General features: G+C 40.8%; 4 protein-coding genes, 2 non-coding genes and 1 pseudogene across 16 annotated transcripts; 2 read left to right on the top strand and 5 right to left on the bottom strand.

The window, feature by feature from the left end:
• Positions 1 to 41,565: 41,565 nt before the first annotated feature.
• On the bottom strand, positions 41,566 to 44,107 carry LOC101599893 (annotated as a pseudogene).
• LOC123462531 lies at positions 42,012 to 42,115 on the bottom strand. The gene has a single exon (XR_006638343.1). It is a non-coding gene; the product is annotated as a U6 spliceosomal RNA (small nuclear RNA).
• A 37,190-nt stretch (positions 44,108 to 81,297) lies between the features above and the next one.
• Mis18bp1 (MIS18 binding protein 1) lies at positions 81,298 to 142,286 on the top strand. 2 transcript variants are annotated; one of them, XR_006638169.1, is made up of 18 exons: positions 81,298 to 81,515; positions 100,139 to 100,745; positions 102,499 to 102,603; positions 103,034 to 103,527; positions 105,862 to 105,935; positions 108,465 to 108,595; positions 109,461 to 109,548; positions 111,345 to 111,499; positions 113,864 to 113,967; positions 115,130 to 115,226; positions 116,829 to 117,666; positions 129,627 to 129,799; positions 130,513 to 130,670; positions 133,588 to 133,733; positions 135,269 to 135,368; positions 135,689 to 135,749; positions 141,118 to 141,172; positions 141,341 to 141,416. XR_006638169.1 is itself a non-coding variant. In XM_045155238.1 (17 exons), exons 2-17 carry the CDS (start codon positions 100,229 to 100,231, stop codon positions 141,436 to 141,438), a joined length of 3,333 nt encoding a protein of 1,110 aa, XP_045011173.1. In that variant the 5' UTR covers positions 81,299 to 81,515; positions 100,139 to 100,228; the 3' UTR covers positions 141,439 to 142,286. The 2 variants fall into 2 exon arrangements, 1 of the variants encoding a protein (XP_045011173.1); XM_045155238.1 differs by lacking the exon at positions 135,689 to 135,749 and having other exon boundaries at positions 81,299 to 81,515; positions 141,341 to 142,286.
• Positions 142,287 to 148,765: 6,479 nt separating this feature from the next.
• Positions 148,766 to 219,328, bottom strand: Fancm (FA complementation group M). Of its 8 annotated transcripts, none has more exons than XM_045154573.1 (23): positions 218,821 to 219,328; positions 218,207 to 218,379; positions 206,708 to 206,785; positions 202,292 to 202,450; positions 198,466 to 198,597; positions 196,003 to 196,135; positions 191,632 to 191,757; positions 189,561 to 189,647; positions 188,744 to 188,928; positions 187,262 to 187,468; positions 184,620 to 184,833; positions 180,580 to 180,737; positions 179,283 to 179,438; positions 174,619 to 176,467; positions 170,791 to 170,879; positions 170,618 to 170,680; positions 167,488 to 167,616; positions 166,538 to 166,691; positions 161,762 to 161,868; positions 158,551 to 159,105; positions 153,181 to 153,550; positions 150,407 to 150,698; positions 148,766 to 149,142 (listed from the first exon to the last, which is right to left on the bottom strand). In XM_045154573.1, the coding sequence occupies exons 1-23, from the start codon at positions 219,326 to 219,328 to the stop codon at positions 149,004 to 149,006; spliced, it is 6,063 nt and encodes a 2,020-aa protein (XP_045010508.1). In that variant the 3' UTR covers positions 148,766 to 149,003. The 8 variants fall into 8 exon arrangements, with proteins under 8 accessions (XP_045010508.1, XP_045010512.1, XP_045010511.1 ...); XM_045154577.1 differs by having other exon boundaries at positions 202,292 to 202,411; positions 218,821 to 219,090; XM_045154576.1 differs by lacking the exon at positions 167,488 to 167,616.
• Positions 219,329 to 222,118: 2,790 nt separating this feature from the next.
• Fkbp3 (FKBP prolyl isomerase 3) lies at positions 222,119 to 241,900 on the top strand. 2 transcript variants are annotated; one of them, XM_004649146.2, is made up of 7 exons: positions 222,119 to 222,254; positions 226,148 to 226,249; positions 228,287 to 228,394; positions 236,851 to 236,986; positions 238,299 to 238,366; positions 239,938 to 240,035; positions 241,570 to 241,900. In XM_004649146.2, the coding sequence occupies exons 1-7, from the start codon at positions 222,147 to 222,149 to the stop codon at positions 241,622 to 241,624; spliced, it is 675 nt and encodes a 224-aa protein (XP_004649203.2). In that variant the 5' UTR covers positions 222,119 to 222,146; the 3' UTR covers positions 241,625 to 241,900. The 2 variants fall into 2 exon arrangements, with proteins under 2 accessions (XP_004649203.2, XP_045010146.1); XM_045154211.1 differs by lacking the exon at positions 228,287 to 228,394.
• Positions 240,784 to 277,029, bottom strand: Prpf39 (pre-mRNA processing factor 39). Of its 2 annotated transcripts, none has more exons than XM_004649145.3 (14): positions 276,894 to 277,029; positions 266,973 to 267,322; positions 266,276 to 266,401; positions 265,510 to 265,628; positions 257,168 to 257,335; positions 253,516 to 253,681; positions 251,425 to 251,532; positions 250,753 to 250,917; positions 250,312 to 250,438; positions 249,751 to 250,019; positions 248,167 to 248,351; positions 245,004 to 245,078; positions 243,452 to 243,569; positions 240,784 to 242,884 (listed from the first exon to the last, which is right to left on the bottom strand). In XM_004649145.3, exons 2-14 carry the CDS (start codon positions 267,291 to 267,293, stop codon positions 242,828 to 242,830), a joined length of 2,004 nt encoding a protein of 667 aa, XP_004649202.1. In that variant the 5' UTR covers positions 267,294 to 267,322; positions 276,894 to 277,029; the 3' UTR covers positions 240,784 to 242,827. The 2 variants fall into 2 exon arrangements, with proteins under 2 accessions (XP_004649202.1, XP_045010145.1); XM_045154210.1 differs by lacking the exons at positions 266,973 to 267,322; positions 276,894 to 277,029 and adding exons at positions 265,757 to 265,919; positions 266,023 to 266,091 and having other exon boundaries at positions 266,276 to 266,403.
• Positions 249,611 to 249,698, bottom strand: LOC123462666. Its single transcript, XR_006638448.1, has one exon. It is a non-coding gene; the product is annotated as a small nucleolar RNA SNORD127 (small nucleolar RNA).
• Positions 277,030 to 277,308: the final 279 nt, after the last annotated feature.

Raw genomic sequence — 277,308 nt, 5'->3', positions numbered from 1 at the left:
TGCCGAGTACAGTCCTGCCCTATACCTGGGTTACAATCTCTGTGTGGAAGAGTAGAACCACAAACCTTCCTGGAAATCTTTGTGAAGATTTAAATGTGAGGGCTGCATGCCCTCTGAAGCAGGATCAGAGAGGATCTTAGTATCAGAATCTCCAGGATATGTCAGCTCACTGCCCAGCCTCACATGCTCCTATTCATGCTATGGGTAAATGCTTCTGAGCTAGGTCTGTTCTGACATCTATGTTGAAAATCTAAAGCTTCCTCAGATTGCCTGGTCACATAAAGGGTGGACTTTGCCTGGAAAGAATGTTACCATTGTCCAGCATATGGGAACAGTCCACATAAACCTGAGCCTGCCCAATTTGGTATTCTGTTCTAGTTTTAAAACCACATCCTCTAATGCTATAGTAACAGTGTTCTGCTCTATAATATAGATGTCTGGAACATACAAAAAAAATTAAATGTTGTGTACATATTCCTGATAACTCTGCTAATATCTCATCTGGTGTTTTTTTCTTTTGTATTTCATAGAAGTTATTTTTAATGGGACTTGATCTCTTCTGTGGAAATTTTAAATAAACGTTGGCTATCAATCAATCTATTTTGTTTATGTAAAATATTATGGTTGTACATTCTGCCCTTGACCACTAACTTCATATGCCAAGTTTCTACAAAGTTCAATGTGTCAATATCTGACTTCAGAGATGATAATTTTACATTGTACAGATTTTAACCACTATTGGCTTTAATTTCTGTCAATCAATTGCACCAGTGATAATCATAATGGACTATATAGAAAACAGAGGGCAGTATGTCCTTCTTAGCAAAGCCATTCATCTAGACCTAGTGCCTAAGTCTTGAGATTTGTAATCAAACTATGTAGGTTAAACTGGGAAAGTTATTCAATCGTTCTATCTGACTGTGGATTAAATGAGATTAATATTAGGACCTGAGCCACAGGGTCCTTGTGATGACTGAAGCATACTGCAGGCAAAGGGGTTCATTTATATGGCATATAAAAGCTATGTAAAAACTGATAACTCTTTTTATTTTTTGACAACTTCTGTAATTATTTCTAATCTATTTTGAAATTAACTAGTTTCCTCAAGCCCTTCGTTTTTATTTTTTCTCTCTTCTCTTCCATTTCTCTCTTCCTACTTCTCTCTCTCTTTCAGTCTCACTCTGTAGCCCAGGTTGGCCTCAAATTCATAATCCCCCTGTATCAGTTTCTTGTGAGAAGAGGCATGTATGCATGTTATATGCTACTGATAGGGACTAGGAGTAAAGTAACCCTGTTTTATAGGCGGCTAGTTACAAACCCAAAGAGAATAAACAGATAATCTGTCCTGACAGAGCCAGTGAATACAAAGGTTTTTTAAAGAACAGAGTCTGGGAACTAAGTTCTAAAAAAGTTCAGACCCATCAAAAGGCCTAAAACCCAGACTCATGTTGATCCACACATACAAAGCAACCAAACTTTTGTCTAATTCATCAGCCTATCAAAAGCTTTCATGTACATTCAAAGTAACCAATTATTTGTCCAACTCATCAATGTATCAAGAGCCCCTCCAACACATTGAAAATAATCAATCCAATTCATATGCCCAAGTGTATCAAATCACTAGCCAACCAGAAGACCCAACATATATTCAAAGTAACCAATCCACTCCACCTGGTCCTGGTGCTTAATTTATATCTCCAAGGGTACAACAATCCCTGATCTAAGTCACTATGGGCCTGCCTACTCAGAGACCCCCTTCTAACTCAGGAGCTTTTCTGCTTCAAGGTCACTTGACTTTCTAACAAACCCTTGCAACTTGCTCTCCTGCTATGTCTGTACTTGGTATTCTTTGTGATCACTGGACAACAAACTCAAAAGCCATTGGCTTGAGGAGTTTTAATGACCATTGAGTGTACAGCACTGTTATCCCTAAGCTAAGCCCATCCAAGAAAGATTCTATCATTCTCAAAACCCACAACACCACTACATCTGGCTTGAATCTTTCTTCCATTTTTTGTTGCATGTGTGTGATATGTGATCTTTGCACATGTGTATACAAAAGCATGTACCCCATGTGTATGCCTTCTGAGATCAGAGGAGAAAAATGGAACATTGGGTGTTCTCTTTTCACTCATCCATGTAATTTTTCATTCCTTGAGATAGAATTTTGACCTCAATCTAGAGCTTCTGTTCATTAACAAGCCCCCAAAATTCTCCAGTCTCTGCCCTCCCACAGACTAGGGTTATAGACATGCCATGCCTGGCTTTTTATGTGGTTCTGGGGAGCTAAACTTGATGGTCTCTGACCAGAGATGCCTTCATGCTTGAGTAGCAAGCATTCTTAAGTGCTAAAACATCTCTCTAGCCCATGATATTTTTAAAAAATACCACATTAGGGTCTGAAGAAAAAAACTTAGTGGTTAAGGCGCTTGCCTGCCAAGCCTAATGATCTGGATTCAATTCACCAGTACTCACATAAGCCAGATATACAGAGTGGTACATGAATCTGGAGTTCATCTGCAGTGGCTGGAGGCCCTGCCCATTCTCTCCTTTTCTCTCTCTCTCTCTCTCCTCTCCCTCTAATCTCTCTGCTTGCAAATAAATAAATAAAATATTTAAAAAAAAACTTTAGGGCTGGAGAGATGCGTTAACAGTTAAGGCGCTTGCTTGTAAAACCTAAGGACTCAGGTTCAATTCCCCAGTACTCACATAAACCAGACACACGGGGTGGTACATGCATCTGGAATTCATTGCAGTGGCTAGAGGTCCTGGCATGCCCATTCTCTCTCTCTCTCTCTCTCTCTCTCTCTCTCTCTCTCTCTCTCTCTCCTCTTCCTCCCCCCTTTCTCTCTCTCAAAAAAAATAAATAATTTTTTTTAAGACTTTAAGGGCTGGAGGGATGGCTTAGCAGTTAAGGTGTTTGCCTGAAAAGCCAAAGGACCCAGATTTGATACCCCAGGATCCACATTAGCCAGATGTATGGGGGGCACATGCCTGGAGTTCATTTGCAGTAACTGGATGCCCTTGTGCACCCATTCTCTCCCCCACCTTCTCTGTCAAATAAATAAATATGTAATTTTTTTTTTCGAGGTAGGGTCTCACTCTGGCTCAGGCTGACCTGGAATTCACTATGCAGTCTCAGAGTGGCCCTGAACTCTTGGCAATCCTCCTACCTCTGCCTCCCGAGTGCTGGGATTAAAGGCATATGGCACCACACCTGGCCTAAAAATTTAATTTTTTAAAAAAGACTAAATATTCCCACATTGGGAGAAAGCTTCAACACTTGATAGTTTGATGAATATATTCAAACTATCTAAACCATACCATAGTTTCTTCAAACTTGTCAAGACATTGCAAGTTAGTGAAAAACTTAAAAAGAGATTAAGAATTATATATGCCACATGATCCTGAAACATATTATTTACTATAAAGAGTATCATTGAACAATTAGCAAAACTTGAAAGCCAGAGTGGTGGCACATGCCTTCAATCCCAGCACTTGAGAGGCAGAGGTAGGAGGATTGCAATGAGTTTGAGGCCACTCTGAGACTACAAAGTGAATTTCAGTTCAGCCTGGACTAGAGTGAGACTCTACCTCAAATAACAAAACAAAGAAAGTAAAATTGGGGGCTGAAGAGATGGTTTAGCAGTTAAGGCGCTTGCCTGCAAAGCTTAAGAACCCATGTTTAATCTCTCTCCACATCCCATGTAAGCCAGATGTGCAAAGGTGAGGCAAGGTCACATGTGACCACTAGGTGGCACAAGTGTCTGGAGTTCAACTGCAGTGACTGAGCCCTGGTGTGCCAATTCTCTCTCTCTCTCTCTCTCTCTCTCTCTCTCTCAAAAAAAAATTTTTTTTAAAAAAGTAAAGTTTGATTTGGGTCTAAAGATTAGAGGGGAAAAATATTCCTCTATGTAAAATTTTTGATCTTAGATCAACACAGAGAAAAATCAACTCCTACCAAATCAGAGATCCAGAGACCCAGAGGCCCCCAACACCTCATCACTGAAGCAGACCAAAAATGAACCCGGCTCAGGGAAATTTTGTGCAAGAGGGGCCAGAAAGAATGTCAGAGCCACATGTTGGGCCATGATATGCAGACATTTATCCTACCCATAACAGTGGGCTAACTCCAGATTGCATGACCCATATACCTCAACAAGGAGGGGCCAAGGGGAGGGGGTAGGTAATGGATGTGCCTAATAATGATACCAAATTGACTGTATTCCCTGGATACAAAACTAATAAAAAAATCAAAAGGAAAAAAAAATGATTTTCATGGGCTGGAGAAATGGCTTAGCCATTAAGGTGCATGCCTGCATACCTAAAGACCCAGGTTCAATTCTCCAGGTCCCACATAAGCCAGATGCACATGGTGGTGCATGCATCTGGAGTTTGTTTGCAGTAGCTAGAGGCCCTGGCATGCCCATTCTCACTCTCTATCTCTTTCTCTCTCCCTCTCTCTGTCTCTAATAAAAAGTAAATTAGCTGGGCGTGGTGGCACACACCTTTAACCCCAGCACTCAGGAGGCAGAGGTAGGAGAATTTCCATGAGTTCGATGCTGTCCTGAGACTACATAGTGAATTCCAGGTCAGCCTGGGACCAGAGTGAGAACCTACCTCAAAAATACAAAATCAAATAAATTAATTAATTTTTAAAAAAATTTTGGTCTTCATCATTATTTTACAGCTATTAAGAAGAATGTGTTTTTCTTTTTCTTCAAGGTAGGTTTTTCCTCTAGTCCAGGCTGATCTGGAATTCAGTATGCAGTCTTGGTGCCTCAAACTCAAGGCGATCCTCCTACTTCTTGCCTCCCAAGTGCTGGGATTAAAGGCATGTGCCACCATGCCCAGCTTTAGAGAATGCTCTTGGTTGTAAGAAATGTGCACTAAAAATATGAGTGGAAAAGACCAAAAACATTGTCTGAGGCTGGCCTCAAACTCATGGCAATCCTCCTACCACTGTCTGGGATTAAAGGCAAGTACCACTACATCTGACAGTTTTTTAAGGGATTGGTACTGTATTTGCAACTTTCAGTAAGCTTGAGAATACTTTAAAATAGACGGGGCTGGGAGCACCAAGTGAGCCCAGAGAAGTGATTGGAGACAAAGCAAGCTAAATAAATGAAATTGTTTCATCTTAATAAAATAACATAGAGCTGGAGAGATGGCTCAGTAGCCAAGGTGCTTGCCTATAAAGCTTAATGACCTGGGTTTAATTCTCCACTTTCCACAGAAAGCCAGATGCACAAGGTGGTACATAAATCTAGATTTCATTTGCAGAGACTAGAGGCCCTGGTGCGCCCATTCTTCCTATTCTCATATTTCTTGATGATAAACCTCTCCATATTTTGACAAGGATATCAATGTATGTGTCTAGAAATCTCTTCTTTTCTTTTCTTTTCTTTTCTTTTCTTTTCTTTTCTTTTCTTTTCTTTTCTTTGAGGTAGGGTCTCACTTTAGCCCAAGCTGACCTGGAATTCACTATGTAGTCTCAAGCTGTCCTTAAACTCACAGTGACCCAACCTTCCTACTTTTACCTCCCAAGTTCTGGGGTTGTGTATGCCACCATGGCCAACTAGAAAGCATTTTAAGTGTACCATAGCAATAATGAAAATGAAAGGAAAAGTTATCAACTTCCAGAAATCAAGAGAGGGTTTTGAAACAAGTCTTGAATCCTAGATTTAGTAATTTCTAAACTGATTTAGCCAGGTGTACTGATGCATGACTTTAGTCCCAGTGCTAGGGAGGCTGAAGTAAGAAAATCTCTATGTATTTGAGGCCAACTTGTGGCTGGAGTAAGTTCCAGGTTAGCCTGAGCCAGAGCGAGACCCTGCCTCAAAGAATAAATAGATGGTCAGTAGATAGACATAGATAAACGATTCATTCAGTGGACTAGAAGTACAGGCACTGGATGAAGAACTAGGTTGGGTAAATATAAATAAATTAATTAAAATTGAATGAATAAATGAATGGATAAGCTGATATTTTTTCCCCAAAACACATTAGGGCAAAGTGTAGAGAACTCAGATAAGTATGCACAGCTGTTAGAGGATGCATTCCTTTTTGGCTACAATGGCTAGGCTTGAGGCTTACTGTGTAGAGCATTTCTCAGCATGTAGTCAAGCCAGGTAGACTGGTGTGTACCTGTAAGCCGAGAACTTGGGAAGACATGGCAGCAGGATTGCTGCAACTTTGAAGCTAAAATTATACACTGAATTTCAGGCCAGCCTGGGCTTCAGAATGAGGCCCTGTCTCAAATAAGCAAACAAACAACAACAATAAAATGTGGTCCACAAAAACAAAGAAAAAGAAATCTATTGGGTTTTTTTGTTGTTAGGTTTTTTGTTTGTTTGCTTGTTTTTGTTTTTTGAGGTAGTGTCTCACTCTAGCCCAGACTGACCTGGAATTCACTATGTCATCACAAGCTGGCCTCGAACCACAACAATTCTTCTACCTCTGCTTCCCAAGTTCTGGGATTAAAGGCATGCACCACTATGCCCAACAGAAAAAGAAATCTTAAAGTACATATTGAAGTACAGAAGGTCCCAGATGCAAAGCAATCCTGAGCAAAAGGAACTAATACTAGAGCTGTCATTATACCTGATTTCAAGATGTTATACAGAGCCATAGTAACAAAAACAGCACAAACAGCACAGTACTGTCACGGAAATAGACACACAGATCAATGAAATAGAATGTAGGACCCAAATATTAACTCAATTAGCTACAGTCATGAGAATATCAAAAATATACATTGGAGGGCTGGAGAGATGGCTTAGCAGTTAAGGCGTTTGCCTGCAAAGCCAGAGGACCCAGGTTTGATTTCTCAGGACAGACGTTAGCCAGATGCACAAGGGGACACACATGTCTGGAGTTCATTTGCAGTGGCTGGAGGCCCTGGAGTGCCCATTATATTTCTCTCTCCCTCTCTCCTTCTTTCTCTGTAAAGAAAACAAATAAATATATTAAGTATATATATATGCACACACATACACACATTTGAGAAAACAAAGCCTCTTCAATGAATAGCATTGGGGAACTGAATATCTGAAAGTAGAGAGAGACTAGATTCCTTTTTCTCTCTGTACAAAAATCAACCCCAAATGGATGAAAGACATTAATGTAAGACCTAAAACTAAAACTTTTAGAAGTCAAGAAAACACTTTAAGATATAAACATCATAAAAAGCATGCTGAATGGGACTCCAGTTACTCAATAAATAATACCAACAATAGACAAGTGGGACCTCATGAAATTAAAAACCTTCTGCATAGCAAAGGAAGCAATTAATCAAATAAAGTAGATGCCAAAGAATGAAAGTCTTGGCTAGCTATAAAACTGACAGAGAACTGATATCTGGATTAAAAAAAAAAAAACTCTAATAACTAAACATAAACCAAACAACTCAATCAATAAATGGGCTAATGAAAGGAACAGAAAGTCCTCAAAAGATAAAACACAAATGGTTAAAAAACACATGAAAAAAATGTTCAACCTTACTATCTATAAGAAAACAAATAGCAGAGATTCATGGCTGTAAAAATTGCTGAAAATAAATGACTACTGGGTGCTCAGCTTCACACAGGACATCAAAACTAATCCTTCCAGCCGAGCGTGGTGGCACACGCCTTTAATTCCAGCATGAGGCAGAGGTAGGAGGATCACCATGAGTTCAAGGCCACCCTGAAACTACATAGTGAATTCCCAGTCAGCCTGGGCTGGAGTGAAACCCTACCTCAAAAAAACAAATTTTTAAAAATACATAATAAGCCGGGCATGGTGGTGCACGCCTTTAATCCCAGCACTCAGAAGGCAGAGGTAGGAGGATCTCTGAGAGTTCGAGGCCACCCTGAGACTACATAGTGAATTCCAGGTCAGCCTGAGCCAGAGTGAGACCCTACCTCGAAAAAACAAAAAAACAAACAAAAAAAAATAATAATCCTTCAAATTCTCAGGGAACATCATGGAAAAGAGGGAAGAAAGAATTTAAGAAGATGAAAAGCAGGGCTGAAAAACATTGTCTTCTGGACATGACATGGCTCTCATGAACTCATAGCAGCTGTGATTTATAGCACAAGACTGAGCCTGTCAATACTTCATCATTGATGGGGAAAGGATACCACATCTCAGACTAACTAATGGCAGCTAATAGTTGCTGGGTGAAGGGAAATCACTGGTGAGTTGCCCATTCCACAGTAAATAATCCTCCACCCATGATCATACAAGCAACCATAATTTTACTCAGTGTTTGCAAAAAGGCATGAAAAAGCCGGGTGTGGTGGCACACACCTTTAATCCTAGCACTTGAGAGGCAGAGGTAGGAGGATTGCTGTGAGTTTGAGGCCACCCTGAGACTCCATGTGAATTCCAGGTCAGCCTGTGCTAGAGTGAGACCCTACCTCAAAAAGCCAAAACAAAAAAAAAAAAAGGGCATGAAAATAAGATGGAGGTTAATGGAGAATAAGAAGGGTGAGAAACATGAAATTACAAAGATTTTTCACTGCAAAGGACACAGTGAAAAAAGCAAAGAGGCAACCTACAGAATGGGAAAAAAATCTTCACCAGCTATATATCTGATAGAGGATTAATATCTAGTATATACAAAGAACTCAAAAAGTTAAATAATAAGGAATCAAACAAGCCAATCAAAAAAATGGGCAATGGAGCTAAATAGAGAGTTCTCAAAGGAAGAAATACAAATGGCAATATAAGCATCTAAAAAAATGTTCTATGCCACTAGTCATCCGGGAAATGCAGATTAAAACTACATTGAGATTTCATCTCACTCCTGTTAGATTGGCTACAAACATGAAAACAAATGATCATAAATGTTGGTGGGGATGTGGAAAAAAAATGTTGGTGGGAATGCAATCTGGTCCAGTCATTGTGGAAATCAGTGTGGAGGTTCCTAAAACAGCTAAAGATTGATCTACCATATGACCCAGCTATAGCACTCCTAGGCATATATCCTAAGGACTCATCTCATTTCCTTAGAAGTACATGCTCTACCATGTTTATTGCTGCTCAATTCACAATAGCTGGGAAATGGAACCAGCCTAGATGTCCCTCAACAGATGAGTGGATAATGAAGATATGACACATTTATACAATGGAGTTCTACTCCATGGTAAAGAAAAATGAAGTTATGAAATTTGCAGAAAAATGGATGGGTCTGGAAAGGATTATACTAAGTGAGGTAACCCAGGCCCAGAAAGTCAAGCACCACATGTTCTCCCTCATATGTGGATTTAGCTACAGATGATTGGGCTTCTGTGTGAGAAGGAAAAAACTTAGTAGCAGAGGTCATTCACTGTAGCAGATTTTTGCACTTTGTCACTGGTGGGGGATGCTAATTGATAACAGGACAGGAAAAGCCTATTTGAGGACAGGTAGCAGAAGTTTCTGTACCTTCCTCTCAATTTTTCTGAGAACATAAAAAATGATGTAAAAACTTGGGGCTGGAGAGATGGCTTAGAGGTTAAGCGCTTGCCTGTGAAGCCTAAGGACCCCAGTTGGAGGCTCAATTCCCCAGGACCCACGTTATCCAGATGCACAAGGGGGTGCATGCGTCTGGAGTTCATTTGCAGTGCTGGAGGCCCTGGAGAGCCCATTCTCTCTCTCTCGCTCTCTCTCTCTCCCCTCCCCCTGCTCTCAAATAAATAAATATACAAATAAATAAATAAAAATTTTTAAATGATGTAAAAACTAACATATATTCTTTTAGTGCTTAACAATGCTCATCTCTAAATCCATGTGAACATTTTTTACTCTCAAAACTAGAATGGAGCTAACAGAACAATTTACTCTCAAGGCAGGGAGGAAGCACACACAGCATGTACTTTGGCAGGACTCCTCAAAATAGACACCCAGACCAGAGACCTGATGTCTTGACAACTCCCATACAGCACGTCAACAGAACATACCACCCAGTTAGGTGCCATGACTAGTGATAGTCAGCTATGGAAAGCAATATTCATGAGCACAGGTGCTATGTTGCTACAAAAGATACCAAGTTATTTCAGAAAGTGCAGTTTTGTATACACACCAGTAATTTATAGTTCTCACAACATTCTTTGTCCAGGGGAATTTACTGAGCAGGGTCAAATTTATTATAAAGAACAGTCTAATTAATAACACCATTGGCATTTTTTATTAGGTTCTGGGGAAATATAATTAGAAAGTTAGCCCAACTTCCAAATTGCCCACAAGTTTGCTAATTTTACCCATTCTATGTTGCTTTCCCAACTTTCCATAAAATCACTGAAACAGAGAAGAACAAAAGTCAAAACCTAAAACCAAGACTGATTATTTTGGAGCCAGGAATGAAGAGAAATTATATTAAGCAATAGAATCTATGACTCAACATTTATGAGAGAGACTACATAAAATAATTACCTAGCTGGATGTGGTGCTGCATGCCTTTAATCTCAGCTCTCTAAGTAATTTTTTTTATTTTTATTTATTTATTTTTTTTTTGGTGTGTCAAGGTAGGGTGTCACTCTGGTCCAGGCTGACCTGGAATTAACTCTGTAGTCTCAGGGTGGCCTTGAACTCACGGTGATCCTCCTACCTCTGCCTCCCAAGTGCTGGGATAAAAGGCGTGCGCCACCACGCCCAGCTTTTTTTTTTAATTTTTTAGGTAGGGTCTCTCTCTAGCCCAAAGTGACCTGGAATTCACGTAGGCTTGGGCTGGCCTCAAACTCACAGTGATCCTCCGTCATCAGCCTCCTAGTGCTGCATGGGATTAAAGGCATGCACCACCGAAGGACCAATTCCTGAATTGACATTTCATTCACACTGTTGGGAGAAGTTTCTATTGGCCTCATATTTTTATATGTCTTGTGAACACATTGACAACTTTTGTTCTAAACTAAACTGTTTTCTAGAGAGTTTGTATAGTGTAGTGTTGAGCTGAGAACAGAGAGAAATGATTGACAATTTCTATTAAAACAAAATAATTATTTTATTTAATTATTTCCCAGATATCCCAACACTGGAAGACACTTATCACTGAAAACTCAGTTGCCACCTGGAAAAAGATGACTACTTGACAGTTTTATACTTAAGGCCTCTCTTGCAGCTTTTTGCCCTAGTTTGCCTTACAGAGCACCAGCAGACAAGCCTGGAGTAGTGCGCTGGTTACTGTGTTTGTTCAGCTCCTCCCAATCTTTCCTCCTTCCTCCAGAGTCTAGTTTCCACTTGAACTCCACCCAGGAGAGGCACCAGCAGAAGAATTGAAGATGGAAGGAAAGGGAGGGGTTGCAGTCAACTTCAAGTCCTGGACAGATATCTGAAATACCCAAAAGCAGTTTATGGGATGATATGGTTTATTTCAGACTTACAGAATCCAGGGGAACAGCATCAATAGCAAAAAGAAACTGGCTCACTTCCACAAATGCAAAACAGAGACACACCATCAAGCAAACAGCAAGTACAACCAGCACAGACAGCCAGAGCTCCGTACTGCTCTCCACACACCTTACTACTGGACTCAAGATCCAATCCCAAGCACATCTTAGGGCTGGATCCCAAGATTTGCCCCCAGTGACCCATCTCTTCCATAGTAGGGCTCTTCATACTGGAAACCAAAGATTGCAGCCTGAGCCTATGAGGCCATGCATTCAAACTACCACAAGAGGGTTTGGGCCCTTTATTCTCTTCTACCCTCACTCTGCCAATTTCAGCAGTGAATGCTTTCCTCAACTTTCAGACAGAGTAATTCATGGGTGTTCTTTCACACACAACACAGATCTCACCAGGTTCCATTCACACCATTCTTTCCCTTACCTTTATATATATATATATATATTGGGGGGGAGCTCGAGGTAGGGCCTCACTCTAGCCCAGTCTGACCTGGAATTCACTCTATTCTCAGGGTGGCCTCAAACTCAGTGATCTTCCTACCTCTGCCTCCCGAGTGAAATAAATATATTTTTAATGGGAAGCATAAACTGGGTGTGGTGGTGCATACCTGTAATCCCAGCACTCACGATGTGGAGGCAGGAGAATCAGATCAGTATCATCCTCAGCAATATAGTAGTTGAAGGCCAACCTGGGCTACATGAGACCATTTCAAAAAAAAAATCAAGGGCGGGGGGGGGGTGTGAGGGAAAGCATGAACAAATGCTACTATCAGTATGTGTGAGGTGAGGCCTAGGAGCAGACAAATGTCAGCTCAAAGATGACCTTACAAGACACATCATGGATCTTGGACTTGCCCTGTAGGCTCTATAGAAACCCTAAAATACTTCAAGTTTCAGCTTTAAATTTATCATGCTGCAAAAAAAACTGAAGGTTTTTATATAGACAAGGCTAGAAGATGAAAGTCATGAAGACATGATAGAAACAAAAAACTGCAAAACTTTTGGTGAGAAATATTGAAGGTCATGCCTCAGCAGCAGAGGGATTGAGGAAATAGATAGGATATTGGTGGTTATTTGAAATTGGAAGGCAGACTAGGAGAAAATTTTTTATTTTGTTTTTTTGAGGAAGGGTTTCACTCTAACCCAGACTAACCTTGAATTCCCTATGTAGTCTCAGGGTGGCCTTGAATTCATGGCAATCCTCCTACCTCTGCCTCCCAAGTGCTAGGATTAAAGGCATGTGCACCACAAGAAATTTTTTAAAATTCAGAATGGGCTAGGTGAGGTGGCGCACTCTTTTAGTCTCAGCACTTGGGTGAGGTAGGAGGATCACTGTGAGTTCAAAACCAGCCTGAGACAACAGATGAGTTCTGGGAAGACATTATGAATTCTAAGTCAGCCAGACCCTGCCTCAAAACAAACAAACAAAAATAGCAAAATGAAAAATCCATAATTTCTCTTAGACTTCAGACTTAACAGCGGGAAAACAGCCTTTCCCTGAGATAAGAATAGGACAGAACTGAATAGTTTAAACCTTTGGGGGTGGGACAGGTTGACAAAATGACTAAGAGGTCTATTCTGCATATATTGAGCTGGAAATATCTTTGGGAAGTCTGGGGGAAATTGTCCTTTTGGTACAGGGAAATACCTTTCATTCAATCTGCTGACCCTGGTCACTATGGAGGACATTGAATTCTGAGTTAGGGAAAAGAGAGTGAGAGAGGAAAAAAGAACAAAGTTGTCTTGATACATGGCAGCTGACAAGAGTCCCTGTGCAGGCATACATTTAACCACAAGATGGCATGAAAGCTAAGCTATAGGAAAGCTCCACTCAACTTCCTTCAGGCCACAAAGCCATAACTTAAGGTGGTGTGGTTTTTGTTGTTAACAAAGTACTATTCACTGGAGAATACAGCTGAAAAAAAAATTAGAACAATCTAAAACAAGCTATACAGGCCACAGTATGGTCTAGGAGTTAGAAAAATCATGTATACTGAGCAGACACCTGAGGAAACATAAGAGTAATGAAGATGTTTGTTTAAATTGGACATCAGAGGGCTGGAGAGATGGCTCAGCGGTTAAGCGCTTGCCTGTGAAGCCTAAGGACCCCGGTTCGAGGCTCGGTTCCCCAGGTCCCACGTTAGCCAGATGAACAAGGGGGTGCACGCGTCTGGAGTTCATTTGCAGAGGCTGGAAGCCCTGGTGCACCCATTCTCTCTCTCCCTCTATCTGTCTTTCTCTCTGTGTCTGTCGCTCTCAAATAAATAAATAAATAAATTTTAAAAATAAAAAATAAATTGGACATCAGAACCTGTGTGAGAGAAGGTGTGAGCTATCAATATGAACAAGAAGGTATGAAAGGAGCCCAGTGTGATGGTGCACACCTTTAGTCCAAGCATTCGATAGGCTGAGGTAGGAGGATCACCATGAGATCGAGGCCACCCAGAAAATATATAGTTAATTCCAGGTCAGCCTGAGCTAGAGACTGTTAAAATCAGGTTTGCACTGCTGGCGGAAATCACTCAACCAAGAGCAGCTTGTTGGGGGAAAAAAAAGTTTATTTTGGCTTACAGACTCCAGGGGAAGCTCCATGATGGCAGGGGAAAATGATGGCATGAGCACAGGGTGGACATCACCCCCTGGCCACCATCAGATGGACAACAGAAACAGGAGAGTGTACCAAACACTGGCAAGGGGAAACTGGCTATAATACCCATAAACCCAACCCCAACAGTACACTGCCTCCAGGAGGCATTAATTCCTGAATCTCTATCAGCTGGGAACCTAGAATTCAGAACTCCTAAGTTTATGGAGGACACCTGAATCAAACCACCACATTCTGCCCCTGGTCCCCATAAGCTGAAACCATACATAATACAAAATAAAATACATGCCTCGGGAGGCAGAGGTAGGAGGATCACTGTGAGTTCAAGGACACCCTGAGACTACATAGTGAATTCCAGGTTAGCCTGGACTAGAGTGAGACCCTGCCTCAAAAAAACACAAAACAAAACAAAACAAAACCCACAAACAAAAATGCAATACATTCAGTCCAACATTAGAAGTACCCATAGTTATAGTTTTTATAATCCCAGTGATATCCAAAGATCCCCATAGTCCAAGTGCCCTGGCCAGTGGGGAGTTAAACAAGGACCCGAGGGGAAGTTAACCTGAATGGGAGAAGGCAAATAAGCACAAGAAGGAGACCAAGCCAAGTTTCTGGTCAAGGCCTCGAGAGTTTATTCTTACATGTAGGTTTATATAAGGTTGTAGGGGTAGGGGACATAATTAGGCCAAAGATCACAGAGTTACTGGTTAAGCCACAATGCCTTTGTTTCTTCATCAGTTACCGGCAGCATGGGAGAGTATTCACCCAAGTGTACAATTTCTTTGTTTCTGGTAGTTGAATATTAGATGAGGAAGTAGAAACTTAACTTGCTATATGGCGGTTTCTGTTAACATTACCGAGGTTTGGTTCATAGCTCCCAACATCCAAGGTCTTTTAACTGAGCCATAATACCAACCCCTCTCAAAACCATAATGGCACAGAATAAACATTCACACTTCAAAAGATGGCATTGGGCATAGGAAAGAAATATTCAACCAATACAAGATTTAAAACAACCAGGGAAAGCATCAAACTATGTAGCTCGAAGTCCAACAATCTTAACCAGTGACAAGTCTCCAAGTCCAGCAAACAGTCTCTGGACTTCCAATTTTGTCCCTCTAGCTAGGCTACTCACAGTCCTGGAAAACTTCATCCAGGGCCAGCTGCTCTCCTTAGCAGCCATCTCATGGTCCTGGCATCTTCACTGGGTTTCCACTGCAAACCATGGTTTATCCTCACAGCTGTATTGAGTCTCCATGCAGCCATCCAGCAAACCTGCTTCACACTGCCCATGGCCATTTCCAAACCACAAGACCACATTGCAAACTTGATGACCCTCTCTTTCAATTTGTTAATCCAGGGAGGAATAAAACAAACTTTGAAGAAGAGGACACTCCTTGAGCATTCAGGCCCTTTCAAAAGAGTGCATTCTTTCTGTTGTCCCAATGCAGGTCAGCTGGCCCAATCTCAATGATTGTAACCTGTCAGCTGAACAGAGAAGCAGTTTTGGTCCAAAGATTTCTTTCTGTGCCATATCCCCATGCAAATACCAGTCCATTTCTACACATTGCAATCCTGTACAAGTTCTCAGGACAGGGGCATAACAGCAAGCTGCTCACACAAACTACTTTTATCTCAGTCCAGACAAAGCTCTTACTCACCCTCATAAACCAAACATCACAGTCCTTAGTCCTTACTGCATTCAGGTCTTTCAACTCTGACCAGAATAGTCCATCAAGGAGAATGGAATTTCAAAGGGGAAAGTGGCGGGTGGGGGGGGGGGGGAGGGAGGGAATTACCATGGGATTTTTTTTATATAATCATGGAAAATACTAATAAAAATTAAAAAAAGAAATATACTATTGTAAACAGATATTTCATCAAACAAAATAAAGGCTTTATCAGATGGAAATATTAAAAAAAAAAAAAAGAATAGTCCATCAAGCTGTACTTACAGAACTGCAAGGCATCTCTTAGGCCATGGTTTCAAATTCTTCCACATTCCTCTTGAAAATCAGCTCGAAAAGGCTAAAGCCACACAGTCAGGTATCTAGCAGCAGTACTTCTCCCAGTACCAACTATATTGTTGCAGACAGGTTCACATTACTGGCAGAAATAACCTGACCAAGAGCATCTTATGGGGGGGGGGAGGGTTTATTTTGGCTTGCAGACTCAAGGGGAAGCCCATGATGGCAGGGAAAATAATGGCATGAGCAGAGAGGGTGGACATCACCCCAAGCCAGCATCAGATGGATAGCAAGAACAGGAGAGTGTGCCACATACTGGCAAGGGGAAACTGGCTATAATATCCATAAGCCCACCCCCAACAATACACTGCCTCCAGGAGGTGTTAGTTCCCACATCTCTATCAGCTGGGAACCTAGCATTCAGAACACCTAATTTTATGGGGGACACCTGACTCAACCAAACCACCACAGAGACCCTACCTTAAAAAAAAAGAAGATACGAAAAGAAGCTATCCAGCAATTAATTTGACAATAACAACAAAGATACTATAAGATCTATATACCAATAAGTATTCCAGACCTCAGTCCATGTAGTTGTTAAAGTCCAGGTATCATAAGTACAATGCTGTATTACATATGGTCATCCTGCCCTCATGGACCTTAATAAATGCCATTGTGATGATTTGACCACCTAATCTTTGACAAACAGGCCAAAAATATTCAGTGAAAAAAAGATGCCTTATTGAACAAAGAATGAAATTAGATCCATATGTCTCTCCCTATACAAATAACAAGTCAAAATGGATCAAGGAGCTGGGCATGGTGGTACATCCCTTTAATCCCAGCACATGGGAGGCAGAGGTAGGAGGATCACCATGAGTCAACAGCCTAAGACTACATAGTGAATTCCAGGTCAGCCTGGGCTAGAGTAAGACCCTACCTCACAAAAAGGAAAAAAAACAAAACAAAACAGGATCAAGTATCTCAATCTAAAACCAGCAACACAGACAGAAAGTACTAGAGGAAAAATAGAAAATATGCTGCAAGATACAGGCATAGGCAAGAACTTTCTGAACCAGACTTCAATAGCACAAAAGTTAGTCACATGAATCAATAAGTGGGACTACATGAAACTAAAAAGTTTCTGCACAGCAAAAGAAAGCATCATTAAAGTGAACAGAGAGCCTACAGAATAGGAAAAAAAAAAAATCATTACCAGCTATACTTCAGACAGGGGGATAATAACCTGAGTTTACATTAAACACTGACAAATTAGATTGTAAAATACCAAATGAATGAATGAACTGAACAGATACTTCACAAAAGGAGAAATTAAATGGTCAACAAATACTTACGAAAATGTTCAATATCTCTAGCCATCAGGAAAATGCAAACAAAAACAACTTTGAGATAACATCTCATCCCAGTCAGAATGGCTTTTATCAAGAAAACAGACAGCAGGGCTGGAAAGATGGCTTAGCAGTTAAGGTGCTTCCCTCTGAAGCCAAAGGACCCAGGTTTTATTCCCCAGGACCCAAATTAGCCAGATGCACAGGTGGCTGTGCCTGGAGTTCATTTCTAGCAGCTGGAGGCCCTGGTGCACCCATCTCACTTTCTCTATCTGCCTCTTTCTCTCTCTCAAATAAATTAATTAATTAAAAAGAAAACAGCAAATGCTGGTGAGAAAAGAGGAATTCTCATCCATTGTTGGTTGGAGTGCAAACTAGTATAGCCATTATAGAAATTAGTAAGGCGGTTTCTTAAAAAGTTAGAACTAGACCTCTCATACAACCCAGTCATATCACTCCTGGGCATATAACATAAGTTATACTGTTCTAAGGATGGTAGGGTTCATTTTTTTCTGCCACCCTGAGACTATATAGTGAATTCCAGACCAGCCTGTGTTAGAATTGAGACCCTACCTCAGGAAGAAAATAATAATAATAAGAGATAAGAGTGCCAGATGTGGTGGCACACGCCTTTAATCCCAACACTCAGGAGGCAGAGGTAAGAGGATTGCTGTGAGTTCAAGGCCACCCTGAGACTACATAGTGAATTCCAGGTCAGCATGGGCCAGAATGAGACCCTACCTCAAAACACCAAACATAAATAAATAAAAAGGAGATAAGGGGCCGGAGAGGTTTAATGGTTAAGGTGCCTGTCTGCAAAGCCAAAGAACCCAGTTTCAATTCCCCAGGACCCACATAAGCCAGATGTACAAGGTGGTACATGTGTCTGTAGTTCATTTGAGGGCTGGAGACCCTGGCATGCCATTCTTTCTCTCTCTATCTGCATCTCTCTCTCTCTCTCTCTCATAAATAAAATAAAACATTTAACAACAACAACAAAAAAAAAAAACAGTTAAGATGGCAGTGAAGGAACCACACCAAAGCAGCCTAAGGGAGAAAAAGCCCCCCAAAATAACAAAATATACTCTTCTACTGAAAAAAAAAAAAGTGAGGTATATAAGAACGTATCAACCACAGCAGAAAGTAGAAGAGATGTAGAGCATCTAGAGCCCACAGAAGCAGGCAGAAGTGGCCCAGCAGTGGCAAACAAGGTCCAAGTGGCCACAACTGTAAGTCTAGGACTGAGCCACAGGAAGAACCAGGTGAGGAGATTCTCCACTCACACGGGCCTCCTTGCAAACTAAAGAAACATAAAGAAAGGACATCAGAGACCAACGGAGCAGCTAGTGAGGAAGACGATGGCAAGGACCAGCAGAAGAACTTCAGGCACCATCCACAGCCTCCCCTCCCCCACCACCAGCGCAAGTGCCAACAAGCACCAGAGACCTGGGGAAGGGAGCTCGCCTACACAGCACCCAGCACAGGGTATTGAGCAGCAACCCAGTAACCCAGCCAGCCTACCTGAGACCACAGGGCAACAGACAGGGACCCAAGAAGGAGCACAGCATAATTGAGACCAACCCCATCCCAACCCTTAGCAAATCTGACCAAAAGAAAGAAAGTAGAGACACAAATTAATAAAATTACAGATGAAAAAGGCACCAACAACAGATACCAGAGAAATTCCAAAAATCATAGGGAAATACTATAACAGCATATGCTCTACTAAATTTAAAAATCTACCTAAATTAAATCAAAATGAGATTAACCACTTAAATAAACCTATAACAAGTATGGAGATCCAAGCAGTTATCAAAAATCTCCCAACTAAAAGAAGTCTAGACCCAGAAGGATTCACTGGTGAATTTTACCAGACCTTCATGGAAGAACTAACACCAATGCTTCTTTTTCATAAAATAGAAAAAAAAAAAAGGAATCCTACCAAACTTTCTACAAAGCCAGCATCACCCTGATACCAAAAACCAAAGACAGAACAACAACAACAATAAAATTACAGACCAATCTCCCTCATGAACACAGCTGCAAAAATTCTCAACAAAATATTGGCAAACAGAATACAAGAATATGGGCTGGAGAGATGGCTTAGCGGTTAAGCGCTTGCCTGTGAAGCCTAAGGACCCCAGTTCAAGGCTCAATTCCCCAGGACCCATGTTAGCCAGATGCACAAGGGGTGCATGCATCTAGAGTTTGTTTGCAGTGGCTGGAGGCCCTGGTGTGCCTCTCTCTCTCTCTCTCTCTCTCTCTCTCTCTCTCTCTCTCTCCCCCTCTCTCCCTCTTTCTCTCTCTCTCTCCCTCTCTCCCTCCCTCCCTCCCTCTCTCTCTCTCTCTCCCTCTCTCCCTCTTTCTCTCTCTCTCTCTCTCCCTATCTCCATCCCTCCCTCCCTCTCTTTCTCTCTGTCTGTCACTATCAAATAAATAAAAACAAAAACAAAAAAAGTCTTTAAAAAAAATAATACAAGAATATATTAGAAAGATCATTCACCCTGACCAAATAGGCTTTCTCCCAGAGATGCAGGGATGATTCAACATATGCAACTCGATAAATGTAATACATTATATAAGTGGACTGAAGGACAAAAATCATGTGATCATCTCATTAGATGCAGAAAAAGTGTTTGACAAAATCCCTTCATGATAAAAGTCCTACAGAGACTGGGAATAGAAGGAACATATCTTAACATAATAAAGGCTATTTATGATAAACCTACAGCCAACGTAATGCTAAATAGAGAAGAACTTGAAGCATTTCCACTAAAGTCAGGAACAAGACAAGGGTGTCCACTGTCCCCCCTTTTATTTAATATAGTACTGGAAGTCTTAGCCATAGCAATAAGGCAAGAGACACACATAAAAGGGATACAAACTGGAAAGTAAAAGATCAAATTATCATTATTTGCAGATGACATGATTCTATATATAAAGGACCCTAAAGACTCTACCAGCAGCTGGGCATGGTGGTGCATGCCTTTAATCCCAGCACTTGGGAAGCAGAGGTAGGAGGGTCACCATGAGTTTGAGGCCACCCTGAGACCACATAGTGAATTCCAAGTCAGCCTGAGCTAGAGTGAGACCTTACCTGGAAAAAAAAAAAAAAAAAAGGCTCTACCAGCAAACTGTTAGAGCTAATAAACACCTATAACCATGTAGCAGGTACAAAATTGTTGGGCACTGCCAGGCACAGGCTGGAGCCTTCAGGAGAGGGGCCTGAACTGCCAGGCATGGCTAAGGACCCCAGGCTACAGGAGGCCACTCGCTCTCCAAGCCCAGCACACCTGAACTTAGGCTCTGCCCATAACCCTGTAACCTTTGGCCAGTTGCCTAGGAAACTCCTTATCAGTCTTCACACAGCCCATGCCCCTGAGACCCTAGATCACCTGACCCCCAAACACACACCGTTGCCTACATGCTGGAATGAATGTCCCCATATGCTAAGTGGGCATTAGAAATGAACCCAGAGGACACAGGAACCCACAGCTGGTGCCTGAACAGGGACCCTATGAGATAGACAAGTAGGTGAGTGATCTCCCAGAGGGACTGGGAGACATTGGCCCATGTGGCCTTGCTTCCACGTTTTTGAGGGCTGGCAGGTTTCTCTTTTGCCTCCTTTATTATTATTATTTATTATTATTTATTTTCAGTTCATTCCACTGCATGGGACCAGACATGATGAACTGGCAACTGATGTCTCTTGGCCAAGGCCACTCTTCATTATTGACTGAGGGCCAACTGCCCTCTGCCTGGACCTAAACAACCTTTTAAATATTGGCAAAAACCCTTTATTTCTCTTTCCTCCATCAGACAGAAGCTATTTTTCCCTTTTTCCTCCTTGACTTTAATATTGTCTCCCAGCAAAAGAAATCACAGATTCATAGATTACAGGCTCTCCTGAAAGTTAAGGGAATTAAGCTCACCCAGAGGGAGGCTGGCTGACTTTTGGGAAGTCCTCCAGATCACCCCCTGGAGTTCTGGGCATCCATGTGGCCCAGACACATGGACCCACATATGTTATATGGCTAGGAAATGAAAAGTTCAGAAAAGAAATTTCCCCTCACCCCCTTTAAGTGGCAAGACTGCAAGCCAGCTTTGCAAGTGCTCCAAAGCAGCTCAAGTTAGTCAGGCAGCGGGCTCACATATGCCCACATAATGGCACCTCAGCCCATGCAGGCACCATGTCTCCATCTCCTCTCCCAGCACCCCCTCCCTGTGGGTCCCCTCCTTCTTCAACAGCCTCCCAGTGGTCCTGGAGGCCCCATCTTTTCCCAACGGTCCCAGACACTCCGCGCCCCCCCCCCATCTTTCCCCTTCAGGTAGCTGGACACAGACTCTGGCAGTCATCTCTACCAGTCTTGGCCATTATCTCCATGTGAACTAGACTAGACGCTGGGTGAGTGCCTGGGAGCTGGTCAGAGCTGATCTAAGGAGTATGCAAGCCCTGCCCAGCTGCCACAGTGCCAGCACCAAGCGGCAAGAAAGAAAAAAAAAAAAAAATCCCAGCACTCGGGAGGCAGAGGTAGGAGGATCGCTGTGGGTTCAAGGCCACCCTGAGACTACAGAGTTAATTCCAGGTCAGCCTGGACCAGAGTGAGACCCTACCTCGAAAAACCAAAAAAAAAAAAAAAAAGGTCATGTTTATCTAAAGCCTATGGTGAACTATGCCATACTTTGTTACTTGATATCACAAATATAATTACCAAGTTTATGTTCTAGGTCAACTTCAATTTACATAGAGGATTACTGAAAACAAAAGAATTCTCTCTGAAGTGGTGACTTATAATTTGTCAGGTATTTTAAAATTTTTAAAAATAATGATTGTAATGTCCTGTTACTTAAAAGGAGAAGGCAACTGACCTGACTTCTAGGCCAGCCTGCCTCAAGGTAGCACCAAATTTGCCTTAGTTACTCCTAATAAAATCAGTTTCAAGTGTATTGTTGGTATTAATGACATAAAGTTGTCTTTAGACTACTTGCTTGTCAGTGAGTAATAGGATTAAACAATTTGGTGTAGTTTTTCTTAATAGCCTTAAGATGGCTAATAATGGGGTTAAATGGATCTGGAGAGATGGCTTAGCAGTTAAGGCATTTGCCTGCAAAGCCAAAGAATCCCGGTTTGATTCTCCAGAATCCATGTAAGCCACATGTACAAGGAGGCGCATGTATCTGGAGTTTGTTTGCAGTGGCTGGAGGCCCTGGCACACCCATTCTCTCCTTCTCTCTTTTTATCTCTCTCTCTCTCTCTCTCTCTCTCTCTGCCCCTTTCTCTCTCAAATAAATAAATAAAATTCTTTTTAAAAAATAATGGGATTAAATGAGTTGATTGAAGGAATTGGAAAGGAAGTTTTCAATGGCGGAACATAGAATGCTCATTAAAAATGCTTTTTGAGGGCTGAAGAGATGGCTTAGCAGTTAAGCACTTGCCTGTGAAGCTTAAGGACCCCAGTTCAAGGCTTGATTCCCCAGGACCCACGTTAGCCAGATGCACAAGAGGGCGCACGTGTCTGGAGTTCGTTTGCAGTGGCTGGAAGCCCTGGTGCACCCATTCTCTCCTCTCTCTCTCTCTCTTTCTCTCTCTCTCTGCCGCTTTCTCTCTGTGTCTGTTGCTCTCAAATAAATAAATAAAAATAAACCAAAAAAAGAAAATTTCTAAAAAATGCTTTTGAGTGGTACTTAGATTAAAATGTTAAAATATGTGGATAAAGATGTGCATATGTAGGAAAGAATTTTCAGGCTAAATCTAAACACCATGCCTAAAGTTAGAGATTTTTCAACTCGTTACAAACTCTTAAGAAACAAAAAACTAATTTTCAGGCTAAAATATGTTGGGATAGCTTGCGTAAGCTTTATCAAATTTAAGTCATGGGTTAAACATAAATTGTTTTATGTTACTAAAAATTTCTATGGTACATAAAATCAATAACTATGAAGATTAAGCCAAATCATTTGTTGTCAAATGGTGTACTTTCTTCCAAAAAAAATTTATCAAGGGTTATATTAGAGCCAGGTGTGGTGGTGCACGCCTTCAATCCCAGCACTCGGGAGGCAGAGGTAGGAGGATCTCTGTGAGTTCAAGGCCACCCTGAGACTCCATAGTGAATTCCAGGTCAGCCTGGGCTAGAGTGAGACCCTACCTTGAAAAGAAAAAAAAAAGGGTTACATTAGAATTTAGCTAGATGTTTTGGCTCAAAAAAGACCAGATTCTGCTCTATTGTATGTAAAGTAACTGTCTCGTTTTTGACATAAGTCCAGTGCTTATAACAAAATTAACTCTTGAGACATATTCCCTACTTTAAGGTACAGCCTCATGCTCAAACAATGGTCCTCATCTGAGAAAAATAATATTCAAGCTCTAGTTCTGTTTCCAGTGTTCTCTGGGTAATTGGTACCCACACAGGTATCTGAACTAATCAAAAATATTTTCAAACACAGGTACTAAGACTTTCTACTGTCTTATTTATCCTTTTCTGACAATTTCTAGGTTAAAATAATTACTTTGTAAACTAATTGATACTGTTTTCAAGACTGGTAACAGGTTCTGCCAGTACTTATAACTGCTAGATATTTAAAATGTAGGATGTGCCTACTTTCTATACCTCAGATATATGGCTTGTGCTGCCATAGTACAACAAAAATTAAAAAAGATTGGACAAAATAATTTTAGAAGTTCTTGTGCCATTCCTTAACTAAATCTACTTCAGTAATCAAATGTGCTCTATATGTACATTCATCCAGGTTGGTGTATCTTCCTTTCTAAGTGTGTTAATCACCTATGTAGAAGCCAAAGCCAATTGGAATCATGGGAACAAAAAGGCCAATATTTTGGCCTGTGCTGCCATGTCATGAGGCCAGTGGAGATGATGGGACACTTCTACACTGGCCCCCTGGTAAGTAGCCTGTCTTTCTGAGCAGGGAGAATACAGAGACCCAAACAAAATTGATGTGCAGTCTGAAACAGGAGAGTCACATGTGAGGAGCAATCAGTCCTCTGGCTTCCCAAAGAAGGGAAAACTACTTGGCCAGCACAGCTCTGACTCATCCTAACAGACAGAAAACACCAGTAAGCTATAGGGCCACTCCTGGGTCCCTAAAGTCTTTTTGTAGAGCCATTAGTGACCTCCAAAATTAATCGTTAATTAAATTTTGGCTATCCACATGGTCTTAAACACTCAGAGAAATGTATAACCAAAAACAAAAAATACCTTTAAAATACCTTAAATAAATGGCCTATTAAGTAACAAGAGAGCTTACCAAGAGGGGAAATAAACAAACATTAAGACCCACACAAAATAAACACACAGAAATCAGTAGCCTTCCTATATGCTAACAATAAATACACAGAACATGAAATCAGAGGATCACTCCCATTCAAAATTGCATCAAAATAAATAAGTAAATAAAGTAAATTAGAATAAGCTTAGCCAAGAAAGTGAAGGGGATCTCTACAATGAAAAATTTTAAAATACTAAAGTGAGAAAATGCAGAATACAGTAGGAAACGGAAAGACATCTGTTGTTCTTGGATTGGAAGAATCAATATTGTGAAAATGGCAATCTTACCAAAAGCAATCTACACATTTAATGCAATCCCCATCAAAACTCCAATGGCATTCTTCACAAAAATAGAAAAAAAAATCCAAAAACAAACATGTTGATCAATGGAACAGAATAGAGGACCCAGACATAAGTCTGGGTAGATATAGCCAACTGATATTCGACAAAAATGACAAATATACTCATTGGAGAAAAGACAGCCTCTTCAGCAAATGGTGCTGGGAAAACTGGATATGTATCTGTGGAAGGATGAAAATCCATCCTTACCTCTCCATGCAAAAGAAATAAGCCCCAGCCAGGTGTGGTGGCACATGCCTTTAATCCCAACCCTCAGAAGGCAGAAATAGGAGGATCGCTGTGAGTTCAAGGCCACCCTGAGACTACATAGCAAATTCCAGGTCATCTTAAGCTAGAGTGAGACCCTACCTAGAAAAAAGAAAGAAGTCCCAATGGATCAAAGTTCTTAATATCAGACCTGAAACTCTGAACTACTACTGGAAAAAAAGTATGGGAAACTATTCAACAAACTGGTCTTTGCAAAGACTTTCTGAATATAATCCCAATTGCTCCAGAAATAACACCACAGATCAACCACTGGGACCTCATGAAATTACAAAGCTTTTGTATGGCAAAGGACACTGTGAATAGAGCAAAGAGGCAACCTACAAAATGGGAGAAAATGTTTGCCAGCTATACTTCTGATAGAAGGTTAATACCTAGGATATACAAAGAACTCAAAAATTAAATAATAAGAAATCAAACAACCCAATTAAAAAATAGGCTATAGAACTAAATAGAGAATTCTCAAAAGAAAAAAATACAGATGGCATATAAACATCTAAAAAAATGTTCTATATCCCTAGTCATCAGGGAAATGCAGATTAAAACGACTTTGAGATTCCATCTCACTCCGTCAGATTGGCTGTCATCATGAAAACAAATGACCGCAAATGCTGGAAAAGATGCGGAAAATGAGAAACACTTCTACACTGTTGATGGGAATGCAATCTGGTTCAGCCATTGTGCAAATCAATGCAGAGTTTCCTGAAATAGCTAAAAATAGATCTACCATATGACCCAGCTATACCACTCCTAGGCATATATCCTAAGGACTCATCTCACTTCCTTAGAGATACTTGCTCAACCATGCTTATTGCCACTCTATTCACAATAGCTAGGAAATGGAACCAACCCAGATGTCCCTCAACTGATGAGTGGATAATGAAGATGTGCCACATTTACACAATGGAGTTCTACCCAGGAGTAAAGAAAAATGAAGTTATGAGATTTTCAGGAAAATGGATGGATCTGGAAAGTATTACACTTAGTGAGGTAACCCAGGTCCAGAAAGACAAACGTTACATGTTCTCTCTCATATGTGGATCCTAGCTACAAATGATTGGACTTCTATGTGAATAGGAAGAAAACTCATTAGCAGAGTCCAGTAAGCTAGAAATGAGATATAAAGGGAGGAAGGGGGTACTTAATAAGATGGTATTGTATATATGAAAGTAGAATAACAGATCAATGGGGGTGAAAAGGCCTATGTGAGGTCAGGGGAGGAGATTGAGTAAAGGAAAGGTGGAGGGAGGGCTAATCAAAATCTAAGAGGATATATAATAAGACACATGGACACCTACTTTTTTAGACAATGGAACACTTAGAAGCTATACATTGTTGCTAGAAAATTTTCAGTGCCAGTGATGGGATACCTTCTAATGAGTTGTTGGCCAGGGAGGTCCCTGATGCACCCAAAACATTACAGGCCATTGTCAAGGCCCTTGGTTTCCCACCTGGAATAGATAGTAAGACCCTATTGCTGAAGACTCCACAAACTTGGGCTGCAAGGTCACTGAGAAACCCTGCTGGGGCTGAGCTGAAAACCTCCTCCATGTAGGCCAACTGACATAAAGCTGGAAAAAACCATGCTGCATGCAGTTCAATGGGAGAGAGAGAAATCACTGTGGAAGATACTCAACAGTGGACATGGCAAGCCTTATATTTGGCCAGCCAGGCCAAATGAGCCAACTGGTACAATAGTGGCACGTCTGTTGCAGGGGAAACCAACCACCCTCTAATTTGACTGGAGGCCTTCTCCATGAGAATGAAAACATCCTTGATACTGAAAACCTACAACAGGGGTAGTCATGAGCCCTAGGGGTGTAATGTCTGCTGCTGTCTGGCTAAATGTATATACATACTATCCTCATCAAACTGCACAGTAAGCATTTCTTTTAATGTTCATACCCATATATTAATGCTTCTCTTACTTTTGGTTACAGAACCTTTTCTTTTCATTTGTCAATGACCTTGGGATGACTCAGGAGGCACCATGGTGCTGAGAAGAAGTGACAGAGGAGTGCTCAGCACTGAAATATCTCTATCACACCTTCCAAGGTTCAGGGTTCAATGTGGAGGAGGTTGAGGAAATAATGCAAGAGCCAAAGGAAGGGTAGGACTGCTTACACTGCACTGTTTCAGACACAAAATGGCCTGGATATTCATGACCTCACAGTGCCTGATACTACCTACACAAGAATATCATAATAGGAGGAAAATATGATGACATCAAAATAAAAGAGAGACTGATTGAGAAGTGGTGGTCATATGATAGATAGTGGAGTTTCAAAGGGGAAAGTGGGGGGAGGGAGGGAATAACCATGGGATATTATTTACAATTATGGAAGCTGTCAATAATAGTAATAAAAAATGAAATAAGAGATAAAGCAGAGAGAACATATACTCTTCGTGGAGGACGGGAGTACAGAGCCCAAGCCACCACTCCAATGAGAGCCAAACTTTTATAAAATGTAGGAAGCTCAACCATGTAGAGTCCCTGACTTGTCAGTTTAGACAAGTACAAAACTACTGGGGCTGGAGAGATGGCTTAGTGGTTAAATGCTTGCCTGTGAAGCCTAAGGACCCTGGTTCAAGGCTCGATTCTCCAGGATCCACATTAGCCAGATGTACAAGGGGGAGCACGCGTCTGGAGTTCATCTGCAGTGGCGGGAGGCCCTGGCGCACCCATTCTCTCTCTGTCTCTATCTGCCTCTTTCTCTCTCTGTTGTTTTCAAATAAATAAATAAAAATGAACAAAAAAAATTCAAAAGTACTCGTTAGTCTATAATGCATCTAGTATTGTACAGGTCCACAAAAGCCCACCAAGGAAGTATGTTGGAAGGAACATTCATTGAGGCTGGGAAGAAGGTAGGAAGTATACAATACTCTTCACTGTCTGAGGTTATTATAGAATATACAAGGGCTCCTTTTCCCTATATGTCTGCCTGGCCAAGTAAATTGTCTAGCTCCTATAATGTTTCATAAGGATTTCACACTCTACTACAGAAATACTTGCACATCCATGTTTATTGAAGCTCTACTTACAAGCTAGGAATTGGAAATGGCCTAGATGCTCAGCAACCTATGAATGGATATTGAAAATGTGGTACATATATACAGTGGAATTCTATTCAGCATTAGGAAAAATAAAATTATGAAATTTTCAGGAAAATGGATGCATTTTGAAAGAATCATATTAAGTGAAGTGATTTAAACTCTCAAAGAGCAAAATTGTGTGTTCTCTCTGATATGTGGGTCTTAGCTTGTGGTATAGCTTATGGGAGAAGGGGACAAATGTGGATAGAACCTATAAACAGGAATGTTACCAAAACCAGATATAATCCAAGAGGATCTGGCTACATCTGGCAGCCTCTGGGAAGTGCTTCTACTCTCCCTGCCCTTCCTGAGCTGATGAAACTACTGGAAAGGGATTCTCCACTCACACTGGCCCTGCAAAATCAAAAGAACCTGAAAGGGAAGACAATAGAGACCAACTGAACAACAACTCCAGACTGTCCCCTCCCCCATATGCCAGCACCAGGAAAATCACTACCACTGAATATCTCAGGACACCAAAGGATCCAAACCACACCTCCCCAACATAGCAGCCAGCACAGTTGATCTGAAGAGCAGCACTGACAACCAGCAGAGCAGAGCCCATAATGCACCAAAGAGGGAACCAGAATCACACTCAACATGACAGAGAATGCCACCCCGAAAGGCTGATTTACAATGGGGCAATACATATCCCAAACCTAGGTATAGGCTTGCACTAGACGTCCAAATTGCAGTTTCTGTAAGGACGGGTTACTAAAGAATCCCAGGGAATGAAAAACTTCAAGACCTAGCCCACTAAGGCAAAAATACCAACTTGTTAGACCTGATGCCTTTCTTAAATAAGTTGTCTGTTAGGGTTGACTTTTCTCACTTTTGTTGTTGTTGTTTTCAGGTAGGGTTTCACTCTAGCCCAGGCTGATCAGGAATTCACTATGTAGTCTTAGAGTGGCCTCAAACTCATGGTGATCCTCCTGCCTCTGCCTCCCAAGTGCTGGGATTAAAGGCATGTGCCACCACGCCTGGTTTGACTTTTGTCACTTTTTTAAAAAATTATTTGTTTATTATTTATTTATTTATTTGAAAGCGACAGATAGAGAGAAAGGGGGGGGAGAGAATAGGCGCACCAGGGCCTCCAGCCACTGCAGCCAAACTCCAGATGCGTGCACCCCCTTCTGCATCTGGCTAAAGTGGGTCCTTAGGCTTCACAGGCAAGAGCTTAACTGCTAGGCCATCTCTCCAGCTGTATTTATTTATTTTAAAATGTTTTATTTATGGGCTGCAGAGATGGCTCAGAAGTTAAAGGCACTTGCTTTCAGAGCCTAACAGCCTGGGTTTAGTTCCCCAGTACCCACGTAAAGCCAGGTGCTCAAAGTGGTGCATACATCTGGAGTTTGTGTACAGTGGAAGAAGAAAGTGGCATACCCATTCTCAGTGGAGACGTGGGAATCAAATCTGGGTCTGTGGTTAACTGCTGAGCTATGTCTCCAACCCTAAATCCAAATTTAGATTTGACTTCTCTTCTGTCAGTCCTATATCTTTCACTGGCATTGCTTTTAAGATTTTTTTTTTTTTTTATGGTCAGAGAGTTTTAGTAAGAAACTTCTTGTTTTTAGTTGTTTCAGAAACTCCTTCACTCAGAAGTATCTGCCATTACAAAGCTACATAATGAGTTGCTATGGGGTGAGCTGGGAGATGACATATTGTGAATTTCTGGTAGTGTGGTATACGCCTTATATTAACAGGTAAAAATATATTACTGTTTCTCCCACAGTTAGAATACATGGGTCTGTGAGAATGTTGGCTGTTCTTTTCTATGGTTCATCTGCTTTATTTCATTGAGATGAAGTCTCTCACTCAAGCCATTTATTTTATTTTTCTTGTTTTTTCAAGGTAAGGTCTCACTCTGGTCCAGGCTGACCTGGAATTAAGTTCAAGCCATTTTATTAATCAATGAGTTCTAGTGATTCTCTGGTCTCTGCCTCCCCCCTGCCCACTCAAGACAGGAGTTGTAGCAGTTTGTGGCCACATCTGGTTTTTCACTTGGGTGCTGGGGACTCAAGCAGTCTCAGGTCCTCAAGCTTTTGTAGCAAACCCTCTTATCCACTGAACCATCTCCCCAGGCTCTATTTACAATTTTTTTTAATGTATTTGTGCAGTATATACGGTGTCTATGTGTGTGTAGTGTATGTAGTTGTGTGCGCAGTGTACAGAGTTCACACTATCATGTGTTTTTTGTTTAGGTTGGCCAGTCAGAGGGTACCAGTGATCCACCTGTCTCTAGCCCATTGTATGCTGGGGTTACAGACATATGTAGCCATGCTTGGCTTTTATTTATTGTGCTGGGGATTGACCTCAGGTCCTCGTGCTTCCTCAGCAAGTGCTCTTCTCCACTGAGTCATCTCCTCAGCTCCTTGTTTATGGACTCTTTATTATTTTTTTTATATAATCATGGAAGAGACTTTTGTCACTTTTGATATTTAATTTTTTTTAATTTATTAGTTTTCTTTTCAGCAAATACAGGCAGTTTGGTACCACTGTTTAGGCTCATCCATGACCTACCCCCACCCAATGGCCCCTCCTTGTTGATGTAAATGGGTCATGCATTGTGGAGTTAGTGTACAGTTATTGGTACGATAAATGTCTCTGCATATCATGACCCAAAATGTGACTCTCACATTCTTTCTACCCCCTCTTCCGCAAAATTTCCCTGAGCATGTTGGGTTCATTTTTGGTCTGCTTCAGTGATGAGGTCTTGGGGGCCTCTGAGGCGCTGGCTCTCTGATTTGGTAGGAGTTGATTTTTCTTTGTGTTGGTCTCCTTCCCCTTTGTGCTGGTATCCTGTTTATCAGGAAAACAGCACCCTTGCCTGTTTCGCCACTTTTCCTTAGTTTCAGTCGGGCCCCTTTTGAGGTATGATGGGGCAGCTCTCTCCTTAGGATCTGCATCTATCTGAAAAAGAAAAGCAGATTCTCCAACGGAGAGTAAATTAGCACCTGGAAAATTGAGATAACACTTACTTTTTTGATAGAGAGCTTGATAGGTGTAGGCCCTGTTGTACCCCATGATTGATGGTAGCTTGATATTGGAGAGTGGGATTATGTTTGGATATGGTTCTGAGTTGTTTCCCAGCTCCAGCTATGGGTCCTGCACCACTGAAGAGATCAGTTAGCCAAATCAAGAACAGTTGGTTCCCCACCATGGCTGTGTGCCACTATTGCACTTGTGTGGGCATCACACCAGGTTATTTGTCACTAAGTAGGTTAGACCATGACTTGCTTGGACAGATATTGGTCATTTCCCCCAGTCACCCATGTAGCACCTTCTGGCACTAGACACACTGACTGTCTGGGGATTGACTCTCTCCTGGCTTCCACCCATGCCATTCCATTTTACATGTCAGCTGCGTATGGAGTCTTCAGCAATAAGGTCTTACCACTGACCTTTGGTGGGTCATCAAGTACTCTGACAGAAGTCTGTCATTCTTTTAGGAAACCTTGTACGTTTCTCTGATGAAAAGCTCATTGTGGATGATAGCCCCATGCTGGTAGTGGGGGTTACAGGTCAGTGTCCACTAAGAAAATGAGGAAAAAAATAACTAATATACAAGAGTTAGGAGAGAGAGAGAGGGGTGAAGGGGAGAGGGAGGGAGAGAAGATGTAGAAGATTTAGCTTAGACTTGATCCTACCCTCTCCAGTGTCTTGTGATTCAGGTGTTTCCTGTAAGGGTCTAGTGAAGGTTCAACCATTTGGTCTGCCATTTAGGAAGTAGAATTTTATGGTACCATTGCCGTTTGGGTCCAGATTAGTGTTTCCCACCCCTTCATGTCCTCCCTTCCCTACCCATCAATCCTAGTGTCTAGTCCATGAGGTGCTTGCTGGGTATGTAAGGTATCAGGTTAGGTGTTGCAGATGAGTGAGACTATGTGTCAATTTTTGTTCTGTGATTGGCTAAGTTCACTGATAAAGATCTGTTCCAGGATCAACCATGTTTCCTCAAATTTCTTGGTGTTATTTTTTTCTTCCTCTGTATAGAATTCCATTGTGTAGATATACCACATCTTAGTTATCCATTCTTCTAGTGATGGACATCTGGGTTGATTCCAGCTTTTAGCTATTATGAATTGAGCCGCTACAAACATGGTTGAGCAAATCTCTCTGGCCTATGGTTTGAAGGTTTTAGGATAGATGCCCAGTAAGGGTATAACTGGGTCTGTTGGTATCTCTATAGTCAGCTTTTTCAGAACTCTCCATATTGCTTTCAAAAGTGGTTGTACCATCTTACATTCCCACCAACAGTGAATGAGTGTTCCTGCTTCTCCACATACTTGCCAGCATTTATTTTCATTTGATTTTTTGATGTTTGCTATCCTTATTGGGGTAAGGTGGAATCTCATAGGTGTTTCAATTTGCATTTCTCTTATGATTAGGGATGATGAACATTTTCTTAAGTGTGTGTTTGTCATTTGTATATCTTCCTCTGTGAACTGCCTGTTCATCTCTTTGCCCCATTTTGTGAGTGGGGTGTTTGTCTGGGGCGAGCCCCCTGTCCTGCAGGAGAAGAACGACCACCAGACGAAGATCCTTCTTGATCACACTTTATTGGAGAGCCTCTTGGTTAACAGGAAAGCTGATGGCGAGGGGCGAGGGGCGCAGGAGTGTAGCTGCTTTTATAGGGCAGAATACTACGGGGCGCCTGCTGATTGGCTGCCATAGGCTCACCCGCCCACAGGAGCCACAGGATAGGCTCGGGACAAGGTGCGTCAAGCGCATGCGCAACCTCAAGCGAGGTTGGCGCCAAGGCGCTGCCTAAATAAGGAATTGTTTACCTCAAGACTGGCAGGAAGCCAGCGCCATCTTGTAATGGTGTCTGCATTAGCTCCCTACAGTTCCCCCTTTTTTATTAACTTATGGCATAGCTCAGGAAAAATAGCCACCTTCCCGATCAGGTCCGCACCTCATGATGTGTTGACCGATCAAGGGAAGAAGTTCAACCTCCCCTTCCTCAGTGCAATGGGACAGATCCCCTGAGAGTGCAAAGGCGGCGGTCAAACGAAAGCTACCAGATCCCTGCCCATCCTCGTGCAATGGGTACTCTGAGACCCTGAGGGTGCAAGGGCCAGGGGAGCTATTTGCCTTTTAAAGTTGACAGCCAAATTTGGGGGGAGGAACCACTTTCCAAGGCAGCGAGCACTTGAGAAATGACCATCTTGTCTCTCTTGGTCTGGGTTCGCAGGCGGCAAATCAACCAGAGGCAAAGAACGCATCCTCCCAGGCAGCACACCAGGAACATTCCCACTCCTACCCATTCCTTAAAATAAGAGAACACTCTTTAGATGGGAATTTAGGGCTGTCTGAGTCTCCAGGGCCACGGTAGTGGAGGAGGCCAAACTATTCAAAGTTTCAGCAGTCTGTACCGAAGTGGCCATAGCCACACCGGCTGCTGTGGCAGCAGCTGCTATTGCGGCCACAGCCGCTATCACTGCTGCCGTGATACCAAAATCTCTTTTTTGTCTGAATAGCGATAGTGTGCTGGGGGCCTCTACAAGCACGGGGACCCACCGGGCACCCTAAGGACCATAGCATTCTTGAATACCTTGGCATTCCAGCATTGAGACAAGTAACAGGAAGCATTGGTACAATTACTGAAAGAGAAGTTACTAAGAACGAACAGAAACGGTGGATGAACACACGCCGGCGCGGGGCAAAGGAAGTATTCCTCCCACAGCCATGTCCAATGTCATTAACATCCCCAGATGTACTGAGGCGCTTCCAAAACACCCCTTCATCTTGTGTCTCTTCCTCTTCCACTTGATTCTCTGTATGGAGGGTCCCGGACACATTATTGCAAGCTACAAGTCCTCCTTGTAACAGTACAAAGGGTGTAAAGTCCGTGCAGCTGCCATTTGTCCCACATAAAATCCACTTTGAAAATGGAGTTGTAAAGAAGTGAGGGAAGACCGTGGCAGAATGGAGCACCAGCATAGGTTTGGGAAAGATTGACAGAATACCCCAACGTGGCTCTCCTTTAATGGATTCCAGGCACAGGAGGAAGATTATCCACAAGACCTTTATCATCTCCACCCTGATGGACCTTACTGTCTTCTGGACCCTCCTCTGGAGATCGCTTGACTGTCCTCACCATCCGGGCTGGAACCCAATGAGGGGAATCCTGTTCCGACATCTTCCTCTCCGTGTGTCAAGTTCTGGATCCTCTTTGGCCCCTTGCCCGGTGACCACAAAGCACCCGGCGTCCTGGGATTTAGGCACCACTTTGGGGCGAGCCGCCTGTCCTGCAGGAGAAGAACGACCACCAGACGAAGATCCTTCTTGATCACACTTTATTGGAGAGCCTCTTGGTTAACAGGAAAGCTGATGGTGAGGGGCGAGGGGCGCAGGAGTGTAGCTGCTTTTATAGGGCAGAATACTATGGGGTGCCTGCTGATTGGCTGCCTTAGGCTCACCCGCCCAAAGGAGCCACGGGATAGGCTCGGGACAAGGTGCGTCAAGTGCATGCGCAACCTCAAGCGAGGTTGGCGCCAAGGCGCTGCCTAAATAAGGAATTGTTTACCTCAAGACTGGCAGGAAGCCAGCGCCATCTTGTAATGGCGTCTGCATTAGCTCCCTACATTTGTCTTCTTATTGTTTAGATTTTTGAGTTCTTTGTAGATTCTAGAGATTAGGCCTCTATCAGTTGGATTACCCACAAATATTCTCTCCCATTCTGTGGGTAATCTATTGGCTTTGCTTATTATATGCTTGTCTGTAAAGAAACTCTTCAGCTTCATATGATCCCATTGGTTCAGTGACTGTTTAAGATCGTGAGCCACTGGGGTTTTGTTCAGGAAGTCTTTTTCCATTCCTATATCATGGAAAGTAATTCCTAAATTTTCTTCCAGTAGTATTCGAGTTTCTGGTCTTATGTTGAGGTCTTTGATCCATTTGGATTTGAGTGTAGTGCATGGTGAAATGTGTGGATCAAGTTTCAGTTTCCTGCATGTGGTTATCCAGTTTGTTCAGCACCCTTTGTTGAAGATGCTATCTTTTTTCCAGCCTATATTGTTCGGGCCTTTGTCAAATATCAAGTAGCTATAGTTGCTTGACCCAAAATTTGGGTCCTCACGTCTATTGCATTGGTCTATACTTCTGTTTTTATGCCAGTACCATGCTGTTTTTATTACTATGGCTTTGTAGTATAGCTTTAGATCAGGTATGGTGATGCCACGAGAGGTATTTCTTTTGCTGAGGATATGTTTGGATATGTGAGGCCTTCTGCTTTTCCATATGAAATTTGAGAGCATTTTTTCTATGTCTGTGAAGAACACTGTAGGGATTTTAATTGGAAATGCATTAAATCTATATATTGCCTTTGGTAGGACTGTCATCTTCACAATGTTAATTCTGCTTATCCAGGAGCATGGGATAGTCCTCCTCAATTTCTTTTTTGAGAGTTTTTATATTTTCGTTGTATAGATCTTTTACTTCCTTGGTTAACGTTATTCCAAGGTATTTTTCTTGTTGTTGTTGCTATTGAAAATGGGACTATGTCCCTTATTTCTTTTTCTGTATCTTTGTCATTTGCATACAGAAATGCTTCCAATTTTTGTGCATTTATTTTGTATCCTTCTATTCTGCTATAGGAGTTAATCACCTTCAGGAGTTTTGGGATGGAGTCTCTCGGGTCTCTTACATATACAATCATGTCATCAGCAAACAGAGCTAACTTAACTTCTTCATTTCCAAATTGTGTCCCTTTTATTTCCTTCTTCTGTCTTATTGCTTGAGCTAGGACTTCCAGAACTATATTGAAAAGCAGAGGTGAGAGAGGACATCCCTGTCTTGTTCCTGATCTTAATGGGAATTCCTCCAGTCTCTCTCCATTAAGTATTATTTGGGCCTTTGGAGCTTTGTATATTGCCTTTATTATGGTAAGATGTGAACCAACCATGCTGATTCTCTCCAATGTTTTGATCATGAAGTGATGTTGTATCTTGTCAAAGGCCTTTTCTGCATCTATTGAAATGATCATGTGGTTTTTATGTTTAAGCTTGTTCATGTGGTGTATTACATTGACAGATTTTCATATGTTGAACCACCCTTGTGTTCCTGGGATAAATCCCACCAGGTAGAGGAAGATAATGCTTTTGATGTGTTGTTGGATTCGGTTTGTGAGTATTTTGTTCAGGATCTTTGCATCTATGTTCATTAGGGAAATAGGCTGGTAGTTTTCTTTTCTTGTGACATCTGCCTGGTTTTGGTATTAGGGTAATTCTAGCTTCATAGAAGGAGTTGGGTAGCTTTCACTGTTCTTCAATGGTGTGGCACAGTTTGAGGAAGATTGGTGTGAGTTCTTCCATGAAGGTTTGATAAAATTCAGCTGAGAATCCATCTGGTCCTGGACTCTTCTTTTGGGGAAGGTTTTTATTAATTTTTCAATCTCCGTGAGTGTGATTGGTTCATTGAGGTGATTAATCTGCTCGGAGTTTAGCTTTGGTAGATGGTATGTGTCCAGGAATTTATCCATCTCCTCCACATTTTCCAGTTTTGTGGAGTAGAGGTTTTTGAAATAAGTCCTGATGATTCTCCCAATTTCACTTATGTCTGTTGTGATCTCTCCTTTTTCATTTTGAATTTTGTTAATTTGGAGCCTCTCCTTTTTTTGCTTGATCAAATTGGCCAGAGGTTTGTCAATCTTGCTTATTTTTTCAAAGAACCAGCTCTTTGTTTTGTCAATTGCCTTAATTGTTTCCTTGGTTTCCAATTCATTAATTTCTGCTCTGATTGTAATTATTTCTCTCCTTCTGGAGCTCTTTGGGTTGGATTTTTCTTGTTTTTCCAGTTCCTTTAGGTGGATGGTTAGGCTATTGATTTGGGATCTTTCTGTCTTTTTTAAGAAGGCATTGAGTGCTATGAATTTTCCCCTGAGGACTGCCTTCATTGTGTCCCATAAGTTTTGGTATGATGTGTTCTCATTGTCATTAAATGCCAGGAATTTTGCAATTTCATTTTTTATTTCATCCACTATCCATTTATTGTTTAAGAGTGTGCTGTTGAGTTTCCAGGTGCTGTTGAGATTCTTGGTGGGTCTGTTGTTGTTGATTTCTATCAATATAGCATTGTGATCTGATATCATGCAGGGAATTATGTTGATTTTCCTAAATATGTGGAGGCAGTCTTTGTGACCCAGTATATGGTCTATTTTAGAGAATGTTCCATGGGCTGCTGAGAATGTATAGTCTGTAGATTTGGGATGGAAAGTTCTGTAGATGTCTGTTAGGTCTAAGTGATCTATGGTTTTGTTGAGCTCTCTTACTTCCCTGTTGAGTTTCTGTTTGGATGATCTGTCTATTACTGATAATGGTGTGTTGAAATCCCCAGCTATGCTGGTGTTGGTGGTTATTTCTGTTTTAGTATGAAGTAGGTTTTGTTTTATGAACTGTGGTGCCCCTGTGTTTGGTGCATATGGATTTATGATTGTAATATCTTCTTGATAAGTAGGAAGTAGCCTTCTTTGTCTTTTTGGGTTATTTTTGGTTTGAAGTCTATTTCATCCGATATTAATATAGCTACACCTGCTTGTTTCTTATTCCCATTTGCTTGGAATATTGTTTTCCACCCTTTCACCCTGAGGAGGTTTCTGTCTTTAGTGGTAAGGTGGGCTTCTTGAAGGCAGCAGATTGAGGGGTCTAATTTTTTGATCCACCCTGTTAGCTTGTGTCTCTTGATGGGTGAATTAAGGCCATTAATATTTAGGGTAATAACTGTGAGATTTTATTTGATCCCTGCCATGTTGTAGTGGTAGATGTGTGTTGGTGTTTTCATGGAATTTGAAATTTCTTGTGTCTACTCTGGATTTGGTTGTTGTGATCTGCTTCTTGTAGACATTTGTGTTTGGTTTTTTGTTTCTTCTCTGTGGAGAATTTCCTGGAATACTTTCTGTAGGTTTGGTTTTGTGTTCATATAATTGTAAAGCTGAGTTTTGTCTTGGAAAGTTTTTCTTTCACCATCTATTATGAGGGAGATTTTTGCTGGGTAGAGCCGCTTGGGTTGGATGCCATAGTTCCTTAGAGTTTGGAGTTTCATTCCAGGCCCTTCTAGCTTTCAGGGTTTCCATTGAGAAGTCTGAAGTAATTCTGATGGGGTTTCCTTTGAAAGTGGTGCACTGTTTTCCCATAGCTGCTTTTAGGATTTTCTCTTTGGTGTCAATGTTTAGAGTCTTAATGATAATATGTCTTGGGGAGTTTCTCCTTTGTTCCAGTCTGTTTGGAGTTCTGTTTGCTTCTTGTATCTTGATGGGCCTTTATTTTAAGAGACTGGGAAAGTTTTCTTCAATTATTTTGTTAAATAAGTTCTCCATGCCTTTGGTCTGAAATTCTTCTCCTTCTGGTATTCCAATGATTCTGATATTAGGACGTTTAAGTGTATCCCACAATTCCCTCATGTTCTGTTCACAGGAACTTTTGAACTTACTGAAATTTTTGAACTCTTGAACTGTTTCTTCCATCCTGTCTTCCATATCAGAGTTTCTATCCTCCATTTCGCTGACTCTATTCTTGAAAGCCTCTAGAGAGTTTTGGACTTGTTCAATTAAGTTTGTATTTTCTACTACTTTCCTATGTATCACTTCCATCGCTCTGTACAGCTCCCTTTTCACCTCGTTTTCTGATTTTCTTGATGATTCTTGGAATTCCTCGCATTTCTTTAGGTTTTCATTTAGTGTGGCCAGCTGATTTTTAACGTCCTCTTTTTTTTTTTTTTTTCACTCTCCTTCAACTCTCTTAACTCTCTTTGAATTCCTCCAATGTCTTATCATATTGCTCTAGCTTAGTAATGGTAGCATCCACATGATTATCAGTCCTTTCTTGCTTTCCTGAAAGTTCTAGTAGTAGGTTGGTCAGGGTTGTATTGCTCATAGCTTCCACTTGATGTTCTGATCCTAAAAACTCTTCTATGTTTTGGTTAGATGTAATCCTTGTTGTACTGGGTGATCTATCTGGATTTTCTTGCATTTTACTTTTCATGTTATTTCTTTTGCACTGTGGTCTACCCATGACAGCATATGGGCAGGTAGGTGGGTGGGCCAGCCTGGGCTCTAGCTCATTGGGAATCCAAGGCAGCCTGGGGCAGTTGCCAAGCAGCCTGGGTTTTTGCTCTCTCTTGCCAAACCACCTATCTACTGCCTGACAAGGGTGCCAAATTTGCCTGAATTCTCACCCAGTAATGCACCAACGCTGCCTGCCTTTGAGCTTGGAGGGGGACTGAGGTAGCAAGCCCTGAAGCTGCCCAAACTCTGGCTGGGAACACTGAGACCTGCAAACAGTGTGTGCTCCCCTGCCACAGGGGAGTGGGGATGGTCAGCGACGGACAGATAGGGGATGGCATCTGAGCTGGCACTAGTGACTCAGTCTGGGCTTGTGTGGCCCTTGCTGTGGGACTGGGGCCACGGTATGTGCAACTGTAGTGCAGAGGCAGCTGCGGTGGGCACGGGATCAGGGCACAGCAGAGGCTGGCTGGTGGACGTGTGATCGGAGCACAGCAGTGGCAGGTCTGGTAGCCGCTGGATCAGAGCACAGCGGCGGCAGTCCTCATGGGTGTGTGAATGGAGCACAGTGTGGCGGGCTGGCACGTGCAATCGGAGCACAACGGCGGAGGTCCCCACGGGTGTGTGATCGGAGTACAGTGGTGGAGATCCCCACGGGTGTGAGAACGGAGCACAGCGGTGGAGGTCCCCATGGGTGTGCGAATGGAGCACAGCGCAGTGAGCTGGCAGGTGTGCAATTGGAGTACAGGTGCTTGGAGCGCAGGGCGTGATGGCTGTATGGGGGGAGTAGACTACCCACCACAGAGGGGATCCGCAATTCCCTGTTTTACCCCACTCTGTGCCCTCCCACTGGCAAGAAGACCCTGATAACCCTTAATTTCTTGCCTTTCTTTCCCTGGTATTTGAAGTGCAGCAAGGCAGTCACCATCTTGGCCGGAAGTCTCTTGATATTTAATTTTTTAAAGTTTTTAGGAGTAGTGTGTGTGTGTGTGTGTGTGTGTGTGTGTGTGTGTACATGCATACATATATGTCAGGGTTTCTTGCTAGTGGAAATGAATGCCTGTCTGGCTTTACATAGATGATTTAGGAATAGATCCCAGGGCTGCCAGGCTTTGCAAACAAATGTCTTTAACCACTTAGCAATCTCCCAGCTCCTGGTATTTCTTAATTTTTAGTACCTTTTTTTGTTTTTTGTTTTTGTTTTGAGACAGGGTCCTACTCTGGCCCAGGTTGCCTAGAAACTTATGTAGTTGAAGCCACCTAGCATCTTGAAAGAAGCTTTATATCTCAGTCTTTGAATTGACAAGATTAAGGATGTAAGCTGCCATGCCCACCCTATTCATGCATATACTCTATGCTGGTTTGGTTTGTGCTTGTATAATGCTCAGTTGGATTTTAGGTTTGTTCTGTATTTTTATACACCCAGCTTATTATTGGTTTTATGTTTCTTTGTTGTTTTTGTTTTTACCAAGGTAATGTCTCCCTCTAGCTCAGGCTGACCTGGAATTCACTATGCAGTCTCAGACTGGCCTCAAACTCACAGTGATCCTCTTAGCTTTGCCTCCAAAGTGCTGGGATTAAATGTATGTGCTACCATGCCTAGCTCCCAATTTACTATTGGGATCTCTCTACATACACAACCTTTTCTTTCCCTTTCTTTCCAAACTCTTTTTCAGTCTTTCCTCCTTATACTCTCCTCTTTATTTCCCGTAAGTACAACCTTCCATAGCCTCAACAACCTTTAAAATCTGTGGAAACTAACAGTAACCCAACTTCCCTCTCTTAGATACTTGTGCCACTTCCACCTTTTTCAAATTTAATACTAGTCCTCATCCTAACCCACCCTACATCATGCTCACTTTTTTTTTTTTTTTTTTTGTCCAAGAGTAAAGCTTTATTTTGCTTTCCAAAAACTCTTCATTTCTTCCTTGCCAAGTAGCAATTTTCTCCCCTTCATTGCTAAGGCTCAGGGCTCCAGACTGAAGCAGTTTGAGCCAGATGCCCAGGTCCACACGCCTGTGCCCTTTACAGCACATTTCCTATGACCATGAAATCAGCTGTCCTGCTTACTGCTTTGGCATTCTGTCAGGTTATGAGCAGGCCTGGGCAGAACTGCATACCCCCATTCCTTCCAGCTGGTTTCTTGGTCACTTCCCTGGATACTAAAACAAACAGGTGGTGTGCTCTGCCTTGCTAACTCAAACCAAGGGGGAGGAGGAAGCAAAAATATCCCAGATATGTGAACAATCAGAGGAGTATCTGGCAGCACACTTGATCTTTTATAGTTTAACTTTAACCAGAGTCAATGCCTTCAAGCAACCAGTAGCCTTGTCACACTCCAAGCCTTAATGTTCAGAATCCATTTAGATACTGCCTTGGTGAGAGGTGCCCAACCCCCCACATTGCTTTGTTCAAAATGGGCTCCCAGTGACACCAACTGCTCCCCAGTTGCTCAGTGAGGCAGAAGGTGGGATTTTTCCAACACTGTTCCAAGGCTGCTTCATCATTTCCTGTTCCCACCCAGAGGCGGAAACGGGCAGTCACTTGGATAGGGTCACAGCAAGTCAGTGACATTCAAGATTGGGACATCACTTTGTCCTCCAGCACCAGTTTGAAAACTGAAAACAACTCCCCAAGGATGTGGGGGAGAGAAATAAGGGGATGTGGGACAAGGCATGTAATACACAGAGTAACAATGGGAAGAACCTTGGCCTTTTTTATGAAAAATCTGCAATGCTTCACAAATTCGCATGTCATCCTTGCACAGGGGCCACGCTAATCTCCACATTGTTCCAACCTTAGTATGTGTGCTGCAGAAGCAAGCGCGAACCTGAGCCTTTTAATGTGCACTCCGAGGAGTTTATAATGCAGTGATGGAGTGTGTTTCTTTTTTTCGAGGTAGGGTCTCACTCTAGCCCAGGCTGACCTGGAATTCACTATGTAGTCTCAGGGTGGCCTCGAACTCATGGCAATCCTCCTACCTCTGCCTCTTGAGTGCTGGGATTAAAGGTGTGCACCACCATGCCAGGCAAAGTGTGTTTCTTAAACAGAGTTAACTATAGAACTAAAGATTTTTGACAGGCACTAGGACTCCGATGAACAAGCTCTGGTCAGGATGATTCTGAGGCTTCTGTAAACATATATAAGGTGTAAAACTCTTGCCGCCGGCCACTAGCCACTGACTTCAAAATGTAATGCTGGATCCAACATGACTGTCAGGTTGCACTTTCTGGTTTGTGCTTTAGCAAGAGTTTATGGAATTGTTCTACTTTCAGATCAAAGCTCCGGGAAGAGAACCCTGCCTGGAAAAAGTTCACTGGAGTCAGAAGGTACTTGAGTGCCAGATCCTTGGACTCAGTAGCTAGAACAGGAATGGCCTTGCTACTGTGAGACGGGGTACATCCTGGTTGGCCTGCGCATCTTGGTTCCCCAAATCTGGGGATTCATCTCCTCTTGATATCAAAGGGGACTTTAAGCCAATTTCTTCTGTGGCTTCTGGAGAGATAAACTCCTCATCTGTAGACTTTAACTGTACTGAAAAGCTTAAGGGGGAAGTCAACGTAGTCACTACCTCTTGAGACTCACAGAAAGAGACTGGCTCATCCCATTCTTTGCAGCCAAAGTCTGGGAGTAACTGCTTCTTGGCCTGCAAAGGACAAGGACAGAGGGAGAGCTTCTCAAGGTCTCCAGGCCAGGGGAAAAGGTTTTCTTTCTTGTGCTTCTTTGTGTCTCTATCAGCACTTTCCTCCGGGGACTCAAACACAACCCCTGGGATCTTTGGCTTCTTTGGCCTCCTTTCTAACAGCCAGAACACACTCGCCTTCCTAGAAGCACTCATATATTGCTGTACAGAGTCTGGAATGAGGGGGACAGGCAGCCTAGGACTCAGGCTGTCCTGGGAGTAGTTTCCACAGGGCTGCCGACTGATAATGGGCACCACCTGGCAAGGCTTCAGCCCTGCAATAAAGGCACGCAGCTCAGAGTAGGAGGAATGATCAGAGTAAGGGATGATGTGGACGTCAGGGTGGGGGCTGCGGATCTTCTGGCTCGTGGGAAGGATAGCAATGGTAGGGTGGGTCTGGTTCCAATGAAGCATGGCAGAGTGGCAGATCTCCATATGGTCCAGAGCATGGATGTGGCCGGCCCTTTCATCCACCGTGAATATATCTGCCAGGCCCAGAAGCTTTACCAACTCCAGATGCCGAGGACTCAATACCACCCAGGTCCAAAACTCCAGGGCCAGTTTCTCCAGTAGTGATTCCTTTCCCAGGCTGTAAAGTCCAATCTTTATGTGATGTGGGTACTTTCGGATGAGATGGATAATTTGTTGTGCAGCTTCCTGTCGGGAAGGAAGAACGTGGGCTGGGTTGCAATTGGTGTTGTCCAGGTATAAAGTGTGGATCTGTTTCCCCACTGACAGGGCTGGCTCCTTCAGCATGGATGGCGTGTATCGAAAATCACCTGTGTAGAGAATTGTTCCAAAGGATCCTTCAAAGAGAAACATGACAGAACCAGGGCAGTGATGGGCATCAATGAGAGTTACAGTCATGGTCTCTGGGCCAATTTCATCTAGAGGTAATACATGGCTCTCACCGACCTCCAGGGCTTGGATCCACTGCTTGGACACCTATAGGTGATGGTGCAGGAGGTGGGTGGTGATTGGGAAGCAGTAGAGGGGCCACTCCCACATGCTGTACAGGCTCACCATGTGGTCCGACTGCATGTGGGAAAAAAAGAAGAGCCACGCGGAGCCTGCCCGGCACAGGCTCCAGAAGTCCAATGCAATGGGCATGTGTGTGGGATCAGGGTCCCGTTCATGGTGACAGGGCTGGAATCCCCGCTGGGGTCTTCACAGGGACAGAGTTCTAGCATGAGGACTCCGCCATGGTGCCCCAAAGAAGGGCATGCTGGAGCCAGAACCAGGCCTCGGGCCCTCAGGGAAGAGCAGCCCAGTAGAGTGGGCAGTGACTAGCGTGGGCAGGAAGGAGGTGGTCGCGCTTGGGACCGTGAGAGCTGGGGTCCACACCCCGAGGAAGTCCCTGAGGGAGCCACGCCCCGCACCCACCCATGCTCACTTCTAAGTAAACAAAACTCTAGCATATTTCATACCTGCCTTGTTCATTTACCCACCCTCAACTGTTTAACCCAAAAGGAAAATTGGGCTAGGAGAGATGGATTAGCAGTTAAGGGACTTGCCTGCAAAGCTTAAGGATGCAGGTTTGATTCCCCAGTACACATGGAAAGCCAGATGCACAATATGGCATAAATATATCTGGAGTTCATTTGCAGTGACTAGAGGCCCTGGTGGGCCCATTCTCTCGCTCTCTCTCGTTCTCTCTTGCTCTCTCCCTCCCTCCCTCTTTTTACTTCTTCTTCCCTCACCTCTCTCTCTCTCATATATAAAAAAGTAAAATAGAGAGGCTTCCGGTTAAGATGGCGGTGTAGGTACCACACCAAAGCAGCCTAAGGGGGAAAAAAGACCAAAAAAACTCAGCAAAATACACACTTTTACTAAAAAGTGAGGTGTATAGGAAATTGAAGCGGCAGTGCAGAAGTAGAAGAGATCCAGAGCATCCAGAGCCCGCACAGGCTGGCAAAAGCGGCTCTGGTAGCTCCAACAACCGCAGCGCCGGCAGCACAACAGAAAGCGGCCAGACCCGGCTTCAGCCACAGGAAAAGCCAGGTGTGAGGATTTTCCACTCACACCAGCGCTCTCCGCAACTCAGGAAAAGTGAAGGGAGAGTGGCAATGAGCAACAGAGGAGCAGACCACGAGGTAGAAGAACACGTGGAACAGTGAGAGAACCAGAGCAGCTGTGGCTCCCTCCCCTCCCACAAGCCTGAGCCCAGCTCCAGCAAACAGAGCAGCGTCCCGGACCCGGCCACGCCAACTTGAGCCAACAGCAGGACCCAAGCAGGAGCAGAGTTCGGCAGCAACTTCAGTGGCTCCGGCACCACTAACAGCGGCCTCAGCAGTAGCAGATCCACTTGCGGCAGCAGTGGCACACCCAGCACAAGCAGACCCAGGAGCAGCAGCAGTCGCTGATCCTGCAGCAGCAGCTTCAGTGGCAGCAGTGGCAGTGGAAATAGCAGCTGCAGTTTCAGCAGCAGTGGTGGCTCCAGCAGTGGCAGCTACAGCAGGAGCAGAGGCAGCAGCAGCGTTGGGCCCAGCAGCAGCAGCTTCAGCAGCAGCGGCTACAGACCCAGCAGCGGCAGCTTTAGCAGCAGCAGTTCCAGCAGAAGGGGTGCTGACCTACATGGCCACACTTGCCAGGCAGGGTTTGCCCCACAGGAAAAGCCAGTGGCCAGATCCAGAAATCAGAACAGCAGCCCGGCGACCCAGGCAGCAACTTGACTGAGACCAAAATCATCCAAGGTAACTGGGATTGCACCAGGGAAGGGTCTCACTTGGTCGTAAGCTGACTTGGATCCCTCAACAGACCAGAAATCTTAACCTCTTGGTTGATAGAGGAACTGGTCGTTATAACTACTTTGCATACATACATGGGGCTATTTTTGATTGAATATATACAGTGTTTAGTTAAATTTTAGAATCTACCTGTATTTTATTCCACTCAGCCTGCTTGAATACTCCCATACCAGGGAAGCTCAACACCTAGGAACACCTTTGTAGATACTCTGAGAGTCTTAAGAGCCACACCTAACACCTTAAGCTCCTACCCTGAAAATACATAACATCAAATCAATTGATTCAGCTAAGAATACCCAGCTAGCTAGAAAATCCAAGCATTAACTTAATCCAAGGTGCAAAAAATATGTACATTATAACACAAGAAACACTAAAAAGCAAGACGATATAAATCCACCTAAAAGTATTAATGCATCAGAAATGTCCTCCAGTGAGAAAGAAAGAGTTAGAGGAAATGCCTGAGAAAGAGTTCAAAACAATGATTATGAATGTGTTCAAAGATGTCAAAGAATAAATCAAAAGAATCAAAGAGGAAATCAAAGGAATCAAAGAAGGCACAGGACACCAATTTAATGAAATAAAGAAGGCAAAACAAGACATAAATAAGGAAATAGAAATAATAAAGAAAAACCAGTCAGAATTACTAGCAATGAAGAACACAGTTAAAGAAATAAAAAACTCTGTAGAATATATCACCAGTAGGATGGATGAGGGAGAGGACAGAATATCTAAGCTACAAGACCAGGTGGCAAATCTAATACAGTCCAACAAAGAGAAAGACAAACTTATAGTAAAGTATGAGTGGGAATTTCAAGATATACGGGACACTATGAAAAGATCCAATATAAGAATTCAGGGCATAGTAGAAGGAGAATTCCACTCCAAAGGCATAGTAGGCATCTTCAACAAAATCATAGAAGAAAATTTCCCCCAAATTGGGAAAGAGGTGCCAATGCAGATACAGGAAGCCTATCGAACTCCAGCCAAACAAAACCCGGAAAGAACCTCTCCTCACCATATTATAATCAAACTTCCAAACACACACACCAAAGAAAAAATACTGAAAGCACGTAGAAAGAAAAATCAAATTACCTACAAAAGCAAGCCCATCAGGATTACAGCAGATTATTCAACACAAACTTTTAAAGCCAGAAGGGCTTGGAGTGATATATTCCAAGTTCTGAAAGATAACAACTGTCAACCAAGGTTACTTTATCCTGCAAAGTTATCCATTCAAATAGACGGAGAAATAAGGACATTCCATGACAAAAGCAGGCTAAAGGAGTATTTGAAGACAAAACCAGCTCTGCAGAAAATATTTGATAGAATCCTCCATCCTGAAGAAAAGGAAAAGCACACATATAAGGAAGCTAGAAAAAACAAGCAATACTCAGAAACTAGTTAACACAAGAGAGCACAGGTAGAACCAGAATCACACACAAAAAAAAAAAAAAAGGCAAACATAAATACACAACTTTCAATGATACCTCTTAATATCAACGGCCTCAATGCCCCATCGAAAAGACATAGGTTTGCAGACTGGGTTAAAAAGCAGGATCCTACAATTTGTTGTCTACAAGAAACTCACCTTTCTACAAAGGCTAGACATTATCTTAGGGTGAAAGGTTGGAAGATGGTGTTTTAAGCAAATGGGCCTAGAAAACAAGCAGGGTTGCTATCCTAGTATCAGACAAGATAGACTTTAGTCCAACATTAGTCAAGAAAGATAAGGAAGGTCACTTTATATTGATTAATGGCACACTCCAACAGGAGGACATTACAATCCTAAACATATATGCACCTAACATGGGGGTTCCCAAATTCATCGAACAAACACTACTAGAACTAAGGTCACAGATAACACCAAACACAGTGGTAGTTGGTGACTTTAACGCTCATCAATTGACAGGTCATTCCGGGAAAAAATAAACAGAGAGGCATCTGGACTAAATGAGGTCATAGAAGGAATGGACCTAACAGATATATACAGGACATTTCATCCAAAGTCTGCAGAATATACATTCTTTTCAGCAGCACATGGAACATTCTCTAAAATAGACCATATATTAGGACACAAAGCAAATCTTAACAAATTCAGGAATATTGAAATAAGTCCTTGCATTCTATCTGAACACAATGGAATTAAACTACAAATCAGTAGCAAGAAAGGCTATACAGGGCTGGAGAGATGGCTTAGCAGTTAAGCCCTTACCTGTGAAGCCTAAGGACACCAGTTCAAGGCTTGGTTCCCCAGTTCCCACATTAGCCAGATGCACAAGGGGGCGAACGCGTCTGGAGTTCATTTGCAGAGGCTGGAAGCCCTGGCGCACCCATTCTCTCTCTCCCTCTATCTGTCTTTTCTCTGTATCTGTTGCTCTCAAATAAATAAATAATAAAAAATAAAGAAAGGTTATAGAGCATACACAAAATCATGGAAACTAAACAATACACCACTAAATGATGAATGGGTCAACGAATAAATCAAGAAGGAAATCAAAAAATTTATAGAGTCAAGTGATAATGAGAACACAACATATCAAAATCTTTGGGACACAATGAAGGCAGTTCTAAGAGGTAAATTTATAGCCTTACGTCCCTATATTAAGAAATTAGAAAGGTCACAAGTAAACGACGTAATGCTTCACCTTAAAGCCTTGGAAAAAGAACAAGGCAAACCAAAACTCAGTAGGCGGGAAGAAATAATAAAGATTAGGGCAGAAAGTAATTAAATAGAAACAACAACAACAACAACAAAAATACCAATCCAAAGAATTAATGAAAGAAAGAGTTGGTTCTTTGAAAGGATAAACAAGATTGATAAACCCTTAGCAAATCTGACCAAAAGAAACAGAGAAGAGACACAAATTAATAAAATCAGAGATGAACAAGGTAACATCACAACAGATTCCAGAGAAATTCAAAAAATCATAGGGACATACTATAAAAGCATATACTCCACAAAGTATGAAAATCTGAAAGAAATGGATGATTTCCTTGATTTATATGACCTACCTAAATTAAATCAAAATGAGATTAATCACTTAAATAGACCTATAACAAACATGGAGATCTGAACAGTTATCAATAATCCCCCAACTAAAAAAAGCCCAGACCCAGATGGATTCACTGCTGAATTTAGCAGACCATTAAGTAAGAGCTAATACCATTGCTTCTTAAGCTTTTCCAGGAAATAGAAAAAGAAGGAATTCTACCAAACTCCTTCTATGAGGCCAGCATCACCCTGATACCAAAACCAGGCAAAAACAAAAAAAGAAAGAACAAAAAAAAAACAAAAAAAAAAAGAACAAAAAAAGAAAATCACAGACCAATCTCCCTCATGAACATATTTGCCAAAATTCTCAACAAAATATTGGCAAACAGAATACAAGAGTATATCAAAAAGATCATTCACCCTGGCCAAGTAGGCTTTATCCCAGAGATGCAGGGATGGTTCAATATACGCAAATCTATAAATGTGATACATTATATAAATGGGTTGAAGGACAAAAATCACATGATCATCTCATTGGACGCAGAGAAAGCAATTGACAAAATCCAACATCCCTTAATGATAAAGTCCTACAGAGACTGGGAATAGAAGGAACATATCTCAATATAATAGAAGCTATTTATGCAAGCCTGCAGCCAACATATTACTAAATGGGGAAAAACTGGAAGCTTTTCCACTAAAATCAGGAACAACGGTGTCCCCTGTCCCCACTTTCTTCGTGGAAATAGAAAGAACAATCCAAAAATTCATCTGGAATCACAAAAAACCTCGAATATCTAAAATAATACTGAGCAACAAAAATAAGGCTGGTGGTATCACCATACCTGATTTTAACCTATACCTCAGAGCCATAGTAACAAAAACAGCATGGTACTGGCACAAAAACAGACATGTAGATCAGTGGAACAGAATAGAGGACCCAGATGTAAGCCCAAGTAGCTATAGCCACCTGATATTCGATAAAAATGCCAAAAATACTCATTGGAGAAGAGACAGCCTCTTCAGCAAATGGTGTTTTGAAACTGGATATATATCTGCAGAAGGATGAAAATAGATTCTTCTCTCTTGCCATGCACAAGAATAATGTCCAAATGGATTAAAGACCTAACATCAGACCTGAAACTCTGAAATTGCTAGAGGAAAAAGTAGGGGAAACCCTTCAACATATTTGTCTTGGCAAAGACTTTCTGAATACAACCCCAATTGCTCAGGCAATAAAACCACAGATTAATCACTGGGACCTCATGAAATTACAAAGATTTTGCACTGCACAGGACACAGTGAAAAAAGCAAAGAGGCAACCTACAGAATAGGAAAAAATCTTCGCCAGCTATATATCTGATATAGGATTAATATCTAGGATATACAAAGAACTCAAAAAGTTAAATAATAAGGAATCAAACAAGCCAATCAAAAAATGGGCTATGGAGCTAAATAGAGCATTCTCAAAGGAAGAAATATGAATGGCATATAAGCATCTAAAAAAATGTTCTACGTCACTAGTCATCATGGAAATGCAGATTAAAACTACATTGAGATTCCATCTCACTCCTGTCTGATTGGCCACCATCATGAAAACAAATGATCATAAATGTTGGCAGGGATTTGGAAAAACAGGAATCCTTCTACACTGCTGGTGGGAATGCAATCTGGTCCAGCCATTTGGAAAACAGTGTGGAGGTTCCTAAAACAGCTAAAGATTGATCTACCATATGACCCAGCTATAGCCCTCCTAGGCATATATCCAAAGGACTCATCTCATTTCCTTAGAAGTATGTGCTCTACCATGTTTATTGCTGCTCAATTTATAATAGCTGGGAAATGGAACCAGCCTAGATGTCCCTCAACTGATGAGTGGATAATGAAGATGTGGCACATTTATACAATGGATTTCTACTCAGCGGTAAAGAAAAATGAAGTTATGAAATTTGCAGAAAAATTAATGGACCTGGAAAGGATTATACTAAGTGAGGTAACCCAGGCCCAGAAAGCCAAGCGCCACATGTTCTCTCTCATGTGTGGATCCTAGCTACAGATGATTGGGCTTCTGCGTGAGAAGGAAAATACTTGGTAGCAGAGGCCAGTAAGTTAAAAAGGAGACATAAAGGGAAGAGAAAGGAAGGGAGGAGGATACTTAATAGGTTGATATTGTATATATGTAAGTACAATGATTGTAATGGGGCGGTAATATGATGGAGAATGGAATTTCAAAGGGGAAAGTGTGGGGATGGGGAGGGAGGGAATTACCATGGGATATTGTTTTTGTAGTCATGAAAAATGTTAATAAAAATTTAAAAATTAAAAAAAATGTAAAATATTCAAAAGGAAGACTGATGGTAATTTGCTACTAGAAGATTCAAGTAGCAGGGATATCCACCAATTTTGGTCACTCCTGATGTGTTAATCTTGGAGTAAATACAGAAGCCACATCTGGCACTGTGAGTTCCTACTCTGAAGATGTAACTTTTGATCTACATGTGTAAGAATACACAGCTAATTAACAGAAAACCCAAGCATTAAAATAACGTGAGCTGCAAAAATCTGTAAACACAAGAAACACAAAAAGTCAAGATAACATAACTCCCCTGAAAATTTTAAATCCTAAAATAATGACCACCAGTGATACTCAATTAGATGAAATCGCAGATAGAAAATTCAAAAGAATGATTATCAAAAACACTCAAAGAGGGATGGAGGGATGGCTTAGCAGTTAAGGCATTTGCCAGCAAAGCCAAAGGATCCAGGTTTGATTCTCCAGGACCCACATAAGCCTAATGCACAAGGGGGCATATGCATCTTAAGTTTGTTTGCAGTGGCTGGAGTCCCTGGCACACCCATTTTCTCTCTCTCCCTCTCTCTCTCAAATAAATAATAAAATAAAATATACTTTTTAAAACACTCAACTAAATCAAAGAATAAAATGAACCATAGAGTATCAACTTAATGAAATAAGGAAGTTGATATAAGATATGAGCAATGAAATAGAAATACTAAAGAAATACCAACCCAATATATTGTAAATGAAAAACATAGTAAATCATATTTTAAAACTCTGTAGAAAGTCTCACCAATAAAATGAGTCAAAGAGAGGACAGAGTATCTGAGCTTGAAGACAAGGTGGAAGATTAAGAATATTATAAAAAGAGAAAGTCATATAATACAAAGGTATGAGTGGAAATCTCAAGGTGTAGAGAACACTATGAAGAGATCAAACTTAAGAATTTAGGTTATAGAAGAAGGATATGAATTTCAATCCAGAAGATGGTGGCGTAGGTACCATGCCAAAGCAGCCTAAGGGGGAAAAAGCCAAAAAAAAAAAAACCCAAAACAAACAACAACAAAAAACCCTCAGCAAAATACATACTTTTACTAAAAAATGAGGTGTATAGGAAATTGAAACAGCAGTGGAGGAGTAGGAGAGATCCAGAGCATCCAGAGCCCACATAGGCTGGCAGAACCACCTCCAGTAGGTCTGCAGATCATGGCAGCTACGGCAGACTGCCAGAAAGCCACTAGGACTGGCTTAAAGCTGCAGGAAAACCCAGGTGAGGGGAGCTTCCATTCACACTGGAGCTCTTCACAAACTCGAGAAACGTGAAGCAACAGGGAACAACAGAGGAGCAGATCACAAGGTAGAAGAACAAAAGGAACAGCGAGAGAACTAGAGCAGCATCGGCAGCCTCCCCTCCCCCACCGCCAGTGCCCAGCTCCAACGAACAGAGCAGCGGTCCAGGGACCCGGCCATGCCAACTTGAACTGACAGTGGGACCCAAGCAGGAACAGAGGTAACTGGGATTAAACCAGCGAAGGATCTCACCTGGTCACAAGATGACTAGGAATCCTCAACAGATCAGAAATCTTAACCTCCTGATGTCAGGACTAAGGGTGTGGGTGGGGCACCACACACCCTAAGGGACAGTTAGAGGATCTGGTTGTCATAATACCTACTCTTGGATAAATAATCTGAGAGTCTTGAGAGCCACACCTAATGCCTTAAGCTCCTACCCTGAACTTATAATAACATCAGATTGTCTGATACATCTAGTAATGCCCAGCAGACGAGAAAATCCAATCATTAAATAATCCAGGATGCAAAGATATATACATTATAACACAAGAAACACCAAAAATCAAGACAATATAAATCCAACAAAAAGTATTAAAACATCAGAAATGACCTCCAGTGAGAACAAGTTAGAGGAAATGCCTGAGAAAGATTTCAAAAGAATGACTATAAATATATTCAAAGAAGTAAAAGAGGAAATCACAGGAATCAAAGAAAACATATGACACCAATTTAGTGAAATAAAGAGGTCAATACTAGACATAAATAAGGAAATAGAAATAATAAAGAAAAACCAGTCATAATTGCTAGCAATGAAGAACACAGTTAAAGAAATAAAAAACTCTGTAGAAAATCTCACCAAAAGAATGGATGAAGAAGAAGACAGAATATCTAAGCTAGAAGACCAGGTGGCAGATCTAATACAGTCCAACAAAGATAAAGACAAACTAATAGAAAAGTATGATTGGGAATTTCAAGATATTTGAGACACTCTGAAAAGATCAAACATAACTCAAGGCATAGTAGAAGGATAAGAATTTCACTCCAAAGGCATAGTAGGCATCTTCAACAAAATCAGAGAAGAAAGCTTCCCAAAATTGGGAAAGAGGTGCCAATGCAGATACAGGAATCCTTTAGAACACGAGCCAGACAAAACCTGGAAAGAACCACTCCTCGCCATATTATAATCAAATTACCAAACACACAAACCAAAGAAAAAATATTGAAAGCAGTCAGAGAGAAAAACCAAGTTACCTATAAAGGCAAGCCTATCAGGATTACAGCAGATTACTCAACACAAACTTTAAAAGCCAGAAGGGCATGGAGTGATGTATTACAAGTCCTGAAAGATAACAACTGTCAACCAAGGTTATTTTATCCTGCAAAACTATCCATTCAAATAGAGAAATAAGGACATTCTATGACAAAAGCAAACTAAAGGAGTATTTGAAGACAAAACCAGCTCTACAGAAAATACTTGAAAGAATCCTCCATGCTGAAGAAAAAGGAAAGCACACATATAAGGAACTGGGAAAAACCAAACAATACTCAAATACTAGTTAGCAGAAGAGAGCAAAGGTAAAACTGGAAGAACTACAAGAAAAATGGCAAAAATGAATACAAACCTTTCAATAATATCTCTTAATATCAACGGCCTCAATGCCCCAAACAAAAGGCATAGGTTCGCAGAGTGGGTTAAAATGCAGGATCCTTCAATTTGTTGTCTCCAAGAAACCCACCTTTCTACAAAGGATGGACACTATCTTAGGGTGAAAGGTTGGAAAATGGTGTTTCAAGCAAATGGACCTAGAAAACAAGCAGGGGTTTCTATCCTAATATCTAACAAGGTAGACTTCAGTCCAACATTAGTCAAGAAACATAAGGAAGGTCACTATATATTTATTAAAGGCACACTCCAAGAGGAGGACATTACAATCCTAAACATATATGCACCTAACATAGGGGCACCCAAATTCATCAAACAAATGGTATTAGAACAAAGGTCACAAATAACACCAAACACAGTGGTAGTGGGTGACTTCATCACCCCACTCTCATCAATTGACAGGTCATCCTGGGAAAAAATAAACAGACAGGCATCTGGACTCAATGAGGTCATAGAAGGAATGGACCTAACAGATATCTACAGGACATTTCATCCAAGGCTGCAGAATATACATTCTTTTCAGAGGCACATGGAACATTCTCTAAAATAGACCATATATTAGGACACAAAGCAAATCTTAACAAATACCGGAAAATTGAAATAATTCCCTGCATTCTATCTGACCACAATGGGATCAAACTTACAAATCAATAGCAAGAAAGGCTATAGAGCATACACAAAATCATGAAAATTAAACAACACACTACTAAATGATGAATGGGCCAATGAAGAAATCAAGAAGGAAATCAAAAAATTTATAGAGTCAAATGATAATGAGAACACAACATACCAAAATCTCTGGGACACAATGAAGGCAGTCCTAAGAGGTAAATTTATAGCTTTAAGTGCCAATATTAAGAAATTAGAAAGGTCACAAGTAAACGACGTAATGCTTCACCTTAAAGCCTTGGAAAAAGAAGAACAAGGCAAACCAAAAATTAATAGACAGGAAGAAATAATAAATATTAGGGCAGAAATTAATGAAATAGAAACAAAAAAAATCCAAATAATCAATGAAACAAATGGTTGGTTCATTGAAAGGATAAACAAGATTGATAAATCCTTAGCAAATCTGACCAAAAGAAAGAGAGAAGAGACACAAATTAATAAAATTAGAGATGAAAAAGATAACATCACAAGAGATGCCAGAGAAATTCAAAAAAGCATAGGCACATATTATAAAAGCATATACTCCACAAATTATGAAAATCTGAAATGGATAATTTCCTTGATATATGTGATCTACCTAAATTAAATCAAGATGAGATTAATCACTTAAATAGACCTATAACAAACATGGATATCTGAAGAGTTATCAAAAATCTCCTGTGGTGGATTGATTCAGGTGTCCCCCATAAACTTAGGTGTTCTGAATGCTAGGTTCCCAGCTGATGGTTATTTGGGAATTAATACCTCCTGGAGGGAGTGTATTGTTGGGGGCGGGCTTATGGGCTTTATAGCCAGTTTCCCCATGCCAGTGTTTGGCACACCCTCCTGTTGCTGTGGTCCATCTTATGTTGGCCAGGGGGTGATGTCCACCCTCTGCTCATGCCATCGTTTTCTCCTGCCATCGTGAAGCTTCCCCTAGAGCCTGTAAGCCAAAATAAATCTCTTTTTCCTAGAAGCTGCTCTTGGTTGGGTGATTTCTAACAGCGATGCGAACCGGACTGCAACATCTCCCAACTAAAAAAGCCCAGGCCCAGATGGATTCAGTGCTAAATTTTACCAAACCTTCAGGAAAGAACTGATGCCATTGCTTTTTAAGCTTTTTCATAAAATAGAAAAAGAAGGAATCCTACCAAATTCCTTCTATGAAGCCAGCATCACACTAATACCAAAAACAGGTAGATAGAACAAAAAAAGAAAATTACAGACCAATCTCCCTCATGAACATAGATGCAAAAATTCTCCACAAAATATTGGCAAACAGAATACAAGAATATATCAGAAAGATCATTCATCCTGACCAAGTAGGCTTTATCCCAGAGATGCAGGGACGGTTCAACATACGCAAATCGATAAATATAATACATTATATAAATGAAATGAAGGACAAAAATCATATGATCAACTCATTAGATGCAGAGAAAGCATTTGAAAAAATCCAACATCCCTTCATGATAAAAGTCCTACAGAGACTGGGAATAGAAGGAACATATCTCAATATAATAAAGGCTGTTTATGACAAGCCTACAGTCACCAAATTATTAAATGGGGAAAAACTGGAAGCTTTTCCACTAAAATCAGGAACAAGACAAGGGTGTCCACTGTCCCCACTTTTATTTAATATAGTACTGGAAGTCTTAGCCATAGCAATAAGGCAAGATACACACATAAAAGGGATACAAATTGGAAAGGAAGAGATCAAGTTATCATTATTTGCAGATGACATGATTCTATATATAAAGGACCCTAAAGACTCTACCAGCAAACTGTTAGAGCTGATAAACACCTACAGCCAAGTAGCAGGATACAAAATAAATACACAAAAATCAGTAGCATTCCTATAGGCTAACAACAAACATACAGAGGATGAAATCAGAGAATCATTCCCATTCACAATTACATCAAAGAAAATAAAGTACATTGGAATAAAGCTAACCAAGGAAGTAAAGAATCTCTACAATGAAAACTATAAAACACTCAAATGAGAAATTGCAGAAGACATTAGGAAATGGAAAAACATCCCTTGTTCCTGGATTGGAAGAATCAATATTGTGAAAATGGCAATCTTATCAAAAGCCATCTACACATTTAATGCAATCCCCTTCAAAATTCCAAAGGCATTCTTCATGAAAATAGAAAAAAACAATCCAAAAATTCATTTGGAATCCCCAAAAACCTCAAATATCTAAAATAATACTGAGCAACAAAAATAAGTCGGGAGGTATCCCCATACCTGATTTTAACCTATACTACAGAGCCATAGTAACAAAAATAGCATGGTACTGGCACAAAAGCAGACATGGAGATCAATGGAACAGAATAGAGGACCCAGACACAAGTCCAGGGAGCTATAGCCACCTGATTTTCAATAAAAATGCCAAAGAATACTCATTGTAGAAAAGATAGCCTCTTCAGCAAATGGTGTTGGTAAAACTGGATATGTATCTGTAGAATGATGAAAATAGTTTCTTTTCACTCTCCATGCACAAGAATTAAATCCAAGTAGACTAAAGACCTTAACATCAGACCTGAAACTCTGAAATTGCTAGAGGAAAAAGTAGGGGAAACCCTTCAACATATTGGTCTTGCAAAAACTTTCTGAATGTAACTCCAATTGCTCAGACAAGAAAACCACAGATTAACCACTGGGACCTCATGAAATTACAAAGATTTTGTACTGCAAAGGACACTGTGAATAAAGCAAAGAGGCAACCTACGGAATGGGAAGAAAACCTTTGCCAGCTCTATATCTGATAGAGGATTAATATCTAGGATATACAAAGAACTCAAAAAGTTAAATAATAAGAAGTCAAACAAGCCAATTAAAAAATGGGCCATGGAGCTAAATAGAGACTTCTCAAAAGAGAGATATGGATGGCATATAAGCATCGAAAAAAAAAAATGTTCTACATCCCTAGTCATCATAGAAATGCAGATTAAACCTACATTGAGATTCTATCTCACTCCTGTCAGATTGGCCACCATCATGAAAACAAATGATCATAAATGTTGGCAGGGATGTGGAAAAACAGGAACCCTTCTACACTGTTGGTGGGAATGCAATCTGTTCCAGCCATGGTGGAAATCAGTGTGGAGGTTCCTAAGACAGCTAAAGACTGATCTACCATATGACCCAGCTATAGCACCCCTAGGCATATATCCTAACGACTCATCCCATTTCCTTAGAAGTACATGCTCAACCATGTTTATTGCTGCTCAATTCATAATAGCTGGGAAATGGAACCAGCCTAAATGTCCCTCAACTGATGAGTGGATAATGAAGATGTGGCACACTTATACAATGGAGTTCTACTAAGCGGTAAAGAAAAATGAAGTTATGAAATTTGCAGGAAAATGGATGGATCTGGAAAGGATTATGGTAAATGAGATTACCCAGGCCCAGAAAGCCAAGTGCCGCATGTTCTCCTTCATATGTGGATCCTAGCTACAGATGATTGGGCTTCTGTGTGAGAAGGAAAAAAAAAAACTCAGTAGCTGAGGCCAGTAAGTTAAAAAGGAGATATAAAGGGAATAGAAAGGAAGGGAGGAGGGTACTTAATAGTTTGGTATTGTATATATGTAAATAGAAGAATAGACTAATGGGGGTGAGAAGGCCTATGTGAGGTCAGGGGAAGAGATTGAGTAAAGGAAAAGTGGAGGGAGGGCTAATCAAAATCTAAGAGGATGCAAATAAATCATGTGGAATCCTCCAGTTTCAGACAATGGAACACTCAGGAGCCATAGATCATTGTTAGAAAACTTTCTGTGCTGAGGTTGAGATACCTCCAGTGAGTTGTTGGCCAGGGAGGTCCCTGATGCCCCCAAAACATTATAGGTTATTGCCGAGGCCATGGGTTTCCCACCAGGAATAGATGGTAAAACCCAATTGCTGAAGACTCCACATACTTGGGCTGCAAGGCCACTGAGAAATCCTGCTGGAACTGAGCTGATAACCTCCTCCATGTAGACCAGCTGACAGAAAGCTGCAAGAAGCCATTCTACATGTAGTTCAATGGGCGAAAGAGATACCACCAGTGAAGATACTCAACAGTGGACACTGCAAGCCTTATAATTGGCTAGCCAGGCCAAATGAGTCAATGGGTGCAATAGTGACACATCTGTCACAGTGGAAACCAACTGCCCTCCAACTGGACTGAAGGTCCGTTCCTCGGGGGGGAACATTCCTGATACTGAAAACTTAAAACAAGGGTAGTCATGAGCCCTAGAAGTATAACATCTGTTGACGTCTGGAAAAATGTATACACTATGCTTATCAAATTGCCCAATAAGCACTTCTCTTAATATTCATACCCTTATACTAATGCTACTCTCACTTTGGGTACAGAATCTTCTCTTTTCAGATGGCAGTGACTTTGGGATGACCCAGAAAGTATCATAGTGCTGGAAAGAAGTGACTGGAGTACTGAGTAACATCTCGATCACAGCTTCCAAGGCTCAGGGTCTAATGCAGAAGAGGTGGCGGAAAGAATGTAAGAGCCAAAGGAAGGGTAGGACTCCTTACAACATGCTCTCTCCAGACATAAAATGGCCTGGATATCCATGAACTCATAGTGCCTGACACTACCTACACAAGATCATCATAAGAGAAGGAAAAGATCATGACATCAAAATAAAAGAGAGGCTGATTGAGATGGGGAGGGGACATGATGGAGAATGGAATTTCAAAGGGGAAAGTGGGGGGGAGGGAGGGTACTACCATGGGATACTTTTTATAATCATGGAAAATATTAATAAAAATTGAGGAAAAATAAGAATTTCATTCCAGGGCTGGAGGGATGGCTTAGCAAATAAGGTGTTTGCCTGCAAAGCCAAATGACCCAGGTTCAATTCTCCAGGACCCATGTTAACCAGCTACGTAAGAGGGCACATGCATCTGGAGTTCCTTTGCAGTCACTGGAGGCCCTGGCACACCCATTCTCTCCCTCTCTTTCTCTCTCCCTGTTTCTCTTTCAAATAAATAAAAATAAATAAAGATGGGCATGGTGGCACACGCCTTTAATCCCAGCACTCAGGAGGCAGAGGTAGGAGGATCGCCGTGATTTCAAGGCCACCCTGAGAATACATAGTGAATCCCAGGTCAGCTAGGGATAGAGTGAAACCCTATCTCAAAAAACCAAAACTATAATAAGAAAATAAACAAATAAAATAAAGAGGGAGTCTTTAAAAAAAAAAAAAGAATTTCAATCCAAACGTATTGTAAGTATTTTCAACAAAATCATAGAAGAAAAATATTCCCAGAAAAAAGAGATACCAATACAGCTATAGGAGGTATTTAGAGCACCAAATAGACAAGACCAGAAAAGAACATCTTGCCATTTTATAATTAACCTACTAATCACAAAAATCAACGAAAATATATTGATAGCAGTAAAAGAGAAGCAATTAATCACCTATACAGGCAAGCCTATTAAAATACTGATTGTTCAACACAAACTATAAAATCCAGAAGAGCTTGAAATGATGTATTCCAAGTTCTAAAAGACAACAATTGCCAACCCAGAAAAGCTAAGTCCAGCAAAGCTATCTGTCATAATTGAAGGAGAAACAAGAACTTTCCATGATAAAAACCAGCTAAAGAAATAAGACAGAAAAAAAAAAGAAAAAGAAATAAGACAGCTCTACAGAAAATATATGAAGGCATCTTTTGGACTGGAGAAAAGGAGAAGCACATACATGAAATCACAGGAAAGATTAAACTATGCTCAAATAATAGTTCATGCAAGAGAGTAACAGAAAAACAGCAGGTGCTACAAAAATAAAAATTAATGACAGGAATTAATAGATATTTTTCAATAACTCAGTATCAGTGGCCTCTGTTTGCCAACAAAAGACACAGACTAGCAGACTGGATTAAAAGAAAGGATCCTGTGTTACAGAAATGGCTTAGTGGTTAACATGATTGCCTGCAAAGCCAAAGTCCAATAGTTTGATTCCCCAGGACCCTTATAAAGCCAGATTCACAAGGTAATGCATGCATCTGCAGTTTACTTAAAGTGGCTGGAAGGCCTGGTATGCCCATTCTCTCTCTCTCTCTCTCTCTCTCAATCTTTCTCAAATAAATAAATATTTAAAAGAAAGGATCCTGCTGGGAGGAGTGGCACATGCCTTTAATCCCAGCACTCAGGCAGCAGAGGTAGGAAGATAGGGAATTCCAGGTCAGTCTGGACTAGAGTGAGACCCTATCTTGAAAAAAAAGAAAGAAAGAAAGAAAGAAAGAAAGAAAGAAAGAAAGAAAGAAAGAAAGAAAGAAAGAAAGAAAATAAAAGAAAAGAGAAAGAAAAGAACAGAAAGGAAGAAAAAGAAAGGATACTTTTGTTTGTTGCCGCCAAGAAACACCTCTCTATAAGATAGAAACCACCTAAGAGTGAAAAGATAGAAAAAAGTATTTCAAGAAAATGAGTAGCCATCAGGGAAATGCAACTTAAAACCACTTTGAGATTCTATCTCACTCCTGTCAGAATGGCTATTATCAAGAAATCAAATGACAATAAATCCTGGAGAGGATTCAGAAAAAGAGGAATCCTTCTACACTGTAGGTGGGAATGTAATCTTGTACTACCATTGCAGAAATCAGTGTTGAGTTTCCTGGGACAGCTAAAAACAGATTTACTGTATGACCCAGGTACAGCACTCCTAGATATATTATCCCAAGGATTCATTGCACTACCTTAGAGATACTTGCACATCCATATTTATTGCTTCTCTATACAATAGTTCAGAAATGGAGTCAGCTTAGATGTCTCTCAAGTGATGAATGGAAAATGGAGATGTAGTTCATTTATACAATGGAGTTCTATTGAGCATTAAAGATAAATGAAATTATGAAATTTTGGGGGGAAATGGATGGACTTTGGAGAGGATTATACTTAGTGAGGTAACCCAGACCCAGAAAGCCAAGTGCCACATATTCTCTCTCATATTTGGATCCTAGCTACAAATGTTTGGACTTCTTTGTGAGTTGGCATAAAATTTGGTAGCAGAGGCCAGTAAGCTAGAAATTGGCTGTAGGGGAGGGATGAGAAGGGAGGACTTAAGAGGATGGTATTGTATATATATAAGTAGATGAACAGGCTCCTGGGGGTGGATTGGCCTAAGGGAGGTCATGTGAAGAGACTGATTAAAGTAAGTGTAGGGGAAAAGTTAATCAAATTTTAAGATGTATGAATAAACCATCTGTGAGGAAGTTCAGATGGGCTAAGCATGAGAATCAATTCTCAGAGTGTCCTTGGAGCAAGAGAAACTGAGGTCATGGGACTTCAGCAAGCTGAAGTCAACAAGAAGCATACTTCTTGGTCACAAGACTGAATGTTTTGCCTATGCTCAGGCCTCTTGAGAATGTGGTTTCTGCTTAGATAAAGGTGTTTTACATGCCTGAGTTACTTTGAAGTTCAATTGGGAACATAAACCATCAGTGCTTTGTTCAATATTATTAAGGAAGAAGTTACCCTATCCCTCAATTATTGTGTGCACTAGAAAACTGTTTTAAAAACAACACCTGGTGTGTATGAAGTGACTTTCTTTCATGATTACTTTCTGTACAAAAATGAACAGGGCTAGAAATAAAGTATGCAGTTGCAGTTGCATTTGATCAGCTTCTCTGCATCCCCTGTGTCCTGATTTCATCACAACCCTTACCCAGGGACCCCAATGCTCTAGACATTGACTCATCTGGAAACCTATTTTTTTGGACAATGGTGTACCCAGAAGCCATAGATTGTTATTAGAAAAATGACTTCACAGTGCCTGACATTACCTACACAAGACACTCATAATAGGAACAAAAGATGATGACATCAAAATTAGAGAGACTAATTGAGGGGGGAGGGGATATGATGGTGTGGTGGTTTGATTCAGGTGTCCCCCATAAACTTAGGTGTTCTGAATGCTAGCTCCCCAGCTGATGGATATTTGGGAATTAATGCCTCCTGGAGGGAGTGTATTGTTGGGGGCGGGCTTATGGGCTTTATAGCCAGTTTCCCCATGCCAGTGTTTGGCACACCCTCCTGTTGCTGTGGTCCATTTTATGTTGGCCAGGGGGTGATGTCCACCTTCTGCTCATGCCATCGTTTTCCCTTGCCATCGTGGAGCTTCCCCCTTGAGCCTGTAAGCCAAAATAAATCTCTTTTTCCCAGAAGCTGCTCTTGGTTGGGTGATTTCTAACAGCAATGCAAACCGGACTGCAACAGTAAAGTGGTACCGAGGAGTGGGATTGCTGCTAGACACCTGACTGTGTGGCTTCAGCCTTTTGTAGCTGATTTTCAAGAGGAATGTGGAAGGAGTTGAAACCTTGGCCTAAGAGATGCCTTGCAGTGCTGTAAGTACAGCTTGATGGTTTATCCTGGTCAGAGCTGAAAGACCTGAAGCCAGTAAGAACTATGGACTGTGAGGTTTGGTTCATGAGGGTGAGAAAGAGCTGTGCTTGGACTGGGCTAGCAGTTTGTGTGAGAAGCTTGCTCTTATGCCTGTGTCCTGAGAAGTTGTGCAGGGTTGCTTTGCGTAGAAATGAACGGGTGTGAGTAGAGGGATATGGCACAGAAAGAAAAATCTTTGGGTGAACTGTTGCCTGTTCAGCTGCAACTGAGAGATTACAACCTTTGAGACTGGGCTAGCTGACCTGCGCTGGGGCAACAAGAAGAATGTAGACTCTTTTGAAGGGGCCTGAGTGCTCAAGGAGTGTCCTGTTCTTCAAAGTCTGCTTTATTCCCCCCTGGATTAACAAATTGGCACCCTATCTGGTATCGTGGAGTATAAGAAATGCTGGAAAGAGGGTCATTGAGTTTGCAACACGGTCTTGTGTTTTGGAAATGGCTATGGGCAGTGTGAAGCGGGTTTGCTGGTTGCCTGCATAGAGACCCCATGGGGCCATGAGGATGAACCGTGGCTTGCAGTGGAGACCCAGTGGAGATGCCAGGACCATGAGATGGCTGCCGAGGAGCTGCCGGCCCCGATGAAGTTTTCCAGGACTGTGAGTAGCCTAGCTGGAGGGGTGGAATTGGAATGCGAGAGACTTGTTGCTGGTTAGAATTATCAGACTTGAAGATTTGTCACTGGCTAGAGTTGCTGGACTTGAAGCTACAGAGTTTGACGTTTGCCCTGGTTGTTTTAAATCTTGTATTGGTTGAATGTTCCTTTGCTATGCCCAATGCCATCTTTTGCAGTGTGAATATTTATTCTGTGCCATTATGGGTTTTTTGAGGTTATATTTTGGTATTATGGCTCAGATCTTGGACTATGGGATGTATGAACATCATTGGGATTGATAAAAACTATGGGGACTTTTAAAGTCAAACTGAATGCATTGTATTTTACACCATGTATGGATATCAGTTTATGGGGGCCAGGGGCGGAATGTGGTGGTTTGATTCAGGTGTCCCCCATAAACTTAGGTGTTCTGAATGCTAGCTCCCCAGCTGATGGATATTTGGGAATTAATGCCTCCTGGAGGGAGTGTATTGTTGGGGGCGGGCTTATGGGCTTTATAGCCAGTTTCCCCATGCCAGTGTTTGGCACACCCTCCTGTTGCTGTGGTCCATTTTATGTTGGCCAGGGGGTGATGTCTACCTTCTGCTCATGCCATCGTTTTCCCCTGCCATCATGGAGCTTCCCCCTCGAGCCTGTAAGCCAAAATAAATCTCTTTTTCCCAGAAGCTGCTCTTGGTTGGGTGATTTCTAACAGCAATGTGAACTGGACTGCAAGAGATGGGGAGTGGATTTGTGAAGGGCAAGGTAAGAGAGGTGAGAGAATTGTTATGGTTTCTTGTCTATAATTATCAAAGTTGTCAATAAAAAATGTTACAAAAGAAAGAAAGTGGGCCTAGGAAACAAGCAAGTGTTGCTATTCTGTGACAGAACAGACTTCAAACTAACAGAAGAGATAAAGAAGGTGACTTTATAGCGCTTAAGAGAACAATCCAACAAGAGGACATTATAATTCTAAACATATGTGCCCCAAACATAGGTATACATAATTTTATTAATCAAACATTACTAGATGAAAACTCAGGATTGGAAAGATGTCTTTGTCGTTAAGTGCCTTAAAATCCTAAGGACCCAGGTTTGATTCCCCAGTACCCATGTGTGGTGGTTTGAATGAATGTCTCCCAGTTGATCCAGGAGTTTACTGAAAAGCTTGTAATTCCAATCTCCAGATGCCTGGCTAAAGCTGGCTAAAGAAGGTGTCACTGTGGCCAGGTCTTAAATTCCAGACCTAAAATGTGGGGGTGGATTTGGAATTCCATTGTAAAGATATGCAAAGTGTTTGGGTTTTGCCTGGAGTTCCTGAAGTATGCTTGTTTTGTGGTGGATTTTGCTCTCTCTCTCTCTCTCTCTCTCTCTCTCTCTCTCTCCCTCCCTCCCTCCCTCCCTCCCTCTCTCTCTCTCTCTCTCCCCTTGATCCTGTGAAAGGGGCTAACTTCCTCTGCTATTATGGAACTTCCCCTGGATCTGTAAGCTTCAATAAATCCTTTTTCTCCCATACACTATATCTGGTCTGAAGGTTCATCCCAGCAACGTGAGACTGTCTGCTACACCACATAAGCCAAATGCACATAGTAGCACATGCATCTGGAGGGCTTTTTTGCAGATGCTGGAGGCTCTGACTTGCCCATTCATTCTCTCTCAATATCTGCCTTTCTCTCTCTCTCTCTCTCTCTCTCTCTCTTTCTCTCTCACACACACAATAAATAAATAATAGTTTATAACAAGCATAGTAGTAGTGGGGGGAATCAATATCCCAGCTATCACCCATTGACAAATCATCCCAGCAAGAAGTATATAGAGGGCTAGAGAGATGGCTTAGCAGTTAAGTCACTTGCAGGTGAAGCCTAAGGACTCAGGTTCAATTCCCCAGTTCCCATTTAAACCAGAGGCACAAAGTGGCACAAGCTTCTAGAGTTTGTTTACACCCTGGTGAGTTCATTCTCTCTCTTTGCTCTCTCTCTCTAATAAAATATAAAATATAAAAGTAAATAGAGAAGCATCTGAATTAAATAACATCATAGAACAAATGGACCCAATGGGCAGCTACAGAACATCCCATCCTAATGCTGCAGAATACGCATTCTTTTTAGCAGCACATGGGATAATCTCTAAAACAGACTATATATGAGGACACAAAGAAAATCTTAACAAATACAGGAAAGTTGAAATAATTGTGTATATTCTATCAGATAACAATGAAATTAAACTATAAATCAACAGCAAGAAAGACTACAGAACATATGCATACTCATGGAAACTAAACATTACACTATTGAAGGATAAATGGGTCATTGAAGAAATCAAGGAGGAAACGAAAAAATTCCTAGAATCAAATGAAACTCCAAACGCAACATACCAAAACCCATGGGTATTCCTTAGAGCAAAATTAGCTTTAAGTGCTCATATTAAGAAATTGAGAAAAAGAGAGACTGATTGAGATGGGGAGGGGATATGATGGAGAATGGAATTTCAAAGGGGAAAGTGGGGGGAGGGAGGGTATTACCATGGGATATATATATTTTTTAATTTTATTTATTTATTTGAGAGCGACAGACACAGAGAGAAAGACAGATAGAGGGAGACAGAGAGAATGGGCACACCAGGGCTTCCAGCCTCTGGAAATGAACTCCAGATGCGTGCACCCTCTTGTGCATCTGGCCAACGTGGGACCTGGGGAACCGAGCCTCGAACCGGGGTCCTTAGGCTTCACAGACAAGCGCTTAACCGTCAAGCCATCTCTCCAGCCCGGGATATTTTTTATAATCATGGAAAATGTTAATAAAAATTGAGAAAAAAAAAGAAATTGGGAGCCAGGCATGGTGGCACATGCCTTTAATCCCCAGAATTTAGGAGGCAGAGGTAGGAGGATTGCTGTGAGTTCAAGGCCACCCTGAGACTACATAGTGAATTCCAGGTCAGCTTTAACTAGAGTGATACCCTAACTCGAAAAAAAAGAAAAAGAAAAGAAATTGCGGGGAAGGAAGGCTGGAGTAATGGCTTAGTGGTTAGGGTGCTTGACTGCAGAGCCTAAGGACACAGGCTTGATCCCCAGGACCCACATAAAGCCAGACGTACAAGATGATGCATGCAGCTGGAGTTAATTTGCAGCTGTTGGATGCCCTGGCACCAATTATCTCTATATATCTGCATCTTTCTCAAATAAATAAATCTTTAAAGAAAAAAGAAATTAGAGAGGTCACAAGAAAAACTTAATGCTATACCTGAATGCCTTGGAAAAAGAATATTAACCAATAATCTGTACATAGAAAGAAATAACAAAGATTAGGGTGGAAGTTAATGATTGTAATAGTAACAAAAATAATACAAAGAATCAATGAAACAAAGAATTGGTTATTTAAAAAAGTAAAGAAGGCCAATGAATCCTTAGAGAGGAAAGAGAAAAGAGACCTAAATTAATATAAATAAAGGGGAAAGAGGCATCATTACAAAATACCAATGAAATTTAGATAATCCTATGGATTTATCTTAAATATATAAAAAATAAAAACTTTAAAACTCCACAAATTTGAAAATCTAAAAGAAATGGATGAATTTCTAGATACATATGATGTACCAAAATTTAAGCAAGATTATATACACTATTTAAACAGACCTATAACAAGCAATGAGCCAGGGCCCTGTGCATGCCAGACAAACACCCTACCACTAAGTTATATCCCTAATCTAACTCCCTAGCTAGCATTCTTTCTTTTTCATTTATTTATTTATTTTTATATTTATTTGAGAGAGAAAAGCAGAGGCAGACATAGAGAGAATGAGCACATCAGGGCCTGCAGCCACTGCAAACAATCTCCAGATGAAATGGCCACCTTGTGTGCCTGGCTTACATGGGTCCTGGGGAATCAAACCTGGGTCCTTAGGGTTCTCAGGCACGTGTGTGAACTGCTAAGCCATCTCTCCAGCCCCTTTTTATTTTGAGACAGGGTCTAAGTAAGCCCTCAGGACTGTCCTTTGTACTTTATTAGCTCTTCTACCTCAGTTTCTGTAGTAACAGGGGTTATAGGTATGTACCACCATGCCAGTATCACTTCAAAATCAACCCATTACAACTTTTTCAGTACAGTGCTCTATTAAAAAATTTATTTGCAGAGCCAGATGAGGTGCACAATCCCAGCACTTGGGAGGCAGAGGCAGGAGGATTGCCATGAGTTTGAGGCCACCCTGAGACTCCATAGTGAATTCCAGGTCAGCCTCAGCTAGAGTGAGACCCTACCTCGAAAAACTGAAAAAAATGGGGGGGGGGCTGGAGTGATGGCTTAGTGGTTAAGTGCTTGTCTGTGAACCCTAAGGACCCTAATTGAGGCTTGATTCCCCAGGACCCATGTTAGCCAGATGCATAAGAGGGCACACGCATCTGGAGTTCGTCTGCAGTGGCTGGAAGCCCTGGCATGCCTGTTCTCTCCCTCTCTCTCCCTCTTTCTCTGTCTGTTGCTCTCAAGTAAATAAAAAGAAACAAAAAAAAAATGATTTGCATGTGTGCATTTATGGGCTGAGGATGTACGTAAGTAAGTGTGTGTGTGTGTGTGTGCGCACATGTGCGTGCCTTCAGGACCTCTTCCCAGATGATGTGTGTTTCTCTCTCTTTACTTTTATTTATGTATTTCAGAGCAACAGAGAGAAAAGGAGGCAGATAGAGAATGAGTGTGCCAGGGCCTCCAGCTACTGCAAACGTTAGACTTCACAAGCAAGCACTCAACCAGTAAGCCATCTCTCCAGCCCATGTGTCTCTTTTTGCATCTGGCTTTATGTGGTTGTTGGGGAATCCAATCCAGGCCATAGGTTTTGCAAGCAAGCACAGTTGAACTGCAGAGCCATCTCTTCATTCCCCAGTGTAAGGTTCAGGAGTGATCAAGACCACAGAGACCACTCTGAGGCAAAGATGGAAGCTTTTGTTTAGGAAAAACACAAGCTTCCAGGACTGGCTCTCAAGAGGGAGCAGTAAATTTGGGATTACAGATAGTACGCTATACAGAGCTCTTCAGTTGGGGGAAGGTGGGGAAGGGGGAAGTAAAGAAAAGGTTTTTTTAGGGGAGATCTAAGATAGCCAAAGTGTAACACCAGAACAGTAACCTGGGGTCCTGAGAGATAAGGAGGAAGGAAACCTAGACTTGGGGCATTGTTAAACAAGGAAGGGATGATGGCTGGGTGGTTCCTTGAGGAATGTGGATAAACCATTTCTTCATGTCTCTGTTGCCCTCCTGCTGTCCCATTTAGTCCTAACATTCCAGCCTTTTGTTAATGATAAGAGAAGACAGTTATTTTTTTCATACTGACTATAAGGGTGATGAGTTCTTATGCGGGGGGGGGGGGGGGCCTGGATAATGTGGTCAATGGGTGTCTCTTCAGGGCAGGTGATGAGGAGGCAGTTTCATGGCAGCTAGAGGTGGCAGTCACACCAGTGTATCATGTTGTTATGACTTGGTCCTGAATGAAACAGAGACTTCTCTCATACCATCCCTGTATTAGGCTGGCTTCAGGGCAGTTGCTGGCAGACACCTGTTATATATAAGGTGAGGGAAATGGGCTCTGTGTGCTCTGAGAAGACAGAAGGGAGAATAAAGGAGCTTGTTACTCTTGTCAACAGCTATGACATCAAAACACCAGGTGTAAAGAGAGGATGAGCACTCAGAGGTGAGAGAGAGAGCTTGGGGCAAGAGGAGGCCGAGAGGCATTTTGGGATCAGGAGAAGAGTAGGGATATAAGAGAGTTTAAGTTTGAGAGTGCCCATTGAGGTGGAAGTATACTTATCCCTGGAAGAGATAGGGTAAGGGCTAAGGAAGGAGAGGGCCCGAGGAATAGCTCTGATTCTGGCTAAGGCAAGTGGGAGGAGCTGGGGTCAGGGTAGGTGAAGTTAATCAGGGACAGGCAAAGGCAGAAGACCTGAGTTAATGTTAGAGTCTAATATTATAAGTCAGCATCAGACAGGGGAACCTATTAGGCTGACACATTGTTTATACTTTAGTTATATTTTCCCACTGGGTTATTAAGACCATGTAGGCTGCCAGAATTGACTGTATACTTTGGAGATCAATAATGGCACTGTAGGAGAGACTTTCAGGGACCTGTGAGAAGTTCTAGGACTCTCAGCATTGTCATCTGCTAGGATAAGTCAAGGCCATACTGAAAAAGTGGCCATTCTTCTTTTGAGAAGCCTGAAAAACTGATTTTCCTCCAATGTTCCTCTCCTGTTGCAGGTACACTGACTTGGAACTCATTTTTGGGTCTCCACATCTTCTCCTATCAAGAAGACAGGTAACTTACCAGATGCTAGAAGTTTAAATGTCCCATCATCTCCTGTGGCCTTTTGACCTTGGAGCAGGAACCAAAATACTGGTTATCCTTTTAACTCCAATTTTTCCAGTTGATTTTGGCTTCTACATAAGGTTATTAATCACAAAGAGAGACTGTACATATCTGATTAGCAAAACATATTAGTTAAAAAAAGGTAAAGAACATATCTGGTTAGCAAAACAGATCTGGCAAGAGAATGACACAATAGTTTAAAAACATTGTGATTAATATTTAAGTTTAGTTGACAAGTAACAGTGTAAGCTATGTCTGGGACATAGAAAGCATACACATTCTCTTTTAAGTGTGTCAATTACAAGTACAGACAGAACATTTTAGTAGTCCTGAAAACACTATTTTTATCAATTATTTTATCAATGACTTATTTTTATTTTTAAAATATTTTATTTATATTTATTTATTTGAGAGCAATACAGAAATAGGCAAGGACAGAGAGACAGACAGAGAGAGAGAGAGAGAGAGAGTAAGAGAATATGAATATGGGCACACCAGGGCCTCCAGCCACTGCAAAAATCTCCAGACACACGTGCCACATTGTGCATCTTGCTTATGTGTGTCCTGGGGAATTGAACCTGGGTCCTTTGGCTTTGCAGGCAAATGCCTTAACTGCTAAGCCATCTCCCCAGCCCTTTTATCAGTAACTTTAAGTTAATTTATTATTATTTTTTTCTGAAGTAGGGTCTCACTCTGCCTCAGGCTGACCTGGAACTCACTATGGAGTCTCAGGGTGGCCTCGAACTCATGGCGATCCTCCTACCTCAGTCTCCCGAGTGCTAGGATTAAAGGCTCAAGTTAATTTATTTAATCTATAAATTGTATGTCAGGGAAAAGGCAAGACAGTATAAAAACCTAGCATTTGTGTTTGAAAACAACTTTGGCTAGTCTGTATACCAATGTAAGTACCAGCAGAAAACATGTCTTAATATATCAATATCTCTATAAGCAATGAACTTAAGATACCAGAAATGAGAAAATTAATTAAGTGAAACCTTGACTGAGAATGATTATACATAGCTCAAGAATAAAATAGGCACTTGGCTGGGCGCCCGGAGTCCCGTGCCCAGGTCTTTGGTGCTGTGCGTGGGCCGTCAGAGTCGGAGAGCTTCCTTCCCGTGAGGCTGTGCTGGTGGGCGCTCAGTTTTCTACTGGTACTCTGGGTAGCAGAGCAGCATGGAGATGGGCGTGGCAGAGACAGGTGAGGACGGAGCTGGGACCAGAGGAGGGGCTTGGGCGTGGCTGGGCGGCCTGAGCTGACCCAGGATGAGCAACCGCAGAGCAGCGCCTACGAGCCCGTACTGGCTAGACCTGTGTGTCTTCGTGCTGTTAGACCTGGCGCTGTTCGTGTACTTCCTGCCCTGATTGGTTTGCCATGAGGTCAAGAATTTGCCTACTGAAATAAAATCTGAAAACTATTACGAACTTCTTGAATAAATAAGAGAATTGTCCAGCAGCAGAACTTCATATTTCTAATGGAGCTTCCTTCACTTCTTCACAAGTTTTGTTAACTCATTCAGAGAACTCTTCAATATATAGTGATCATATTCATTCACAGCAAAGTTCTTAAAACCAGACCAACTGGTTCCTGTTTAAAAACTTTACCACTTAGTGGCTTTACTTTATAGGAGCTTCAAATAAAAGCATTTGTACTTAAAGGTTTAGTATATTCATTACGAAATACAGTAATGAGAGCCAGGTGTGGTGGTATACGTCTTTAATCCCAGCACTCAGGAGGCTGATGTAGGGTGATCACCCTGAGTCAGAGGCAACCCTGAGACTACATAGTGAATTCCAGGTCAGCCTTGGATAGAATGAGACCTTACATTGAAAAACCAAAAACAAAAGAGAGAGAAAGAAAGAAAAGAAATACAGTAATAGTGATGTTAAGCCTTTAATGGTCACCAAGGGTTTAATGTGCATATCATAAACTATAATGAAGTAAGGTATTCATAAATTAAAATTTTAAATTACTCAAAAGGGTTTTAAGACACAGTGTTTGGTTAAATAGAGGCTATAGTATAACACAAAAGCTCTACAGAAAATACAGTCTACTGCAATCGGCAGGTTGGTATAGTCATAGAGAAAGTAGGTAATATCAGCTAGAAAAGTCCTTGTACTGGCTATTAACCCTTATTTTCTTTTGAACTTAAGCTTCCTAAAATAGTCTGGTATGTTTCAAATCTGATTGAGTACCATTGAGTACATTTGTAGTCAAGCTATATTTTCTTTATAATGCCTGTAACTTACATACTTTAGCAAAAACAGTATGAAATGTACTCACTCAATAGATAATGGACCATTCATTGCCAGCCAGGCATTTTGGACACAGCAAGCATTCTTACCTGGAGGAAGCTCACTTTCTTGATTGCTATCCTTTTTTTTAAAAAAAAAAAAAGGAGACATAAAGGGTGGAGAAAGGAAGGGAGGAGGATACTTAATAGGTTGATATTGTATACATGTAATTACAATGATTGTAATGGGGAGGTAATATGCTGGAGAATGGAATTTCAAATGGGAAAGTGTGGGGGTGGGGAGGGAGGGAATTACCATGGGATATATTTTATAATCATGGAAAATGTTAATAAAAATTTAAAAAAAAAAAAGGCCAGAGCAAAAAAATAAAAAAAAATTAAAAAAAAAATTTTTTTTATTTATCCATTTTGAGAGAGCAAGCGAGACAGAGAGGGAGAGAGAGAGAGAGAGAGAAAATGGGCATGCCAAGGCCCCCAGCCACTGCAAACAAACTCCAGATGCATGCCCCTCCTTGTGCATCTTAAATATGTGGGTCCTGGAGAATTGAACCAGGATCCTTTGGCTTTGCAGGCAAATGCCTTAACCGCTAAGCCATCTCTCGAGCCAGATTACTACTCTTTTTAAACGAATGTTATTTAACAATCTATATTGTGTGTTTGGCCAGCTAACATTTCATCAGAAAGGCCACACTCCCAGGGCACCAGATCTTCAGAACTCTGGAAGTTATTCCTGTTAATCCTGAAAGTTTTATGTAAGACATAATTAGCAATTTGCTCTTGGTGAAATTAGTGATATTGAATATATATGAACTGTCTAAAATATTGGGGGATATTCTCTCTTTTAAATAAGCCATAAGGTTATGCTTTGAATATACTGTTGCATTTGTCTAAAGAGATTTTATGGAAGGTATGATTGAAACATCTAGAAACACTGAATTAACACTGAATTGCCAAAATTACATGGTGTGTGTTTATGCTCCTTACTAATTTTCTTGAATAAATATGTTTGTATCACTGAAAAAAAAAGAATAAAATAAAACTTGGTCATGGTTGAGTTACATTTGAGACAGTATGACAGACACAAAAATAATTTCTTAGATAAGTACATTTTAGCATTGAATAATTTTAAGGCTTAACTAAAGAAATATTTATGACTGTTACATGAGGCTTAGACAAACTATATTAACACTGTTTGTATACAGTGGATTTTCTTAAGACATGGGGAACATTTTATTTTTTCTAAGAACAATATCCCAATAAGTTACTTTTTATAAGACTTAGATTAATACCTCAATGATAATCATGTAGAAAACCACCATAAGCAAGACAAGAACCATCTTAAAATTATAGAGTTTTAAGCCAGGCATGGTGATGTGTGCTTATTGATAGCCAAATATCATCATGGACTTTTTGTAAATCAAATTACAATGTTCTGATATCTGGGAAAGTCTGATATTAACAAAAAGTAGAGTTTACATATTTAAAACATGAGGGTGTAGAGAGTAAACTATGAACAAAAGATCTGTTGGCAGAATTTAAAAGAAACAAGAACTCTACACTGCATAGTAATATTTTTGGCTTAATATGAAGACATAAAAAATTTTGTAATTTTTTTAGCTTATTGGAATTGGGACATCTTTATATGCATACTTTTTTTTTTTTTTTTTTTTTGGTTTTTTGAGGTAGGGTCTCACTCTAGTCCAGGCTGACTTGGAACTCACTATGAGTCTCGGGGTAGCCTCAAACTCACTGTGATCCTCCCTCCTACCTCTTCCTCCCAAGCACTGGGATTATGCTACCACACCCAGCATACATACATTTTTTGAGAAGAGTTATCACTCTTAAAAGCTAAAGAAGATGTCTATTCAATCTGTAAATTAGTTTCTGAAATGAATTTGGCTATATTTCATATAACCAAAGAATAGGGGAACTGGATTAAACTAAATTAAATTAATGAAAAAAGCAGACAAGTCTAATGGAAAAAGAAAGCATTGGCATGGGCAGGGCAGAGCAACTTGCCACTGCAAACAATTCCCAAATGTATGCTCGACTACATGTATCTGGCCTTGCAAATAAGCACCTTTAATTGCTGAGCCCAAAAGAAATACTTTTAATCTCTTCCAAATCAATTTTATAGAACTATATTGAATTCCAAACATAATCATAACTATTCGAACCTTAACCAAATTTATAATTCTGTCTGTGGTACTTTGGTAAACTTGTCCAGTAATGACATAAGACTGATTGTTGGAGGAATTACATCTTAAATAAATACTGTTTAATGTTTTAAATGTGATCTATTTACCTTGTAAAATAGGGGGGTAAATGAGTAAATAGTTCCTCTGTGAGTTTTTTTTTTTTTTTTGAGGCAGGGTTTTAGATATAAAAAACTTAGGAGAGATTAAATATTAATGTGTCAATTTTAACCTTAAGATTTAGTAAAAAGATTCACAAATAGAAGAACCTCGTTAACTTGGTTGGGTACCTTAAATTTAGTCTCTCATGACCATTATTATGACCAGATTAACATCAATGAGTTAAAGTTAAGTTTACAACCTGAATACCCAAGCAACCTGCTAGGGCCATACTTTGTTAGTCTGATGTAAACCCTGGGATAATAGTCATTTTATATCTCAAGAAGTCTGTAATCTGATTAAGTACTTTGCCTTTAACCTTCTGTTTAAGCTGACTCATAACTTTATCTCCATACTTTACTGACACCTTCATCTATATACTTTTACTTTCGATCTATGTAAACACTCTCTAACAACCTTTTTTTTTAATTTTAAATTTTTATTTATTTGAGAGCGACAGACACAGAGAGAAAGACAGATAGAGGGAGAGAGAGAGAATGGGCACGCCAGGGCTTCCAGCCTCTGCAAACGAACTCCAGACGCATGCGCCCCCTTGTGCATCTGGCTAACATGGGACCTGGGGAACCAAGTCTCGAACCAGGGTCCTTAGGCTTCACGAGCAAGCGCTTAACCGCTAAGCCATCTCTCCAGCCCACAACCTTTATTTTTAAAGATTTATTTTCATTTTATTTATTTGAGAATGACAGAGAGAAAATGGGCATACCAGGGCTTTCAGCCACTGCAAACGAACTCCAGACACATGCGCCCCCTTGTGCATCGGGCTAACTTGGGTTCTGGGGAATGTAGCCTTGAACTGGGGTCCTTAGGCTTCACAGGCAAGTGCTTAACTGCTAAGACATCTCTCCAGCCCTGTAACAATCTTTTTCATCAAACATTTAACATCCAACATATAAAATTTTCTCTCCAGTTTATCTTTTTTAGTCAATTCACCTCATAACCACCAACAAAATTTTTATTGTCCTTACAAAAACACTTTTAATATAACTTTTTTTCCCCTTCAAAAGGTTTTTTTTTTTTTTTTGTTAAGGTAGGGTCTCACTCTGGTCCAGGCTGACCTGGAATTAACTCTGTCATCTCAGGGTGGCCTTGAACTCATGGCAATCCTCCTACCTCTGCCTCCTGAGTGATGGAATTAAAGGCATGCACCACCACACCTGGCTTCAAAGGCCTTTTTGAAATAACTTTTTTGAAAGAGTAGACCAGATTTGACTTATGCTATTTACCCAGGATAAACATATAGATTTTGGAACTTTGTTTTTTATAACTTTCCTAAAACACATTTTAAAAAATATGAAAGCAGATTTAAATATTAGAAATTTTAGAAAAATTTTTACAAATTTAATATTGAGTACTTCTAAATTTAAATATAAATCTTGAGGCTACTGTCTGTTAGTAGTTCCATAGAAGCATAAAAAGATAAATGTAAAATAGTTACAAATTTCTTACAAGAACTACCCATACCATTAATAGAATGGTATTGCACTATGTAAGTAGAAGAACAAATTAATGGGGTAAAAAGGACTAAGTGAAGTCAGGGGAAGAGATTCAGTAAAGGAAAGATGGAGGGAAGGCTAATCAAAATCTAACAGGATATAAATAAATCATATGGAAACCTACTTTCTTGGACAATGGAGCACTCAGGAGCCATAGATTGTTACTAGAAAAATTTTAGTGCCAGGGATGGGATACCTTCCACTGAGTTGTTGGCCAGGGAGGTCCCTGATACCCTCAAAGCATTCCAGGCCATTGCCAAAGCCCTTGGTTTCCCACCAGGAATAGATGGTAAGACCCCATTGCCGAAGACCTCACATACTTGGGCTGCAAAGTTACTGAGAAATCCTGCTGGAACTGAGCTGAAAACCTCCTCCATGTAGACCAGCTGACAGAAAACTGGAAAAAGTCATGCTACATGTAGCTCAATGAGAGAGAGAGAAATCACCAGTGAAGATATTCCACAGTGGACACTGCCAGCCTTATATTTGGCCAATCAGGCCAATGAGCCAATGGGTGCAATAGTAGCACATCTGTTATGGGGGAAACAAACTGCACTCTCATTTGACTGGAGGCCCACTCCATGGGAGAGAATACATGCCAAATACTGAAAACCTACAATGGGGTAGTCATGAGCTCTAGGGGTGTAACGTTTGCTGATGTCTGGCTAAATGTACATACTATGCTCATCAAACTGCCCAGTAAGCACTTCTCTTAATGTTCATACCCATATATTAATGCTACTCTCACTTTTCATTAGAGAACTTTCTCTTTCCAGATGGCAGTGACTTTGAGATGACTCAGAAGGCATCATGGTGCTGAGAAGAAGTGATAGAGGTGTGCTCAGTACTGCAATATCTCTATCACAACTTCCACGGCTCAGGGTCTATTGCGGAAGAGGTGGCAGAAAGAATGTAAGAGCCAAAGGAAGGGTAGAACTCTTTACAACGTGCTCCCCCCAGAAACAAAATGGCCTGGATATCCATGACCTCACAGTGCCTGGCACTACCTACAAAAGACCATCATAATAGGAGGAAAAGAAGATGACATCAAAATAAAAGAGAGACTGATTAATAGGGGGAGGGCATATGATGGACAGTGGATTTTCAAAGAGGAAAGTGGAGGAAGGGAGGAAATTAATATGGGATATTGTTTACAATCATGGAAGTTCTTAATTACATAAAAAAAAAATAATGTAAAAAGAAGAAGGAGGAGGAGGAGGGGGAGGAGGAAGAGGAGAACAAGAAGTGCCCATAGCAACTTGGCATTTATTCATCAACATGCTGGGGCCAGGATTCTGAGATTCCCTGTGCTTGCAGCCCCCTGGCTCTGCAAGGCAGGGAAGCTAAGAAAGAGTCACTTTTTTTTCTTTCTAAATGCCAGGGAGAGTTCCCTCAGGGCTACAGGCTGCTTTGTGTTCCTGCCATTTTACAATTCTTTAAGAGTAAAAGAATCTTATAATTTTGTTGCCTATGATCTTAATTACTTTTAGTGTTCCTTCTGGGGGTCACTCAACAGTAAAAATTGGCTATGCCATCTCATACAGTGGGCTTGGTGGAAAAAAGCCCCACAATGAAATGGCGCTGCTCACAACAGAAATCACTCTGCAGCCTTAGGGCTGTAAGCCACATACATACACACACACTTATTTTAAGTGCACTTTTCATAGACAACCATTTCCCCTTCACACATTCATTCATTCATTCAGAATTTATGCATTCCCATTTTAAATTTCTATTCTATTTACAACTCTGGAGATTAAAATCAAACCTTATTATCGGTGAAGGACTCAGGAACCAGATGGACGCCATGACAGGCTTCAGAGTCCTCAGTAGGCCTAAGTTTCTGTTTCCCAGCAAGATCTAAGTTTTTTTATCTTCTGGTAAGGATGGGCTTAACAGATACTGGAAACTGATCATGCCATACATTCCTGAAGTCATAAAGTTCAATTCCCCTAGGTCCAGCCTGCTGACCTTGCCGTAAGGGTAGGCTTAACAGTTAAACGGGTTATGCCATACATTATGCCATACAGTCCTGAAGTCATGAGACATTCCTGTAGTCATGGATGAGCTCAATACCCCTAGCTCCAGCCTGCCAACTTTGCCTGCCCAAATCCTAAGCCAACCAGAAGAGTATACTGTTTAAATCAACCAATCATGTACCCATCCCCTTGTTCTATGTTCAAATCCCTATAAAAAGCCTACCCTCCCACTACTCGGGGCTCTTGTACGGGCCCACTGTGTTGGTGAAGTCAAGAAACCGAGCTTAAGCCCAAATTAAAGCTCCTTGTCCTTGCATACATGTTTGGTTCTCCTTGGTGGTCACTGGGGATGCCGAGAACTGGGCATAACAATCAGGCAGGGCATCAGGAGAGGCTGGGGGAGCTGGAGGAGCTGTTAGGGTCATGACAGTCCTCTATGGTACCAGGGTCAAAAGCAAAAGGTGAGTGAGTATGGGGGAGGGGCTAGAAGCATCTGGTAAGAAAAGCAGGTAGGGCAGAGAAGGCTGTGCATGTAGAGTGAAAATAGGGCATTTCGGACCATTTGCCTGTACATGGCAGAAGTTTTTTAAAACAGTAAGAATTTGGAAATCAAAAGTATCATTCTCAGGCCATTTGGACCTGTTGTCCAGCTTAAGGATGTAGCCAAGCAGAGTTGCAGAGAAAGGTAAGATGTCGTAAGGAGACAGGGAAAGAGCAAAACAAGGTGAGAGAAAAAATAAACCAGAGCTTAAGCTGGGTTTACACAGAATACCAATATGATCTCCTGGACCATTGGGGTGAACGGGGCCTGCACCTGCTATGTGGGCAGAGGCCGTACAGGTAGCAACTGTTGGCTTTTTGGCCTGTTACTGGGCCAGGAGGGCGATTATGCTCCCGATGGCAAAAGCAGTTGGCTATGGAAGATGAAAGTGGCTGGCAGTAGAAGAGGAAAGCTCAGAAGGGAGAGAAGAGAGGGAGAGGGGGTGTCTTGAGATGGTAGAACTGAACCAAAAGACACCCCTTAGGGTATGGTAGACCAGAGAGAAATAGACCCAAGGTTTCAAGAATGTCTTTCTCAAGACCTGGGGTTGGGGCCTAGGGACCAAGGGGTGTAGCCTGGCATACAGGCACAGCTTCCATGAGGGGTGAAACCCACAGGCCAACCAAAGAGAGAGAGAGAGACAGACAGACAGACAGACAGACAGACACAGACAGACTTACCAAGAAGGAGGGAGAAGATGGGAAGAACAACAAGGCCGAATCATGGTGAGTGTAAGAGCCTGTATCAGACAGAGATGGTCCGAGGCCTTCAGAGGGTCAAATGGCAGCTGGGTGGTCTGGTCAAAGGAGGTCTGCCTGCCCAAGAGGGCAACTGGGAGCCTCCTCCAAGTCATGAGCACCAGATGTAAGATTCATGAGTGCCAAGACCACAGAGACTACTCTGAGGCAATGATAGAAGTTTTTATTCAGGAAAAACATAAGCTGCCAGGACTAACTCTCAAGAGGGGGCAGTCAGTTTGGCATTACAGATAGTAGGCTATATAGAGCTCTTCAGTTGGGGGATGGTGGGGATGGGGGAAGTAAAGAAAAGGATTCTTTAGGGGACAGCTAAGATAGCCAGGGTGTGACAGCAGAACAGTAACTTGGGGTCCTGAGAGACAAGGGGGAAGGAAACCTAGAGCTGGGGCATTGTAAGGAAGGAAGGGATGGTGACTGGGTGGTTCCTTGAGGAATGTGGATGACCCATTTCCTTGTGTCTCTATTGCCCTCCTGCTGTCCTCAGTGACTCCATTTTGTCCTGACCTAACACACCCAGTACTTGAGTTCTTTAATATTTTATTTATGGGAGAGAGAGAGAGAGAGAGAGAGAGAGAGAGAGAGAGAGAGAGAGAGAGAGAATATGGGTGTGCCAGAGAGAGAAAATGTTGAAAATTGCCTCTAGCCACTGCAATGAACTACAGCTCTATGTGCCACATTGTGCACCTGGCTTTATCTGGGTATTGGGGAATGGCTTTTGGCTTTTCCAGCAAGTACCTTAACCGCTAAACCATCTGCCTACTCTTGGTTCTTATAGAGAGAGAGAGATGTTGAGGAATTCTTTTCTTTCTTTCTTTTTTAAACAGGTAGCCACTATATGTCCCAGGCTGGCCTCCAGCTCTCCATCCTCCTAGTGCTGTTTTAACAGGTGAGCATAGCCATATTCGGCTGGGGAATTTTTTTTTAAGTGAAACATAACCTAAAAAGTTCCATGTCCTCTGAAGGAGCTAGCAAAACTCTTTCTTGAAGCTCTGAGGAACTGACAAGAAGTTTGTAAGGTGACTGCCTCCAGTTAGATAACCCCAGGGGAGCTGGATACCTGCCTAGAAGACAGGAATTCAAAACCTGTTTCCTTTGCATTTGCTAATGCTTTCCCCAGCTCTCCTCCTTGGCAGTCATCCCCCACCCCCAACGCCAGGCAGATATCTCACAGCTCCAGTCTTCCTGCATGGGGGAAGTGTCCCTCTCCGACTGGACTCTCTTCCGAGTCTAATTCCTCCATGGACATAGTGCACCTGTCTCCGTCTTTTTCTAACATCCCCACATCTCACCGAGAAGCGGAAAGGTGATGCTTTGGGAGGGACTTGGAGCTCACATCACTGCCCAACGCCCTGGCGTCCTCTACCGTGCTCTAGGGACCAGGGCCACAAATGCACCGAAAGAGATCCTTGTAAATCCACTTTCTGCCGGGAATCCTCAAACTAAGCCTAAACTGCTTATGTAACTTTTGAGTCCAGCCGACTACTCCTCAAGAACAAAATGTTTCCTGACCTGAAATGTATCAGGGACTAATAGAGGAAAATAAAACTCTCACGCTCAGCGAATTACTTCTCAGAGATGGAACTACGAGGAAACAGTACTTCACGAGCGGCCTGAATCGCAGGAGTGTGGCCTGCGAGGTCCAAAACCAGAAACCTTTTGACGTGAGTGCGCTCCAAGCGTCTGTCGTCATCGGCCTTTCCCGCGTAAAGGATCACGGGAAGAGTAGGCCTGAATCGCAGGAGTGTGACTCAGGAGGGCCAAACTTAATAACCCGTAACGCCGAGCGCGTTCAGAGAGTCTATTGTGTAGGCTTTACCTGCGCAGAGCATCACGGGAAGAGAAGTGGGCCGCTGAGGAAGAGGCGCTCCCCCTAGCAGTCACAGCCCACAGTTGTACGCGTGGCCGCCATAGCGCTGGATTTTGTGGCATCGTGTGACGCAGTTTCCCAGTGTGCCAATCCGGGTCTTGCTGGAGGGCGGGTTCTTCGAATTTGAAATCCTAAACTGTGAGGCGCAGGGAAGTTCGCGGGGACTGCGGATGTCTCTCGCGGCCTGGTCTCCTAGAACCTGTGTCTCCGCGGCCCGAGGCGCAGCAAGTCCGGGGTCGCCCGGGCCCCCTCGGCACGGAGCCGACCCCACCTCGCCCGCCCGCCAGCCCTTCACCAGGTAGGCCCGCTGCCTTGCCGCGTCTCCCCGGTTCAAATGCCGGCGGGCTCCGGTCGCACGGGGTTTCGTTTCCGCCCACTTGGAGGTCAAGTGGGCGCTGCACCGGGCTTGGCCAGAGAACCTCGCTGATTTGGCTTGTTCTACATCAGTTCTAGGACACAGCCGGCCTGGTCTCTTTGTAAGATTTTATTTACTTGAGAGAGAGAAAGAGGCAATGTGTGAATGTGGACACGCCTTGGGCCTCCCACCACTGTAAAGAACTCCAGACGCTTGCATCACTTTGTACGCCTGGTGTGACGTGGGGACTGGGGTGCGGAATCCAGACCTGCAGGCTTTACAAGCAAATGCCTTTAACCGCCGAGCCATCTCCGCAGACCCCTGCATACTCTTAAAAATTTTTTGTTTATTTATTTATTTGAGAGTGACAGAGAAAGAGGGAGAGAGAGGGAATGGGCGCGCCAGATCCTCCAGCCACTGCAAACAAACTCCAGATGTGTGCGCCCCCTCGTCCATCTGGTTATCGTGGGTCCTGGGGAAACAAGCCTCGAACTGGGGGTCCTTAAGCTTCACAGGCAAGTGCTTAACCGCTAAGCCATGTCTCCGGCCCCCCACCCTTTTTTTTTAATGAGGGAGCGAGTGAGAGAAAATTGGCACCAGACCAGGCGAGGCTTCGCTTGCTAGCGTCCTAACCACCGATACATTTCTCTAGCCCGCAATTTCATCGTTCATTTGTTAATGAACATGTATTTGTTTTTTGGAGGAGCAACAGATTGAAAGGAAGGTCCCTGCTTGCACGGGAAGCTAAACAAGCTGTACCACTGAGTTGTATCCCCCAAACCTTGTTTTACGTTTTCTTTTGACCTGTTTTTAAATATATTTTATTTATTTGAGAGAGAGGGAAAGAGGCAGAGCGAGGGAGAGAATGGGCGCACCAGGGCCTCCAGCCACTGCAAATGAACTCCAGATGCATGTGCCACCTTGTGTATGCGGTTTAAGTGGGTCCTGGAGAATCAAACCAGGAGCTTTCGGCTTTGCGGGCAAACGTCTTAACTGCTAAGCCATCTCTCCAGCCCTACTTTTTATTTTGAAATGAGGTTTCACCAAATTGCCCAGTGTGCTTTTCAACTCACTCCTGCAGGCCTATAATCTGTAGTCCTGCTGCTTCCTGAGTAGATGGGATTACAGGCTACTGCCTTAGGGCCATGTTCTTTCTTTAAATTTAAACAGCAAATGTATATCATGGGTCTTGTTTTCCAGTGTTTTAGCTTGTTGGTAGTTTTTACTATTTGTTAAGGATTTTATTAGGCTTTGAAAAACTGGAATTGGTTAAACTTTAGCATTCTGTGTTTCTCCTGGAACTGCACAGTTCATTCATTTTTGTTTTTGAGAGAGAGCATAGATTTATTGTTAGTATAACTGCCAGCTTGGACAGCCTGATAACATAAATATTTCCTTAAATACATTCTTGGTGAACTAATATTAATGAAAAATACCAATGGCTTTTCTGTCACATGGTCATACTTTCAACATATCTGTTTGTCAGCTATTTTGAAAAATATTTTCTTGTTTGGCCCTTACAAAAGTAATTAGCTAAAAATAGTACTTGCAAGCTGGGTGTGGTGGTGCACATCTTTGATCCCAGCACTCAGGAGGCAGAGGTAGGTGTATTGTCATGAATTCGAGGCCATCCTGAGACTACATAGTGAATTCAAGGTCAGCTTGGAATAAAGGGAGACCCTACCTCAAAATGGGGGGGGGGAGTTAGCGGGCATGGTAGCGCACGCCTTTCATCCCAGCACTCAGGAGGCAGAGGTAGGAGGATTGCTGTGAGTTTGAGGCCACCCTGAGACTCCATAGTGAATTCCAGGTCAGCCTGGTCTAATGTGAGACCCTACCTCAAAAAAAAAAAAAAAAGGAGTGCTTGAATGTGAGCTTTTTCTTTTTCTTTTTTTTTTTTAAGTGCTTTTGTTTATTTGCAAGCATAGAGAGAAGACAGCCAGACTGGGTGTACCAGGGCTTCTGCTGTGGCAAATGGGTTCCAGATGTATGTGCCACTTTGTGAATATGGCTGTATGTAGATACTGGGGAATTGAACCTGGGTCCTTAGGCTTTGCAGGCAAGTGCCTTAACTGCTGAGCCACCCCTATTTAAAAATTTTTTTTATGTAGTTATTTATTTGAGGTGGGCCAGTCAGTATGAGCACACTAGGACCTCCTGCTGCCACAAAGGGACTCCAGACACATTCATCATTTTGTGCATGTGGCATTACATGGGTACTGGGGAATTGAACCTGGGCTGTAAAACTTTTCAAGGTAGTGTCTTAAACTGCTGAGCCATCTCTCCTGCCTTATTTTTGTTGTTGTTTGTTTGCTTAATTTGTTTTTGGGTTTTTGAAGCAAAGTTGCTCTTTGTCTCTAGCCCAGGCATGCTTTGAACTCATGACATTCCTACTCAGCCTTCTGAGTGCTGGAATTGTAAGGAAAGTGTAAGAGAAAATCAAGAAGAAACACCAGACTTGATCTCTATAAACTGTTTATTGAGAGGTACAACAACCTTCCTGCTTGATGAAGGCCATAGCTCTGAGTCAGGCTGGGGTTCAAACTTAAAAAGAGGGTCCTAAGACAAACAGGCTGAATCAGCTTCAGGTCTAAAGGAAGCAGATAAGGCATCAAAGTTACTTGCACAGAATAGGCTCTTTAGCAGAATTGACTAGGGAGGACTGGATGTCTCCATTCTTTACGTCCTTTTAATCTTAAGGTTAGTTATTAACTCTTTAGTTCCCTCTAATTTTCATAGCAGGCTATTAACTTTTCAGTCCAGACTCTGGAAGGTTGAAAAAGATTGGAGAGAACTGGGGATGAATGGGGCATTTAGGGTAGGACTGTGTGGGCCAGAATTGGAGTGAAGAGTTCTCTTAGACTACTTCCTGCTGGGCAGGGGTGTCTGGTGCAGTAGTCCTCTGGAAGTTGGTTGTCCAGGGACTGATATTCAGTGGCCATGAAGAATGCAGTGACTCACTATTAAGTGAAGGCATGTATTCTTTCTTGGAGGAATTCAGTGATGCATCTATCTGAGTATACAAGGACCAAAAGAAAGAGTGACTATTATAATCAGGGGAGTAAAACTTAAAACAAGATATTCTAGCTGGTTACAGAGAAATGTCAAGTCACATGCAGAGAAATAATATTGGCCATTAAAAATGTTGATACAGCCCAAACTATTATTGGCTCTGGGTTGGTACCATTTAATTCTCTACAATTATTGCATTCCATTGTTGAAGTTCTAGTTACAAGGTGTGGCTTCTGAGAGTCTCAGCTTTCAGCTCTTCATTTGATATTGTACCTTGTGTACATATTAGGCTGTGGTTTCACATGGCTTTTATGAACAGGCAAGGTGGCAGCTCTTCAGGAGAGTGATAATTATCTGAGCCATTAAGAAAGAAACTCCGAGATTATATTAAGCCTATTAGCCATTACTATCTGGTTAATATATATGTGTATGAATTTTCCTGTATGTGAAATATGACATTTATAGGTGACATGAATGTTATATCTAAGGTTGAAAATAACATCATGGGTCATGGGGAACAAGGTAGGGGTACTGTCTATAAGAAAGAAGGAATTGGTAACTTGGATGGGGAGTTAATTGGAAATTTTGGAAATATAAGGATTTGGCTTAGGTAAGGTAGGAAGTATAAGAGACTAGTATTGAAGCAATATTTGAAACATCTTAATTTTAAATTTAAATATTGTAAGGATTAAGAAATTAACTAATTTTGGGGCTGGAGAGATGGCTTAGCAGTTAAGCACTTGCCTGTGAAGCCTAAGGACCTCGGTTCAGGGCTCGATTCCCCAGGACCCACGTTAGCCAGATGCATAAGGGGCGCATGTATCTGGAGTTCATTTGCAGTGGCTGGAGACCCTGGCGTGCCCTTTCTCTCCCTCCCTCCCTCTCCCTTTCTCTGTCTCTCTGTCTCTCTCTCTTACTCTCACTCTGCCTCTTTCTCTATCACTTCCAAATAAATAAATAAACATAAAAATTTTTTTTAAAAAAGAAATTAATTTTGAAGCTTAGTTATCAGGTTTAAAGGTTTGTTTGTTTGTGTTTTTGGTTTTTTGAGGTAGGGTCTTACTCTAGCCCAGGCTGACCTGGAATTCACTATGGAGTCTCAGGGTGGCCTTGAACTCACAGTGATCCTCCTACCTCTGCCTCTCAAGAGCTGGGATTAAAGGCGTGTGCCACCACACCCAGTAGGCTTAAAGGTTTTTGTAAGTTCTAGAGATCAAGAAGTTTGACTTAGCTTTAGAGGAACTAATGGAGGTATATTAGGCTGAAAAAGTTTAAAGTTTGATTAATTTTACAGGCACAATAAATTTTATATAATTAGGTCCAGTTTTGTTTTTTATGTTTAGGGACAAAGGATATTGAGTCTGTATTCTAATGATATCAAAGTCTAATATTGATCAGTGGAGAGACATATTGATCAGTGGAGAGACCCCAAGTTTTTAGAAGATGGATAGCAGGTTCACTTCTGACTTATATTTAAGCTTAAGTGGGACAGTGAAAGGGGAGTCTCTACTCCAGTTGACTTTTAGGCCTTGGAGAACCATCAAAGGGGCCCAAATAGATGGAATTTGTCTGTTATTGGGCCCTCCGAGGTGACCTGGTGGAACTGTAAAGGTCCAGGTGGTCATTTATATTAATCTTATGGAAGAAACACAAGATGATTTTCAGTACCAGTCAAAAGCTGTAAAACAAATCATGGTCTTGAAATAGCACAAAAGCTACAGTGTCAGTACAAAAGACTATGCTGTATATAACTACCAATAAAAAGTCTATTACAATACAGGACATAACATAGGGTTAGGGGCTTTTACATTTTCTAACTGCAATTTTATCTCAATATAAGGTATGGCATTATAAATAAGTTTACCAATTTATTACAGAAAGTTAAGTTTGAATTAAATAATTAAGGCAAGAAAAGTACAGAGAAACAACTTTTTATGTTAACCCATCTTAAAGTAAAAACACTTTAACTGAAGACACACATTTAGGCAGAATTAACTTGAGGGAGAGAACTTTCACCGAAGCTTCATGATGGTTCTCAGACACTGTACCAGAGTTTCACATCCTTGACAATTCTGTGTTTGAATATTCCTGTGCTTGTAGAGGAAAGAGATTTTTAGTCTGTGAGAGCTAAGACATTCATTTCTGTCAAATAAGACAGGTTGCTCTCTCTTGAGAAAAAGTAATTATATATTGTCTAAAAAGGCCAGACCCAGAATCAGTTCCTATTTGTTTAACTTTAGTTGTAAATTGTTACAGAATTTCTTGTTACCTATTGCCTGTCATAAAGGAACCTTCTTTGCAGCAGTTTTAGAAGATAGAAGTGCAATATCTGTTTCACTGCAAGTCTTAGATGCATCCACACATTTGCATAGATTGACTATACTCCATCCAGACTGATACAGGCTAAGGAACATTAGAAATATAATAACATTTTTCAATAATTTTATTCAACATAAAACATGTATAGCATTGTGTAATATTCATAAATGTAGGTGAAACATGTCATGTTTGTGTTTTGTCAGTAAACCCAAATTAATCATTTCTCTAAAGATTTAAGTCATAAGCATTCAGAAGGCATTGTTAAAGGCAGGATTAAACCCTGGAATATAAATACGTACTAAGGATGAACAAGCATAAAGTCAGAAATAGATCATAAACCAGGTTTTAGAAATAACATTATCTTAAAATATATCTATAAGCATCAGAATGCTTAATGACCATAAACATTGGAACAATTAGTGACCATGAATTTAGTTGCACATAAAGACAGACTACATAAAACATAGAACACATGACATGACATATCTGGTCATCATTAGACATGGCAAAGAACATGAAGCATGAAGAGATGTCTTTTTAATGAAGATTTTAGCTTTACTTTTTCTTGGGGGGCGGATACTCTAACAAGTGGGAGAGACCTGCATGTCCTCTGGGATGGCATGGAATTGATGAGCAGATCCTATTGATTCTACCTGGAACCATAAAAAACAGTCTGTGTGGCCACTGTTTATGGTGGGTAAAGGAAGGCCCACACAGGAGAGAACAGAGCCCCCATCTCACTATATGGCTGTTGATCATAGGCAGATTTCTGTAGGAAAGCAAATTATGTTAGAAAACTTGAAGAAACAAGAGACACACGGAAACCAATGGAGTCTGGAGAATGGGTTGGAAGCCATTTTGTTTTCTTTTGGTTTTCCAAGGTAGGGTTTCACTTTAGCTCAGGCTGACCTGGAATTTACTATGCAGTCTCAGGGTGGCCTCAAACTCACAGTGATCCTCCTACCTCTGCCTTCCTAGTGCTGGGATTAAAGGCATGCACCACTGTGCCTGGCTGGAGGCCATTTTCAAAGGTAAGTTTTATAGCTGTACTTTGAACAGAAACAGATTAAGCAAACAACCGCAGTTTAGGATGAGAGAGAGAGAGATTATCTTGTAGTAGCACAGTAAAGGGGGGTTGTGGTCATCTTCTTGGGCTAAGGAAGAGTGGGTCACTAATAGGAATTGTTTAGTGGGGTGGAAGGAAGATTGTTTTCCCAGGAGGGCCTGGGTTGGAGAGCTGAACTGACAGAGAAGGCCTTTAGACATGCCAGTGGAATGTTTTTTGGAACAGATAATTTAGAGACCAATTTGGAGGACAAGGAATAGAGTGGCCAATCTCTCCACCAGGGACATCTCCCAGGCTTAGGGAAAGTAAATGAAACCCAAGGATTAGGAGGGAACGTCCTCACATTCATAATGTTTGGGGTGTCTGATGGAATGACCTGTTGAAGGATCCCACAGTCTCCGATCGTCCACAGACTGAAAAGGGAGAAACTTCCAGAGTTTCTAAGGTCTAAGGCAGGGCACCTCCACTACAGACAAAGAGCAAATACCTTGTGTTGAAGCTGTAATCTTATGAGGATGTGGATGTAGCAGATCACAAGACAAGAGGCCTTTTATATGGAGTTTAAAAGTCCTGCAGGAGAGGGGAGGGAGAAGAGAGAGATATGACCCAGTGTATTACCCAAAGGGCTATCAGAGATTCAGTTGAACTCAGAGAGGGATTTTGGACATTCAGCAGGGAGTAGCCCTGGCCAGAACTCCTCAGTCTCCACAGATAAACTGCCAAGCTCATGCAATCCGATGGTCAGGGTGAAAGGGAAAAGAGAAAGACAAAGCTGCCAGGTATCAAGCTGCATTTACACAGAGTACCAATAAAGACCAGAGATCTCAGGTCAGACTGGTGACTGTTTAGTCCAAATAGTGAGCTCTGCTAGTAACCATGCTCCTGGAGGAGTGAGACACTGGCAGGGAAGTGGGGAAGAGGAGAGGGAAAGAAAAGGGGAGGGTGTGCATCCCGAAAGCCCCAGAGGGATCCAAGTTACAGCACCAAAATGTAAGGAAAGTGTAAGAGAGAAGCAAGAAAGAACACCAGACTTGATCTCTACAGACAGTTTGTTTGGAGGTACAGAGAGTCAGAAGCCTTCCTGCTTGATGAAGTCTGAAGCACTGAGTCAGTCTGGGGTTCAAACTTACAAGGAGGATCCTGAGACAGACTGAATCAGCTGCAGGTCCAAGGAAGGCCGATAAGGCAGGCATCAAAGTTATTTGCTTAGAATAGGCTCTTTAGCAGAATTGACTAGGGAGTTGCCAGGCATGGTGGCACATGCCTTTAATCCCAACACTTGGGAAGCAGAGGTAGGAATATCATGAGTTCAAGGCCATCCTGAGACTGAATTCCAGGTCAGCCTGAGCTAGAGTGAGACCTTACCTTGTAAAACCAACCCCCCCCCCAAAAAAAAAAACAAAGAATTGACTAGGGAGGACTGGATGTCTCCATTCTTTACATCCTTCTTGGAAGGGTCCAAAAATCGCTGAAGAAAAACCACTGGACTCAAATAGCATGTAAAAGCAAAGAGCATTTATTCTGCAGACTCAACCAGCATGGGGGGGGGGGGGGCAACCATTCATACAAAATAGTGGCTCTTTGAGGAGCTCACAGGCTCCTTTTAAGCACAGCTAGAGAAATTTTGGTGGGCTAGGTATAGGGTAATTCCAGCCATATTGGGTTACCCTTTATCATGATTGGCAAGGCAGGCAGCAATTTCATTTGTACATCTTTGGTTGGGGTGAAAGGTGCATGTGAGATTGTAGGCTGCTGTGGGTTTGAGGTGATCAAGGTCAGTAGACAACAGAAGACAGATACAATCAAAAATAAACTGGCCATCATTGAGTCTCTAGAATTCTCAGTTTGAATAGGTCCTGCGGGTGTGTGATGGCCCACCACAATCCTGGTTTCTCCTCAAGAGTGTAATCATCTGGATCCTGTGCAGGTCAACAGGCTTCACACATAAGTGATGTTTCCAGGCAGGGATGCTGTCCACCTTGACAGCAGTTGGGATGGTCAGGATCACGGTGTAAGGTCCCTTCCAGCCGGGTTCAAGAGTCTCCCAGTCTGAACCCATGGGGTGTAGGTGAAGGTGCTTTCTCTTAGATGGCCTGCAGCTGAGGCCAGAGATGTTCTTGCACCTGAAATAAAGTTTGTAAAGAGGAGAGAAATCTCTCATCATCAAATTCAGTTAACATTTCTGCTTTTATATTAGGTAACAAGGGGAGGAAGTCTTGCATACATGATGTCAAAGGGAGTCGATTCCATGGTATAAGGAGAGTTCCAAATTTGGAAAAGGGCAAAGGGAAGGAGAGACACTCAGTCACCGCCAGTTTCAAGGGTTAATTTAGTTTAGGGTCTCCTTTAGTATCCAATTCATTCTTTCTACCTGTCCTGAACTTTGGGGACAATACACACACTGGAGTTTTTGTCCCCACGATTTTAACTATAGCCTGGGTTACCTGTTAGATGAAGGCTTGTCCATTGACCCCAAAAGAACAGGTAAAACATACCTTGGAATGATGTCATCCAGTAGTTTCTTGGCCACAGTTATGGCAGTCTCGTTCTTGGTTGGAAAAGCCTCAGTCCATCCTGAAAAGGTGTTTGTAAATACTTGTATTCATACAAACAAGGTTTTTTCTCTGTGAAGTCAATTTCCCAATTTACTCCTGGTTGGGTTCCTCTTTCCCTGATTCCTGACCGAGAAACTCTGCTTTTTGCATTTACCAGGCAGCAAGTATGACATCGGGCTATGGCTTCTGCTGCTTTTTGTCTTAAGTCATAAACCTTGAGATGAGCTCGCATAAGTCCTCAATCTTCTGTTGACCCAGATGTGTGCTCTGGTGTATTTGTCTAATGAGTTGACTAGCAAAGTCCAATGGGAGAATAATCCTCCCATCGGGGGTTTTATGCCATCCTTGTTCCTTATAAGCTGCTGTGCAGGTATGGATCCTCCATAGTTCTGAGTCAGTATAGTTTGGTGGTTCTGGCAAGGTTGGCATCACCATTGGAGGCACTTCTGTCACCAGGGTGATAGCAACCTGGAGGGCTGCCTCTTGTGCTGCCTTATCAGCCATATTGTTGCCTTTAGAAATGGGATCCTCCCCTTTCTGGTGACCAAGATAATGCATGATTGCCATTTCTTTGGAGAGCCATATAGTGTGTAGGAGGTCCAAGATCTCCTGTTCTTTTTTTTTTTTTTTTTGTTTTTGTTTTTCGAGGTAGGATCTCACTCTGGTCCAGGCTGACCTGGAATTAACTCTGTCATCTCAGGGTGGCCTTGAACTCATGGCAATCCTCCTACCTCTGCTCCTGTTCATTTTTAATGGTTTTTCCTTCTGCTATCAATAGTTCCCTCTCTTTATAAATGGCCCCATGAACATGTACTGTTACAAAAGCATAATGGCTATCAGTATAAATATTAAGTCTCTTTTTTCAGCCTAGTTGTAAGGCCTTGGTCAGGGCTTTCAATTCAGCTTTCTGGGCAGACATACCTGGAGGGAGGGCTTCTGACCATACAGTTGTCTCTTCAGTTGTCACTGCAGCTCCTGCATACTGGACACCATCCTTAAGGAAGCTGCTACCATCTGTATAACAGGTCAGTTCTGCCCCTTTAAGGGAAAATCTGGTCAGGTCCCTTGTAAACTGCTCAAGATCTCCAAGCAGTCTTGTATGGACTGTCCAGATCTGGATCAGGGTTGTGGGATTGAGGGCCTGACTAGCAGCAAACTGGACCCATGGGGGGTTGAGGAGAAGAGCTTGGTAATGAGTCAGTCTGACATTTGTTAGCCACCTGTCAGTGGGCTGCTTTAGCACTCCTTCATTAGCGTGAGGAGAGTCACTTTCAGGGTTTGGCCCAAAGTTTATCTGAGTCTTTGACCAATAAGGTGGTGGCTGCTATTATTCGGAGGCACAGGGACCATCCTGTTGCCAGTGTGTCCAATTTCTTTGATAGGTAAGCAATTGGCCTCTTCCAAGGGCCGAGAGTCTTGAGTCAGTACCCCTTTGGCTATGCCTTTGTTTTCATCCACATAAAGATGGAAAGGTTTGTGGATGTCTGGCAAAGCCAATGCTGGGGCTCTTTCAATTGGAGGAAGGCCTCCTCATTTCTGGGGTCCATCCTTGGGAGTTTTCTTGTCCCCTTGTGGCCTCATAGAGAGGTTTGGCAATTTCTGTGAATATGGAATATGGGTATCCAAAGTCTTCAAAACCACACCGACCACAAGAACTCATGTATCTGTTGCTGGGTTCTGGGATGGGGGATGTTGAGGATTTTTTTTTTTTTTTTTTTTTGTGTGTGTGGGCTTGAGACTACAGGCGTTGACCTTGAGTATGTACCCAAGGTACTTTTCTTTGGCAGAGTTGCACCTTTCTGGCTGAAACTTGGTATCTCATGCGGTCCAATTCTTTCAGCAAGGCCTCTGTGGCTGAGCAGCAGGTTTTTTCATCTGGGGCTGCTATAAGGAGGTCATCTATGTACTGCAAGAGGGTTGTTTGGGGATTGGCCTGATGGTACTCACCCAAATCCTCATGGAGTGCTTCATCAAAAATGGTGGGTGATTTCTTAAATCCTTGTGGCAATCTGATCCATGTTAATTGCCTGTTGAATCCACTTTCTGGATCACACTATTCAAAGGAAAACAGAGGTTGACTGGCCAGGGCCAGTGGCAAACTGAAGAATGCATCCCTGAGGTCCAGCAGAGTGTATGGGTTCCGCACAGAGGGGGGGATGTCCTCTACGCATTTATTAATTTCTCCCAGATCCTGCACAGGCCAGTAGTCATTAGAGTGGGGCTTCTTTACTGGCAGGAGAGGAGTATTCCAGGTGGATTGACAAGGGACTAATATCCTTTGTTCCCAAAGCCAGGGTATGTGGGACATTATACCAAGTTTGGCCTCTTGGGGCATAGAGTATTGGCGGACTCAGGTTGGGCTTGCATTAGCCATCAATTGGACTGTGATTGGGGCCTGATGTTTGGCTAGCCTGGTCTGATTTCTCTCTGCCCATACACCTGGAATCCTTTCCCATAGCTCCCTGAGATATGGGCTTTCAGGGGTAGCTTGGGAGTGTGAAGAGTAGAGTTTATATTCTTCCAGGGACACAGTTAACACATGTACAGGACCATTTTTACTGAGAATCTGTACTCCTGAGGGGCTGAATTGGATTTGTGTCCCCATTTTAGTCAAGAGGTCTCGCCTCAGGGATGGATATGGGCACCCAGGGATGGCCATGAACAAACGGGTTACCCATCCCATTCCTAAGTTCCACTTCTCTTTAGGTAGTTCATGAATATTGACTTGTCCCAGTGGCTCCTTGGACCCATGTCCTTTTGGTGGACAGGGGTCCCATAGGTTGTTTTGGGATAGAATGTTGAGCCCCAGTATTGACCAGGAAAGCCACTGGTTTCCCCTCCACCTTCCAAGGTTACCCAGGGGACATGAGCCCTGATGCCCTCAGTCACTGAGTTCGCCTGTTTCCAGGATCTTAAAAATTTTATCCCTTTGTCTTTTTGGACATTCATTTTTCCAATGTCCCATCTCTTTGCAGTAAGCACATTGGTCTTTTTGGAGATGGGGTTGGTGTTGTCCTTCCCCTCTCAATTGTGGGGCTGGCTTGCCCCCGTCTCTCCTGTAGGCCATGCTTTTTAATTCCCTTGGGTCAGATTTTCCCATGTAGTATTTTAGCTAATCCTCTAGTTTGTTTATCTACTGGGGTTTCTCTATTATTATAAACTTTCTCTGCTATTGCCACAAGTTTTGACATCTGCTTACCTGTATAACCATACAGGTGCTGAAGTTTTCTGCGGATATCTGGCACTGCCTGGCTGACGAAAGCCATGTTAACAGTAGACTGGTTTTCTCTTGCTTCTGGGTCCAGGGGCATATAGGTCCAGTATGCTTCTAATAGTCTCCCTACAAAGGCCCCTGGGCTTTCCTCCTTACTTTGTATTATCTCTCCTACCTTAGATAAATTTGTAGGCTTCCTAGCAGTCTCTTGGAGACCCTCCCCCATCAGAATCTGGCAGTAGGCTTTGAGTCTCTCCTTACCTTTAGGGCTGTTGGGGGGTCCCAGTTAGGGGAGGCTAAGGGAAAGGCTGCGTCCACAACAGCCTGCACATTCGTGCGATGGCCATTAGGTCCAGGAACTAGCTTGCAGGTGGTGGCTAGGATCCGTTCCCTTTCCTCTGTTGTGAAGAGAACCTGCAAAAGCTGCTGACAATCATCCCAAGTGGGCTGATGGGTTATCATTATGGAATCTAACAAGTTTAGGAGGGCTGAGGGCTTCTCAGAAAACTCTGGGTTCTGCATTTTCCAATTAGACAAGTCACTGGCAGAGAAAGGGATATGAGCCCTGAACTGTCGGCTGTCCTGATAAGGGGGCCTATTGCTCACAAGGGCAGTGCAACCACTGCGAGGTCTGCCTGTCTTGTGGTGTGGGCTCGCATATGGGGATGAATGATCATATTATTTCCAGTTTCCCCTGGGCCCAGATCGGCACTTACCAAATGGGGCCTGGGTTCTGGCGCAGGGGCGGGTACATAGGGAGATGGTGGAGGTATCCCTCAGGGGCACAGGGGTCAGAACTACCAGCTTATGGTCCTCCGGCAGCTTAGACTCCTTAACAGACGGGGGGCTTCCTACCAAGTATTGTCAGGCTGTGATGTATGGGACCTGGTCAGGATGCCTAGGATTCCCATACGTGATACTTTTTTTTTTAAGGTAGAGTCTCACTGTGCCCCTGGCTGACCTGGAATTCACTATGTAGTCTCAAGGTAGCCTCGAACTCATGGCAATCCTCCTACCTCTGCCTCCTGAGTGCTGGGATTAAAGGCATGCACCACCACGCCCGGCTCCATACACAATACTTTTAACCTTATAAATGGTGGGGACGTAGAAGGTGCCTCCCTCTGGCCATCCTACATTGAAAGTCAGCCATTCATTCCTGCAAAAGATAGATAGTTTTCCTGACCATACTATTAAATCTGGATTGTCTGCCAGGTGTCTGAAATCCTTGAAGTGTGACTGGACTAGGTCCAGTGGAGTGAAACTTGCTGCCTGTCCCATAGTACCTTTCAAGAAAACTTTCAAGAAAGTAGAAAAGGACAAACAAGACACAGACACAAAAACAAATTTCCTGGGAAACGAAAAAGGCACTCAAATGCTGCTAACAGCAGCCTATCCCGTGAACGGCCTCTGCCAGATGGGTGTGACCGGTCAGTATTTATCAAAACCAGAGTCAGACTGGAACCTTCCGGCTCCACCATTGAAGCTTTCCAGCTGTACCAGATGGGGCTGCGGAGCGTCCTCAGAACCCTCCCCCACCCCCCAGTTAATAAGTGGCTTGTCAACCTTATGTCTGTAGTCCTCCAGATTGCCCCCAGATGCCACATTTGCCAAAAATGAAACAACAGCAGAACAGAGTATAGAGGGGCTCCCCAACTCACTAATCGTCAGAGAGCCAGCTGTTCCTCTGAAAACACTCCATTATTCAGTCTGGGGAGCAGGTTCCCAGAGATCCCGGATGAGCCCCCAAATGTATAGGTCCAAAAATCACTGAAGAAAGACCAATGGACTCAAATAGTATGTAAAAGCAGACTGTTTATTCTGCAGAACCAGCCAGCATGTGGGGATCAACCATTCACACAAAATGACGATTCTGGGAGGAGCTCACAGGCTCCTTTTAAGCACAGCTGGAAGAATTTTGGCAGGCTAGGTCTAACGGAATTCCAGGTAGATTGGGTAATCCCTTATCATGATTGGCTAGGCAGGCAGCAATTTCATTTGTACATCTTTGTTTGGGGCAAAGGGGACAAAAGGGAAATGTCTGGGCATTTTTGGACATGTCTTCAGGAACTGGCTCAGCCCCTGGGCAGCAATCTTCTCTGACCATGTGAGGGTCACCGTTAAGTAACAGCCCTTCCTTTCCCAGAAGTTTTGCCTGCCTGTCTGGGAAACTGAAACTTAGGCCTAGTTAGGGTGGCACCTTACTGAAGCCTGTCATGGTGTCAGTTTGCTCCCTTCATTCTAATCTTAAGGTTAGTTATTAACTGTTTAGTTCAGTTTTCAAGGAAAGCTATTAACCTTTCAGGGATTATAGGTATAGCCACCACATCTGACTTTGATGTCTTTTGATTTAACTGCATTAGTGATTTGAATTTTTTTTTTTTTTTTTTAGTTTCTACTCTTTTGAGGTAGAGTCTCACTCAAGCACAGGATGACCTGGAATCCACTCTGTAGTTCCAGGCTGTAGCAGACAGCTTCAGGTTTGTTGAGATGAACTTTCAGACCAGGCACAATTATGGAGGAAGGGATGTTTATTGCAGCTTATAGATCCAGGGTAAGTTCCATAATGGAAAAGAAGCTGGACTGCTTTCATACATTCAAACAGAGAGAAAGAAAGCCACAAACCAAAAAACCACAACCACACAGCACACTTTAGGAACTCCAGCTAGACACAGTTTGCATATCTTCAGATTGGAACTTCAAATCTACCACCATACCTTATGGCTGGATCCAAAGATCCATCTCCTCTAGCCAAGTGTAGCTGTAGGTTGACCTCAAACTCAAGGTGATCCTCCTACCTCTGCCTCATGAGTGCTGGGATTAAAGGCTTGCACCACCATGCCAGGCTAATTTGTGTTTTGTGAGACAAGGTCTCATACCAGGCTGATCCTTTTGCCTTATTCTCTTGAGTGCTAGGATTACAGGTTTGTGCCAAGATGCCCAACATTTGCAAGAATTTTCTGTGGTAGGATTTTTCTATATAAATGGTGTAAAAAACTTACTGGAATTGTTACAAATTTAGTATTAAGAGATACTGCAAATCTTGACCAATCTTGACCATTAAGTTCCAGACATCTCAGATTGAAATATTTTTCAAGAATTGCTTAGGCCAGGTTCAATTCCTTAGGATCCACTGTAGCCAGATGCACGAGGGGGCACACACATCTGGACTTCCTTTGCAGTGGCTGGAGGCCCTGGCACACCCATTCTCTCTCCCCCTTCTCTGTCAAATTATATATAAAAGAATAGCTTAATATAATGTGTGGTTCCACACCTAGAGTTTTAAAAAAATTAATATTTTTATTTATTTATTTCAGAGAGAGAGGCAGATAGAGAGAGATTATGGGCATGACGGACCCTCTAGCCATGGCAGATGAACTCCAGATGCATGCACCACCTTGTGCATCTGGCTTACATGGGTCCTCAGGAATTGAACCTGAATACTTGGGCTTTGCAGGCAAGTGCTTTATAACCTTTAAGCCATCTCCCCATCCCCCACCCCATTTTTTGTTGTTTGTATTTTTATTTAAAAGTTTTATATTTATATACCTATTTGCAAACAAAGAGAGATGGAGTGTGCCAGGGCTTCCAGCTGTAGGAAATGAACTCCAGATGGATAGAGAGACCACTGTGTATCTGGCTTTATGTGGGTATTGAGGAATTGAATATGGGTGGCTAGGCTTTGCAGGCAAGCACCTTAATTGCTGAACCTTCTCTCCATCACTTGTTTGTTTTTTGTTTGTTTTTGAGGCAGGGTCCTACTCTAATCCTGGCTAACCTGAGCCTCCTCACTCTGTAGCCCAGGCTGGCCTTGAACTCACAGTGGCAGTCCTCCTGTCTTAGCCTCCCACCTGCTGGTGTTAGAGATGTGGGCCACCATGTCCAGATAAAATCTTGATTTTTTTTAGATATACAAAATAACATTTGGGCTGTGTTAATGGCTTCATGGGCAATAATGCTTGCTGAACATGGGAACCTGAGTTCAATACCCACATAAAAAGCTGAGTATGCGGGGCTGGAGGGATGGCTTAGCGGTTAAGGCTTTTGCCTACAAAGCTGAAGGACCCAGGTTCTATTCCCCAGGACCCACATTAGCTAGATGCACAAAAGGGCACACACATCTGGAGTTTATTTGCAGTGCCTGGAGGCCCTGGTGCACCTATTCCCCCCTCCCTCTTTCTCTGTCAAATAAATAAATATATAAACACTAAAAAAAAAAAAGCTTGAGTATGCCCATATATACCTGTAACCACAGTCCTAAGGGGAGTGAAGATAGAATTGCTGGGTCTCACTGATCAGCTGACCAGAAAATAGCAGCTCCAAGTTCACTGAGATACCCTGTCTCAAGCAAAATAGTGATAAAGAAAGAGACCTGATATCTTCCTTTGGACTCCATATGTGTACAACTGGGGCACATGCATCTGCTTACATGCATGCATACACTATACACCCCCCACACAGAAAGAAAGTGGGGAAAAGAAATTTTAACTTCCTTAAAACTTCAGCTACAACCTTTTATTTAAATGTTCTGGAGCATAACCAAGCCAGGATTTGAGATTGTTTCAGTAATTGTATGTGGGCTGGAGAGCTGGCTTAGTGGTTAAGGCACTTGCCTGCATAGCCTAAGGACCCAAGTTTGTTTCCACAGGTCCCATGTAAGCCAGATGCACATGGTGACCCATGCATCTGGAGTTCGTTTGCAGTGGTTAGAGGCCCTAGCATACCCATTCTCTCCCCCTGTCTTGCCCATTCTCTCCTTCTCCCTCTCTCTCTCTGTCTCAAATCTTTTAAAAATATTTTTAAAAAATAAGTAAATAATTGAATGTGCTCTTCAGCTTTTGCTAAGGTCATTGTAACTGCTGTCTTAGAATTTTAAGTGTATAAAAAGGAAGAAGTGGGGGCTAGAGAGATGGCTTAGTGGTTAAGGCACTTTTCTGATTCCTCATGACCCATCTAAGCCAGATGCACAAGGTGGCACATGCATCTGGGGTTTGTTTACAGTGGCTAGAAGCCCTGGTGGATCCATTCATTTCTCTCTCTCAAAAACTTAGAAAAGGAAGAGAGCTGGAGAGATGGCTTAGCAGTTAAGACAATTGCTGGTAAAGCCAAAGGACCTAGGTTCAATTTCCCAGGACCCACATAAGCCAGATGCACATGGTGGCATATGCGTCTGGAGTTCATTTGTAGCAGCTGGAGGCCCTGGCACGCCTATATCCCCCGCCCCCCATGTATCTCTTTCTAAAATAAATAAATAAGGGAAAGGGGAAGAAAGCATTTTCTTTTTTATGCATGTATTATATTGGAATTTCTAGACTTGGTGGTTTCACTACCAGTAGTTGTTCAGGAGTAGAATGCTGGTGAAGCATGCTTTTAAGGCCTTGGGTTTGATTCCTAACACCAGAAACACTAGCTAGGAAACTGGTTTCACCTTGTTTGGCATTAAACTCCTTCCTGGAAAAACATTCTTGTGTTGTGCCAAGACCCCTGACCAGGAGCCAAGTCCCCCAGTCACCCAGGAGTCACCCAGAGAACCGCCACAGAAGCCGAGACACTCGAATGTAAAAGCAGCAGGTTTCTTTATTGCAAGCCTAGGCCTGGGCTCCATCCACACAGTCCAGCACAGTGGTACTGAGGGAGAGAGTCCAGACCCTCAGAGGAAAGGGGTTTATAAAGGAAAGCTTACATCATATTGTGACTTTTAAAATGATTGGTTCTAAGAGGCACACGTGGGAATTTCAGAGAGGGTGCACGTGGGAACTCCAGCCTACTTATCTTAGGTAGTAACTTGTTTACAGAACCTATTGCAAGAGCTGTTTGCAGAACTTATCTTTTGTAAGAGGCTGGAGCTTCTGTGGCTAGGTAGCTCTGGAATGTCCTTGAAGTGGAGTTTTCCCAGCAATCAAAGGGGGGGCTGGAATGTCCTTGAAGTGGAGGTTTCCCAGGAATCAAAGGGGGGGGGGTGTCTATAGCTAAGTAAGCGTGGATACAGAAGCAAAAAGAGCACATTAGTCAGCTAGCTCCTCATCTGAGTCAAAATGGCTGTCTGATTTTAAATGGCAGCACCACTGTCCAGCCACTAAGCGAGGTCACAGAAGCCAGATGCAGCACACTACTTCTTCTTGATCTCTCACTTGTAGTTCTCAAGTAATTTTCAAAAACAGATATTCAAAATTCAGAATTTAGAACTATTAACTATTTGATAAGGAGTGCTTCTTTGTAAAGAGGCAAATTTTATCAAATTGCTCATCTGTTAGATTAAAATAAAACTTTAACCAAAAATCTCAATCTTGGTTAAATTTGTGAGTTATTACTCAGTATTGTTAAGAACCCATTAAACCTTTTAGGTTGTATAATGTTGTTAATAGAAGGTAAACTAAACAATGATTTCCACATTGAATTATAGGTTTATCTGGACCCCTGCTGAATTTGTGTCCTGAAACTTGTTTGGGTTGAATTTTCTGCTAAAGGTGTTTGTTTCCACTATCTTATCAAGATGATCATAACACCTTTAAAACATCCTGGAAATCACTTGTCTTCAGTAACTTCTCCAAAAAGAAATATGCTCATGGATGCAGTCTTTATTGACAACATTCCTCCAGGCACACTCACTCCTGTGAAAGATTTGGTGAAATATCAGAATTCCTCTCTAAAATTTAATGGCCATAAAAAGAATCAGTTCCTAAAAATGGCAACTTCTAACAATAGAGGTATATTTCAGTCTACCCTGCTGTCAGATGCTGTTGCCTCTAGCATTTGTCTTGATGTCAGCGCTATAAATCCCAGCAAGGATGTATTGAGAAATGAAGCAAACTACGACTCACCAGGAAAAATCTTTCAAAGAATGAAAGAAAAAGTACAACGTGAAAAGCAAGAACAAGTATCAAGAAACATTAGTATGTTGGAATCACCAAAAAGGGAGCGTAATAAAACCTTCCCGTCTCACAGAGATGAGAAAAGACAGTTGCAGCATACCTATATTTGTGAAGCAAAAAACAGATCATTTCAATCAGGTAATGGTTTGCTGAAACCATTTTTATTATGTGGGGGTTAAAAAAAGTATAATGAGCTGGATGTGTTGGCACACACCTTTAATCCCAGCACTCGGGAGGCAGAGGTAGGAGGATCACTGTGAGTTTGAGGCCACCCTGAGATACAGAGTGAATTCCAGGTCAGCCTTGGCTATAGTGAGATCCTACCTCAAAAACAACAACAAAAAATACATGCACACACCCACACACACCCACAAGGTCTCTTTTTGCACTGCAAACAAATGCCCATCTGGCTTTATGGGGGTGGCTGGGGAATTGAATTTAGTCTCAAAGGCTTTGCATGCTAATGCCTTTAATTGCTGAGGTATTTCCCCAGATCCTTTGTTTGAGACAAGGTCTTGCTATGTAACTCAGGTCAGCCTGAATTTGTGAGATTCCTGTCTCAGGCTCCTGAGTGTTGGGATTGTAGGAATGTACACCACACCTGACAGCAGAGTTTTAAGAGTTTTGGGAGCAAGTGAAGGAGTACCGAAATAATCTATACACAGTAGGAGAAAAGAAAGGAGCAGACGAAGCCACACACACATAGATATGACAGAATTGAGACAGAATAAAGTTGTTGTCTTTGAGATTCTGATGCCCCTTTCCCTGAAAGTACATATAATTTTGTCTGTCACTGCAGAAATTATTTGTGGCCTTTGTAAGGACCTTTGAATTTGGAAATAAAGAACTCATGTTGTTCAGCATGTAGGGGGGAAAAAGAGGTCAGAGGGATCCAAATTATGGTTGAATTTGCTCTTAGCTCTCAACATGTTGACTTTCATGGGGTAACTGCTTAGTTTTAGAAATGTATATAACCAGAGGCTAGAGAGGTGGCTTAATGGTTAAGGTGCTTACCTGCAAAGCCTAAGGACCCAGGTTCAATTCCCCAGTACCCATGTAAGCCAGATGCACATGGTGGTGCGTGCATTTGGAGTTCATTTGCAAGTGGCTAGAGGCCCCTAGCATTGTCTTATTCTTTCTCCTCCCCCTCCCCACCTCCCCGTAAATAAAAAAAGAAATGTATACAACTAGAAGCAGAAGCTTCAAGACTGGGTGTTGCTTCATATGTAATCTTAGCAAAAATGTCCTCAGTTTGTGGTAGTACCAGAATTGTATGCCAGATCACGAAACTGCTTGGTCTAGTAGCATACTCCCACCTTCCTTCTCCTTGTGCTCACAATGCTCAGGCATCAGCAGGGAGCACACCACAGACTTCAATGTGTGCTTAGAGTCCTCAGTTGATAGGAGCATAGACTACTTTTTATACCAGGGACTACTGCATGGGGCTTTGTATTTGCCCTTTAGTTAGTCTCAAGAAGGACCTGTGTCCAGCCACTTGGCACCTTGGAACCTCTAGAGCCTCCAGTACACGGGCTGGAATGTGTTGTTAGACTAAGATGTCCAGCCCACAGCTCTTGGGAACCACAACCTAGTCCTGGTGCTCCTTGTACAAGTAGGGGTTATGGCTCAAGACTCTTGCTCATAGAACACTAATATACTTTATACTTTTGTGTTGAGAAGGCAAATTGAAACTTTAAAAGAGTTTAAAGAAAATTCTTCACCATAATAAAGTGAAGGTGTAAGGAGACAGTACTGGGAAGACTTTAAAACCATCATATGTTGAGAAAGCACTCTATATTAGTCTTATCATTACTGAACCTAAATGTCTTAAATTTTAAAAAGGCATTTTTCTCTGTGACTAATACAACTTCTTTCTTTAAAAAAAAAAAAGTCTCACTCAAAGAAGTTCCTCTGGAATCATCAAATACCTTTTCCAGCAAGCCAAAGATTCAACACCAGCAGGAAAAGAAGGCACAACAGCACAATTTAACTTATGGTAAACTCTTACTTTGTATGTTTTGGGTTGGTTTTCAGTCTGTTATTTCAGTGAATTTGTCAGATGCTCTTTAATTCCCAGTTTGGGTAATAAGTACTGACTCTGGACAAAATCCTTGAATTAAAAAAGCCAGAAATACTCAGACTGAGTAGGAGGGTAGGTGGACTATTCTTAATCCAATGTTCTTTTTGTTTTGTTTTGCTTTTTGAGGTAGGATCTCACTCTAGCCCAAGCTAACCTGGAATTCATGATGTAGTCTCAGGGTGGCCTTGAACTCAGAGCAATCCTCCTACCTGTGTGTCCCATGTGCTGGGATTAAAGGTGTGAGCCACCACACCCAGTGACTGTTTAATATAAACAATTTTAAATGAACTTTTATTTATCTTTTTATTTCATATGACCTTTCTATAAATTTTACCTTTTTTTCCAGAACTCCCAACTTTGAACCAAGAGCAAGAAAATATTTCAGTTGCAGGATTCTCAAACAAGGAATTAACTAGAGCTCAGCTAACAGAACAAATTCTTCAAGTAAGAGAAGATACAGTTGAAACAACTATGTTCAAAAAGAACACATTTGTTTTAGAAGATGTTGATTCAGCTTACAAAAATTTCAAAACAACCACTATTAAGACTCTTAATGCTAACTGTGTTCCTATTAAAAATGGTAACCAATCGGTGGTTCCTGACAGTGAAATAACAGAAGGGAGTTCACAAGAGACTAAGGAACACAGTGGAAAAACAGTGTCCAGAGGAACTAGACTTCAAGATTCCATGAAAGATACATGCAAAATTATACTTGCAAGTCCAAGACTTCATGTAACAATACCTCGTAGGTCACCAAGAAATGTTACAAACTCTTCTCCAACTATTATAAATGATGCTAAAAAACTTCAAACTATTACAAATGAAGTTAAAAAATCTCAGGTATGAAGACCTTTAAGCCAAATATTATTTCTGACTTAACACCACTGCTCCCTGTCCTTACTCATCAAGAGGTCTAAGTTTGTTCCAACCTCAAGTACTTGGGTTGCTTTCTTCTTTTTTTTCTTTTTCTTTTTTTCCTGATTTTGAAGTACTATTTACTAACAGCATTTATAATAGAAGAGAATTATAACATCTAAAGATATGAGTAGTATATAGAGTAAGATAGGGTGATCAATAAAAGGCTAGAGCATCAAATTATATTAAATCAAGATTTTTTTTTTTTTTTTTTTTGAGGTAGGGTCTCACTCTAGCTCAGGCTGACCTGGAATTTACTATGTAGTCTCAGGCTGTCCTCGAACTCACTGAAGTCCTCCTACCTCTGCCTCCTGACTGCTGCAAGATAAATTTTTGAAATTAATGGAAATAGGAAGAAAAAAGTTACATATGCACGAGGCCCTGGGTTTCATCTCTCTTTAGCACCTCAAAAAGAAACAAGAAATAGAACCTAAAATTTCCCAATTGATAAGTTTGCCCATTAAGTTTTAATTTTAATTTTTTTTAATATGTTTTGTTCATTTTTATTTATTTATTTGAGAGTGACAGAGACAGAAAGAGGCAGAGAGAGAGAGAGAGAGAGAGAGAGAGAGAGAGAGAATGGGCGTGCCAGGGCTTCCAGCCACTGCAAAGGAACTCCAGACGCATGCGCCCCCTTGTGCATCTGGCTAACGTGGGTCCTGGAGAATCGAGCCTTGAACCGGGGTCCTTAGGCTTCATAGGGAATTGCTTAACCGCTAAGCCATCTCTCCAGCCCCGCATTAAGTTTTAAATGGATGATTGTGGGTATTATATTGAAATGGTATTTAAATTGTTTTTGTTTTTAAGAGTTATGAAATAGTGGCACTTTTACATCTTACTGTATTTACTATAGATTGCATTATTTGCAAACTGTAAAATTTACACTTAATGTTAAATTTTGTTTTGTTTTGTTTTGTTTTGTTTTGTTGAGTTAGGGTCTCACTCTGGCCCCAGCTGACCTGGAATTCAATATGTAGTCTCAGGGTGGCCTTGAACTCATGGCAGTCCTCCCTCCTCTGCCTCTCAAGTGCTAGGATTAAGCATGTGCACCACCATGCTCTGCTTAAATTTGTTTTTTTTGAAGTAGGGTCTCTAGGGCAGTCACTCTGTAGTCCCAGGCTGGTCTCAAACTCACAGCAATACTTCTACCTTGGTTTTCTGAGTGCTGGGATTAAAAGTCTATGCCGCCATGCCTGACAAGAATATATAAATGTATATATATTTTTTATTTTTATTTTTTTTATTTTTCGAGGTAGGGTCTTACTTTAGCCCAGGCTGACCTGAAATTCACTATGTAGTCTCAGGGTGGCCTTGAACTCATGGCAGTCCTCCTACCTCTGCCTTCCAAGTGCTGGGATTAAAGGTGTGTGCTGCCACACCCAGCCTAAATGTATAATTTTATTTATTTTTATTGTTTTAGTACTTAATATTTTTTTCTTTTTATTTATTTGAGAGAGAGGAAGAGAATGGGCACCCCAGGGCCTCCAGCCACTGCAAATGAACTCCAGATGTATGTGCCACCTTGTGTATCTGGCTTACGTGGGTCCTGGTAATAGAACCAAAGTCCTTTGGCTTTGCAGACTAAGCCATCTCTCCAGTCCACAGTGTATAGTTTGAAATGACCACATTAGTTTATGTATTTTGGCTTTAGTTTTCAGAAACATACCAGTCTTAAATTGTTATCAAATAGCCAGGTATAGTGACTCACACCTTCAATCCTAGTATTTGGGAGGCTGATATAGAATTATTATGAGTTCAAGGACTGCCTGAGCTGTAAATTGAGTTCTAGGTTAGCCTGAGTTACAGTGAGAACCTGCCTCAAAAAACAGAAAAATTGTTATGTCATTTTGTTTTTGTTATTAATGTTCAAAGAAATTTTACTTGTACTAAAATAATTCTCGAGTTGTTCAGCTGTTTGCCTTTTGTTGTTTTGTTTTGTCTTTCGAGGTAGGGTCTTACTCTGGTCCAGGCTGACCTGGAATTCACTATGTAGTCTAAAGGTGGCCTCGAACTCACAGCGATCCTCCTACCTCTGCCTCCCCAGTTGGGATTAAAGGCATGCACCACCACACCTGGCTGGCTCTTTGATTCTTTCTGCCTTATCTTCTGCAATGGGCCCTGAGCCTTGGAGGGTGTGATAGAGATTCCTCCCAAAGTCTATAAGCTGAGGTTTTTTTTCTTTTTTAATTCAAATTAATTTTCTAATGCTTATGCTAAAAGTAGCAAAAGAAATGTGTTCTGTGTTTTATGCTTGATTAGGTCATCCAGCTACAAGAATGGATGATTAAGGTCATCAATGATAACACTGCTATCTGTGTAGAAGGAAAGCTGGTGTAAGTATGACATTTATGTATTATTTTCACAATATTCAAGATGATGTAAGAGCCTAACAGGTGAAGCATGTCAGATAGATCTTCCCACAAAACACTTTATCTTTAGGTTATAAACTGAAGGCAGAACAAAAGAAATGGCTATAGTTCCTTATTTTGGTGACAGCTCAAATTTATGTAGTGCTTAATTTATTCTGATATGCTATTACGTTGGCTAATATTATTTGAATAATTATATATGATCATTTACTATTTAGAGTATAACAGTCCAGATTCTAATATCAAAATTGGGACAACCTGATAGGAATTGCTGATCAAAAAAGGATCAAAATTATTTAAAACTGCCAAGCAGTTACATATTAATTAATTGACATTCTCTGGTTCTCCCTAAAGTAAGGACATTATCCATGAGTAGACTGCCTAATTCTGCTATTCTATCAGCACCATTTTCTACTTTGAGAAGCATTTTCTCAGTGATAAAGCAACTTGTAGTTAAACAATTTAAAGTATCCCTATTTAGCTATTTACATGGAAGTTTATAAAGTTGAGTGAGATTTGGCGATCTGCTGCAGATGACTGATCTAGTTGCCATTGTGGAAATCCATTAGTGCTGCTTACAACCAATAATGCGTGGGCAAGTTACTTCTCTTTGAATCTTAGTTTCTTTATGAATTCAGTGAAAATAATACCTCTTAAATTGTGGCTGGGCTTTTGTTGTTTTGAGACAATATTTCATTGTGCAGGCTGGCTGTGAACTTGTGATGCTCCTGCCTTTGCCTTCCAAGTGCCGGGATTATAAGTATGCAACACCATGCCAAGTGCCTGGTTTCTTGTGGATAGTTTTAAAAATGAGTTAATATTCACAGTTCTAAAGACTTTTATAGTATGATTTAAATGTTAACTATGACAAAAAGGAATAAAAGAGGGCTGGAAAGATGGCTTTGTGGTTAAGGCATTTGCCTGCAAAGCCAGAGGATCCCAGTTTGACTCTCCAGGACCCACATAAGCCAGATGCACAAGGGGGTGCATGCATCTTGAGTTTGTTTGTAGTGGCTAGAGGCCCTGGTCTGCTCATGCTCCCTCCCTTCCCACCCCCAAATAAATAAATAATACCTTTTTTAAAAAAAGAAGTACTTCACCAAGTACCATGTACAATGAATATATATCAGTTAAGAATATTATTCATCCTGTGCTAGAGTGAGACTCTATCTCAACAAACAAAACAAACAAAAAATAATAATAATAGAAGTAATAAGGAATAGTGTGAGTTCAGTACTGTTTGAATTAAGAGAACTTTTTGGAGTTTATAAATAGTATAGTTATTATCACTCAGTTGAATGAGTGAACATTCAGCACTTATCTAGTATGTCTCCATACTTTCTTGTTATATTTATTGTTAGAATAAAGCTAAGGAAGTATGAAAAATGGATTTATGGGTCAGCGATTTGCTAACGAGTTTGTTTTTCTAATTGGAACTTCTTTTTGTACATCACAAAATGGAAGCTTAAAACACTTGCAAGGGTTCTGAGGGTAAAAATCCCACAGGATTTGACCTGTGCACAAAAGCCAACCCACTATAGAATGTGAGGGAGAGGGTCACAGGAAGTCTTTAGAAGCTTAGAATCAGTTTGGCTGACATTACAAATATTAGCCAGCAGCAAATACTTGGTGAAGGTGTCTGCTTCCATACTAATGATAGGTTTTATGAAGGTGCATTGGTTGGCTGTCTTAGAGTTTCTTGGCATTCACTCTGAGAATCACATTAGCCAGGAAGTAGAGTTTTCCTGCACGGATTGGTCTCCAAATTCAACTAGCAGTACCGCTCCTGTCATAGCTAGTGTGAACAACTAGGTTTTTAAAAATAATTTTATAGTTGGGTCATGATATGCAGAGACATTTATTGTACCAATAACTGTGGGCTAACTCCACAATGCATGACCCATATACCTCAACAAGGAGGGGCCAATAGGGAGGGGGTAGGCCATGGATGAGCCTAATAATGGTACCAAACTGTCTGTATTTGCTGAATACAGACAAAAATTTCCAAAAATTTGTTGAATACAAAACTAATAAAAATAATAATAATTTTATGGTGTGTGTGTGTGTGTGTGTGTGTGTGTTAGAGAGAATGGACTCAACAGGGCCTCCAGCCACTGTAACTAAACAAAGTCCAGATGCAAGCTCCACCTTGTGCATTTGGCTTTACATGGATACTGGAAGAATCAAGCCTGGGTCCTTTGGCTTTGCAGGCCAGTGCCTTAATAGCTAAGGCATGTCTCCAGCCACCAAAACTAGGTTTTGATCCTAGGGCTTAATGAGAAGGCCTGGCTGGCCTAGACCAGGCTTGCATGAAACTTGAAAGTTTGAAGTTGTCCTGCCTCTTCCTCCTTTGTGTTGGGATTACAGGCTTGAGCCACCACACCCAACTCAAAATGAACACTTTATATTATATATTTGTATATTTCTATATGTATTTGACTTTTGGCAAAATGTGAATATTTTGACCTTACTAAACCTTTTGTTTTCTCCTAGAGACATGACTAACATATATTGGCACAGTAATGTAATTATACAGCGGATTAAGCATAATGAACTTAGGACTTTATCAGGCAACATTTATATATTAAAAGGATTGATAGACCAGATTTCTATGAAAGAAGCAGGTAAATGAGTATCATTATTAATTGAATCTTCTCATAGTTTCCTCATCTGTCCTAAATACTTATAATGATCCCTGCTCTCTCATTGCCTCTGTTAGCCATGTGGGTAGTCTCCTAGTACTAACTCATGTCCCTTCAAGCCCACAACCTTACTGTTCTACCATCAGACCTGGTAAACTCTTGTCTGTGGCTTTTTACTTTCCTCTGGTTCTAATCTAATTTTATAACTGCTTTGTGGCTCATTCCCTCAGGGACTTTGGGACTATTTCAGTGAGGACTTCCCTGACTATCTTTTTTTGTTTTTTGTTGTTGTTTTTCTAGGTAGGGTTTCACTCTAGCCCAGGCTGACCTGGAATTAACTGTGTAATCAGAGGATGGCCTCCAACTCACAGCAATTCTAAAGGCATGTGCCACCACACCCAGCTCTGACTGTCTTTTTTAAAGTTGCTGTTCTTCCCCCCCCTCCTCCTTATCCACCTTCCCTGCAATACCATCTAGTAAACAAGAATTTTACCTACTGGTTGGCTTTCTCACTAGAGGGCAAGCTCCATAAAGCCTTTGTTAACTCGTACAACTAATTCAGTATAGCAGTACTTGCTACAATAAGTACTTAGTTGATTTAATGAATTAATAGTCTCTCTTTAAAATTCTAGGCTTTTAGATAACTTTCTTTTTAAAAATTGCTTATTTAAGTCAGGCATGGTGTCGCAGGCCTTTAATCCCAGCACTCAGGAGGCAGAGGTAGGAGGACCGCCATAGTTGGAGGCCACCCTGAGACTACATAGTAAATTCCAGGTCAGCCTGAGCTAGAGTGAGACTCTACCTTAGGAAAAAAAAATGTTTATTTATTTTGTTTCTCCTTAAATAGGATATCCCTATTGTCTCACAAGGAAATTTATGTTTGGATTTCCAAAAAATTGGAAGGAACACATTGATAATTTTCTTGAACAATTAAGGTAAAATTTTCTTTTAAGTTCTTTTAAATTAATTTTATTGAGATATGCTACTTTTAATAAAAAGTAACTGTTAGATACAAAATGTAATAAGCTTTTACAAGTGTGTGCAGTCACGTAACCAATGTACAGTGGTTTTAGTTTGAGGGTTTTGTTTTGTTTTGTTTTTTTGAGGTAGGGTCTTACTCTAGCTCAGGCTGACCTGGAATTCCCTATGTAGTCTCAGGGGCCCCTTGAACTCATGGCAATCCTACCTCTGCCTCAAAAATGCTGGGATTAAAGATGTGTGTCACCACGCCTGGCTTGTTTGTAAAGTTTTAAGGTGCTTGTGCACATTTATGCATGTTGTAAGTGCATGTGCCTGTTTTGAAATTCTCTTTCATCTTTACAGAGTTTCACAGATAGTAAAGCTTTACTAAAAGTTCAGTCATGTTGAGTAAATCTAAAAGGAAAATAAAACTTGAGGACTAGATACGTGGCTTAACGGTTAAGTCATTTGCCTGCAAAGCCTAAGAAACCAGCTTCAAGTCACCAGGCCCCACATAAACTAGATGCACAAGGTGGCACATGTGTCTGGAGTTCATTTGCAGTGGCTGTCTCTATCTGCCTCTCTCTTCCTTTTAAATAAATAAATGAATGAATTAATGAATAAATAAAATATTTTTACAAAAGAAAATTTGAGACATATTTTTGAAAGACTTCTTTAGTCACCTGCTCTTTGAAAAATATGTAGCTGTTACTGGTCTGAAGTTTTTGGTCTGTTTTCTTTCATTGATTTTTTTTTTTTTTTTTTTTTGTTAAACAGTTGCTGAGTATCAGCTATTTAGCAAAAACAGGGAAAATAATTTTATTAATCTTGTCCTTAAACTGATAGGAGATACAGTTTTAAATTTGATCAGAGTACAAATAACTTATAAAAGGTACTAGTGTTTTATGTGAGTAAAGTGTCAAATAGTATTTTTCTTCTTCAAAAAAGTATATATATTTTTTTATTTATTTGAGTGAGATTAAGAGGTAGATAGAGGGAGAAAGAGAGACAGAATGGGAGGCCCTCCAGGGCCTCCAGCTGCTGCAACAAACTCTGGATGCATGTGCTTACCTTGTGCATACATGGGTCCTGGGGAATCGAACCTAGGTTATTTGGATTATCAGGCTGGGGCCTTAACCACTAAGCCATATCTGCAGCCCCAGATAGTATTTTTCTGAACATAATACCTCTACTCCCAAACACTCAACTCTGTCTTTTCAACAGAAAAGCAGTTGTAGGTAGTATGTAAATTGAATGAGCATGGCTGTATTTCAGAAAATTTACAAAAATAGGCAACTGGTAGAACTAGTCCAATAGTGCTTTTTTGGTTTTGTTTTGAATAATGCTGGAGATTGAACCCAGGGCCTCCACAGAATTAATTCCTGTACCTTTTACTGTGTCCCTTTGTTCTGTAGTTTTCTTAAATCAGCTTGAGTAGAATTTTTGTTGGTTGGCTTATTGTTTTGTTGGCTGGCTTGTTTGTTTTGAGACAGGGTCTCATGTGGCCCAGATTGTATTTTGACTCCTAATCATTCTGTTGCAGCCTCCGTAGTATGCACACCATACCTGACTTTTAAGTAGGACTTATAAGAGCGTAGAGGTGGAAGCACTTAGGAGTCATATTTGTGATCTTTGATATAATATATGACACCTGTAAGAAGGAATGGAAGCTTGAAAAAGTAAAATTAAATCATGGCTGGGAGACAAAAGAAAATGCTGTGCCTCAGGGTTTTAGCTTTTCAGTTTTTTCAGAACCAATAATTCTCTTTAGAGCTGATAAAAAGAACAGGAAAAAAGTCAGAGAGAAACAGAAAACTGCAAGCTTTGACCGTGATAAAGGAAAATCAATGAAAAGTGATGAAGAAAACCAAACAAATGTTCTCCAAAAGGCCAGCACCAGTAGTGACATTAATTGTGACAATCCTGGTATGTGTGGATTTTTCTTCTCTTTTGGTATAGTGGGAAATTCTTATATAAGCTCTACATTAATTTTATATAATGTATATGCTATTGTATTATTAAATATTAGTGTCTTAAAATTCTTGCGTTCTCACTATTAAAGTACATAGCAAACCTCCCGTGGTCTTTAGTTTGTTTCATTAAATAAACTTAAATATTCTGAATATGAAAGAATATTGATAAACATATCAATAAAAAATGATTGTGTTCAGGTTACCCATCTACCCCAACCCAACCCTGAAATAATGACATGTATTATTAGATATCTTTACATCTTATTCTGCTTAATAGAAAAGGCTAGTTTCAAGCAAGTAGTGCACACTTTCAATACCAGCACTTGGGAGGCAGAGGTAAGAAAATGGCCAAGAGTTCGAGTCTTCCCTGAGACTACATAGTGAATTCCAGGCCAGCCTCGGCTAGAGTGAGACCCACCTCGAAGAACCAAGAAAGAAAGAAAGAAAGAAAACAAAAGGCTAGTTTACTTTTCATAGAGGAAATGGCATGTTTCCTTGCTGTCCAAGGCTATAGTGATAGCTGCCAGAACTGTTCTCTTAGCTCTTTACCAACACTGTTATTTATACCATGTGCCACCCACTCTGTGTGAACATGAACTTTTAATCTGGTCTAAATAATATGGATAATTAAAAGTTACTAAAATCTAGGCTGGGGAGTTAGCTCAGCAGTTAAAGTTTTGCAAACCCTGCCAACACAGGTTGAATTCCCCAATACTTATATCAAGCCAGACTCACAAAGTGGCTCATAAGTGTGGAGATCATTTGCAGTGGCAAGAGACCTCATGTACCCATTTGTTCTCTTTTTATCTCTTTCTGTTTTGTCAAATAAAATAAATAATAAATAAATAAATAATAGATAAATAATAAAATAAAAAATAAAAATTAATAAAATAAATAATAAATAAATAAAATAAGCCATCTCTCCAGCCCCAAAAGTTATTTTTAAAAACTTATCAGTCCCCTCTTTATTTTAAGCTTATCAAAAATTATAACTCTAGGGTTGGAGAGATGGCTTAGCGGTTAAGCGCTTGCCTGTGAAACCTAAGGACCCCAGTTCAAGGCTCGATTCCCCAGGACCCATGTTAGCCAGATGCACAAGGGGGTACACACATCTGGAGTTCGTTTGCAGTGGCTGGAAGCCCTGGCGTGCCCATTCTCTCTCTCTCCCCCTCTGCCTCTTTCTCTCTGTGTCACTCTCAAATAAATAATAAAATTTAAAAAATTATAACTCTGGGGCTTAGGGATTTAGCTAGTGGGTGAGCGCTTGCTAGGTCCTGGGTTCGGTCCTCAGCAACCCCCAAAATATACATATATAGCTCAGTAACCATTTGTTGAACATCTACTGTGAAGACCACAAAATAGATAGAGACTGGGCACTTCAGGGCCTCTAGCCACTGCATACAAACTCCAAACACATGCTCCACCTTGTGCATCAGGCTCACATGAGTCCTGGGGAATCAACCCTAGGTCTTTTGGGGCTGGTGAAATGGCTTAGCGGTTAAGGCATTTGCCTGCAAAGCCTAAGGACCCCAGTTTGATTCCCCAGGACCCATGTAAGCCACAAGAGGACACATGCATCTGGAGTTCCTTTGCAGTGGCTGGAGGCCCTTGGCACGCCCATTTTCTCTACCTGCCCCTTTCTCAAATAAATAAATTATTATTTTTTTTTTTTTTTAAACCTGGGTCCTTTGGCTTTGGAGGCAAGCACCTTAGCTGTCTAAGCCATTCCTCCATCCCCTTCTCTCTCTCTCTCTCTCTCTCTCTCTTTTTTTAATTTTAGGGAAATACAAGTGATTTGGACAAACTGTTACCCTATAGCAATTGATCATATATCACAAAAATTGTTTTATTGTAGTCACATTTTAATGAACATTTGTGAAATTTTATTGAGCAAAATTTCCACGCAAAGTTAGTTGTTTTAATGTGGCACACAGCAGCTTGTCTTATTTTATTCATATGGTTGTTTGTGAGATGGTCTATATGTTTCCCAGGCTAGCCTTGGATACTCCATCTTCTTGCCTCCATATCTCAGAATGATGGGAATACAGGAATTTACCACCATGCCCTGTTGAAAAGCAGCTAATCTGTCCCAGGTGTGGTGGTGCACGCCTTTAATCCCAGCACTCAGGAGGCAGGGTTAGGTGGATTGCTGTGAGTTCGAGGCCACCCTGAGACTCCATGGTGAATTCCAGGTCAGCCTGGGCCATAAGTGAGACCTACTTCAAAAAAAGGAAAAAAAAGAAAAGAAAAGAAAAGAAAAGAAAAGCAGCTAATCTTATATGCAATTATTTATTGGATACATCATTTGTATTCACAGAAGTAAAGAAGAATAAGCATAGTGGGTTGCCAGGAGCTGCAGAAGTAAATATTGGGAGTAGTAATTGTCAGAATCAACAACCACTAAAACTCCCACATGACCAGGTAAATAGCACAATTCAAACTAGAGGAGGATATAACTTATTCAGTCAGAGAAGGTATTGCTATACACTGATGTTTAGGCGAGGTAAAGTGGTACCAAAAGAGGCCAGAACCATATCAAAAGGTACCAGTTATGTTTAGTAGATAGCAGTTTTGTTGATCAGAAACTACAGAAGATTAAAGGACTTGATTTGAGATCTTAAGAATTTTGACCAGGGCTTGGATCAGTGGTTAAGGCACTAACCTGAAAAACATAATGACCCAGGTTCAGTTCCCCGGTTATCACATAGAGCCAGATGCACAAAATGGCACATGTATGTGGAGTTTGTAGTGCCTAGACACCCTGGTGTGCCCATTCTCTCCTTCTCTCCACGCAAGCAAATAAATAAAAATATTTAAAAGAAAAAAAATAAGAATTGTATGTAGAAAACACAATCTCAGATATCACTAAGCCCAGAGAAGAGTAGTCCATTGACAGCATATATTGAGCAACTTGTGTTCATACACTGTAAGGCAATAAAAGTTATTTTGAGGAAATTGCTCTTGCAGTTGAGAACAAGTGTTTGTGACATGGCCTATATGTGCAATAGATGATAAAGAGAAATACAAGGCTTAGGGCTTAGTTATATAGTGTTGTTTGCCTAGTATAAGAAAATCACCCTGATAGAAAGGTTTTTATTTTAAAAATCATCTGTAGAACAAGATTTCCAATATGTATTTTAACTATACAATGTAATGGTCTGCTTTAGCTATTTGCAATGAGCAATGAAAGATAACCAAATTTTACCTTCCTGGGCAGTAGCTGAAGTTCTGCATAAGTCTTCCTTTGAAGGCCTGGTGACTTCATTTTGAAACTGTTTTCTTTGTAATTTTCTTTAGTTTTCACAAACTTTGAAAATGAAATATCTTGGTACACATTTTCTCTGTTTTTCATTGAACAAGTACAGGCAACAGTAACAATAAGTATTAACTCAATAAAGGACTTTTGTAGGATAGTGTATCTATGGGTAGTGCTTATAACATTTCAGCTCCAATAAGTCTTAATGCTTCCAGTAATGAAATTTATTGAACTCCAAGTACCTAGAAGTTTATATGTTTGGTGAATGCTTAGAAAATGCTTGAGATCATGCTGATAGTTCTTAAATGAACACTGTTTGTTTTGAAGGAATTAATTGGAAAAACAGAGTATAAAAAATTGCCTTCAAAGAAACTTGTGAATTATGAAGAAATAAATGAAAGAATAATTAAAAGTCAGAATCAAGGTAATATATCTTTAATGCTTTTATAACAATAACTAGAAAACTACAATCTTAAATACTTTTAATATATCAAAAGTGTTCTTGCCAGGTCTGGTGGTGTGTGCATTTAACCCCAGCCAAGGTAAGAGGATAGCTATGAGTTCAAGGCTAGCCTGACACTGAATTCCAGGTCAACCTGGGCTAGAGTAAGACCCTATCTTGGGGAAAGAGAAAAGAAAAAGTGCTCTTATAAATTTCCTAACACAAAATGGCAAATTATCTTAATTTTTTAAAGTATTTTTTTATTTTCACATACAGTTTGTATAATGAAATATTTGACACTTTACCACATTATTCAAGAGTTTACCTTCTTTATTATGGGCATTAAATTTTTTCACTCACAAATTTATACATCACTAAATGCTTATGGGAATGATTCCTTGTAGGACATTAATACCAGATTTAAGGTTTGCATAAGTATAGATTTTCAGAATGACTTAATTGAGTTCCTATGTACCAAAATTTAAAGTGTCTTTTAGGGGCTGGAGAGGTGACTTAGCGGTTAAGTGCTTGCCTGTGAAGCCTAAGGACCCCAGTTCAAGGCTCGATTTCCCCCCCCAAAAAAAAACTGGAAATATTTTGTTCAAAGTCAGAATGCTCAAGAATTTTTAACTTTCTAATTGAATGAAAATGAAAGAATCAAAAAAATGCTTTCCTTATAATTTCTGGGTGTGTGATGTCAGTGAAAAACATATTGTAGAAACTTTTTATGTTACTTTTAATTAGTACCACTTCATCATTCATGATTGAGAAGTTTTCCTCACCATCCACTATCACCCATTAACTTTTCATTTATTTTTATTTATCTGAAATAAAATAAAATACTAAACAAAATCAGCAAGTGAGACCCTATTTCCAACAAGGTAGAAGAACAGTACCCCAAGGTTGCCTTCTGACCGTTACACATGTGCCATGGCATTCTCAATTGAGGGAATCAGGACATTTGGTGGATTAAATCAATTCAAGAATGAATTCTTAGGCTGGAGGAATGGTTTAATAGTTACGGCGTTTGCCTGCAAAACCATAGGACCCAGGTTCGATTCCCCAGGATCCACGTTAACCAGATGCACTAGGGGGGCGCATGCTTCTGGAGTTTGTTTGTGTGGCTGGAGACCCTGACATGCCCATTTTTTTTCTCTCTCCTTCCCTCCTTCTCTGTCAAATAAATAAAATAAATATTTTTTTTAAAAATAGAATGAATTTTTAGCACATAGTAACTTGGTTTGTAGATGAGTGAGGAAACTTTAAAAAAAAATGTCAGTATTAGTGAAAGTTGAGAACTAAGCAAAATTGAGAAATAAGTGTACTATTGGACCTAGAATATGGTTTAGATCAGAGGTCAGTGAAACTATATTAAAGGCCAGGCAGAGGAACACACATATATGCCAATAAACTGTGAGAAGTCATTGTCAGGTCTTTACAGTTGAAGAGGCAGTGATCAAAATAGACCTCTGCTTCATAGAATTTGTGGGGGGAAAGTTGTGTGTTAGTGAAAATATTTTTTTTTATACTTAAATTCGTTTTTAGCTCATTTGAAATTTTTGTTTTATCCTATGTAAATTCAAGAGAGACCTGAAGAGTTACATATATCCAATGACATCTTAAACTCGCGGCAACAGTTTTCCTCAGATAAAACGAGAAAACATGTGAACATCAGTCAGAAGGAAGCTTATGTTTTATTAACACCACTAAAATCTAAAGCAGTGATAGAGCAAAGATGCATGAAGTATAATCTCTCCTCCGAGAACATTAAAGCAATTACCGAGGTTTCAGTACCCAGATTTAAAGAAGATCAAGTAGATGAAGCTGTGAGTTCCTCCAGTAAGTCCAAAAAGACTTCAGGAAATACATTTGAGCATAGTGTGGTTCATAAAAGTAAAACCATGGAAGATTGCAATGATTGTAATTTACACACTGTCAACCAGAAAATTAGCATGCCTAACCATAAAAATGAACAACAGATGGACAGCAATAACGTTAAGAAAAATACCAGGTTGAATAAAAATGCAAATAAAGCAGTTGTATCTTACAGTCATCAGTTTTCATCAGATTTTTCTAGTGAAGAGAGTGAAACAGAAAAAATAATTAGAAGTAAGACTGGAGTTAAGAAAACCAGAGCAAAAACTACAAATAAAAGAGTGGTTCACCCAAGAAGAAATGCTGGCAATACTACAAAGGATATCCTACTGATTTCAGACTCTGAGAGTGAAACTGAAATTTATATCAAGAGAAAGAAAGCTAGATCTTCTGCTAAAGAAACGCTTCCAAAATCTGATGTTAGGAAAGATTTTCCAATTGGCAAGGGGATGAAATCTGATAAGCTTAATAGGCAACCCTTAAAATGTTTGCCTGGCTTAGCTGATGAGGAGGAATGGAATGAAGAGGAATTACAGAAACTTCATTGGTAAGTCATTCTTTCTGTCTCTGCATTATCTACAGGTGGGTTACAAAATAGTAAATCACAATACAGCAGAAAGGGACTGACAATGACTTGTAGCCATTTGTATTATAGTGATGCCAGTCATGTGAGTTTTGAAGACTTGAGTAGTGTGTCTTTTACTGCTGTTAAGTCAGGTCTCAGAGGAGTTGGATTTGGCCATAGGGACGTCACAGGCAATATGTTTAGTAGTATAGTAGTGTGCAAACAAGATCACGATTGAGTGAGGAAGTCTTAATAAAATCAAACCATAAACCCAGTGTGGAAGCACACACCTTTAATCCCAGCACTTGGGAGGCCGAGGTAGGAGGATGGCTGTGAGTTCAAGGCCATGCTGAGATTACATAGTGAATTCCAGGTCAGCCTGGGCTAGAACAAAACCCTACCTCTGGGGGGGAAAAAAAAAAAAATAAGACAACCTTTGTGGTCAAACCAAGAAAAATAGCAAAGATGGAGAACAAAAATATCTGGGTAAAACAAGCATTTAATCCAGATGTCTGTCGGTTTATTTTTTACTAGGATGACCTGTCAGTTGATGAGAGTGGGGTATTGAAGTCACCCACTACAGTTGTGTTTGGTATTTCCTGTGACCTTAAGTCTAATAGTGTTTGTTTCATGAAATTGGGAGCAGCCCCCATGTTAGGTACATATGAGTTATTATTGAAGGCATGTATTTATTCTTGCCATTCTAATTATTTTGTAGTGCTTCCCATTTTCCCTTTACTTGCTTGCTTATATATATATTGTTTTTTTAACAACTTCCATACCTACAAGCCATGGTGTTTCCCTCCCCTCCCCCATTTTCCCCTTCATAATTTTGCTCTCTATCATATTCCCTCTCTCCATTAGTCTCTTTTTTAAGTTGATGTCATATCTTTTTCTGCTATTATGAGGGTCTTTTTTTTTTAATTTTTATTAACATTTTCCATGATTATAAAATATATCCCATGGTAATTCCCTCCCTCCCCACCCCCACACTTTCCCATTTGAAATTCCATTCTCCATCATATTACCTCCCCATTACAATCATTGTAATTACATATATACAATATCAACCTATTAAGTATCCTCCTCCCTTTCTCCACCCTTTATGTCTCCTTTTCAACTTACTGGCCTCTGCTACTAAGTATTTTCATTCTCACGCAGAAGCCCAGTCATCTGTAGCTAGGATCCACATATGAGAGAGAACATGTGGCACTTGGCTTTCTGGGCCTGGGTTACCTGACTTAGTATAATACTTTCCAGGTCCATCCATTTTTCTGCAAATTTCATAACTTCATTTTTCTTTACCGCTGAGTAGAACTCCATTTTATAAATGTACCACATCTTCATTATCCACTCATCTGTTGAGGGACATCTAGGCTGGTTCCATTTCCCAGCTATTATAAATTGAGCAGCAATAAACATGGTTGAGCATGTACTTCTAAGGAAATGAGATGAGTCCTTTGGATATATGCCTAGGAGCGCTATAGCTGGATCATATGGTAGATCAATCTCTAGCTGCTTTAGGAACCTCCACACTGTTTTCCACAATGGCTGGACCAGATTGCATTCCCACCAGCAGTGCAGAAGGGTTCCTTTTTTTCCACATCCCCGCCAACATTTATGATCATTTGTTTTCATGATGGTGGCCAATCTGACAGGAGTGAGATGGAATCTCAATGTAGTTTTAATCTGCATTTCCATGATGACTAGTGACGTAGAACATTTTTTTAGATGCTTATATGCCATTCATATTTCTTCCTTTGAGAACTCTCTATTTAGCTCCATAGCCCATTTTTTGATTGGCTTGTTTGATTCCTTATTAGTTAACTTTTTGAGTTCTTTGTATATCCTAGATATTAATCCTCTATCAGATATATAGCTGGCGAAGATTTTTTCCCATTCTGTAGGTTGCCTCTTTGCTTTTTTCACTGTGTCCTTTGCGGTGCAAAATCTTTGTAATTTCATTAGGTCCCAGTGGTTAATCTGTGGTTTTATTGCCTGAGCAATTGGGGTTGTATTCAGAAAGTCTTTGCCAAGACCAATATGTTGAAGGGTTTCCCCTACTTTTTCCGCTAGCAGTTTCAAAGTTTCCGGTCTGATGTTAAGGTCTTTAATCCATTTGGACTTAATTCTTGTGCATGGCGAGAGAGAAGAATCTATTTTCATCCTTCTGCAGATATTTATACGGTTTTCAAAACACCATTTGCTGAAGAGGCTGTCTCTTCTCCAATGAGTATTTTTGGGATTTTTACTGAATATCAGGTGGCTATAGCTACTTGGGCTTACATCTGGGTCCTCTATTCTGTTCCACTGATCTACATGTCTGTTTTTGTGCCAGTACCATGCTGTTTTTGTTACTATGGCTCTGAGGTATAGGTTAAAATCAGGTATGGTGATACCACCAGCCTCTTTTTTGTTGATCAGTATTATTTTAGATATTCGAGGTTTTTTGTGATTCCAAATGAATTTTTGGATTGTTTTTTCTATTTCCATGAAGAAAGCCTTTGGAATTTTGATAGGGATTGCATTAAATGTGTAGATTGCTTTAGGTAAGATTGCCATTTTCACGATATTGATTCTTCCAATCCAGGAACAAGGGATGTTTCTCCACTTTCTAGTGTCTTCTGCAATTTCTCGCTTGAGTGTCTTAAAGTTCTCATTGTATAGATTCTTTACTTCCTTGGTTAGGTTTATTCCAAGGTATTTTATTTTTTTTGATGCAATTGTGAATGGGAGTGATTCTCTGATTTCATCCTCTGTGTGTTTGTTGTTAGCATATATGAAGGCTACTGATTTCTGTGTATTTATTTTGTATCCTGCTACATTGCTGTAGGTTTTGATCAGCTCTAACAGCTTGCTAGTAGAGTCTCTAGGGTCCTTTATGTATAGAATTATGTCATCTGCAAATAATGATAACTTGATTTCTTCCTTTCCAATTTGTATCCATTTTATGTGTGTCTCTTGCCTTATTGCTATGGCTAAGACTTCCAAAACTATATTAAATAAAAGTGGGGACAGTGGACACCCTTGTCTTGTTCCTGATTTTAGTGGAAAAGCTTCCAGTTTTTCCCCATTTAATAATTTGGTGACTGTAGGCTTGTCATAAACAGCCTTTATTATATTGAGATATGTTCCTTCTATTCCCAGTCTCTGTAGGACTTTTATCATGAAGGGATGTTGGATTTTGTCAAATGCTTTCTCTGCATCTAATGAGATGATCATGTGATTTTTGTCCTTCAACCCGTTTATGTAATGTATTACATTTATAGATTTGCGTATGTTGAACCATCCCTGCATCTCTGGGATAAAGCCTACTTGGTCAGGGTGAATGATCTTTTTGATATACTCTTGTATTCTGTTTGCCAATATTTTGTTGAGAATTTTTGCATCTATGTTCATGAGGGAGATTGGTCTGTAATTTTCTTTTTTTGTTCTATCTTTGCCTGGTTTTGGTATCAGTGTGATGCTGGCCTCATAGAAGGAGTTTGGTAGAATTCCTTCTTTTTCTATTTCCTGGAAAAGCTTAAGAAGCAATGGTGTTAGCTCTTCCTTAAAAGTCTGGTAAAATTCAGCAGTGAATCCGTCCGGGCCTGGGCTTTTTTTAGTTGGGAGATTATTGATAACTGTTCGGATCTCCATGTTTGTTATAGGTCTATTTAAGTGATTAATCTCATTTTGATTTAATTTAGGTAGGTCATATAGATCAAGGAAATCATCCATTTCTTTCAGATTTTCATACTTTGTGGAGTATATGCTTTTGTAGTATGTCCCTATGATTTTTTGAATTTCTCTGGAATCTGTTGTGATGTTGCCTTGTTCATCTCTGATTTTATTAATTTGTGTCTCTTCTCTCTTTCTTTTGGTCAGATTTGCTAAGGGTTTATCAATCTTGTTTATCCTTTCAAAGAACCAACTCTTTGTTTCACTAATTCTTTGGATTTTTCTTTTTGTTTCTATTTCATTAATTTCTGCCCTAATCTTTATTATTTCTTCCCGTCTACTACTTTTTGGTTTGCCTTGTTCGTCTTTTTCCAAGGCTTTAAGGCGAAGCATTAGGTCGTTTACTTGCGACCTTTCTAATTTCTTAATATAGGCACTTAAGGCTATAAATTTACCTCTTAGAACTGCCTTCATTGTGTCCCAGAGATTTTGGTATGTTGTGTTCTCATTATCATTTGACTCTATAAATTTTTTGATTTCCTTTTTGATTTCTTCATTGACCCACTCATCATTTAGTAGTGTATTGTTTAGTTTCCATGATTTTGTGTATGCTCTATAGCCTTTCTTGCTACTGATTTGTAGTTTAATTCCATTGTGGTCAGATAGAATGCAAGGAATTATTTCAGTTTTCCTGAATTTGTTAAGATTTGCTTTGTGTCCTAATATATGTTCTATTTTAGAGAATGTTCCATGTGCTGCTGAAAAGAATGTATATTCTGTAGCCTTTGGATGAAATGTCCTGTATATATCTGTTAGGTCCATTCCTTCTATGACCTCATTTAGTCCAGATGCCTCTCTGTTTATTCTTTCCCTGGATGACCTGTCAATTGATGAGAGTGGGGTGTTAAAGTCACCCCCTACCCCTGTGTTTGGTGTTATCTGTGACCTTAGTTCTAATAGTGTTTGTTTGACGAATTTGGGAGCCCCCATGTTAGGTGCATATATGTTTAGGATTGTAATGTTCTCCTGTTGTAGTGTGCCCTTAATCAATATAAAGTGACCTTCCTTATCTTTCTTGACTAACGTCGGACTAAAGTCTACCCTGTCTGATATTAGGATAGCAACCTCTGCTTGTTTTCTAGGCCCATTTGCTTGAAACACCGTCTTCCAACCTTTCACCCTAAGATAATGTCTATCCTTTGTAGAAAGGTGAGTTTCTTGGAGACAACAAATTGTAGGATCCTGCTTTTTAACCCAGTCTGCAAATCTATGTCTTTTCGTTGGGGCATTGAGACCGTTGATATTAAGAGATATTATTGAAAGGTGTGTATTTATGTTTGCCATTTTTGTGTGTGTGTGTGTGTGTGTGTTACTGGTTCTATCTGTGCTCTCTTCTGTTAACTGGTATTTGAGTATAGCTTGTTTTTTTCTAGGTTCCTTATATGTGTGCTTTTCCTTTTGTTCAGCATGGAGGATTCTATCAAGTATTTTCTGTAGAGCTGGTTTTGTCTTCAAATACTCCTTTAACCTGCTTTTGTCATGGAATGTCTTTATTTCTCCATCTATTTGAATGGATAACTTTGCAGGATAAAGTAACCTTGGTTGACAGTTGTTATCTTTCAGAACTTGGAGTACATCACTCCAAGCCCTTCTGGCTTTAAAAGTTTGTGTTGAATAATCTGCTGTAATCCTGATGGGCTTGCTTTTGTAGGTAACTTGATTTTTCTCTCTAACTGCTTTCAATAATTTTTCTTTGGTTTGTGTGTTTGGAAGTTTGATTATAATATGGCGAGGGGAGGTTCTTTCTGGGTTTTGTCTGGCTGGGGTTCTAAAGGCTTCCTGTATCTGTATTGGCACCTCTTTCCCAATTTGGGGGAAATTTTCCTCTATGATTTTGTTGAAGATGCCTACTATGCCTCTGGAGTGGAGTTCTTCTCCTTCTACTATGCCCTGAATTCTTATATTGGATCTTTTCATAGTGTCCCGAATATCTTGAAATTCCCACTCATACTTTTCTATAAGTTTGTCTTTCTCTTTGTTGGACTGCATTAGGTCTGCCACCTGGTCTTCTAGCTTAGATATTCTGTCCTCTCCCTCATCCATCCTACTGGTGAGATTTTCTACAGAGTTTTTTATTTCATTAACTGTGTTCTTCATTGCTAGTAATTCTGACTGGTTTTTCTTTATTATTTCTATTTCCCTATTTATGTCTTGTATTGCCTTCTTTATTTCATGAAATTGGTGTCCTGCCTCTTCTTTGATTCCTTTGATTTCCTCTTTGATTTCTTCTTTGATTGTTTTCATGTGTTCTTTGACCTCTTTGAACATATTTATAATTATTCTTTTGAACTCTTTCTCAGGCATTTCCTCTAACTCTTTCTCTCTGGAGGACATTTCTGATGCATTAATACTTTTAGGTGGATTTATATCATCTTGCTTTTTAGTGTTTCTTGTGTTATAATGTATATATTTTTGCATCTTGGATTAAGTTAATGCTTGGATTTTCTAGCTAGCTGTGTATTCTTAGCTGTATCAATTGATTTGATGTAATATATTTTCAGGGTAGGACCTTAAGGTATTAGGTGTGGCTCTTAAGACTCTCAGAGTATCTACAAAGATGTTCTTAGTGGTTGAGTTTTCCTGCTATAGGAGTATTCAAGCAGGCTGAGTGGAATAAAATACAGGTAGATTCTAAAATTTAACTAAACACTGTACACATTCAATCAAAAACAGCCCCAAGTATGTATGCAAGAGTAGTTATTATAATGACCAGATCTTCTATCAACAAAGAGGTTTAGATTTCTGGTCTGTTGAGGGATCCAAGTCAGCTTGTGACCAAGTGAGACCCTTCCCTGGTGCAATCCCAGTTACCTTGGGTGATTTTGGTCTCAGTCAAGTTGCTGCCTGGGTCGTCGGGCTGCTGTTCTGATTTCTGGAGCTGGGCACTTGCTTTTTCCACGGGGCAAACCGAGCCGCTGCTGCTGCCTCTGCTGCTGCCATAGCTGCCACCACCGGAGCCACCCCCTCTGCTGAAGCTGCTGCTGTCGTGACCACCGCCGCTGCTCCCCCCAAAGCCGCTGGTGCGGGATCTGCCGCCGCTGCCGCTCCTGGGTCCGCTGCTTCTGGGGCCGCTGGCACCAGTGCTGGAGCTGCTGAAGTTGCTGCCGAACTCTGCTCCTGCTTGGGTCCCGCTGTCAGCCCAAGTTGGCGTGGCTGGGTCCTGGGCGCTGCTGTGTTCGCTGGAGCTGGGCTCAGGCGGTGGGGGAGGGGAGGGAGCCGCAGCTGCTCTGGTTCTCTCGCTGCTCCACGTGTTCTTCTACCTCGCGGTCTGCTCCTCCGCTGCTCACTGCTGCTCTCCCCTCACGTTTCCCGAGTTGCGGAGAGCGCGGTGTGAGGGGAAAATCCCGCACCTGGCTTTTCCTGCGGCTCGAGCCGAGAGACTGGCGGCTTTCTGCTGCGCCGTGGCTGCAGCGGTTGGCCGAGCTGCCGGAGCCGCTGGAGCCGCTTTTCCCGCCTGTGCGGGCTCTGGATGCTCTATAACTCTTCTACTTCTCCGCTGCTGCCTCAATTTCCTATACACCTCACTTTTTAGTAAAAGTGTGTATTTTGCTGAGTTTTTTTGGTCTTTTTCCTCCCTAGGCTGCTTTGGCGTGGTACCTATGCCGCCATCTTCTATGAGGGTCTTGTGTAGGTATTGCTAGGTTCTGCAAGGTCTTGAATATTGAGGCCAAGTGTTGTCTTGGCAGTTGTGTGTAAGGAGTGGTACCCTTCCTTTGGCTCTTACATTCTTTATGCCACCTCTTCTGCAGTGGACCTTGAGCCTTGGAGGATGTGAGATATTTCAGTGCTGGACACCCCATCCCTTTTTCACAGCACTATGTTGCCTTTTGGGTCATCCCAGTGGTCATCGCCATCTGAAAAAAGAAGCTTCTCTAACCAGAAGTGAGAGTAGCATTAATTTATGAATATGAAGCTCGTCGTGGTGACACATACCTTTATTCCTAGCACTCGGGAGTCAGAGGTATGAGAGTTTGAGGCTACCATGAGACTACATAGTGAATTTCAGGTCATCGTGGGCTAATGTGAGACCATACCCGGAAGGACCAAAATAAATAAATTAATATGTATGTATGTATGTATGTATGTATGTATGTATGTATGTATAAACATTAAGTGTAGAACTTTCAGGGCAATTTGGTGAAAGTAATATATGCATTTATCCAGACAAGAGCAGGCTTTATACATACCCGTAAGGCTCATGTCCTCCCCTGACATAGGCTTTTTCTTTTTTAACATTTTATTTATTTACTTGAGATAGAGAGAGTGAGAATGGGTATTCCAGGGCTGCCAACCACTGCTAACGAACTCCAGACACATGTGCCACCTTGTGCATCTGGCTTATGTGGGACCTGGAGAATCAAACCTGTGTCCTTAGGCTTTGTAGGCAAGGGCCTTAACCGCTAAGCCATCTCTCCAGCCCTACCATAGGCTTTTGATTAGTTTTTCAGTACCAGGCATGTATTCCCTCCCATAGAGTGGGCCTTCAGTCCAATTAGAGAGCAGTTGGTTTCCCCCAGAGCAGGCATGCCAGTATTACACTCGTTCAGTCACTTGGCCTTTCTAGCCAAACTTAATGATTCTAGTGGCCACTCTTTTCACCTCTGAGGACATCTGTCTCCCATAAGACTGCATACAGTGCAGCTTTTTCTAGCTTTCAATTGGCTGGGCTACAGGTCGAAGGTTTTCTGCTTGCTTTCTCAGTGACTGTGCCACTCAGGCATGTGAAGTCTTCAGCAGTAGGGTCTTACCATCTCTTTCTCACGGGAAACCAAGGGCCTTGGCAATAGCCTATAATGTTTTGGAGGCAGCAGTGACCTCCCTGGCCAACAACTCACTGGAAGGTATCCCATCTTTGGCACTGAAAATTTTCTAGTAATAATCTATGGCTTCTGGATATGCCATTATTCAAGAAAGTAGATTTTCTTATGTCTTATTCAGAATATCTTGAATTTTGATTGATCCACACACACACCTTTCTTTTATACAGTTTCTTCCCCTGACCTCACTTAGTCCTTTCCTCTCCCTGTAATCTGTTCTTCTACTTATATATAATACCATCCCCTCAAGACCATCCTCTGCCCCCTCCCTTATAGTCTTTTTGTAGCTTTTGGGTCTCTGCTACTGATTTTTGGTTCCAGATCATACACAAGTCTATACATTTGTAGGTAGGATCCACATATGAGAGAGAACATTCGATGTTTGGCTTTCTGGGCCTGGGTTACCTTACTTGTAATCCTTTCCAGATCCATCCATTTCCCTGCAAATTTCATAATTTTATTTTTCTTTACCGCTGAATAGAACTTCATTGTGTAGATGCACCACATCTTTATTATCCATTCATCTGTGGATGGACATCTAGGCTGGGTCCATTTCCTATCTATTGTGAATAGAGCAGCAATAAACATGGTTGTACAAGTATCTCTAAGGTAGTGAGAAGAGTCATTAGGATATATGCCAAGGAGTGCTATAGCTGGATCATATGGCAAATCTATTTTTAGCTGTCTTAAGAATCTCTACACTGATTTCCACAATGGCTGTACCAGATTACATTCCAACCAGTGGTGTCAAAGGGTTGTCCTTTTACTGCATCCTTACCAACATTGATTGTCATTTGTTTTCTTTATGGTAAGCCATTTTGATGGGAGAGAGATAGAGTCTCAAGGCAGTTTTAATTTGCATTTCCCTTATGGCTAAGGATTTAGAACACTTTTTTAGATGTTTATATGCCATCTGTATTTCTTCTGATGAGAACTCTATTTAGTTCCATAGCCTATTATTTTACAATTTATTTTTACTTATTTATTTGAGAGCGACAGAGAGAAAGAGGTGGATAGAGAGAGAGAGTGAGATAGGGAGAGAGAGAATGGGCACACCAGGGCCTCCAGCCACTGCATACAAACTCCAGATGCATGCGCCACGTTGTGCATCTGGCTTATATGGGTCCTGGGGAATCAAGCCTCAAACCGGGATCCTTAGTCTTCATAGGCAAGTGCTTAACCACTAAGCCATCTCTCCAGCCCTCCATAGCCTATTTCTTTTTTTTTTTTTTTTTTTTGCTTTTTAAAAGTATTTTATTTATTTATTAGAGACGGAGGCAGATAGAGACAAAGAGAGAGAGAGGGAGGGAGAGAATGGGTGTGCCAGAGCCTCCAGCCACTGAACAAACTCCAGACACATGCACCACCTTGTGCATCTGCATAGCCTATTTCTTGATTGAGTTGTTTGATTTCTTTCTTCTTTTTTTGATTTTTCAAGGTAGGGTCTTACTGTGGTCCAGGCTGACCTAGAATTAACTATGTAGTCTCAGGTGGCCTCAAACTCATGGTGATCCTTCTACCTGTGCCTCCCAAGTGCTGGGATTAATGGCATGCACCAACACATCTGGCTGGGTTGTTTGATTTCTTATTGTTCTGTTCTTTGAGTTCTTTCTATATTCTAGATATTAATCCTCTGTCAGATGTGTAGCTGGCAAAGATTTTCTCCCATTTTGTAGGTTGTCTGTTTGCTATATTCCCAATGTCCTTTGCTGTACAAAAGCTTTGTAATTTCATGAGATCCCAGTAGTTGATTAGTGCTTTTATTTTCTGAGAAATTGGGGTGATATTCAGAAAGTCATTACCTATGCCAGTATGTTGAAAGGTGTCCCCTACCTTTTCCTTTAGCAATTTCAGAGTTTCAGGTCTGATATTAAGGTCCCTGATCCACTTGGATTTGATTCTTGTGCATGGAGAAAGACAAGGATCTATTTTTATCTTTTTACATATAGATATCTAGTTTTCCCAGCACCACTTGTTGAAGAGGCTGTCTTTTCTCCAAAGAATATTTTTGGCATTTTTGTCAAAAATAAGATGGCTGTAGCTGCCTTGGTTGACATTCGGGTCTTTTATTATGTTCTATTAATCTACATGTCTGTCTTTGTGCCAATACCATGCTGTTTTTGTTACTGTGGCTCTCTAATATATCATAAAATGGGGTATGGTGATTAAGGTCTCACTGTAGCCCAGGCTGACCTGGAATTCATTGTGTAGTCTCCAGTGGCCTTGAGCTCACAGTAATCCTCTTACCTCTGCCTCCCAAGTGCTGGGATTAAAGGTGTGTGCTACCAGTTTTGAGAAGTCTGTAATGGAGGGGAAAGAACACAGGAGTAGCTAGCATCACATCAGCAGGGAGGAAGCAGATCAAATCACATAAGTGGCCTGGCTCTAACACCTCAAGGCCCATCCTTTTGATCTTTCAGCCTCATGCTACCCATTTGCTTCATTTTTATTATGTGTAGTAACAGTATTAACACATTAATTGTGGGCTGGAGAGATGGCTTAGTAGTTAAGTGCTTGCCTGTGAAGCCTAAGGACCCCAGCTCAAGACTTGATTCCCCAGGTCCTGCATAAGCCAGATGCACAAGGTGGCATATGCATCTGGAGTTCGTTTTCAGTGGCTAGAGGACCTGGTGTGCCCATTTTCTCTCTATCTCTCTGCCTCTTTCTGTCTGTCGCTCTCTAATAAATAAAAATATTTAAAAAAAAAACATTAATTGTAAGGCTGGAGAGATGGCTTAGCAGTTAAAGGCGCTTGTCACCAAAGCCAAAGGACTCGGGTTCACTTCCCTAGTACCCATGTAAAGTTAGATGCACAGGGTGGTACATGCGTCCTTAGTTCATTTGCAGTTGCTAGGAGGCCCTGGCATACCCATTCTCTCTCTAATAAACAAATTAAAATACTAATTGTATGTATTAATGGATTTCACTGTGATGTTTCCATGTATGTATGTATGTATGTATCATGGCAGCGATCACGTCCATCTACACTCCTCATTTCTCATTGTCTCTAGCAATAACACTTTGTTAAAATAGGAATTACCTTCTGGCATCAGTAAGGCTTGAAGAACAGTATATAGAAATTTATTTATGCCAGAGTTCCCCCCAAAAATCAAATCATTGAGTTAATATAATAGTTGGACTTAGGGGACAAAATGGTTAGAAAATGAGGAAATTTTTCGGATTTAATGAAATTCAACAAAGTATTTGGAAGGCATCTGTACATCTTCATATTGTAAGAAGGTTACAAAAAATAGGGGCTAGTATTTTTTCCAAGTAGTTACCTAGAATGATTTTGGTGAAATTCTTTCAGCCCCAGTAAATCTCATTGACTCAGTTGTATGCTTTGAGGAGCTTATTTTTATTCATTTAAATTTCTTGCTTTTAACTGGTTTTGGTCTCCCATAGCGCTTTTGCATCTTTTCCAAAGCACAAACCTGGTTTCTGGTCAGATATAGCTATGGCAGTAGGCTCTCGGACTGCTAAGGAATGCCAGATGAAATACATGGAAGACCCTCAAGAAAATGGATCCCGAAAACATGTCTCTAAGAAAAAGCAAGCCAATTCCAAAGTCCAGAATGGTAATTCTTATCATTGTTTTCTCAGAGTACACAGTGTGCATTTCAGATTATTATCCATGGATCTTGAGTGTGTTTTCTTCAAATGTTAAAAAGCTAGCAGAACCTTCAAAGGTTAAGTCTACACCAATGTAGCCACTTCCATCACTAGTACTTTAATAGCTATTGCTCATCTCAGCCTCACAAGTAGTAAGACTATAGGCCTGTGCCTACACACCAGGTTCCTGATGCTGCACCCTTTTTGTTTGAGTTGGGCCTAGTAAGCTTTGCTGGGTTCTTTGTCTTTTTTTTTTGTTTGCATTTGTTTTTTGAGGTAGGGTCTCATTCTAGCCCAGGCTGACCTAGAATTCACTATGTAGTCTCAGGGTGGCCTCTAGCTCATGGTGATCCTCCTACCTCTGCTTCTCAAGTGCTAGGGTTAAAGGTGTGCTCCACCAGTCCTGGCGTATTTGTCGTTTTCAACTTCTGTGGTTTGCTTTGTCTTAGGTGCAAAGGTTTTAGATGAGGAACTGCCTCTCATCCCTGGTCTTACTAAGCAAAAATTTGTGGATTAAGTGGCTTTGTAAGCTGTAGGAGCAAACCTATACTTCAGAACATCTGTTCAGTAAGGAATAAAATAACAAAGGCTCTTAGTGTCATAAAGCAAGAATGACCAAATCCTTATCAAAATGTGTTACTGATTTTTAACTTTTTTTATTGTCTTACTGATTCTTAAGATGAGAATCTTGCTGATAAGAAGCAGACTGTTAAGATAACTGCCAAGGTGGGGACTCTTAAAAGGAAACAACAAATGAGGGATTTTCTGGAACAGTTGCCAAAAGATGATCATGATGATTTTTTCAGCGATACACCATTGTGTAATCAAGGAGTAATGGTAATTGTCACATTTTTCATTTTTATGTAATTTTTAATACATGGCTAATATTTAGGTCAAGTGCCTGTAGGATGTATAGGCATAATCAAAATATAGGAAGCGGGGCTGGAGAGATGGCTAAGCGGTTAAGGTGCATGCCTGTGAAGCCTAAAGACTCAGGTTCGATTCTCTAGGTCCCATATAAACCAGATGCTCATAGTGGCACATGTATCTGGAGTTCGTTTGCAGTGGCTAGAAGCCCTGGTGTGTCCATTCTCTCTCTCTCTCACTCTCTCACTGTAATAAATAAAAACAAAATATTTTAAAAATAGAGGCCTGGTGGGATGGTGCACATCTTTGATCCCAGCACTTGGGAGACAGAGATAGGAGGATTTCCATGAGTTCAAGGCCACCCTGAGACTACATAGTGAATTCCTAGTCAGCCTGAGCTAGAGTGAGACCTTACCTCAAAAAAAAAAAAAAAAAAAAAGGAAGCAATTTCCTGGCAAATGCTATCCTCATCAGTGTCAAGAGCGAAGGATAATGTTTGCGAAAGCACATATAAAGTGAATAAATATTTCTATGATTCCAAGAGGACTGGAGAGATTGTTTAGTGGTTAAGGCACTTACCTGGAAGGTCAAAGGACCCAGGTTTGATCTCTAAGTACCCACGTAAAGCCACATACACAAGGTAGTACATGTGTCTGGAGTTTTGTACAGTGGCTAGATGCCCTGGTGCTCCCTTTTTTTTTTTTTTCCCTCTCTCTCTCTTTCTGCTCTCAAATGAATGAATAAACATCTTTACATATATAATGTTACAAAAAGGATAGTACTTGCTTTTTAAAAAAATATTTATTTAAGAAAAAAAATGAGAGAAAGACACAGAGTGAGAATGGGCACAACAGGGCCCCTGGCTACTGCAGACAGACTCCAGACATTTGTGCCACTTTGTGTATCTGGCTTTATGTCATTACTGGAGAATCAAACTCAGGTCCTTGGGCTTTGCAGGAATGTACCTTAACCTCTGAACCATCTCTCCAGCCCACACTCACTTTTTCTTCCACAAAGAATGAACAAAGCAACAGTTAGATAACTGCATCTTGATAGCCCAGGATGCTGTAGCTCAATATATACAGGAGTCAGAATTACTGTCCTAGGGATTAGAAGCCGTTTTGTGTCCCCATCCCTGGGTCTCACAAATATTTCACCATCCCTGCACAAGGGCCTACAACTTCTTAAACCCACTAGTACAGGCAATGCAACAGCACTTGCAGTACTCAGGCCTTGGGCCAAGGTGGTTTGGCTGTAGTACAAGTGACTCTGCATTAAGGGCTGTGCAGTAGAGCTACTGTCACATGTTCATAGAACCAGGGGGAGAACTGTGCTGTACAGCCGCCCACATGTGCTCATAAAGGCCTCAGGGAGGCTGCAAGGCTGATGTTACATGTGGAGAAACTAGAGTTCAACAAAGACTGATGAACATATTTAGCAAAGGTTCGTCATAATAAAGCAACCTATAGGAGCTGGGAATGGAGCTGAGTGATAGTGCTTGCCTCGTGTACAAGGTCCTGAGTTCCATTTCTAGCACCACAAAACCAACATCCAAAAAAAGGCAGCATTTTTATATACCTATGATGAATTGCCTGAAACATATTTTTAAAAGCAGGCCCGTAGATAATATACAAGAAGACCAAAAACCACTGGAATAAATTTAACCAAGGAAATGAAAGTGAACTATGAAACTGATAGAAACACACTGATTAAAAAAAAAAAATCGTAGGGGTTGGAGAGATGGCTCAGCAGTTAAGGTGCTTGCCTGAAAAGTCTTAAGGAGCCAGGGATGATTCCCTAGTATCCATTTAAAGCCATATACACAGGGTGGAACACCTATTCTCTTTCCTTTTTCTATCTCTCTGTGTTTGCCTCTTTCTCTCTCTTAAATAAAATATTTGAAAAAAACTGTCATGTTGGTACCTGTCATAGAGGAGCCACATTCTCTCCAGTGGCTCATTCTCTTTCTGAACACCCTTTCTTTTTCTTAGCCCTCATGCTTAAGCCTATATTGAAATATCTTTAACAAATCTTCAACTCTGGCTCAAAAAACAAATCATGGAGAACATTGCAAAATGAAAAACCACTTCATGTTCATAGATTGGAAGAATATTGCTAAAATGTGCATATTCCCCAAATTGCATTCCTTGTAGAAATTTTTTTAAAATTAGAAAACACGTATTGAACCACCAAAAAACCCAGAATAGCTATTGCATTAAGTCAAAACAAAAACAGAAATAGGAAGCAATAAATTGGGCTATTTTCTGTGGCTATTTTCTACGTAGTGTGAGATTATTTTCTGCCTTTTGGATACGTGGTCTTGCTATAAAGTCAGCCTGGCTTCCATCTCACATCCTCCTGTCTCAGCCTCCTGATGGGGTTATAGTCATACTTGCTGCTTTCACTGTGATGCAACTATATGTACAAAAGCATAATAGTAGTTGTTCCTAATACCAGCAAAGCAGTGAATGAATTGGTAGGTTTGCTTTGTGTTGATTACTCCTGAGGTTAGTATCTTAAAGGCTAAATCCAGCCTGTCACTTGTTTCTGTGCAGTTTCATTAGAACATAGCCGTGTTCGTTTGTTTGCATGCTAGATAGCACAGCTGTCATACTTTAATAACATGCTTGCACAATTGGGAGAGCTGGTATATATTATCTTTCTTGATGCCTTATAGAAAATATTTGCCTACCTCTCCTCTATAGCATTCTAAATAGGTGCAGTTGTCTCCATTTTGCAGAACATAGTTATTCTAACTTAATAGTCTTCTATTGTTTTTAATTATATAAGTTGAAAAATTATAAAGAACAACCTACCTCACTAAAAAAACATTTTTATTAGAAAATTCATCTTTATGAGTACCTAGTAGAAAATATTTGTTTTCCAGTTACCAAGTTTCCAGTACAGTCAAGATGATGATTTTCTGTCAAATATGGACAGAAATCCAGCATCTCCATCATCAGTTATCTTTCCTTTGGCAAAAACCCCTCAATGTCAGCATGTCAGCCCTGGTATGCTAGCCTCTATAAAAAGGTAGGTGTGCATGTAAAAAATTAATTTTTCAGGTATAGTAATTTTTGAACACTTCATGAATTCATGAACTTGGTATAGTAATGAGAAGAGTTATCATTATTTAAAAAATACATGAATGTGGGCTGGAGAGATAGCTTAGCATTTAAGGCATTTGCCTGCAAAGCCTAAGGATCCAGGTTCAGTCCCCCAGGAATCCATGTAAACTAGATGTCCAAGGTGGTACGTGTATCTAGAGTTCATTTGCAATGGCTGGAGGACCTAGTGTGCCCATTCTCTCCCCTCTCTATTTCTCTTTCCCCTTGCAAATAAATAAAATGTTTTTTAAAAAATGAATATTTCCTAAAAGTTGAGTGGATTGTTTTGTGAGATTTAATACTCAGTATTGCAGTGTTTCAGTAGAGGACACATTCTACATGAAGATAAATACAAAATGGATGAATTTCACATGTAAAAAATTAAAATATAAAATCCCAGCATGGTGGCACACATCTTTAATCCCATTACTCCGGAGGCATAGGTAGGTGGATCACTGTGAGTCTGAGGCCAGCCTAGGACTACAGAGTTAGTTTCAGATCATCCTGAGCTAGAATGAGACCCTGCATAGGTGGGGGTGGAGGGAAAGAATGTAAATTGAAGGTTTTTGTCATCAGCATTGATAGCCTTAAAGTGATCAACTGTTAGTCTCTGATAATCTTAAAAGTTTGATTGGGCTAGGTGTCGTGGCACACACCTTTAATCCCAGCATTTGGGATTGGGAGGCATAGTATTACCATGGGTTCAAGGCTACCCTGAGACTACATAGTGAATTCCAGGTCAGTATGGGTCAGAGTGAGACCCTACCTTAAAAAGCCAAAAAAAAAAAAAAACTAAGAAAACCCAGAATTCAAGAAAGTCAATCTATACGTGTATAATTTGTTCTTGTTGTTGTTTAAAGGTAGGCTCTCACTAAGATCTATATATTTGTACAGAACAGTGAGAGAGAGAGAAATTTTGAAATTTTTTGTTCTTATATTTTAGAGGCAGGGTTTCCCTCTAGGTCCTACTGGCCTTGAATTCACAGTGATCCTCCTACTTTAGCCTCCCAAGTGCCAGGATTAAAGGTGTGTACCACCTCATTCAGATTGGCTTGTCTACTTTTTATTTTTTTGTTTTATGTTTGTTTGTTTATTTGAAAGTGACAGACAGAGAAAGAGGCGGAGAGAGAGAGAGGGAGGGAGGGAGGGAGAGAATGGGCAAGCCAGGGCCTCCAGCCACTGTAAACGAACTCCAGATGCATGTGCCCCCTTGTGCCTCTGACTAATGTGGATCCTGGGGAAAGGAGCCTCGAACAGGGGTCCTCAGACTTCACAGGCAAGTGCTTAACCGCTAAGCCTTCTCTCCAGGCCTGGCTTATCTACTTTTATAGGCTCATCATTGTCATCTTTAAAACAGAAAAATCTATTTTTGGAAAATTTAGATTTTTTTTGTCAGTTGCTATTCACATTGGGTAAAACTGATAATTGATGTTGACCTGACATTATTTTGTATTCAAACAGGGATGATTGTGATAAATATGTTTATCATATGCAAAAAGAGGGCAAGAAATATGGCAACAGTAATGGTGGTCTTGTCTGGGGCAACATTAAGAAAAAAAAAGTAAGTAATCCCATTATTTATCTATAAAACAACTATAATACATAAATTGTGGTAGGTACAAGTTGTTTAGAAGTCCCTGTCCTCCAGGTACTTACAGCCTAATCTAATTCCATCATAAGTGGGATAAGTACATTAATACTATAGGATTACAGATACAGTTTATAGACTGAAGCATTTGGCCAAGGTGAAAATGAGTAAAATTTTCCATTGGGAAAATGAGTGGAATATACAAATCAGGACCAGATATTTCAAACAATATAAACACCAGTATCTATTCAATGGCTAGAGAATAATTCAGACAAACTTCTGATTTTCCTAAGATAAGAAGTGGAGCCGGACGTGGTGGCGCACGCCTTTAATCCCAGCACTCGGGAGGCAGAGGTAGGAGGATTGCCATGAGTTCTAGGCTATCCTGAGACTCCATAGCGAATTCCAGGTCAGCCTAGGCTAGAGTAAAACCCTACCTCAACCCCCCCCCAAAAAAAAAAAGTGGTTCATTGGAGGCAGGCCTTAGGAGGGAGTAACCAGATGGGATTATGGTCATGATATATATTTATGGGAAAGTTTTTCATACAGCACTATAAAAGGAAACGTTTCCAGTTCCATGCAGCTTTGAAGCAGTTCCAGATTTTTTTCAAATTTTACTTCTTCATTTTTTTAACACTCAATAAAATATTTAAAATTCAAATATAGAAAACCTTTAAATCAGGGTTGCCTTGTTAGTAAATTATGTCCCTTGAGTAAAGCAAATCTTTTTTATTTATTTATTTGAGAGCGACAGAGAGAGACAGAATGGATGCTCCAGGGCCTCTAGCCACTGCAGAGGAACTCCAGACGTGCGCCCCCTTGTGCTAGGCTTCACAGGAAGTGCTTAACTGCTAAGCCATCTCTCCAGCCCAAAGACGAATCTTTTATCAGAGATGAGAACAGACTCAGCAGTAGAGCACTTGGCTAGCAAGACCATAGCCTTTGAATTCAATCCCCAACACTAAACAAATACCATAGCTGGATTTGGTGGTGCATACTAATAATTCCAGCACTTGGGAGGTAGAAGGAGGAGGAGGATCAGGACTTCCAAGTCATTCTGAGCTACATGAGAACCTCTCCACACCTTCCCCCAAAAGTCCTTGCATTGCATTGCTTCTTAAAAATTTTAATTTCTGAATTTTTAAAGATACATTCATTTATTTATTTAAGAGAGAGAGAGGGAGACAGACAGCCAATGGGCACTGCAGGGCCCTGTCACTGCAAACAAACTCCATATGAATGTGCCACATTGTACATCTGACTTCTCATGGGTATTTGGGAATTGAATACAGGCTGTTAGGCTTTACAAGCAAGTGCTTTTAAACTGCTGAACCATCTCCACAGCCCGGTTTCTGAAAAACTAATAGCCAGATATAATTATTTAGATTTTAGAAAAGGTAATTCGTCTCACATTTTCTCAAAATAGCTAAACTTGAAGAATAATTTGTGCAAATGAGTCAGTGGACTACCTTATCCCTGAAAGTGATTCTTTAGACCATGTTTATCACATCTCATCTTCTCTTTGAAATCATCATACTGCATGCAAACTGGTCAGAGTATAATTCCCCTTAAATACTGGGATTAGATGATATAGTCCTCTTCACAGGCTTCACTTGCACATAATAAATACTAGGTACTTCACTGGGGACCTTGGCTTGAAATTAGTCTGACAATTCAGTTCTTCAGAAGAAATCTGTATTCTATAATTGAAATAGGCAGAGGGGGCTGCAGAGAGGTCTTAGCAGTTAAGGTGCTTGCCTGCAAAGCCCAAGGACCCAGGTTTGATCCTCTGGAGTTTGTTTGCAGTGGCTAGAGGCCCTGGTGCACTCATTCTCTCTCCTCTCCTTCCTTCCCTCCCTCTTTCTCTCAAGTAAAAGAAAAAGGCAGAGGGCTTCTCAGTGACCCTTTACAGCACCTTTTTGAATCCCATATTCCTTAATGAGAATCAAATTTCAGTTTGTTGCAAAGGACCTAGAGTTTACATAGTATGGATACCTTCGAACAGGAGTCCAAAGATTGGATAGGTCCTGTTCTATCAGTAAGGTCCTCTGCTATCATAAAGTACCCTGAGCAAGTGTTGATCAAATTTAAATATGCATAAGAGTCACTTGAGGATCTTGTCAGGCCCTAGACTCTAACCCAGTAGATTTGACAATCTACATTTCTAATGCTTTCGGAGTGACATCCATCCTGCCAATTCATGGATCCCTTGCATAGCACATTCTGTATTTGGTCTCTTCTTTGCAAAATGACATCAATATGGATACATCTGTGAGTTCTTATTCAAAGTGTTTTTTCTTCTTCTTCTTCTTATTATTTTTTTGATCATTTAAGTTAGTTCTGGACTCTTGCTTTTCTTAGTATATTATAGTTGGAGCAATCTACCAGACTATTTGTGATTTAGGCACATCTTTTTACATATCTATATATTTTGCAGTCAAAGTGTTAGCATGGGCAGACTGAAGAATTTGATGTTAAAAAAGCTAATTTCGGGCTGGAGAGATGGCTTAGCGGTTAAGCACTTGCCTGTGAAGCCTAAGGACCCCGGTTCGAGGCTCGGTTTCCCAGGTCCCATGTTAGCCAGATGCACAAGGAGGCGCACGCGTCTGGAGTTTGTTTGCAGAGGCTGGAGGCCCTGGCGTGCCCATTCTCTCTGTCTCCCTCTATCTGTCTTTCTCTCTGTGTCTGTCGCTCTCAAATAAATAAAAATAAAAAAAATTTTTTTTAAAAGCTAATTTCAGCAGGGCGTGGTGGCACACGCCTTTAATCCCAGCACTCAGGAGGCAGAGGTAGGATCTCCATGAGGTAAAGGCCACCTTGAGACTACATAGTGAATTCCAGGTCAGCCTGAGGTAGAGTGAAACCCTACCTCAGAAAACAAAGCAACAGCAACAACAAAAAACTAATTTCAAGCTGGAGAGAGTTTTTCAAGTAAAATTTTAAGTTTACTTGTATAGTATTTGTTTCTGGATTGTTCTTTTTGTATTTTTTGCTCTTTTAGCTATCCCTTCAGAGAGAAAAAAATGATCTGTTTTGTTGCTGTTTTAAGTTTTTTTACACTTTATTAAAGTTCCTAACTTAGCAAAGAGAAATTTTCTCTTTATTTTTTTGACGTATTTTTAATATATTTATCTCATGGCGATCCTCCTACCTCTGCCTCCCAGAGTACTGGGGTTACACCACCACGCCCGGCCTATATTATTATTTTTTAAAATACTTTTATATATTTATTTGTAAGCAGAGACGCACACACAAAGAATGGGTGTGCCAGGGCCTCTAGTCACTACAAACAAACTTCAGGTCCATGCACCACTTTGTGCAACTGGCTTTATGTGAGTACTGGGGAATTGAACTCTGTCTCTCTTCTATCTCTCTGCTTGTAAATAAATAAATAAATAATTTTAATGCTACTTTTAGCTGATATGGTGGTGCATGCCTTCAATCCCAACACTCAGGAGGCAGAGTTAGGAGGATCACCGTGAGTTTGAGGCTACCCTGAGATTACATAGTGAATTCCAGATCATTCTGAGCTAGAGCGAGACCCTACCTCAAAAAGGCAGGGAGGGGGCGGTGGTGGTAATTCTGAGCTTGAGAGATGGCTTGGAGGTTAAGGCACTTGCCTGCAAAGCCTAACAACTTTAGTTCATTTTCCCAGCATCTATGTAAAGCCAGACGCACAAAGTGGCACATGCATCTGCAGTCCATTTGCAGTGGCTAGAGGCCCTGCCATGCTCATTCTCTGTATAGCTGAGCATGGTGGCACCCACATTTAATTCTTGCACTTGCAAGGCCAAGGTAGGAGAATTGCTGTGAGTTCAAGGCTACCCTGAGACTACATAGTAAATTCCAGATTCAGAGTCAGCCTTTGCTAGAGCAAGATCCTATCCTGAAAAAACAAACAAACAAACAAAACACCCACTAATATCAAGGCATCTTTCCTGAAGGTAGGAGAATTGCTGTGAGTTCAAGGCTACCCTGAGACTACATAGTAAATTCCAGATTCAGAGTCAGCCTTTGCTAGAGCAAGATCCTATCCTGAAAAAACAAACAAACAAACAAAACACCCACTAATATCAAGGCATCTTTCCTGATTCTAGCTTGTAACACTAAGCAAACAACTATAACTTTCTCATCTTGTGTTGTGTGACATTAGGAATCATGATAGATACTGAATGGTTTGAGGTCCTTGTGATGTAATACTGTGTTTTTCTTCATCTCACGGGGACATTGGTAAAATATACTATTGCAAGATGGTATTTAAAATATTTTGACAACTTCTGCCAGCCCACAGACTATTTTTACCATCTGGTGTGAATTGATGATATGTTCTTTTTTTTTTTTAGTTGACAACTTCCATGATTATAAACAATATCCCATGATAATTCCCTCCCCCCAACTTTCCGCTTTGAAACTACTCTCCATCATGTCCCCTTCCCCCTCAATCAGTCTCTTTTATTTTGTTGTCATCATCTTTTCCTCCTACTATGATGGTCTTGTGTAGGTAGTGTCAGGCACTGTGAGGTCATGGATATCCAGGCCATTGTGTGTCTGGATGAGCATGTTGTAAGGAGTCGTACCCTTCCTTTGGCTCTTACATTCTTTCTGCCACCTCTTCAGCAATGGAACTTGAGCTGAGCCTTGAAAGGTGTGATAGAGATATTTCAGTGCTGAGCACTCTTCTGTCACTTCTTCTCAGCACCATGGTGCCTTCTGAGTCATCCCAAGGTCACTGCCATCTGAAAAGAGAAGCTTCCCTAACCAAAAGTGAGAGTAGCATTTATATGAGGGTATGAATATTAAGAGAAGTGCTTACTAGCCAGTTTGATGAGCCTTAGCCAGACAACTGCAGATATTACATCCGTAGTGCTCATGACTACCCCTGTTTTCTGTATTGGATATATTCGGCCTCCAGTCCAGTTAGAGAGCAATGGGTTTCCCCCCTAACAGACATGTCACTATTACTCCTGTTGTCTCATTTGGCCTGGCTGACAAAATATAAGGTTTGCAGTGTCTGCTGTTGAATATCTTCACTGGTGGGTGATTTCTCTCTCTCCCATTAAACTGCATGCAGAATGGCTTCTTCCAGCTTTCGGTCAGCTCGTCTACAGGAAGGAGGTTTTTAGCTCATCTCTAGCAGGGTTTCTCAGTGTCCTTGCAGCCCAAGTATGTGGAGTCTTCAGCAATATGTTCTTACCATCTATTCCTAGTGGGAAACCAAGGGCCTTGGTAATGGCCTGTTTTGGGTGCATCAGGGACCTCCCTGACCAACAACTCACTAGAAGGTATCTGGTCCCTGGCATTGAAAATTTTCTAGTAACAATTTATGGCTCCTGGATGTTCTATTGTCCAAGAAAGTAGGTTTCCATATGACTTATTTATATCCTCTTAGATTTTGATTAGCCCTCCCTCCACCTTTCCTTTACTCAAGCTCTTCCCCTGACCTCACTTGGGCCTTTTCACCCCCATTTATCTGTTCTTCTACTTATGTATATATGTTACCACCCTATTCGATGATATGTTCTTAGAGTGATGTTTTCCAGCAGTGGTAAACAACCTTGAGTAAGTGCTTTGTGGGCTTTGTACTAAATTAGACAAGTATAAAAGGGCTAAGCATTGTTACAGGCATATGTTCAAAGTACTCTGGAAATAAAACATACTTGTTTTGTCTAGCTTTGAGGAGGCACCATAGAAGGACCACTTACTAATGTGAACTCTTTTATAGATTGCAACAGATTTCTCAAGTCCAACAACAAGAAGAAAAACCCGATTTAACCAAGGTACTCTATTTCTCTTTTGTGGCTATTTCTATTACATGGTTGTGTAGTATTAAAATCAATTGGTTCTCAAATAGATAAACCTATCATTCAGTTCCTCATTGTTGCTTTCAGTTCCATTAAAATGACCTGGAAATGTATTAATCCTTTTTACCAAACTTGTCTTTACAGATTTAGGTGAAAATTCTGGTATTGGAAAACTTTTCACTGATGCCATGGAATCCTTAGATGAGGAAGAGCAAGATTATTATTTCTCAAGTTCTGACTGAGGGGAACAATAAATCTATGGCTGTACCACCCTGAGCACACCTGATCTCATCTGAAGGAACAATGACAAAATACAATTTACAGGACTTTTCCCATGAAGTGAAGTGTATTTATATCTTCATTGGCAGAATAGACACTTTCTTTGTAATGTGGCTTCATATGGAAATAGAGATTCTTTTTCCAAAAGTATCTCTTAATTGTATTCAAGAAAAATATCCTATAGAATATTCCTCATTGCTTACTGTGCCCATGTAGATACTTGTAAATTTGGTTTTTGTAATATTAAAATTTGTAAAGCTAAGTCTCTTCAAAGCATCCAAGTTTGTTTACTTCATCGCGTCTCAAATAGGTTTTAAAATGTTTTTAAGAAAATGCACTTTCCTAGTGAGGAGAAGTGGTAATGAGAGACTGGAATTGGCAGCTATTGAATTAATGAAATCTTTTAGCATTTTTTACTACCTTTATTACAGGACAGAGTTCATCAGCTGTTTAAGGTATATGTTGTTGGAACTGTGCAACATGTTTGTTCTTCTCCTGACTGTCTTAAAGCTTACCACAAGTTGAAACTTCTGTGTCTAACTTACTATATTTTTATTACTAGGTTAGGCAGATTCTGTTGTAGTCTGAAGCCTTATTATATATACAGAGACAGCTTAGACCCTGTCTTGAGATTTAAAAGACCAAAATAGATAAACAGGAGTTAATGTCATAGTAAATGTCCTTTTCCTTTTAGACTTTTAGATTAGTCTGTCATAGTTTACAGGTTTGAATTCCTTCTAGTTACAGTCATCTGCCCTTATTATTTAGTTAGGTTGTTCAAATAAAATTTTAAGTTTGCTTATGTATTTGTTTCTGGACTGTTCTTTTTGTATATTTTGCTTTTTTAAAATTATCTCATGTGGAAATATATATATATATATATATGTATATATATATATATATATGCATATAAATATAACTGTTTTAAGTTTTTTATAATTATTATTAATAAAAGACTAACTTTCAGTAAAAAGATTTTCTATGTATTATTTGTCTATTTTTAGAAACATACTTATTTATTTGTAAGAGAGACAGAATGTGTATGCCAGGGACACTAGCCACTACAATCTCCAGGTGCATGTACCACTTTGTGCAATTGGCTTTATGTTGGTAATGGGAAACTGAACTCTGGTCACTAGGTTTTGCAGACAAGCACTTTAGCCATCTCTCCAACCCCAAAAGAACATTTTCTTATAGCCATTCGCTAGCCTGGTAGCACAGGTTATAATAGCTACTCAGAAGGCTGAGGCAGGATTCCCAAGTTCAGCCAGCCTGGGGAATTTAGTAAAACTCTGTCTTAAAAATGGAATGGAAGCCGGGTGTGGTGGTGCTCACCTTTAATGCCAGCACTCGGGAGGCAGAGGTAGGAGGATTGCCATGAGTTCAAGGCCACCCTGAGAGTTAATTCCAGGTCAGCCTGGACCAGAGTGAGACCCTACCTCGAAAAACCAAAAAAAAAAAAAAAAAAGAAAAAAAAAATGGAATGGAGGTCTGGAGAGATGGCTTAGCACTTAAGCACTTGCCTGTGAAGCCTAAGGACCCTGGTTCGAGGCTCGATTCCCCAGGACCCACGTTAGCCAGATGCATAAGGGGGCGCACCCATCTGGAGTTCATTTGCAGTGGCTAGAGGCATGCCCATTCTGTCTCTCTCTCATCTGTCACTTTCTCTCTGTCTGTTGCTGTCAAATAAATAAAAATGAACAAAAAATTTTTAAAAAATGGAATGGAGGGCTGGAGAGATGGCTCAGTAGTTAAGGCGTTTGCCTGAGAAGCCTAAGGACCCAGGTTTGAGTCCCCAGTACCCACATAAGCCAGATGCACAAGGTGGTGCATGTATCTGAAGTTCATTCTGTCTCTCTCAAACATTTTATTTAAAAAATGTAATGAAGGGGCTGGAGAGATGTTGCGCCCCTCCCGCCAGCAGGAAGAACGACAACAACAGGATTCTTCTCAAGCACACTTTATTGGGAGCTCCAAACTGAAAGAGAGAAGGACCCGACCCTACGGAGCGCCAAGCTTATATACTTATGGTCATGTGATTGTATAGCGTCGTCTGATTGGCTTAAGTCTCATCAGATGATTTTGCATCACCCAATCGGGATGGGTGAGCAACCATATTAGAATAACATCATGTGCTCATGCGCAGACAATTAGGATACAAAAGCAGTAAACAAGCTGACATGGCAAAGCCTGACGAAGCCAGCATGGCTTCCCACAGTTCCCCCTTTAAAAATTGTTTTGAACCTCAGGATACCCGATCAAGGACCAACCCTCATGATGGCCAGTCCGATCGAGGGTAGAGCCTAAGACCAAAAACTTGCTTAAGCACCTTCCCGAGTGCAGTGAGAAAAATCCCTTCGGGTTGCAAAGGCTGCTCATGCAGGGATGTAAGCCTTCCAAGGTGCAATGACAACAAGGTCACTTGGTGTACAAAGGCCTTACATAAGACAGGGTGAAACTAACCATTATGCAGGCTAGCCAGCCATACTTGTGGAGATGCTCCTTGATCCAAAGCCATGAGTGCCTGAACAATCTTTATGTTATCCTGCTGACGTTGTCGTCTGATTTGACAGATAAGCCAGAGACAGAACACCATACCACACAACAGGGCTGCTCCAAACATAGCCACCCCCACCCATTCCTTAAAGAAAATGCAGAAGATAGCCAAGAAGTAAAATCTCCCAAAGAGATTGGCTCCAGATGAGTTCCATTCAGCTGTACAATCTGGAACAATAACTTCCGAGATAGCTGCTCTCCTTCAAGTGTCCAGTTTCCTGCCAAAAATTCAGCTAGCTTGCGACTCTGATTAAAAGAAGCAGTAAAATTAAATTGCAAAGGAGTAATACACAAATGTTGATACTGGGAAACACATCCAAGTTGTATTATTTTATATAATTCCTCTACTTGATTCTGCACCAGATCTACTCTTTGATTAACTAGATGAATACCAGCAAGAAGGTGCTTATTAATTGCTTCTTGTGTTTCTAATGCTGCAGAAGTCTTTTCTACTATGTTATTAACAACTTCCACAGTTTGAGCTTGAGATGTCATAGCAAGAGCAGCAGTAGTTGCTGCAGCTGAAATGACGATGGCGGAAATGATTGCTGCAGTAATACCAAAATCTCTTTTATGACGAATAAGTCCTACTAAAGGAAAGGTAGTTGGATCCGCCTCTACTGGAATGGGGACAAAAGTAGGTAATTTTACTATTAAAGCCAAATTGACGCTGGCATTCCAGCACTCTGAAAGCCAACATGTGATATTTCTACAATCTATCAGAGAGATGTTGGTGCTAACATTTGCTGTTAGAAAAAAGAATGGAGCTTGTACACAATAAAAGAAGCATTTATCCCATAAGTTCTAGTGGCTTCTGCAAGATCCTTGAGCTCCTTATACCCTATAGGTTCATGATATCTAGTATTGGTATTAGGGTCCTCAAAAACTGGATAAGCACTAGCCAACTTTCTCCAAGTCTCTGGTTTTATCAAACTACATCCGGACGAAGGACATGCCCCAAACGGAAGTCGGCCATCTTGTTGTTTACATTTTTTACTTGTAGAGGCATAAACTGGAGGAGGAGTAAAGACGCCCTCTTGTCTGGGTCTAGAACATTCCCGAACATACTTGGTCTCTACTTCCTCAAAATCCTGTTCTTCCTCTGGAGTTAATTCTTCTCCCTCAGATTCACTAGAACTTTCTATATATAAATTTGCAAGTTCCGTTAAATCTGGATATAGCTTCGGACCTGAATGTGGCCCTTCCTTTTGTGATCTACTTTTATTCTGTGCACATTTATTCTGTTCTATCTGAAACCTAGGTTCACTTTTCATTTTAACCTTTTTTTGCTGTCCCCTTTTACTTTCTTCAGACTCTGACATACTATCTTGATGTTGTGCTAATATGCGTTGGCCTTCCCTGATCACTTCTTCACAACGTTTGTCCTCCAAACATGATCGCACCAAGCGCCATAAGGGCTGTGTACCTGCGCGCAACTTTCGCGTTTCTGACTCACGGTCGATGTCTCTGTCTAACTTATCCCAGCAGGTCAAATTTAAACCCCCAGTCAGCTCAAACCAAGGTGCTATCATATCCACTTCTTCCAAAAACCCTTTAAGAGTTTTATCTGAAATCTTAAGTTTACGTTGTTTTAATACTTCCTGAAGTGGCTCCAAAAAGGTAGAGTGGTGTTGTCCCATTTTGCAACCTTATATACGTTACTTATAGATCAGTTACAGGCAAAAACTTATCATATAGCACCGGGGGACTTACCGGTACCGCCGCTCCGTGTGTTGAGTTCTGAATCCTCCCTCGGAAGTATCCTCAGGGGTCCTCTCAATTGGCCATTTGCTGACAAATTCCCGGGTTTCGGCTCCACTTGTTGCGCCCCTCCCGCCAGCAGGAAGAACGACAACAACAGGATTCTTCTCAAGCACACTTTATTGGGAGCTCCAAACTGAAAGAGAGAAGGACCCCGACCCTACGGAGCGCCAAGCTTATATACTTATGGTCATGTGATTGTATAGCATCGTCTGATTGGCTTAAGTCTCATCAGGTGATTTTGCATCACCCAATCGGGATGGGTGAGCAACCATATTAGAATAACATCATGTGCTCATGCGCAGACAATTAGGATACAAAAGCAGTAAACAAGCTGACATGGCAAAGCCTGACGAAGCCAGCATGGCTTCCCACAGAGAGATGGCTTAGCAGTTAAGGTGCTTGCCTTCAAAGCCAAAGGACCCAGGTTTGATTCACCAGGACTCACAAAAGCCAGATGCCAAGGTGATGCATGCATCACAAGTTCATTTGCAGTGGCTGGAGGTCCTGGTGTGCCCATTCTCTCTGCCTCTTTCTCTCAAATAAATAATTTAGAAAAATGGGATGGAGACATTGGGGATATGGGTCAATGGCAGAATATTAGTGTACCACACACAAGTCCCCAGTTAATAACCAGCAGTTGTATAACTACTGGATTTCTAGAAACCAGATTTTAAAAGAACAGATTAACTGGGCTAAAATAAAATCCTCATTCTCTGCCTCAATATGCTTTGTAGCATAGAATACAACAAAGAGGTTATTGTAGAGTGGACCTAAGATATATTGTGGAAGTGAGTTGCCAATGTCTGGCATAATGTTACACTGCATGGAGTTACTGTGTAGGTAGTGTTTTAGAAGGTCATCCAATCCCATAGTAGGAAAAAATAATTTTGAAATGACAGACTTGTCCCAGACCAATCTGGCCATCTTGCTCATTTTCATTATATCCTATCTGATTTATTTCAGTTTGCTGTGTTCTCCCTTGCTAGGTACCTGGTAGTTCCATTTCTACTAGGTCATTAGATAAGCTAATGAGAAGTGAGTAGGGAGCTCTGACATAGCAAGCATAAATAGATAAAATCCTTTAGGTTATTTCTTCTGTACCTTGTTAATTTATGTCAACATAGGAGAGCCTCACACTGCGTGTGTCAACATAGAGGGGAGCCTCACACTGCACATATCAACATGGAGGGAAGTCCTCAATGTGCATGTCAACACAGAGAGCCTCACTGTGTGTCGACATAGAGGGAGGGCCTCACATTGCACATGTCAACACACAGGGAGAGACTTCTGGGGAAGATGGCAGCATAGCAGCCACACTAAAGCAGCCTAGGAATGGAAATAAGCAGAAAAACAACAAAATAAACTCTTCTACCAAGAAGTGAAGGTGTATAATTTATTATCAACTACAGCAAAGAAGCAGGAGAGAGTAGGATCTTCTAGAAAGGAGGAAAACAGCCAGAATCCTTCCAGACGCTAGTGGCCCAGGTTCATGTGCCTGCGTGCCCGGCTAACACAGGACTACAGGAGCAGAAACCAGGTGGAAGGATTTTCCACTCACATCAGCCTCCTCACAAAGTCAAGAAAACCTCGAGAAGACAGCAGGGACCAGCTTAACAGCTCTGGTACAACTCCAGGCATTTTGCACAGCCTCCCACATGCTTGGGCTGCAAGGTCATGGAGAAATCTTGCTGGAGCTGAGCTGAAAACCTCTGTGTAGACCAGCTGACAGAAAGCCAGAAAAAGCTATGATGCATGCAGCTTCATGGGAGAAAAAGATGTCATCAGTGGAGCTAAATAACAGTGGATACTGCAAGCCTTAAGTTGGGCCAGCCAGACCAAATGAACTAACAGGTGCAATAGTGGCATGTCTGTCATGGGGGAAACCAACTGCTAATTAGACTGGAGGTCTGCTCCACAGGAGGGAAAATACATGCCTGATAATGAAAACCTATGACAGGGGAAGTCATGAGCCTTAGGAGTGTAACATCTGCTGGCGTCTTGCTAGATGCATATATTATGCTCACCAAACTGCTCGGTATGCACTTCTCTTAATGTCCATACTCATATATTAATGGTACTCTTACTTTTGGTTAGAGAAGCTTCTTTTCTCAGATGGCAGTGACAACTGGCATGACTCAAAAGTGCTGAGAAATAACAGGCGTGCTCAGCACTGAAACATCTCTATCACATCTTCCAAAGCTCAGGGTCCATTGCTGAAGAGGTGGCAGAAAGAATGGAACAGCCAAAAGAAGGGTAGGACTCCTTACAATGCACTCTTCTAGACAAAATGGCCTAGATATCCATGACCTCACAGTGCCTGGCACTCCCTACACAAGATGATTATAATCGAAAATGATGGCATCAAAATAAAAGAGATTGATTGAGAGAAGGAGAGTATATAATGAAGAGTAGAGTTGTGAAGGGGAAAGTGGGGAGGGGGAACTATCATGGTTTATTGTCTATAATTATGGAAGATGAAAACTAAAATGAAAAGTTCATTTCAGTATTTGACAACCTGACTTGGAACACATTTAGTGAAGACATTCAGTACAATACTCTCCCTTCCTAGTTACTAGACCATTTATCAGCACACAGTATGCACACTTTATCCAGTATATGTATATTTATAGACTCAATATGGGTAAGATAATGACATTATAGTTTCTATACATGAAAGTTATATATGAGCACTGAGTTTGTAGTAGTCATGACAATATTGGAAAATTTCCAAAATGCAGCTTACTCCATGGTTACTTTTTCTGTTTGATTGCTATTAAGACCATGTCTTGCTGTGTGGCCCAGATTGGTACTGTTTCACCTGCCTTAGTCTCCCATGTGCTTGGATTATAAGTGTAACCATGGAAGTTACTTTCTTAAACACTTAAACTATCTACAACAAAGCTGGGTGTGGTGGCACATGCCTTTAAACAAACAAAGAAAACTATCCACAATGATACCTTCAATACCACTTAATTTATTCAATAAAAATTCATAATCTATTTAGTCAAAATCATTACTACACACCAAAGTTTACTTTTAAAATAATTTATACAGTTTATGTAAATAAAAATGTATACAATAAAGAACTTCTTTAAGTGCTAAGGGAATAGTTATTTACATATTTTGAACTCTCAATCACAAGCTACAAGTGATCGCTGAGGTGCACTGGAACAGTAAAGCTCTCTGACAGAAGCACCTTGAGCACTGATCAAGCATCAGATTTCAGTCTCTCTTGGTTAAGATCACTGGGTAACATCTGTATGTCAAATACATAGTGAATGTATCTACAGATCTCCTCAGCCTTTTGATGAGTAACTTGTGCATACATGGAAATTTCTTCAGGTGAGCTGAAATAAAAAAGACAAAAAGAGCGACATTTTAATAAACTGGTATTTTCATCATACCTTAGAATACCCAACATAAGTTTTTGGTAGTCATCCCAGGAGAGAGATACAGGTCTGGCAGAAGCATGCCCAAGGCACACACCAGCCAGTGCGTGTTTAGTGTTAGTTAAATAAAACAAAAATTAAAGCCAGGTGTGGTGGCACACGCCTTCAATCCCAGCACTCAGGAGGCTGAGGTAGGAGGATTACTGTGAGTTTGAGGCCACCCTGAGACTAGTGAATTCCAGGTCAGCCTGAGCTAGAGTGAGACCCTGCCTCTAAAAACCAAACACACACACACACACACACACACACACACACACACACACACACACACACCCCAAAACAAAACAAAGAACAAGAAAGGTAGGGTCTCTGGTGCCCTAAAGCCTTAAGAGAAGAGGTGCTTCTTAGGTCTTAGGCCTTTCAGTCACAAGATTGTGACTCAGGAGACTAAAAACTTGAAAACTTTTCCAGCCTATAGAACTGGTTTCATAATATTTTAGTATAGTAGCCAGGGCTAAGATCCTTCACATGATCCTGGTGTTATGAAATCTCACCCTTATTCAAGCAATGTGATAATTAAAAACAAGGGAGTGTAGATCCATGGTAAAACATGTTCTGGTGTGCTAGAAGCCTTAGGCTTGATTCCCAGAAGCAAAATTTTCATTTTAGGGCTGGGGAGATGGCTTAGCGGTTAAGCGCTTGCCTGTGAAGCCTAAGGACCTCGGTTCGAGGCTCGGTTCCCCAGGTCCCATGTTAGCCAGATGCACAAGGGGGCGCACGCGCGTCTGGAGTTCGTTTGCAGAGGCTGGAAGCCCTGGCGTGCCCATTCTCTCTCTCTCCATCTGTCTTTCTCTCTGTGTCTGTCACTCTCAAATAAATAAATAAATAAATAATTTTAAAAATTTTCATTTTTTTTCTGTTAGGTCTCTGGCTTCACACAGTAACTGACACATGGGAACAGGCAACAACTTTGTTTTCTATGAACAGGTCTTATCATGTAGCCCTGGCTGGATTGGAACTCACTATGTTGACCAGGCTAGTCTTGAACTTAAAAGAAGCCATCTGGCCTCTACCTCCAGAAAGCTGGAATTATAGGAATGCACCCCATGCCCAACTTTAACCAATCTTTATTAAGTCACCACACCTCTTAACTAAAAAATAAAATATAATTCTATAGAATTTTTCTAATAATCACTTTAAAGTAACCATGAAATACACATACCTGTTGGCCATCTTTTTTACAGATGGAAACTGGTGACCCATATTTAGTGCAGTTATATAACTTATATTGGGGATACTTAGATAAAATGGAAGTGCCTCACAATGCTTGCTGTTCAGCAGTACTGGAATGTGAATGCCAGCATTCTTTCTCTGCTCCACTAGACACAGTTCCTTTAGCAAATCTGCAGTTTCTTCTTGGCAGGAACTGAAGAGAATTCGGATTCCAGCACCAATTAAGGATATCAGCAAACTGTCATAACTCTTTGTTCTTCTGAAGATCCTTGATGTGTCCCCTAGGTATCACATGTTTAGGGAAATGCAGTTCAGTAACTAAAACTAAGTAGAATAACTAATACACTTATTAAAATCCCAGCATCCCTGTCATTGAACTAATGATTAAAGAGAAGCTACACTAAAGCTTTAAAGGGATAGGAAGCTCTGGGCATGAGAAGCTAGGAAAGGCTCATTAAATTCTCATTTAACTGATATAATTACTGTTTAAATTAATTAAGTTATTTGAGAGAAAAAGGTAGACACAGAGAGTGAGTATGGGCAAGCCAGGACCTCCTGACACTGCAAACAAACTCCAGATATATACATCACTTTGTGCATCTGGCTTTACATGGGTGCTAGGGAATAGAATCTAGGCTATCAGGATTTGAAAGCAAGTGCCTTTAACTGCTGAGCCATCTCTCCAGCCCCTTTTCATTTGTAGTCCTGCCTTTTCACATTCAATTGAAAAAATGGAGAACAAGCCGGGCATGGTGGCTCCCACCTTTAATCACCAGCACTCAGGAGGCAGAGGTAGGTGGAATATGGTGAGTTCAAGGCCAGCCTAAGACTACATAATGAATTCCAGGTCAACCTGGGCTAGAACAAGACCCTACCTCAAAAACAACAACAACAACAAACAAAAACCCAAACATATCCCTTCCCTCTCTCAATCAGTCTCTCTTTTATTTTGATGTCATGGAGGGGGATGGGATATGATGGAGAGTGGAGTTTCAAAGGGGAAAATAGGGGGAGGGAGGGAATTACCATGGGATATTGTTTACAATTATGGAAGTTGTCAATAAAAACAAATAAACAAACAAAGACAAAAAACAAACAAACAGCCACGCATTTGGTGCACACCTATAATCCCAGCACTTGGGAGGCAGTGGTAGGATGATCACCATGAGTTCCAGGCCACCCTGAGACTACATAGTGAATTCCAGGTCAGCCTGAACTAGAGAAAAACCATACCTCAGAAAAACCAAAAACCAAACAAACAAACAGAGCTGAGCGTGGTGGCTCACACCTTTAATTCCCAGCACTCTGGAGGTGGAGGTAGGAGGATCACTGTGAGTTTGAGGCCAGCCTGAGACCACACAGTGAATTCCAGGTCAGCCTGGACCAGAATGAGACCCTACCTCGAAAAACCAAAAAAAAAAAAAAAAAAAAAAAGAGAGAGAGAGAGAGAGAATAGAGCTCTGAAGGGGAAAGTGAAAAGGGGGAGGAAATTATCATGGTTTACTGTCTATAATTACGGAAGTTATTAATAAATAAATAAATAGGCTGGGCATGGTGGTGCACACCTTTAATCCCAGTGCTTGGGAGGCAGAGGTATGAGGATCACAGTGACTTCAAGGCCACCCTGAAACTACGTAGTGAATTCCAGGTCAGCCTGGGATACAGTGTCATCCTATCTCGAAAAACCAAAATAAATAAATAAAATAAAAATATGTTTTTTTAAAAAGCTGAGTTACTGAAAGATAAAGTGAATTATCCAAGGTTACATTACTCAACAGTGACAGCAAGAGGGATTAAAAAGGTTGACCAATTTCCATACCAGTGCTTTACATAAAGCATTATTAATTTTTACTTACAATTCTTCAAATTTTCTATGGTTTCATTTAATCCTCATAATACCATGGGATGAGTAAGGCAATATTAGCATTTAACATACCTGTCATTGTCAGGAAATGATTTGTTAATGTAACATTACATAGCTATAGAGAAATCAGAAATCAATGCAACTTCTGATTCCATATCCCTTGATTATTTCAGTATTCTCAGGAGATTCCTGTAATTAAGTTCTTGCCACAAAAATCCTTTAGCTGTAATTCCATTCCTGCATTTCTAAATGTACCCTATGCACCTACGGCAAACTTGATTCTAGTAGTTTCAAATGAGTTCCCATTGGCCTCACACCTGCCACTTCATCTATACTGAGGATTACAAACAAGTAACCCATTACTTTATTGCCCTCAACAAGCAAGCTGGCCAAATAGAAGGAATTCTCAATTCTTCCCATCAACTTCTACAAAGCAGATGCATAAACATCGGAAGCCTATTCTCTCCCCACTACAGTGTTGGCCCATGTTATCTTCCACTTCTCACAGTACAATTTTTATAAGCCTCATTTAAATGCAATGACTGATAAAAACTACAATAGGGGCTAGAGAGATGGCTTAGCAGTTAAGGCATTTGTTTGCAAAGCCAAAGAACCTCCGTTCAATTCCCCAGGACCCACATAAGTAAGACACACAAGGTGGCGCATGCATCTGGAGTTCATTTGCGTGGCCAGAGGCTGGTGCACCCATTCACTCCCCTCCCCCCCCCGTCTGTCTGCCTCTTTCTCTTTCTCTCAAATAAATAAATTTTTTTCTTTAAAAATTTAAACTACAACAGTATTAAAATTGAAATGCCAAGTATAAATTGTCATTCTGAAAAAAAAATGAACTAAACAATATATTCCTTTACAGTTTCATACAGACATTTCAAAATACAAACCTGGTTTTTCTCTGTCTTTTTCCACAATCACACATATTCTTTCAAACATGCTCTTCAGGCACTGGATCTGCTCCACAAACTTGCTCTTGTTGACAGTATTTTGCATGTCAGACCGAGACCTCCTTTCCACCACCATGCGGTTGCTCACAATGTAATCACAGACATTCAGAGGACAAACCTCCACATGGAACCCATGAGTTGATCTTAGGGAAGAAATTACTTCTAAACCAGAAGTGATTTCATGACTGTCTACAAGAATGCAGGGTTTTCTTTCGTCCTGAGGAAGTCTAGAAGCAGAAAGCTTGTTAGCCAAACATAACTTGGAACAGTGTGGCCCCGAACCACTAGAAACCTCCTGATCACTGTCAACCTGAAAGAGAGGCAAACACAAACATCATAGTCTGGTTCAACAGGTGACATTACCACTAACTCCTTACCTGACACTGAGTCTTCTTACTCACATTCCTATGTGACCAGATGTGATTGTTGATAAGGGAACAAGCCCCACTTCAACAACTTAAGAAATAGTGCAAAACCAGCTAGCAACAAGATGATGACATCAAAATAAAAGGGAAAGCTAGGTGTGGTGGCGCCATGAGTTAAAGGCCATTCTGAGACTATACTGAATTCCAGGTAAGCCTGGGCCAAAGTGAGACCCTACCTCAAAAAACTAAAAAATAAAAGAGAGACTAATTGAAAGGTGGAGGGGATTTGATAGAGGGTAGATTTGTGAGAGGGAGAATAGGGAAAGAATTATCATGGTTTATTGTTTTTATAATTTTAAAAGGGACTTCCAGGTAAGATGGCGGCATACTAGCCATACTAAAGCAGCCTAGAGAGGGAAATACACAGAAACATGGCAAAATACACTCTTCTATGGAAAAGTGAAGGTGTGTAAGTTATTATCAACCACAGCTGAGAAGCAGGAGAGATCAAAAAGGAGGAAAACAGCCAGAATCCGCCAAGGCGCCAGCAGCTCGGATCCACAAGCCCGCTCACGCAGCAAGGACAGAAACAAAGTGAGGGGATTTTCCACTCACATCAGCCTCCGCACCAAGGCATGACACCTGAAGGAGAACAGCAGAGACCAGCTGAACAGCTGCTGAAGGAGAATACAAATGGGACCAGCTGAGCAGCTCCACTACAACTCCAGGCACCCCGCAAAGTCTCCCATTCCCCAACCATCAGGACCATGACTGTCCAGAGAACTCATTCATCCATGGCTGCCCAGCACCAAAAGAAATTAAGGTGGGCACTCATCATTGGTGACATAGGAAGCCATTCCAAAAGGCAATAGGGCCTATTTATACAAAGCTAGGTACACAGGCCTGCACTGGAAGTGCTAATCTTTCTTTCCATGTCAGGAAAGGTTATATATTACATTCGAATGATATATTCTTGGGTCAGCTTTACCCTTCTCAAATAAGCTGTATTTTAGTGTTGACTGCTGTTGCCTTTGACATTTCCTGATTGTTAGGGCCTCTGTCTTTTTCTACTGTCATTATTTGGAGCAGGGGCTGACTGGCCCCAGGCTGGCTTGGAACCAATTTCAGACTGATCTCAACCTCCTAGTTGACAGGATAAGGGTGGGAGGCAACACACAGCCTTACGGACTTTGGCTTCACTAGATTTTATATTAAGTTTAATCCTCACGCTTGTACAAATACTCTGTACTTGTTATTTTGTGGGTGGGGTGTTTTGAGGTAGGGTCTCACTCTGGCCCAGGCTGACCTGGAATTAAGTATGTATTCTCAGGATGGCCTTGAACTCATGATGATCCTCTTACCTCTGCCTCCAGAGTGCTGTGATTAAAGGCGTGCACCGCCATGCCCCACTTTCTGTGCCGGTTTTGATCAAATGTATATACTGCTCAGATGAACGTTAGAATTTGCCAATAATTTGCTTGACCCAGTCTACTACAATAGTTAAACAGCAGGCAAATTCAACATTTAGGGTCACTTCTGCTATTTCTCTGGGAGTATAAGAGCTATACCTGGCACCTTAAACTCCTACATGGAAGATATATAAAGTTGGATTTACACTACGAAGAACACAGCAGATTAGAAAACCCAAGCGTCAAATTAACTCACAATGCAAAAATCTCTACATTATAATAAATGATCAGAAAAAATCAAAACAATACAATCCCACTAAAAATTATAAATCCATCAGAAATGACCTCCAGTAAGACTGCTTTATACACACACACACACACACACACACACACACACACACACATATATATATATATATAAATTAAGACTATGGGGCTGCAGAGATGGATGGCTTAGTGGTAAAGGCACTTGCCTGCAAAGCCAAAGGACCCAGGTTTGATTCCCCAGGACCCACATCAAGCCAAATGCACAAGGTGGTATATGCGTCTGAAGTTCATTTTCAGTGGCTAGAGGTCCTAGCGTGCCTATTCACTCTGCCTCTCTCTCTCAAAATAAAATATTAAAAAAAAATTAAGACTAGGGCTGGAGAAAAGGCTTAGTGGTTAAGGCACTTGCCAGCAAAGCCAAAGGACCCAAGTTTGAATAACCAGTACCTATATAAAGCCAGATGCACAAGGTGGCACATACATATGGAGTTCATTTGCAATGGCTAGAAGGCCCTGGCATGCCCATTCTCTGTCTACATCTGACTCTTCCCCCTCTAAAATAAATAAATAAATAAAAATTTTAAAATTTAGGCTAGGGCTGGAGAGATGGCTTAGCAGTTAAGTGTTTGCCTGTGAAGCCTAAGTCCTCAGTTCAAGGTTCGATTCCCCAGGAACCACGTTAGCCAGATGCACAAGGGGGCATATGCATTTGGAGTTAGTTTGCAGTGGCTAGAGGCCCTAGCACGCCCATTCTCTCTCTTTCTCTCTCTGCCTCTTTCTGTCTGTCACTTTCAAATAAATAAATAAATAAAAACAAAAAAATTAAAAAGAAATTAGACTAGAGATGCTAGAGTGACGACTCAGCATTTAAAGACTATTTGCACCAGGCATGGTGATACACATTAATCCCAGCACTCGGGAGGCAGAGGTAGGAGGATTGCCTTGAGTTCGAGGCAACCCTGAGACTACATAGTGAATTCCAGGTCAGCCTGGACTAGAATAAGACCCTACCTCTAAAAAAAAAAAGAAAAAAAACCAAAACAACAACAACAAAAAATAGACTACTTGTAAAGCTTGCCAACCTAGTTCTGACCTCCTAGTACCCATGTAAAGCCAGATGCTCAACATGGCACATGTGTCTAGAATTCATTTGCAGTGGCAAGAGATCCTGGTGTACCCATATGCTTTCTCTTTCTCACAAATAAATAAAAAACATAAAAAAATTAAACTAGAGAAAAGAATGGTTAATGACCTAAAAGTAGATTCAAATTCTCAAAGAATAAGGGCATCAGACAAGATATTGCTGAAAAATCGGGTACTGCAGTCATTATCTCTATTGGTAGAGAGGTTTCCTAGTATTGAAGGGTTCCATCCCCTGAACTTCATAAACTGCGCATGGTGGTACACATGTGTATTTTCAGCACTTGGGAGGCAGAGGCAGGAGCATTAGAAGTTCAAGGTCATCCACTGCTACACCAGGCCAGCATGAGCTATCTGAGACTCTGTCCCCCACCCCCCCAAAAAAGAAAGAAAGCCAGGTGTGGTGCTGCATGCCTTTAATCCCAGCACTTGGGAGGCAGAGGTAGGAGGATTGCTGTGAGCATGAGGCCACTCTGATACTACATAGTGAATTCCAGGTCAGTCTGGGCTAGAGCAAGACCCTACCTCGAAAAACCAAACAAGAAAAAAGAAAAACTGAGAAACTAGATAATTTAAAAAGTGTCTCTAGCCGGGCAGGTGGTGCACGCCTTTAATCCCAGCATTCGGGAGGCAAAGGTAGGAGGATTGCTGTGAGTTCAAGGCCACCCTGAGACTACATAGTGAATTCCAGGTCAGCCTGAGCTAAAGTGAAACCCTTCCTCGAAAAACAAAAACAAAAAAGTGTCTCTAGCTGTAAGCAAATCTAAATTATTGCATGCTGTTATTATAGCAGTGATGGACTTGAACCGAGCCCCTACAGCTCCTAAATAACTTGTGTGTGTGTGTGTGTGTGTGTGTGTGTGTGTTGCGCTGTTCTGTATTTTCTTTTCTTCTTATTTTAGTAACAGCATGATGATGAAAACTGTACTTCTTTGCAACAATCTGAAAAGAAACATACAAGAAAAAAAAGTCCTATTTACAAGTCTCTTCTGAGGAAAAGTTGATGTAGAAACAAGTTCTGAGCACAAATTTCTTTTGCTGTCACCTTACAAGAAGCCTACTTTTAGTGGCTGAGAATGTAGCTTAGAGTGATGGTTCAGAATTTCTGAGCCCCTATGGTTCATCCTCAGGACTCCATAGGCTGGGCATGGTGATACATGCCTAGAATGATTGCATTCAGGAGGCTGAAGCAGAAGGGCTGCTGCAAGGCTGGGCTACAGAGTGAGAAGGTGTCTCCAAAAAAGATGGGGAGGAGATGAGATGGCTCAGAGGTTAACAGCACCTGCTGAGAAAGCACGAGAACCTGAGATGAGAGGATTGAGACCACTGGAGTTAAACAGTTCATCATGGCCATGCACATCTGTAACCAAGTGCTGTGAGGGGTAGAGATCTGAGAATCAGTGGGGCTTCCTGACAGAAACAACAGCTCTGGGCTGAGTGAGAGACTTTATCTCAAGGAAACAAGTGAATGAACAAAAAGGACATCTGATGTTCTCGAACAGCATGTGTTGTATAAGGCATGTGCATCTGCACACACACACACACACACACACACACACACACACACACGCACAAAGGCATACAGTACACAATCACATCACACACCATACACACACACTCTCTCTCTCTCACACACATGTGCACATGCATGCACAGGCATATAAAAAAAACAAATCAAAGCCCAAGTATCCTATGCACTGCCTATGTAATACAATGCAGTGTTTTCTTTTTCTATTGCTTGTTTTGAGATGGTATCATTGTAGTACTGGCTGGTCTCAAAATCTATATAGATGACTGACCTTTACTTCCTTGTCTTTTCGCCTCAATTTGCCAAGAGCTGGGATTACAGGGGTGTACTATACGTGGCAAATGTACTGTTTTCTTGCTTGAGTTTTTTTTCTTCAAAAACCAAACCCTTTTGGAAAATGATAGCATTCTTCTTTTCTTTTCTTTTTTCTTTTCAGTTTTTAGATAGGGTCTCACTCTAGCCAAGGCTGACCTGGAATTCACTATGTAGTCTCAGGGTGGCCTCAAACTTGTAGTGATCCTCCTACCTCTGCCTCCCAAGTATGGGGATTAAAGGCAAGTACTACCACGCCTGTCATATTTTTCTTTAGTTTGACACATACCTTCAACTGAACTGGATGTTTCCCATGCTCTTCCTGTGATGAGACACTAGGGCATAGTGGTGAGGTGGACTTGCTCTCATTATGGACCAGAGGCTTGAAGTTCAAGACCATGACTGCATCTGTGAAATCCAGTGCTGTCTCTGGTCTCTGCTGAGGTGGCCGACTTACCACTGGATTAGAAAGGGCCATGGGCTGCAGTGAGTACCCAGCAGGCACGAAATTCAAATGCTGGTCCTTGTCAACAGTGTTAGGGCTAACCTTAGCACTGGCTTCTCTTCTCTCATTTATTGTGTCTTCCTCCTCACTTGAGTCATCATCTGGTAACATGATTCTGGATAATTTCTTTTTTGAATGTCTACAGTTTTGTTTTGTCTTCATTTGTTTTAGCTTTACTGCATGCCGGGTTTTATATCTTACACTGTCATTTGGGAAGCAATCTTCAGTTAAGTTAAAATCAACAAAAAGGTCTTCCTCACTTGATTGGCTTTTGAAAGACTCTTCCTCATCATCAACACAAAAACTGTCTTCTAAATAGGTTTGATCTTGTACTGGAATCTGAAATAAAGACATAGGAATTTAAATTTATTCCATATAATCAGCCTGAATTCTTTTTTTTTTTTTCTTTATTTTCTTTTTGGTTTTTCAAGGTAGGGTCTCTCAAGGTGGCCTCCAACTCACAATGATCCTCTTCTTTGCCTCCTGAGTGCTGGGATTAAAGGCGTGCACCACCACACCTGGCTTAAATTTTTTAAAATTTATTTGAGGGAGGGGAGGAGAGAGAGAAAGAGACAGAATGGGAATACTAGGGCTTCTAGCCACTGCAATTAACTACAGAGGCATGTGCTACCTTGTGCATCTGGGAACAGAACCTGGGTCCTTAGGCTTTACAGGCAAGTGCCTTAACCACTAAGCCTTCTGTCCAGTCCCAGCCTGAATTCTTTGAAGCATTATTGTTTACTTTATTTATTTTACTAAATTATCCATACATCCAACCAACATATCTGAAAACTTTCTGGATAGAGAAAAATGGGGACTTGTATAAAGAAAAAGAGTTACTGAGCACCTTTAATCCCAGCACTTGGGAGGCAGAGGTAGGAGGATCACAGTGAGTTCAAGGCCACCCTGAGACTATAGAGTGAATTTCAGGTCAGCCTGAGCTATAGTGAGACCCTACCTCAAAAAACCAAAACAAAAACAAAACAAATAAACAACCCCCCCAAACAAAACAGAACAATAACAATAATAACAACAACAAAACCCTCAGGTAAAAGTTAACTTTTAGCCAGGCATGGTAGCACATGTCTTTAATCCCAGCACTCAGGAGCAGAGGTAGGAGGTACACTGTGAGTTCGAGGTCAGCATGGGCTGGAAGTGAGATGCTACCTTGAAAAGTTAAAAAAAAAAAAAAAAAAGATCTGGGTATGGTGGTGCACGCCTTTAATCCCAGCACTCGGGAGGCAGAGGTAGGAGGATCGCCGTGAGTTCAAGGCCACCCTGAGACTACATAGTGAATTCCAGGTCAGCCTGGGTTAGAGCAAAACCCTACCTCGAAAAAAAAAAAAAAAATTAAGTGCTATGCAATAACGTCAATTACAAAGCTATGACTAGCCATGCTGTCAAGCTGAACATGCAGATACAGAAAATATAAACCGTAAATTAAGGTCATCTAGTAAGCATGAGGACATGTGCCTATTACCTACTTAGAAGGCGGAGGTAGAAATATCATTCAAGTTCATAAGGTCCAGACCAGCATGGGGACCGAGGACAATAGTAGAGAGTTTGTCTAGTAATGCAAGTCAATGGGTTCAACTGCTAGTACCTCTCTAAATAAGTAAATAACCAGCAGGAGTAACACAGTGATACTTTATTCAAAACCCAAAAACAGGGCTGGAGAGATGGCTCAGTAGGTAAAGCTGCTTCTTCAAAACCTGCCAGTCTGGGTTCAGTTCTCCAGGATCCACATAAAGCCCAATGCACAAGTGGCACATACATCTGGAGTTTGTTCAAGTAATGTGATTAAAATGGTAAATATCACATAGAACTGTGAGTTAGAGGCCAGCTTCTTACACAGACCTGCAGTGGGGGGTCTCCCACTTGTGTTTGTTCAGACTTTTGAAAGTGAGAAATATCCTAAGTATGCCATAATCCTTCTGTAGTTTACAAACTTAAAAATACTCAGGTTCTGGGTTGGAGAGATGGCTTAGTGGTTAAGGCATTTGCCTATGAAGCCTAAGGACCCAGGTTCAATTCCACAGTACTCATGTAAGCCAGTTGCACAAGGTGGCACATGCATATGGAGTTCATTTATAGTGACTAGAGGCCCTGGCAACCTATTCTCTATCTCTCTCTCTCTCAAATAAATACATAAAATAAAAATTAATACTTAGGTTCAAGCCAGGCACACACCTTCAATCCCAGCACTTGGAAAGCAGAGGTAGGAAGATCACTGAGTCCAAGGCCAGCCTGAGACTACAGAGTGAGTTCTAGGTAAGCCTGGGCTACTATGAGACCCTACCTCAAAAAAATGAATGAATAAATAAATAAAATAGAACAATAACAAGCAAAGATCATCTATAATTTTTAGAATAAAATATCTTATGATAAAGATTTTTAAAGAAATGTGACAGATGAGAATTAAAAACTTATCAAACATTAAATTCTACTAATTTTCTTTTTTTTTTTTTTTTTTTTTTTTTTTTTTGAGGTAGGGTCTCACTCTAGCTCAGGCTGACCTGGAATTTACTCTGTAATCTTAGAGTAGCCTCGAACTCTCAGCGATCCTTCTACCTCTGCCTCCCGAGTGCTGGGATTAAAGGCGTGCGCCACCACGCCCAGCACAAATTCTACTCATTTTCTTTAAGCATTTGTTTAGCTGGAAAAAGTTTCCCTAGTAAATTGCAATTAACTCAGTTTTTGAAAGTGGATAAGTTAGTGCTAAGGAACATTTAGCTTACCTTTCTAACTTAGAACAAAAATTATTCAAGGCAGATGTGATAGTCCATTTTGGAAACAAAATGGAGGTTTCATTAATAATGTATTTTAACATCACCATCAGGAAATTAAATTCTCCACTATTATAGTATTTGTTTGCTTAGAAGCAGGTCTCACGGTAGCCCAGGCTGACTTGGAACTTACTCTGTAGCTCAGGCTCACCTCAAACTCCAAGTGAGACACCATTCCCAGCTTCTATTATTATTTCTATAGTGCATACCTGTGAGAAAATGTTAACATTATTATGGTTCCGATGGACCATTTTGTACTTATTGCTCATCAGTGGACTGTGTAAAGACTTCATGTAAATAGCTTTCATTTCAGAATCTGTGTTAAGACAAAAATTTAAGGTAAAACAGCAAAATTACTCAAATGAACATTTTCATTTAACTTTTACCTATATCATTTTATATGGAAAGAAACATTATGAAAAAGTTTAATACACAAGATTCTTACATATACAAAGATGACTAAAAATAGTTATTAAAAATGCAGTCAGAAAGCCAGGTGTGGTGGTGCACACCTTTAATCCCAGCAATCAGAAGGCAGAGGTAGGAGGATTGTTGTGAGTATGAGGCCAGCTTGGGACTCCAGAGTGAGTTCCAGGTCAGCCTGGGCTAGACTGAGGCCCTACCTCAAAAAAACAAAAGTAAATAAATAGAAGAAATTCAGTCAAGCAGAATAAAACATGCACTGGAAAATAAAATTATGACACAGCAATTTTCAGTTACCTTACAAACCCAAGCCTTTAAGCCTATCACTTTTAAATGATACATGAAAATAACATGAGAATTGAAATATACTGTTTAAGAAAGCTTTGCAACCTTGCACTGTGAATGCACTACATCTAAAATGAAGACTCACATGTCTAATCTCCATGCAATGGCCCCATCTCCTTTCTGATATCAGAAAACAGCACCTTCCCTCATCCATTCTGTTAATCTTGCTCACCGATTTCATCACAAATCCTGTCAGTGTGACATATCTAGGATCGAGCTCTCACCCGCCTCAGCACTCTCTTTATAAAAGTTATCCAATTCTTTGGATCACTGCTGCTGCCTTCTAGCTGGTCTTGTACTTGCACTGCTCTGCGGCCATTCTCGTACAGAAGCTGGAGGGATCACTATGACTGGCTGCAGACTCTCCTGACTGCCCTTCCCTCTGCTTCCCTCCCCTTGAGTCACAGTGATATTCCTTGAACAGAGTAGCTTCGGGGCCTTAAACTAGCTGTTAGCTCTGAATCTTCTAAAAGATGTTATTGAAAAGTCTACAAATCTACTCCCGTTATTAAGTTTAGTGCATAAAACCTTGTTCTTCAAATCATGTAAATATCAAGGATATAGTAGGGAGAATTCTATTATTATTATTATTATTCTAATTAATGGGACTTGGGAAATCTTTAGAACATACCGTGACTCTGGCTGGTAAATCCCAAGCCCAGAATTGGGTCCCCCACCCTGGCCCTGCCACACACACACACTGAGCTGTTGGCCAGGCAGACCCATAAAGTTCCCAAAACAATGTAGGCCATTGCCAAAACACTTGATGACCTGTCAGAACTAAAAGTAAAGACCTTATTGCCAAAGACACCACAGGATGTGGTCACAAGATATTGGAATACCTACCATTCTGGAACCAAAAGGGAAAGTAGCTCCCTCCTGGCTAGCCCTCATAGTGCTAGAGAGTACTATGGGAGCTGCTGGAAGAAAACTGTTACCAACAGCATGAATAAGCAGGGGATCCTGCAGATTATGGAATAAACCAGCTAAACCAGAAGCACACATTTGTGTAACAGTGGTACACAGACTTTGTAGGTAACCAACTATTCTCTAATTGGACACAGGCCCATTCAGTGGGAGAGAACTCTCATCTGGTACTGCAAACCAAGTCAGAATCCCAGGGTCAGGAAACTCACAGACTTCAGAGAGATGCCTCAGTGCTCTAAGGAGAACAGTGAGTCTGTACAGCAAAAGTCTCTCAAATAATTCTGCATACCCCCTTTAACCCAAGCTGCTCTCACTCTTGGTTGGAGAATCTGTTTTATATTACAGATGACAGTATGACAAGATAGCCAACTGCCTACCACAAGACTTGCCACCTCTACCACATCTTCTGGGGCCCAGGAGAAATTGCAGAGGAAGTGAGGACATGAGTACTGCTCTCACTGCTAGCCTAACAACCAACTTCAGAGTGATGGTGACAGACCCTGTGGTCAATCAAAACCCATCAAAGCAGAAATCCAGAGGCTACAGAGAACTCAACACTAAATCAGACTACCAACAGGCCTACCACGGCTCAGGAAACATTGTGGAAAAGAGGACAGAAAGACTGTAAGAGTCAAAGAGTGGACAGGAATACCTTGAGGCATGGTTCCCCCACTACCCCACAGGGATGGACTAAGGCCTTCATGATCCCACAGTGAATATCATAACCCCAGTGAGGAGAGCCCCAGAGAAAGGGAAGCAGGGGCCAGGGTATAAGAATATAACCTGTACACACACACACACACACACACACACACACACACACACACACACACACAGATCCACAAAAGACCAGAATACTGATAAGCCAATCAGAATAGCTCTCACTTCTAGTAAATGCCAATTACCTGCTATAAATGCATTGTACACACTTAATACTGAATACATACTAAAGAACTTGAACATAATTACTTGAACATGCTATTTTCTGAAAGCAGATCTCCCTTAACCCTTTTAGTAAGTTTAGCTTTTTCAGTTGGTTTTACTAGTTTTTAATACTTATTATTTCAGAGAGAGAATGGGCATGCTAGGGCTTCTTGCCATTGCAAATGAACTCTAGCAACATGTACCATCTGGCTTTACATGGGTACTGGGGAATCAAATCCATACTGCCAAGTTTTGCAAGCAAATGATTTTTAACTGCTGAGCCATCTCTCCATCCCTCAGCTGGTTTGAGTAATTCACACTGCTAAATGACTACTTCTAGTCACTGATGAAATGAGGGCCACTTCTAATCATCTTATTTACAACGGCAACTGTACCACCATGAATGGAGATGCATGCCTGCAATCACAGCACTTAGGAGCTGAGGTCTGAGGCTCTCAAATTTGAGGTCAGCCTAGGCTACAAAGCAAGTCCCCATCACAAAAAAACTAAACTAGCTGGGTGTGGTGATGCATGCCTTACTCCCAGCACTCCAGAGGCAGAGAGGTAGGAGGACGGCTGTGAGTTCAAGGCCACTCTGAGACTACATAGTGAATTACAGGTCAGCTGGGCTCTGGAGCAAGACACTACCTCAAAAGACCAGAAAAAAAAAAAAAAATTAAAATGGGAACTTGCCCATATCAATGCCTCCAACCTCAGCAAATCGAAACCCTAGTTTACATTCTTCACTTTAAGTTTTTGAAACAACTTTTATTTTATTAGGTTTAGAGAGATTGCTTTTCTGTTTGTTTTTTCTTTTTGGTTTTTTTTTCTGAGGTAGGGTCTCTTTTTGGTCCAATGATCCTCCTACCTCAGCCTCCCAAGTGCTGGGATGAAAAGTGTGTACCACCATGCCTGGCTTTATTATAAATTTTTAACCTTACAGTCTCTACGTCCTTTAGCTCTTATGTATTATATGGAATGCCCACCTCCTTCCATTTGAGTATAAGTTCTACATGGAAGAGTTCTTATCCATTGCTTCTCTAGCATATCCTTCTCCAATCCCCTACATTGCCAGGCAAAAGGTAGGTCCCGAAGCACTTGTCAAATATCTGGAGATATTTATTAAACTTAGCATAAGTCTATAAACAAGAAACTCTGAAACAGCTGGGCATGGTGGTGCATGCCTTTAATCGCAGCACTTGGGAGGCTGAGGTAGAAGAACACTGTGAGTTGAGGCCAGCCTGAGACTACATAGTGAATTCCAGGTCATTCTGAGCTACAGAGATACTCTACCTCAAAACAACAACAACAACAAAAAAAAGGGGACTTGAGCCAGGTGTGGTGGCGCACGCCTTTAATCCCAGCACTTGGGAGGCAGAGGTAGGAGGATCACTGTGAGTTCGAGGCCACCCTGAGACTCCTTAGTGAATTCCAGGTCAGCCTGGGCTAGAGTGAGACCCTACCTCAAAAAACAAATAAATAAATAAATAAATAAAAATAAAAATGAAAAAAGGGGGCTTGATAAAATAAAGAAAGCTTTAGAGAATTTAAATGAACGTGGCCAGCAAACAAATGTTTTTTGTTTCTTTGTTTTGGTTAGGTTTTGGTTCTTCAAGGCAGGGTCTTGCTCTAGCTCAGGCTGACCTGGAATTCTCTATGTAGTCTCAGGGTGGCCTCAAACTCATAGCATTCCTCCAACCAACCTCTGCCTCCTAAATATTGCAATCAAAAGTATGCACTAGCACATCCAGCCCAAATAAATGTTTTTTTTTATGCATATGGAATTTGCTTCTTTAAAGTCAACTTTCTAAAAATATTCTCATGCTGGAGGGCTCAGAGGTTAAAGGAACTTGCTTGCAAAGCCTGAAATGACTGGGTTTGATTCCCCAGTACCCGTGTAATCCAGATGCACAAGTGAACCATGAGCCATGAGTATGGAGTTCATTTCCAGTACCAGGAGGGTCCTGACATGCTCATCTACTCACCCTCTCTCTCCTAAATAAATAAATATTTAAAAAGATATTCTCTAGATACAACAGAGAATGAAGGGGAAAAAAAGTCAACTTTCTTAGAATAAAGATTAAAATACTTCGGGCTGGAGAGATGACTCAGTGGTTAAGGTGCTTGCCTACAAAGCCTACAAAGACCCGAGTTCAGTTCCCCAGTGCCCAAGTAAAGCCAGAATCACAAAATGGCACATACGTCTAGAGTTCCTGTGCAGTAGCAAGAGGCCCTGGTGCATCCATATTCTCTATTTGTCTTTGCCTTTTTCTTTCTCTTACTCTCAAATAAACTAATAACTTTTTAAATATTTAAAGAAGACATCATACACTCTGAAAAAAAATTAAAAGTATCATAATACTTACCATTTACAGCCTGTGAAAGTTCAGTTTTATCATTTAAGAATTCAAGTAAGGAGGAATCTTGTTCATTTTCTGACTCATTTTCATCTGATGAAATACATTCAGCGTCTTCTTCAGAAAGTTCTGCTTCATTGTCTAAAAATTTCCTAGCTATATGCTAAGAAAAATTAGAAAACATGAAGGTAACCTGAGAAATAATTTTCTTTTGTGATTTTAGTTCTAATAAATGGATTTAAAATTTGTCCATGGGCTGAAGCGATGGCTTAGCAGTTCAGGCAACTGTTAGCAAAACCAAAGGACCCAGGTTCAATTCCCCAGGGCCCATACAAAGCCCGATATACAAGGAGGCCACAAGTCTGGAGTTTGTTTGCAATGGCTAGAGGCCCTGGTGTGCCCATTTTCTTCCTATACATATATCTCTTTCTCAAATAAATAAATAAATAAAATATTTAATTTGTTTTTTTTTTTTGTTTTGTTTTGTTTTTCAAGGTAGGGTCTCACTCTAACCCAGGCTGACCTGGAATTCACTCGGTATTCTCAGGGTGGTCACAAACTCATGGCGATCCTTCTACCTCTGCCTTCCAAGTGCTGGAAATGTGTGCCATCATGCCTGACCTATTGTGGAATTTTTGTTTAAATACACACACACACGACATACATAGCATGAATACATACACATATGTACAAAACACATAAATGCACATATAACAACATTAAAGAGACTAAAGATAATTACCTGAGCCGGGCGTGGTGGTGCATGCCTTTAATCCCAGCACTCGGGAGGCAGAGGCAGGAGGATCACCGTGAGTTCGAGGCCACCCTGAGACTCCATAGTGAATTCCAGGTCAGCCTGGGCTAGAGTGAGACCCTACCTTGAAACACCAAAAAAAAAAAAAAAAAAAAAAAAAAAAATATATATATATATATATATATATATATATATATATAATTACCTGTAGGTAACTTTGTCTTCTTTGGGCTCTGAAGCCTCTTCTGGCCTTCCTGTTATAATCCTTGAAGTCTTCTAACTTTAAACATGGTCCATGAAATTTCTCACTCTCATCACTGGATGATAACTCTGACTACAAAATTTCAACAAAATTCTTACATAAAGAAAAAAACTGGATTGTTTTATCTTATTGATTTTATCATGGGGCATTGCTTTAATTTTCTATTTAGATTTGTGAATATTCTGAGAAAAATAAAATTGCTATCACAATGCAGAGCAGTAGAGCTGCCAAATTAGATGACACAGCAATATTAGTATATGTATTTACTCAATTTAGTATTATATCAATTATGTAGTTTTTAATATTTTTATTTATTTGCATGTGTGTGTTTGTGTGTGCACACCTGGGCCTCTTGATGCTGCAAACAGACTTCAGATACAATCGCCTCTTTCTGGATTTTGCTTTGTACAGATGGTGGGGAATTGAACCTGGGCAAATAGGCATTGCAAGCAAGTATCTTTTGACCTTTTTATTTTCCAAAGAAGAAATTTCTTTATTACATTTTATTTTTATTTATGTATTTTAGAGAGAGAAAAAGAAGCAAACAGAAAAAGACCGAATGGGCACACCAGAGCCTCCAGCCACTGCAAACAAACAGACACATGTGCTACCTTGTGCATCTGGCTTACGTAGGTTCTGGGGAATTGAACTTGGGTCCTTTGTCTTCTCAGGCAAGCACCTTAACCACTAAGCCATCTCTCCAGCCCAGAAAGCAAGCACCTTTAACCACTGAGCAAACTCCCCAGCCCCAATATCAAATATATTTGAAAAAATTTCATTTAAACAGTGTTTCCTTTAAGTTCTCAAGGACTTCACAAAAAATAACATCTGTCCAAACATACAGGAAACATTTTAAATTATGAAACTAATAAAACAGTAAAAAATTTGACTAAGACCTATGACAACAACATGAAGTCAGCCAAAACAACACACATCATCAAATTTCAATTAACAGGAGTTAACTGTAGTCTAAGACAGTATGATCACTAGTTTCAATTTTAATTCAATTCTGATAATGCAGAAGTCATTTAGTTAAGGAAGCAAGTTAAAACAATTTTTTTTTCTTTAAAAATTTATTTATTTGAGAGAGGGAGAGGCAGGGAGGGAGAGGGAGGCAGAGAGAATGGGCACACCAGGGCCTCTGGCCACTGCAAATGAGCTCCAGAAGCATGCACCACCTGTGTACCCGGCTTTACCTGGGGACTGGGGAATTGACCCTGGGTCCTTTGGCTTTCCTGGCAAGTGCCTTAACTGCTAAGCCAACTCTCCAGCCCAAAAGCAGTTTTTCTGGTGAAGTCTTAGATGAATACATTAGGTTAATAGGGACTGGTTGCATTTTAAATTAACTGCATCTAAATTATGCTGGATTAGTTCGGCATGGTGGCGCATACCTTTAATCCCAGCACTTGAGAGGCAGAGGTAGGATCACCATGAGTTCAAGGCCACCCTGAGTCTACATAGCGAACTCTTCATCAGCCTGGGCTAGAGTGAGACCCTACTGCAAAATAAATAAATAAATAATCAGAAAGCTAAAATAAATACAATAAAAACTGGGACTGGAGAGATGGCTTAGCAGTTAAGGTGGTTGCCTGCATAAGTGTAAGGACCCAGATTCAATTCCCCAGTACCCAAGTAAGCCAGAGGCACAGGGTGGCATATGTGTCTAGAGTTTGTTTGCAGTGGCTGGGGGCCTTGGAACTCCCATTCTCTCTCCTCTCTCAAGTAAATAAATATTTTTAAAATATACATATATATTATAAAAAATAAAAACTGAATAGAATTTATCCCTTGTCTTCTTTAAACTTGAGACCAATTTGCTAAACAGTCCAACCCACAAAGCAGGTCACTGTGGAGTTCTTCTTTTCCTTTCTTTAAAATATTTTTTTTACTTATTAGCAGGAGAACGAATGGGCATGCTAGGGCCACTAGCCACTGCAAACAAACTCCAGACTCGCATGCTACCATATGCATCTGGCTTATGTGGGTTCTGGGGAGTTGAACCTAGGTCCTTAGGCTTTTCAAGCAAGCACCTTAACTGCTAAGCCATCTTTCCAGTCTCCCTCCCTCCCTCCTTCCCTTCCTTCCTTCCTTACTATTAATATTTTATTTTATTACTGATTTAAGGGAGGCAGAGAGAGAGAGAAAATGGGCATGTCAGGGCCTCCAACCACCGCAAATGAACTCCAGACGCATGTACCACTTTGTGTCTGGCTTATGTAGGTACTGGGGAAGCAAACCTGGGTCCTTAGGCTTCATAGGCAAGCAACTTAACTGCTCAACCATCCCTCCAGCTCCCTTTCCTTCTTTCAATCCACTCAGTGATCAAATAAAACAGCAAGGACTGGACTTGGCCTGGATTCTTCCCCAGTTACATTTCTAGGAACTGTTCTGCTTTTTACTGTAGTGACAGAGAGAAACTGTTTCCCACCTTTGGGTCACTATTTAAGTTGTTCATTCTGTTAACAATGCCTTCTCTTCTCCCTTCCCTTCCCTTCCTAATAGCCGCAGATGATTTTAACTAAGGTATTTCTTCTCAAGAAGCCAATCAGAACTCCTAATATCCAGGTTAACAGCTTATTTTTTTCTTATTCATCTTAATTTTCCATTACCTATTTTCTTTTCTATTGCTTCTATGACAGGTGACTCAGGACAGGCTCGGGATATATTCATGACAGCTATTCACCATGTAACTTTAAGATCAAATATAATCCCATTTTTCTATTCACACATCTTTCTTCTAATATTTATCCTAAAAGAATTTAAAGATGCTAAGGAAATAACTCTGTTGGTAAAGCCCTTGAAAGCCTGAGAACCTGAGTTCAATCCCCAGTACCTATGTAAACATATCAGGCACAGTGGCACATGCTTACAACCTCACTGCTGAGGAGGTGGGGACAGTGCCAGCCCATTAGTCTAGCCCAAATAGTGAGCTTTAGGCTAATGAGAGATCTTGTCTTAAAGAAGGCAGATAACATACATGAGAGGCACCCAAGGTTGTCTGCTGGCCTCCACGCACAAATAAATTATTTTAAAGACAATTTGGATTATTATACAGTATATGTTATTTACTTACTCTAAGCACCCTGGACTTTTTTACAACCTTAATAGGTGAATCAACTTCACTGTTTTTCTGATCCTAGATAAGATAAATACATAAACACTTTAAGTGAAATATAGCTAACTCTTTAAAGGAAAAAAAAAAAACAATCATTGTGATTATATTGCTGTGATTAAGGAATGACTTACCTCAGGAGATTTCAGAACATTTCCTCTAGGTTTCTTAGTTTTTCTTAGGAAAATCTCATCTTCACTTTCATTACTGAATATATGTTCATCTATAATCATTAAAAAAATGACTCTGGTCAATAGATTAAAAAATTTTATAAATATTTTTACTTATTTGCAAGGAGAGAGAGGGAGGGAGGGAGAGAGAAGAGGGGTGCTAGGACCCCTAGTTGCTGTAAATGGATTCCAGTTGCATGTACCACTTTGTGCATCTGGCTTTAAATGGGTACTGGGGAATTGAATCTGGGTCATTTTCAGGGAAGTGCCTTAACCATTGAGCCACTTCTCCATTTCTCCAGTCCCACAAAAAATTATTTTATTAATAGCTGCAATAGAAAATATTTCTGCAAAACTTAGAAGGCAGAGGTAGGAGGATCATTGTGAGTTCTAGACCAGCCTCAAACTACAGAGTTCCAGGTCAGCATGGGCTAAAGTGAGACCCTACCTCAAAACAACAACAAAAAGATCCAGAAAATATTTCTGACAATCTCAATATTTATTTACTTTTCTTTATAAGGTCACCAGAATTTTGGGCAAAAAATTCAGCATGGGAAGAGAGAAAAAGAGAGGAAGATAAAGTACAATATCCTTTACTTACAAATTATATATATGTATATGTGTGTGTGTGTGTGTGTGTGTGTGTGTGTGTATGTATATGTGTGTGTGTGTGTATATATATATATATATATATATATATATATATATATATATATATATATATATATATATATATATATGTAGGGTCTCTCTAGCCCACGCTGACCTAGAACTCACCTTGTAGTTCCAGGCTGGCCTAGAACTCATAGAGATCCTCCAACCTCTGCCTCCCAAGTGCTAGGATTAAAGGTATAAACCACCATGTTTGGCTCAAATGCATATTTAAATCAGGTTCAATGTTAAAAATTATGGTGGCACAAGCCTTTAATCCCAGCACTGGGGAAGAAGAGGTAGGAGGATCACCATGAGTTCAAGCCACCTTCAGACTACATATTGAAATCCATCAGCCTGAGCTAGAGTGAGACCCACCTCATAAAACAGCAAAAAATAAATAAAATAAAATATAGGGCTGGAGAGATGGCTTCCTGGTTAAGACGCTTGCCTGCATGCATCTGGAATTTGCAATGGCTAGAGGCCCTGGCATGCCTATTCCCTCTATCTGCCCCCCCATAAATAAATTTAAATATAAAGAGGGAACAAAATATAATTTTATTATTTCATGTTTCTAGATCTAAATCATGAAATATAGGCTATTCATATATTACAAGGTTTATTTTGATCTTTGTGCGTATATATACACACGTTTGTATACAAGCACAAAATAAAATTTGGTAATTTGGTCACCAATATCTACAACTACATATTGGGGATAGGACAATGCTGGTGACAAAACACTTAGGCTACCAATTAGAGAATGCACTTCCCATCTGAGCGCAGTCTCTGGCACAAAATAAAGCAAAATATCCAAGCCCTGGTGATGATTAATCTCACTTGATTACATCTAGCATCACATAGGAGACAAATCCCTGGGTATGTCTGTGAGGGAGTTTGTAGATGCACCCAAACACAGGGCAGCACCATCACATAGGCTTGAATTTAGGACTGAAGACAGAGACAGAGCTGTGTGTAGCATTCACTGTTTTCTACCCCTCATGATAGACTGCATCCCCCTAAACAGTAAGATGAAATAAATCCTTCCTTAAGTTACTTTTGTCATGTATTTGTCACAGCATGTAGAAAAGTATCTAACATAGCCCTCATTTATGAAATCAAGCAATTCATACTTTCAGGTACTTTCCCCAGTTTCATAAATTTTGATTAAGGATCCATTTTTTATTTTATCTTATTTTAAAAAGAGAAGAGAGAAAGGCAGATAAAGAGGGAGAGAATAGGCATGACAGGGCTTCTAGCCATTGCAATGTGTGCCACCTTGTGTGTTTGGCTTTACATGGGTACTGGGGAACCAGACCTGGGCCCTTTGGCTATGCCAGCAAGCACCGTAACTGCTAAGCCATCTCTGCAGTCTAAAAATACATTTCCGCGTCTTTACAAAACCTTGTATAAAATCTTTGTGGTGGTTTTAAGCTATGTCCACAAACCCTTAAGATTCTCCTCCCTAGTGAATCACAATTCCTTCCCTTTTGAGTGTAGACCACACTCAATGATTTGTTTGTGATAAATATAATGAAGAACAGGGGGCTGTTTGTGAGTGAAAGTCATAAAAGGCATTGAGACCTCATTGTGTTTTTCTCTAACATCATTGAACTGGGAAAATCCAGAAGCTATTTTTTTTGTTTGTTTTTTCAATGTGTTATCCAGGCTTGCCTGGAATTCATGGGTTCAAGCATCCTTTTGCCTCAGTCCTGAGTAGATGTAAGTTTTTTAACAGATTCCTTAATATATGACAAATCTTTTGATAGGACAAACTTTTCAAGAATTTTCTCAAAGTTAGGATGACACATCATGAGGAAAAGCATCTTTCAACCATAATACCTATAGGTTCAAGGAAATATATGAATAAATTTACATATTAAAACAACATCAGGGCTGGAGAGATGGCTTAGCTGCTGAAGTACTTCTCTGTGAAGCTAAGGACCCAGGTTTGATTGCCACATGAGCCAGATGCACAAGATGGCACATGTGTCTGGAGTTTGTTTGCAGTGACTAGTGCACCCATTCTCTCTATCTGCCCCCCCCATAAATAAATGAATAAATAAACAAATAAAATATTTAAAACTTAAAAAAAAAACATGATACTAGCTTTGTAGCTCAGGCTGACCTCGGATTATAAATGTGTACTGCCACAATACTCAGCACTTATCTCCAATTATCTAGTCTCTCTAAAATTTTAAAGTTAGATCATAGCAATTCAGAGATTTCTCTTGACTTTGTGGTCTAGTCTTAGTCTTCTAAATATGATGTTATTTTTCAAATATTTTTGTTAAGCAAGTACTTCAAACAGTCCCAAAATGCTTTAATTACTTTGTTTATCATCATCATCATCACTATTGATTTTTCTGAGGTAGGGTCTCAGTATAGGCCAGGATGACCTGGAACTCATTCTATAGCTCCAGGCTGGCCTCTAACTCACAGAGATCCTCCTACCTCTGCTTCCTGAGCGCTAAGATTAAAGATGTGTGCAATGTCTGGCTTGTTTCATTTAATGTTCAAATTTTTCTTTGTTGTTTTCAATATATTTAGGTTGCAAATATTCTTGAGGAGCCCCTTCCAATCTATTCTAACACTTTATCATCCTCTGAAGCATCCTCTGAACAGTCAACATTGTTCACTTGATAATTACTTCTGTGTTTTCCTGACACCTTTCAAATGTCTGACACATGATTATGTTTTATAACCAAGTAAGGCCTACTTATATATTTTTGAATACTTTGCACTAAATAGCATAATACATTCCCAGGGCATGAGATAAAAATCTGCTGTCAGAAGAGGGCCCAGTGTGGTGGTGCATCTTTTAATCCCAGCACTGGGGAGGCAAAAGTAGGAAATGGCTATGAGTTCAAGGCCACCCTTGGACTACATAGTGAATTCCAGGTCAGCCTGGGCTAGAATGAGACAAACAAACACAACACAACAAAACAAAAACAGAAGAGGGGCTATTAGAAATAAGGTGTTCTGTAGAAGTGGGGTGTAGGACAAAAGAAGGTAAGGGAGGAGATTAAGATCAAACTTGATTATACTCATGTATGAAAACTATCAGTAAACAAGTTTTTAAGATTAACCAGAATTATCATCCTAGAACAAGTCAATGGTTTTATAAAGATGGAACCTTACCTTCAGTAGAACGGTGGGATTGATGCAGACAGACTTGATCACTGCTTTTGGCCTTTTTTAGAGAAAATTCTAAATCATCAAAAGTTGAATTCAAAGTTTCTCTATTAGAATCTGGGGTCTTAACCATTTCTTCTCTTATCTTAGAACACAAGTTTAATGTGTGTGATGCAGACTGTGGTGTACACATCACCTTTTCCTTTACTGCCAAGGAAAACTGAGGCAATTCAAGTACTTGGCTGTCCGCTGCTCTCGGTGGAAAACGTGAATGATGTGTACAGTGCTTATCTTCTTGGGATGAGAAAGGCATAGCTCCACTTATGAACTGCTCAACGCAATCTCGTGAAATGGAACGTGCACCCTTTATCTGCTTAATATCTGAATGTCTTCCAGACAGATCCCCCACCTGTTTGCTGGTATTTGTATTTGCATGCCCCATGCTTTCATCATCAGAATCTGAGCTACAAAACCCTAAATCAAAGGTAACGGAAAATAAATCCCTAGAGCTATCAAAGGCATAGTCATTGCTCTTCAATTTTTCATGTCCATCTTCCAAACCTTCACATGACTTCGAATGATTAAAATCAGAGATGACTTGCTCTTCAGGTTCAGAATTAACATTGGACAAAAGCTCATCAGAAATTAAGAACTGAGAGACGGGAGCCTCTTCACTCTCAAGAATTTTATGTGACATAAACCAAGATTTGCAATTACCATTAAAGGGAGAAAGGCTCACATCACTGATTTCATTATCATCTTCAAATAATAGTAAACTCCCATCCTGATCAGTGTGCAATACTGGGAGGTCATTATTACCTTCATGGGTTTTATTCTCAGCTAAATTCTTTGCAGGGTCTATATATATTTGAGCAGAACTGTTAGATACTAAATGTTTATATCTACTATTATTAGCTACCTCAGCCCCAGACTTGTCACCAAAGCAGGACTCATCAGAAATCTTCTCATTGGCTGTATCAGAATGACAACTTTTTTCAAAAGGATGATTATTATGTCTAAATGAGCCCAAGTCTAAATTTTGTTGTGAAATCATAGTTGAATGTGACAATAAACAGGTGGGTTTATAATTTTGTACCTGTTCTGTGTAAGGCAGGCAGTGCAAATTCTCAAGTCCCAAACCCTTAGTCGTAATTTCACATTCCAAGTCTGAGAGTGCACCGAGAGGAGGGGGAGAATGGGATAAAAATCTCTCTACATTCGCTAATACTTCTTTTGTCAATGAAGGGCAATTAGAAAATTGTTCATTTGTTTGAGCTATACAGAGCTCTTCAAATTCAAGAAACAAATTTAATGAAATTGATTTCTCATCACTGAAACTATTATAACCAGAATCTACAGAATTTCCAGCAAATAAACCCAATTTGTCTGTAACAGGACACTCTGTAAGCATCATATCTGGACAATTAGAGGCATTGTCATTGGTCGCACATGTGGTGGCACCTACACCAGTATTTGATGCCCTTCCTTCATGTGACAGGTCTGCCTGCAAACCAGCTTCCACAGAATTCCTGTCAGTATCTAAAGAATCCACATCGTCATTAATTTCCTTATTAAGTTGGTCTTTTCTCATTTCTTTAGAAGCTTTTCTCTTTAGAGAAATAATTTTAGTCAGCTTGGGATGAGTTTGTTTAAAATTTTCATCACATTCTTCATCAGATTTTATCACTGAGAATAAACTGCCTCGATTTATATCCTGCATAAATGAAGATTTTTTGTGAGTAATACTGGGGTCATTGGAAAGATTACAATATTCATTCTGGGGAGCACTAAATGTGGAGATAACATCTTCCATTTTTAAGTAAGGCTTCAGTTCCAATTCATAGCTGCATTCATCCTAGAAACAAGAGACATGAAGAGGTCACAGGAAAACAAAAGAACACTAATTCTCAGAAATGAGTTTCAATCTACAGTAAAAATCTTTTCAAAAACTATCTTATTTAAACTATTTTGTTTTAAATCTTAAAAACTCTGACAAGGGCTGGAGAGATGGCTTAGTGATTAAGGTGTTTGCCTGCAAGGCCAAAGGATCCCGGTTTGATTCTCCAAGACCCATGTAAGCCAGGTGTACAAGGGGTGTATGCATCTGAAGTTAGTTTACAGTGGCTACAGGCCCTGGTGCACCCATTCTCTCTCTCTCTCTCTCTCTCTCTCTCTCTCTCTCTCTCTCTCTGCTTCTGTCTCTCACTTGCTCTCTCAAAATGGATAAAAAAAAAAAATCTGACAAATCAAGAAATGCCATTACTGTGGAACTATGGTGTTATCTTTAATCAGTTAATTTTTTTTAAATTTCAGTGCTGAATACACAGAAGAGACAATTCCTTGTTAGTATAGTGCTGACTACCTCCCCGCATGGGAGACTGGCACTTGGTTTTCTCAGGAAGTGGCACAAAAGTATCTGCTAGGCATGGTGGCATACACATTTAATCCCAGCACTCAGGAGGCAGAGGTAGTATGAGCCCTGTAAGCAGGATGCCAGCCTGAGATTACACAGTGAGTTCCAGGTTAGCCTAGGCTAGAGTGACACCCTGCTCGAAAAAAATAAAAAGAAAAGTAACTGTCCAAGGGGTGGGGGAGATGGTTCAGTGGAAAAAGTGCTTGCAGTGCAAATGTGAATGCCTGAGTTTGGATCCCCAGAACCCACAAAAAGGTAGACAATGTAACGATAGTATTTGCAATCTCAACACTCCTGGGACAGAAGAGACAAAGATAGAATTACTTGGAAGTGTATGGGCTAGATAGCCTGTCAAAGAGAGGCCTTGTCTCAAAGGTTAAGTACCAAAAATTGAGGTTAATCTCTGACCTCCACACGTGTGCAGTGACATGTGCATGACATACTCACACATATAAATATGCACACACACACACACACACACACACACACACACACACACACATATCAAAGAGAGAAAAGATGAGCCAGGCGTGGGGGCACATGCCTTTAATCCCAGTACTCAGGAGGCAGAGGTAGGTGGATCGCTGTGAGTTCGAGGCCACCCTGAGACTACATAGTGAATTCCAGGTCAGCCTGGGCTAGAATGAAAACCTACCTCAAAAAAACAAAACAAAAAAAAAAAAATTTAATTTAATTTAAAAAAAAAAGAGAGAGAGAGAGAAAAGAAAAGAAACTGCTCAAGAAATTAATAATTCACTGAAGCACCATCAGGAGATACCAAAGAACCTACATGATAGAGAATATTCCAAGAAATCCTAAAGCAACAAGAATCCTAAATTAGTTATAAATAATTTATATAAATCATTAAACATACTAAAATTATATTGTGATATGATATTTAGATAATATTCTTATAATTAAACTTATTTCTTCTCTCAAGGCAAAACAACTGGTTCCTTATTAAAATCACAAAGAACTTACAAAATAAAATACTCATAGATATAATTGCTTATACTATTTCTTTTTCTAATACTAATTACTTCAAATTAAGAGTATAGGTGGACTTTATGCCACTGCCATGGGTCCCCATGCTAGTCTGGGCCCACCCTCCCAGCACTGCTTTGTGCACCCCCACCTCAGGGAACCCAGATGAATCCTGGGGCTGCACAGCGGGTCTTGGTGCTCTACAGGGAGAATCACGTATTTGTACCACCAGTATAGTGATGTACCTCTTCTGACGTTAGAGTAGATCAAGGACTGAGTTCTGTATGTCTTGAAACTCTATGGCAAGATTGATCCTGAAAAGCTCTTGGTCAATTCTCATTCCCATTTTATGAAACACCTGGGCTTAGACAGTTTGGACCAAGTGGAGATTATTATGTCCATGGAAGATGAGTTTGGGTTTGAAATTCCTGATATACGTGCAGAAAAGTTAATGTGTCTACAGGAAATTGTAAATTCCATTGCAGATAAGAAGGATGTACATTAATAAAGCTATCAGAGCCCCTTCCTCACTGAGAGCACTTAGGTAACACTGGCAAGTATCTGTAAGTGAGAACACATTGTGGCATCATTGCTGACTGATATGAATTCTGGTGGACTTGTATTTAAATTGTCTAAATGTTTTGTCCTTTGGAAAGAAATCTATTATGAAACAAACAAAAAAAAAATGAAGAAGAATATAACAGTTGGGGCTGGAGAGATGGCTTAGTGGTTAAGGTGTGTGCCTGCAAAGCCTAATGATCCAGGATCAATTCCCCAACACCAATGTAAAACCAGACACACAAAATGGCACATGCATCTAAGTTCATTGCAGTGGCTGGAGGCCCTCTCACACACCCATTCTCTTTGTCTCTCTCTGCTTGAAAAAAAAAAAAATCTAACAGCTTAGCCAAGCATGGTAGTGCATGTGTTTAATCTCAGCATTTGGAAGGCAGTGGTAGAAGGATCACTGAGAATTTAAGGCCAGCCTGAGACTACCAAGTAGGTTCTGGGTCAGTGTGGGCTAGAGTGAAACCCTACCTCAAAGAAAAAGAAAACTGTAACAGTTTAGCATTCTAGCTTCATCATATGTCAGAGAAAGTTATAGACTGACAAGCACATGCCTACCAAGGATTCCAGTACTTGGGAGGCTGAAGTAGGAGTGTTTCACAGTAAAGTTTAGCCTGGACTACATTGCAAGACTTTGTCTCCACAAACTGAGAGAGAGATATAGACATACAGACAGACAAAGGTAAAGGTAATAAGTGAGCTCTACCTCTTCATGTCTCATTCCTTCTATCACTTGCATGATGTTTACAAACTGGTGGCATCGATCAGAATGGTCAACCTGATGGGTAGGAAAAGGGTGATCTTGCCATAGTCTCCATTCAGAGAGAGAGAGTTGATGAGCTCCCATGGTTGGCTCTTGAGTCTTAATTAAGAATTTACCCAATGACAAAAAGAGAAAAACAAACATAAAATGAGAAAAGCAGACATATATACTCACTGAAATTTCACAAACTGATTTGAAAGATACAGCAATTAATATGTAGATAATAAGCTTCACTCAAATCATTTGACTTTATTTAGGCACTCTCAACTATAAATCTCAGTGAAATAAAAAGGAAAATAACCTCAAAGTATAAGCATCTTTAAAATCAGTTGCCATGAGTTTCAATTTTATCATAGTCTATTTTTATAGTTCCCATGAGAACAGAAATACATGAGAAAATGTTTGGCTTTGAAACTACTACAGTGTTAGATTTAGACCCTACAATATACAAAGGAGGCAGATTAATTAAAAACTGAATCAAAAGCCATGTGTGATGGCACATGCCTTAAGTCCCAGCACTTAGGAGGTAACAGTATTGCTGTGAGTTTAAGGCCAGTCTGGGACTACAGAGAGAGTGTCAGAACAGCTTGGGCTAGATAGAGTAAGACCCTACCTCAAAATGAATACTGAAACAAACAAACAAACAAACAAACAAACAAAAATATTGAAAAATCCCAAAACACATAAGGGAAATACCCAAGCAAACCATGCCATCCTTCAGGGTAAAATATACAGCCCTGCAAGATTAGAAATGCTTGTGTAGTAAAAAACTATGAAGAAAAAGCATAAGTTATATAAAAATAAATTATACAAAAATGACAAGCCAAGAATATTGGCTCATGCTTATGCTTCCAGCACTCTGGAGGGTAAAGTAGGAGGGTTTCTATGAGTTCAAGACCAACTTAGACTACAGAGTAAGCTGAGTTAGAGTAAAAGACCCTATCTCAAAAAAAAAAAAAAAAACACATAACAAAAATAACTATATATAATAAGAAAATCAGGGCTGGAGCGATTGCTCAGCAGTTAAAGGCACTTGCCTGCCAGCTGATTTCCCAGTGACCCACATAAGGTAGATGCACAAATCAGTATATGCATCTGGAGTTGGTTTGCAGTAGCAAGAGAGCCTGGTACACTCAATTCATTTTATCCTCTCTCCCTCTCCTTCTCGAGAGAAACCTATCTCGAAAAAACAAAAAAAAAATACAAAAAGTAAACAAACAAATAAACAAAATCAACTTACTGTTCTGCTTTCCTCATCTTCTAAAGATGGAAAGTGAACTGGAGGCAATGTTATTTCCTTAATTTTATCACTGTCTCTTAATCTATATAGTCTGTTCCATAATGAAAATTCTTCTTCTGATAAGAACCCATTTTTATTTGAGGAATTTTGCCTTGTTCCTGCAAGTTAAAAACATACTTTAAAGGAGGTTAAAAATATCTGCATGGAGCGGGGTATTAATCCCAGAATTTGAGAGGTACAGGTAGGAGGATTGCTGTGAGTTCAAGGCCACCCTCCGACTATACTGTGAACTTCAGGTCAACCTGGGCTAGAGTAAGACCCTACCTCGAGAAACCAAAACAGCAACAACAAAAATCTGCATGGCAAGCCTAAAATGGTGGCATACATCTTTAATCCCAGCACTCAGGAGGCAGAGGTAGGAAGATCACTGTAAATTCCTGGCCAACCTGGGACTACAGAGTGAATTCCAGGTCAGCCTGGGCTACAGTGAGACCCTACCTCAAAAAAAAAAAAAAAAAAATCTGCATGGCAAAGTATATATATCAACTCAAACTCTACTGACTTAAGTCTATTCACTTCTAATTCTGCTAAAGCATTCATTCCACTTCTGAAAACAGGGTTGGCATACAAACCTACTGTTCGTTACTTCCTGATTTTACAAGTCTCCTCAACATTGTTCACCTCTTTGACGGTACCCTTTTGACTAGGAGCCATGTAGTATTTATCTTTCCATGAAAACCACTTTTTTACTTAGAAGACAAAATTAGGTCAATAAGAAGACAGATTTTTCAACATAAGGAAGAATCCTCTCTATCATACTGGAGAATTCAAGAATAAAGTAAACTCTGATAAAGAAAATAGGGCTGAGTCAGGCGTAGTGGCGCATGCCTTTAATCCTAGCACCCAGAAGGCAGAAGGTAGGAGGATCGCCATGAGTTCAAGGCCACTCTGAAATTACATAGTGAATTCCAGGTCAGCCTGGGCAAGAGTGAAACTCTACCTCAAAAAACAAAAACAAAAACAAAAAAAAAACAAAACAAAGTAAAAGAAGACTGATTGAGATGGGAGGGGTATGATGGAGAATAGAATTTCAAACGGGAAAGTGGGGGGGAGAGGGTATTACCATGGGATATTTTTTATAGTCATGGAAAATGTTAATAAAAATTGAGAAAAAAAAAAGTAAAAGAAAAAAAGAAAGAAAGAAAAGAAAAATAGGGCTGGAGAGATGGCTTAGCAGTTAAGGCATTTGCCAGCAAAGCCAAAGGACCCAGATTGGGTTCCTCAGTACCCTTGTAAAGCCAAATGCACAAGGTGGAACATGTATCTGCGGATCATTTGCAGTGGCCAGAGGACCCGGCAGGCTCATTCACTCTCTCTCTTTCTCTATCTCTCTCAAAATAAACAAATAAATAAAACACAACTTTAATCCCAGCACTTGGGAGGCAGAGGTGGGAGGATTGCTGTGAGTTCTAGGCCGCCCTGAGACTATGTAGTGAATTCCAGGTCAACCTGGGCTACAGCAACACCCTACCTTGAAAAAAACCAAAGCACCTTGCTGTACTGCTCAGGGTAGCTTTTTAAATCCAGGGCTCAGGAATCTTCCTGCCGCCTATATAGCTAAGAATAATGATATAATTTTTATTAACAGCTATTCAAACCGGGCATGGTGGTGCATGCCTTTAATTCCAGCACTGGGGAGGCAGAGGTAGGAGGATCGCCGTGAGTTCAAGGCCACCCTGAGACCACATAGTGAATTCCAGGTCAGCCTGGGCTAAAGTGAAACCCTACCTCATAAAATAAAAAAAAAAAGCTATTCAAGTTCAGACTGAAAATTCATTAAACAAGGACACAGCAGGAAACATTCCTACCTCCACAGGCATGATGGTCCCCAAGTCTTTCACAAGCTTCTAAGAGTATTAGGTGCTGTATGACCTATGTGATCCTTTACTAGCCCTCCTCAAAGATCAAGTAAAACACAAATAAATTTTCCTCATTTTCATTTTTAATTTTTATTTATTTGCACATTTAAGTGTGTGTGGGTACCCCAGGACCTCCTGCCATTGCAAACAAATACCAAACAGAGGTGGAGAGATGGCTCACTGGTTAAAGGCTCTTGCTTGCAAAGCCTGATAGCCTGAATTCAGTTCCTCAGTACCCACATAAATCCAGATGCAAAGTAGTGCATGTGTCTGAAGTACATTTGCAATGGCAAGAGGCCCTGGCATGCCCATTCTTTCTTCTGCTTCTCCCCACTCTTCAAATGAATTAATAATTATATATAGATATAGATATGTTTTTTAAAAAAGCCAGGTGTAATCCAGCACTAAGGAAGCAAAGGTAGGAGGATTGCTGTGAGTTTGAGGCCAGGTAGGACTAAAGAGTGAATGCCAGGTCAGCCTGGTCTACAGGGAGTCCCTAACATACCTACACCCACACAAACACTAGACACTTGCACCACTTTTGTGTCTGGCTTATGTGAATGGTTTGGGAATTGAAACCTGGGCTGTTAGGCTTTGCAAGCACCTTTAGCCATTGAACAATCTTTTCAGCCCCAAGGCTCTTCATTTTCACAGTGCAAATACTCCGTGAAGTTTTCTTAGTATCAGCAAAGCCTTGGCAGTTCAAATACTAGCAACACTCTCTTTACTAACTGTGCTCCTTACTGCAGACTATCTGTGTCAGAACGGTGACTGTGTCTCTCTCTTGGGTCAGTGTGGCCGTGCCCTAATGTCATCACTCTGTCTTAAGGATGACAATTTATTTACTTGTTTATTTTTATTTATGTTTTTGTTATTTAAAAAAATTTTTTTTCTTTTATTATTTTATTTCAGAGAGAGGGGGGTGGGAGAGAAAAATGTGCAGATAGACAGAATGGGTGTGCCAGAGCCTTCCACCTCGACAAACAAATTCCACACATGTGTCATCTTGTGCATGTGGCTTACATGAGTCCTGGGGAAATCAAACCTGGGTTCTTTGACTTTGTAGGCAAATGCCTTAACTGCTCAGCTATCTCTCCAGCCCTGCTTGTTACTTTTGAGACAAAGTATCATTATAGCCCAGGCTGACCTGGAACCCATTCTGTAGCCCAGGCTAACCTTTAACTCACAGAGATCCTCCTACCTCAGCCCCCTGAGTGTTGGGATGAAAGGCATGTGCAACTACACCTGGCTCTAAGATACCAATTAAAAAAAAAAGTTTCTCCTTTGTGAAAAAGGAGACTGTCCTTTTCCATTTCTTAGACCATTTCCAGAGACACCTAGTACTGGTTAATCCTTCCTTTAATCCTCTTTGGCAGAGATACAGGTATAAATCCAGTAAAGGCTAATAAGCAGGCTGCTATCCATTTTTTAAAACCAGAGGTATTTTTCTTATGGGTCTAGAAACTATGTCTTCAAAATGTAAACATCAAGGAAAACAAGATAATGTCCCAATCCCCAATAACCACAGAAGCTTGCCCAGGCACCTTTCTGGAAACTGTTAACATCTGCTTTATAGAAATGAGAGAAGTTTTTGTTATTCCTCTGGATAAAGGTAAAACACCAACATAATTTTCTATATGAATTATTACCAGGTGAATCTATGGTGAATGTTGAAAGAATGTACAACAAATGGCAGCATCTCATTATCTGAGGGCAAGGTAATACAATCTTGAGAACAAGTATGTTAAGGACTGCACCTGACTAAGTATATAGATGTGCAGAATTTCTTTCTGCTTTTGTATTATTGTAGATTGTCAACAACACATACTGTAATTTGACTTAATGCTTCTTCATGAATAAAACTGACTTCTTTCTTTGCTGTAATTTGTGGAGGATCCTCTGGGTTAGTAAGACATTTTCAGTTTTCCCTACTAGTTTCTATCACTCTGGACTGCCAGTGTCTCCATCCCTTTGCCTGATTTTGTATTCTTCCAAAGACAATACCCAACATATCTTAGAACACACACTGACTTTCAGAGAAGAAATACTATATCAAGATAGGACATGCTAGCTAAGAACAAGAGAGTAAAAGAGTGTGTCATATGGGAAAAAGAAAATTACCATCTATGGAGGAAAAGAGAGATGACTTTCGCTGTAGTTTCTGAGAAGGCTTCTCTGGTTCCCTGACACCATGCGTGATGACCATCTTGTGTAATTTTGGATGGATATTCTCAGGAACCATTCGTGGACTTCCTTGGTAAAAATGAAGGACCTGTCTGTTACCCGAAATAGCTTTATAAATATTTCTTTTGTTGGACTGACTTTGATTATATGTCTGTGAAAACAAATATAAAATGTCAAATTTATTTCCATAATAAACATTTAGCTATCACAAGCAATTATATTAGTTTGGGATTAGTATAAACATAAAATTAAACTATGTCAATTTGAGCTTAGTATAAACATTAAACTAAACTTTGACTCACTTAAATACTAAAGAATAGAATTTTTATTGTCTTGAATGTTAAGAAAAATTAGTAAATTGTTAGATTAACATTTGAATAAAATTATTTCAAAGTTTATTTACCTACAAAAATACATCTAAGTATATCACAAAGGAAATGTATTTTTATGATCTTACTGCTTTGAATATTGCCAATATTTACACATATGGTTAAATAAGTGAGTGCATATTTTTTAGAGGTGATTTTTTTGTATGTGCATATTTATGTATGTATATGAAAAATGCATACACATGCACATATGTGCACACATGTGGAGGTCACAGAACTTCCAGGTTGTCATTACTTAGGTGCAGCCCACCTGTTTTGGTTTGTTTTTGTTTTTTTTTTTTTTAATTTTTTAATTTATTTTTATTTATTTGAGAGCAACAGACAGAGAGAGAGAAAGAGGCAGAGAGAGAGAGAATGGGCGCGCCAGGGCTTCCAGCCTCTGCAAACGAACTCCAGACGCGTGCACCCCCTTGTGCATCTGGCTAACGTGGGACCTGGGGAACCGAGCCTCGAACCGGGGTCCTTAGGCTTCACAGGCAAGCGCTTAACCGCTAAGCCATCTCTCCAGCCCTGTTTTTGTTTTTTTGAGGTAGGGTCTTACTCTAGCCCAAGCTGACCACTGGAATTCACTATGCAGTCTCAGTGTGACCTTAAATTTATGATGATCCACCTACCTTTGCCTCCCAAGTGCTAGGACTAAAGGAGTGCACTACCATGCCCAGCTCAGCTCACCATTTTTGAGACAGTGTCTCTCACTTGCTAGGAACTCACCACATAGATTAGACTGGTTGGTCAGAGACTAGACTGGTTTCAGAATACACACACACACACACACACATAATATATATATTTTTTCTCTCAAGGAAAGGTCTCACTCAAACTCAGGCAGACTTCACTCTATAGCTCCACGCTGGCTTCAAACTCATGGCAATCTTCTTGCCTCTGCCTCCCAAGTGCTATGATTTAAGGCACGTGCCACTATGCATGGCAAATAAATTTATTTTACCCATCACATGTTGTCTCTGGTACACGTTCTTTGGTATTTATTTAGCTAATTATATAAAATGACAAAAACACTGTTTACTATAGTTGAAATAAACAGGGGCTGGAGAGACTGCTTAGTGGTTAAGATGCTTGCCTGCAAAGGGTAAGGACCCAGGTTCGGCCCTGCAGAACTCACATAAACGCAAGGTGACACATGCACACAAGATGACACCCATGTCTGGAGTTTGACCGCAAAGGCTAGAGGTCCTGGCATGACAATTCTCTCTCTCATTAATACAATTAATTAATTAATTAAATGTTGAGTAATACTGAAGTAGTAAATGTGTTTCTATTACTTATTTGAGAGTAAAACAGAGAGAGAGGAAAAGGAAGGCAGACCAGGGCACAGCCACTGCAAATGAACTCCAGGTGCATGTACTAATTTGTGCACCTGACTTACATAGGTACTACAGAATAGAACCCAGGCTGTCAGGTGTTTCAAGCAAGCATCTTTAAGCACTGAGCCATTGCTCCAGCCCAAAGTGTTTCTTTACATGGACAAAAATTAGGAAAATGAATTCAATCAAACATTTCTGTTACAATGGCTGGGAAGATGGCTCATGGAATAAAGAGCTTGCCACTCAAGGCTGAGTAGTACCTGAGCTTTTATCCTCAAACTCCACCTAAAAGGACAGAGGCCATATCAGGTTTCTGTAATCCCAGCACACTGACAATGAGATGGTGTACAAAGACTTTTGCAGAAGTTATTTGCAAACTCAGCAAAAAGAATAGCAGCAGCACAAGATCAAAAGAAATCCTGCCTCCAATGAGTTAACAGTGAGGGCAGACCCCAAAGTTGTTTTCAAACCTCTGTGTACTCCATGGCATGGGTGCACCAACAGTCAGCCATGAGAACATTCACACATGTGGACAAACAAAAATAATTAATGAAAAAATTCTTGCCGGGCATGGTGGCGCACGCCTTTAATCCCAACACTTGGGAGGCAGAGGTGGGAGGATCATCGAGAGTTCGAGGCCACCCTGAGACTACATAGTTAATTCCAGGTCAGCCTGGACCAGAGTGAGACCCTACCACGAAAAAAAAAAAAATTCATAGTATAAGAAAAAATACTCAGAATCGAATTCAAAGGGGGAAAACAAGCCACATTTACTTATGGATTGTTTGGACTATGACTCATGAAACATTGTCTTTGGGCTATATTTCTCTAGAACAAATGTCAACCACGCTTGCACACATGTACTTACACGCTCTTCACGTCCTTCAGCCAGGATCACTACAATCCTGCCTTGTCGCTTGCGACCAGTTCTACCCATTCGTTGTATGAGGCGGATTGGGCTCTTCTGGGCATCAAAGCAAATGATAAGATCAACTTCCCCTATATCCAAACCCTCCTCACCAACACAGGTAGAAACCAATGTGTTGTAACCACCATCACGAAATCGTTTCACTACCTGAAACAAAAATGACTTCAAGATTACTACAAGCAAATATGTAAGAACTGCAGATCCAACCATGCTTTCCCCTTACCCAAAAATGGTGAAATCGGATTTAAAAGCAGCATCAAGGATGATGTGGAATGGAGAAAAGACACAGGGAGAGGGTGACCAAATGAAAACAACAGGCCTAATTCTTTTGTGTTAATAATGGTTATAAACCTGGTGTGGTAGCACCTGCTTTAATCCTAGCACTGTGGAGGCAGAGGTAGGAAGATCACTGTAACTCTGAGGCCAGCCTGAGACTAATAGTGAATTTCAGGTCAGCCTGGATTAGAATAAGACCCTACCTTGGAAAATCAAAATAAAGAAGAACGAGTAATTTCATTTCCTTTTGGAATCTCTAATGACCTTAAACCAAAATGACACCTGACATATTATTTACATGTAACTTAAAACAACTGCTTTCCTTTTGCAACAGATAAACAGTCAATGTGGGCCACATACTAGCTATAAAAACTATAATTCTATTTTTTAACATTTTATTTATTTATTTGCAAGGACAGAGAGACAGAGAATAGGTGCGTCACAGCCTCTAGCCACTGCAAATGGACTCTAGATGCACACACCACTTTGTGCATATGGCTTCATGTGGGTACTGAGAAATCGAACCCAGGTCATTAGGCATTGCAGGCAAGTGCCTTACCTGCTGAGCCATCCCTCCAGCTCTATAATTATTTAATATAAACTGGGCATGGGGGTAATCATAGCTGTAATCTCAGCACTTGGCAGATGGAATAGAAGGTTACATGACACTCTGTCTCAAAACCAAAAACAAAGAAACAAGCCAATGATTCAAAGCCACATGTAACACTTTCTCTGATTTTTCACAATGTGTTTATCTTGGGTTGGAGAAATGGCTTAGCAGTTAAGTGCCTGCCTGTGGAGCCTAAGGATCCCGATGCAAGGCTCAATTCCCCAGGACCCATGTTAGCCAGATACACAAGGGGGCGCACACGTCTAGAGTTCATTTGCAGTGGCTGGAGGCCCTGGCATGCCCATTCTGTCTGTCTGTCTCTCTCCCTCTCTCTCTGCCTCTGACTCTTTGTCTGTCTGTCGCTCTAATAAATAAATAAAAACAAAAAAAATTTTTTTAAGATATGTTTATCCTGTATGTTTGTTAATTAATAAACTATCTTCAAGCATGGAATTGAGCAGTGAATTACAACAAAAAAGCCCAAGTGCAAAACAAATCAATTTTATTTGTATTTCCTCATTTGCAGAACTCATTACCTCCAGTTGCTCCTTCTGGGTGAAACCTTTTGTGCTTTTCCCTGAGGCATGGCCAATGAAGGTCATTACTCGAATAATAGGCTGATGCTGTAAAAGCATTTCAGCAATTTCCTGCACACTGTCTCGAAATGAAGAAAAGATCATAACTCTGGTTTCCAGACATTTCTTTTCAGAGCTGTTTTTAGCTGTGTAACAGAAAGACTTTAATTACAACTTTTACAAAAAGCTTTTAGGTCCAAGTTCTAGTTCAGTGTAGACAGAGTGCTTGGCTAACATGTGCAAGGCCCTGGGCTTGATCCCTGGTACTCCCCCCACCCCCACCATGAAAGAGAATAGCTTTTAGAGAAGAACTAGTTGGAAATGCAAGCCTTAAAGAGTAATTATCTCAAAAAATATTTTAAGCCTGGTGTGGTGGCACACTCCTTTAATCCCAGCACTCGGGAAGCAGAGGTAGGAGGATTGCCATGAGTTTGAGGCCACCCGGACACTACAGAGTGATTTCCAGGTCAGGCTGAACTAGAGTGAGACCCTACCTCGAAAAAGCAAAATAAAATAAAATTAATAAATTTAAGACATTTTTTGCATGTGTATATGCATGTGTGTAGTATGTATGGTGTAGTGTACTGTGTATGTGGCATATGAAAGTATGTGCAGATGTGCACACCCCATGCACACGCATGCAGAGGCCAGAGGATAATGTCCAGGTGTCCTCTCTTTTGCTCATTTGTGTATTTCCTTGACGTAGATACTCTCACTGAATCCAACACTGTTGTTTTAGGTCAGTAACTAGGTTGCCGTGGTACTAAATGTTACATACCATTCCATGACTTGAAGTGTCCAACTACAACTTCTTCTAACTTCTTTAACTTTGGGTGACTATAGTAAAATTGGTTCTCTTTATCTCCTACAAAAGGGAGAAAAAAAAAACACACCCAAGTTTATTTCTACTGTGTTCTATGCAAATTCTTTTTTAAAAAATATTTTATTTCTATTTATTTGAGAAAGAGACACAGAAACAGAGAGAGAGAGAGAATGGGCATACCAGGGCCTCCAGTCACTGCAAATGAACTCCAGATATGTGCACCCCCTTGTGCAACTGGCTTATGTGGGTCCTGGGGTGTTGAACCTGAGTCCTTTGGCTTTGCAGGCAAGTGCCTTAACCATGAAACCATCTCTCCAGCCCCTCTATGTAAATTCTTAATGTATGGTAAGGTAAGTTACCTTCTTCAAAATATTTTACCTGGGCAGTGTTGTACATACCTGTAATCCCAGCATTTGGGAGATGGAGGCAGAGGGATCAGGAGTTTAAGGTCAGCCCCAGCTACATAGCATGTCTAAGTGTTTGAGGCTGGTCTTGGCTATATGAGAATCTTTCTAAAAAGAAAAACAAACAACTACCACAAAAAAAAAGAAAAAAACAAAAAGAAAACCAACAATGAAAGCATTGCTTTTTTCTTTTTAAACAGTGAGTATCATGTAATTGTAAAAAGGAAATTACAAATTTCTATAAAAATTTAATATTAAGATAAAATTCAAATGGTCATCAACAGCAAAGCAACAGGTAAAAAATACATATTTAGTTAAACTATTGTTCAATGTTTAAACATTCTAATCTGTGTTTAACATCAGTAACCACTCTTAACATATTATAAAAGTTAGAGTTCATAAACTTTTTTTTTTTTTTTTTTTTTTTGGATTTTCGAGGTAGGGTCTCACTCTGGTCCAGGCTGACCTGGAATTCACTATGTAGTCTCAGGGTGGCCTCGAACTCATGATGATCCTCCTACCTCTGCCTCCCGAGTGCTGGGATTAAAGGCATGTGCCACCATGCCCAGCTAGAGTTTATAAACTTGCATGCATTCATCCTAACATTCTAACTAAAAGGACAGAAACCTTAAGCATTTAACAGGTCTATTGTTATATTAAAAAGTATGCTAGAGTAGAGGGCTGCAGGGATGGCTTAGCACTTAAGGCATTTCCCTACAAAGCCAAAGGTCCCTGGTTCAATTCGCCAGGACCCACATTAGCCAGATGTACAAGAGTGCACACATATCTGGAGTTCGTTTGCAGTGGCTGGAGGCCCTGGTGCACCCATTCTCTCTCTCTCCCTCTTTCTCTGTCAAATAAATAATAAATTGTGTTTTTTTTTAATATGCTAGAGTTGGGCATGGTGGCGCATTCCTTTAATCCCAGCACTTGCGAGGCAGAGCTAGGAGGATCACTGTGAGTTTGAGGCACCCTGAGGTTACATAGTGAATTCCAGGTCAGCCTGAGCTAGAGTGAGACCCTACCTCAAAAAACAACAACAAGTATGCTAGATGCACAAAGGTGAGGCAAGTATAAGGTTGCCCATGCCCATTAGGTAGTGCGTCTAGAGTGCAACTTCAGTAGTTGAGGCCCTGGGATGCCAATTCTCTCTCCATGCCTCTCTCTAAAAGAAAAGAAAAAAGTATGGATAGACATGTGCATCATGAGAGAAAAACATCATTTAATTTTGCTTTGTTTTGTTTACAAGGTAGGGTCTTACTCTGGCTCAGGCTGATCTGGCATTTACTATGTAGTCTCAAGTTGGCCTCCAACTCATGACAATCATCTTACCTCTGCCTCCCAGTTGCTGAGGTTAAAGACATGCACCACCATGATAGGCTTCAATTAATTTTAATAAATGAAAACAATTTAAAATTTATTTATTGGTGAATAGGTTTTGCTAAGTATGTAACATCTGGGCTGAAGTAATCCTCCTACCTTAACCTCCCAAGTAGCTGCCACTTTGCCCAAGTAAAAGAATATATAGCCCATGAAACCCTACCTCAAAAAAGAAAAGAAAAAAGTATACACACATGCACACACACACACACATATATAATTTGAGTGAAAACAAATCCGACCTTTCTGGACAGCAGAACCACCACTTGCTAAAGTGTTCCGTGTTTGTGCAAATATGCTCTCCAAATGATTATAGAGTTTCAAGAAGTCCTCATTCCGGCTAAGTTCAGTTTTTGCCCGTGTCATTCCTTCAGAAATTAAAAAAAGATTTTAGAAATAAGCAAATAAATCAAACTTAGTCACAGTTAATATTATTATTATTTTTATTATACTCTCATATATTTATTTGAGAGAGAGAGAGAGGGGAGGAGGAGAGAGAAAGGGGCAGATAGCGAATGGACGCTCAGGGCCTCTAGCCACTGCAAAGGAACTCCAGATACATGTGCCCCTTATGCATCTGGCTTACATGCATCCTGGGGAGTTGAATCTGGGTCCTTTGTCTTTGCCGGCAAATGCCTTAAAGGCTAAGCCACCTCTCCAGCCCCCCACCTTTTTTGAGATAGGGTGAGGTAGGGTCTAGCTCTAGCCAAGGCTGTTCTGGAATTCACTATGTAGCCTTAGGCTGGCCAGTTATTCCTTTAAAATATTTCTATTTATTTATTTGCAAGCATATAGATAATGATAAATAGAGCCGGGCATGCTGGTACACACCTTTAATCCCAGCACTCAGGAGGCAGAGGTAGGATGATTGAGGTGATTTTGAAGCCACCCTGAAACTACACAGAGAATTCCAAATCAGCCTAGGCTACAGAGAGACCCTGCTGTGAAAAACAAAACAAGAAAAAAAGAAATAGAAAGAGAGAGAAAATGGGCCTATCAAGGCCTCTTAGCACTCCAGATATATGCACCATTTTGTGTATCTGGCATTACATGGGTACTGAGAAATCAAACCCATACTGGAAGGCTTTACACACAAGCACTTTAACCACTGAGCCAGCTTTCTAGCCCTCACATTAATTATTTATTAAAGGAAAGTAAATTTTAACCAGAAAGTCAGAATTCTAAATTAAAAATAAAAACTAGGACACACGTGGTGGCGCACGTCTTTAATCCCAGCACTCGGGAGGCAGGAGGTTGAAGGATAGCCTTAAGCTTGAGGCTACCCTGAGAATACATAGTGAATTCCAAGTCAGCCTGGGCTAGAGTGAGATGCTACCTTGAAAAACCACAAAAAAGGACTTCTGGTTAAGATGGCGGTGTAGGTACCACGCCAAAGCAGTGTAGGGGGGAAAAAGACCAAAATAACTCAGCAAAATACACACTTTTACTAAAAAGTGAGGTGTATAGGAAATTGAAGTGGCAGCGGAGAAGTAGAAGAGTTCCAGGGCATCCAGAGCCTGCACAGGCGGGAAAAGCGGCTCCGGCAGCTCGGCCAACCGCCGCAACCGTGGCGCACCAGAAAGCCGCCAGACTCGGCTCCAGCCGCAGGAAAAGCCAGGTGCGGGATTTTCCCCTCACACCGCGCTCTCTGCAACTTGGGAAACGTGAGGGGAGAGCGGCAGCGAGCAACGGAGGAGCAGACCACGAGGTAGAAGAACACGTGGAGCAGTGAGAGAACCAGAGCAGCTGCGGCTCCCTCCCCTCCCCCACCGCCTGAGCCCAGCTCCAGCGAACAGATCAGCGGTCCCGGGCCGCGCCAACTTGGGCTGACAGCGGGACCCAAGCAGGAGCAGAGTTCGGCAGCAACATCAGCGGCTCCAGCACCGGTAACAGCGGCCCCCCAGGAGTGGCAGCAGCGGCAGACTCGGCAGCAGCAGCTTCAGGGGGAGCAGCGGCAGTGGACACAGCAGCAGCAGCTTCAGCAGCAGCAGCGGCTCAGTATGCCCCGCAGGAAAAGCAAGTGCCCAGCTCCAGAAATCAGAACAGCAGCCCGACGACCCAGGCAGCAACTTGACTGAGACCAAAATCATCCAAGGTAACTGGGATTGCACCAGGGAAGGGTCTCACTTGGTCACAAGCTGACTTGGATCCCTCAACAGACCAGAAATCTTAACCTCTTTGTTGATAGAGGATCTGGTCGTTTTAATAACTACTCTTGCATACATACTCGGGGCTGTTTTTGATTGAATGTGTACAGTGTTTAGTTAAATTTTAGAATCTACCTGTATTTTATTCCACTCAGCCTGCTTGAATACTCCTATAGCAGGGAAACTCAACCCCTAAGAACATCTTGGTAGATACTCTGAGAGTCTTAAGAGCCACACCTAACACCTTAAGGTCCTACCCTGAAAATATATTACATCAAATCAATTGATACAGCTAAGAATACACAGCTAGCTAGAAAATCCAAGCATTAACTTAATCCAAGATGCAAAAATATATACATTATAACACAAGAAACACTAAAAAGCAAGACGATATAAATCCACCTAAAAGTATTAATGCATCAGAAATGTCCTCCAGTGAGAAAGAGTTAGAGGAAATGCCTGAGAAAGAGTTCAAAAGAATGATTATAAATATGTTCAAAGAGGTCAAAGAACACATCAAAACAATCAAAGAAGAAATCAAAGAGGAAATCAAAGGAATCAAAGAAGATACAGGACACCAATTTAATGAAATAATGAAGGCAATACAAGACATAAAAAAGGAAATAGAAATAATAAAGAAAAACCAGTCAGAATTACTAGCAATGAAGAACACAGTTAATGAAATAAAAAACTCTGTAGAAAATCTCACCAGTAGGATGGATGAGGGAGAGGACAGAATATCGAAGCTAGAAGACCAGGTGGCAGACCTAATGCAGTCCAACAAAGAGAAAGACAAACTTATAGAAAAGCGTGAGTGGGAATTTCAAGATATTCGGGACACTATGAAAAGATCCAATATAAGAATTCAGGGCATAGTAGAAGGAGAAGAACTCCACTCCAGAGGCATAGTAGGCGTCTTCAACAAAATCATAGAAGAAAAACCACAAAAAAGAAAAAAGAAAGAAAGAAACTGGACTAGAGAGATGGCTTAGGGGCTAAGGTGCTTGCCTGCAAAGCCAAAGGACCCAGATTTGATTCCCCAGGACCCAAAACATTATAGGCCATTGTCGAAGCCTTTGGTTTCCCACCAGGAATAGATTGTAAAACCCTACTGCTGAAGACTCCACATACTTGGGCTACCAGGTCACTGAGAAATCCTGCTGGAACCGAGCTGATTACCTCCTCCATGCAGACCAGCTGACAGAAAGCTGGAAGAAGCCATTCTGCATGCAGTTCAATGGAAGAAAGAGATACCACCAGTGAAGATACTCAATAGTGGACACTGCAAGGCATATATTTGGCCAGCAAGGCAAAATGAGCCAACGGGTGCAATAGTGGCACATCTGTCATGGCAGGAAACAACTGCCCTCTAATTGGACTGGAGGCCCACTCCATGAGAGGGAATACATCTCTAATACTGAAAACCTACAACAGGGGTAGTCATGAGCCCTAGGGGTGTAACATCTACTGCTGTCTGGCTAAATGTACCATACTATGCTCATCAAACTTCCCACTAAGCATTTCTCTTAATATTCATACCCATATATTAATGCTACTCTCACTTTTGGTAGAGAACCTTCTCTTTTCAGATGGCAGTGACCTTGGGATGACTCAGAAGGCATCATGCTGCTGGGAAGAAGTGACAGAGGAATGCTCAGTACTTCAGTATCTCTATCACACCTTCCAAGGCTCAGGGTCTATTGCAGAAGAGGTGGCGGAAAGAATATTACAACGTGCTCCCCACAGACACAAAATGGCCTGGATATCCATGACCTCACAGTGCCTGACACTACCTACACAAGACCATCATAAGTGGAGGAAAAGATCATGACATCAAAATAAAAGAGATACTGAATGAGATGGGGAGGGGACGTGATGGAGAATGGAATTTCAAAGGGGAAAGTGGGGGAGAGGGAGGGTATTACCATGGAATATTTTTTATAATCATAGAAGTTGTTAATAAGAAAAATTGAAAAAACAACAACAACAAAAACCTCAAGTTTGCCTGCAAAGCTTAACAACATGGGTTCAATTCCATAGTAGCCACATAAAGCCAGATGCACAAAGTGGTGCATGTATCTGGAGTTCATTTGCAGTTTCTGGAGGCCCTGGTACTTGCTTGCTCACTTTCTCTGCTTGCAAATAAAAATAGTAAAATATTTTAAAATAACCAAAGTTGGGGTAGAGAGATGAATTACTTGTTCAGACGCTTGCCTGCCAATCCTAAGTATCCAGGTTCAATTCCCCAGTACCCACATAAGCCAGATGCATATGGTGTGGTATATGCTTCTGGAGTTCGTCTGCAGTGGCTAGAGGCCCTAGTGTGCCCATTCATTCTCTCTTTCTCTGTCTCTTTTCAGATAAATAAATAAAAATAAAATAAAATAAAGCCCCAAACTCAACCCTGTAAAGTTTTACACCAGAATAATAGACATCACTATTTTTTCAATATTTCATATAATTTACCTTTTGTTCCACCCATAATTCCAGAAAGGAAGAAATATAATGATCTCATTCCCATTTGCTGCAATAATTCATAACCGTGATATAAGCTTATACAAATAGCAAACTCTCCCTCAATTATGCCTTGCTGTATTCCCTGGAAGGATAAGCATGTGTTAATTTAACAAGACAAGGAAATGAAAGGACATCTGCCATGCCCAAGCTGTAACATTTATAAGACAATTCAAATGATAATAACAACCATTCCCTTTATATATATATATAAATATATATTTTGTCAGGGCCCACTCTCCCATGCTGTTGTGGAATTCACTATGTAGTCTCAAGCTGGCCTGAAACTCAAATCCATTCTCCTACCTCCCACTCCCGAGTGCTGGGATTAAAGGCATGAGCCACTGTACCTGGCTTACAGTGATTATAATTTGTTAGTTCTACTGAATGTCATGCTATAGGAGATTGCTATGAAAAAGTATAGTGTTTTCCAAATGAAACCTATTTCTTTTTCTTAAATCCAACTGAAAACCACTACATATTATTTCTCTTCATAGGTAAATTATCTCAAGTATATAAATTCATGTGTCCTCTCAAAATTATTATAAGTAGCCAGGCGTGGTGGTGCACGCCTTTAATCCCAGCACTTGGGAGGCACAGGTAGGAGGATCGCTGTGAGTTCGAGGCCACCCTGAGATACAGAGTGAATTCCAGTTCAGCCTGGGCTAGAGTCAGAACCTACCTTGAAAAACAAAACAACCACAAAAAAAATTATTATAAGTATGTACCATAGGCCAAGCACTGAGCTGGATACAGGAGACACCATGGAAAATAAATCAGATAAAGACATACCCTCATAAAGCACAAATAATTTTTGGGTTGTTGGTATTTGTTTTTGTTTTGTTGTGACAGTTTCTTACTACATAGCACTGATTGTCCTCAAACTTATAGAAGTCATCTTGCCTCAATCTCTTGACTGCTGAGATCCATCACGCCCAGAAAAAATATAAATAAATAAAGAGCCAGGTGTGGTGGTGCACACCTTTAATCCTAGCATTTGGGAGGCAGAGGTCAGAGGATTGCCATGAGTTCGAGGCCACCCTGAGACTACACAGAGTTCCAGGTCAGCCTGGGCTAGAGTGAAACCCTACCTCGAAAAACAAAACAAAATAAATAAATAATAAAAATTAAAAGTTTAGGACTGGAGAGATGGCTTATCAGTTAAGGTATTTGCTTATGAAGCCTAAAGCCCCAGGTTCAATTCCCCAGGACCCCCGTAAAGCCAGATGCACAAGGTGGCACATGCATCTAGAGTTCTTTGCAGTGGCTGCAGGCCCTGGAGCACCTTTTCTCTCTATCAGCCTCTTTCTCTTTCTGAAGTAAATAAAAAATTAAAAGTTTAATAATCAGTAGCTTTGCCGAGCATGGTGGCACTTGCCTTTAATCCCAGCACTCGGAAGGCAGAGACAGGAGGATCACCGAGAGTTTGAGGCCACTCTAAGACTACATAGTGAATTCCAGGTCAGCCTGGGCTAGTGAGACCCTATCTCAAAAAATCCAAACAAAAAAATCGGCTTTCTGTAATGCTTCCTCCAACTCTGGTGTGAAGAGTAAGATTAAATGTACAAGGTTTAAAATTTAGTTACAATCTAGCCTCTCATGGCTCTTTAATGCTACAAAATAGAAATGGACTAAAAGACTAATAATTTGATAAAAGTCAAAAGATAAATTTGGCCAGGTGTGGAAGAGCATGCTTTTAAATGGCAGCACTCACGAGGCAGAGGTAGGAGGACTGCCATGAGTTCGAGGCCATCCTGAGACTACACAGTGAATTGCAGGTCAGCCTGGGGTACAGTGAAAGCCTACCTTGAAAAAACCAAAAATAAAATAAAAATAAATTTTAATAAGTCACTACACCTCCTCTTAGATTTTGTCATACTTTCATAAACTATATAAATCTTACCTAAATTTTTTGTGAAACAGCATCTCACACTGTCTCCCAGGCTAGCCTTGATCTCTCAGAGATCCTCCCACTTCAGCCTTTCAAGTATCAACGTGACTTTCCCTTCAACATAGAGTGCATACTCACAGTGTGAATCAATATAAACTTCCTTAAGTTGCCTTTGTCTGGTATTTGTCACATTAACAAGGAAAATAACTAATACATAAACTGGCTATGTACCTGCCATAATCCCATCTTAATTCTAAAGGAGTTAATACATAGCTAAGAAATCATCATTTAAACTTTATCCAGGCTCTCAGTACTAATTTACTCAATCACCAACATTTATTTAAGAATATCTACCACAAGCCAGGCATGGTGGCACATGCCTTTAATCCCAGTACTCAGGAGGCAGAGGTAAGAAGATTGCTATGAGTTCGAGGACACCCTGAGACTACAGAGTAAATTCTAGGTCAGCCTGGGCTACAGTGAGACCCTACCTCAAAAAAAAAAGAAGGAAAAACAATACCTACCGCAATATTTGGAGATGGGTTTTTCCTAAATTGATCTCTTGCCAGAATTAACTGGTATTTTGTTAAAGTAGGAATATCTCTTCTCATCAAAATATTTCTCTGAATCAAAGAACTGGCAAATGCTTCCAAAATCTGAAAAAACAAATTAGTTCAAAAAGTCCTTTTCAAATACAATGAAGTTGAGGGCTGGAGAGGGCTTAACAGTTAAGGTGCTTGCCTGTGACGCCAAAGGACCCAGGTTTGATTCCCCAGGACCCACATAAGCCAGATGCACAAGGTGGCACATGCATCTGGAGTTCATCTGCAGCAGAAGAAGGCCCTGGCATGCCAATTCTCTATATGCCTCTTTCTCTCTCTCAAACAAATAAAAATAAATTTAAATTTATTTACAACAAAAACTTAAAAAAAAGAAGTTGAATAGTTAATAAAGTTTGTCATGAAATGAAGTTTTTTACATGTGTATGTGGGTGGTTTGTATATGTGTGAGGGTGTGTGCACACATGTGCAAGTCCATGTAGAAGACAGAGGTTAACATCAGGTATCTTCCTCAATTGCTGTCCACCTTATTGAGATAGGGTCGCTCACCACATCCAGAGCTCACAAATTGAGCAAACTAGCTAGCTAGTAAGCCTTTGAGATTCTGTCTTTACCTCCCCATTATTGCGATTACCCACATAAAATTCTGGGGATGGGGGATCTGAATTCAGGTTCTCATGCTTGCACAGCAAGCACTTGACCCATCTTCCCAAACCATAAAGTGAGTTTTTCAGGAAATACAGTGTTACAATTATTAAGAATTGCCAACTTGACAGGTTTTAAAATCATCTAGAAGACAAACCTCTGGACATGCCTGTGAGGGAGCTTCTATGTTAGCCAAAGTAGGAAGACCTATTCTATGTAGAGGTGGTACAACTTCATGGGCTAGGTTCCTGGACTGAATAAGTAGAAGGAAGCAGGATGGGGAGATGGCTGAGTATATAAAGCACTCACTGCTCAAGCTTGAGTACATGAGTTTGACCCACAGACCCCATGTAAAATACCAGGAACCATGGAGTGCTTCTGTAATCCCAGAATGCTGACACTGAGTGTGATCTGGAAGGCAGAGACAAGAGAATTTCCTGGAAGTTCAAAGCTAGAATCCAGAGTGAGAAGCCCTGCCTCACATGAAGTCCACAGACAAGGACCAACCCAAAAGCTATCTTTTGACCTCCATGTACATGCTATAATACACATGCACTGACTCACATAAGAATGAACACACACACACACACACACACACACACAAAATAATAGTTTTTTTTTTAATTAAAAAAAAAGATGGAAGCCAGGTGTGGCAGCGCACATCTTTAATCCCAGCACTTGAGAGGCAGAGGTAGGAGAATCGCCAGGAGTTCAAGGCTACCCTGATCCTATACAGTAAATTCCAGATCAGCCTTGGCTAGAGTGAGACCTTACCTAGAGGGGGGAAAAAAAAAAAAGATGGAGTGGGGCATGGTGGTGCATGCCTTTAAACCCAGCACTTGGGAGGCAGGGTAGGAGGATCACCATGAGTTCAAAGCCACCCTGAGACTACTGAGTGTATTCCAGTTCACCCTGAGCTATAGTGAGACTATACCTTGAAAAGCAAAAAATAAAAATAAATAAATAAATAAAAAGATGGGCTGGAGAGATGGCTTAGTTAAGGCACTTGCCTGCATAAGCTAAGAACCCAGGTTTGATTCTCCAGGTCCAACATAAGTGATGGCCCATGTACCTGGAGTTTGTTTGTAGTGGCTAGAGAACCTTGCATATCCATTATTCCCCTCCTACCCTCCCTCCCTCTTTCCATGTGTCTCTAATAAATAAAATTTAAAAAATAAATAAATAAATAATAAAAACTTAAAAGAAATAAAGCTGAGTACCAGCATTCATTGCTCTCTACTTCCTGACTATGCACACAGTATGACCAGCTGCCGCTGCCTCAGGCTCCTGCTGCCATGTCTTCCCTGACAGAATGGACCGTACCCTCAAACTGAACAAAACGAAACTCTTGCTTAAGTTGCTTTTGTCAAGCACTTTGTCAGCAATGAGAAACTGATACACATAACAAAATTCTAAAATCTAAAAGCATTTGAGGGCCAGGGAGATGGCTATGTGATTAAAGGCACTTGTTTGCAAAGTCTGTCAGTCTGGGTTCAATTCCCCAGTACACACGTAAAGCCAGGCGCACAAAGTGGCACATGTGTCCAGAGTTCACATGCAGCCTCAAAAGGCCCTGGTGAGTCCATGTTTACTCTCTCCTCTTCTTCTCCTACCCTCAAATAATTAAAAATATGAAGTATTTGATATTTATAACCAAGTAACATCCACCTACAAGTTAACAGAAACAACTATTTCAACTAAAATTTAAAAAGACAATTATATATTTTATTTTTTTTTTATAGTTTGGGAGCTTAAGCCTAGTATCCTGCATCTGGCAATCAAAAGCCTTACTGCTGAGCTAAATCCTCAGCCCTATTTGCCTTTTTTTTTTCTTTTATTTGCAAGGAAAGAAAGAGTATGTGTGTGTATGTGCATGTGTGCAAATGAACTCCAGATTCATGCATGTACCATTTTGTGCATCTGGCTTTATGTGGATACTGGGGAATTGAATTCAAGTCATTAGGCTTTGCAGTCAAGTGCCTTAACTGCTGAGCCATCTCTCCAGCCCTTATTTGTCTTTTTTTTTTAGTTTTTCAAGGTAGGGTCTCACTCTAGCCCAGGCTGACCTGAAATTCACTATATAGTCCCAGGATGGCCTTGAACTCACAGTGATCTTCCACTGAAGGCATGCACTACCACATCCAGCAATATTTGCTTATTTTTAAATGAGGGCTAACCCAGAACTGAGGAAAGAGAACTTTTATCTCATCTGCCAATGGAGCAAGTGGCAAAGAAAAAAAAAAAAAAAAAAAGGCCAGAGGGATGGCTTAGTGGTTAAGATTCTCCAGGTCCCATGTAAGCCAGATACACATGGTGGCTGTGGTAGTTTGAGTAGATGGCCCCCAATATATTCAGTGTTTTATTTGTTTGTAGTTTGCTTCTGCAGCCACCTGGAAGGAGGCAGTGCCACTGAGTGGATCTTAAGGTGTGGTGGTGGGTTTCAGATTTCAATCTAAAGATATGCAAACTGTGTCTAGCTAGAGTTCCTGAAGTGTGCTGTGCTATGCGGCTTTTGGCGTATGCTTCACTCTGTCTGGTCCTATGAAAGCAGGCCAGCTTCTTCTGCCATTATGGAACTTCCCCTGGATCTGTAAGCTTCAATAAATCCCTTCCTCCATAACTGTGCCTGGTCTGGAAGTTCAGCTCAGTGAACTTGAAGCCATCTGCTACAGTGGCACATGCATCTAGAGTTTGTTTGCAGTGATTGGAGGTCCTGGCATGCCCATTCTCACTCCCTCTCTGTCTTTCTCTCCCTCTAACAAATTAAAAAAAAAAAAAAAAAATCATTAAAAAAATTAGGGCTGGAGAGATGGCTTAGTGGTTAAGCGCTTGCCTGTGAAGCCTAAGGACCCCGGTTCGAGGCTCGGTTCCCCAGGTCCCACGTTAGCCAGATGCACAAGGGGGCGCACGCGTCTGGAGTTCGTTTGCAGAGGCTGGAAGCCCTGGAGCACCCATTCTCTCTCTCTCCCTCTCTCTGTCTTTCTCTCTGTGTCTATCGCTCTCAAATAAATAAATAAAAATTAAAAAAAAAAAATTGAAGCCACCTTAACCCACAGCAATGAAGATATGAAATCATGTTCATCTCCCATGAGACTGATTATAAATGATAGAGAGGCAGTTGGAAACTATGATGAAAACAGCTTACCTGGATATATGTCTTCTGGATGGCTGCAAGTTCTTCTCCAAGGGGAACAACATGCTTTTCAACTCGTCTCTCATGAGAATATGGCAAAATGTCTGGAGAATCTTCAGAACGAAGCTCTATCTGCCCAATTAGTAGGTTTGTGATAACCTGTTGCACAGTCTGTGCAAAATCAGTTGAATATAAATTACATACCATGCTAAATTTGTTTTTGCTCTTTTTTTGTTGTTTGTTTTTATTTAGTTATTTGAGAGTGACAGAGAGAGGAAGAGGTAGAGTGAGAGAGAGAGAGAGATACAGAATGGGAGCCCCAGAGCCTCCAGCCACTACAAAGGAACTCCAGATGCATGCACCCCCTTGTGCATCTGGCTAACGTGGGTCCTGGAAAATTGAGCCTCGAACCAGGGTTCTTAGGCTTCACAGGCAAGTGCTTAACTGCTAAACCATCTCTCCAGACCTCATACTAAATTTTTAAAAAGTATTTTACTTTTAGTTATTTATTTGAGAGAGGGTTAAGAGAGAGAGAAGGAGAATGGGCATGTCAGGGCTTCCAGCTACTGCAAAAGAACTCCAGATGCATGTGCCACCTTGTAGCTTATGTGGGTACTGGGGAATTAAACTGAGGTCCTTTTGCTTTGCAGGCCAGCTCCTTAGCCACTAAGCCATCTCTCCAGCCCCATGCTAAATTTTTTAATTAAGTACTAATAACAATAAACAGTAAAAATTTTACATCAGCACTGAAAATTCATATCCATAAATTCATGTCCGTGTGTATAAATATATATCTACATACACACACAAGCACAGAAACAAAGTTTATTAAAAATAGCACATTTCTGTAATACCAGCACCAGGGAGCTAAGGCTAGAGAATCTCATGTGCCAGGCCAGCATGAACCACATAGGAAGTCCCAGGCTACACTGTCAGAACACATCTCAAAAAATAAGCACACAAGACAAAACAAAACCAAAAGTACCATCATAGTGAGAAATGTTTTTATAAAGTATTATTCCCCCAAAGCCTTTCAAGCAGATCATCTGATAAATAAAATATTAGGTTTGGAGAGCTGGCACTTGCCTGCAAAGCCCAACAATCTGGCTTTGATTCCCCATTATCTACTTAAAGCCAAATGCATAAAGTGAAAAATGCATCTGGAGTTCATTTGCAGTGGCTAGAAGCCTTGGTATACCCTTTCTTCCTCCCTTTCTTTCTTTCTTCCCCTCCCTCCCTCCCTCCCTCCCTCCCTCCCTCCCTTCCTTCCTTCTTTCTTTCTCTCTCTCTCTCTCTCTCTGCAAATAAATGAATATGGGCATGGTGGAGCATGCCTTTAATCCCAGCTCTTGGGAGGCAAAGGTAGGAGGATCTCCGTGAGTTTGAGGCCACCCTGAGTCTCCAAAGTGAATTCCTGGTCAGCCTGGGCTAGAGACCCTACCTCAATAAACAAACAGTTGCCCATCCAGCTTTACATAGGTGCTAGGGAATTTAAACCTAGGCCAGCAGACTTTGCAAACAAGCACCTTTCACCACTGTGCCATCTCTTCAGCCTGTTATTATTATTATTATTCACCAAAGTATCTTAGGAATACTTTAGAAATTGTCTAATATGAGGCTTAAGCCCAGTTCTGAATCAATTACCTAAAAAATGAGTAAAGAAGTAGGTGCGGTAGCTCATACCTACCCAGTGCTTGGGAGATGGAGGCAAGAAGGTCAGGAGTTCAAGATCATCCTCAGCTACATACACAGCTCAAAATCAAGATAATATCACATTATCAGAAAAAACAGTAGACAACCCCAAACAGAGTGATATTCTACAAAATGCCTGGCACCTACTCTTCAAAAGCATGGAGGTTATGGAAAATAAGACTGAGTCACTGTCATACTGTCACAGATTAGACAGGAGTAAAGAAACTTGACAGCTAAATGTAATGTGAGATCCTGAACCAGGCCTGGAGCAAAAACAGACACTGGTGGGAATGTTGAAAAAACTTAAACAAGACCTGCAGATTCATTACTAGTATATCAATTTTAATAAGGTTTCTTTTCTTTTCTTTTTTTTTTTTTGGTTTTTCAAGATAGGGTCTCACTGTAACCCAGGCTGACCTAGAATCCACTCTGTAATCTCAGGGTGGCCTTGAACTCACAGCAATCCTCCTACCTCTGCCTCCCAAGTGCTGGGATTAAAGGTGTGCGCCACCACACCCGGCTTAATAAGGTTTCTTAATAAACAGTTTTATTTTATTTATTTATTTGAGAGAGACAAAGGGGCAAAGACAGAAAATGGGCACACCAGGGCCTCTAGCCACTGCAAACAAACTCCAGATGCATGTGCCACTTTGTGCATCTGACTTATGTAAGTACTGGGGAATCAAACCTGGGTCCTCAGATTTCACAGGCAAGTGCCTTAACCCTTAGCTATTATTAAGGCTAATTGGCAAACCCAATATTAAGGCTTTTGATAATTTTGCTATTATCATATAACTATTAACATTGGCAAAAGCTAGCTGAAGCACCTATAAACAGTTCCATTTCTTCATATTTTTCAGATGCCAAAAACTATTTTAGAGTAAAACTTAAAATGAACTGAAAGTGGACTTCAAGGCCAGCCTGGGCTACAGGAACCCTGCTTCACAGATAACATAAAAATAAAAGGGGGGGAGATTTATGAGAAACCTATGCTCTCTTTACTGAGTAAGTAGTCTCTTTTTTCTTGAGGTAAGGTCTCACTCTGGCCCAGGCTGAGCTGGAATTCACTCTGTATTCTCAGGGTGGCCTAGAACTCATGGCAATCCTCCCACCTCTGCCTCCTGAGTGCTGGGATTAAAGGTGTGCACCACCATGCCTAGCTTTTGAGTAAGTAGTCTCTTATTTTGAAGCTAGAAGACACAATGGAATCTGAACTCTGTTCAAATCCCAATTTGGAATTCCAACATTCTTTTTTTTTTTTTTAATTTTTTTGGGGGGTTTTTCGAGGTAGGGTCTCAGTCTGGTTCAGGCTGACCTGGAATTAACTCTGTCATCTCAGGGTGGCCTCGAACTCATGGCAATCCTCCTACCTCTGCCTCCTGAGTGCTGGGATTCAAGGCGTGCGCCACCACGCCCAGCTGAAATCCCAACATTCTTGAGGTTGGTTGAGTCAGGAGAACTACAAGAGTTTGAGGCCCACCTGAACGACATAATGAGTTCAAGGTCAGCCTGGGATACATAGTAAAATCCTGTCTCTAAACAAAAGAGAAACAAAAACTGAAAGCAGGGTCTGGGAAAATAGCTCAGTGGTTAAAAGCACTTGCTCTGAAAATTTGTGAACTGAAGCAGGGAACCCCAGCACCCACCTAAAGTATCTAATCTAACCACACACAGGGCCACAGAAAGTGAAGTCAAATCCTAAAGCTTGCAGATCAGTTAGTCTGGCCTTTCTAGAGGCAAGAGACACCCTGTCTGGAATAAAGGGGAAGGAGAGGAGTAATACGCTGTAGTTGTCAACACACACACACAATAATAATAACAATTATTATTATTATAAATAAATTGGGCGTGGTGATGCAGGCCTTAATCCTAGCAGTCAGGAGGCAGAGGAAGGAGTTCAAGGATACTGTGAGACTACCTAGTGAATTCCAAGTCAGTCTGGGCTACAGCAAGACTCTACCTCAAAAAAACAAAAAAAAAAAAATTGTAATAATAATAGAACTAGAAATAGCAACATTGAAATAAAAAAAAAAAGTACAGGCAAGTACTCAGGAGGCTGAGGTAGGAGAATCATAAGTTCAGGTCTGCCTGGGCACTCTAAGGAGTTTAAGGCCAGCATGGGCAACTGAGCAAGATTCTGTTTCAACATAAGTATTTAAAAAGGGCTGGAGACATAGCTTTTTCAGACAATACTAACACAGTATGCTTAAGGCAGCAGGTTCAATCCACAGTAATACTGGCTGTGGTGGGTGGCTCAAGACTGTAGTCCCAACTAAGCTGCTGACTGACATGGGAGGATTCCTTGAGCCCAGAAATTGAAAAGCTGTCTGGGACACAGGTAGACCCTGTCTCACAGAGAAGGAGGGAAAAAGGCAGAGGCTACTACTTCACAGAAACATTTGCACCCACAGAACAGAAGTGAGATATTAGCATGTTGTAGGAAATACTATATACCTCACATGAAGCTATTTAGATACTAGAATGAAAAACTGATCTGGCCCCCATCAAAACTTCATGTTCTCAGAGGCTGGAGAGATGATTTAGTGCTTAAGGTCTGTAAAGCCTAAAGACACATGTTTGATTCCCTAGTACCCATGTAAGCCAGATGCACAAGGTGGTACATGCATCTGGAGTTTGTTCGCGGTAGCTCTCTCTCTCTCAAATATATAAATAAAAATATCTTAAAGAAAATCATGGTTTCTTACATGGTAATAAATAGAAAGACATTTTACTTACCTTTATATCACTGCCTGGTGTGGCACTGAGAGCCAAGATTCTAAAGTGATTTGTGTATTTGACCATTTCCCTTACAACCTTAAAAAAAAAAAAAGTTCTTTCATTTCATCTGCCCCATGTAAAAACAGTGGTTCTGTTAAGCAAACTATTATGTCCAATCTATTATGATTATTACTCCTCATTTGATACACCAATGATCTAGTAAGTAGAACTACAAAGAGCAAATGACTTAATGAGACCCATACTGATTAATTAAGTCAATATGATCTACAATGATTCTTAACTAATACTCAAAACACATTATTTATGGCATTCTTTTTTTAAATTTTTTTTTTGTTCATTTTTTATTTATTTATTTGAGAGCAACAGACACAGAGAGAAAGACAGATAGAGGGAGAGAAAGAGAATGGGTGCGCCAGGGCTTCCAGCCTCTGCAAAGGAACTCCAGACACGTGCACCCCCTTGTGCATCTGGCTAACGTGGGACCTGGGGAACCGAGCCTCGAACTGGGGTCCATAGGCTTCATAGGCGAGTGCTTAACCGCTAAGCCATCTCACCAGCCCGGCATTCTTTTTTTTTTAAAAAAATAAAATACTGTTCAGAAAATAACCCTGCTATTTATGGCATTCTTAAGATGTTACACATGAAGATAAAACATTATAGGGGATGCGGAGGTGGCTCAGTGGATAAGACACTTGGCTTGCAAAGCCTAATGACCCAGGTTCAATTTCTCAGTACGCATGTAAAGGCAGACGAACAGAGGCACATACATCTGGAGTTTGTTTGCAGTGGCTGGAGGCCCTGGCATACACATATTCTCATATTCTCTCTATCTCTCTCTGCTTGCAAATAGATAAGTAACACACACAAACACACACACACATACACACACATAGTTTGTTTGTTTTGCTTTTGTTTTTCAAGGTAGGGTCTCACTCTATCCCAGGATGACCTGGAATTCACTATGTAGTCTCAGGATGGCCTTGAATTCACATCAGTCCTCCTCTTCTGCCTCCCAAGTGCTAGGATTAAAGGTGTGAGCTACCACGCCCTGTTCAAATACATACATACATACATACATACATACATACATACATACATACATATTCCTTTTTAGTTGGTTGTGATGGCACATACCTGTCAGTCTGGGCTACAGAATGGACGTGGGCTCAAAATAAACAAAAATAAATAAATAAAGTAAAACAAAAGAGAGTCAAATACATGAATTAGTTTCCAAATACATTCTTATTTCTTTTTTCTTTCTTTCTTTTTTTTTTTGAGGTAGGGTCTCACTCTAGTCCAGGCTGACCTGGAACTCATTATGTAGTCTCAAGGGTGGCCTTGAACTCACAGCAATCCACCTACCCCTGCCTCCTGAGTGCTGGTCTTATTTCTTTTTAATGTGTGTGTGAGACAGGAGAGGAGAGGAGAGGAGAGGGGAGGATTTGACATACCACTTCAATCGAACTCTAGACATATGCACCATCTTCTGTACATGTGCAACATTGCGCACTTGTATCACTGTGCATCTAGCTTACATGGGACCCAGAGACTAGAACATGAGTCCTTAGGCTTCACAGGCAAGTGCCTTAACCACTGAGCCATTTCTCCAGCTCCCAAATATGTTCTTTTTGTTGTTGTCATTTATTTTTACTTATTTGAGAGCAACAGACTGAGAAAGATAGAGGCAGAGAGAGAGAATGGGTACGCCAGGGTCTCCAGCCATTGCAAACGAACTCCAGATGTGTGCGCCCCCTTGTGCATCTGGCTAACATGGGTCCTTGGGAATCAAGCCTCCAACAGGGGTCATTAGGCTTCACAGGTAAGCGCTTAACTGCTAAGCCATCTCTCCAGCACCAAATACATTTTTAAAGACATATTTCTTTTCTTTTTTTTTTTTTTTGATGTTACACAGGCTGCTCTGAAATTCACTATGTAGTCTCAGGGTGGACTCAAACTCACTGTGATCCTTCGACCTCAGCCTCCCAAGTACTGGGATTAAAGGCATGCACCACCATGCCAGGCTTAAGCATCTTACAGAAGAAGAAATGGTGCTGTTTTGTGACGCAGAAAGCTGCATGCTTCAAGGGTTGACTCACAAGGCACTATGGTGCTGAGAAGAAGTGACAGAGGAGTGCTCAGCACTGAAACATCTCTATCATACCTTCCAAGGCTCAGGGTCTAATGCAGAAGAGGTGGCGGAAAGAATGTACGAGCCAAAGGAAGGGTAGGATTCCTTACAATGTGCTCCCTTTAGACATAAAATGGTCTGGATATCCATGACCTCATAGTGCCTGACACTACCTAAACAAGACCATCATAAGAGGAGAAAAAATAATGACATAAAAATAAAAGAGAGACTGATTGAGATGGGGAGGGGATATGATGGAGAATGGAATTTTATAGGGGGAAGTGGGGGAAGGAGGGTATTACCATGGGATATTTTGTTATAATCATGGAAAATGTTAATAAAAATTGAGAAAAAAAAGAATAGATTAATGGGGGTGAAAAGGCCCAAAGTGAGGTCAGGGGAAGAGACTGAGTAAAGGAAAGGTGGAGGGAGGGCTAATCAAAATCTAAGAAGATATAAATAAATCTCATAGAAACCTTTTTTTTTTTTTTTTGGACAATGGAACACTCAGGAGCCATAGATTGTTGCTAGGAATTTTTCAGTGCCAGGGATGGGATACCTTCCAGTGAGTTTTTGGCCAGGGAGGTCCCTGATGTCCCCAAAACATTACAGGCCATTGATGAGGCCCTTAGTTTCCCACCAGGAATAGATGGTAAGACCCTATTGCTGAAGACTCCACATACTTGGGCTGCAAGGCTACTGAGAAATCCTGCTGGAATTGAGCTGATAACCTCCTCCATGTAGACCAGCTAACAGAAAGCTGGAAGAAGCCATTCTGCATGCAGTTCAATGGGTGAAAGAGATACCACCAGTGAAGATACTCAACAGTGGACACTGCAAGCCTTATAATTGGCCAGCCATGCCAAATGAGCCAACGGGTGCAATAGTGGCACATCTGTCATGGTGGAAACCAACTGCCCTCTAATTGGACTGGAGGCCCACTCCATGGGAGGGAATACATCCCTGATACTGAAAACTTAAAAACAGGGTTAGTCATGAACCCTAGGGGGATAATGTCTACTGCTGCCTGGCCAATTGTATATACTATCCTTATCAAACTGCCCAGTAAGCACTTTTTTTTAATGTTCATGCCCTTATATTAATGCTACTCTCACTTTTGGTAGAGAATCTTCTCTTTTCAGATGGTAGAGACCTTGGGATGACTCAGAAGGTAACATGGTGCTAGAAAGAAGTGACTGGAATGCTCAGTCCTCTAATATCTTTATCACACCTTCCAAGGCTCAGGGTCTAATGCGGAAGAGGTGGTGGAAAGAATGTAAGAACCAAAGGAAGGGTTGGATTCCTTACAACGTGCTCTCCCCAGACACAAAATGGCCTGGACATCCATGACCTCACAGTGCCTGACACTACCTACACAAGACCATCATAAGTGGAGGAAAAGATCATGACATCAAAATAAAAGAGATACTGAATGAGATGAAGAGGGGACGTGATGGAGAATGGAATTTCAAAGGGGAAAGTGGGGGGGGAGGGAGGGTATTACCATGGAATATTTTTTATAATCATGGAAGTTGTTAATAAAAATTTGAAGAAAAAATAAATCTTTAAAAAAAAAAAACTTTTAAAAAGCCGGGTATGGTGGTGCACACCTTTAATCTCAGTATTCAAGAGTCAGAGGTAGAAGAATCACTGTAAGTTCGAGTCTATCCTGAGACTACATAGTAAATTCCAGATCAGCCTGGACTAGAGTAAAACCCTACCTCAAAGCACCCCTTCCCAAAAAAAAACTTTAAAAAAGCTGGGCTTGGGCTGGAGCTATGGCTTAGCAGTTAGGCAATTGCCTGCAAAGCCAAAGGACCCAGGTTCAATTCCCCAGAATCCATGTAAGCCAGATGCACCAGGTGGTGCATATGTCTGGAGTTCATTTGCAATGGGTGGATGCCCTGGAGCATCCATTCTCTCTCTCTCTCTCTCAACAGCCTCAATGCCCCAAACAAAAGACACAGGTTTACAGACAGGGTTAAAAAGAAGGATCCTTCAATTTGTTGCTTCTAAGAAACTCACCTTTCTACAAAGGCTATACACTATCTTAGGATGAAAGGTTGGAAAACAGTGCTTCAAACAAATGGGCCTAGAAAACAAGCAGGGGTCATTATCCTAATATATGACAAGGTAGACTTCAGGCCAACATTAATTAGGAAAGATAAGGAAGGTCACTTTATATTGATTAAAGGCACACTCCAACAGGAGGACATAATCCTATACATATATGCACCTAACATGGGGGCTCTCCCAACTTCATCAAACAAATGCTATTAGAACGAAGGTCACATATAACACCACAGTTGTAATGGGTGACTTCAACCCCCACTCTCATCCTGGCAAAAAATAGATGCATCTGGATTAAATGAGGTCATAGAACAAATGCACATAACACCTATTTACAGGACATTTCATCCAAATGCTGCAGAATACACATTCTTTTCAGCAGGATATGGGACATTATCTATAACAGACCATATATTAGGACAGAAAAAATGCAGGAAAATCAAAATAATTCCTTGCACTCTATCTCATCACAATCAAACTACAAATCAATAGCAAGAAAGGCTATGGAGCATACACAAAAATCAAGGACTAAACAATACACTACTAAATGATGACTGGGTGAATGAAGAAATCAAGAAGGAAATCAAACAATTTAGAGTCAAATAATAATGGGAACACAACATGCCAAAACCTGTGGGACACAATAAAGGCAGCCCTAAGAGGGAAATTTATAGCTGTAAGTGCCTATATGAAGAAATTAGAAAGAGAACATACAAATCTTTCAAGAAAGTCATTCATTCTGAACAAGTAGGCTGCATCCCAGAAATGCAGGGATGGTTCAACATAAGCAAATTGATATGTAATATACTACATAATGTAATATACTACATAAGTGGGCTGAAGGAGGAAAATCACATTATCATCTCAATAGATGCGGAAAAGGCATTCGACAAAATCCATCATCCGTTCATGGTAAATGTCCTACAGAAAGTGGGAGTTTAGAAGGAGCATATCTCAACATAGTAAAGGCTATTTGTAACAAACCTATAGCCAACATAATACTAAATGGAGAAAAACTTTAAGCTTTTCTACTAAAATCAGGAAAATGAGAAGGGTGTCCACTGTCCCCACTATTATTGAATACAGTGCTGGAAGTCTTAGCTATAGCAACAAGACAAGAGATACATAGAAGGGATAGAAATTGGAAAGGAAGAGATCAAATTATCATTTTTGCAGATGATGTGATTCTATACATAAAGGACCTTAAAGACTCTACTGGCAAACTCTTAGAGCTAATAAACGATTTCAGCAATGTAGCAGGATACAAAATAAATATACAATAATCAGTAGCTTTTCTATATACTAACAACAAACATGTGGAGGATGAAATCCTGAAATCCGGGAATCACTCCCATTCACAATTGCCTCAAAATAAATAAATAAAGTACCCTGGGACTGGAGAGTTGGCTTAGCAGTTAAGGCATCTGCCTGTAAAGCCAAAGGATCCCAGTTCGATTCTGCAAGACCCACATAAGCCATATGCACAAAGGGGCACATGTATCTGAAGTTTGTTTGCAGTGGCTAGAGACCCTGGCATGCCCATTCTTTCCCCCTCTCTCTCTCTCTGCCTCTTTCTCTCTCCCAAATAAATGATTTTTTTTTGAAAATAAATAAATAATAAAGTACCTTGGAATACATGTAAACAAGGAAGTGAAGGATCTCTACAATGAAAACTTTAAAACACCCAAGTGAGAACTTGCAGAAGATGCTAGGAAATGGAAAGAAATCCCATGTTCTTGGATTGGAAGAATCAATATTGTGAAAATGTCAATCTTACTAAAAGCAATCTATACATTTAATGCAATCCCCATTAAAATTCCAGTGGCATTCTTCACAGAAATAGAAAAAAAACAATCCAAAAATTCATTCGGAAGCACAAAAAACCTTGAATAGCTAAAATAATTTTGAGCAACAAAAATACGGCTGGTGGCCGGGCGTGGTGGCTCACGCCTTTAATCCCAGCACTCGGGAGGCAGAGGTAGGAGGATTGTCGTGAGTTCAAGGCCACCCTGAGACTACAGAGTTAATTCCAGGTCAGCCTGGACCACAGTGAGACCCTACCTCGAAAAAACCAAACCAAACCAAAACAAACAAAAAAAAATACGGCTGGTGGTATCACCATACCCAATTTTATGCTCCATCACAAAGCCATAGAAACAAAAACAGCAGAAAGACAGACACGTAGATCAATGGCACAGAAGAACCAGATGTTAATCCAGGCAGCTACAGCATCTGATTTTTGACAAATCCCCAAAAAAATTCACTGGAGAAAAGACTGCCTCTTCAACAAGTGGTGCTGGGAAAAGTGGATATCTATATGTAGAGGGACGAAAATAAGATTCCTTGTCTCTCTACGTGCATAAGAATTAAGTCCAAATGGATCAGAAACCTTAATCACACCTGAACCTCTGAAGTTGCTAGAGGAAAAAGTAGGGGAAACCCTTCAACATATTGGCATAAGCAATGACTTTCTGGATATAATCTCAGTTGCTCAGGAAATAAAAGCAATAATCAACCACTGGGATATCATGACATTACAAAGCTTTTCTACAGCAAAGGACACTGTGAACACACCAAAGCAACAACCTACAGAATGGGAGAAAATCTTTGCCAGGTATATAGCTACAGAGGCCTGCTCCATGAGAGGGAATACATCCCTGATACTGAAAACTTAAAACAGGGGTGTAACGTCTGCTGCTGTCTGGCTAAATGTATATACTATGCTCATCAAACTGCCCAGTAAGCATTTCTCTCAATGTTCATACCCATATATTAATGCTACTCTCACTTTTGGTAGAGAACCTTCTCTTTTCAGATGGCAGTGACCTTGGGATGACTCAGAAGGCATCATGGTCCTGGGAAGAAGTGACAGAGGAGTGCTCAGTACTGCAATATCTCTATCACACCTTCAAAGGCTCAGGGTACATTGCGGAAGAGGTGGTGGAAAGAATGTAAGAGCCAAAGGAAGGGTAGGACTCCTTGCAACATGCTCCTCCAGACACAAAATGGCCTGGATATCCATGACCTCACAGTTCCTGACACTACCTACACAAGACCATCATAAGAGGAGGAAAAGATGATGACATCAAAATAGAGACTGATTGAGAGGAGGAGGGGATATGATGGACAATGGAGTTTCAAAGGAGAAAGTAAGGGGAAGGAGGGTATTACCATGGGATACTGTATGCTTATAGCCATTGTGGAAATTACTGTGGAGGTTCTAGAGACAGTTGAATATAGATTTACCATATGATCCAGCTATAGCACTCCTAGTCATATATCCTAAGGACTATGCTCACTATCTTGGGGATACTTGCACAACCATGTTTATTGCTGCTTGTTTCACAATAGCTAGGAAACAGAACCCACCTAGATGTCCCTCAACACATTAATGGATAATAAAGATAGATGTAGTATATTGACACAATAGAATTGCATTTAATGGTAAAGAAAAATGAAATTTGTAGCAAGATGGATGGATCTGGAACGAGTTATACTAAGATAAAGGATTATACTAAGTGAAGTATTCCAGGCCCAGAAAGCCAAATGTCACATATTCTCTGTATGTGGATCCTAACTACAAATGTTTAGACTTGTGTGTGAGCTGGAACCAAAACTCAGTAGCAGAGGCCCATAAACTAGAAGAAGGCTATAAAGGGAGGGAGGAGGGGAAAGGGCTTAAGGGGATGGTATTGTATACTGTATATATGTAAGTAGAAGAACAGATTACAGTGAGTGGAATGGCCTAAGTGAGTCCAGGAGCAGAGATTAAGTAAAAGAATGGTGGAGGAGGGTCAATCAAAATTCATGATATTCTGAATAAGACATATAAAAGCCTACATTTTTAGATAATGGCACATCCAGAAGCCATAGATTGTTTCAGTGCCAGGGATGGGTACCTTCCAGTTAGTTGTTAGCCAGGGAGGTCACTGTTACCTCTAAAACATTACAGGCTATTGCCAAGGCCCTTGGTTTCCCACCAGAAACAGATGGTAAGACCCTATTGCTGAAGACTTCACATGTCTGGGTGGCAAGGTCACTGAGAAATCAGGCTGGGGCTTAGGTGAAAACCTTTTCCCTATAGATTAGCCAAATAAAAGTTGGAAAAAACTGTACTGCACACAGCCCTATAAGAGACAGAAACCATCAGTAGTGAGAACAGTGGATACTGGAAGCCTCAAGTTTGGCTAGACAGGCCAAAAGATCAAATGTCTGCTCTGGGGGAAACCAACTGCTCTCTAATTGGACTGGAGTCCTGCTCTATGGGAGAGAATACATTCTTGGTACTGCAAACCTACTCAAAAACCTATGACAGGGGAGGTCATGAGCCTTAGGGGTGTAAAGCCTGCTCCTGTCTGACTAAATGCATATATTATGCTCACCAAATTGCCCTGTAAACACTACAGTTAATGTTCATGTTCATATATTAATGCTGCTCTCACTTTTGGTTAGAGAAGCTTCTCTTTTCAGATGGTGGTGACCACTGGAATGACCCAAAAGACAATATAGTGCTGAGAAGAAGGGATGGAGGAGTGTCCAGCACTGAAACATCTCTATCACACCCTCCAAGACTGAGGGCCCACTGCAGAAGAGGTGATGAAAAGAATGTAAGAGCCAAAGGAACGGTATGACCCCTTACAATTCAAGTCTCCAGAGAGAAACTGGCCTCGATATCCATGACCTTGCAGTGCCTAGCAATACCTTAACAAGACCCTCATAATAGGAGGAAAAGATGATGACATCAAAATAAAAGAGAGACTAATGGAGAGAAGGAGGGAATATAATAGAGAGTGGAGTTGTAAAGGGGAAAGTGGGGAAGTGGAGGAATTATCATGGTTTATTGTTTGTAAATATAGAAGTTGTCAATAAAAAAAAATACATTAAAAAAGACTATGTAATATTTTGAAGATAAGGTGAGTTAATTATACCCCAGATCTATAAAATTATTTTCCATATAGCTGGAATACAATGTTTAAAACATCATTCAGGCTCAGCCTGATGGCACATTCATACAATTCACAGTATGTCAAGGTCAGCCTAAGGTGCATAAGAAGTTGGAAGACCAGCCTAGGCCACATAAGCTCTCAACTTTGCCCTCCCCACTGGGGGAAAAAAAAGCTGGGAATTGTGGTTCATACTTATAATCCCAGCACAATAAAGTGAGGTAGGAAGATTGGCACAAATTCAAGCCTAGCCTGGGCTACATAGTGAGCAAAAAAAAAAAAAAAAAGGGCTGGAGCCAGGCATGGTGGCACATGCCTTTAATCCCAGCACTTGGGAGGCAGAGGTAGGAAGATTGCCATGAGTTTGAGGCCACCCTCATAGTTAATTCCAGGTCAGCCTGGACCAGAGTGAGACCCTACCTAAAAAAAAAAATAAAAATAAAAAAATAAATTAAATTAAATAGGGCTGGATAGATGGTTTAGTGGTTAAAATACTTGCCTGCGAAGCCTAAGGGCCCAGGTTCGATTCTCCAGGTCTCATGTAAGCCAGATGCCCAAGGTGGCACATGCATCTGGAGTTCACTTGCAGTGGCTAGAGCCCTAGTGTGCTCATTCTCTTTCTCCCTCTCTCTGACTCAAATAAAAATAAACATAAAAAGATAAGAAAGTATATCTATTTCCTGGATATAGCTAAAAAGATCTCTATTATATCCCCTCCTTCTCTCCATTAGTCTCTCTTTTATTTTGATGTCATCATCTTTTCCTCCTATTATGAGGGTCTTGTGAAGGTATTGCTAGGCACTGAAAAAATAAAAGATGAACATACTCCTTAAGGTAATATAGAAACAGATTATAATGTAAAAATAAAGGACAAATTCACAAACTGGCAGTGAAATTATGTCCTTGTATTAAATAAAATCAATTTTCCTTCTTCTATTCTTATCTATGATTTTTTTTCCTAAAATCATCACTTCCATGAATACTGCCTATTTTAATTACTATCTGCTGTGATGAGTCCCAAGTGCAGCTCAAAACTCCAGTGATATCCATACTTACCACCTACTACCTAATGGATCCCACAGTTGTACTCTTCAGGCATCTGCAAACTCCCTGGCCACCGTGATGCACACCTGTAATACTAGCACTCTGGACGCTGAGGCAAAAGGATCTCTAGGCAGAGACCAGCCTAGCCTACATAGGGAGTCTGTATACCAGTGTGTGTGTGTGGGGGGGGGGGGGCTTCCTCTGAACTCAACACATTTAAAAGACACTTGACAACTCTCCATGTTGCCCTAAATCTGCTCTTTTAAATCCCAAGTACTGGGCTGGAGAAGACAGCTTAGCAGTTAAGGTGCTTGCCTGCAAAGCCAAATGACCCTGGTTCGATTCCCCAGGACCCATGTAAGCCAGATGCACAAGGTGGCACATGTGTCTGGAGTTCGTTTGTAGTGGCAGGAGGCCCTGGCAAGCCCATTCTCTCTCTCTACATCAAGTAAAGAAATAAATAAAATATATTACAAAAAAAAAAATGAAAACACATTCTATGAAAAAAAAATTTTTTTAAATCCCAAGTATTATCTTAACTAAACCAGTGCTAAACCTTACAAATTACATCAAAGTACATTCAAACTATTAAGCATAAAATACCAATAACTTCATGACCTGGCCCTTAGGTAGTATAAAAAGGGGAAATGGAAGAGATCATTTCCATTTAAAGAGATGAATGTCTTCCAAAACTACACCCCACTACTTCTACCTTTAGACTATGTCTTCAGAGTTCTACCCTGGAGGCACTGCTAAGGATGCAGCATACATTTTCTAAACACTCCTTAGGACACTGTCAGTTAAGGGCTATATTACTCAGATACCTAGAAATGACACCACATATCCATTACCAATTGTAGTTCCCAAGCTCCATTCTATATTCTCTACGTTATTTATTTATTTTTGGGTTTTTCAAGGTACAGTCTCGCTCTAACCCAGGCTAACCTGGAATTCACTATGTAATCTCAGAGTGGCCTCAAACTCACAGCAATTCTCCTACCTCTGCCTCCTGAGTGTGATTAAAGGTGTGTGCCACCATGCCTGGCTATATTCCCTACTTTAAATCACTGTCAATCAGGCTATCATGATCCACATCTGACAGTAATGGTTTGTAAGGGGAAGGGGCAGGGGAGGGAGATGGTATGCAGAGACATGATAAGTATTGACATTACAAGTATTTCTTATATTTTCATAATACTATTACCAATACTTTCCATCACTAATAACCATCCCTCCTCTCTCCCCTCCCCCCGGCAAATATTCCTTAGCAATATGGGCCCGCTCTACACTACCAGTTAACAAAATTATTACCTGGCAATAAGCATAGTTTCCGAGAGCCTTATGAGCTTCATCCACAACAAGACATTTGATATCAGCTGCGGGACAAACTCCTCTAGTAAGGTCATTAACCATGACCTGAGGTGTGAGAAAAAGGACTCTCTTGCAGCACCACATTTCCTTCCTGGTGGCAGCTTGGGTAGAACCTGTAGATGAAAGGTGACAAGTGTACATTTGAAACTTCAGACCATTATCTGCAAAACAGTCTGGCCTACTTTGTCATGCTTTAAGGGTAGAGTAAGTTAACAATTCTTAGGATTGTTACATTTAAAACTCTGTTTGTGTCCTGAATGTCAGAGCAGACCCTTTTCGTAGGACTGCAAATAGAATGTCTCTACTGCAACAAAGGAGCAAAATAACTGAAGATAAGTAAGTTCTTCGACGGGAAAATTCTCCCTGGGGAGAACGCCAAGGAACATGTTCTCAAAGTTACATCTAGCAAACCTAGGGTTCATATTTGGACATTGCGGCAAACATGTTTTACGTTAGAGAATGTTAAGATGAGAGGATCTGGATTTGAGCAGCCCTGTTTCTAAGTGTGAGGACCCAGCTCTCAACTTCCAGTCAATGCGCTTTCTCTCAGATACCTGTCATTTCAGCCATGTGGGACTGCGGGATGCCCATCACCCGGTAGCAAGCTTCCATCTGCTGTGTCACCAAGGGTTTCGTGGGTGCCATGAACACCACCTTGCCGGAAGGGAACCAGCGGTAGAAGTTGTACATGACCACCGCGGCGATGAAGGTCTTCCCCAGCCCGGTGGGCAGGCACACCAGCGTGTTGCGGAGCAGCGCGGCATAGCTGATGCTGAGCTGGTACTCGCGCACCGGGAAATTGGTGGGGTAGATCCAGAGCGCGCCCGCCGCGCGGCAGAACCCGCCATCCTCCTGCCGCAGCTGCCGCTCAGCCTCGCACACGGCCACTAGCAGCACATCGTCGTCGTCCGAGTCGCGATCCTCCTCCGCGGCGGGCGTCCGGGCCTGGGAGTCGTCGGGGCCCCGAGGCCGCGCACCGGCCGAGGGGCATCCCGGAGCCCCGGTGCCCCGCGACAGGCTAGAGCCCCACGCCTGGAAAAGCGTCCTCTGCCGCCCGCTCATGGGCCCCGGGCGCCGCCGCCGCCGCCGCGCCGCTCACGTCCCCGCCGGCTGCATGGCGCCCAGCCCTGGGAGCCGGGGCGGGACTGCGTCCGCTCCTCCAGCTGAAAAGGCCGCCTGGGCGGGCCTGGGGACTACGATTGGCTACCTGCCGGAAACCTTCGCCGGCCCTCTTGGACACGCATGCGCATTGCTCCAGAGCTCCTTGGAGTTGGCCTTGATTACAAGGTATGAGTTGGTTTTCTTTAAATAAAATTTAAAGCCGAGAGATGTGGAGTATCCCTGTGATCCTCGCACTTGGTATGCGGAAGCAGGAGGAAGAACACAAGGTCATCCTCCACATAGGTAGTTTGAGCCTAATTTGTGCTACATGAGACCCTTGTTTTGCAAAAGATAATTAGAATATACTTTTAAGTCAGCTTTCAACTATCAGGTGTCTAGGCATCACTAACTTGATAAACCTTACAATGATAAAAACAAGTAGCCGGGTGTGGTGGCGCACACCGTTAATCCCAGCACTTGGGAGGCAGAGGTAGAAGGATCGCTGTGAGTTCAAGGCCACCCTGAGACTCCATAGTGAATTCCAGGTCAGCCTGGGCTACAGTGAGACCCTACCTCGAAAAACCGAAAAAAAAAAAAAAAAAAAACCAACCAAGTAAGGTAAGGCCGGAAATGGTGGCGCATGCCTTTAATCCTAGCACTTGGAAGGCAGAGGTAGGAGGATTTTCTAGGCCACCCTGAGACTACATAGTGAACTCCAGGTCAGCCTAGGCGGGAGTGAAACCCTACCTGGAAAAACAAACGACAACAAAAACTAAGCTAAGGGGCTGGAGAGATGGCTTAGTGGTTAAGCACTTGCCTGTGAAGCCCAAGGATCCCGGTTCGAGGCTCAATTCTCCAGGACCCACATAAGCCAGATCTACGAGGTGTCACATGCGTCTGGAGTGTGTTTGCACTGGCTAGAGGCTCTGCCGTGCCCATTCTCTCTTTATATATCTGCCTGTTTGTCTGTCAGAAGGTCTCAAATTTAAAAAAAAAAAAAAAAAGTAAACTAAACTTCAAATCCCGGAGAAAATACAATCCCCATAATTGTGTGGCCTTAACATTATATTTAAACCTAATGGTGTGAAAATCAAAGTGTAGGGATAGAACTAAACAATTCATTTTATTTCTTCATTAAGACTGAGGAAAAAAAAAAGTGCTAAGTCTAGCCGGGCATGATGGTGCATGCCTTTAATCCCAGCACTCGGGAGGCAGGAGTAGGAGAATTACTGTGTGTTCCAGGCCAGCCTGAGACTACATAGTGAATTCCAGGTCAGCCTGGACTAGAGTGAGATGTCACACTGTAGCCAGCAGGAATCAGTATACTCTTTGGAGACACTGTGTCCTTTTGTCCTTTCTTTGGCTATCAGTTTATTGAAATAATGGTTCCCATGAAGTTGACCCCCCCCCCCGCCCTCCAGGAATTCCATGCTGGGAGTAGAAGGCTAAATCCTAGTGCCAGCCAGAGTAGCAGTTTATTTCCAGGAAAGAGCAGATCACCTTGTAGAAACTGTAGGAACCAGACAATAAGGCAATGATTGGTAGGACCATACCTTGACCAGACTGGCTGTGCTTAACACAGAGCCAAACCTCATGTTAGGACCCTGAAGATGAGTTTTAACATGGAAGTCATAGGATCTCTTTGTCCCTCTTCCCAGTGTAACCACATTTAATAAATATATTTTTTCCTGCTTTTCACTGGTACTTATTTAATTGGTTATTAGGACAGGTGGCAGGACTTGGCTTACTAGGACTGTCAGGGATCAGGCTCTGTCATCATTTATTACTACTTAAGACTTGTTGCAACTCTTGGCTTCTATACTTGAAAGTTTATGATAAGTAATCTGCAAGCACTAACACACCCTATAGCATAGCTATAAGCTATAGCTGTTGTAAGCAAGGTCTCTTTCTAGCCCTTGCTAAGCTGCAACTCGCTTGGTATCCGAGGCTGGCCTCAATTTCATGGCAATACTCCTATCTCAGCCTTAGAACTGCTGAGATTTCTGTTATGAGCTACCAAACACAGCTAAGCACAGTTTCTTTACACTCTTATTTGTTCAAGTTTCTAAAATTGCATTTAGGCCTGGAGCGATGGCTCAGAGATGAAAGGTGCTTGCTTGTAAAGCCTACCGACCAGGGTTCAATTCCTCAGTACCCCTTAAAGGCCGCTTTACAAAGTGACCCATGCATCTAGAATTTGTTTGCAATAGCAAGAGTCCTTCTGGGCGCCCTTTTCTATTTTCTCTCTTCGCAAATAAAAATGTTAAAAAATAAAATTGGTTTGGGAGGAGGAGGTTTGTATTAAAACTTGATTTTTATGAGCTTTAAGGAAGATATGCAGGATATGGGTTAAGATGGACAAAAAGCCAATCCAGGTGAGCATCTTTAGGGTAGAATTACATGAGATTAGAGATATGCATGTTGTTTTAAATGGGTTATAAAATGGACTTTTAAGGCATAACAAGCCGTAAGAAATTAAAACATGTGTATAATGGCTGGTAAAGTTCACCACCACCAGAGGTCACGACAGCATTTTATGCTTATAAAAACCCTGGTCTCCTGCGCGTACAGCCCCGGCTGCTATCTCCGCAGGTTTCTGATTCCACTCAGCTAGGAAGCTCTCATAGCCCAGCCTTCACGTCACTCAAGTGCAGGCCCCAATCCGGCTGACTAGCTCAAGGCCCCGCCCCTCGAGCGCTGCACCGAGGCCACGCCCCATGGGCGGGCCTCCGCCGCACAGAGGCGGGCTGGCTCAGTGCAGCGGCTGCAGCGGGGGAAGATGGCGGCGGCCGTTCCACAGCGAGCGTGGACCGTGGAGCAGCTGCGCAGCGAGCAGCTGCCCAAGAAGGACATAATCAAGTTTCTGCAGGATCACGGTTCAGATTCGGTACCAGAGGCGGCTGGGCGGCCGGGCTGGTGTGGCGGAGGGACGCTCACCCCCCGGAGATGCCGGGACATCCCGTATTCCTCGGTGCCCACGCCCTCGTCCGCGCGTGGCGGGCCAGGCCCGAGAGGCCGGGGTGCGGCGTGCTCCGCCCGCGCTCCTGTGGTGGTGCGTGCGGGCCGCAGCGGCGCGGTCACAGCTCGCTGGAGTCCTTGAGCGAGAGAGGCGCGAGGCCCTGAAAAAAGGACCCGAGATACTAGGCTGAGGCAGGGCCAGGGAGTAGGGGGTTGGATGAGACTCGGGAGCAGAATGCTAGGAGGAAATGCTGAGTAGTGTAACAAATTTTGTGCGAACGGGTTGTGCAACTTGCTTCCCTTAACAATTTACTAAACACCGAACATTAATCCGTGTATCTTTCGAAAATCCATATAGTGTAGTTTAACTTCATTTTTTAAAGAAAATTAATCCCTTTCACCTTTTATATTTAGGGAATATGCATGTACTTTTTTTTTTTGTACAGTGTTTCCCAGTATAGACAGTCAGATTAAGAAGAAATTAATTGTAAAATACACCGTGCAGTTTTCAGCATGGTCTCCATCTTCCACCAGTCTGTAGTCGTTATTTTTGCCATACCTTTCTGTCTCTCAGAAATGAAAATTATTCATACGTGTGTGCATGTGTTTGGTGTTTTCTTTTAAGGAGAGCCTCATGCAGCCTATCCTGGAACTCGCTACATAGTCTTGGACTTTTCATCTCCCTGTCTGCACTTCCCAAGTGCTGAGGATACAAGCTTGTATCATGCCCTGCTTCTGATTCATACCTCTTTAATTACTGAATTACTTTACACTTTGGTGTGCATCTCTCAAAACCTGCAGTGTGCATGAGTTTTCTGTACAGTTTCTTAAATTCTAACGTGCCAAGACAACGAATATTTTATAATTCTAAATTATGAAGATATTTTTAAGTCACTTATATGCATGGAAGAGATAATATTTTATTTTCATTTAGGAAAGCCTTAAAAAGGAGATGCAAGAACTCTCCAACTTGTAGTTCCTTAGACGAGCACAATTATCCCGGCATCAGCTCGTTCAGCAAATATTTATGTAAGAACTGTGCTCCACTTTTGGAGATACAAGTGTGAAAAGGAAAAATCCCTTTATCAGGAATCTTATTCCATTTAAATGCAATTATTTTATCTTAATCTTTATTTCAACTGGAACAATATAGTAGGTATATATCATTAGCATTTTGTCTCAGTTTTGTACAAGAGTCTAATGTTAAACTGGTCAGATGAGACTCAAGATATTTGGATTATGATCATATTTGGATTACCACTTTTATAATGTTAATTATTTCAGTGCGCATTACTTACCTAAACCAATAGTTGATCATTATTTTGTTGCTTATAGGATATCAGTGATATTTGCACTTCGGGTATTTTTCTGGAACTGCAGAATTTACTAGAATGCTAAAGTGACTACTTCTGTAATTAACTTTTAACTCCTTTTTCCAGTCAGCCTTTGTCTTTAAAATATTTATCTAAGGGCTGGGGGAAATGGCTTAGCTATTTGCCTGCAAAGCCAAAATCCAGGATCCATGTAAGCCAGATGCACAAGGGGTTGTATGCGTGTGGAGTTCATTTGCAGTGGCTGGAGGCCCTGGCACACCCATTCTCTCTTTCTCTCTTATCTGCCTCATCCTCTCTCTCTGAAATAAATAAATTATTTTTAAAAATAAATGAATTTTAAACTATTTATCTAAGCAGGGGAGAGAAAAGCAAAGGGAAAAATATGCAGCAGTAATAATATTTGGTATATGTGCTGCTGAAACAAGCATTGTAATTGTAATAATATTTGGAAACAAACAAAAACTAAGGCTGAAGATATGGCTCAGCTGGTAAAAGTGCTTGTGGAGTATGCAAAAATCCCTGGGTTTGAGCCCTAGCACCACATAGAACCAGGCATGGTGGCATAGGCCTGTAGTCCCTGCTCTAGGAGTTAGAGCCAGAAGGACTGGGAAATTCAAAGTCATCCTTGGTCTTGGTGCATAGTGAGTTCCCTGCCAGCCTGGACTACTTGAGACCTGTCTTTTTTTTTTTTTTTTTTTTTAAATGGGGCTGGAGAGGTGGCTCAGGCATTAAGGTGCTTACCTGCAAAACCTAGGAATCTGGGTTGAATTCCCCAATGTCCCCATGAAGCCTGATGTACACAGTGGCACATGCATTTGCAGTGGCTAAAGGCCCTGGTGTACCCATTCTCTCTCTGCCTCTTTTTCCCCTTCTCTCTATCAAAGTTAAAAAAAAAAAAAAAAGCAGCCAGGCGTGGTGGTGCATGCCTTTAATCCCAGCACTCAGGAGGCGATGATAGGAGGATCGTCATGAGTTCAAGGCCACCCTGAGATGACAGAGTTAATTCCAGGTCAGCCTGGACCAGAGTGAGACCCTACCTCGAAAAACCAAAAAAAAATAAAAAAAAATAAAAAAAAAACAAACACAAAACTGTTAGACGATGCCACAGGACAATCTTGAGAAATAACTACATGAAGAAACAGCAACCTCCACAGGGCAGGAAAGGAAACAGGGGAAGAGCACCATTAAGTCAATAAAATCTTCATGATTAAAAAAAAAAAAAAGTGTCTGTTTATGTATTTGGGGTGAGGGTGGCAACGAATGGGCCCACCCTGACCTCCAGCTGCTGCAAAAGAACTCCAGACACATGGACCACCTTGCTTACGTGGGTCCTGGGGAATTGAACCTGGGTCCTTTGGCTTTGCAGGTAAGTGCCTTAACTGCTAAGCCATCTCTCCAACCCAATCCTCATGATTTTAAGATGAAAATACTGTAAGTAGATATTTTTTGTAATTGTTGCTTTTTTAATATTTATTTATTTATTTGAAAGTGACAGAGAAAGAGGCAGAGAGAGAGAGTGAGAGAGAATGGGCATGCCAGGGCCTCCAGCCACTGCAAATGAACGAACTCCATATGCATGTGCTCCCTTGTGCATCTGGCTTAAACGTGGGTACTGGGGTAGAACCGAGGTCCTTAGGCTTCACAGGCAAGCGCTTAACCACTAAGCCATCTCTCCAGCCGTAAAACCTACCTTTTTGTTGTTTGTTTTTATAAGGTAGGGTCTCACTGTAATCCAGGCTGACCTTGAACTCACAGTGATCTTCCTACCTCTGCCTTCCCATTGCTGGATTAAAGCCATGTACTACTGTACCCAACCCAACCTACTGTAAAAAAAAAAAATGTTTATTTATTTGAAAGAAAGAGAATGGGTGTGCCAGTACCTCCACCCACTGCAGACTCCAGACATCTGTGTGCTCCCACTTATCTGGTTTTTTGTGGGTACTGGGGAATCGAACTTGGGTTCTTAGGCTTCACAGGCAAGCACCTTAACCGTGAAACCATCTCTTCAACCCCCAACTTATTTTTTTTTAATTAAGTACAATATTTAAGTATAGTGGTTTATTTTATTTCTTCATTATCTTGTTTATGGGACAAGGTCTTGCTGGGTTGTAGAGTTGCTTTGAACTCTGGCTCAAGTAATCCACCGGCCTCAGCCTAGTACAGTATAGCACCATCACTCCAGGCTCTAATTTGTTTTTGTCTTTGAGACAAGTCATGTGTGGTCCAGGCTGACCCTGAACTCCAAATGTTCAAGGTTAGGTTATGAATTTCTGTTTCTTCTGCCTCCATCTCCTAAGTGCTATAATTATAGGCATGTGCCACCATGCCCTGCTTATGCTGTGCTGGGGATCTAATCCAGCAAGAGGTTCATGTGTGGTAGGCAGAGACTCTACCAACTGAGCTACATGCCAAACTTGAGGCTTCATTTCCTAACTTTAAACCCTTCAGCAGTGTAGTTATTTTAACTAATCTGCTTTTGTTTTTATAGTTTCTTGCAGAGCATAAATTATTAGGAAACATTAAAAATGTAGCTAAAACAGCTAATAAGGACCATTTGGTTACAGCCTATAACCATCTTTTTGAAAGTAAGGTAAGTATTGCATTTTATTGGGAGAATGTCATGTTAAAATTTTTTGCAACCCTACTGAGGAGTGTCCCAAAATTTTATTTGCAGGTAGAAGGCTTCTTGTTTGTTTTTTGAAGTAGGGTCTGGCTATAGCCTAGGCTGACCTGGAATTCACTGCACAGTCCCAGGGTGGCTTCGAACTCACAGTGATCCTCCTAACTCTGCCTCCATAAGTGCTGGGATTAAAGGTGTGCGCTAGCACTTCCAGCTCAGATAGAAGTTTTAAATACATTAATTTGCAGAATGAGTTGGTTTTCTCACAACTGTGCTAGATGCCACATCTAACAAGACTGACTGGCAGCATGGCAGATAGTTTTGGGTATTTTGAAAGGACCATACTTTAAAACTGATTTCTTAGCAAAAATGGAGACAAAAGTTGGCTTTTTTTTTTTTGAGGTAGATCTGACTCTAGCCCAGGCTAAACTGAAACTCACTATTGTAGTTTCAGGGTAGCCTTGAACTCATGGTGATCTATCTCTGCCTCCCAAGTGCTGGGTTTAAAGGTGTGAGCCACCACACTCAGCTCATTAAATTTTAAAAGTAGTTTTTATTTTAACATAAGATTTAAAAAAAACAGGCTTTAAAAAATTCATTTACTATGAAATGATCATCTTCCACAGAAAAGAACATTAAGCACTTGTGTAAACAGTATGCCTATCTCTAGTTAGCTTTTCTAAGGATATGGGTCTTGTTTCAGAATTTATGTTATATAATGGTCTGAGGGTCATGATTCTTTTTTTTAAGACATCCATGCATCTTTCCACATGCCATGATATTTAATTTATTTGCAAGCAGAGAGAAGCAGATACAGAGAGAAAGATAAGAGAGTATAGGCACATTAGGCCCTCTAGCCACTGCAAATGAACACCAAATATATGCACCATTTTGTATATGTAGTTTTAACATGTACTGGGGAATTGAACTCAGTCGTTAGGTTTTCCAGGCAAGTGCCAACTGCGGAGCCATCTATCCAGCCCCATATTTAAAAAAAATTTTTTTTATTGACAACTTCCATAATTGTAGACAATAACCCATGGTAATTTCCTCCCTCCCCCCATAATTCTTTTTAAAATTTTATTAATATTTTTGAGGCAGGGTCTCACTTTAGCTCAGGCTGATCTGGAACTTACTCTGTTGCTTAGGCTGGCTTCGAACTCATGAAGATACTCCTATCTCAACCTCCTGAGTACTGGGATTAAAGGCCACTACATGTGGCTAATGCTTTTTATTTTTTATTTTGATTTTTGTTTTTTGAGGTAGGGTCTCACTCTGGCCCAGGCTAACCTGGACTTAAGTATGTAGTCTCAGGGTGGCCTTGAACTCACTGCAATCCTCCTGCCTCTGCCTCCCGAGTGCTAGGATTAAAGGCTTGTGCCACTACACCCGACACAATTTTTAAAATTTTTATTCATTTTTTATTTTCTGTTTTTTTGAGGTAGGGTCTCACTCTAGCTCAGGCTGACCTGGAATTCACTATGTAGTCTCAGGGTAGTCTTGAACTCATGGCAGTCCTCCTAACTCTGCCTCCCAAATGCTGGGATTAAAGGCATGCACCACCATGTCCGGCTACGTTTTTTAAGTCAATATATTTTTTTTTTAACTTTTTTTTTTCCTTTTTGAGGTAGGGTGTCACTCTAGCTCAGGCTGACCTGGAATTCACTATGTAGTCTCAAGGTGGCCTTGAACTCATGGCAATCCTCCTACCTCTGTCTTCCAAATGCTGGGATTAAAGGTGTATGTCACCACGCCAAGCTCTTTTTTTTTTTGTGTGTTTGAGGTAGAGTTTCACTCTAGTCCAGGCTGACCTGAAATTCACTATGTAGTCTCAGGTGGCCTTGAACTCATAATGTTTCTTATACATTTGTCTCCCAAGTACTGGAGATGATTCCCTTAAATGATTTTTATATTAGAGTTATATAATCTGTCTAAATTGTACAGATGTTCACTTATTGAGAGGCTAAAAATACTCAATATTGATGTTAGAACCTTTTATTTAAACAGCGTTTCAAGGGTACTGAAAGTATAAGTAAAGTATCTGAGCAAGTGAAAAATGTGAAGCTTAGTGAAGATAAACCCAAAGACACGAAATCTGAGGAGAATCTGGATGAGGTTTGTATATAATATTTTTACTTTATTAATGCATGTAAATTTTTGGGATAATATTTACTTTTTTTTTTTTTTTTCTTTTTTCGAGGCAGGGTTTCACTCTAGCTCAGGCTTACCTGGAATTCACTATGTAGTCTCAGGGTGGTCTCAAACTGATGGCGATCCTCCTATCTCTGCTGGGATTAAAGGCGTGCGCCACCATGCCTGGCCCTACCTTTTGTTTTTATGTAGTAGAGATTGAAGTTAGGGCCTCATGCATGAGAAGCAAGCACTCTTACAATGAGATAAATCCTCAGTTCTCTTTTTTACTTTTAATTTTGAGAAGGGTCGGAGTTGTGCAGGATGGCGTTGGATTTGTGACCCTCCTGTCTCAGTCTCCTGGCTAGATGGAATTAAAGGCCTGTGCCACCAGGTTCTGTTTGCTTTATAACTAAAATGATGGTGGTTGAGTATGTTCAATTTCAGGTTGCCAAATAGATTTAGAGTGTGCACTTTCCCTATCCTTGGTGTAGAAATCCTTACAGTTAGTGACCTGTCCTATGAAATACTTCTGACTATAGTTAATATTACCTACTCCCCCCAAAAATACATATATATGTTACCTGTATGTCTGGCCAGACCTTGTGAGCTTATTACAGAGCTATTTTAAGGACATGATTTTATAGCCAAGTTGTACTGAGTAAAAGAAACTTTCTTTTAAACTATTTTTAGCTTTTTCTAATGTCCAATGTGTCCCTGGCTATGGAAATAGTCCAAGCCTGACTTCAGAATGTGGGTTTCCTATGACTCATCTTTCCCCATCCAGGTTTTATACTCTGGTACAAAGTTTGAAAAACAGATAAATGAAACCTTAGTGCTAAGGGTAGCTACTGAAATCAATCTTAGCAGAGCTAAAATGATTATAATCTTGTCTTTTTCTTGTTTTGTTGTTTTCGAAGTAGGGTCTGTTGCTAACCTGGAACTCACTCGGTAGTCCCAGGCTGGCCCTCATACTCACAGCAATCCTCCTACCTCTGTCTCTCAAGTGCTGGGATTAAAGGTGTGCACCACCATGCCCAGCAAAACCTGTAGCATTAATCATTCCCTTCTCAGCTTACAAGTTCTATGCATCTGTAACTCTTCTACCTCTCATGTATTGTCTCATATAAGAACAGGACTGATGCTGTTGTTTCATTTAACCAGGAGCCTGGTGCTCAGTGACAGGCTGTCTCTATTCATAACACTCTCAATACCAAAGCCTTTTGTCTAGTCTTTTACTAATCACTGCTGTCTGTTTTCTGCACTTGAACTTTAGAACATCAGAGGGAAAATTGTGAAGAAACAAACCATAAAATTGTATTCAACCTGATATAAATGCATATTAAACATAATGTTTTCTAGTTTCACTGCTACTCAGCTACCTTTACTTATACCCTGTTGTACCAGTTCCATATTACATTACTCTATTTAACATCTTGTATTTTTTCTTCTTTATGTTTTTTTTGTGTGTGTGTGTATGATTTTTCGAGGTAGGGTCTCACTCTAGGTCAGGCTGACCTGGAATTCAGTATGTAGTCACAGAGTGGCGGCGATCCTCCTACCACTGCCTCCCGGGTGCTGGGATTAAAGGCATGCACCACCACGCCCAGCTATGGTGGTTTTTTTTTTTTTTTTTTTTTTTTTTTTTTTTGAAGTTGGGTCTCTCTCTATCCTAGGCAGACCTGGAATTCACTATGTAGTCTCAAGCTGGCCTCAAACTCAGCAATCCTCCTGCCTTGGACTCCCAAGTGCTAGAATTAACAGTGTGCACCATGTCCAGCAAAACATCTTATAATTCTCAGTCTCCTCTTCCTCATTACATGCTCCTGTGTTCTATTTTTGTCAAAATGTGAATGTATGTAACAATAACTATTCCTTTCTCTCCAGCTTAAATGTTCTTCCTTTTCATTACCCCTGCAAGACTAATGCTCTCATATACCCATCCTTATGAAAAAAAATCTATTCTGTTTCCATTTTCCAATATTTGAAGGTCTCAAAATGTGTTGGAAACATTAATCTCTTTCCTTCTTCATCCTTTTACCCTAAAATGGGCTATTCTAGTAAGCTTTGTAAAGAGCAGTATTTGCAAGCTACACATTGCATTGCTTAGTTTAGTAGCCCCTAGCTTCATTAGTTAGCTTTCCATCATTATGAAAAAGTGCCTGAGATAAACAATTTATAAGGAAGAAAGGTTTTTGTTTTGGCTCACAGTTTAGGAGGGTTCAGTCCATGTTGATTCTAGTTTTCAGAAAAGAAGGGCATTGTAGTGGGAGCATGTTGAAGAATCCTGACATGAGGCAGAGAGAAACTGGAAGGGTCAGAGGGTCCCACAATACCTCTTTTTCTTTTTTTGTTTGTTTGTTTTTTCAAGATAGGGTCTCACTGTAGCCCAGGCTGACCTGGAATTCACTATGTAGTCTCAGGGTGGCCTTGAACACACAGTGATCCTCCTACCTCTACCTCCCGAGTGCTGGGAATAAAGGCATGCGCCACTACGCCTGGCTCCACAATACTTTTCTTTTCTTTTTTCTTTTTTTTTTGGTTTTTCGAGGTAGAGTCTCACTCTTGTCCAGGCTGACCTGGAATTAACTCTGTAGTCTCAGGGTGGCACCACCACGCCCGGTGCGTCCACAATACTTTTCAAGGGCCATGTCCTCAATATTGTAACTTCTACAAGACCCTCACTTGTTGGAGGTTCCACCTCTCAACACCACCACAGGTTAGGGCGTGGGGACCAACCTTCACCACATGGTAAACATTGAATCTCCAGACTAAAGCCAGCCCGGCACAGTGGCACACACCTTTAATCCCATACTTGGGAGGCACAGGTAGGAGGATCACAGTGAGACCCTGCCTCAAATGTCCCCCCCCAAAAAAAAAAGAAAAGAATCCACACACTATAGCAGCACTAATCAATTATGGCTACTGAGCTCTGTCTATTATGAAATGTACTTTAATTACTTTGCAAAACACATTATACTTGGGCTTTAAAAAATATATTTTATTTATTTGAGAGAGAGGGAGAGAGAATGGGAACACCAGCCATTGCAAATGAACTCCAGATGCATGTGCCACCCACACCCCCATGCATCTGGGTCCTGGAGAGTCAACCTGGGATCTTTTGGCTTTGCAGGCAAATGCCTTAACTGCTAAGCCATCTCTCCAGCCCCTACTTGAGCTTTATATGTTACTTTATGACTTAGGAAAGCAGTCTGACTTTAGTTGAAATTGCTGATTCTCAGACTCTGGGTTGGACTAGGGATATGTGCACTATGTTATGAAAGATGGATAAAATAACTTCCAGGTTTCTGTTGGGTTGAATTGTCATAAGAAACTTGTATTACTACCTTACATGCTATTGTACTTCAGAGATAGAAAATGGTTAATGGCATGGGCTGCACATATAGATGGTTCCATCCTGATCAGTCACTTGGATTTTTTTTTTTTTTTTTCAAGGCAAAATCTCACTCTACATCAGGTTGACCTGACCTCCTGACAATCCTCCTACCCCAGCCTTCTGGTGTGGGCCACCACATTCATAGTTTTTGGAATAGTTCCTGACACATAGAGGATACTCACTTGGTTCTAACAATAATAACTGTGAACACCAATCTGTGTTAACTATCATTGCTGTTTCTTGAGATGCTGACACATTGTGTAAAGGAGTTCAAACCTACATTCAAATTTATTCTCTATTTCTTTTTTTTTAATATTTATTTATTTATTTATTTATTTATTTATTTATTTATTTGAGAGTGACAGACACAGAGAGAAAGACAGATAGAGGGAGAGAGAGAGAGAATGGGTGCGCCAGGGCCTCCAGCCTCTGCAAACGAACTCCAGATGCGTGCGCCCCCTTGTGCATCTGGCTAACGTGGGACCTGGGGAACCAAGCCTCGAACCGGGGTCCTTAGGCTTCACAGGCAAGTGCTTAACCGCTAGGCCATCTCTCCAGCCCTTATTCTCTATTTCTAATTACCTAATGTGCACACATTCCATGAACCATTTACAGCACTCCAAGTACAAGTGTGTTATCCTTCTTTCAGATGATGTGGTGAAAACAGATTTTATTCAGAACTAAGCTCCCTGTGCACAGGCGATTGCTTTTTTTTTTTTTTTTTTAATATTTTTTGTTCTTTTTTTTTTTTTTTTTTATTTGAGAGTGACAGACACAGAGAGAAAGACAGATAGAGGGAGAGAGAGAGAATGGGCGCGCCAGGGCTTCCAGCTTCTGCAAATGAACTCCAGACACGTGTGCCCCCTTGTGCATCTGGCTAACGTGGGACCTGGGGAACCGAGCCTCGAACCGGGGTCCTTAGGCTTCACAGGCGAGCGCTTAACCGCTAAGCCATCTCTCCAGCCCCAAGGTGATTGCTTTTTGATGACAGCTTTTAAAAAGGCACAATGAAGGAGGGCAGGGGAATTGTAGTTCTTGAACAGAAAGTGAAAAAAATAATGGAAACCCAAATGAAGTCATATTAAAAAAAGTATTATTTATTTATTTGTGAGAGAGAGAGAGAGAGAGAGAGAGGCGGGGGGGGGGGGGAGAAAACGTGCCAGATAGAGAGAATGGGTGTGCCAGGGCCTCCAGCCACTGCAAATGAACCACAGACACATGTGCCCCCTTGTACATCTGCCTTATGTGGGTCCTGGGGAATCCAACCATGGTCCTTAAGCTTCATGGGCAAACGCCTTAATTGCTAAGCCATTTCCCCAGCCCATGACATCATATGTTTTTAAATTATTTTTTATTAACAACTTCCATGATTGTAAACAACATGCCATGGTAATGCCCTCCCTCCCCCACTTTCCCCTTTGAAACTCCATTCTCCATCATATCCCCTCATTCTCCCCAAAATCTCTTATTTTGATGTCAATATGCCACATCTTTATTATCCATTCATGTGTTGAAGGACATCTAGGCTGGTTCCTTTTCCTAGCTATCATGAAAAGAGCAGCAATAAACACGGATGTGCAAGTATCTCCAAGATAGTGAGCTTAGTCCTTAGGATATATGCCTAGGAGTGCTATAGCTGGATCATATGGTAAATCTATATTCAACAGTCTCTAGAACCTCTACAGTAATTTCCACAATGGCCATACCCATACAATATCCCACAGTAATGCCCTCTCTCCCCTTACTTTCCCTTCTGAAACTCCATTGTCCATATCCCCTACCCCTCTCAGTCTGTCTTTTATTTTGATACCATCATCTTTTCCTTCTCTTATGATGGTCTTGGGTACGTAGTGTCAGGAACTGTGAGGTCATGGATATCCAGGCCATTTTGTGTCTGGAGGAGCACGTTGCAAGGAGTCCTACCCTTCCTTTGGCTCTTACATTCTTTCCGCCACCACTTCCACAATGGACCCTGAGCCTTGGAAGGTGTGATAGAGATATTGTAGTACCAAGCACTCCTCTGTCACTTCTTCCCAGGACCATGATGCTGTCTGAGTCATCCCGAGGTCACTGCCATCTGAAAAGAGAAGGTTCTCTAACAAAAGTGAGAGTAGCTTTAATATATGGGTATAAACATTAAGAGAAATGCTTACTGGGCAGTTTGATGAGAATAGTATATACATTTAGCCAGACAGCAGCAGACATTACACCCCTAGGGCTCATGACTACCCCTGTTGTAGGTTTTAATATCAGGGATGTATTCCCTCCCATGGAGTGGGCCTGCAGTCCACAATTAGAGGGCAGTTGGTTTCCACCATGACAGACGTGCTACTATTGCACCTGTTGGCTCATTTGGCCTGCATGGCCAAATATAAGGCTTGCAGTGTCCACTATTGAGTATCTTCACTGGTGGTATCTCTTTCTCCCATTGAACTGCATGCAGAATGGCTTCTTCCAGCTTTTTGTCAGCTGGTCTACATGGAGGAGGTTATTAGCTCAGTTCCAGCAGGATTTCGCAGTGGCCTTGCAGCCCAAGTATATGGAGTCTTCAGCAATAGGGTCTTACCATCTATTCCTGGTGGGAAACCAAGGACCTCGGAAATGGCCTGTAATGTTTTAGGGGCATCATGAACTTCTCTGGCCAACAATTTACTGGAAGATATCCCATCCCTGGCACTTAAATTTTTCTAACAACAATCTATGGCTCCTGAGTGTTGCATTGTCCAAAAAGTAGGTTTCCATGAGATTTATTTATATCCTCTTAGATTTTGATTAGCCTCCCTCCACCTTCCCTTTACTCTATCTCTTCCCCTGACCTCACTTTGGGCCTTTCCACCCCCATTAATCTGTTCTTCTATTTACATATATACAATACCCTCCTATTCATTGTATTTTTTAATTTGAAGCCAAACCTACATGCTTAAAGTGGTACCATAATGGCTGGGCTTGGTGACACATGCCTTTATTTCTGGGAGGCTGAGGTAGGAGGAACACCATGAAACTAGACAGTGAGTTCCATCTCAACTTGGGCTAAAGTGAGACCCTACCTCAAAAAAAGTTTAAAAAAAAAAGTGGTAGAAGGCGGCTCCTTCTCCACAGTAACCTATACAAAGGATTTGCCTTTTGCTTGTAGCAGCTTTGTGTTTTATCAGTGGGATAGAGGAGTACTAGGAATGAGGTCTTCAGCTCTTGAAACTTATCTTTGCAGGCCAAGGCTAAGGCCTACATCCAGAAAAAGGCTCATAGAAGTCTAGTTAGTTTGTTCATAGAGAAAATTGTTGCCAAAGACAGAGACTATAAACATTTTTTTTTTAAATTTCTTTGAGAGAAAGAGGCAGATAGAGAAAGTTGGTATGACAGGGCCTCCAGCCATTGCAAATGAACTCCAGACACATGCATAACCTTGTACATCTGGTTTACATGGCTACTGGGAAATCGACCTGGATCCTTAGGCTTAACTGATAAACCATCTCTCTAGCCCAACAGTGAGGTTTTTTTTGGGGGGGGGGGTTGGAGGGCGGTTGCTAGGTAGGGTTTAACTCTAGCTCAGGTTGACTTGGAATTCACTATGTACTCTCAGGGTAGCCTCAAACTCATGGTGATCCTCCTACCCCTGCCTCCAGGGTGCTGGGATTAAAGGCATATGCCACCACACACGGCTAAAAAGATTTATTTTATTTATTTATTTATTAGACACAGAGAAGGTGTGAGAATGGGCACACCTGGGCCTCTAGCCACTGTAAACAAACTCCAGATGCATTAGCCTCCTTGTACATCTGGCTTACAGGCAGGACCTGGAGAATCAAACCTGGGTCCTTAGGGTTCACAGGCATGTGCCTTAACCACTAAGCCATCTCTCCAGCCCTCACAATCTTAAATGTCAAGGTAAATAAAAATTGAAGTTGGCCAATTTAAAATAAGAAAATACTGATTCTCTTGCTTTCCATACTCAAAACAAATAGTCTTGACACCTTTTTGTGGGGGAATGTAGGTCGTCACTCTAGTCCAGGCTGATCGGAAATTTACTATACAGTCTCAGGCTGGCCTTGAACTCTCAGTGATTCTCCTGTGCCTCCCGAGTGCATGCACCTTGCTAGTCTTGACATCTTTGATAACCAACCTTAGTACTTGTCTTACCTAATTGTAAATGTGCATGTGCATAGTACAGATTCGTTTCGGAGCACATAAAATCGTTTTTTTTTTTTTTTTTTTTTTTTCGAGGTAGGGTCTTACTCTGGTCTAGGCTGACCTGGAGTTAACTCTGTCATCTCAGGGTTGCCTTGAAGTCATGGCAATCCTCCTACCTCTGCCTCCCGAGTGCTGGGATTAAAGGTGTGTGCCAACACGCCCGGCTTAAAACACAGATTTAAGTGAGGGTACTTTCATATTTGCTAGAGTAATTTTTTTCTCTCTGAGATTCATCATGTTCAGGAACATGTGAAATCAGTATACTCATTTACACTGGACATAATAAACAATATCTAAAATACCAATCACAGGGCTGGAAAGATGGCTTAGCAGTTAAGGTGTTTGCCTGCGAAGCCTAAGGACCCAAGTTTGATTCCCCCAGCACTCACATAAAGCCAGATACACAAGGTAGTTTACACATCTGGAATTCATTTATTTGCAGTGGCTGGAGGCTCTGGCATCCCAATCTCTCTTGCTCCCTCAAATAAAATACAAATTACTCAATTCAAATCTCTGAAAAATAAATGTCATAGTACTTAAATGTAGTCTCAGGAACTTGGTAGTAATGATCTTTTCCTAACCTTGGGAAATAAATGAATTCATTTTATGGTTTGTTGACTAATTAACATTATCTTAGAAAATGAATTTGGTTTACAAACATGCTATGATAAGTGTGAGTTATTAATAGACTCACTACAGTGTTGAAAGTTTCTTTAATTCATCGACGTTTGCTAGAAATAAAAAAAAATTATTATCAGATGTGTCAAACTCTGGCGTGACTGATCACTATTGGCTGTAAGTTGTCATTTCCTAAAAGGAGATAAAGTAACAACTGTGTATGTATACTTACTTTTAGGGTCCACCAAAATATACAAAATCTGTTCTTAAGAAAGGAGATAAAACAAACTTTCCCAAAAAGGGAGATGTTGTTCACTGCTGGTACACAGGAACACTACAGGATGGAACTGTTTTTGATACCAATATTCAAACAAGTAAGTTTTAATGCAGTCTGTTTGGCTTAAGGTGTTGCAAAGTATTTATATATAGTAAACAGATAAGCAGCTGGTAATACCTTTTGATTGACTGGCTATCACTTTTCCTTATGTCTTTACGCTTCAGAAGAGGTCTAGAACTTATTATTAGCGGGAAAAAGACTTCTTGGTCATTAGGAAGCAAAGAGGAATCTTAGCTAAGCTTAATGTCTGTCTTACTTTATTTGCTATTGCTGAAATAGAACATGAGAGTCACTAATTTCATGTGGCTCAGAGTTGTGAACTCAGTTGGCATCTGTTCCACTTTTAGGAGGGTCTTGTGCTTTCCCATGCACAGTGGAAAAGCAAACAGATTGGGCGGGGGGGGGGGTTATGAAAGAAATGGAAGGAGGTACCCTGCATACATTAAATCCATTCTTTTTTTTTTTTTTAAAGGTACAGTCTGGCTATAGCCCAGTCTGACCTGGAAATTCACTATGTAGTCTCAGGGTGGCCTCAAATTCATGGCAGTTCTAGCTCTCCCTCCCAAGTGCTGGGATTAAAGGTGTGTGTGACCACACCCAGTTTAAGTCCATCCTTGCTTGATTTAACTAGTCTGATCTCACAACAGTAAAGAACTCATCCAGCAAAAAAAGCATACCCCTTGGTCACCTAATCACTTCTCATAGGCCCCAACAACTATCACCACTGCCTTGGGTCCCACCTCCTTAGTTCCTTAGGGAAAACAGTGTTCAGACCTAGTATAGTGTCCCAGAATGATGCTTCAATATTTTAACGTGAAAGGCGTAAGTGTGACATGGTAGCACATGCCTATAATCTTAGCACTCCTAAGGAGAAAAAGGCAGGAGGAACACTTAATGCCTCAAGTTTAAGGCCATCCTGATTTAAGTCCTAGTACCAGGTCATCCAGGGCTATGTGGTGAGACCCTTTGCCAAGGAAAAACAAAGCTATAAAGTATGCTATTTTAGTGGTATAAATGTAGGTTCTGATTCTTTGCTCAGTGTAATAGTGTTATATCTGAGATTTCTTAAATTTATCTTTGTTTCTGAATTTTGTTTTCTTTTTAAATGCATAGTATTGCATTTTTTTTTTCTTTCTTTTTCTTTCTTTTTTTTTTTTTGCTTGTTTGTTTTTCCAGGTAAGGTTTCACTCTAGCTCAGGCTGATCTGGAATTCACTATGTAACCTCTCAGGGCGGCCTTGAACTCGTGGCAATCCTACCTCTGCCTGCCAAGTGCACAGTATTGTAATTCTGAAGGCAATTTAAAAACTTACATGTGTGGATTGATTATAAGGAAAATCTCTTTTGCAGGCTCAAAGAAGAAGAAAAATGCCAAGCCTTTAAGTTTTAAGGTTGGAGTAGGCAAGGTTATCAGAGGCGTAAGTAAAGATGGCAATTGGATCGATATTCTGACACATGCTGCTTGTAGTTTAAGGCTATAAGGAATTAGGAGTGCTTGCTTAGCATTCCAATGGCCCTACCTATGTTATATCTTTAACATTAAAAAGAGAAAATTTCTAAGAATTAGGATTTGGGATGTGAAAATAATCTTCTTAAATAAATCTTAATCTATTTTTTAGACCTTTTAGCAGACAGCTCAGGTTTGCTGAGATAAATTTCCAGGTCAGGCATAGTTATGGAGGAAGGGATTTATTGAAGCTTATAGATCCATGGGAAGGTCTACAATGGCAGAAGCTGGCCTGCTTTCACAGGAACAGAGAGAGAAGCACAAGCCAAAAAGCCAAAGCCACATAGCACAGCACACTTCAGGAACTCCAACTAGGCACCTTTGCATATCTTTAGATTGAAATCTCAAACCCATCATGCCACCTTAGTCCAGCCAGTGACACTGCCTCCAGCCAGGTGGCTGCAGATGTAAACTACAAACTCATAAAAACACTGAATATATTGAAGCCATCTATTCAAACTTCCACAAACCTTTTGTGTATGTGGAGGTCTCCAGAGGACCATCCCAAGTGTTATTCCTCTCCTACCTTGAGCAATGCTTTATTAAGGTTCATTGTCTCTATAGGAGTGCTGGGATAGACACTTAAAACTGCATCTGGCTTTATGTCCATGTTGGGGATCAGAACTCAGGTCACTCCATTCACACAGCAAGCACTTTACCACTGAGTCATCTCCCCAGGCTGATTTGTAAAAGTGTAGCAACATTTTTATACTGATGCTATTAGCTGATTTCCATGAGTGACACATTGTAATTTATAAGTACTTTCATATAATGTATCACTTGAGTGTATCATAAACACACGGACTGGAGAGATGGCTCAGTGGCTAAAGGTACTTGCTTGAAAAATACTAATACATCCTTATTTTTTCCATTGAAAATGCAGACAAATATATAGGGGTTCATCCAAGGACATTACCTTAGGACATAGTAAAATATTTTTCCTTATTTATTTTTTTGAGTAGGGTTTCACTCTAGCTCAGGCTTACTTAGAATTCACTATGTACTCTCAGGATGGCCTCAAATGCACAGTGATCTTCCTACCTCTTTCTCCCAAGTGCTGGGATTAAAGGTTTGCACCATCATGCCTGGCTTGTAATAAAACAGAATGCTTTTTAGAAAAAAAGGTGGACATATTGGCTCGTGCCTATAATCCCAGCACTTGGGAGGCTGAGGCAGGATTGGCCAGTTTGGGCTACAGAGTTCCGTTTTGAGACCTTAACAGGATCCCCAGCACTCACATTAAGACAGGGTGAGCATGACTGTCCATTTGTAAGCATAGCACATGGGAGGAGGCAGGGCATTCCTCTAGGCAAAATGGCATAATTTGAGCTGAAATAAAAGATCCTGCCTCACTAAAATATGGGGAAAACATGAGGACACATGTTTTCTGCCCCCCCCCCAATAATACATACACATACACACTCTTGTGTAGCATGTAATTTTTCAAATTTATCATTACTGTTATTTTGCTTTTGCCTTTAGTGGGATGAAGCACTCTTGACTATGAGTAAAGGAGAAAAGGCTCGACTAGAGATTGAACCAGAATGGGCTTATGGAAAGAAAGGACAACCTGACGCCAAGTATCCTTTTTTCCTTTATTGTTAAAAGAAGAAAAAATTTAAAAAGCACTTAAGTTGGGCATGGTGGCACACAGCTTTAATCCCAGCACTTGGAAGGCAGAAGTAGGAGAATCACAGTGAGTTCGAGGCTACCCTGAGACTACATAGTGAATTACAGATCAGCCTGGACTAGAGCGAGACCCTCCCTTGCTAAAGCAGCCCTAAGACAGACTACCTTAAAGCGTGAAAGATGCTATGTTGGCTAACTCCCAGATCTAGAGTCCTTCCAGACCTTTTCTTGATAGTCAGGTGTCCAATGTGGATACATTTTTCCCCTTGTGGTGGAAGCTTATTACTGTTGCCTAGGCTAACCTCAAGCAATCCTGCCTTAACCTCCTCAGTAAACTGAGGACTATAGGAATAACACTGTGCCTGGCAGATATTTTCTTTTGGTAGAGTTTTCACACTTGGATTGGATTTTTCCTTTTCTTATTCAAGTTCTTAAAGATTTTAATTGTCAAGTTTAAGTGTCTGTCTTTGAGAGGCACTGAACTCTTACTGTCTGGTCTCTCCACCTTCAGAATGCTGAGGTCAACAGGTTTGTGTTACAATGCCCAATACAAATAATAGCAAACTAGTAGTCTGTTATATGTAGCTAAGGACAATTTTACACTACAGTATAAGGTAACTAAATAAGAGTAGTCAAGCTTAGAAATGAAACAGACTTGGGGCATCATCATTTGTAAAAGGAAGGAGACCACAGGACGAATAATGTTAGTAAGCATTTATTAATACTAATGACAGTACTTCTCTGTAGGCCCAATTTGTGAACATTTACAAAAAGCAAAAAGGCAATTTAGACCATTTAGAGCTAGACCAATCTAACAGTTACGAGGAAATGTAATTTTTAACTGTTGTTTCCATTCTGTTGGCCCAGTTAATAAGTTTGGGATGTGGAGATGAAAGGGGGTAAGGGTAGTTGGAAATCTTCTATGTACTCTTAAACTTATTTGAGAATGAACTTGTCCTCAGCCAGCCTACCAAAAATTAGATGGTCAGCTGCAGCTTCTCTCCCAGTACTAAACCTTCACACCCTTCTCTGAATTCATAGTAGGTGTGTACTACTTCATACAGACTTTGACTTAGTATAGCCTATATACTCAGCAGGCCAAATTCACTTTTGTATTAAGTATTGAGACTTTATTTGCTAATTTGGTAGCAGTAATGAGGCATCAAGATACCAACTGAAACTCATTCAGCCTATATATTGAATATAATTTTTATTATAATTTAAGATACTTGGTTATTATGCATTAGCCTCTCAATCAAATACATAACTATTCCTTTAAAAAGAAAACCAGATTTATTGCATGCTGGTCTAGAACTCAGAATTTTGTCCTTCCCTGAAATGTTGAGATTATAGGCTACAATGCCCAACCCCAAGTTCTTTTGGACTTACATCACTAATACCCAGGATACATAATTGTAATATTATATATTCAGGCTTAAGGGATAAAGGCAGTTTTTATCAAATTTACCTTGACTTTCCAAACAGAATTCCACCAAATGCAAAACTCACTTTTGAAGTGGAATTAGTAGATATTGATTGAAATAGCAGTGCTTCAGAGGTCCAGACATTATCAACAATGATAAGACTTGGCATTGAAACTTATATAACCAATTAGAGCTTATTACTATTATAAGGGAAGTGTCAACTGGAAAATTCATTGTTGTTTACTTGATCCCAGTTTTTGAGAAATGTAATCCCTTATAAGTCATATAGTCCCATGTATTTTGCTATAGCTGTGTAAAATATTAAAGAGAACTGTTTTTCCTTGTACCTTACAATGTAAACTCAAAGGCTCAATAAAAAGGTATGAACCGGCTGGACTGGTCTGTTTGTTTAGTACTACTATCATAATTTATGGATTAAGTAAAGGGAGGCTTCATCTAATCAGAGTATAACAATAAATCTGAATAGTTGTTAAGGACACTAAAAATGTATTCCTCCGTGGTGAGAGATTAAATGCTTAGAACTTGAAGCAGAAAGCTTAATGAACTAAGAAATTTTGGCCAGAAGGTAAAAGACAAATTCAGGGAAAGTTCACTTCAAAACAAGCCACTAAGGTTGAGTATATATTAGGTGCTCTCCCTCCCCAAAATGAGTTCATAAACAATTGCTGGATGAGTCTTCAGTTTTATTACAAAAATGAAGATGATCAGTTTGATCAAAATGAAAGCTTGCTCACAAGTTTTACATGAATATACTAAATACACAGTCTGCCAAAACAACATATCTTTAATATGATTTTCATTTCTTAAAGGATGCAAGTATTACATCTTCCCATTTGAAGTGTCTTTTCTGCAGTTAGATCCAAATTCACAAGTATTAACTTAAATAATCAACCTCATTAGCACTGTTCAAAATCTGTTTTTCAAATTGTTTTTACAGGTGATTAATCAGCCCTTTTTTTGAGGATCTTATACTACACTGATGTGATTTGCAATCAGCTTTTCCCCTACACTTAAGGCTACAAAACACCTACAAGTTGAGTTGCAAAAGAATTCTAGACCACTTGATGCAAAAAAATAAAAATAAAAAACCTTTTTCTCCAATAAAAAGTAAATTTTATAAATGGTAGGAAACAGTATCTGTGATAAGCTACTAATTGACATTCTATTAAATCATGTTACAGAGAAATTGGGAAGACCAAGTTATCAAATACAACAAACTTAAGATATGTTTACATCCCTTATTTAAAAAAAATAATTTCATATTTTCACATATTCCATCTGGAATTTACATTTTCCCATCAGGTTGGAGGGGGAGGATAATACTGTCCGTAATTCCATGGATTCTGATAATTGTACTGAAAAGAAAAAGCAAACATGTTAGGATACTAGAATTATAGCTAAATTCCACATTTAGAGAATACAACAGTAGCCAAATTGGGTGACACATGTCTTTAATCCCAGCACTCAGTAGGCAGAAGTAGGAGGATTGCCATGAGTTCGAGGCCACCCTGAGACTACACAGTGAATTCCAGGTCAGCATGGGCTAGAGCGAGACCCTATCTTGAAAAACCAAACAAAAAAACAGTAAACTGGGTGTAGTGACACATCTAGCACTAGGGAAGCAGAGATAGGATTGCCATGAGTTTAAGACTACTCTGAAACTACTATACATAGTGAATTCCAGGTCAGCCTGGACTAGAGTGAGACCCTACCTTGATAAACCAAATAATAACAACAATTCCAGCAAATGCACTTTTGAAAACAGGTATGTGTTTAGTGTTGAAATTCTAGAACTAAAATGAAACATACACCAATATGGAACAAGGGTAGTTATTTTACTTAGCAAAAAAGAAAAAAAAATATCCTAATTTGTTGTGGTAACACCTACCTGTCAACAAAAAATCATAATTATGTAGACTTACCTGATACCAGGCACTGTAATTATACGCAGCTTGATTTGCCTGTAGATCACCATCAATCATCTGTGTAGATGATGATGTGTCTTCTGTGTGTGCTTTCTTTTCTTCTGGTTCTTCTGATCTACATAAAATCAAATTAGAAACTGTCAGAACTCCTACAGGATCCTGGCAGGGTATTGCACACCTTTAATTCCAGCACTCTGAAGGCAGAGGCAAGTGTATCACCATGAGTTCAAGGCCACCCTGAGACTACATAGTGAATTTCCAGGTCAGTGAAACCTTACCTGGAAAAAAAAAAAAAAAAACCTAAACAAAAACTCCCATAGCCAGGCATGGTGGCACATGCTTTTAATCCTAGCACTTGGGAGACAGAGGTAAAAGAATTGCTGTGAGTTCGAGGCCACCCTGAGAATACAGAGTGAATTCCAGGTCAGCCTAGACTAGAGTGAAACCTCTACCTAAAAAAAAAAAAAAAAAGTCCCATAGGTATTCATTTTTAAATTACCACCTGTGTTTATGGGGAAATGGAAAAAAAATGTATAGCTAGACAAACTTGAGTAGCAGGCTGAAATTGGTAAATCAAATTTACCCTTGCTTTATGATGCAACCTCTCAAATTCAATTGTCCATCTAGCATTATGGCATGATGACACAGACTTCCCCAATATATTCAGACTGCTTTCTAGATATATGCCCATTGCATGAGAGTGGAAGACTCAGAGTAGTCAGCCAGCTAACAGAATTGATGTCACATTCAAGATACATGCATTGTGTTGCTTGTTGCTATCCTTCAATGATGTTGGGACCCAGCTTCCTCAGCCTTACATGAACTGAACAGTAGTAGTTCTCCAGGAATCCTCTAGGCCTTCAGTGTCAGATTTAGCCTTAGCCTTCTTCCTCTACACAAACCTAAAACCCTCCTGCTACCCTTAGCAACCTCTGGCTAGGACACAGGTATCTGTGCCAAAGGAGGCAGAATAGCTTGGGATTTATGACCTACAGTGTTTCATTTGGACTTGGTGACTGACTTCCACATAAAAATCTTTTCTTCTGACTTAAAATTAGACTGTTTATTGTACATTTCTGTGTAACTTCACATGCAGCTGAGCAGTTCTGCTATAGAGATACATGGTTGTACAATGAATTGAGCCCTAACTACTCCCAAATTCCTACACGAAAGCAACCACACTCATGTCACTCACCTACCTGCTTTCAATTTTTACCCTCACTCAATTTCCTTAAGTAATTCCTCAACTGGGAAGACCAGTGGCCCAACTACTCATTCCAATGGCTTCCCAACTCTGACTCATCTCCAGGTTCAAGAGAACCCAAAGTGTAGACTTTAGGGAGCTGGTAGACAGTTACAGGCTAAAGTCCTTTTCACTATTGCTTCAAACATTAGAGTTCTCATTTTTTGAAAAATATGCAAATAAAAGCAAGAATTATCACAATATAAAGGTAGCATTTTAAAAATACTGCTTTTTAAAGGCATTTTTACACTGAAATGACTTTTCAACCATCTCTTCCTGATTCAATTTTTTTAAAAAATCACATACCCATTTTCTGCTTTCCTTTTTAAAGTATCCTGTTCTTTTAAGAGTGTCTGATGTTCATCATAAGCATTCAGAAGCCTAAGAAGGAAGAGAAAAATATTCTGGAATGTACAAAAACAGATTTTGTAAAATTAAAATTTTAGGGGCTGGAAAGATGGTTTAGCAGTTAGGGCATTTGCCTGCAGAGCCAAAGGATCCTGGTTCAATTCTTCAGGACCCATGTAAGTCAGATGCATAAGGGGGGCACACAAATCTGGAGTTCCTTTGCAGTGACTGGAGGCCCTGGCACACCCATTCTCTCAAATAAATTATTTTTTTTTTAAGATTTTAAGCTGGGCGTGGTGGCACACATCTTTAATCCCAGCACTTGGGAGGCAGAGGTAGGAGGATTGCCATGAGTTTGAGGCCACCTTGAGACTCCATAGTGAATTCTAGGTCAGCCTGGGCTCCAGTGACACTCTATCTCAAAAAAATTTTAAAAAATCAGCTATTTCCATGAAAGGAAACTGAGCTTTGTTTTATTGTGTATTTAAAATTTTGACCACAGGGTGGAGAGATGTCTTAGCAGTTAAGGCGCTTGCTTTCTAACAAAGTACCCAGGTTTGATTTCCCAGGATTCACACAAGTCAGATACACAAGGTGGCACATGTGTTTGGAGTTTGTTTGTAACAGCTAGAGGCCCTGGCACTCCCATACTCACATAAATAAATAAAAAGTTCTGATTACAACAAACTTAGTCACAGTACTTTTCATCCTAGAACTGTCAGACCTGATAAGACTCTTGTGTAGCCTGCAAATTGTCTGCCTATTACTCCAAATCAAATGATAGGTCATTTAATTTGGGTGGTTCACATTCCAACAGTTTAGCTGGGCATGATGGTGCACACATTGAATTCCAGGACTTGGGAGGCAGGGGTAGGAGGATCAAGACCATCCTGACACTACATAGTGAATTCCAGGTCAGCCTGTGTTAGAGGGACACCTTACCTTGAAAGAAAAAAAAACAAATTCCAATAGTTTAGCCAGGCATGGTAGTGCATATCTTTAATCTTAGCACTTGGGAGACAGAGGTAGGAGGATGGTGCTGTTGAGTTTGAGGCCATCCTGAGACTACAGAGTGAAGACCCTACCTTGAAAATTAAAAAAATAAGTTTGCTTCTGTTAGCTGCCAAGTACATGTGTGTGATGAATTTCTAAAACACAGTACAGTGAAAGAGCATACTTCTAAACCATAGAGCCAAGTGGGCACAGCAAGTGTCTACCATGTGCAAGGTCCTGGATTGTACACTTACACTGGCTCATAAATAAGTCCAACCAAGCACATGTTACTTGAGTATCAGAAGCTAAATGAGGCTCAACATTCATAGTGACTACAGCCTTAACAGGTATATGCTACTTCATACACTTACATATTTCCTCAAAGTCATACTGACAAAAAGCTAGCAACAACATATCTCAGCTCTTTAGTATTTCTTTTTTGGTGTAGAACAAATGCACTTTACACACACAGCACACAGGTAAATTAAAGCAGAGACTGAAGTCAGTTCTTCTCCTAGCCCAAAAATATAATAATTTCCTGATCTTCAAGTAAGCCTCTCCATCTATGAAAACAATGCCTGTAGTCATTAAACTGCTACACTTGTAAAATAATTAGCATGAAGTCAAACACTTAAATACTACTACATTAATTTAACTGAAATTTGACACACTACCAAAAATATAGCCAGAGGATTTCTGTAAGTTTGAGGCTAGCCTGAGACTACACAGCGAATTCCAGGTCAGCATGGACTAAAGTCAAACCCTACCTCAAAAATATATATATACACACTCACACATACACACACATACATACATATACACACAAGTAATTCTTAGTTGATCAAACACTATAATGAAAATCATTCTAAATTACAACAGTCAAACAAAGGCACATTCTTAACAGGCATTCAGATATTTACTTCATAGAAACAGATACAGTGGAACTTTGCATGCTCTAGCCAGTTATTTCTACTCCTGTTTAGCAAACTTATATCTTTTTTTTTTTTTTTTCTTTTGGTTTTTCAAGGTAGGGTCTCACTCTGGTCCAGGCTGACCTGGAATTAACTCTGTAGTCTCAGGGTGGCCTTGAACTCATGGCGATCCTCCTACCTCTGCCTCCCGAGTGCTAGGATTAAAGGCATGCGCCACCACGCCCGGCTAGCAAACTAATCTTTAACTTGACTCATATCTATAGCAAAGCCTTATACCACCATCAATTTTCAACTTTTTACAATTGCAGGAGGATGAGACCTTTGGGCATGATCTGTGAGATCTTAATCTACCATCTTTTCCAAACCCATCTACTTTCCCCAGTCTTGTGTGTTTCACTGGGCAATGAACACAGTTTTGTACATGCTAGACAAGTGCTGCAACAACAGTCATCCCAATCCAACTACCTTTTTAAAAAGAATATTATTTATTTATTTGACAGAGAAAAAGGGAGAGAGTGAGGGAGACAGAATGGCCAGCCCAGGGACTCCAGTCACTGTAAACAAACTCCAGATGTGTGCGCCCCCTTGTGCATCTGGCTAACATAGATCCTGGGTAACCGAACCAGGGTCCCTTTGGCTTTGCAGGCAAATGTCTTTACCGCTAAGCCATCCCTCCAGCCCCCAACTACCTTTTAAGACCTAAAAACTAAATGCTTGCTCGTATCTCACAGTTCAATCCTTGTCTTGATTCCCTTTTCATGGGATTGTTGCTTTCTGCCTTCTCTCATTCTCTGATGCTAAGAATTACCATTGTAAAAGAGGGAAAGTTTTTTTTTTCCTTAATGTTTGTTTATTTGAGAGAGAGATAAAGAAATAGGCAGAGAGAGAGAGGGAGGGAGAGGAAAAGAGAGAGAGGAGAGAGAGAGAGAGAGAGAGAGAGAGAGAGAGAGAGGGAGAGAATGGGTATGCCAGGGCCTCCAGCCACTGTAAACAAACTCCAGATGCATGCACCCCTTGTGCATCTGCCTTATGTGGGTCCTTTGGCTTTACAGGCAAATTCCTTAATAGCTAAACCATCTCTCTAGCCCTAAATCATTTTTTTTTAAGTTTAGCAATTTACTATTATGTCATCAAATTCCCACCCCAAAATGTACTGCTCATTTCCCATTCAAAAACATGAGTAACTGAGATCTTACTTATTAACATCTGAGCCAAAATCTTCAAGGAATTCCACTTTTCTCTGAGAAAATGTAATTTTCATCTTAATAGGTAATGAACCATGTATAGCTTTGTCAAAACAATTGAGAATATTTTCTTCATTTTGTTTGAGGTCACCACTGTATTCCATTTCAAGTAAATTGAGGTATAATTTTGTGTTCTCCTGAGTAAGAAGTAGTATCAATTAATATTTCTACAATTTTGATATGTTTAATATATTTAAGATTAATACATAACTCACGTTAAATGTTTTCAGCATATATCTCAAGAAATGAAAACCATTCTTTGGTTTTCGGCCCTCCCCTTGGTTTTGGCACTCAAACCCAGCAAGGCCCTATACAGTCTAAGCAAACATTCTGCCACTGGACTACAATACTGACCATTCTTTAGCATACTGATGGACAGTTCTATCATCCTATCATCTTTCCAAATATGAAAACTGTATTAAATTAAAACTTTAGACCTTGACTTGGCCTATCATGATAATTAGAAAATAAATACAAAGAATCTCTATAGATTACTAAAAGCCTACTACTATTTGATTAAAAAGAACCTCTATTTATGACTGTAGATTGAATCTTAAGGCCTGGTAATAACTAAAAAAATCCCTTTTCTTGTTTTTTTGAGGTAGGGTCTCACTCTAGCTCAGGCTGACGTGAAATTCACTATGTAGTCTCAGGGTGGCCTTACATGCATGGCAATCCTCCTCCCTCTGCCTCCCAAGTGCTGGGATTAAGCATGTGCCACCACACCTGGCTCTACAATAGCTTTTGTAAACTGTTATTTTAAAGGAAATTCTCAAACACCTTGAATCCTACCACTCAGGAAGCAAAGGTAGGAGGATTGGTGTAAGCCAGAGGCCAGATGGGCTAGGGACCCTACCTCAAAACAACAAAATTCTCTCTCTCAAATAAATACTATTAATAATCTAAAAATGAACCAGGCACTTGGGAGGCAGAGGTGGGAGGATCGCCGAGAGTTCGAGGCCACCCTGAGTACAGTCAATTCCTGGTCAGCCTGAGTCAGAGTGAGACCCTACCTTGAAAAACAAACAAACAAAAAATCTAAAAATGGCTGGAGAGATGGATTAGCAATTCAGGCACTCCACAGGAAAGCCAAAGGACCCAGGTTCGATTTCACAGTACCCACCTAAAGCCAGAGGCACAAGGTGGCACATGCGTCTGGAGTTCGTTTGTGGTGGCTAGAGGCTCTAATGTGCCCCATCCCCCCTCTCAAATAAATAAATAATGATATATATGAGGAAATGCTATGGAAAATTATCATACTACTTCATTTGCTACTGTTTCTTCAAGGACCTTTCTTCTACTTATTAATCAGTAAGCTTATACAATTTCTAAAAGTTAATTATAAAGTGTCATATTGGCAACAATTTTCTCAAACTAATAAGGACAAAATTTTAATTGGCAACATCAGTTTAGAGGGACTGTTGTCCTCATTCAGTAATAAAACATTACTACAATGCAGAACAAATCTTTCATCATAGTTGCCAAGGTGACAAACTGACCACCACTTGTTATGGATGATATTAAAAATATACATACTTTATCTCTTTCAATTGCTTCCAAAAGCACTTTTCTTGATTTTGGAAAATTTTTTTGTATTTTGAAAAGATGTCGGGCTAGTTTGATAGAATAAAATGATGATTCGTTGTTTGATTTGGCATTATTAATAGCTTCTTGAAGCAAATGTTCAGCTTCTTCCATATTTCCATGCCGTCGTTCTAAACTTACTCTTCGCAAACGAACCATTGCCAATCCTAATACACATTCTTCAAATGTTCTCAAGATACTCCTGGCTTCATTAATATTGCCTAGAAATAGCAATTCATTATTTATACTTTCCCTTACATTTCTGAGACTTTACCAGGTATTGAATATAACAACCCACAGGACAAATCCAGCCCTTTGACTATTCTTCAGGAAGGGGAAAAAATAAATAGCCATTCTATTACCCATGGCTGCTCTTGCAAACCCGAGTTATTAAACAAACAACACAGCCCCTATAAGAATAATTTACCAAACCTTTACACATCGCTTAATACATAATTCCTATAATTTCACTCTAAAATCCTAAAAATACCAACTGAAGATCCTCATTCTTACCCTGCTGTTCCTCAAAAGCTGCCCAAAGCATATGCACCATGGGTTTCTTTGGGAGATGAATAGTACAAGCTCTGCTGAAGACATGCCTCACTCCTTCAATGCTATGGTTTTCCATGTACTTGGCATACTATATACAGAAAAGAGGAAATACTGAATAATTTACAGTTGGACAAGCCATTAAATATGTGACAGAACGATAAAATTCTATTTTTAAACCCATTCAGCACCTTTATTGAACCACTAGACTAGTTTCTGTAAGGAAGGACGAAGAGAGGCAACGAGGTTGGCATATGCAGCAGTCAAATCTGGTTGCAAGCAGACCATCTCCTAATGCAACAGATATAGTTATATGAACAACATTCAACAGAAGTACAAAAAAGGTTAGTCACTAGATCAATGTTTGAAATATGACAAGTTTAAGGGAGCAGATACTTTTCTTACCTTAATCCAAAATTCCTCATAGAGGGCACATGATATGACACATCTTTCAAAGAGAACCACAACTCTTTCATGAGTCCCATTTTCAATTTCAAATTCTAAGTATTCTTTCCAGTTTTTTAGCTGGGCTTTTTCCAATGGTTTCACATGAAAATAAGGTCGTTTAATCTGTAATACAATTATGGCATGGCAATTCTGGTTGAAATCAAACCCAAAGCTTCATACATGCTAGGCAAGCATTGTATTAACCGAACTACAATCCAAACCCTTAAAAATAGGTGTTTTGCTGGTCATGGCAGCAAGTGCCTTTTAACTCAGCACTTGGGAGACTGAGGTAAGAAGATTGCTGTGAGTTCCAGGCCAGACTGAAACTACATAGTGAATTCCAAGTCAGTCTGGGATAAAGCCAGAAACTTCCTCAAAACAATAACAGCAACAAACAACAACATAACAGGTATTTTATTTGTCAGACTTTTTTTTTTTTTAAATCAACCCAATGAGGCTGACTTTTAAAAACTAATCATGGAAACTATTAAATCTGGAAACGGTAATAAATGAGATGGGCATCTAAGGTTATACAAAAATAAAAAATTAACAATGAAAAAACTGCTATGAAAATGAAAAGTAAAAGAAAAATATTCCCAGATATTTTGAAGAATATTATAAAAGACTTACACCTTCTTCAAATGTCCACCTTTTGCTAACTTCATGCTCATTATAGTTAAACATTTCTTGATGAATTTCAATGATTCTATGTCTCATATTTTCAATTTCAGTAATAAGCTTGGGAAAAAAAGAAAATTAAGTTATATACTGAAAATTTTCAACCTCATAAATTTAACTCTATCATCTACAGATATTTAGTCTTAGAGAAGGGAAGGCTTCTGTTATCAATGAGGCTTTTGGTTTATTTAATTTAATTAATTAATTTATTTTGGTTTTTCAACATAGGGTCTCACTCTAGCTCTGGCTGACCTGAGATTTACTATGTAGTCTCAGGATGACCTAGAACTCATGGCAATCTTCCTACCTTTGCCTCCTAAGTGCTGGGATTAAAAGCATGCCTGGCTTTGTTTGTTTATTTATTTATTTTCTCTGTGGTAGGATTTCACTCTAGCCAAGGCTGACCTGGAACTCACTATATAGGCCCAGGCTGACCCAAAAGTCAGGGTGATATTCTTACCTTAGTTAAATTAAAGGTGTGTGCCACCACACCTAGCTTAGCAAATGTGTGTATATATACATACATACACACACACACACACACACACACACACACACACACCAAGTGCTGGGATTAAAGGTGTGTGCCACCACACACAGCATGTTTTTTTAATTTTTTTTTTTTTTTTGGTTTTTCGAGGTAGGGTCTCACTCTGGCTCAGGCTGACCTGGAATTCACTATGTAGTCTCAGGGTGGCCTCAAACTCTCAGCGATCCTCCTACCTCTGCCTCCCGAGTGCTGGGATTAAAGGTGTGCGCCACCACGCCCGGCTTAAATTTTTTTAAAAAATATTTTATTGAGCTGAAGGGATGGCTTAGTGGTTAAGGCATTTACCTACAAAGCCAAAGGACTTACATAAGCCAAATGTACGAAGTAACACATGTGTCTGGAGTTCATATGCAGCAGCTGAAGGCCCTGGCACGCTCATTCTCTCTCTCTCAAATAAGATAAATACTAATTTTTAAAAAAAATATTTTATTTTTATTTATTTGATTGAGAAAAAGCAGAGAAACAGAGCTAGAATGGGTGCACCAGGGCTGCCAGCCACTGAAAATGACCTATTAACACATGCACCACCTTGTACATCTGGCTTATTATGTGGGTCCTGAGGAATCAAACCTAGGTCCCTTAGCTTTAGAGGCAAGTGCCTTAACTGCTAAGCCATCTCTCTAACCCACAATTATAACTTTAAGTATAATTTATAATAGAGCTTCCTAATAAAACATTCTCTTGGGCTGGGGAAGTGGCTCAGCAGTAAAGCCAAATCCTATTTTGTGATACATGCATCTGGAGTTTCTTTGGTGTGCCCACTATCTGCCTCTTTCTTTCTCTCCCTATTTCACACACAAAAATAAATAAATTTTTTTTTCTCAAAAAAGCAGAAAGAAAGCCGGGCATGGTGGTTCACACCTTTAATCCCAGCACTCGGGAGGCAGAGGTAGGAGGATTGCTGTGAGTTCAAGGCCACCCTGAGACTACATAGTGAATTCCAGGTCAGCCTGGGCTAGAATGAGACCCTACCTCAGGAAAAAAAAAAAAAAAAATTCAAAGAAGAAAGTGTGGGGGGGGGGGGGAGGGAGGGAATTAACACGGGTTTTTTTATAATCATGGAAAATGCTAATAAAAATTTAAAAATAGGGCTGGAGAGATGGCTTAGCGGTTAAGTGCTTGCCTGTGAAGCCTAAGGACCCCGGTTCGAGGCTCGGTTCCCCAGGTCCCACGTTAGCCAGATGCACAAGGGGGCGCACGCGTCTGGAGTTCGTTTGCAGAGGCTGGAAGCCCTGGTGCACCCATTCTCTCTCTCTCCCTCTATCTTTCTCTCTGTGTCTGTCGCTCACAAATAAATAAATAAATAAAACTTAAGAAAAATTAAAAAAAGTTAAAACAAATTAAGCCAGGAAAAAAAAATTCCTTATGCATTACTTAAATAGTAGATCACACACTAGGGAAAAATATACCTTCTATACAAGTTATCATACTACCACACACACCCTAAGTGTTTTAGTTTCACATGCACTGAACATCTGATTAATTCCAGTTACCTTTGCTGGATCAGTAATATCCTCAATTCCTGATGGGAGGTCATCACCAGGAGGACCATCATCACCACTGTGTCCATTTACAGAAGCTAACTCTCTTCTGAGCTGAATAAACTGTTCACCAGTTAACAGATCTCTAGGCAAGTTATTCTGAACGTGTTCTTTAAATCTAAGGGAAGAAAGATAAATGCACATTCTACTTTTGCATAATTATATATTATTCCTTTAAATAAACTGATTTAGGGAAACCAAAATTTCTCCTATTTATCTTTTTTTAAAGTTAGTTTTGGGACCCCCCCCCCCCCGTGCTAAGGGCCAAAATGAGGGCCTTGCGCAAGCACTCATTCACTCAGCTAAATCCCTTAAACACCTTAAATACTTCCTAAAATTTATTTACAGACAGACAAGAGATACAGAGAAGACAGAGAGAATGGGCATACCAAGGGCTCCAGCCACTACCAATGAACTCCAGATGTATGTGCCACTTTGTGCACCTGGCTTTACCCGGGTATTGGAGGGACTGAACTTGGGTCTTTCAGCTCTGCACGCAAGCACCTAAACTGCTGACTCATCTCTCCACTCCCTCTCCTTGTTTTCTATAGTAAAACCCTATGGTCTTTCAGACATCTCCATTTCCTTCCTGCCATTGCAATAGAATGCAAAAGAAATGAAAAGACACAAATTCAAACTGAAGTACTGTCTGTTATTAGCTATCTGACTTAAGAGAAGTTTTCCCTTCTCCAAATCTTAGTTTCCTCCTCTGTACAATGAACAATTAACTTTATCTTCCAAAGCTATAATAAAAACACAGAAACTAACTTTAAAATTATATGCATTTCATAAGATACCAGATCTTATTGATTCAATTTTCTTTTCTTTCTTTTTTAATATTTTATTTTTATTTATTTGACAGAGAAAAATGGGGAGAGAAAGAATGGGCACGCCAGGGCTCCAGCCACTGAAATGAACTGCAGATGCATGTGCCCCCTTATGCATCTGGTTTATGTGTTATGTGGGTCCTGGGGAATTGAAGCTGGGTCCTTTGGCTTTGCAGGCAAATGCCTTAACTGCTAAGCCATCCCTCCAGTCCTTTTTTTTTTTTTTTCCTTTTGATGTAGGGTTTCACTCTAGCTCAGGCTGACCTGGAATTCATTCTGTAGTCTTAGGGTGGCCTTGAACTCATGGTGATCCTACTATCTCTGCCTCCCAAGTGCTGGGATTAAAGACGTGTGCTGCCACGCCCTGCCTCCAATTTTCTTTTTTAAAAAATAATTTATTTATTTTGAGAGTGAGATTGAAAATGGCATGCCAAGGGCCTCTTTCCACTAAAAACAAACTCTAGATGCCATGTGCCACTTTGTGTATTTCCTTTACATGGGTACTAGAGAATTGAACCCAGAACAACAGCAGGCTTTGAAAGCAAGTGCCTTAACCACTGAAAGATCATTCCAACACTTGATTCAACCTTGTACAAAGGAACTTTTATTTATTTAGGAAAGAAAGAAAATGGGAACGCCAGGACCTCTAGCCACTGCAAAAAACTCTGGACACATGAACTACCGTGTGGATCTGGCTTATGTGCGTTCTGGAGTGTTTAAACTAGGTCCTTAGGTTTCTCATGCAAGCAATTTAACCGCTAAGCCATATCTCCATCCCTGGTTCAACTTTCTTTTTTTTTTTTTCCTGTTTATTTACTTATTTGAGAGAGCAAGGGAGAGCAAGCGAGAGGAAGAGGCAGACAGAAAAAGGGTACATCAGGGCCTGCAGCCACTACAAACTCCAGACACATCCACCATCTTATAAGTCTGGCTTATGTGGGGTACTACAGAATAGAACCTGGGTCCTTAGGGCTTTGTAGGCAATTGCCCTAAACTGCTAAGCCATTCCTCCAGCCCCCTCAACTTTAATACTTCTGTATAACTGCCTCACTTTTCACTTAAGTAAACAAAGTGGTCTTACAACATTTAGTCTTGACTCCCACCTTCCACTCTACACTACTACCCTGAAATGGTAAATATAAAAATGAAAATATCACTATCCCCTGTCAATGTCACTTCAGTGCTTTTACCTATATATTTCATTTAAAATCCAATGCCCTTAGATAAAGCTTTCCTCTTCTGACCCAGGGCTTTATTTCTTTTTCTTTTATTTATTTGTGGGGGTGGGGGGGAGAATATGAATGGACACACCAAGGCCTCTAGCTGCTGCAAACACATACACCACTTAGTGCATCTGGCTTTTACATGGGTACTGGGGAAATGAACCTAGGTCCTTAAGTTTTGCAGACAAGTGTGTTAACCTCTGAGCCATCTCTCCATCCCTCAGGCCTTTTTTCTTGTGTGCCCTCTCCACATTTTGGTTTCTTATGACAAGGTTTTTCTGTGCTGTCCTGGAACTTATTACAGATCCTATTGGCCTCTATTTCCTGAATGATGGCATTATAGATGTTTAGGCATTCCTCTTCAACCAATGTATTAAACATGGTTGTACATGTTATGCTTCAACCCTATGGATCATTTTATTCTATTTTAATTTAAAAGTTTTATTTATTTGCAATTAGTGATTTCTTTGTGCCTAACTAGCACATGAATAACAGGTACACATGAAAGTGGAGCAGCTAAAGGGTGGTTCCTTGGCAGTGACTTCTGGCTACTCCTCAGGTCTCTGAGCTTGCCCACTCAGTCCAAAACCATGGAGTAGCTTTGACATGATTTCAAAAATTTTGAAACTATAAATCATTGATATATTATTTTATTGTTTTTTGTTTTACTTGAGAGTGGCAGAAAGAGAGAGAGAGAGAGAGAGAGAGAGAGAATGGGCGCGCCAGGGCCTCCAGCCACTGCAAACAAACTCCAGACGCATGTGCCTCCTTGTGCATCTGGTTAACGTGGGTCCTGGGGAATCGAGCCTTGAATTGGGGTTCTTAGGCTTCACAGGCGAGCGCTTATAACCTCTAAGCCATCTCTCCAGCCTGATAATGTTTTTAAAAAATTACTTATTTGGGAGAGAAAGAATTTAATGACATAGTTTACTTTAAAATATCAATGATTGGGCTGGAGAGATGGCTTAGTGGTTAAGGCACTTGTCCACAAAGCCTAAGAACCCAGGTTTGATTCCCCAGTACCCAGGTTGAGCCAAGTGAATAAGGTAGCACATGTGTCTGGAATGCTCATTCTCTCCCCCTCTAGTAAATAAATTTTTTTTTTAATTTTTGTTATTTTTATTCATTTATTTGAGAGCGACAAAGAGGCAGACAGAGAGAGAGACAGAGAGAATGGGCACGCCAGGGCCTCCAGCCACTGCAAACGAACTCCAGATGCGTGTGCCCCCTTGTGCATCTGGTTAGCGTGGGTCCTGGGGAGTCAAGCCTTGAACCAGGGTCCTTAGGCTTCACAGGCAAGTGCTTAACCGCTAAGCCATCTCTCCAGCCCAAATAAAATATTTTAAATAATAATAATAATAGAGATGGGCGTGGTGGTGCACACCTTTAATCCAAGCACTCTGGTAGGCAAAGGTAGAAGGATTGCTGTGAGGCCACCCTCAGATTACATAGTGAATTCCAGGTCAGCCTGGGCTAGAGCGACACCCTACCTTGAAAAAAACAAAACAAAACAAACTAAAATTAAAATAATAGTAGTAGTATCTTTTAACATACCTCTGAAAATGATGACTATACAGTTGTGTTGGGATGCCAAGAATACGATCATAGATAGCTGTAACTTCTCGTAGATTCCCCTGCTCATTTTCCCAGTTTATATACATTTCCCATAGTCTGTCAGATCGGAAATCTGTTCCTGCAGCTAGAACAGCATGCTCAAAAGTTCTGAAAAATTAAATTGCTCTTAAGTTATCTTCCTCAAATAAAACATTTTCAATGTTATTAATGAATTTAAGAAATAGTGCTGAATTCAAAAGTTAAAGAGTTACATCCTAGACAAGTAGGGCTTAAAAAGTAGGACTAATTAAAATTGTACAAAAGTTAAAAAGAAAAGTAAACAAAGGGAATAGATGAATTTATTTTATGTAATTTTATCCTACATATACCACAATGTATGACATTTACATGTTATGCCCTTGAAAAGTCCACTGTACAGATTCATTTAGGGTAGAAGACAAACTAAGTAATTATTTTACCTTTACAAATTTAGGTAATACTTTCTAGCAAAAATGACTCCTCAATAAGGGATGCAGCAACCTTACAAGGTTATAAAAAATAGACATGTACTTCAGAATCCTTAAAAACCTTTCCCAATTCTGAAAGTTCACTATAAAAAACAAGTATTTTAAGACAGATGTGGTGGCTCACACCTTTCATACCAGCACTTGGGAGGCTGAGGCAGGAGGATGGTCTTAGTTAAAGGCCAGCCAGGACTAAGGAATGAGTATCCTGAGTCAGGGCTAGGATGAGACCTGCCTCAAATACAAAAACAAAAATAAGGGCTGGAGAGATGGCTTAGCTGTTAAGGCACTTGCCTGCAAAGCCTAAGGGCCCAGGTTCAATTCCCCAGGACCCACACAAGCCAGATGCACAAGGCATCACATGCATTTGGAGTTTGTTTACAGTGGCTAGAAGCCCTGACACAACCATTCTCTCTCTTTCAAATAAATAAATAAATTAAATTAAAAATTAAAAAGAAAAAATAAAGAGCTGGACGTGGTGGCACATGGGAGGCAAAGATAGGAGGATCACTGTGAGTTTGAAGCCACCCTGAATTCCAGGTCAGTCTGGGCTATAGTGAGACCCTACCTTGAAACAAACAAACAAACAAACAAAAATACACTTTAGCCAGGCGTGGTGGAGCACGCCTTTAATCCCAGCACTCGGGAGGCAGAGGTAGGAGGATCACCATGAGTTCAAGGCCACTCTGAGACTACATAGTGAATTTCAGTTCAGCCTGAACTTGAGTGAGATCCTGCCTAAAAAAACAAACAAAAAAAACCTCAAAACAGGGCTGGAGAGATGGCTTAGCGGTTAAGCGCTTGCCTGTGAAGCCTAAGGACCCCGGTTCGAGGCTTGGTTCCCCAGGTCCCACGTTAGCCAGATGCACAAGGGGGCGCACGTGTCTGGAGTTCGTTTGCAGAGGCTGGAAGCCCTGGCACACCCATTCTCTCTCTCTCCCTCTCTCTGTCTTTCTCTCTGTGTCTGTCGCTCTCAAATAAATAAATAAATAAATAAATAAATAAATAAATAAATAAAAATTAAAAAAAAAAACACCTCAAAACAAAAAAAGTATTTTATAACACCTAGCTCATTTTATGTGATTTTTTGTAAGAAACTTTAAAAACTGGATTTGATACCTCAACAAAATAAATTCTAGCCCAGACTGACCTGGTAGAATTCACTATGTAGTCTTAAGCTGGCTGTGAACTCACAATGGTACTCATACCTCAGCCTCCCAGACAGAGTACTTGGATTATTGGCATGTGCCTCCATGACCAGCTGAACTGGATTATTTTATCCAGTATAAACTACTCTCTCTAAATTAATTTACAACTTTAACATAATCCAAATAAAAGAACTAATGAATTCTAGGTGGAACAAAAAAATTTAAATATAAAATTTATCTAGCATTTAAAAAATGTAATTCTGCCAGACATGGTGGTGCACACCTTTAATCCCAGCACTTGGGAAGCAAAGGTAGGAGGAGGATTGTCATGAGTTTGAGGCCAGACTGAAATTACATAGTGAATTCTAGATCATCCTGGGCTAGAAACGCGACCTTACCTTAAAAAAAACAAAGAAAACAAAACATTTAAAAATGTAATTTTTTTTTTTTAATGTTGATGGTGTAGCTCAGAGGTAGAGTGCTTGCCTAGTATGCTCAATGCTCTTGGTTCAGTCTTCAGCACCACCCAAAACAAGAAAATAAACAAAAAATTGCAACCATTGTTAATTAGAATATTTTTTTTTTAAAAAGAAAACTTTTTAGTCAGGTGTAGTGGCACATGCCTTTAATTCCAGCACTCAAGAGGCAGAGATAGGAGGATAGCAGTTCATGAAACTACATAGTGAATTCCAGGTCAGCCTGGGCATGAGACCCTACCTCAAAAGAAAAAAAATAAAAATAAAAATAAAAATAAAAAAGCTGGGCATGGTGGTATAGGCCTTTAATCTCAGCACTTGGGAGACAGAGGTAGGAGGACTGCCATGAGTTTAAGACTACCGTGACTATGACTACAGAGTGAATTTCAGGTCAACCAAAAAAAAGTGCACATAATTTTTTTTCTTATCTTTCTCAGCTGACCAGGACCTTACTCTGGTTCCAGATTGGTCTTGAACCGGAGATTCTGAATTAAAGGTATGCACTACCATACCTGGCTAAAATTGTAACTTTGTAAAATAAAAGAACAAAAGAACAATGTAGCAAGCATTTTCCTGAAAAATATGAAACAAAATTAGGTCATTATAATCATTACAAGTATCATAAATTAAAAATAAACTAATGGAGGAAGGAATCAATGGATGCATGAGAATTTGATACAAGTTAAAGGTAGTACTTAGTATTAGTGCAGAAAGACTAAACTGTTTAATAAAGGGGAAAAATAAACGATCAACATCTACCTCAACTTAGCCAGATAATAAATGACAAAAAATTTTATTAAAATTTAAATGAAAATGTAGAATAGGCCCACCACCTAGGACGGGTTAGGAAGATAACTCAGTGGTTAAAGGCACTTGCTTGCAAAGTCTGCTGGCCCAGGTTTAATTCCTCAGCAAGTATCTATTTAGAGGCAGATGCAAAGTGGTGCACACATCTGGTATTCATTTGAGTAGCAAGAGGCACTCTCACACTTATTTCCTCTCCTCTTTCTCTGCTTATAAATAAATAAACATATTAAGAAAAGGGGAAGGGGAGGAAAGAGAGAGGGTATTACCATGGGATACTTTTTATAATCATGGAAAATGTTAATAAAAATTGAGAAAAAAAAAATAAAAAAGAAAAGGGGTAAGAGAGGGTTGGGGAAGGGATCAACATCAGGCATGTTGGTCACACTCCCTTAGTCCCAGTACTTGGGAGGCTGAGGTAGGAGTGAGTTTGAGGCCAGCCTGGGGCTACAGAGTGAGTTCTAGGTCAGCTTGGGCTAGAGTGAGACACTGTCTCGGAAAAAAATAAAATCAATAATTGAATACTAAAATACATTTGGGGGAGAAGGAACAAAAGAGGATAGCATAATGAGAACACAAAGTACAGTAAAAGTTTTTAGAAGTACATGTCTAATATAAAATGTTGGATAAAGTTACAAAATTTAAAAAATACATTAAAAAAATAGAGATTAGCAGGCCCAGAAAGCCAAGTGCCACATGTTCTCCCTCATATGTGGATCCTAGCTACAGATGTTTGGGCTTCTGCGTGAGAAGGAAAAAACTCAGTAGCAGAGGCAAGTTAAAAAAGGAGATATAAGGGGAAGAAAAAGGAAGGGAGGAGAGTACTTAATAGGTTGGTATTGTATATATGTAAGTACAGTAATTGAGATGGGGAGGGGATATGATGGAGAATGGAATTTCAAAGGGGAAAGTTGGGGGGAGGCGGGTATTACCATGGGATATTTTTTATAATCATGGAAGATGTTAATAAAAATTGAGAAAAAAGGGCTGGAGAGATGGCTTAGTGGTTAAGTGCTTGCCTGTGAAGCCTAAGAACACTGGTTCGAGGCTTGGTTCCCCAGGACCCACGTTAGCCAGATGCACAAGGGGGTGCACACGTCTGGAATTCGTTTGCAGTGGCTGGAGGCCATGGTGCACCCATTTTCTCTCTCTCTCCCTCTCTCTCTCTCTCTCTGTCACTCTCAAATAAATAAGAATGAACAAAATTTAAAAAATAAAATTTAAAAATAAAAAAAGAGGGATTAGGAGCCAGGAGTGGTGGTGCGTGCCTTTAATACCATCACTCAGGAGGCAGGGGTAGGAGGATCACAGTAAGTTGGAGGCCACCGTGAGAATCAAGTTCAACCCCAGAACCCAGGCTTTATGGTGTGCACTAGCAATCCTATCACAGGGGAAGCAGACAGGTAGATCCCTGGGGTTCACTGGCCAGCAATATTGTCTTCTTGGTAGGTGTCAGGTCAATGAGAGATCCTCCCTCAAAAATACGTAAATAAAGCTGGGGCATGGAGGTGCACACCTATAATTACAGCACTCGGGAAGTTCAGGTAGGAGGATGGTTTTCAGCATGAAGCCAGCCAGAGACTACATAGTGAATTCCAGGTCAGCCTGGGCTAGAGTGAGACTCTACCTAGACAAACCAAAAATAAACAAACAACTAATAAAATATATAAATAAATAAAAAGTGGATGGCATTCCTGAAGAACATGCCTGACGTTGTCCTCTACCCTCTGCACACATGTGCACGCCCACACAGACACACAAATAACATTTTGAACAAAGCTCAACATCATGAAACACTGGAGGAAATATGTTTAATATATACAAAATGAAAATTTAGCTGGGTATGGTGGCATACACCTTTAATCCCAGCATTTGGGAGGTAGAAGTAGGAGGACAGCTGTAAGTTCAAGGCCACCCTGAGACTACATAGTAAATTTCAGGTCAGCCTGAGCTAGAGTGAGAAACTACCTCGGAAAACAAAACAAAACAATAATTTAAAGTGCCTGAGTGTATGTGGGTCTGTCTACATTTGTATATAATAAGAAAATAAGATACATGTTAATGCCTCTGCAGAATCTCAAAGCGAGGGCTGGAGAGACATCTTAACAGCTAAGGCACTAGCTTGCGAAGACTTAGGACCGAGGTTCAATTTCTTAGTATCCACGTAAGCCAGATGCACAAGATGGCACATGTGTCTGGAGAGGTTTTTTTTTTGTTGTTTTCTTTCTTTCTTTTTTTTTTTTTTTTTTTTTTTTTGGTTTTTCAAGGTAGGGTCTCATTCTGATCCAGGCTGACCTGTAATTAACTCTGTAGTCTCAGGGTGGCCTTGAACTCATGGCAATCCTCCTACCTCTGCCTCCCCAGCTTAAGTTTTTTTTAAAAAGATTACATATACATAGCCAGGCATGTTGATGCATGTCTTTAATCCCAGCATTTGGGAGGCAGAGGTAAGAGGATGGCCGTGACTTTGAGGCCAACCTGAGACCACATAGTGAATTCTAGGTCAGGCTGGGTTAGAGTGAGACCTACCTCAAAAAAAAAAAAAAAAAAAAAGAAAAGAAAAAAAAGAAAAAGAATCTCAGCTAGGCATGGTGTCACATGCTTTTAATCCCAGCATTCTGGAGGCAGAGGTAGGAGGATCACCATTATCATTAGTTCCATTACTTCCAGGTCGGCCTGGACTAGAGTGAAACCCTACCTCTAAAACAAACAAACAAACAAAAAGAATCTCAAAGTGAAACAGAAACTGAATTTAAGAGATACTAAGAAAAGTTGGGAGGGGGCCTGGAGAGATGGTTTAGTTGTTAAAGAACTTGCCTGTGAAGCCTAAGGGCCTAGGTTCAATGCCCCAGTACCCATGTAAGCCAGATGCACATGCACCTTGGGTTTGTTTGCAATGGCTATAGGCCCTAGCATACCCATACCCTCCTCCAGAAAGAAAGAAAAGAAAAAAAATGTTTGGTGGCGGGCTGGAGAGATGGCTTAGCGGTTAAGCGCTTGCCTGTGAAGCCTAAGGACCCCGGTTCGAGGATTGGTTCCCCAGGTCCCACGTTAGCCAGACGCACAAAGGGGTGCACGCATCTGGAGTTCGTTTGCAGAGGCTGGAAGCCCTGGAGTGCCCATTCTCTCCCTCTCCCTGTCTTTCTCTCTGTGTCTGTCGCTCTCAAATAAATAAATAAATAATTAAAAAAAAAAATGTTTGGGGGGTTTGGAGAGATGGGTTAGTGTTTAAGGTGTTTGCCTACAAAGCCAAAGGATCCCGATTCAATTCTCCAGGACCCATGTAAGCTAGATGCACAAGAGGGTGCATATATGTGGAGTTTGTATGCAGTGGTTGGAGACCCTGGCATGTCCTTTTTTTTCTCTCTCTCAAATAAATAGATAATAAAAAAATTTTACAAATGTTTGGAGAGTAATGTTATTATGTTTAAATGAAGGTCTACTCAATGAATAAGGAATTTTGAACTCTGGATAAAAGCACAGCTCTGGTATTTCATAAGCAGGTTTACATTTCTTCCACAGAGCAGAATATCCTCCTCTAAGGAAACTGCTGGTACAAGTATATGATTAATAATGCAACATCCTCCCAACAAAAGCCTGAGTGGCCTTAAAATTATTTTTTCAGCCCAAATATTCTCTACCAAGAAAGTTGTATACAAGCATCTAAAAGGTAGGTATAAATCAAGAAAGAACAATATCTAACAATTTTTTAAAAACATATTTATTAGAGACACACAGAGAGAGAAAGAGAGAGAGAGAGAGAGAAGGAGAAGAGATGAGATGAGATAGTGAGAATGGGCACACCAGGGGCTCTAGCCATTGCAAACGAACTCCAGATGTGTGTGCCACCATGTGCATCTGTCATAAGTGGGACCTGGCGATTCAAACCTGGGTCCTTAAGAACCATGATGAGGAAACTGCAAGATAACTGCTATATGACAGAATGAGAAGAGAGCATCCAGGTTGGCCAGGCTGCGAAAGAGATATATCAGAAGGGATAGCTCCAAGAGGGCAGGCAAAAAAGTGAGACTGAGTATCAAGTATTTAGACAGAAACACTTTCATTACACAAATAAGAAAAATGGGTGAGAAAGAGAATTAACACTGAAAAGATAATGCTTAAGGATGACATGACGATAAAAATATTTACAGATTCATGCTGAGTGTGGTGGCACACAACTTTAATCCCACATTTGGGAGGCAGAGGTAGGAAGATCGCCATAAATTCAAGGGCACCTTGAGACTACATCGTGAATTACAGGTCAGCCTGAGATAGAGTGAGACCCTACCTCAAAAAAGAAAAACAAATTTAAAAAATTTACAGATTCAGAATGACTAAAAGACACAGAAACAGATCTCTGGAAACCTATTCTATTCCTAAGTGTGGTGACTCACACCTAATCCCAGTCTTGGGAAGCTAAATTAGGAAGATCATAGTGAATTTAAGAATAGCTCAGGCTGACTTGGAACTCACTCTAGTCCAGGCTGAGTGAGACCTCTTGCCTACCAAAAAGGAGAAAAAAAGAAAAGAAAAGAAAAAGAGGGCTGGAGAGATGGCTCAGCAGTTAAGAAACTTGCCTGCAAATCATAATGACCCAGGTTCAATTCCCCAGTACCCACATAAAGCCAGATGCACAAAGTAGCACATGCATCTGGAGTTCATCTGTAGCGGGCGGAGGTACTGGTGCACTCATTTGCCCTTTTTTCTCTATTTGAAAATAAATAAAATATTACTTAAAAAAAAAAAAGAAGGCCAAGCATGGTGGCACATGCCTTTAATCCCAGCACTTAGGAGGCAGAGGTAGGAGGATCGTCATGAGTTTGAGGCCACCCTGAGACTACATAGTGAAATCTAGGTCGGCCTGGATTAGAGAGACCCTATGTCACAAAAACCAAAATAAAAAGAAAACAGACAGTTAAATACTATGTATACCTGAAGACACAAACTAAGCCATTATTGTGAGTAGACTGTAACGGGAGACATAAATGAAAGGGTGTGGAACAGAGGAAAGCTTTTTTAACTAAAAATGGGCTGGAAAGATGGCTTAGTGGTTAAGGCATTTGCCTGTGAAGCCAAAGAACCCAGGTTCAATTCCCCAGGATTCACGCAAGCCAGATGTACAAGGGGCACATGCATCTGGAGTTTGTTTGCAGTGGCTAGAGGCCCTGGCATGGCCATTCTGCATGCCTATCTCTATCTGCTTGCAAATAAATAAATTAAAAAAAAATAAAACCAAACATGTTTATTACATGTGCCAGTTTTTCAAAGCAATGGAAAGGAAATGTATAAATGTTAAGCTTCTAGTGTAGCATTCACGAATAGCTCTATTTTTATTATCTGGATACTTATTTAAATCTTCAAGTATATTTGAGCATCAATATTTAACATACCCTCTTATTGTACTGTTTGTCTCAGGATCACCAGGGTCCAATGTTTCTTTTAAGAAGTTTATATAGTGTATCCAAAGATCAACACTAAGAGGTATTGCCTGAAGCCCCCGTCGATACACCTAAGAAGAAAACAATAAACTGTACTTCAAATAGTTAAATATTGCTTAACAGAGAGGTAACACTGTGTTATCCGGTGAACCTTAGAAATACTAATTACTGGAATTTTGTTTAAATAATCTACCATTACCATTTGGGTGGAGGTTGGATAGAACATGGCAATGTTCTGATCCCCACGTGCAGAGTCTTGATCTTCAAAGCGCAGCAGTCCCTGCATTCTGACCGGGTTGTGTGGGCAGGCTTTGGGTTACAGACCATAGGGCACAGACCCATTAGAGCATCAATGACAGCGTCTGACCAAAAATGCAATAAGACGTAGCAAATGTGACTAGCAAACCAACTATATTGTTTGGAAAATGAGAAATAAATGTAAGTGAGAGAAAAGCCCTGCCCTACTTGTTAAGCTGCAGTGTAATACAGAGGCTTGCACTGCAAAGCTTGACAAACTGTAGAGGTTTAACGCACCTGCCAACAAAGAGAGAAAATATTAGCTACAAATGCCACAAAAGTGACAAATGCAAATAAAATACCCTATAAAAATTGTTTGACCATAAATGGTAGGTACTGCCAGCCAAAAAAAGGTCTCTGTTTTGTTATTAATTGGCTCACAGTACCTAACAGAGGTAACTTTATTCAGTGATGTACGTACCTCATCTGAATGTTTAACGTTGTCATGTCGCTTTTCAAGGTCTGCATACTTTTTCCAATAACCATAGCAATATGGGTAGTGTATGAAAAATTTGTCAAATGCTTTCCTGGCAGCCATCAAGTGATTCTGATAAAAATAAAACAAGGTACTTAAGCATCTTGTAAATTTTTTGCCAAAAAAATAAGGACTAAAAAATAACAAGGTGCTGGGAATGAAATCCAGGGTCTCACACACACATTCTAGACAAGTTAAGTGCCCTATATGAGCTACATACCCACCTCCTTAAAGTAACTTTAATTCAGTACTTCTACACATATTACATACACAAACATTACTTATCACACATTTGGCCTTGACTATCCTGAATCTTCACAGTACGAAAATGCTGTTATTTCCAAAGCTAACGATATACATCTAAGCTGGATATGGTGGTGCAAGCCTTTAATCCAACACTCGGGAGGCAGAGGTAGGAGGACTGCTCTGAGTTTGAGGCCACCCTGAGACTACATAGTGAATTCCAAGTCAGCCTGAGCTGGAGTGAGACCCTACCTTGAAAGACCATTAAAAAAAAAAAAAGATATACATCTAATATTACTGAACTAAATCTGAAAATATTGTAAAAATAAACTTAATTATAAAACAGAAAGGCCTAAACCAATACTACTGTCCTTCTGATACCATTTAAATTGTTACTTACCTCCTGTTCTACATACTGGAGCAAATAAACCCAGCCTGTAAAATCCTGAGGATTACTTTCTATAGTTTTCCAAAATTTTTCATATTCTAAAGGGAAATTTGCTTCTGTTTCTGTCACGGGAAGTTCCACAGCATTTGCCATTTCACTTTCTTCTGTTGGTGCATTCACACTGGGAGAGCTGTCTGGTGATTGTTCCATTTCTGTAACATTCATAATCTCCGTACTGAAGTCAGCAGGATGCTCTGCCACTGCTGCCTCTGAACTGATGCCTGTGCTGCCATTGCCAGAATTTCTGTACTCGTCCATGTGAGAATTTTGCATAGCTATTTATTTGGTCTTTAGTTAGTGATCTGTAGAAATACAAGAAGAAAAAAAGATACATTTTCCAAATGTAGAAGTAGTGATTGACATGAACCTCTTAAAAAGTCGTATTTGCCTATTAAAAATACAGTCAATCAGCCGGGCGTGGTGGTGCACGCCTTTAATCCTTGCACTCAAGAGGCAGAGGTAGGAGGATCACTGTGAGTTTGAGGCCACCCTGAGACTACATAGTGAATTCCAGGACAGCCTGGGCTTGAGTGAGACCCTACCTCAAAAAACCAAAAAAAAAAAAAAAATATTTTTTTCAATCAAATTAATATTTAATCGCCAAGAAATAGAAAACTATATTGTTAATAGTTTACTTCATTTAGAAGTTCTACTGTCCAGCATTTACCCATGGGTAAGTTTCTGTTCCTCCAAATTATTTAAGAGAAATTGGTAGAAGTACAATTGTCTGGGCTCTAGCCTAGACTTCAGAATAACTGGAGTGTTAGCCAAGGCATCTGTGTTTGTTTAAAGTAACTTTTGGGGACAGGAGCCTTAGCATTTTTCCAAATAAACTGTAACAAAACCCAGATTTTTTTTTAAAAAAATCATGTAATTGCAAAATAAAATTATAGCCAGGTAACTCAGTTACCTCTTGTCTAATAACAACAAAACTCTCATTTTCACTAATTCAATTAAATAACTGTAGGCAAACCAAAAGAACACAACACTCATACTACTTTTGTGGGGGAAACTGTTAATATTAACCAACATTTTTATTGTACTTTAGTTTACTTGGCATAGATCCTCATAAATCTGTAAATGATTATAGTGTGTATGTGATACCATGAACCGAAAATAGAAAAATGAGTTTCCTTCAGCTTAGATGGTAATGATTAATTAGTGTCACCAATTTATCCTAAAAAAAAAAAAAGAAAAGAAAAGAAAGCCAGGCATGGTGACACACGCCTTTAATCCCAGCACTCAGGAGGCAGAAGAGGATCGCTGTGAGTTCAAGGGCATCCTGAGAGTACATAATGAATTCAAGGTTAGCCTGGGCTAGGACAAGACTCCACCTTGAAAAAACAGAAAAAAAAAAAAGAAATAATTTCTCAGCTTGTTTTGCTATCTTTTCCCCTGTCCTAAGAGACAATATATGAAGATTAATTTTCCATATGCCAATTAGTCACAAGATTGTGGGTTTTTAATTTCTACGTCATTATTTTAAAAATTGCTGGTTAATATATTCTGAGTCATTTACTTTCTACTCTATGCTAATTGCATACTTCATTCAGTAGGTTGTAAGAATTACTTTTGGAATCAGCAAATTTACCACACCCCTGAATCTTCAGACTATCAATTACTCCATATCCTACAATTACACTGTTGTAAAAAGATTTAAGAACATGGGCCTTATCCGTATGGAAATCATTCTGATGATATACTAAATGTTATTCTAACATAAATTACTAGTATCAGTTTATACTTAATCACCACCAGTAACTTCCAAACAAAATAAAACAGCAAAAGTACAAGTAACTTTAAAAAGGAAGAAGAGAACAATAGTATGGTGCCAATATTAAGACAGAAAAGCTGGGGATGGTGAGGCATGCTTGTAATCCCAGCAATCAGGAGGTAGAGGCAGGAAGATCAGGAGTTTATGGCCAGTCTCAGCCTCACACGTCCAAGCCAGTTATACCTTTCCCTCTCATACTTTCGGCCTGGGACTACTGAGTGCCAGGTCAGTCTGGACTAGAGTGAAATCCTACCTCAGAAAAAAACAAAACAAACAAAAAAAGTAGTTCTACTTGTTTGGAATTAAGTTACATATAAGTTTATATAATATATAAACATTGTTTCAGGCTAAGCTATCCTGTACACTATAATTGTTTCCTTGCTTGTATCTCTTTACCCCTTTCCTCATTATTTTCAAGTGTTTGTTTCAAAACTGAAATACTTTGCTCTAAGAAATTTTATAAAAATACTTCAAAAACAAGTTGTCACACAACAATCCATTTTTCCTCCAGAAACATTCCCTCTGAAAACACTTTATATCCCATAGAAACTTACACTGGTTTTTATCTAAGGTTTCTCTAAACATTTTGAAACCAAAAAATTCCTTTTACTTATATCTTGTGGTTGAATTTTATCTGTGGCAACCATACTCTTTCTTCCTTGACTTTAATCTCATTTTTAAATCATTTCTATAACCTCCAAGGGTGTATGCGGAAGGACAATGTAAGGTTTTCCAATTCTGATAACTAAATGGTAGAGTTCTAGATATTAAATCTGTTCATTATCTTTGAGCATCTAGTTAGTATTGCTCCTCAGAAAGTGAGATGAATTTCTATTGCTCATTCTCCATGTGACCTGATTTTTTCTTCAGGAGAAGCTTAAGTTTCTTTTCTCCTGTTGAGCTCAAATGCCATGTGCCTCAATGTGAGCTTTCCCCATTCATTCTGCAGGGCATTCATTCAAGTCTACTTTTAAAAAATATTTTAAACTGATATATAAAACAAGTGCTTTGGGGCTGGAGAGATGGCTTAGCGATTAAGCGCTTGCCTGTGAAGCGTAAGGACCCTGGTTCGAGGCTCGGTTCCCCAGGTCCCACGTTAGCCAGATGTACAAGGGGGCGCACGCATCTGGAGTTCGTTTGCAGAGGCTGGAAGCCCTGGTGCTCCCATTCTCTCTCTCTCCCTCTATCTGTCTTTCTCTCTGTGTCTGTCGCTCTCAAATTAAAAAAAACAAACAAACAAGTGTTTTGTATTTGGGATACTATTTAATGTTTTGACCCATTCATACATTGTATGATTTTGATGAGGGTGGTACTGAGGATTGAATCTCAGGCCTCATCTATGTGAAGCACATGTTTCACCACTAAGCTATATTCCTTCTTGCCCCTACTGCATAAGGTTTATTGACTTCATTATTTTGAGAGAGACACACACACGGGGAGGGGGTGGGAGGGAGGGGGGAGGGAGACAGACAGAATGGGCACACCAGAGCCTCTCTAGCCACTGCAAACAAACTCCAGACACATGTGCTCCCATGTACATCGGGCTTACATGGGTACTGGGAAGTTGAACCTGGGTCCTTAGGCTTCACAGACAAGTGCCTTACTCTCCAGCCCCTGCACAGGTTTAAATTAGAGTAAATCTATGTACCTTCTCAATCATTTACCATTTCTTTATAGTGAAGGCATTCAAAATGCTTTCTTAAATATATAGCACTTTATGACTACTTAATCAAGAGCAAGAGCACACCAGAACATCCCATTACTAACAACTGAGAAGTCCTAATTCATTTCACTTGTTTTTGTTTTGTTGCTAGTGTTAGTAACTAAACCCTAAGCCCAGGGCCTCATGCATGCCAGACAAGTGTTCTACCACTTAGTTATATCTCCAGCCACAGTGGGCCTATTTCATTGTATTTATTTACTTACTAGTTTTTCGAGATAGGATTTCACTCTAACCCAGGCTGACCTGGAATTTACCATGTAGTCTCAGGGCGTACTCAAACTCACAGCTATTCTCCTAACTCTAACTTTCGAGTTTGGGGATTAAAGATGTGTATCACCACAACTGGCTATTTTTAAAAACCATTTATTTATTTATTTATTTGGAAGAAACGAGAGAGAGTGAGAGTGTGAGCGAACGAGTATGAGAATGGGTGTGCCAAGGCCTCCTGCAGTTGATGCACACATTAAAAATTCCATTAAAAAAAAGTAAAAGAGGGCTGGAGAGGTTAAGGTTCTTGCCTGCAAAGCCAAAGGATCCCGGTTTGACTCTCCAGGACCCATGTAAGCCAGATGCACAAGGGGGTGCATGCATCTGGAGTTCATTTGCAGTGGCTGGAGGCCCTGGTGTGCCCATTCATTCTCTCTCTCAAATGAATAAAATATATTTTTTTTAAAAAGTAAAAGAATTCTCTCGGAGCCGGGCGTGGTGGCGCACTCCTTTAATCCCAGCACTCGGGAGGCAGAGGTAGGAGGATCGCCGAGAGTTCGAGGCCACCCTGAGACTACATAGTGAATTCCAGGTCAGCCTGAGCCAGAGTGAGACCCTACCTCGGAAAAAAAAAAAAAAAAAAAAAATTCTCTCAGAATAGAATGACTCCAAAGGACAACAAATGAACTCCAGATGTATGAGTCATTTTGCACATATGGTTTTAACTGGGTACTGGGAAATCAAACCTGGGTCTGTCAGGCTTTGCAAGCAAACACCTTTAACTGCTGAGCCATTCCTCCAGCCCCCCTCATTTTTTTTTTTCAAGGTAGGGTATCACTCTAGCCCAGGCTGGACTGGAATTCACTATGTAGTCTCAGGGTGGCCTCCAACTCATGGCAATTCTCCTACCTCTGCCTCCTCAGTGCTGGGATTAAAGGCGTGCACCACCACGCCCAGCCAGCACCCCCCCCCCCATTTCACCTACATATTTTTGTCACTGAATTTTTTTCTTTCGTGATTTTTTTCATCTCTTTATTATCTATGTGTTGAACATGTATTACCTTACCTGAATGTTTAACCTGTAATTAATCCTCTCCTTTTTTTAAATTTATTTTTTCAGTTTAAAATTTTTTTTTAATTTTTATTTATTTATTTATTTATTTATTTGAGAGTGACAGACACAGAGAGAAAGACAGAGAGAGAGAGAGAGAGAGAGAGAGAGAGAGAGAGAGAATGGGCGCGCCAGGGCTTCCAGCCTCTGCAAACGAACTCCAGACGCGTGCGCCCCCTTGTGCAACTGGCTAACGTGGGACCTGGGGAACCGAGCCTCGAACCGGGGTCCTTAGGCTTCATAGGCAAGCACTTAACCGCTAAGCCATCTCTCCAGCCCTAAAATTGTTTTTATCTGCTACCAACATTTTTTATTGTAAGGAATACAAAATGTATGGCAAATTAACACACCATTTTCTATTTTATTTTCAGTTTAGCTGGCATGTATGTGTACATGTTGGACAGTGACATTTGAACAGCACTTTTGAAAAAGCAATGAATGCCATTACCTGGCATAAATACCTAAATTTGCATTCCAGCACCTAGTAAGACATCCAGTTGCCAAATGATTAATAGTCTGTAACCCTCCAAATTTCCTGACCTGTTTCCTTTGTCACCACAATAGAATCACCACAGCCGTTCAATCCTCTCCTTTTTGTGAGGGTAAGCAAGCAAAGTTTTATTGAGAAGTGAAAGTAAAAACAGGCCCTGCAGCAGAGAGATACTACACCTTTTTTTTTTGGAGGTAGGGTTTTACTCTAGTCCAGGTTGTTCCTGGAATTCACTATGTAGTCCCAGAGTGACTGCAAAGGCATGGCGATCCTCCTACCTATGACTCCTGAGTGCTGGGATTAAAGGTGTGTGCCACCACACCCAGTGAAATGAATAACTTTTTAAAAACATGTATTTATTTTGCATCTTTATCATGCCACTCCTATAAAAGCTGAAATATATAAACTATTATCTGTTTCTATGCATTCTCATAAGTTATTAAGACCATGAGCATGAATCAAGTGTGACTTCAATTGGTCAATATCACAGCTCCCACTGTAAAGTCATCTTATTACCTCCTGGTCACAATGGATAGTGTCTCACCATCTATTAAAAGAAAATGCCCACAACTCATAACTTGGGTCACTTCTCCCACCCATTTTTTTTTTCAATTTTTTGTATTTATTTTGACTTGAGACAGAGAGAGAGGGAGAGAGAATAGGTGTGTCAGGGCCTGTAGCTGCTGAAAACGAACTCCAGACACACTTGCTAACTTGTGCATCTGGCTTACTTGGGACCTGAAGAATCAAACCTGGGTACTTAGGCTTCCCAGGCAAGCACTTTAACCACTAATCCATCTCTCCAGCCCTCCCACCCATATTCTGAAGAATTTTGCTTTCTAGCCACACATGGTGGCTCAAACTTGTAATCCAAGACTTGGGACATAGATGTAGGAGGATTATGAATTCAAGGCCAGCATAGACTACTTAGAGAGACCTCATCTCTGAAAGAAAGAAAAGACAAGAAAAGTCACCCGGACACAGTGATGCACACATTCAATCTCAGCATTTAGGGAGGCAGAGATAGGGGGTTTGCTGTGAGTTTGATACCAGCCTAGGACAATAGCAGGAGTGCCAAGTCAGTCTGTGCTAGAGTAAGACCTTACCTGAGGTTGGGCGGGAGGGGGAGAGGGGGGGGCTTGTGGGCGAGGACGACTCACCTTTACTCTCCCATTATTACATGTTTAGCATTTAAAATAGCTCTCCTTTTCCATATGTTAATGTCCAACACTCATACTGCAATTTAACTTTACTTGAAAAATTTTTTTTTTAATTTTTTTTTTTATTTTTTTTAATTTAATTTATTAGTTTTCTTTTCAGTAAATACAGGCAGTTTGGTACCATTATTTAGGCTCTTTACTTGAAAATTTTAAGGAGTTGAGCACAGTGTCACACATTTGTAATCCCAGCATTGGAGAGGATGAGGCAGGAGAACCATGAGGCCCAAGATAGCCTGGGCTATACAGTGAGATCCTATTTCAACCCTTTCCCCCCTTAAAAAAAAAAAAAAAAAAGCCAGGGCTAGAGAGATGGTTTAGGGGTTAAGGTGTTTGCCTGCAAAGCCTAAGGAACCAGGTTCAATTCTTCAGTACCCACATAAGCCTGATACACAAGGTGACACATGTGTTGAGTTTGTTTGCAGTGGCTGGAGACTGTGGCACACAAATTGTCTCTCTCAAATAAATAAGTAAAAAATTTTTTTTAAATGCCGAAGGGTAACCATAAGCTAAATTAAAGATAAACAATGTCTGGGGAAGTGGTAACATTCACCATACTGGGTCACCAAGATGTTCTTGACTGGATAATTATCTGTGCATGGTGGCACACACCTGTAATCCCCACACTGGAGAGGTCAGCCTGGTGAATTCTAGGCCAGCCAGAATAGAAGACCCCATCTTGTAAAAATAAAAAAGAAAGAAAATAGGACCAGAGATGGGTGTGGTGGCTCATGCCTTAATCCCAGCACTCATGAGGCAGAGGTAGGAGGACTGCCCTGAGTTTGAGACCACCCTGAGACTATGTAGTGAGTTCCAGGTCAGCCTAGACCAGAATGAAACCCTACCTCAATTCTCCAGTATCCATGTAAAGCCAGTTGTGCGAGGTAACACATATATCTGTCGTTTGTTTGCAGTGGCTACAGGCCCTGGTGCACCAATATTCTATCTGCTTCTTTCTCATAAATAAACTTTTGTAGGTTTTTTTTTTTTTTTTTAAATGAGAGAGGATTGGTACGCCAGGGTCTCCAGCCACTGCAATCGAACTCAGACCTGTGTGCCACCTTGTGAACATATGTGACCTTGTGTGCTTGTGTCACCTTGTATATCTGGCTTACGTGGGATCTGGAGAGTCAAACATGGGTCCTTAGGCTTCACAGGCATACTATATAGTGGATTCCAGGTCAGCCTGGGCTAGAGTGAGATTCTACCTGGGGGCGGGGGGGGGGGGAGAGGGAAGAGAGAGAGAAAATACAGTTTTTCTATGTCATACATTTAACATCTGCTATAGTTGGGGTAAAGTAAAACATGTGCCTAACAGTCAACATGATATTTTAAAATACAAAAGATCAGGCTGGAAAAATGATTCAGTGGGCAAAATGCTAACTGTAAGTGTGACATCCTTAGTTCAGATTCCCAGAACCCAAATAAAAGCTGGATATTATAGTACATGTATAAAATCCTAGTGAGTCTATGACAAGATGGGAGGGAAAGTGACTGGCCAGAAGACTAGTCACTAGCATGGTGCATGCAGCAGCGAACAAGAGACCCTGTCCCAAACAAGGCCAAAGGCAAAGACTAAGACCCAAGGTTGTTATGTGCCCTTGTACCATACTCACACATGAACGCATTCAGATAAACAAAAATTAAGTCTTGGAGGATAATTTAAGTGATCAAAGTTACTAAGCATTGAGCATTTGACCTAATACCTGTTTTTCTCTCTCTCTCCATTATTTATTTATTTAGGTTTTTCAAGTTAGGGTCTCTCTCACGTCCAGGCTGACCTGGAATTCACTATGTAGTCTCAGGATGGCCTTGAAACAGCAATCTTCCTACCTGTGCCTCCCAAGTGCTGGCATTAAAGGCATGCACCACCACACCCAGCTAAAAAAAATTCTCTATATGCCTCTTATGTTTGTAGAGGTATCAAAAACTTACACCATTATTTCTTTTCATTAAGAGCAATGTATAAAAGTCTAATAGCCAGCTTTTAATCCACAGATGACTCTGTGTGTCAGCCAAAGATAAGTTACTATGAAAGCTTGGGCTGTTAAGAAAAGACATCATAACTATTGGTTTTGGTGCCTATTTTTAGACACTAAGAATATTTACAGATGACCTTATTTGCACATATTAAACACTATGTAGTAGGAACAGGTCTTTGTTTATATATTTACATAAATGCTTCTAGTATCTGGAAAAAGTTACCATTTGCTGTAACGACTTTCTTCCCACTTGGGCTACTAAAATGAAATGGCTTTACACCGAATTGTTAACACCCAGAAGGTTCTGCTCTTTCTCGGGTCAGGCTAGGCTAGAATGAGACCCTACCTCAAAAAAAAAAAAAAAAAAAAAAAAAAAAGCCAAAACACACACAACACACAGCAGGCACAACTGGACTCACAAAATTATTATTCTTAATTCCTCTATAATGTAATCAAGTCTAAATATTATTGAATATTGGGGTCTAAGAATATTTTTGCTTTTCTATTTAATTTCATGCCACCTACTAGTCAGTCATTTGTAATTAACACCTAAGTCTTACGGAAAAATCTGAGCAAGTCTGTAGATCTCCATTCCGTTATCCTGTACCAGAGAGTGAAGAGTGGAAGTTCCAACTTGCAAGTCTAGAATGAGGTTATAAAACTGGGGGATGGCGGGTGGGCGGGAACCTGACAGTAATATCTGGACAGACTTTAAAACTGCCACGGACACCTTAACACTCAAGTTCCAACATCAGCTCCTCATTGCCAAGGACGAAGCAAAGTTTACAGTAAATTCTGAAATGATTAGATCAACTTTCCAATAACCTTAAGTTCTCAAACGTGAGGCCCCTGGGGTAACACTGAAAGCCCCCCCCCCCCATTTAAATCGGCCTAGCACCTCGCCACCGACACTTAGGCGGGGCTGTGGACCTCACGTAGCATTTGTTAACTTAAAGACCCGGGGCTGGTCTCTAATTACAAAATAAATGAATAAAAATCACTCCATCAAATCAAATGCGCCTACGAAGCCCTTCCGAGTCTCTATTTTCTGTCTCTGTGCGGTTTTCCAACATTCTCGGGGTGCGGCTGTGCGAGGCACGGCGCGCAACGCGCCCTCCAGGCTGCAGTCCCGGGTGTGCTCCATCCTCCGGGGCTCGGATGGACGCGGACCCTCCCAGACGACCCCCGGCGCCGCCCCACCCAACTTGCGGCGAGGGCACCGAGCGGCCGGCGCACGGTCGGCTGGCGCCGGCGCCCGCAGGCCTCACTCGGGCAGCGCGGGACCGCGAGGCCCCGGCGTCGCGTCGGGCCGCAGGCCGCTTCCGCCCGGCCCGCCTTCCTCCCTCCCGCTAGCCTCCGCCTCGGCTACCTGAAGGTCGGCGCCGCCGCTCCAGGCCATAAGCCGAAGTCTGGGCCAAACTAGCGGACCACGGCCCTCCCCAACACCTCCGTTCTCACCACCCCCTCGACCGCCGCCAACAGCGACACAGCCTCCTCCTCGACTAAGACTCGGCGCGCATGCGTTAGTGCCCAGGGCCGAGGCAGCGTCACGTGGTACGGAGCGCACAGGCCCTGCCCCGCCCCTGCTGCCAGCCAGGCCGCTGGGGCGCGGAGTTGTACAAGCCTAGGCCTGATGCGTGATTTAGGAGCATTCATCCCCTGTTCTTGTACCCCAAACTCTAAAATATAGTTATTTTGTCTCTAGGGCCCTCCCAATTGCCTGAAATGCACTGATGTATTCATTTTTTTCCTTCTTTTTAGTTTTTCATGGTAGAGTCTCTCTC

This window comes from Jaculus jaculus, chromosome 7, assembly GCF_020740685.1.
Source record: "Jaculus jaculus isolate mJacJac1 chromosome 7, mJacJac1.mat.Y.cur, whole genome shotgun sequence".
Classification (NCBI taxonomy): domain Eukaryota; kingdom Metazoa; phylum Chordata; class Mammalia; order Rodentia; family Dipodidae; genus Jaculus; species Jaculus jaculus.
Note: the sequence above shows the minus strand (reverse complement) of the source record. Positions and strands in the feature narration are given on the sequence as shown.

Excerpts from the sequence above, each read along its gene's own strand:
- Prpf39 (XM_004649145.3), bottom strand. The coding sequence starts at position 267,293 with ATGCAAAATTCTCACATGGACGAGTACAGAAATTCTGGCAATGGCAGC. Across the intron at positions 250,020-250,311 it reads AGCTTTTGAGGAACAGCAGG|GCAATATTAATGAAGCCAGG; the intron begins GTAAGAATGAGG and ends TGCTATTTCTAG. Across the intron at positions 242,885-243,451 it reads ATTACAGTGCCTGGTATCAG|TACAATTATCAGAATCCATG; the intron begins GTAAGTCTACAT and ends TTTTCTTTTCAG.
- Fancm (XM_045154573.1), bottom strand. The coding sequence starts at position 219,328 with ATGAGCGGGCGGCAGAGGACGCTTTTCCAGGCGTGGGGCTCTAGCCTG. Across the intron at positions 191,758-196,002 it reads AATTATGGGTGGAACAAAAG|GAATGACACGGGCAAAAACT; the intron begins GTAAATTATATG and ends TAATTTCTGAAG. Across the intron at positions 189,648-191,631 it reads TGGTTCTGCTGTCCAGAAAG|GAGATAAAGAGAACCAATTT; the intron begins GTCGGATTTGTT and ends TCCCTTTTGTAG.
- Mis18bp1 (XM_045155238.1), top strand. The coding sequence starts at position 100,229 with ATGATCATAACACCTTTAAAACATCCTGGAAATCACTTGTCTTCAGTA. Across the intron at positions 111,500-113,863 it reads CATTAATTGTGACAATCCTG|AAGTAAAGAAGAATAAGCAT; the intron begins GTATGTGTGGAT and ends TTGTATTCACAG. Across the intron at positions 129,800-130,512 it reads CAATTCCAAAGTCCAGAATG|ATGAGAATCTTGCTGATAAG; the intron begins GTAATTCTTATC and ends CTGATTCTTAAG.
- Fkbp3 (XM_004649146.2), top strand. The coding sequence starts at position 222,147 with ATGGCGGCGGCCGTTCCACAGCGAGCGTGGACCGTGGAGCAGCTGCGC. Across the intron at positions 226,250-228,286 it reads ACCATCTTTTTGAAAGTAAG|CGTTTCAAGGGTACTGAAAG; the intron begins GTAAGTATTGCA and ends TTATTTAAACAG. Across the intron at positions 228,395-236,850 it reads CTGAGGAGAATCTGGATGAG|GGTCCACCAAAATATACAAA; the intron begins GTTTGTATATAA and ends ACTTACTTTTAG.